Source organism: Pinus tabuliformis, chromosome 3_2 (assembly GCF_031772625.1).
Source record: "Pinus tabuliformis cultivar Carrire ecotype Pingquan chromosome 3_2, CPIR1, whole genome shotgun sequence".
In the NCBI taxonomy this organism is placed as follows: Eukaryota; Viridiplantae; Streptophyta; class Pinopsida; order Pinales; family Pinaceae; genus Pinus; species Pinus tabuliformis.
In genome coordinates this window covers 3,420,633-3,708,990 of record NC_142302.1, presented here as the reverse complement: position 1 = coordinate 3,708,990, position 288,358 = coordinate 3,420,633, and the positions used below count along the sequence as shown (strand labels likewise).

General features: G+C 39.1%; 2 protein-coding genes and 1 pseudogene across 3 annotated transcripts; 2 read left to right on the top strand and 1 right to left on the bottom strand.

Annotated features, from left to right (window-relative positions):
* Window positions 1-105,713: 105,713 nt before the first annotated feature.
* Window positions 105,714-108,635, bottom strand: LOC149179524 (uncharacterized). The gene is made up of 2 exons (XM_089418001.1): window positions 107,309-108,635; window positions 105,714-106,777 (listed from the first exon to the last, which is right to left on the bottom strand). Exons 1-2 carry the CDS (start codon window positions 108,633-108,635, stop codon window positions 105,714-105,716), a joined length of 2,391 nt encoding a protein of 796 aa, XP_089274127.1.
* Window positions 108,636-111,894: 3,259 nt separating this feature from the next.
* LOC149179522 (transcription factor ILR3-like) lies at window positions 111,895-268,643 on the top strand. 2 transcript variants are annotated; one of them, XM_089415683.1, is made up of 5 exons: window positions 111,905-112,479; window positions 204,517-204,567; window positions 267,059-267,136; window positions 267,309-267,471; window positions 267,703-268,643. In XM_089415683.1, the coding sequence occupies exons 1-5, from the start codon at window positions 112,352-112,354 to the stop codon at window positions 267,967-267,969; spliced, it is 687 nt and encodes a 228-aa protein (XP_089271809.1). In that variant the 5' UTR covers window positions 111,905-112,351; the 3' UTR covers window positions 267,970-268,643. The 2 variants fall into 2 exon arrangements, with proteins under 2 accessions (XP_089271810.1, XP_089271809.1); XM_089415684.1 differs by lacking the exon at window positions 204,517-204,567 and having other exon boundaries at window positions 111,895-112,479.
* Window positions 154,070-155,845, top strand: LOC149179523 (cell division control protein 48 homolog E pseudogene; annotated as a pseudogene).
* Window positions 268,644-288,358: the final 19,715 nt, after the last annotated feature.

The following is a 288,358-nucleotide window of genomic DNA, read 5'->3' as shown; positions in this document are numbered from 1 at the left end:
TCCTTCCTCGCTAGTCATTATAATGATTTAGGGCCTCCTTTCAATTGTTAAATTGATGTTGAAGGAACCTGCTCTAATACTAATTTATAAATTATTGGCAACTACTGGGGGGGGGGGTGTGTGAATCAATAATTGTAAATTTTAATTATTTAGCTCAACTTAGTTTCCTTTTTCAACTATCTTCTTATGTGGCTAATAGCTTATGTATATGTTCAATTATTAATTGTTTATTTCGCAGTTACCAGAGAAAGAAATTTGCATATGTACATATTTAGAATTTAAGAACATTCACGCAAATAGGACATTCAACAAGCAACACATGAAGACCCCGGATATAAGTAGAAACCCATAAAGGGATAAAACCATAATTTTTTGCTTAAAGTGATGTGAAGGCAAGCTCCTACTCGCCTATTACATCAAATTTTTTGTAAGCTCCAACCTACAAGAGGTTGCTACCTCAAGGAAGCTCCAACACCCACAAACTTTTATGCAAGCTACAACCCACAAGAGGCTCCTAACTCAATAGGCTACAACCTAATTTATTTATTTTTTAAATCAAGCTACAACTTGAAAGGAGTACAATATCCCAATTACAATATGAAATCAAGTTTTCTAGTTACCTAATATTAATTTATGCCCTCGTATTTGTTGCTCATCTTCTCTGCTTCTCTTCAATTTTGTTCCTCTTCTACTACTTTTCTCTTTTTCTCCTCACGAGGATGTTGATCATGAACACTCTCATACAAGCTTCTTAACTCACAAAAACTTGATTCACATTTAGCAATGCATATTTTATAAGGATAACTTATTGATTGTTTGTATTCTATACAAGAATACAAAATGAGGAGTTGTCTCTTGGTTTTCTAAGGTTGTTTGCAATCTACCTCTTCATTTCCAAATCTGAAAATCAGTTCAAGAATTTCTATAACATATTGAATAATTGCAATAATATAGGCCAATAACAATGATTGCAAAAGACAATTCTTGAAAACTTTTCATATTTGCATCAGGTACATTTTTAGTTCTATTTCATCTTTGTATTAGACACATGTTAATGCCTTTGATTATTCTTCTATAATGTCTTTAGCATCAGCAACATGAAGATTCATGAGTTTCATGACTTGTAATATACTATATTGTTGTACAAGTGATTTTGTTTAATAAAAGCATCCATTTTCTAGCTTATGTCTCAAAATCTCATGTGCCATTTTTCATTTTAATTGTAAGCCATACATCAAGATAACCAATAGCATAGTTAACCACTTGCATTCAACAGTTACTTAAATCCCTTAATAAATTTAAAACCATTTTTCCACATTGTGATAGGGATGGCAACCGCAGTCATTAATGAGATGGTGCATCCCTGCCACCCTTGTGACATGATGGCTCCCTATTCACACCACATGGGAATTTTACTTCTAAACTTAATCCTTCTATTATTATTTCAAATACATGCATAATTTACAAAATTTGAAATTATTAAAAAAAAATATATGAACTTCAAATTAATTTATAATTATAATGACACGTGATGATTTTTTTAAAGGAACGGTTGTGAATTTGTATTAATAAAAGAGAAGAATTACAAATACGAGGAGCAAAAGTTCCAATGAACCTATTTGATTATGGCAGGAACATGCAGGAACTTCCCAAAATATTACAAAACTTTCACACAACACTTGTCAAATAACATTATTACACTTGAAAATTTTCCACAATACACCAACAATTCGTATGACTTTATAGAACATTACATACTTTAAAATTTTCTTAGGCTACATTTTCATCTTTCCTGGAGAGTTCTTCATTTTTCTTTTAACTTGGGTCTAATCCCCATTCCCTGCCTTTTTCTTAGTGTCACCCATGATTAAAGAAGCTTGGTTATTGTAGTCCACTTTCCCTTCCAAATGGGAATAAATAATCTCTATTATTTCATCCCATGAAAGTTGGTTTCCTTTGTTGGAAATAGGGGATGTGAGCTTATGAGAGGGAGTATTTTTTTTACCTTTATTCAAAGAACTGGGTTCTCGCACTACAAACAAATTTTTTGAGTGGCTCACTAAGGAGACAGTAGATCCAGATACAAGATTTTCATTATCCAGAATCTCCATGAAATTAAATACCTTCAGATTGGATTCAGGAGATATCTGGTAGACCTGGGAAATTTCATCCACTAAAACAAAACAAAAAAAAAACAATCAAAACAAAACAAATTATCCATTTTGAGTGTTGCCCATATTGCACGAAATTGTAGAAGGATCCTCCAAAGAGATAGAGTAATGGTCGAAGGTTGCACCAGCCCTCTAATTTTTCTTCTTGGAGGAGGATTTTGACTTTGTTTTCCCAACTTTGGGAAAAGATTTGGGGGAATGGCCAGTCATGTAACACCCTCTACATTGAAAGGATACATTCTCATAGTCCAAGATTGAACCCATGAGAAATCAAGACTAGTGAGCTTAATTTCAGCAAGGAAACCCTTATTAAAATCCATGTCCACACAAATACGAGCATACATAGGATTAAGATAAAGCCTAGTGTCTTCACTACGATAATGAAATCTTCCTAAAGTGTTGCCGATAGAAGTCAATGCAAGAAGTTCCACGAATGTAGAGGAAGTTTGGAAGCCTTACCCACATAGCAATCGAGGAGATAGAAGCCGAAAGAGGTGAACAAAAGGTGAAAAGAGAGATCTACAGAACCCCAAAACCAAGGACCAACATCCAAAATCTGTGCACAATCACCAACATTGTAGAAAGCTATGATGAAGAAACCTATGTCCAAAGGGTAGATGTTTAACTCAATAGAAATGAGGGGTTTCTAATGCTCATTGACCCAGGAGTGTAGATCGACAAGCTTGGGCCAGAGCGCAATGAACCTACAGATCAACCCAGCTTCGAAGAAAAACTTAGCTTCACTAAGTGCCTCTTCCCTGAGGGAAACTTCCACCAAGGGAGCCTCACTAACTGGAATCAATTTGAAGATGGAAGGGGGGCTACGAGCAACATCTTTAACAATATCCTAAAAAGGCTTCAAAGGCACTTGAAGAGGGACCAAAATTGGGGATGTAGTGTGTTGTCACCTACTCTACCCCTCTTTGCATACATGCTTGAGAGGCCCTATTTTTCATGATTCAAGGCAGTATATTTCATTTTTGAAAATGGGGAACCTAAGAATAACTTAAGTACCAGAAGACAAGGGAGCAAACCTTCAATCAAAAAAAAATGAGAAGCTTTCAAAGGCCTGAAAGTCGTTCTTCTCTCTCTCTTCCCCTTGTGACACGTGGCAGAAAATGAGAGGCTTCAAAGTCTCATATTGGACCTCAGGACCTCAGAATAAAGCTAAGTTAAAAATCACGCAGCTTCTGGGTGGATCGTCGCTCATCTCCACCTTGCCTCCTTCCGAAAGCAGTCCGAAGGGGCTACTTGCTCGAACAATAATCTTCTTCGCCCCTTTGAAGTTGACTATTCAACATCCGATCCAACGGTGGAGATTAATTCCGGGGGGGTGGAAGGGAGGTTTGTCCTCTCGTTGTTCGACCTCTGGAATAGGTTGGGGACCACATTGCCAAGTGGATTTCAACTGCCGGCGCTATTTCAAATTTCAAACGGTAACACATGTTCTTACCTCCCCCGCTCCCGTCCACCACTCCACCCGCCATCGTCAAATCCCATCTTGACACGCGTCCACCCTCCGTAATGTCATCATGTCATCAACCGATTATTATCCCCCACTATTTATAAAAAGGCTTCCTTGTTGCTTCCCGACACTCCTCCCACCTGTAGCTTGTGAAGAACGTTGTTTTCACACCTCGTCGTCTCGACATCTCATCCCAATGTCATATTTGGCGTCCTCTATGGCGATCAGGTAACTTGCTCCCCTATACTCTGTAATTTTTGTCAATTAACAGTTTAAATTAGAAAATGACAGCCTCGAAATCCTCAAAAACCCCTAGGGCTCCAAAAAATTGCGAGCCCAAGCCTTCATCAAACCTTGACCCCCCCATGGACATGGAAGCGTGAATCGCAGACCTCATCTGCTCCTACAACTTGGACGGCCTTCAAGTTAACCTGTTTGACAATTATGTCAGGGGGAGGACCCTTTCCGAGTGGTGGACTCAGGGTTGTACTACCAAATTGCACCCTCTATGCATTACTTCCTAGAGTTTCTCTCTTGGCTGGCAGCAACCTATATCAACAAGAAGAACTACTTTGTCTCCTCCCAGTGGTTCAAAAACTTAGAAATCACCTCGAAGCTAATTCAGAAAGAATTGGTGTACCCTTCTCCCCCTGACCTTCTGCAGTTCACTGACACCACCTTGATGTATTATTTTTCTACTCTCCTAACCACTAAGCAGCAACCCTTCTTGAAAATGATCCTAGCTCCTGGGCTAGAAGCCTTGCCTATTGTTGACAGCTTCCCATCACCCTCTATGCAGAGCCCATCCAGCCTATCTTGTCCATCATTACTCACTTGTTGGGAGAAGAGGATGCCAACATAGCCAACAAAGCCACCTTGGGATTCCTTAAGCAAATGCTATATCCTGGTTGTGTAGTTAACATCCCATCTTACTTTTCTGAAGCCATAAGATTCGAAATGCACCACTTCTCCACCACTCTTTGTTGTTTTATCTTTTTGTGTACTCTCATGTTGAAGAATTTGAATGTTTGGGCCTAAACTTGGTCTCTAAGGACAAGAGGAGAAACTTAGTCTTTGATTGGGATGTTGCTGTTAGAAAAAGACCAGACTCTAAGAAACACATATGAAAGTAACATAGAAAGAACACATACTACAAACTTAGGTGAGCCAAAATCGCCAAAAACTTGTATTAATCTTCAACAAAGCAATAATACATCAACAATGCACAACATTTTCTATTGGAAAGCAAAAATTCACAAAAGTTTTGAACCTCCTTTAAATATCATCTCATTGTCTTTATAGGGCCTCACACCCATAAGAGTTTTCACTTTTATAACACACAAACATCTATATAAGTATGTTCCTCATCTCCCTTTTCCAACGTTGTCTTGATGCCAATGAGCGTCCATAGCCCTGAAGAAGTTACCTCTATACCATACAAGCATGATCTTGCTACTAGCAAACATCCATAGCCTTGACATGTTTATTTTTACTTCCCACACTTTTTATGGTGCTTTCAACTTCCTATATTTATTACTTTCACCATTTGATTTGATTTGTGAATATTGCATAGCAATTTGGGTGGAGGAAGCATGATTTTATGAGAATTGCTTTGATATGCCAAGCGAATGTCAAGCATTTAGAGTTTAATCCCAATGGTTTGCCCAAGCACTATCATAGTAGTAATTGATTTGTTGTTATGAAGTGGATGAGGCTCAGAGAAAATGATAGATGTGCACTTCCCTCTATTGTTTGATTATCATTTATTACTTAATAGACACATCTATTCCACCACAACTATTAATTAATGTCCAATAGCTTATAACATTATAAATGTTTCATTATTTTTTAGATAGAGTAGCCCACGTTTTTCATGACTTGTAATATTTTCAATGGGCGGTCATAGTTGGACCAACCATTAGTACTAAAAAATCCAAGGCTAAAACTCACAAAAAAAAAGATGTACCAAATCACCTCATAAAATACCAATAAACATATCAAGATAATATCTACAAGAGGAACATGTAAATAACAAAGTCAAAAGCTAAAACTAAAACTAAAACATGAAAAGGAAAAAATAAATAAATAAACTAAAGATATCCCTAAAAAATAAATGTTGAACATCCAAGTAAAAGTAAAAATAAAATTAGACTAAAAACAAAAACAAAAAATTCAATAAATCATAAAAAGTATCAAAGAATGAATTATATGTTCAAAAGCATTAATAACACGATTCAAAAAAGACTTCTAAGACAAAGCACATATTCATTTCAACTTAATTCTATGGATAAGGTATTGGTAAAATAAGATTTTGAAAATGCAAACACCTTCGATCTTGGAAATTGGAACTGCCATTTATCACCAAAGTATCTATTACCTCTTTTCATGAAAGATAAGTTTTAATTTCAAAACTTTTATGATTCCTATTTTATGAGACATAAAGATAATGTTATTGTTATAGAGATAATTAGATTAATTATGATAGAATGAAAGGACATCAACTAGAAATCGAAAGATATTTCCCTCAAAATTATGTTAAAATTTAAAAATCATAATTGGCATTCACAACTATGCTTGAATTTCTAATTAGTTGTTGAGTTGGTGAATAATATGATTAAAATTTAAAAATCATAATTGGCATTCACAACTATGCTTGAATTTCTAATTAGTTGTTGAGTTGGTGAATAATATGATTGATTGATTTTAAAAGATTAATAATTTTCTAAAGATAAAGATTAATATTTTAGAGCAATACTTCATTGACTTCAATTTATTAACTTTTCTCAAAATAAGAACTTGTACTAAGCAATATTATAGTCTAATAAAGAAAATTCCTTTTTTAAATGACTGACTTATTGAAAAACAAATTAATCTAAAAGTAGAAATTAATACTACGAAGGAAAGGAAAAGTAAATAGCAAGAAAGGAAACTAAGTTAATCTAATCTAATCTATCTTACTCCTATTCTACATAGGATGAAATATAAACTAAATAAAAGTGTAATGTTAGTGAAGCCATTTACGTAACTCCAAAACCTGCGATCACATATACATAAAAAAAAAATTATAAGTAGAAATTGGATTAAATCTATCATACGTAAATAAAAGAATAATATTACTAAGAATTCTATCCATCATGAACAAGATAACATTATTATTATTTACAGGAAATTTTGCTCGAAAAGATTCATCTAACCATGTTTTTATTCTATCTTAAAATTTATTATGGTAGACATGAAATTGTTGAAAATATATATATGTGCTAAAAGTCATACGAAGCAACACCAATCACTATACACACACTATATCTTGTAGAATAATGTCTATATTGATGGGATTTTTAATTTTATTTATAGCAAACAAAATATTATACAATAAGAACTTCTTCTAGAATAATTCTTCCAACCAAATCTCCATTGAATCGTCAAAATTAAAATGGAGATTTATTAATAATTGTGAAGGATTCATGAATGAATAGGATAGCTTATAAGAATAATGTGAAGCAAATTCAAGTTTGGATCTTGAGGAATAACATTAAGTTTAATGGGATCATGAATCCTAGAAGGTAGAGCAAGATCATGAAATATCTATTAATGAATTAAATGGGTAATATTTCATTCTCTTGATGAGTCCTTCAAGGTTCATTTTCTAATTTATTTAGACTCTAAAATAAATTATTAGAAGCAAGTAATGTACAATATTGATCTTCTATTAAAACATGAGGTTTATTCACAATAGTAAAACAATTGATAAACCTTAAGTCTAATTTTTTATTTCCATAAAATACATTATCACAACATAGCAATTGAAACATATTCATAGAAAATTCTTCTAAGTAAGTATTGATTGAAATATTAAGATCAAATTGAGTATCATTACATACTTGTGAAGAATTTTGAAAAACATTACATACCTCATCAAGATCTTGAGTTGTAAGTTTAGAATCATATTTACTTATGAATCTTTTCTCTGTAGAACTGAAACCATTTTGAATTTGAAAAATAACAATATGGAAATTAATTGTAAACTTTTATGTACTAGGACATATCTATCGTTTATTATAAATTTCCCTTTGGAATTGGTGACATGAGAACTTGTCATGACCATTGTTGGTGTTCAGATATGAATCATGCAATTCACCCGATTCCACATTAATTGTCAACCCAGGGCTCTATGCGTTATTTCAAGGCTATCATGCAAAGTATATGCAAGCCATAGTTTCCCTACCCAGTATTGAACATCCAATTATAAACTGAACAATGTGTAACACAAGTAATAATTGTAACAACAAGAAGAGTAACAGCAAGTTACAACTCACAGCAACACATTGATAATCATTCACAACAATAAATAACTCAACAAAAACAAACTTATGCACACATCTATTCTAGCAGCACCCCGTCAGGAGAGTGGACCCAACTCCCTGATCAATGTTGTGGCAAGATCAAGAAGTCATGAAATGCTCAAAAGATCAAAATTTCATTGATCAAAAGGGTATTACAATGTATGTTGTTACAAACTCAAAGTTCACATAATTCTCTGCAATCTTAACTATTGGCTTTCACAGCCCCATAACTCTACTTATACAATTTATTAACACTAACAACTCCTATAATTATGATAGTTGTCTGCCTGTAATTGCATAGTGATTTCCAAAGAAAAATAGAATATAAATATAACCGTGCGTTGATTGAGAGGTTGATCCACTGTTGCAGTTGATGTCCCACGATAGCACTGCCAGTTCGATGATCACCATTCGTTACACCACGGTCCTGATCATTCTTCCTCCAAATCTACAAGAATAATCGAATTAGCAAGGCACTTAGGCAACAATCCCCTATGACTATGCTTCATTGATTAATGATTCATAACAACATGACAAGAGGTATACCTATGGGGTTTAGAATGTAAATTGATCAACAATGGTGTAAAATGGATACAGGAAACAGGGTAAAAACATGCAAATTCAACCACAAACATCTTCCCCCAACTAGTCTTTCTGCATGTCCTCATGTAGCTCGTCGCCTGTGCATATCTGGGTTCGAGTTACGGTGATCAACATGAAATTGTGTGAGATCATACTTTGCAGCCATTTTTGTTCCCAGAGGCTTATACCCATCTGTTTGGAGGACTTCCTTCCACCAATCCTCGCCTACCATGTAAGTTGGGGTATACTGATCGGCTGGCAGCTAGATAATGGGGAACCAGAACCTCAAACCCATCCATCAGACCCCACGACGCTGCTTGCATGCAATATACCAAGGTACTCTCTTTAAATCCCGAGCAAAGTTGGGGGCCCCAAAAGGTTCACGTATCCTGACGCCTAATGATGATATTGTCCACTATTTCTAGCAGTTGTCCTGAGCCTCCTCCTGACAAGTAAAAATTTATTATGAAATAAAATTTTGGAATAATCACGTCGTTGTTTTGGAGTCGATGTTTCAAACCATCTATTTTGGTTCATCCTCAGGACAAGGATGAAAAACTAGATCTGAAATTAGGTATAAATAACAGAGATGCCCCATGTGCCAGAAGTAACCGTTAGAAATTTAGTTGAGTAAATTAAATAATTTTAGTTATAAGAAGAACATTAGAGATTAGTTAGGTCAAAATAATATTAAAGAAGTAAATTACTTGGGAAGGATATTAAATACTAATACAAAAATAATAGAATAATTATTAATATTAAACATAGATAATCGTTAAAAATAAATAAATAAATAATATATATATATAGTAAAATGAATAAGTAAAATAATTTAAATATAAAAAAAAAAGTAAAATAATTTAAAAATAAATAATGTTAATAATAGTGCTAATAATAATCTATATATATATATATATGAAAAATAAAATGAAAATAAAAACAAACACAATAAGGAGTGAAACAGATTAAAAACATAAAAGTCAAGAAGAAAGGGTAGGAACCCAACTCCTACTTAATGTCCAGCCACCATCCGTATTGAGATTCCTCGCGTGCTTTTCAATTTCAATGGCCTCACGTAGGGATGATCGTTGGACATTAAGTAGGAGTTGGGTTCCTGCGCTTTCTTCTTGACTTCTATGTTTTTAATCTATTTCACTCCTTCTTGTGTTTGTTTTTATTTTTATTTTTCGTATCTATATATATATATTGATTCATTATTATTAGCACTATTATTAACATTATTATTTATTTATTTTTAGCCATCATCCCTATTGAGATTCCTCAGATGCTTTTCAATTTCAATGGCCTCACATAGGGATGATGACTAGACATTAGGTAGGAGTTGGGTTCCTGTGCTTTCTTCTTGACTTCTATGTTTTTAATCTATTTTAATCCTTATTGTGTTTATTTTTATTTTCATTTTATTTTTCATATATATATATATATATATATATATATATATATATATATATATATATATATTGATTATTATTAGCACTATTATTAACATTATTATTTTTTTTAATTTTTAAAGTCAAACTCCACCTCTCTGATGGTGAAATGGGAGTCGTGGCTTCAAATACTTCTGATTTCCTGCTTCCTTTGAACCCTTCCCCTCGTGACTTTCTCTCTCCTTCCTCATCATCGTTGTCACCCTTTCAGATCCCTTCTGCATTTACCTCTATTTCACCCGGTGCCTCTCCCTCACATCCCTTCTGATCTCATGTGGCTTGTCCCTCTCCCTCACCCTCGTGTCTCACACCCTCTTCCATCTATATCTCTCCATCTCATCCCTCACTCTCGTCGTTGCCATATCGCACCCCCAGTGCCTCTCCCTCACATCCCTTCGAATCCTGTGTGGTCTGTCCCTCTCCCTTGTTTCTCATCCCTTCTTCCATCTCACCATCTCATCCCTCCTTCCCTTCGTTCCCATCTCGCTCACCATCGCATCCCTTCATCCCTTCGTTGCCCTCTCGCTCACCATCTTGCTCCCGTCCTCACCCCTCAGCTTACTCCCTCGTTAACCCTATTCCAAGTCCCTCGGCTGTCTCATCCCTTGTTGAACCCTGTTTGATTCCGTCTGTCCCATCTATTCCTAAACAGTCCCTCTTCAATGTTAATAATTCATTTAATAATGTTTGTAATAATAATAATAATAATTCCTCTTTAGATAGTTGTAATAGTAGTAATAGTCGTCGTAGTTCTCCCCATAGGACCATCATAAATTTGTCTAGTTTGGATTTTGACCCTTTTGTGTTTCACCTCCTGGAAAAAGGTTTGAATTTTGCCTTGGCCCCTCAAAAAATTCCCAAAGAGGATATTATCTGTAATATTGAATTTGGGATTAGAGACCTTTCTGACAATGTTAAGGAAGCCATTAGGCAAGATTGTGCAATTATCCTTAGGAAGGCTAAGCCTCCCAAGAGTAACATTAGCAAGGATGAGTTCTTAGCCCTTAGGTCCCTTAAAGATAACCCTAACCTTGTCATTCTCAAAGCTGATAAAGGTGGTGCCATCGTTATTTTGGACAAATCCGACTACATTAGCAAGATGTTAGACCATCTTCTCAATAGTGGGAGTTACAAAAAACTCAATAAGAACCCCCTTAAAAAAGTTTCTAAGGATGTTGTATGTGCCATAAAGTCTAATCATGTGCTCAACCCCCTTAGAAAAAAACTTATTGAGAGTAACCCCCTTTCCCCTAGAATCTATGGTCTTCCCAAAATCCATAAGGAAGGGGCCCCTCTAAGACCTATCATCAATATGATAGGTGGTCCCACTTATTTCCTTGCCAAATTTCTTTCCCAAAAGCTCAAACCTTTGGTTGGTCGCATTGATTCCTTTGTTAAGGACTCTGCTTCTTTTGTTAATGAGTTTAAAGGTTTGAAGCTTGCCCCTGGTGATTTGTTGGTGAGCTTCGATGTGGTGTCCCTTTATACAAAAATCCCCATCCAGGAAGCCATTAGTGTCATAAGTAGGATCATTGATGATGACACTGCCAAGTTAGTGGGCCTTTGCCTTACCTCTACCTTTTTCAGTTTCCAAGGGGAATTCTATGAGTAGACTTGTGGTGTTGCTATGGGATCCCCACTATCCCCTGTCGTTGCTAACTTATTCATGGAGGATTTCGAGACCAAAGCTTTGGCCTCCACTCCTTTTAAACCCAAACGTTGGAAAAGGTTTGTCGATGACACTTGTGTCGTTTGGTCCCACAGGCGCAAGAAGTTAGACCTCTTCCTTCATCATCTTAACTCTCAATCTAACTCCATCAAATTCACAATGGAGGTTGAGGTTGATGGGTGCCTTCCTTTCCTCGATGTTCTTTTGTGCAGGTTGGATGATGGCTCCTTGTCACACCATGTTTTTCACAAAAAAACCTCACACAAAGAAATATCTTCATGCGAGCTCCCACCACTTTCCGGCCTAGAAGATTGGAGTTCTTAACACTCTAGCCACTCGTGCCTTAAGAATTTCAGATGTTAGTCACCTGGAGGAGGAGAAATCTCATCTTTTGAGAGTTTTTAGAAAGAATGGTTATAGCAATTTTCAAGGTCTTAAGGCTTTTCAAAGAGCCAGTAAGGCTCCTAGGGTTAAAAAAGGTATGGATGATCCGGTTCACATGGTTAAACTTCCTTTTATCCAGGGAACCACAGACAAGATTGCTCACATCCTTAAAAAGCATAAAGTCTTGGCTACCTTTAACCCCCTTAATACCATCAGAAGCTCCCTTAGATATGTTAAGGACCCAATTAACCCTAAAGACATGAAAGGGGTTTATTCAATCCCTTTCTCTTGTGGGATTCCCTACATTAGGGAAACAAGTCGTTCCATTAATCTTCATATTCAAGAACATGCTGCTGACATCAAACATAGGCGTTCCCATTCCTCAGCTATTGTTGAGCATGCAGAGAAAACTATGCATCATGTTTGCATTGAGAACTCCCAGGTCATTGCTAGGATTGATCACTTTCATCATAGGAAGTTATGTGAGGCCATTGAAATTGAAAAGCATCCGAGGAATCTCAACAGGGATGATGGTTGGACATTAAGTAGGAGTTGGGTTCCTCCCTTTCTTCTTGATTTCTATGTTTTTAATCTGTTTCACTCCTTATTGTGTTTGTTTTTATTTTCGTTTTATTTAGAAAAGGCAGGAACCCAACTCCTACTTAATGTCCAACCATCATCCCTGTTGAGATTCTTCGGATGCTTTTCAATTTCAATGGCCTCATGTAACTTCCTATGATGAAAATAATAATCAATCAATAATATATATATATATATATATATATATATATATATATATATATATATATATACCGAAGAATCTCAACAGGGATGATGGTTGGACATTAAGTAGGAGTTGGGTTCCTGCCCTTTCTTCTTGACTTCTATGTTTTTTAATCTGTTTCACTCCTTATTGTGTTTGTTTTTATTTTCATTTTATTTTTCATATATATATATATATATATATTGATTGATTATTATTAGCACTATTATTAACATTATTATTATTATTATTATTATTATTAACGGTTATCTATGTTTAATATTAATAATTATTCTATTATTTTTATATTATTATTTAATATCTTTCCCAAATAATTTAATTCTTTAATATTATTTTGACCTAACTAATCTCTAACTGCTAACTGCTTTTTGGCACATGGGGCATCTCTGTTATTTATACCTAATTTCAGATCCGGTTTTTCATCCTTGTCCTAAGCTTGAACCACAATAGATGGTTCGAAACGTTGGCTCCAAAACAATGATGTGATTATTCCGAAATTTTATTTGATAATGATATGGATCACAAAAGTGTGAAAAAAACAAAAAACAAACAAAACAAGAAAAAACAAAAAAAAAACCAAAGAAAAAAACAACAACAAAAACAAAACAAAACAAAAAAATGAAAAACAAAACAAAAACAAAAACAAAAAAACAAAAAAACAAAATACAAAAAAACAAAAAGCAAAACAAAACAAAAAATGTTTTATGCACATGTCAACGCACCATTTCTGGGTTGCTAGCATCTGTCCTTTCCATCCTTTAATCTGCAAGAAGGATTAGTGTCTATTATAAACATTCACAGACTGACAATTCTCCATCCAAAGGACAAGTGGTACGTTTGCTTGATTCTCTTCGAACGTGTCGAAGGCCTTCTTCCACTTAACTTGATTAATTGTGTAAGATGTAAAGGTTGTCAACTGAACATCTCCCATGTATGGCACTAGGTTGAATGATTGATCATCACCAGAAAGTAATCATGCATATAGAGTTTGCACATCAAGTGTTGGTTCAAGGTATTGTGACTCCTCAAGATACACAAAAACTGTATCGGGTCTTCTATTACAAAGCTGATTTCCTGGTGAATGCTTTCTAAACAAAAGAATACATATTTTTCATGAAGGAATAGAGCATAGATGTGGGCAGGGGGTCAACAAGCCATTACCTACTGCGCCAAAGCGAACATTTCGTCCTTATTAACCTTTAGTAGTTGCACATGCTCTTCCAATTCCTTGATTTTCTTTTGTTGCTTCTCCTGCTTTCGTTTCTCTTTCTCCATCTGCTCCACATAATCGGTAACTATTTTCGTAGCTTGCTCATGAACTCCCCTCACTCCTTCCTAGCGTGCTTCCACAGGTATAGTCCCCCATTTAAGGCAAGATGCAGCAGCTTGCCACTTCTGAATCTCTACAGTCACCAAAAATTCTTGTGCCTCAATCAAATGCAAAAATGACTCGGTCTGTGTAGCCGCGGAGGTTGTGGGCCTATATTAGGTCTGCACTACTACTGAAATGTTTTCGGCCCCAGGTTTCACAACATTCTTTTCATGTCTCCTCACTTTTCTTCGTTAGCATAGTACCTGCCTCCTTAGCTTGACTATTTCCATTTTTAGCTGCATGTGTTTCTCTCAACTATGACTGGTACCTTTCTTTAAGAGGAGGCCTTATTTTTTCACATTGCTCAATAAATTCTTGTTTGACAGCGACTTCCTCCACTAGCCTCACAACTGGTGTGGGGTTTGGTGGATTAACGTTGACAAATTCATCAACCGACTCTTGCTTTACCCTGATTCCCTCTATGTATTCCTAAACTAGGGGAACAGTCCTAACATCTTCTCCTCCATGTCTCGGGACCTCCACATCTTCCCTTGGTGGCTCTGGAGTCACTGCAGGCCTTTGCAGAGTAGTGCCTTCGACACCCTTTTCTTGCGAATTCTCCACTTCCCGACTGTCTTCTCTTTCGGGTCCCAAGACCTCCACATATTCCCTTGGTGGCTCTGGAGTCACTGTAGGCCTTTGTGGGGTAGTGTCTTTGACACCCTTTTCTTGCAACTGCTCCGCTTCCCGACCGCCTTCTCCTTCAAGTCCCAAGACCTTCACATCTTCCCTTGGTGGCTCTAGATTCACTGAAGGCCTTTGTGCGGTAGTGTCTTCGACACCCTTTTATTGTGACTGCTCTGCCACCTGACCATCTTCTTTTATCTACTCAAAAATTGTTTCGAGCCCCTATGGGTTAGTTTCAACAACATTCTCCTCTAATGGCCCTGTGCAGACAGTATCGGCCATAATTTCTTCAGTTTGTCCTTCGGTCGGCATTGGTTCTTTTGTGGCAGTTCCGACCACCAATCCCTCAATTTGTGCAATTTTATCACCAGTCGATACTGGTTCTTGAGTAACAATGTCGATGATGGTGCCTTTAACTGCCCCGACAAATTTTAAGATTGGGGGATAGGCTTTTTCCTTCACCATGTGCCTAGGGGAACGAAACTTCCTTGCCCCTCTTGGAAAAGACACAAGAAGAGGAGAACGGAAAATGTTTTATTCAATGTCCATTATCTCAATGCCTGCTGCCTCAGGCCCTCCTTCCCTTGTGTTCATTGGCTAGTCTGTGCTCCCTTTTTCTTTTTATGCCTGTGCTTCTTCCAATTTTTCCTCCTACTTAACTGTCGACACTAGTTCTTACAAAGCAGTGTCGACTACGGCCCTTATTTCTTCCAAGGGTTCCTTATTCACTCGAGCAAGTGATGTTGGTTCTTGTGTAGCAGCACCACTTGCAACTTCATCCAAAGGTTATTCATTTTCTTGGACATGTGATGTTATTTCTTGTGTGTAAGTACCACCTGCAATTTCATCCAAGGGCGTTGATTCTCTCCTCAAATTGGTAGGTGACGCTAGTTTGTGCGGAACAACATCGACTACATTCCCTTCTATCTCCATTGCTTCTACTCCCATTGGATCAACAAGTAACACTAGTTCTTGTGGAGCAGCACCATTCGTGGCCTCTTCTGTCTCCATTGCTTCTACTCCCATTGGGCCAACAGGCAATGCTGGTTCTTGTGGAGAAACATTGTTTGTGGTCTCTTCTGTCTCCATTGCTTCTACTCCCATTGGCCAGCAGGTGACACTGGTTCTTGTGGAGCAGCGTAATCTATGGCCTCTTCTTCTTCTGCCATCAATTCTTCCTCATCCTCCCTTGCAGGCATCATAGCTACAAGTTCTTCCTAAGCTAGCTTGGTGAATTGTGGCTAAGCCACAGAAGTTCAAGACAGAGCATGCACCACTAATAGTCTAACTATCCCATGATTTGTTAGGACCACTAATGCTTGTCGTGACCAATGAGAAGACTACGCCATTAGCTAAAGACTATTCCATAGAAAATATGGCATATCTAAAGAGTGAATCTGCGCATGCTGGAAGCAAATGCATGCAAGAACCTTGAAATGATATTTAAACAGGGTAGCAAATCGGTCTTCGTAAGTAATATATCTAATGACAAAATATGCAACCTCAGCCCATGGGTGCGGAAGAGGCTTTCGATCATAACCCCTACCCTTCTGGATTGTTGTTTCTTCAGCCTACAAAAACAATTCTGGGAACTCTAACAAAGGAGATTTCTGATAAAACCATTTCTTTCCTCCTTGCGGCAACCCGTTGACGGTAGAAATTACTTCCTCTGCGACAAAAATATCCAGCCCACAAACTCTGGAATGATTTCCATCCAAGTTCAATGCGAATTCGACTGTAATAGCTTCGTCAAATCCCTGCAGCCTCTCAAAATACACATGCCATCATGCATCTAAAAAGACTTGCCATACGTCTGGATTGCGTCAAACTTGTAATGCGTTTTTTGGTTCGTGCCTAAGGGCTTGCTGCCCATTCTGCAGTTGCTCAGTAGCAGCAATTGGAGTAACAGCAAGACCATTGAGGAGGAGTGTCGGCAGGTAAATTTGCGGTGACAGGGTTGTGGTGGCGACAGGGTGCAGTGATAGTGAAATCCAGGAAGATAATGGTGAAATATGGAAAAATCCATAGCAGATTATGGTAATAATGAGTGGTAATTATGGTAATCGTTTCAAAGCATTGGAAAGGACCGTCCATTAACACAATCATACTTATTTCAAGTCCTGATGCATATAGATAACCGTGCAAAGTATGGTGGGGGTTGTGGAGTGTACGCACTAGCACAGGGTTCAATGGTGATAATGACAAGTCATTACTACATTTTAATTATGGCATCTTTGTATTTATTATAATACCTCCCCCCAACTAAGGGATTATCGTCCACGGTCATGTCAAGTCATGTCAAATGAATTATTGATCAAATCCACAAAGTCGATCGGGGACGCACCTGGCGACTTAGCTTGACGACGTAACAACAGTGGAGGAGTAAAAGCATCAGATAGAGTAACAGAACTCGAGGAGTAACAACATCGGGGGGAGTAACAGCACCTGAGGAGTAATAGCATCGCTTGAACACTTAGCCAGAATCGCCACGAACGAAGTAATAACACTAGAGGAGTAACAACATTTTATATATATAGATATTATTGATTTATTTATTCCTTTTTTTTTTAGATCAGAGGTGCAGAGGAAGAGTTGTCTGCACTAACAATTTCAAAACCAGAATTATCAAAGAAATGTTTAATACAGGAGTCTTTAGAATTTGGATGGTGATACAGTCTGAGGTGGTGTCCATCTACAAGCAGAGGAGTGTGTGCCTCATCGATTGTCATAAGTCTAACGGTCTCGTTATCGAACACCGTGTCAACTTCATATGGTCCCTTCCATCTGGAGCAGAGTTTTCCTTTAAAATATTTGAACCAAGAATCATAGAGCAATGCCCAATCTCCTCTTTGAAACACCTTTTTCTTAATAAATTTGTCACGCCATATAATTCGTTGTTGTTGAATTACAGCAGTATTTTGGAAAACTACCAAACGAATTTCATCCAACTCATTTAAATGTTTCAGTCGGTGTTTCTGGGCTTCTGAAATATTCAAACCTACTTCAAGGGTTCTCCTGAGTGTCTTAATTTCGAATTCCACCAAAAACAAAGGGGATTTCCCATAAAAAAGATCATATGGTGAAAATCTTGTTGTGTTTTTCTATACGCCCACAGTGCCTCGGGAAGTTTCTCAATCCAATTTCGATGATGGTTTGCTACAGTTTTGTAAGAATATTTTCCAGTACCTTGTTTGTGCCCTTGACTTGACCATTCGCCTGAGGGTGATATGGAGATGTTACCATATGCTTGATGCCATATTTCTTCATAAGTCCTGCTATCAAATGTGATGTAAATTGCACCTGTCCATCTGAAACTATCTCTCTAGGAGCTCCATACCAAGCAAAAAAATCTTCAAATAAGAAGTTTGAGACAACATGCTATGTTGCTTCCACAACAGCCTTGGCCTCTACCCACTTTGTCACATAATCCATGCAAACCAGAATGTGAACGTTCTGATGTGAAGGTGGATTGAACAATCCAACGAAATCGATAACCCATTTTTTAAAGGGCTCAAGAGCTAGTTGAGGCTGTAACAACATCTCATCTGCCCGACTAGGCTGACCCATCCATTGACAACTATCGCACCATTGCACATAGTTCCTTGCATCATGAAAAATAGAAGGCCAATAGTACCCCATTTGCAACACCTTATGACCTATTCCCTTATCTGCAAAATTTCCCCCACAGGGGCCATCATGAACAACTTTCAGGACATCATAGATGTCATCCTCACTTATGCAGTGCCAGATTTGTTGGTCAGGTCTTGTATAAAAGAAATATGCTTCTATCCATTAATAGCAAGCACTATGATGGATAATCTGTCGTTGCTCTCTATATGGTAGGTGTTCAGGCGCTTTTCCTGTAGCAAGATAGTTAGCAATATCTGCATATGACAGAGTGTGAGTAGAAATTGCAAAAATATGTTCATCTGGAAAACTATCCTCTACGAGTGTACCCTCGTCACTAGTATCCATCCTAGATAGGAAATCTGCAACTACATTATCTTTCCCTAGCTTATCTACAATGGTAATATCAAATTCTTGAATTAACAACAACCATCTTGTAATACAACAAGGGGTTATCGGTTTATTCATCAGATACTTGATAGTTGTATGATCAGTGTGCACGAAAGTATGATACCCTGTAATGTAATGCCGAAACTTATTACTAGCATAAATAACAGCCAAGAAATCCTTTTTAGTTATCGTGTAGTTCAATTTAGCAAGAGTTAATTTCTTGTTGACATAATAGATCACATGTAGTTTCTTATCCTCCTATTGCCCAGGACTGCCCCTATTGTTGTTTGAGAAGCATCTATAGAGATTTGAAACGAGAGATCCAGTTAGCACCATGTAATATCGGAGCTTTACAAACTAGTTCTTTGATTTCCTTAAAGGCTGCTTCACATTCATTTGTCCACACAAACTCTACATCTTTAGGTAACAATTGAAAAAGTGTAATGTTGTCTTAGAAATTTTTTCTATATAACGTCTGTAATAACCAACATAACCAATGAAGCTACGTACCTATGTTGGTGTCTTAGGTGTAGGAAAATTCAATATTACCTCTACCTTAGTAGGATCAACCCGAATTCCTGCAGTTGACAGCAGGTGTCCCAGCACTATTCCTTCCTTCATCGTCATATGGCGTTTTATTGTACTAAGAGAAACATGTGTTTGCTTACATCTTTCAAGTACTTTCTCTAAATTTTCTAGACCTTCTTAAAAACAATCCCCATATGGGGTGAAGTCATCCATGTAGATTTCAACACTATCATTGAGTACATCAAAAAAAATAAAAATAAAAATAAAAATACCTAGTATTTCCCTTTGGAAGGTAGTGGGTGCGTTACAGAGACCAAATGGTAGGACTTGGTAGGCAAAGGTTCCCCAAGGGCATGTGAAGGTAGTTTTATCCTGATCATCGGGAGATATTTGTATCTGATTGTATCCACTGAATCCATCCAGAAAGGAGAAAAACTTCTTTCTGGCTAACGTATCAAGGACTTGGTCAATAAAGGGTAAGGGAAAATGGTCTTTTAAAGGCACTTTATTTAATTCCCTGTAACCTACACAAATCCACCATTTGCCATTCTTCTTAGGAAAAATGACTAGCGAGGAAACCCATTGACTATTTGATATCAGATAAATAAAATCCACATCTAATAGCTTATGTAATTCGTCTTTGACAGTGTCTTTAAAGAAAGGATTCATTCTTCTTTGTGGCTGCCTAATAGGTCAACATTCTTCTTTAATGTATATGTAATGAGGACATAAATCAGCAGGGATGCCTTTCATATCTGTATACTCCCAAGCAAAGGCTTCTTTATGTGCCCGAAGGACCTTCAATAACTATTCGTTTTGGGAGGGTGAAAGGTCAAGATTAATATTCAGTGTTTTCTCTTGTTCAATTTTTACAGAAATATTGTCATGGGGTACAATTATAGGAATATTTACAACTTCTGTTTCTGGTTCCATATCCTCCTAAACATTGCAACTCATGACAAATTCGAATAGCTGGCGGGTTGGATCAGAATCGTAGTTGGGACTACTAAGGAAGGTGCTAATGGAATCATCTTCCATTTAATCTCTCCATTAAGCTCTTCTTCTATCAAGCATTCAAGTTGTCCTGTGATGGATCCCGATTGGGATTTGAAACGTTGGCAGAAAATGGTTCTTACTGTGGATTCTCCGGTAACAAAGTCGAAAGCCTTATTGATGGTAAGGATAGGTCTAACTTCTTCATTATCAGATTCAGGATCTTTCATAGGTAGAGATTTTTGCATCAAGGTAAATCCTGGTTTATTTGACGAACTTGGTTCAACATGGGGGTAGAAAATAATATTCTTTGTAACTTCCCCATTGGATATTACAATATTTCCATACTGACACCCAATGTAAGAATCTGCGGTCACAAGCCAAGGTCTTCCTAAAATCAAAGGATGTCCACCGACTGGGGAATGGGTATGTAAGACCAAAACGTCAACAGGGTATTGCCATGAGTCTACTGAAATAGTTATATCTTCCATCTTCCCTACCAGTCTTATACTAGACCGATTTTCCAATTCTAGGATGGTGGGAGTTGGCTTAAGGTTTTGCAGACCCAAGGTAATCACAGTTGCAGAAGTTTTGATGTTAATAGATACTCCCAAATCTACCCGTACGTTTGGGATATCAACCCCATTAATCTATACTGTCAGATTCGAGTTTCCTAAATCCCTGTATTTTACAGGTATAGGCTTCCCCAACATTATGTTTGATAATTTTCCCATAATGAGAAGAGTGAGTGGATCCTTTGGTTTTCTGTCAAGCTTCTTAGAGCAATATTGTTTAATTGTTTTAATCAGTATATCCTTCATAGCCTGAAGTAACAGGATTTTGACAAATAAATTATGGATTTCCCCTAAAAATTCAAATTCAGGACAAGGACTTTGTTTTCTCAATGATAGTCTCTCAGGGTAAGGTGGACTAGTCTGACATCCTCTAGTAACAATTGTTTGCGAAGGGGTTTGTTGTTTCATAGGAATTTGTATTAACTCATCCCCGGTTGTTTTGGTAGAATCTCTAGGTTCTGGTTCTGAGACTTCATCATCGGTATGTTCAACAATTATTGGTGAAGTCTGAGTATTCACCACCCGATTGGATCGGAGATTAAATTCATTACATTCTGCAATGGAAATACTATATGCAGGGAGGTTGAGTGTCTCAACCTTCTAAGCCCCTCTATTGTTTGGATTTGGATTTGATTGAACAACCAATTGTGGACAAAGAGGAGGATTGATATTGGATGCATTAGAAGGTAGTTGTAGCTGCTATTGTGGCATAGGTTGGGAGAATTGTCCTGAAGGAGGAGGAGTTCCATGCCAGTTCTGGGACCATGAAGGGTTTGGAACAAATTGAGGGTACCATGGTTTCTAGGGCATTATATATTGATAAGACTGTGGTCATGAAGGTGAAAAAGGTACAGATTGAGGCCCAAAATTCAAATTATTAAAATACTAAGAAGGGTCTTGAGGCATACCTTGATTCATGTTCTGTGGTCATGGTTGCCATGGTTTCTTTGATCCCATAAAATACAATTGATCTACTTCTTCATTTGTTCCCTAAAAAATTGCCTTCAACCCAGGAAGAGATGGATAGGTGCTAGTGGAATGACTTTGTTCACATATCACACAAGTCTCGATGGAATTCAATGGGCATTCCTTCAATGGATGCTTCTTCCTACATTGAGGGCAGAAAATGGACATAACCTTCTCTGCTTCCATCTTCTTCTGTTTCGCCTGCAAAACATCCAGTTTTTATGACATTGTGCTCAGGATATCGGTTCTCAAGTTGTCCAGCAAGTTCCCAATTTCTGCTTTTGTAACTCCACCGCTATATGTCTTCGGAGTTCGGATCCCCTGCCTATGCCTCGCAACTCCTCGTGAAAAATTGATGCACAATTCGTAGATTGTATCAATTTGGTCTTTTGATATGTCTCCTTTTCCTACTACATTCAATAGTTCCAAAGGTTCCTCCCTCAATGCCCGAAGAAAGATTATTTTCAAGATATTCTTATCCAAATCACTATGGCATGATCTTTGCAAACTATATTGAAAATGTTCCACAAAGTCCTCCATGTTCTCATCCTCTTTCTGCATAATCTTAAAGATTTCTTCCTTCACATCTCGAGATTTGCAGTAGTCTTGATATTTTTCGAGGAAAATCGTCTTCATATCGTCCCATGTAGTAATAGATTTCCCCCTAAACCCATAAACCATCTCAAAGATGTTCCCTTCAAAGTAGCAGGGAATATCTTCAATTTCTGAGCATCAGAAATATAATCATACCCCCGACAAACAATGTTGAATTCAAAAAGGAATGTGTTCAGATCCTCGGAAGAAATACCATGGAAATTAGGTAATGTTGTCAAAGGAATAGGCTTCATAGGTGCATCACCTCTAATATCTCCAACTAGGAATTCGATCAAAGAAGTTATAGGAGCCATGAATATCTTCCAATACTCACTTGGAATCTCAACAGGTTCTAGCTCCGGTTGTTCTGTAACAGGTGGTTGAGGTTTTTTAACAACACTTCCTCGACCAAATGGTGTAGGTAATTCCCTTAAAACTTCTTCCTCTGAACTTGCAATATGCAGTTCCTCAGATCCTATACTTGCTACTTCTTCTTCCCAGAATTGCACTTCTGTTGTTGGAGGAGGTTCTGGTTTTGAAACTGATTTTCCTCCAGATCTCGTATGATATCTCAGCCTAACAGCAGCTTGTGACGATGCTCCTGAATCAGTGCTTGAAATGATCTCTTAGATGTAGGTATTTCTTCCTAGATCTCTCCCTCTTCTTTTTCGGGGTCTTCCTCTACCCCTTTTATTTGTATCTCTGTTCATGCAATTGGAAAACAAAAGGAAAACATTCAAGAAAATTTAAAGCTTAGGACCTAGAGCAGAGTGAGAAATTCCCTCCCCAAAACGAGGGAGTGGCCCCTAAAAATGAAGAAAAAGAAGAAAATAAACCAATCAAAAATTTAAGCTCGGGACGTGAAACAGGGTGACATAAAAACTTCCCTTCCCAGGATGAGAGAGTGGTTCTTATGAAAAAGAAAACAATACAATCTAGTGCTCAGGACTTGGATCAGGGTGAGAAATTCCCTCCCTAGGATGAGAGAGTGGTCCTAAGAAAAACAAGAAATCAAAGCAACCAAAATGATCTAATGCTCAAAACCTGCAGCAGGGTGAAAAAACTCCTCCCTAGGACAAGAGATCAATCCCATGGTCAATAATGGTCGTACTTTCGCACCTTAGATAGCCTCCCCAGCAACGGCGCCAAAATTTTGGTGTTCATATATGAATCATGCAGTTCACCCAATTCCACATTAGTGGTCAACCCATGGCTCTATGAGTTATTTCAAGGCTATCATGCAAAGTATATGCAAACCACAGTTTCCTTACCCAACATTGAACTTCCAATTATAAACTGAACAATGTTTAACAGCATACAATAATTGTAACAACAATAAGAGTAACAAAAAGTAATAATTGTAATAGCAAGAAGAGTAACAACAAGTTACAACTCACAACAACACATTGATAATCATTCACACAATAAATAACTCAAAAAAAATAAACCTATGCACACATCTATTCCAGTCTTGTAGCGGCTACAACCACACTCCAAAATTTTGCCTTAGCTTCGTTTTAGAGTCTCCCTTCCAACCTTCACATTAGCTTGCCTTGTTTCGTCAAGTTCACAAGCTTCAGTGTTTTGCTTACACAAAGACAGCCTGTCGATCACAGCTCGATGCATTCCCCTCACAGGTTGATCACCCAGACTTGTTCCATCTGCAGGCTAAGCATCTCCCCTAAGAAATTGTGCAATTCTCGAGGGCAACCAACCTTCCCTCCAGAAATAGCGCAATCCTGACTGGCAAACTGCTACACTCCATAATTGTGCAATTTTGGCAGTCAATGCTTACAGTGACAATTGTAGAATTTTCCCCAGCAGGGCTGCTCAGCCTAGAATTTGCACAAATCTAGGCAGCAGTCAGCTGCTCTGCCCAGAAATTGCGCAAATCTCCTGGGCAGCCAGCCCAGCTCCCAGCTAGAAATGCTCATTTCCTCCCAGCAGTCAAGCAATCTCTTGCATGTGCATTTGAGTTGACAGGTTCCCTCCGAGACCGAGAAAAACTGACTTGCATGAATGAGCTACTTCTCCCAAGGTAGCATGCAAAGGCATCCCTTGTTTTATGGATCTATGTTTAGCAGTTAGAGGTCACATGCAAGGATCATTTCAGAAACCTCCCACGAAGTGTCACTTTCCCTAGATTTGTGGCATGTGCGTCACAACCTCGATGTTATCAAAACTCATCAATCGGACGCTGCAGAGCTCATTCCTCACATCAACCTTGCAGCTCTGACATCCCACATCACATCTAGGAGTTGTCGGCATGTTCAGCTTAGTTGTTTTTGGGTAAGCCATCTTTCCATGACTTTTGTTTCATTTCTATCGCTTTTTGTGTTTTCGCTTGTATGAGTATTGTTTGCTTGTTTTCTTTGAGCGCTTGTTGTCTTTTACATGTATATTAGCTTGTCCTAGCACTGTTTCAGTTTTTGTTGCTATCTAAATGTGTCGTATGCATGAAACTGTTTTTCATGAATGGTCACTGATTTGGTGACTTGCCTCACCCACATGCATGTTGATCTGTTTACTGAAGCTTTTATTTATGTTTGCATGCACCGTCAATCACTTCTACTTTCACTAAGTGTCGCCATGCATCCACTGTCATATTTGCTTTCAGTTTCCCGTTGGCAAGTTGGACCAACCTTGGTCCGGACTCTGCCTTCACTGAGACAACATTGTGTAATCTGGGAAAGCAAGGCTCTGTCTTCCTCTCCAGAAATGTGCATTTCTGCCCAAGAACTGTCCTCTAGGACTATTTTGCGTATTTCTGAGGGACAGTGACTGCTGGCCTAGAAAATTGCATAATGCAGTCACTGAGCCTGCAGCCATTACCAGCTGAGATTGTGCATTGTGCAATTCCAGAAGTCAACAGCCAGACTGGACTATGCATTGTGTAGTTCTAGCAGTTATTCGGTCTCCCAGTAGCCCAGATTGTGCCTTTCGTAGTCTTGGCAGTCAGTCTACGAACCTCCCAGCTGAAATTGTACAACCTTCATGATCAATCACACAGGTATGTTGAAAGTTAGTTCTCAAGTTCATTTTGGTTTTCGAATGATAGATTACTTGCCATGAGTGTCGCCATGTCTCCAGGTATTGCAGGTGTTCATCTGCCTCTCAGCAGTGCAAGTACAATGGTTTCCAAGAGGGCAGAGTCAAAGACACCAATCAGAGAACACCTGGACATGCAGTCGGTCAAATGTCTATGAGCTTTCCTACTCACGAAGATATCAAGTTGTTCGTAGAAAAGAACATCAAGTTATCACAACGAGCATCATCATGAATAGCCGTTGAAGGTAACATACCGAACGCAATGAATGCAACGAACACAACGTACGCAACAAATACAGTGAACGTAAAAAACGCAAGAGGAAGGTTGTTGACAACACAGAGGCGGAACAAAGTTGTAAGATCAAGCAGATCCACTGATGATGAAAGCAACTTTGGAGACTCATGCTATGAGGTGACGGTGTGACATGAAGATCGCAAGAAGACAGAGAATGGAACAAAGAAGAAGTTGCATCTGCTTAAGTAGCAACTCAAGGAAAAACATGAAGCTGCACAAATAGACAAATGCGTTGCAGCAGGAACAGGAACAGCAGTGGGTGCAACATGCACTCACGGATGAAACTGCGCTCCTACAATTTGATCCATCCCAACAGCTGGCACGGAGCAGACATGGTGAGCAGTTTTGTTGGTTATGTGCAAGCGATCCAGCAACATGCATATCATTGTGTGCACACATGCGATCCAACCCCTTAAGCACACTCACCAAGGCAAAGACAAGAAGCAATTCCACCTCAAGCTGAACATGTAATTCGGCAAGTTGATGCGCATGACCACCAACACACACTTGAAGATCATCACAGAAACTGTGCATCGGTGTGTTTCTGATTCAGTCGCACCCAAGAAGACCATGCGCATGTTAGCAAATGAGTTGGATGAAGGAGCTGAACCAATGCACCGGAGGCAACGAAGGCAAGAGTTCGCTTCAGCAACATGTCACCATGGGGTGAATGCACACCATCACAGATGACCAAGCTTGGCATCAGCTCACCACCTTCGTCATCACAAGCGTGTCAAAGATTTGCTCTCATCACAATGGACAGAGTGTCAGTGATGTCTTGCATGGCTTGCTCAAGCCATGTTGTCTCACATGAATACATGTGCATTGTAATGTAACATCATGTCAAGTGTAAGTCAAGTGTCAATAGTTGGATGTAATATTCATAGAGTAAATGAAGAGTCATGAGGGTAGATTAACAGTCACAGAGTAGATGAAGAGTCATGAGGGTAGATGAACTGTCACAAAGTGGAATGTCAAGGGCCACCTCACCCTTTGCTATAAATAGACTCTCATAACTCATTGTATAGGCTTTTGGTTAGCCAAGCTTCTGATAAGACTATCTTGGAAAGAGCTTGGACAATATTGTAACGCGCCTTGGCTTCTCCACTACACAGAGCTAGTTCATCTATTTGGGGGAGCAGGCAGATATGGCTATAACGTTCCACTGTTGGGGCTAGTAGGTTTACATGGATGTATTGTATGATTGAAACTTACATTTCTTTATATAATAAGAGCCAACACGTTTTCATGCATATTTTGTTATTGTAGTTGGATTTTTCCAGTTGTTGTAGCAATGTATGTCTTATGGAAATGATTTCATCATCCGAAAAAATCTCTTAGATAACTTGTCTCATAAAACATTTGATGGTGGAGGCTATGTAGCCTTGGTAAGGCATGCGGTCGACGTTGTAGGCTCATGAGAAAGACATGGATTCTTGAAGAATACATAAGTTGCACATTTTTCATCTACGTGCTTTGAGGGCACCCAAGGTACTGGTGTGCCACGCTGCCTAAAATATCTATTCATTCTCTTGCTCATCTGGTTGCAGAGATGGACCGTGCTTTCAATCACTTTAACTATAAAGCACTCAACAAAGAAATTATGGAATTACGAAAATCACCCAATGAATCCGTTGAACAGTTTCACACACGCTTTTGTAATCTTGCATACCAATTCCCTGAAGATGATATTGATTGGGAATTTCTTGATGGAAGATTTGAGTATCTTCTTCACGTATCCGAACCCCACTCAACACACTTTGGTGATGGAGCTGCGCAATCACAGGTAGGCACAGTTGTTGTCACAAGTGACTATCCACCTTCACCTCATCAAATAGCTCCACCACGGTGGAGTGATGTGGGAAATCATGCACACACCTTTGTTGAAGTGTCACACTCTCCCACCCCACCTTCTCTTGATATTTGCGCATATTTGGCTTGCAAGGATGTTGGTTGTCACGTGAACTCATTCCCTTGACCTCCGTCCTCGCGTTCTGTTGATCCTCTGGATTGTACTATCTTTTGTTCTCCCATTCCGGACTCCTCACCTGTTGTGAACAAGGATCAAGTTGTCGACGGAGTTGGTGTTATGCAGCCAACCTACGCCATCATTCATGATGAGTGTGTGCGGGAATCTAAAGAAGAGCCTGCAGTGAAGGATGACTCCCTTCCAGCCGTGCCTCATCTGCTTCATCCTGACATCCCTTGTGATTTTGCCACTATTGATTTCTCCTATGAAAACTCATTTCTGGATGCTTCTACTTCCGATCATTCACAGGACACCTCATATGTCAGCGTTTCATTGCAGTGCAGAGAGGACACATCTTCCTCGGAAAATCCATCCAATATGTCATCTATCTTTCTTGAAAACATAGAGGGTGAAAATATTTGCTTCCCATCTAATTCCTAAAATCATGAGGATGCCGACAAACATCCTGAATTTTCTGATCTTGGTTGTCGTGATCTATTCACTTCCTCATCTGATCACGATGTTGATTCAATCGTTGTTAATCTGTCCAAGGCATTGGTCTACGATGATCTATCTATCAACGAAGTCGAAACCCCCCAGACTGTCAAGGCACTTCAGCCTGATCTAATGGTTATGTCAGGCCCTCGTTGTCCTGAGGTTGGTTTCACTTTTGGTCGGGAAATTGTTGAAACACTCAAGGCTCCTCATCACTCTCTACTTTGCACTGAAAATCAACCAAACAACCAGATTTCACTTCTTCTACTTGAACTACACGATCCCATCGCTCATGCATTAGAGGAATCTTACATAGCAAGCACACATGCACAACACAAGTGGTCTACTTTCTCACGTTTGCTTACTTGTCACAGTGAAGAGAATGCACACACTCAACATCCGCATGCAATGTAGCACAACATCATGGTAGCACCACATAATGCATGTCATGCACTTTCACTCATCTTTGTTATGTGGTCACTTGTAAGCTCGGAGTGTGTTTGTCTTCACTGTTACATCTTTCTTGTTTGTTGGTTCGCACAGTTGTCTTGTTCGCGAACCATGCCTTCACCAACATGGGTCAACCAATGCACCGGTGGATGCATTGGAAGTATCATTTCACATGAGATGGCCCATGCACTGTTAGCTTAGGAGTAGGAGTAGTGTTTGATTTTGAGTTGTTTACTTGCATGCGTGTTTGCTTACTTGCTTTGTTTGTTTGTTTGTCTGCTTGCTTGTTTGCTTACTTGCTTTGCTTTCACTCTTGCTTCTGCTCTTACTTTGCTTTTTTGTTTGTTAGTTTGCTTGTTTTGTTCGTAGGTCAGTTTCACATGAAACCATGTATGTCTCTTGAAACAAGCTGGGTGAAGTACAATAGGGCTTGTACAGTTATCACTACTTGGTTATCAATCATCTTGCCTCTGTATGAAGCACTTGTTACTTTTGGTCCATGATATGTCGAAGGAAAATATGTACTATTCGAAGTGAACCTTGGTGAAAACACAATGCTTGCACGTTAACTAGTGTCACCTATTGTAGTCGGTTGTTTTTGGGTTAACCCTTGTCAACTCAGTCAAGTAGAGTAAGGTGAGGGGGAAAACCTTAACAGGCACGTCCGAGGTATAATAAATTGCTTCTTGTTGAGTCCCAAACCTGCATCTTCCCTATATACCTTTTCAGCCTTCTTTTCCATTTATTTGATCCACTAGGCTGTCAAATCATTGCATATTAGTCTAAAAAGAGCTTATGAAATGGTTTCCTAACTATGTTTATGACTGTTGTTTGATTTAGATTTTTGTTCAAGCATCTGCGGAAACTTGTCACTTTCCGCAGCCAGCTCAAGTTTCTACAGCCATTTTGTTAAAGACTATGTTACAGGTGTCCAATGGAGAATCCGGCCACATGGGCAAGCTGCAAATGACATGTACATGGAGCGTGTCCCCTCAGTTCAGTCGAATCACTCACAAACAGCCATGGTCAAAGATGGTCAAAGGAGGGGTCAAACCAAGAGTTTTGCGGTGGCACGGCTCTGTTTTGCCCACGTGAAGGTTTGCGTGGCAAGATCCTCAATTTTCGGAGGTGTGCCAACACCTGTGGATCAATCCGTGAACTGAATCGAGCAGCCACCACTCCATGGATTTAACTGTCATAATTACCATACCGCTAGATCTCAGGCCGTGGAGATTTACGTGTCTGTTTGGCAGCGTAGAATCTAGGAATTAGTTATAGCATTTTCACTTATAAATAACGCGTTATCAAATGCTTGACAGTTAGCTTTTCATATGTAATCTTGACTGTGTTTTACGAGCCACTGTACCGTGCTCTATTTCTATGTTTTTACTACGCTTTAATATATGAGAAGACAACATTCTTGAGTTCCATTTGTGACTGAGTATTGATTGGATGAGGTTGCAGAGGGCCCCTGTACACCAAAGCCTTGTATCTACTGTATAATTTCTCGCCTCCTTTCATTATGTTACTGCTTTTATAATTAGTTGCCTTTATATATATTTCCTGATGTTTATAACTAACTGTTGTTCATCTTTTCCTTTTATGCTTTCTTATGGTTGCTAGCTGATCAGCCTATGTCTTTTAGGTTCTTGTTGGCAGCCCGGGCAAAATTACATAGTTTTAATGACCACTGACATGAGATCATCTTATCCTTTCTGCTGATTCATTTACTGAGTTTTAATTCTAACATTTTCATTTCTTTCAGTGTTGCTTTGCTTATTTACTTTTCTGCCACTTAGATATCATATTACTCATCAGTTTATGATTTCCTTCCTATAGCCAAGCGACTCAATTAGTGAGGAATCAGAATATTATTTGATGTAGTATGATTTAATTTGCTTTCCTGCAAGTTAAAGATTAAATTACTTATGTCATTTTCAAGAATTGAAATATGAATGAGTAGTTAAATCTTAGTTTCCTTTTATGCAATTTGATTTCCTGCAATTTAGATATCATATTACTCAACTTGTTTATGATTACTTCCTATAGCCAGAGCGAGTCGAAAGGTGAAGGGTCAGAATGTGGGTTGAAGTAGTGTGACTTAGTTTGCTTTGCTTTCAGTCTTTGAGTTGCTTTGAGTTCAATTTTTTTATTTTCTTTTCATACAGCAGTAAGGATACTGGGCCATTGTCACTAGTTCATTGTTTTGGTACATTTATTTCCTTTTGAGAATTGATTTCATCACAGTCAGTTTGAAACCTTCTCTTTGAGAACTTTAAAGTTTGGAAAATCATTGTAGAAATCACCATTACCATCCATACTTGAATCATTGTAGAAATCACCATTACCATCCATACTTGACTTTCAATTTCGCCATCTCACACTAGGAAATCCACAGAAGATAAACCCAAAAACAAACCAAAAACTCAAAAACGACAAAGAGCTAAGAAATTGGTTATCTTGCATATATAGTGCACTTCACTTTAGCAGTTTACGACTCCTGGATTGACATTTTAAATAGCAATTTAGGACACACTAAATTGACCAAACATTTTGGCGTCATTGCCGGGGAAGTGAAACTAGGTAGCCAATTTCTTAAAAAAAAAAAAAAACAAGAAAATTTCAAGGAAGGAAAATTGATAACCTCTCAAAGTATGCTCTCCTCTTGCACTTAGTGTGAACTGGAGGATCAGAAAAGAGAGAGTTATTGGTTTAATAATTTCTTGAGTATGCTCTCTTCTTCCACCTAGAGTGACCTGGAAGATCAAAAAGAGAATTATTAGCCCCACTTGAAGAAAAATAAAAAAATGACATGCATAGAGCAAGAGATTCTAGGGGAAGGTTTTTAGCTAAGGCCAAGAGTTCGATTTTTACAACTCCATCTACTTCAAGGAATAGACAAGAGACACTTCCATCATCTCCAACTCACACTCCTAGCCTTAGGATTCCTGGAATTCAAGAGGCAGTAGTTGAATTAGAAGACTCTCCCACACCATCCATCGAATCTGAATTAGGAAAAGATCCTTTCTTTCCTTCTACAAGGAGACACATTGTAGTTGAAGAAGTAGAATCACCTGAAGAAGAAGAGGGAGAAATTCCTCCTCGTTCGCCATTAGTAGAGGAACCAGAGGACTCTGAAGTCTCTGAGGAAACTATCATGACAGAGGAAGTAGTAAACGGATTCGGTAGAGGTAGAGGTAGAGGAGTGATCTGGATTTAAACAGGAACGCAACAAATTACAGAGATAACCATAAATACAGAGATGAGATAACCATAAATACTGAGATGCAGCGGAAATAATACTTCATTTCATTACTGTAAAATACTGAAATATGCTTACAAACAGAAATGGAAAGAAACCAGCTAGGGCGATGGTAGCTTATCTCTGAGAAGAGATGTGGTGGCTACATGCCTCTGAACTGTTCTGAACTGTGTTACAATGAGGCTCGAAGGCCTATTTATTGTTGAGAAACAATGGAAAACCCTTCACATTCCAAAACCTAACCCTAGAAGATGAAACGCCAAATTGTTGGCCCCGTTTGGGTAAATTGGTACATCAATTTCCCGGGGTCGTAACTTTGGCATACGATCTCCATTTGACGCGTACGATAGCTCGTTAGAAAGATCTATCCGAGTACTATCACTTTGGGAGGCAACATCGGTCCATGGAGCCATGTTGCCCCAGATTCCCAAAAAAAACGTCGTTTAGGGCCTCAAAACGGCTCCGGAAGTTCAGGACCCGAAAAACTGCTAAAAATAGTAAACTGTTCTACAATTTAGGAAACTGAAAAAGCTGAAAGAGACAATTGTGGGGGTCCAAATGGGATAGGTGGGTGGCCACCAACATCCACCTGGATCATTCCTCCCCCCTTAGGAAGCAATGGTCCCCATTGCGTTGAGTTCCTCCATCTGCTGAACTTGTCCTGCAATCTCTGATGTGTCTAGTGATGGTGGGAAGCATGGTCGACGATGGTCCACATTGAACATTTGGTGCAGGCGAAGGAATGGAGGAATGATGTGCTCCAAAGCATTGTTCCCCATAGCCTTGGTACTGCTATAAGGACCATGTCGGAGTGGTCTGAGCTTCTGACGGGTTCTGGTAAGGCGTTCTTTCTGTCGATGCAACCAGAGTTTGTTGCCCACCTGAAACTTGTGTGGTACCCATGTGGGTGAGGAGAAGTTGTTCCTGTGTTTTGTCATGACCGTATCCCTTTGCTGCTGCTACTGCATGGAGGAACCCTTTGCAAGGGTCATGGATGTAGCAACGATCTTCCCCTTATTTTGGGAGTGAACCAGACAGATGAATTTCCTGGTCTGTGATATGAGCTTGCTGCCTTTCTTGGTAGTGATCAAAGATGTGGCGGTAGGTGGGGCTACCTCCGGTATCCTGTATAATGAATTATTCAAAGAAATAATGATAGCAAGAGGCCTTGACTCATACATAGCATGTCGCCTCCACAAATATGGTTGGCCTAATAATACATCACAAACATCCAGAGGTGTAACATCACACAATACCTCGTCTGTGAAGGGCTTGATGCTGTAGGGAAGGCGGCACTGCTGGCGAACTTTGAGATCTCGTCCTTCATGAAGCCACCCGATACTGTACGACTGTGGGTGCGGTGTAGTCGGTAGGCCCAACCGCTTCACAACCTCTGTTGAAATGAGGTTCTTTTGGCTGCCACTGTCGACAATGAATTGTAGCGGCGAACCCTTCACCCACATCTGTGAGTGGAAAAGACACTCCCCCTCTTCTGGATCTGCAGGTTCATTCTTCTAGATCTTGGCAGTGGCAACAGTGGCGCTGGGATCTACATCAATGATCTGCTTCCCTTTTCCATTCCCCTTGTCGGGTTCTGGCTCAGGATCAGAACATGCATCTGATTCAAAAGCCTTCAACTCGGCCACCAGTGACTGCTTGGTCCGACACTCACTTGTGTTATGAGTGGGACTCTTGTGGAACTCACACCACTTTCCTGTGTCCTTCTTCGGCTTCGTGGTGTTGTTCTTTTCTTGCGGCTTCGACGGGTTGTCTTGGGTCACCCCACCTTGGCTTTGTCCTTTGGGCTTCGGATTTGCAGATCCAAAGTCTCGCTTCTTCTGTTTGAACTTTTTCTCGATTTTGACAGCGTATCGGTATGCTGTACCGAGTGAGGAGATGTTCAAGAACCCCATCTCTTCCTGGATGTATCTGTGTAGGCAGCCGCGGTATTTGAGTACCAGATGCAACTCAGAATCTTTGATACCCAACTGTGTGCGAAGGGTATGAAAAATGTTTGTGAACTCCGGCACACCTTGGTCTCGTCCCTGCCACAGTGTGGTCCATTTGATGTATTTGTCCTCATAGCTTCCGACAGGGTAGTACTGCTCCTTGATGGCATCCCGGAAGTCATTCCAAGTGGGTGCGGCTGAAAATAGTGAGCCTGTACTTTCATCCTTCTGCTCGCAGTAGGTTTCCCACCAGTCCTTGATGTGTGGGGCTGCTTTGAGAAGAGCGAAAACAATCTTTTCCCGATTTGAAAATTCATGAACAGAAAAATACCCATCTAGCAGATTTAACCATTTATCTACGGCATCTGCGTCTATTTGACCCTCGAATATGGGGATTTCAAAATTAACTTTTACCTTGAAGGGTGTGCCATTTCCAGAGTCGCTGTTGGAAGTCGATGCGTCGCCTCTGGGTAGCCGCTGAAGAATCTGCGCAAAGCTATCCATCATCGCGTTCCTTTGCCGCTCGAGCGCTTCTTCGAGCAAGATTTTGATAGGATCTCCTGCCCCCTCGTCTTTCTTCTCATCCACCATGGGAGGCCGTCGGGATTTGCGAGGCTGGTCTTGCAAAGGTTCGACCAGTTCAAGCCCTAACTCCTTATATCCTGACCTCGTTGGGGACATGCAAAGAAAAACAGAGAAAAAGCAGACCGCTCTGATACCACTGATCCGGATTTAAACAGGAATGCAACAAATTACAGAGATAACCATAAATACAGAGATGAGATAACCATAAATATTGAGATGCAGCGGAAATAATACTTCATTTCATTACTGTAAAATACTGAAATATGCTTACAAACAGAAATGGAAAGAAACCAGCTAGGGCGATGGTAGCTTATCTCTGAGAAGAGATGTGGCGGCTACATGCCTCTGAACTGTTCTGAACTGTGTTACAATGAGGCTCGAAGGCCTATTTATTGTTGAGAAACAATGGAAAACCCTTCACATTCCAAAACCTAACCCTAGAAGATGAAACGCCAAATTGTGGGCCCCGTTTGGGTAAATTGGTACATCAATTTCCCGGGGTCGTAACTTTGGCATACGATCTCCGTTTGACGCGTACGATAGCTCGTTAGAAAGATCTATCCGAGTACTATCACTTTGGGAGGCAACATCAGTCCATGGAGCCATGTTGCCCCAGATTCCCAAAAAAACGTCGTTTAGGGCCTCAAAACGGCTCCGGAAGTTCAGGACCCAAAAAACTGCTAAAAATAGTAAACTATTCTACAATTTAGGAAACTGAAAAAGCTGAAAGAGACAGTTGTGGGGGTCCAAATGGGATAGGTGGGTGGCCACCAACATCCACCTGGATCAAGGAGGAGGAGGAGGAAACAATGGAGGAGGTAGAGGTAACAATGGGGGAAATAGAGATGGAGATAACTCATTCAGATTTCCTATAGTTGATGAGGATTCTCGAGCAACAATGAAAAACATCTCACCATCTGTCCTCCCAAAATTTCATGGGTTAAGAAATGAGGATCCTGAAACATTTCTATTAGAGTTTGAGGTCGTATGTCGAACTTATGATTATCTGGAAGACTCTTAAAAACTCAAATTGTTTTCTTCAACATTGAAAGGAGCTGCTTTGAAATGGTTCATGGGACTAGTCACTCAATCCATTAGGACTTGGAATGATATGAAACAAACATTTTTGGATAGATACCTGGACTATTGTATGCCCACCAATCACAAGGATGAGGTATTCAAAATGGTGCAAAGAGAAGATGAAAACTTAGAAGATTTACTTGAAAGATTTCAATACAACCTGAAAAGAGAACAAATGAATAACTTAGATGAGGAAACCTTGAAAGCCCTTCTATTAAAAGCCATTAGAGATGAATGGATAGATATTTTGAACATGATGGGAAAAGGAGATATATCTCAACTTCCACTTCATGACATAGCAGAGCTATGTGTCCATCTCTCAAGGGGAAAATCTAAAACTAGAAAAGGGCCTAGAGATCCTTCTCTCATTAGAGCAAACAAATCTGCAACTGGATCAGTAAGTAGGGCTGAGATTGGCAACATGCTTGATGAATTCAAAATTGATATCTTAGGGAGTCTTAGTGAGCAACTAGACACCCTTAAAATACAAAACAAACAGAAAGCAGAAGCTAAAGCTTTGGCCATCTTTTGCCCAAAATGTAGAAAGAAACATGCTCTAAGGGAATGTCCCTTGGATGCAAAAGTTGTAGAAACATGTGTGATTTGTTCAGAAAACCATGAGACCAAGGATTGTCCTTCAATTCCTGGGCTCAAAGCTGTCTTTCAAGAAGATCCAAATACAATTGAGTCTCTCTGTTTTGTTGCAAGGAGACCTTGGCAGGGGCAACAAAACCAAGGGTTTAACAACTCTATGAACTTTCAAACCCCACCAAATTGGAATCCTTGCCAACAACCTTGGTCCCAACCTCAAAATCCTTTTCAATCATGGGTACAAGGTATGCAAAATCCTTATGGGAGATTTGCTCAATTTTATCAATATCCTCCATCTTTTCAAAACCAACAAGCTCCACAACTTCCAAATCAAAATCCACAACTATCATTGCCATTTCCACAACAACAACAACCTTCTCAAAAGAATCCAAATTCTCAACTCTTGCTTCCATTCCAACAGAAAACCAATCAATTACCTTCCCAACCATTGCCGAACCCCAACAATAAAAACCCTCAAAATGCTTACATGGTAGAAGGACAACAATTTCCTACCTATATGATTGTTCCTCTCAATGATGTACAACTCAGATCTGGTAGAGTTTTAGATAAGCCTTCTATAGATGCTAAAAAACAAAGCATTTCTGAGGAAGATTCTCTTGAAGCCAATAAAGGTTCTGAAGCATCTCTTCAAAACCCAAGCATTCAAAAAGAAAAAGAAAAAGAGTCAACCCCCACAACTCCAATAGTTGAGCAACCTGCATCTTCATCCACACCTCCTTTTCCTGAAAGATTACAAATTGACAAAGGGGTGGAAAAACAAATCTTGCTGCCTGACTATGATTTCCTAGATGAATTAAAGAATGTTTGTATCAAGATTCCCTTGTTACAAGCCATTAGAGAGATTCCTATTCTAGCAAAAACAATAAAGGAGTTGAGTCTTAAAAGACCAGGAAGGAAACCGAGAGATGCAAGAAGAATCCACCTGGTAGGAAAAATTGCGGATATCATGATGGGAAAAATTACTATGCAGAAGTATGTAGATCTCGGTAGTCCAATTGTCAAAACACATATCAATGGGGTAGAAATTCCAAATTCTTTGATTGATTTAGGGGCTGCTATCAACATTATGAGTAGACAGACTATGGAACAACTGAAACTTCCTAATCTTCTTTTTACACCTACTTTACTACAACTTGCAGATCGATCAATTATCAAACCAGATGGTGTATTAGAAGATATTTCACTCTCCTTAGACTCTCGGGAATATCCAGTAGATTTTATGATTTTAACTCCCAAGAGTAATTTAGGAGGACACCCTCTCATCTTAGGAAGACCTTGGCTAGCCACAGCTGATGCTTTTATCAATTGTAGGTCTGGGGATATGTATATTTTTGATGGTAATTCGACAAAGAAATTCAATCTGTATCCTCTAGCAAAAGCAATTACAGAAATAGGAGATAATGAGTGGGTTGATGATGAGGATACTATACAACCTGTCTTTACCATTTCTGAAATCAGTGAAGATAGTCAAATTCTGAACACATTAGAAAACTTTGAAACATCTTCAGAATATGACCACACACAATTTTAGTTAGATTCTGACATTGAGTATCTATCATCTAGACAAATGTCTCTTTTCTCTATGGAAGAGTTTGGTAGTTCCGCCATTGAGATCTTTCCAGGTAAAACATTGAATATCAACAAAAACTTGGAAAAATCACAATAGGGAGAGCTAACCAAAATCTTGCAAAAACATTCTACTGCATTTGCATGGGAGTATACCGATATGAAAGTTATTGACCCTAAGACTTGCATTCATCACATCTATATCGAGGAAAACAGTAGACCAATCAGACAACCTCAGAGAAGGATGAATCCAAACAGAGATAGTGAAAGAAGAGCTCCAAAAACTCCTCAATGTAAACTTCATTTAACCAATTTCAGATAGCCGATGGGTTTCTCCTTTGGTTATAGTACCTAAAAAGAATGGTAAATGGAGGGTATGCATTGATTACAAGGAATTGAACAAAGAAACTTTGAAGGATCACTTTCCTTTACCCTTTATCGATCAGGTATTAGATACTTTAGCAGGCAAAAAGTATTTTTCATTTTTGGATGGTTTTAGTGGCTATAATCAGATTCAGGTAGCACCTGAAGATCAAGACAAGACCACATTTACCTGTCCATGGGGAACTTTTGCTTACCGAGTACTTCCTTTTGGATTATGTAATGCACCCGCAACATTTCAAAGGGCAGTACCAGGAATCTTTTCTGATATAATCCATGATTGTGTAGAGGTTTATATGGATTATTTTACAGTTTATGGTAATTCATTTGAAGAGGCATTAGAGAATTTGGAAAAAGTCCTTATAAGGTGTAAAGAAACAAACCTTTCATTGAGTCATGAAAAATTCTTTATGATGTTTACTGAAGGTATTGTTTTGGGACATCATATTTCAGGGGATGGGATTAAAGTTGATAGATCAAATGTTGAAGTCATCTCCAAGTTGCCTATTCCAAATTGTCAGAAAGGATTTACTGGATATTATAGAAGATTTATCGAAAACTTCACCAAAATAGCATCTCCACTCTTCAAATTACTTACAAAAGACTGTGAATTCAAATGGGATTTTGATTGTCAATCTGCATTTGAAACTTTGAAAACAAGAATATCTGAAGCACCCATTTTGAGAGGGCCAAATTGGAAACTTCCTTTCCATATTTCTACAAATAATTTAGATACAGCTCCAGGAGCTGTGTTGGGTCAAAAGGATTTAGTTCCTTATGCCATTTACTACACCAGTAAAAATTTGACTCCCACCGAGTTAAACTATACTGTGACTGAAAAAGAGTTCTTAGCTATTGTTCATGCAATCAATAAGTTTAGACATTATATAACAGGCTATGAAACTTTTGTCCATACTGATCATTCTGCAATTAAATATCTAATGAACAAACCTATTACTAATGGCAGAGTTACAAGATGGCTCTTACTTTTACAAGAATTCAATATTACTGTGTTGGATAGACCAGGGAAACAAAATACAGTAGTTGATTTCTTGTCTAGAATCCAAAATACTAATGAAGATTCTCCTGTAGAGGATAAGTTTCCAGATGAATATTTATTTGCAGTAACTACTAAGACTCCTTGGTATGCAGATATTTCTAACTATTTGGTTACAGGGAAGCTACCTCCACATTTATTTCCTAGTGAAAAAAGAAGAATTATTCAGGAAAGTTCGAATTATTCATGGATTTCTAATGAATTGTTTAAAACAGGGCTAGATTGTGTGATCAGAAGATGTGTTCGGGAAGATGAAATGCCTGACATCCTTAAGGCATGTCATGATGAACCATGTGGTGGACACTTTGCTGACAAAAGGACGGCCTATAAAATCCTTTCTTTAGGATATTATTGGCCTTCCCTCTTCAAAGATACAAAACAATATGTCAGAAGGTGTGACAGCTGCCAAAGAGTTGGGAGACCGACTCTTTCAAATGAAATGCCATTGCAACCACAGGTACTCATCGAACCCTTTGAAAAATGGGCTTTAGATTTCATTGGACCCATTAATCCACCATCTAAACAGAAGAAGTATATATTGGTATGCACTAATTATGTCACTAAATGGGTAGAAGCCAAAGCATTGCCTTCTACCACTGAAAATTCAGTTGTTCATTTTCTTTATGAGGATATTTTTACTCGTTTTGGTGTCCCAAGAGAAATTGTGACAGATCAGGGAAGTCAATTTACATCTAACTTGATGGAGAAGCTGATGGAAGAATACAAAATCAAGCACAGAAAATCTACTCCTTACCATCAGCAAGAAAATGGCCAAGTGGAGTCTACAAACAAAGTTCTTGAGAGCATCATCACCAAAACTGTCCATCTACACAGAAGAGATTGGGCAGAGAGGCTTCCTGAAGCCTTGTGGGCCTACAGAACTACATGGAGGAACACAACAGGGCATTCTCCCTATGAACTTGTTTATGGGAAAGAAGTCCTGCTCCCCATTGAATTTCAAGTCAAGACTTTCAAGATGGCAGTTCAGTTGGGGATGAATCTATCAGAAGCACAAAAGCATAGAATGGAGCAGCTGAATGAGCTAGATGAGATCATACAAGAAGCAATTCTAAGAATTGATCTAGTTCAACATCAAAGAGCTAAGTGGCATGACAGATACATCAAAGAGAAAAAGTTTCAAGAGGGAGATTGGGCACTACTGTTTGATTCCAAGTTTAAAGACTTCAAAGGTAAATTTCAGACTCATTGGCTTGGGCCATATGAGATTGACAAAGTATTTAGCAATGGAGCAGTAAGAATCAAGACCATTGATGAATTTCAAACTCCTCTCATTGTGAATGGCCACCGATTGAAAATTTATCATAAGCCACTCTCAAAAGAGGAATTTGTCAAAATGTTTCAAGAGAATTCTGCAATAAGGCTGGTGAAGAAGAATTCTTCTTCCCCACCAACCTAGCCTTTGTTTCTTTCAGTTAAAAAATAATAATAATAATAATAATAATAATAATTTGTATGAGACTGAAAACCAATCACAGATTGGTGGTCTTATACAGAAAATGTAGAGTGAAAACCAGGGACACCTGACAATCTATATTTTCCAAAAAAAAAAATATCTTCTCTCCTTCTTTTTCCATCTTCACTCCACCTCATTTGCCATTTCACTCCATCTCCATCTCATTTTCATTTCACTTCACTCCGCTTCACTTTCACTCCATTCCACTCATTTCATTTTTCATTTCATCAATAAAAGTCCCTTTCAGGACTATTTTCACTCATTTAGTTATTATCTAACTATCTTTGTTCAGTTAAGAGGGTGATGTGCAGTTTCCGCAGCCAGAAGCAGTTTCCGCAGCCACCACTCTATTTTTCAAATTCACAGTCAAAATGTTAGTGCAATAGTCATGAAAATACAAGTGTAATTGAGCATATGCTATGAAGACATGGAGCATCTCCAAGACATCAAGGAAGAGCAGTTGGTTAAAAGCTATGAGCAAGAAATGACAAGGTTTCCAAAGGTATGAGCAAAATTTTTTAATCAAATAGAAATTAAAGTCATGATTATGCATAGTTATTAAACCATAAAAGCTCTACTATGTGCAATGATCGGTGCGATAGCTCCATTACCCACTCCCATTCCACGATATTATTCCGCACACCATGCATTCATTTCTTAACGGTCTCATGATTGATTTTCGGGTTTAAACTCATAGTCGACTGCACTTTCATTTACCACCTGTACTCATGAGATGTGACCTATCCCATTACGGCTCCTCTCCACCGCATTTTCCGCAGCCATCCATTAAAACGTGTAATATTTCGTACGCAGCCGTTTAATTCAAAAATCTCGACCTCACTCCATTCCCTTACCATTCTATTAAGATCATCCTCTTCACATACATCCGCATTTCATCTTGTGAACTCATTTGCGGCTGCTCATCCTCTGTTCCGCCTGTAATCCCGAAGCATTCCCGTTACCTGCTATCCATCTACCGATTGCAGCCACTGCATTTTACCATAAACCCTGCAACCGAGCCACCTTCCCTCTGCTAAACCCTCACACGCAATTGAATTTTCAGTTGAAATTCAAAACAGAGGAAGGAATGGGAAAATTACTAAGGGCAGAACCAGAAGGACCGAAATATTTAGAAGGTTACCCTCAAGCAAAAGATTTGCTGAAGAAAGCCAAATGGTTACACTTCATCCAAAAGTTTAAGGGCTATAATAAAGAGGTAACCAAAGCTTTTGCACGGTCTTTCGATGGCCAAATGGTGGAGATTGGAGACTTGAAGCTCACGGTGACTGAAACAACAGTAGCAGCTGCCACAGGCTTACCCCAGGAAGGTGAGCGATGGTTCAAAAACAAAAGCGTGGATGAACAGGCATGGAGAATTATGCTAAGAAACCCAGGTATGGACACCACTGTGTTTACGAAAGGAATTCTTGTTCATGCATTGAAAGAAGAATGGGCCAGTCTGCTGTTAGTTATCCAAAAATTTATCACTTGCGAAGGACGCTTTGGTTCAATGTATATGTACCATGCTAGACTGTTGATGAATTTCTTAGAGAGTCAAACTCTTAATTTGCCTTATTTCTTACTGTTGAGTTTGAAAAAGATGAGTATTACAGTCCAAAAACACATAGGAAATATAGAACCTCATTTATATCATCATGGACTTGTAAAGATTCTCATTGAGGACCAACTAAAGAAAAACAAAGATACCTGGGAACAATTCTTGATAAGAAACTACTTTCAAGAGCCATCTGAGGCATCTAAAAGTAGTACACCAAAGACACCAAGAAAGAGTAGGAGAAAAGAAAAGAGTGCCATAGTCCAAGACTCTCCTACTACAGAAACTCAAGAAGTTGGTCAAAAAGAAAAAGAGAACAGAACTAAGGACAAGAAACAGAAAAAATTGAAAGGCAAAAGAAACATACAAGAAGTCTACCAATCACCTGAGCCATCTATAGAGGAAGATTATCAAACACTGTCGGAGAGATTAGTGCATCTTCAAGAACAGGCTGCTATAGCAAAGAAAAAGGAAAAAGGGAAACAGAGCATACAAGAAGGGAGTACTAGTCCACCATACTTAAGGAGAAGCACCAGGCTAAGAGGAAAGGGGAGTAAAACACAAGTAAAACGGCCCCACTTCATTGAATTGGGTGGGGAAACACCCGAGAAACCTCCAGCTGGCCGTAGTCCACCTCGTCCTCAGCCAAGTATTGAAACTAGTCCTCCACATATTGATGAAAGCCCTTCTCGGCCAGAGCTAGAGAGCAGTCCTCCTCCTCCACAAGATTTTGAACTCAGTCCAAGAAAGACACCTGAAATAGATCCTAGTCAACATGAGGTATATGACTACCTTGAATCTTTAGAAAAATCAGCTGCAGGTCCGAGTACCACTCTGCCCCACTTGACACCAAATGCACAAGTTCAATCCTTAAAGCAGGAGGTATTTGAATTAGAGGTTCTAAACATGCATATCAAGCAAGAAAATGAAGCACTCAAGGAGCAGAGCAAAGTAGATAAAATTATTCATGATAACACTATGCTTCATTTGGGACTATGGCAAAAGAAAAACAAGAAACTAAAGAAAAAGTGCAGAAATTTGAGCAGAGAATTGATCAATCTCAAATTCAGATGTCTAATAAGGAAACTCAGGATGGTGGTAGCACCAAAGAAGAAGAAAAGAGGGCTAGATGTCCTAGCAGAGGCTTCAGAACATATGGATTAGAGGGGAATGACTAAATTTTGGTTGCATGAGGACATGCAACACCTTCACAGTGGGGGTATGTTGAGTCCCAAACCTACATCTTCCCTATATACCTTTTCAGCCTTCTTTTCCATTTATTTGATCCATCAGGCTGTCAAATCATTGCATATTAGTCTAAAAAGAGCTTATGAAATGGTTTCCTAACTATGTTTATGACTGTTGTTTGATTTAGATTTTTGTTCAAGCAGCTGCGGAAACTTGTCACTTTCCGCAGCCAGCTCAAGTTTCCGCAGCCATTTTGTTAAAGACTATGTTACAGGTGTCCAATGGAGAATCCGGCCACATTGGCAAGCTGCAAATGACATGTACATGGAGCGTGTCCCCTCAGTTCAGTCGAATCACTCACAAACAACCATGGTCAAAGACGGTCAAAGGAGGGGTCAAACCAAGAGTTTTGCGGTGGCACGGCTCTGTTCTGCCCACGTGAAGGTTTTCATGGTAAGATCCTCAATTTCCGGAGGTGTGCCAACACCTGTGGATCAATCCGTGAACTGAATCGAGCAGCCACCACTCCATGGATTTAACTGTCATAATTACCATACCGCTAGATCTCAGGCCGTGGAGATTTACGTGTCTATTTGGCAGCGTAGAATCTAGGAATTAGTTATAGCATTTTCACTTATAAATAACGCGTTATCAAATGCTTGACAGTTAGCTTTTCATATGTAATCTTGACTGTGTTTTACGAGCCACTGTACCGTGCTCTATTTCTATGTTTTTACTACGCTTTAATATATGAGAAGATAGCATTCTTGAGTTCCATTTGTGACTGAGTATTGATTGGCTGAGGTTGCAGAGGGCCCCTATACACCAAAGCCCTGTATCTACTGTATAATTTCTCGCTTTCTTTCATTATGTTACTACTTTTATAATTAGTTGCCTTTATATATATTTCCTGATGTTTATAACTAACTGTTGTTCATCTTTTCCTTTTATGCTTTCTTATGGTTGCTAGCTGATCAGTCTTTGTCTTTCAGGTTCTTGTAGGCAGCCCAGGCAAAATTACATAGTTTTAATGACTACTGACATGAGATCATCTTGTCCTTTCTGTTGATTCATTTACTGAGTTTTAATTCCAGCATTGTCATTTCTTTCAGTTTTGCTTTGCTTATTTACTTTTCTGCCACTTAGATATCATATTACTCATTTGTTTATGATTTCCTTCCTATAGCCAAGCAACTCAATTAGTGAGGAATCAGAATATTATTTAATGTAGTATGATTTAGTTTGCTTTCCTACAAGTTAGAGATTAAATTACTTATGTCATTTTCAAGAATTGAAATATGAATGAGTAGTTAAATCTTAGTTTCCTTTTATGCAATTTGATTTCCTACAATTTAGATATCATATTACTCAGCTTGTTTATGATTACTTCCTATAGCCGGAGCGAGTTGAAAGGCGAAGGGTCAGAATGTGGGTTGAAGTAGTGTGACTTAGTTTGCTTTGCTTTCAGTCTTTGAGTTGCTTTGAGTTCAGTTTTTTATTTTCTTTTCATACAGCAGTAAGGATACTGGGCCATTGTCACTAGTTCACTATTTTGGTACATTTATTTCCTTTTGAGAATTGATTTCATCACAGTCAGTTTGAAACCTTCTCTTTGAGAACTTTAAAGTTTGGAAAATCATTGTACAAATCACCATTACCATCCATACTTGAATCATTGTAGAAATCACCATTACCATCCATACTTGACTTTCAATTTCGCCATCTCACACTAGGAAATCCATAGAAGATAAACCCAAAAACAAACCAAAAACTCAAAAACGACAAAGAGCTAAGAAATCGGTTATCTTGCATATACAGTGCACTTCACTTCAGCAGTTTACGACTCCCGGATTGATATTTTAAATAGCAATTTAGGCCATATGAGATTGACAAAGTCTTTAGCAATGGAGCGGTAAGAATCAAGACCATTGATGAATTTCAAACTCCTCTCACTTCTCTGCTCTCAATAAGTCAAGATCCCCCTTCCACCTCTGAAATGAATAAGTGTTATGCACAGTTACGAAAAAAATAAAAATAAATAAATAATAAAAATAAAAATAAATAAATAATAAAATAAATAATAAATAAAATAAAAAATAAAATTTAAATTTAAAAATAAAAATTAAAAATTAAAAATTAAAAAAAAAAAGGTGAAAAAAGTTTGAAAAAAAAAATGAAAAATGAATAAGGCGAAAAAAGAGAAAGGCTTCATGCACAGAGAGGTGATGCAAGTAACTCTGTCGGGGTACTGACCAGGCTTGATGGTAGCGTAACCATGCTTTTGTTCCTATGTAACTCTTGCGGGGTTCTGTCCAGGCCTGCTAGCAGCGAAGCAACACCAGAGATGTGTCAGGCGGAAAGAGTCGATAGTGCGGACACAAATCAACCTCCCTAGGAGCCTAAGACTCTCTAGTGACAAACAAGACAAACAAGAGCAATCCTTCTCTAAACATGCATTTACTATATAAGAAATCAAGTGTTTAGATCCTACCTGTAGTCCAACGCTGTTGTAGCAGTCCAGCTCCGCGGATCCGGATGAGCTCCTCCTTCACTTTGAAACCTGCATCCACTAACAATCAAACGATTAAATAGCACTTGATAATCTCATAGAATAAAACATATTTAACACATAGACCAAGGAGTACATGAAACAACTCATAAATAACAAGTTATTGAGAAGAATGGACTCATTTGCATTAATAGGAAACAAAAGGAACAATTACAACCTGAGCCTTGGTGTTGTGCAAGTCCCTCCCAGGGTCCATCAAGAGTTCTCCTTTACTTTGACAAAGCTCACCCACTTCCAAATAGAACAAGTAAAGATGACAATCTCTCCTCACAAGCTTCTAAATGGGAGTCCTAATTCCTGCAGCATCTACCCTTAGAAATGTTTAGCTTTCAACCTCTCCTCCTTCTAGCCCAATGCCTGTATTTATAGTGCTCTAGAGGAAGTTATTCAGGTCCACCATCAATGGGATAATCCCCTCTTTGGATGGGATAGCTCCCTTATTGATGGGATAAGTTCCTCTTTGGTAGGGGTACATGAACCATCTGGAGGCGCTCAATACACGTCGAACAACCTTCTAGAATGCTCTAGAAATGACCACAAGTAACTTTTTAAAGATGAAACTTGCGCATTTTGACCTTTACAGGGGGACGCACCTGCCCCTTTACATACAGAGCGTACAAGTACGCAGCTTTTGTGAACATTGGGTGCGTACCCGCAGGTAAGGTTGAGAGAACCTGCGTACCCAAAGATAAATACATTTATAAAGACTTTCTCTCTTTTTGGAGTTTGACATGGAGAGCAGAGGCATAAGACTTGCCTAAGAGGATAGCATGACTGTTGATAGAGCCATACTAACTGTAAATAGTCATGGTGACATTTTTTAGTGTAACAGATTGCCCCCTAAAGTGCGAAGCCTGTAATAGATTAGGGTTTTGTATTATCTAGGAAGGGTGAAGCGCTTTATCATTTCAAGGATTATCTCGTGGAGAGCCTGGTCAGAACCTGCAATTTTCAACACAAAATACATGTATAAGATTATATCATCGCTGAGGTAGGCATTCCCATACTCAGATCAAAACTTTAACTAACAGACTAACTACTCTGATACAGGAATGATCTTGCAGTACATCATAATCATAGACTTTTGTAGACACAGTATGGATGCAGCCATCTGTTTATAATTAGTCTACTAGATAATGAATACAAAACTCCTCACAGCCTGGATGGTGGAAACTAGATCCAGGGTCTTCATTTCTACTTCCCGAATTGGTACGATTCTAGCCATGCGAATAAATGAGTTGATGTCGAACATGGTAGAAACCACTTGATTACCAGTCGATGATGTAAACCATTAACAAGTGTGAGAGAGACCACCAGTAATGTCAATGGTTCTCAAAGTACCCAGTACAATCCATGAGATGTGAATGAATGAGTTGATGTCGAACATTTCACGGAATCCTTCGATCGAAAGTCAATGATGTAAACTGACGTCAAAGGCGAGAAACCTGCCATTGATGCATGCAGACTTCAAGGTACTGACGATTTCTAAGTCATCTCTCTAGATAATGTGCTGATGTCGATAGAAAGCGACCCGTTGCAGGCAAGCCCACAACACGAAATCATTGTTCAAGTTGAAGAAATGTTGTTGTAAGGACTGACTCAGGGATGGTCAAATGGATGACAAGTATTTTTGCAGATGAAAGTTTTGTTTGCAGACCTCTTGAACACATAACGACACAACAGATGGCTTGGTAACGAATGACTCAAAGTTAATCCCCGGAACCCGGCTGAAGACTTTCAATGTGGTTTGATCAACTGTGAGGCAAAGGATTTCCCAACCCAGGTGAATGAAAAGTGTCGTGTCCAAGAGTGGTAATAAAGTTTCTTCTGAGACAAAGGATAACAAATAGGCTCATTCTTCTCTCTTTTCCCCCACCATTTCTGGCAAGTACCTCTTTATTTTTAAAAAGCTTGAGGAGGATAACATATGCTTGATTATAAGCTCATCCTTCGGATGAGTCCAACCTAGTTTTGATTCGAACCCTAGGAAGGAGTGGTTCGTTCCTGTTTGTAATTGAACAGGTCCTTTACTGTGAAATTTTAACGAGCCCAGTATAGGAGAAACTCGGCGTTTTCCAATTTTAGAGAGTCTGAAAAACTTAAGAAGACTCCAAGTTGAACTTTTTCGTAGATTTGTGTCCCTCAAGCCCGAAAAAGTATAAAATAATACCTGGGGGAACCGCTTGATCTTGCGACCAAGGAGTACTTTCATAATTAGTGCCACTGACCTGAAAAGTAAAAAGCGATCAAGGACACGTCGTTTTATTTCCAGTATCGAGTTTGAAACGACAAAAACCCGGCAACCTTTTCCTGTTTTTACGGTCAGAAAAGGGCTATAAGGGGACCGTCTTTTAATTCCGTTTTAACGAGTGTAAAAGAAAAACTCGGCGATCTTTTCATGTTTTGAGAGTCTGAAAAGGGCTTAAAAGAGAACTCCAAGGTTTCACTTTTTCGTAAGTTTTAACGAGTTCGAAAAAATGATAAAAATGTACTCTTGGTTTTCATTTTTTCGTAAGTTTTAATGAGTTCGAAAAAATGATAAAAATGTACTCATATGGCCGACTTTCAATTTAATTTACGAGCAGGAAAAGACAGAAAGAACTCGGCATTTTCATTTGTTTTACGAGAATGAAAGATAGCAAAATAATATCGGTATTTTCATGAGTTTAAAGAGTCTTGAAACTAACTGAAATTGACTCGAAATAGGTTTCATTTTTACAAAAGCTTGAAACAGAGAAAAACTATGCTTCAAAGTAGTTTCATTTTTACACAAGCTTGAAACAGAGAGAAAACTGTGCTTGATGCCCCCTAAGCATAACTGCTAGAGCGGATGCCCCCCAGCTTCATTTCATTCAACCAGTTGGATGAAATGAAGGAACTATGCTCGGATTCGGTTTCATGTTTACGCAAGCTTGAAACGAAAAACTATGCTTGTTATAAGTTCACATGCCCCCAGCATAATGATGCAAAACGAGGTACATGCCCCCCAAGCTTCATTGCATTCAATGAGGTGGATGGAATGAAGCTTTACTTTCAAGATCTTGGAAAGACTTGTGGGAGTTTTTCATTTTTTAGTGAGCTTGACACAAGACAAGGAACTATGGTCATAAATACTCTCTACAATCTACCTAACAAAAAACTTTACCCTAAAAACCGTGATTCATTTTTTAACGAGCTTGACACAAGACAAGGAACTATGCTCTAAAATCCTTGATTCATTTTTTAATGAGCTTGACACAAGACAAGGAACTATGCTCATGACTACTCTCTACTATCTACCTACTTAACCTACCCTGGTTTCATTTTTTAACGAGCTTGACACAAGACAAGGAACTATGCTCAAAAAGTTCGCATGCCCCCAGTATAATGATGCAAAGTGAGGTACATGCCCCCCAGGCTTCATTGCATTCAACCAGATGGATGGAATGAAGGTTTACTTTCAATATTTAACTTGAAAAGGGAGTTGTTTCATTTTTAAGGAGGTTGACACAAGAAAAGAACTATCCTCATACCGGATTCATTTTTTAACGAGGTTGACTCAGTAACAGGAACTATCCTCAAAGCCCTTGTTTCATTTTTTAAACAAACTTGACACAAGATAAGGAACTATGCTCATAACTACTCTCTACAATCTACCTAACAAAAAACTTTACTCTAAAAACCTTGATTCATTTTTTAACGAGCTTGACACAAGACAAGGAACTATGCTCTTGACCCCTTGTTTCAATTTTTAACGAGCTTGACACAAGACAAGGAACTATGCTCAAAACTCCTTGTTTCATTTTTTAACGAGCTTGACACAAGACAAGGAACTATGCTCCTACTAACTGATTCATTTTTTAATGAGGTTGACACAGGAAAAGAACTATCCTCATACCTGATTCATTTTTTAACGAGGTTGACTCAGTAACAGGAACTGTCCTCAAAATCCTACTTTCTACAATCTACCTACATATCCTAAAATCCACCTGATTCATTTTTTAATGAGGTTGACTCAGTAACAGGAACTATCCTCTAACACCCTGTTTCATTTTTTAACGAGGTTCACACAGGAACAAAACTATCCTCGCTAGCCTGTTTCATTTTTTAACGAGGTTGATACAGGAAAAAACTATCCTCGTATTCGCCTGTTTCATTTTTTAATGAGGTTGATACAGGAAAAAACTGTCCTCATGGCAGCCTGTTTCATTTTTTAACGAGGTTGATACAGGAAAAAACTATCCTCGCACTCACTGATTCATTTTTTAACGAGGTCGACACAGTAAAAGGAACTTTCCTCGTACACACTGATTCATTTTTTAACGAGGTTGACACAGTAAAAGGAACTTTCCTCATAACACTGATCATGGCTTCCAACTGGAAGAAAGACATGTCAATGGACACACCCTGATCATGGCTTCCAAGAGGTCTTCATCAGAAGGAAGAATAGTTCTCTGGAAGGAACACATGTCAAGGGACTCAAAAGGGATAAGAACATGGTGTTCAAGTAATCCCATAGAGTTTTCCATGTCAATTACCGGATCTAAATCAAAGGAAGATGAGCAAACAGTGAGAGGCTCACTTACATCGGTAACTGAAAACATGGGACCAGTTGCCACATAATTAACCCGTGGCAGGGTAGATACCACTTTAGAATCAGGAACATTTAGGGGTGTCACATTATTGGTAGTTGAGACAAGACTAGGGAACGAAAGCTGGTCTACAGTCACAATATTTCCATTGTGAGGGAAAGACATCATGCGAAAGAGTGTCGATACGACAGCTTTCATTGCATAAACATAGTCTCGTCCAAGGAGTAAATTGAAATCCAAGGGACCTCGAACTACCATAAGATCAATACAGACAGTTTTACCTTCCAAGGTAATAGAAAACTTAGGAAGGATCCCTAAAGGTTCACTAATGGTTCTGTTAAAAGCTTTCAGATTCTGCGTAATAGGCGCAAGCTGAGGGGAACCCAAAGCTTTCCAAACAGTTGAGGATAAAATACTGACAGAAGCACCTTCATCTACCTGAGTACGATGTATGTCCCTACCACCAGCCTTGATAATGATTTGGAAAGGGATGGAGGAAGGAAGACGAGGTTCTATCAGTCTGTTCCAATCAAAGGAAAAGACCTCAGTACTTGGAGGGGTTTCTATAGAAACAGGTGAAATGCCCCCCGGCATAGAAGAATCTGATGTAACAAGAAGAACCTGAGCGGTATGAAGTTCACTCTCTAAAGGGAAAGTGGGATCGACCGAATGTGAAATTGAATCGACCACTTGATCAACTAATGGATCATCAACCTGAGTGACATGAGTTTCACTCTCCAATGGAAGAGTGTGACCGACTGAATGTGAAATTGAATCAATCACTCCGTCAGTTGATGGTAGGTTGGGAGAAAGTTTACGGTAACCATTTGGAAATTCTTGCTGTGGAACAGTAAGGTTTTCCAACAATGTTGAGGCTTCATCCATGTGAGGGCAAATGTGAGTTTGATGACTCCCTTTGCATAACTTACAAGGAAACCTAACTTTACCCTTTTTCCCAGGAACCTGACTATCACTGGTTGATGGATCAACGGAAAGTTGATGAGATTTTTCTGACCATACTTCCAAGACCTTTGGAATACCAGGACAATTGACAAGGAAGTGGTCACCCTTACAAAGCTTGCAAGGGTATTTTGGTTTACGATGCATGTCGGAGTTTTCCTCAACACAACTAACACTTACAGTCGTGGTTGGTTGGTTGACTTCTTTCTTATCTTGCTTCTTCTTCTTCTTCTTCTTCTTCCCTTTCTTCTTCTTCTTAGCCTCCTGGTTACTAGCATCAAGGCTTTTACCAGGCGAAGAGGAAGAAATGGAGGAAGAAAAATTAGGCGAAGAAGGTAAAGGGTCAACAGAAGGTTGGTGATGTTGAGATGGTGAACTCTGTTGAGGTGAAGCATCCGGTTGAGATGGAACAATTGGAGTACTTTGGGCCAACGAAGTTGAAAATAACCATATCGGTAAACCTATTGTAAATCCAGGTAATGACAAAGTAGCCATATAAGGAGGACCAACATTTCCAAAGTAAGGAAAAGTACTAGGATTCTCGTTAGGAGGGGTTCCTAGGTTGGTAAATTCCGGAACATTTGCCATTATATTCAACTTCAGTGAATTTTATTAACAATTTTTTTTTAAAACTAAAATTAACAATTCACAATTCACACCTAACAATTAAAATTCACAATTCACACCTATGGTCTCTAAAAGTAAAAACAAACAAATTAACACGCGCTATCAAATCTAGGAGTCAAACCATACACAAACAGTAACTTTCCGGACCGAAAACACTAGTTGGGGATGAAATCCAACATCGCAGAATTCAGTACAGAAATGGCGGGTGGAACAGTTACCCCGGCAACCTGCTTAATGAATAGACTGGACCAAGTTCCTCCACTTTAACCGTCTCGAGTGAAGTGAACCCCCCAGAAAATCCAAGTGAGTCTAGCCGACGTCTGCTCCAGGTACAGTGGGATCTTCCCTCCACCGTCACCTCGGGTAGAATCCTAAAGATAATGGTTACTAAGGTTACCAACAGCAACAAATATACCTGGGGGAACAGTCTACGACCCGATAGCACGCAAGGGCAGAGTAACAAGCTCAATCCCCTTGCCGGCTCCTTGACAATAATCCAAGGTTTACCGACAAGTGACCCCAGGCTCCTCGACAATAATCCGAGGTTTACCGTTTGTAGTACGTGCGTATCTGGCGTCTTTCCCAATGAAGGAGGATTGATCCCCTCACTGGTTCGGACACGGTCTCGTGCTTCTCCTTTAAGAGGAGCTTTTCCAGAGTACAAATGAAACAGTTGGATTTATCCTACCACAAGATGAGCTACTTGTTTGGTTTTACTGTCTTGGAGAGTTAATTACTCTCCTACTCCAAGACACTAGCCTAAGCTATATTGGTGTTTCAGAGCCCTAGAAATGTAAAAATTACTAGATGAATTTTAATTAAGCGCTGTGTTATTAAGGCTATTATTACTCAAAATGGGTAAATGGATACGAAACCAATGGTGTTATGACCCGACTCAACTGAATGCAATCGAATATGATAATGGAATCCTTTCAATTCGATGAATCCTAACTAAAGTAAGGAGAGAGTTTCCATTCACTTCCAACAATGCAAAAAATTGATCACTAAGAGAAAATACAACAAATTCTCTAATGCACTAATTTTATCAAGAAAAACTAATGCAAATCAATTCCCAAACAGTTTTTAATTTTTTTGTGTAAATTCAAATCAAAGAAAACTGATCTAAATCTACAATTGATTTTTCAGAACGTAAACGATGCAATTGTAATCTATGCACAATTCACTTGAAAAGTATGCAAATGTAATCTATGCACATTTTTCATTCATATTCTGAAAATGAGAATTCTAATTATGCAAATGTGATCTATGCAAGAGAATTCTCAAACACAAGACGATTCTAATGTGATCTAAGAACCAATCAAGTGCAAGTTGAGAAAATTGGGTGAGAGTTCCAAAGATCAAAAAATAAAAACACTCAGAGGCGATTAACACTCATACACAATTTAGCCCCCCCCGGCGAATGAGGGGGGAATTTTTTTGCAAAAACAAAAGCAAAAAGATGCAAAATTGTGAAAAGACTGAGATAAACCTCCAAGTAATGACCAAAGGAAATCAAATTTAGAATTTCTCAAAAAAGAGACTCAAAACACCCAATTGATGAAAGCTTAGAGCAGGAATGCCAATGAAACAAGCTTAGGTGAAGATTTATGGTAGGTAACCAGTGGATCTGGGCAGTAAAAACAAATTGAAAACAAAATTTAAAGAGCAAAAAACCAAAAATTGAAATTTTCTCAAAATTGACAGGGGTACGCAGGTCATACGTTTACACAGGCGCGGGTACGCACTGTGCACAAAGACGCAGTGCGTACAAGTACGCACTGTGTAAAACCCAGAGACTGCGTACTGTTGGCAAAGCTAAGAAAAATAAAAAACTAAATTGACTCTAAGCTAACCCACCCAAATACACAGCTAGACAACCAAAAATCAGAAAACAAGCAATTTTTCTCAGACCAAAATATCAAATCAAAAAGAACTCAAACACATTCATGGATTCCCCAGCGGAGTCGCCATTTTGTCAGGCGGAAAGAGTCGATAGTGCGGACACAAATCAACCTCCCTAGGAGCCTAAGACTCTCTAGTGACAAACAAGACAAACAAGAGCAATCCTTCTCTAAACATGCATTTACTATATAAGAAATCAAGTGTTTAGATCCTACCTGTAGTCCAACGCTGTTGTAGCAGTCCAGCTCCGCGGATCCGGATGAGCTCCTCCTTCACTTTGAAACCTGCATCCACTAACAATCAAACGATTAAATAGCACTTGATAATCTCATAGAATAAAACATATTTAACACATAGACCAAGGAGTACATGAAACAACTCATAAATAACAAGTTATTGAGAAGAATGGACTCATTTGCATTAATAGGAAACAAAAGGAACAATTACAACCTGAGCCTTGGTGTTGTGCAAGTCCCTCCTAGGGTCCATCAAGAGTTCTCCTTTACTTTGACAAAGCTCACCCACTTCCAAATAGAACAAGTAAAGATGACAATCTCTCCTCACAAGCTTCTAAATGGGAGTCCTAATTCCTACAGCATCTACCCTTAGAAATGTTTAGCTTTCAACCTCTCCTCCTTCTGGCCCAATGCCTGTATTTATAGTGCTCTATAGGAAGTTATTCAGGTCCACCATCAATGGGATAATCCCCTCTTTGGATGGGATAGCTCCCTTATTGATGGGATAAGTTCCTCTTTGGTAGGGGTACATGAACCATCTGGAGGCGCTCAATACACGTCGAACAACCTTCTAGAATGCTCTAGAAATGACCACAAGTAACTTTTTAAAGATGAAACTTGCGCATTTTGACCTTTACAGGGGGACGCACCTGCCCCTTTACATACAGAGCGTACAAGTACGCAGCTTTTGTGAACATTGGGTGCGTACCCGCAGGTAAGGTTGAGAGAACCTGCGTACCCAGAGATAAATACATTTATAAAGACTTTCTCTCTTTTTGGAGTTTGACATGGAGAGCAGAGGCATAAGACTTGCCTAAGAGGATAGCATGACTGTTGATAGAGCCATACTAACTGTAAATAGTCATGGTGACATTTTTTAGTGTAACAAGATGAAACTAAGAATCTGACAACTATACTACTTGTGCACCAATATGCCCCTCAAACCCAATCGAAACAACTGCATTTCCTTGGCTTAGAATGTGTGTCAATCGACCAAGAGCTTGGCAGATGCTAAATCTTACAATCAGGCTAGTGTGGAAACCAAGAGGAGCTGAGAACTGAGCAATACTTCCGGAGGTGTTAGACTTTCTTTTCATGAACAAGGTCCATTCAGAGAGCTGGAGTTCTACCAGTGTGTCGCCAAGTGTTGTATCAACCACAAACACCCTCCAAAATTTTGCCTTAGCTTCGTTTTGGAGCCTCCCTTCCAACCTTCACATCAGCTTCCCTTGCTTCGTCAAGTTCACAAGCTTCAATGTTTTTCTTACACAAAGGCAACCTATCGATCACAGCTTGATGCATTCCCCTCATAGGTTGATCACCTGGACTTGGTCTAGCTACAAGCTAAGTAGCTCCCCTAAGAAATTACGTAACTCTGGAGGGAAACTAGCCTTCCCTCCATAAATTTCTCAATCCTAACTGGCAGCCTGCTCTGCTCCAGAATTGCGTAATTCTGGCAATCAACACTCACAGTGAAAATTGCGCAATTTTCCCCAGCAGGGCTGCTCAGCCTAGAATTTGCGCAAATCTGGGCAGCAGTCAACTGCTCTGCCCAGAAATTGTGCAAATATCTTGGGCAGCCAGCCCAACTCCCAGCCAAAAATGCACATTTTCTCCTAGCAGTCAAGCAGTCTCTTACATGTGAAGCTGATTTGACTGGTTCCCTCCAGGACCGAGCAAAACTGACTTGCTTGCATGGGTTGCTTCTCCCAAGGCAACATGCAAAGCCATCCCTTGTTTCAGGGATCTATGTTTAACAGTTAGAGGTCACATGCAAGGATCATTTCAAAAACCTCCCACCAAGTGTCGCTTTCCCTAGATTTGTGGCATGAGCATCACAACCTCGATGTTATCAAAACTCATCAACCGGATGCTGCATAGCTCATTCCTCACATCAACCTTGCAGCTCTGACATCCCACATCACATCTAGGAGCTGTTGGCACATTCAGCTCAGCTTTATTGGGGTAAGCCAACTTTCCATGACTTGTATTGCATTTTTGTCGGTTTTTGTGTTTTCTCTTGTATGAGTATTGTTTGCTTGTTTTCTTTGAGCGCTTTTTGTCATTTACATGTATATTAGCTTGTCCTAGCACTATTTCAGTTTTCGTTGCTATCTCACTATTGTCGCATGCATGAAACTGTTTTTTACGAACGGTCGTCGATTCGGCAACTCGCCTCACCCACATGCATGTTGATATCTTTACTGAATCTTTCGTTCATGTTTGCATGCACTGTCAATCACTTCTACTTTCACTAAGTGTCACCATGCATCCACTGTCATATTTGCTTTCAGTTTCTCGTCGGCAAGTCAGACCAATCTTGGTCCGGAATCTGCCTTCACTGAGACAGCATTGCGCAATCTAGGAAAGGAAGGCTCTGTCTTCCTCTCTAGAAATGTGCATTTTTTCCTAGACACTATCCTCCAAGACCATTTTGCGTATTTCTGAGGGACAGTGACTGTTTGCCCAGAAAATTGCGCAATGCAGTCACTGAGCCTGCAACCATTGCCAGCTGAGATTGCGCATTGTGCAATTCCATTAGTTAGAAGCTAGACTGGACTGTGCATTGTGCAGTTCCAGCAGTCAGCGGTCTCCCAACAGTTAGTCTCCCGACCTCCAGGCCGAAATTGCACAACCTTCATGATCAATCACACAGGTATGTTGAAAGTTAGTTCTCAAGTTCATTTTGGTTTTCGACTAACAGATTGCTTGCCATGAGTTTTTCCATGTCTCCAGGTATTACAAGTGTTCATCTGCCTCTCAGCAGTGCAGGTACAATGGTTTCCAAGAGGGTAGAGTCGAAGACACCGATCAGAGCACACCTAGAGATTCAGTCGATCAAATGTCTATGAGCTTGCCTACTCACGAAGATATCAAGTTGTTTTTAGACAAGAACATCAAGTTATCACAATGAGCAGCATCATGAGCAGCATCTGAAGGCAATGTACTGAATGCAACAAATGCAGCGAACGTAGTGAACACAACGAACGCATCGAATACAATGAACACATCGAATGTAGCGAATGCAAGAGGAAGGTTGTTGACAACACAGAGGCGGAACAAGTTGCAAGATCAAGCAGATCCAATGATGATGAAAGAAACTTTGGAGACTCAAGCTATGAGGTGACGACGCGACATGAATATCACGAGAAGACAGAGAATGGAACAAAGAAGAAGTTGCATGTGTTGAAGCATCAACTCAAGGAAGAACATGAAGCTGCAAAGACAGACAAATGAGTTCCAGCAGGAACAGGAACAGCAGTGGGCACAACATGCACTCACGGATGAAACTGCACCTGTACAAGTTAAAGATCCATCCCAGCAGCTGGCACGGAGCAGAAATGGTGAGCAGTATTGTTGATTGCATGCAAGGGATTCAACAACACGCATGTTGTTGGGTGATTTAATTTTCTGTTAAATCCCTATTATTTAATTGTCAACCCGGGGGTTTTGTAAAACTTAGAAGCAAACCCAAACCAAAATATTTGGGACCTCATATGCAACTATAATCAGCTTTAGAAGATAAGTTATGTAAACTGAAGGGAATGCAATTATAAACTAATTAGAAGTTCATATTACAAATATAAAATTTAACTAAGTAAATTCTAATTCATTATGTAATAAGCAGGAGAAGTGGCTCCTAACTTAGGAGAACCAGATTTTCCCTTCTTCTAGAATACTACTTCATGAATAGAAATAAAAAACCATTAATGGACAATAGCTTAAGATGCATAAACAAATAATATAAGAGGCTCCTAACTAAGGAGGTCCTTGTTGTTCTTCATTACCAATTCATTCATCATTAATGCCATTGTTGGAAAACTTGAAATTCAAAAAATCACTTGAACCTAGAAAAGAGAAAGAATTTCAATTATTACTCATATCAAATGGAAGAGAGCCTAACTTAGACCCTTGTTTGTCCTTTCATATGCTAATAAGATTTAAACTAAAATTCATTCATTAATATGAAAAATCTTCAAACATCTAAGTAATTAAATTAAAATAAAATCTATAATGAAATAAAATGTTTCTTTGATCCTTTCAGAGTGAGCTCAATTCTCTTAAGAACAAAGTGACAAACTATTCCATAAATTCATATACTACATTAAGACAATTTATATCTAAAACTATAGAAAGAAAACTTTATTCTATTCCATCATAAGTTAAGATACATGCTCCCAGAGTCCTCCTTTGGAATGGAGGAGGTACTCCTATTTATACAAAAACAGAAGCAACTAACTCATTAATGGAGATCCATTAATCCCTCCTAGTTCCACAAATCCTTCATGGTTACAACCAATATGAGACACATATTCCTTTATCCATGATTTTTCTCCATGAGATATGCTTGACCCCTATCCCAAATCTCCTTCAAATCTTCAAGAGAATTCAAATTTGAGTCTTGGATGCCACATAAGAGTGTCTTAGAACCTTCCAAATCACCTACACATGTCATCAAACTCATTCCACATTTAGGTATAAGCAAATACATGTTATTTTTCTAACTTTTAATCATAAATTCACTTTAAATACATAAAATAAATAACTTTGGATAATGAAAATATGAACCCATATGGTAATGGAAATATAGGGTTATGTAACGATAATGTGATGAAATGAGGTGACAAAATGAGGATAAAGGTGAAAATGTGAAAATCTATGTTAATTTGGTGGCCCAACACATGTCATTGTGCACACACATGTGATCCAACCCCTTCAGCGCACTCACCAAAGAGAAGACAAGAAGCAAGTCCAACTGGAGCTAAACATGTACTTCGGCAAGTTGATGTGCATGACCACCAACGCACACTTGAAGATCATCACAAACACTATGCATCAGTGTGTTGCCAGTTCATCCACACCAAGAAGACCATGTGCATGTTAGCAGATGAGTTGGATGAAGGAGCCGAACCAATGCACCGGAGGCAATGAAGGCAAGAGTTCGCTTCATCAACATGTCACCATGGGGTGCATGCACAGCATCATGGATGACCAAGCTTGGCATCAACTCACCACCTTCGCCATCATGAGCATGTCAAAGAGTTGGTCTCATCACAACGAACTGAGTGCCAGTGACATCTTTCATGGCTTGCTCAAGCTATGTTCTTTCACATGAATACATGTGCATTGTAATGTAACATCATGTCAAGTGTAATTCAAGTGTCAATAGTTGGATGTAACAGTCATAGAGCAGATGAAGAGTCATGAGGGTAGATGAACTGTCACAAAGGGGAATGTCAAGGGTCACTCCACCCTTTGCTATAAATAGTCCCTCATAACTCATTGTATAGGCTTTTGGTCAACCAAGCTACTGATAAGACTATCTTGGAAAGAGCTTGGATAGCATTGTAACGCGCCTTGGCTTCTCCACTGCACGGAGCTAGTTCTTCTCTTTGGAGGAGCAAGCGGATGTGGTTGTAACATTCCATTGTTGGGGCTAGCAGGTTTACATGGATGTATTGTATGATTGCAACTTACACTTCATCATATAATAAGAGCCAACACGTTTTCATGCATATGTTGTTATTGTAGTTGGACTATTTTAGTTGTTGTAGAAATGTATGTTGTTTAACTTACGTAGTTGTCTATGAACACTTTTGTATGCAATTATATGAATCTTGTTACATATGTATTGTTGGTTTAACCATCACTTTGGATTGTTGGACTGGCTTGCTTTCCATCTTGTGATGCATCTTCGCTCATGTGTTCCCTTCCCAGTTGAGTACACTTACAGGTTGCCAAGGGACGCACTCATCTCAACCCACTTGTGTTAGAAACATCTCATACACCTTCCTTGACTCACTGCAGCGGTCACACCCTTGCTACTGACAGAGTTATCTTACTTTCCTCTCCGCGACATTGTGGTCAAGGATTTACTATATAACCCATTGCTGGGACTCCTACACCAAATGGTCTGAGGTCTAATTGGGACTTCTTATCGGGGAGATCCCCTTACATGTTGGCAGATCCAGCACTGTCAGCATCCAGCAACACGTGGTCAAGAGAGTGGTCCCAACTCCCTGATCAGGGCTGTGGCAAGATCAAGAAATCACGAAATACTCAGAAGATCATAATTTCATTAATCAAAAGGGTATTACAACGTATGTTGTTACAGACTCAAAGTTAATGTAATTCTATGTGATCTTAATTGTTGGCTTTCACAACCCCGTAAATCTACTTATACAATTTGTTGACACTAACATCTCCTAGAATTACGACAGTTGTCTACCTGTAATTATGTAGTGGTTTCCAAATCAAAACAAAATATAGAGATATCAGTGCATTGATTGAGAGGCTGATCCATTGTTGTAGCTGATGTCCCTAGATAGTGCTTCCATCTCGATGGTCACCATTCATTAAACCATGGTCCTGATCATTCTTCTTCCAAATCTACAAGAATAATCGAATTACCAAGCCACTTAGGTAGCAATCCCCTATGACTATGCTTCATTGATTAATGATTCATAACGACATGACAATAGGTATACCCGTGCGGTTTAGAATGTAAATTGATCAACAGTGGTGTAAAATGGATACAGGAAACATGGTAAAAAGGTGGGTAAAAACATGCAAATTCAACCACCAACAACCATCACCTTGTGATGAAGTGTCTTAGTGTCATCAATGTCCAGTGGTTTGTCAAAAATGACTTCTCTTCTTTCCAAGTCACACCAAAGAATAGAATGAACTAAATGGATATGTATGTGATTTTTCATAACTATCTAAAGAATTATAATTTATTGTGTCATTGAATAGGACTAATAGAAATTCGTAATTACTCTTATTTATATTAATTTCCTCGTCTTCTAAATGGAAGAACTTCTAAATAAAAAGAGTAATGATTTTATATATTACAATCAACAAATAGATCGGGTTTTAATGAAAAATAATTTTTAGAGAATACATGATTAAAAAAATCTCTTTAGGTTAAATGATCATTAATGTCAAGGTTCAATTCCTTAGTGTTCATTTCAACACAGGTAGTTCTACTCGAAGCTCAACATTATCTGAAATAATTTCGGCGATTGCATCAATATCTTTGAAAACATCTTTACATTCCTGAAAATGTTTATCAAAATGGTCTAGCTTGTGTGATTGAATAACATTCTCAATATTATTAGTTAATTCTAAAGAAATGACCCTAATATATTATTCAATGTGTTTTTTATGTTCATCATAAATTTTCTATCTCCAAATACAAGGAAGAGAGCAAAGTTAGAGAAATCCTTCCCTTAAATCTATGGCATAAGTTTTTTCATAGATATGAAACCTAAAGCAAATCAATTTAAATCTAGAAAGAAATTCTTCGACAAATTCACCTTCACATTTGTGTAGAGTTTCTAATTCTAAACATAATTCATGATAATTGTACTCATGATGGGCAACAAGAAATAATTCAATGAACTATTTCTATGAATGAATAGATTAATTTGGCAATAAATAAAACTAGCTTCTTATTATCCCATGTAAAGTAAGGGTAAGCAATCTGCAAATCTCACTTTTATCAAGTACATTTTAAAAAATTACAAACAATATTAAACTCAGAAATATGATGAAAAGCAAAAATTTCACCTTCTCCATCAAAGCTCAATTTCAACAAGAAATTGATTATCTTTTTAGAAATACTTTTAGTAGGATTAGAAAACTAAAAGCATGTTTAGAATAGAGATAAAAGTCATCATTGATTAAATATTTAAAGCAAGGCCATGGAGGGTTTTCTTGCTCAAGTTCTCCTTCTAGCATCAAAATTGTTGATGGTTGGAAAAATTATATGACCAATAATGAAGGACTATTGCCTAATTACGACCCCAATTAGGCCTATACTCAATTGGATGGTGATATCTGCTAATGTGTGGGGTTAGTTTTCCACTATATAGACTACTCCTCAAAAGGAGAGTCTCATTGAATATTTCTTAAATCCTAAATGTAATCCTATTTAATTATGCTAACATAATCTTATAGCTAACCCCAATCTAATCGTGATAAAGAGATTGATCACATGTATGTAATTCACTATTGGAAATCAAGAAGAAATTCATTCCCTTCCAGCATGAATCAAACTACATATACCAATAACATGAATGAGAAAGAATTCCACATATAAATGATATTAGAATAGATCCCTACAATCAAATTCACAACCGTATTTTCACATTTCATCAGTCCATCTCAATAATGAACAAAATTTGATAAAATAATTAATAGAATTATAGAATAAGACAAACTCATCATGAACTAGATTATACTTGTGTTTAATTTTCAAAAATAGTTATTCAATATTAGATCAAGCAAAAGCCATCAACCTTCAATCCGAAATTCACTTGATAAAAATATACAAAAGTGACTTTCAAGTTTCCAACCACCATGTCTTCAATCCTTCCTTAAACCACAACAAAAATGTACAAGTTCTAATTATGGATTTTCAAACCAACAAGTCTTCAAAATTATGCTTAAATTGATAAAAATATAAAGTTTTGATTAAAGTTTCCAACCCCACTTGACATAGAAAGAGTAGCCTTTTATAATTAATATTCCTTCTTACGACTATTTTCCTCTTTCTACTTATCCTTCAATATCCTTTCCTAATAAATGATATTGAATAAAAAATAATATCTTCCGAAGCCATAGTATGGTTACATGTTTCTCCTTCTCCAAATTTATTTTCTTCATTTTCCACCCATCACCTGCACAAAACAATTTAAAGATAATTATTGATATTTACATCTTAGAAAGATAACTGTTAAATGGAATATAGTTTTTATTTTCTTAAAATAATTGAAAACCATTAAAATAAAAATCAAGTATTATTAAGTCTCCTACAATGAAATCAAAAACACAATGCAAGCCCAACATCTAATAAAGGTAGAACATTACTGGAAGGAAAACACATCAAATTCTCCTTGGCTAACATGGAAATAAAAATGACGATGTCCACAACCCAATGAGAATACCAACGTGAATCAAATTTGGGAGGAGCTTTAGTAAAGGAAAATTCCCCTTCAATACTTTGTGGACAAACTCCGATGGGGGTATCAACTCAATGGGAAATTCACTATCGAGGAAGTGTACTCCCTGGCCATAGGTCACAAGGATCTCCCAATTTAAAAAATTTAGAAATGTAATTGGTCCCATAACCTATGGCCAAGAGTTGTTAAATTTTTATGGCTCTTTGTCAATAAATGCCCTTTGACATGGGATCACCTAATAAAATATGGTTTCAAAGGCCCCTCCTTCGGCCACCTATGTTGTAGCAATTCGGAAGATTCCAATCCTTTATTCAATACATGTAGTTACTCCAGGGAGCTATGGGTGAGTGGTGAAACTGCTAAAAATAGAAAGTTCTAAAAATAGCATTTCTTGGTCCCTTCTTATTTATAGCAGTCCCTAGTCTATCTATAGGAAGCAAAATTAATTCTGGTCTTAATAGCAGTTGGAAATATTAATTAATTAATTTAGTTGAGTTAATTAGTTAAGGAAATTCGAATTTGAAGTCTTTGTGAGCATGCACATAAGATGTCCCACTGATTGAGGAATTTATCCTTAATTTCCTCCACTGATTGAGGGAATAAGTATGAGTTCTATAATGAGAGAATCCGTTGACTTAGTTCTAACTAGTCAGGTCCAGTTAGATTATTTTAACAAGTTGTTAAAATAATAAAATATAGTTTGTTAATGCTTGCATGCATGTGACAACTATTATTTAGATAACTGAGGATTCACTCATGGATAACTGTTGCATGTCAGTTCTGTCAGAGACCCAATTGAGATGAGATGTGGGATAGTGTACTATCAGATGCTTAGATATTTCTAGTAAGTATTCATTGCATGGAGAAGGATTTATTATAGGAGATTAGAGGACTTGTGCTTTCCCCAGTGATATATTATGTGTTATGTGTGATTGATTTCTTCTTATCAGTTATATGTGTTCTTATTGATGTTGCTCATGGTTGATTAAGCTTTCGCTTAATGCTTTGTAGAAGTAGAACAAGTATTATGCTTTAGGACATTACATATATCGGTTTGTTCTACAGGTGAAATTTCTACATGGTATCGGAGCACAAGTGATCAAGCAAGAATAGTATACTAGCAGGAGAAATTCGAAGTTTATTATTCGGGGTATTGATCTCAAGTTCTTATCATATCTATTTCATCAATGGCATCCTAGGTTTGAGGCTTGAGTATGCCCTTGATGGCAGCTCAAACTATATAGCTTGGAAGGATCGCATGGAGGCAGTTTTGGGAGATAATGGCCTTAAGGATTTCATTGATCAAGAAATTCCTAAGCCTACTGACAAGACTGAGCAGGTGGAATGGAGGAAGCGTGTGGCTAAAGCTAGGATAATTCTCTTCGAGGGAGTGCGAGATCACATTGTCTCGAGCCTCCATGGGAAGGAGACTCTGCATGCAATGTGGAAAACATTGAAAGATTTATATCAGAATAACAGTGATCAAAGGAAGCTAGCACTGAAGGAAAAACTTCGAAAGATCAAGTGTGAAAGGGATGAGACGATATTTATGTATTTGACCAAGCTCATCACATGCAAGGATGAGCTTGCAAGTGTAGGGGTCGTGACATCGGATGAGGATATGGTGAGTCTAGCACTCCTTGGCCTTCCTAAGAGCTGGCATAGCTACCAGGACTTGGTGAATGGAAGGGAGAAACTGCTAGATTGGGAATGACTATGGTCGGATTTAATGCAGGAGGAGATCAGACAGAGCACTGGAGACAGTTCTTCATCCATGCATGATGAGGAGAACTGTGCCTTAGCGAGTAAGGCGAAGAAGGGGAAGGAGAAGGTTTCTCTTTCCGAATCTAGTTCTTCCAATGATGAGAAGAAGCTTGACAAATTGAAAGTGCGATGCTTTTGTTGTCATGAGGTGGGCCATTATGCTGCAAATTGTCCTGGGAGGAAATCCAAGAAGGGATCCGGGGAAGGATCTGAAGGTGAGGCACTTGCTTCACAGTTGGATTCAACACTCTTCGCATGCATGGTTTCATCCATGGTGGGAAGTGGTTGGTTTCTTAACAGTGGAGCTTCTTTCCACATGACCGACGACAAGAGTTTGTTTAGTACTTTGGAGGAGAAAGATCTCCAGATACTCATAGCGATGGGTAATGATGAGAAGTATAGTGTCTCAGGTGTAGGCACGGTTATTTTTCAAAGGGAGCATGGAGTTCGCCTTACCTTGACCATGTCAAGTATGTACCAGGACTGAAGAGAAACTTGGTGTCGATCGCGATGCTGGAAGACAGAGGCTATGATGTAGTCTTCAGTAAGGGAAAGGTTTTCCTTAGACACATCATCATTAGACAGGTGAAGCAGATTGGTTCATGGGTCAAGAACCTGTATGCTCTTGAGGTTCAAGATGCATGCAAAGCCTTGAGCAGTAAGGCAACTGATGGAGACTTGGTGGTTGAGAGGGAGGGTATATTACCTCTCAACATGTAGAGCCAGAAGAAGTCTCAGACGATTGTGGAGGAGCCATGATTGGTGCAGCAGCTTCAGGAGGTTGTGGAGCAGCCACAACAAGGGAAGCTGAGTGGAGATCGAGTAGAGACATCTACTCATGCATAGACCTCCAGTAGGGGAAACTTCGAGCCAAGTGGGCAGAGGGATCACATGTAGCCATACCTCCAGGTAGGAGGTGGGGCAATATAGAGTGATCATCCCAAGGAGGAGGGGCAGGATCCTTGAGGTACCCAACCTCTTGGATGAGACCTTGCTACAGGAGCCCCAATGTGGAGTAGCAGGAACTGACTGATTGAGCAGAGGCAAATGCGGATGGAGCGGCAGAGAGAGTGATAGTGCAGGGAATCCCAGGACAGTGCATAGCTAGCAGGCTGCAACAATGGAAGAGGCACAAGTGTTTTTCATAGTGCTAGGTGGCACAGAGAGGTGTGCAATGGTGCAAGATGCATGGAGATGTTGCAGTAGCGCAGATGTCAGAGAGGGAGCACTTGTCAGCAGCAGGTAGAGCTTCAGCATCAGAGTATGTTCCTAGCCCAACAGAGTGGTCAGTTGGGAGTGTTTTTGTTCCAAGTGTTGTTGGAGCAAGTGGAACGGGTAGATGTGTTGCATGCAGAACATTCCAGAGTTATAGGATCGAGTTCGAGAGAAAGCCTTTCTTGTTGAGAGGGAGTGTTGAAAAATGTGCAACAAGAAATGTTAAATTTAGAATGTGCTAAAAATAGACCTGCTAAAAATAACATGTCTAAAAATAGCAGTTTGGCCAGTGAGGTCATTGGCCGCATTGGGTGAGAGGTGTAACTACTAAAAATAGAAAGCTCTAAAAATAGCATTTCTGGGTCCCTTCCTATTTATAGCAGTCCATAGTCTATCAATAGGAAGCAAAATTAATTTTGGTCTTAAAAGCAGTTGGAAATATTAATTAATTAATTCAGTTGAGTTATTAGTTAAGGAAATTCGAATTTGAAGTCTTTGTGAGCATGCACATGGGATGTCCCACTGATTGAGGAATTTATCCTTACTTTCCTCCACTGATTGAGGGAATAAGTATGAGTTCTATAATGAGAGAATCAGTTGACTTAGTTCTAACTAGTCAAGTCCAGTTAGATTATTTTAACAAGTTGTTAAAATAATAAAATATAGTTTGTTAATGCTTGCATGCATGTGACAACTATTATTTTAGATAACTGAGTATTCACTCATGGATAACTGTTGCATGTCAGTTCTGTCAGAGACCCAGTTGAGATGAGATGTGGGATAGTGTACTATCAGATGCTTGGATATTTCTAGTAAGTATTACTTGCATGGAGAAGGATCTATTATAGGAGATTGGAGGACTTGTGGCCTATATATTAAGGCCTAGGTAGTCCATGATTTTCATCTTCTGATTCAAGATCATTAGAGTACAGAGAGAGCAGGATAGCTATTGAGTTGATTCTTTTTGTATTGTGAAGAGTATTTCCACTTGATTGATAATACAGTGTTGGGGTTTTATGTTGGGGTTTTATGTGTGATTGATTTCTTCTTATCAGTCATATGTGTCCTTATTGATGTTGCTCATGGTTGATTAAGCTTCCACTAAATTGTTTTTAGAAGTAGATCAAGTGTTTTGCTTTAGTACATTGCATTACTCGGTTGATCTACAGTGGAAATTTCTACATGGTATCAGAGCTAGCTGATTTGTAGAAAAAGTTCTACATGGTATCAAAGTTAGCTGATTTGTAGAGAAATTCTACAGGATTCTATGGTCTTGACGGAGGTGGAGAATTGAATACCAAACCTGGGAACTCCAAGTACTTGTCACAACTGGTATTTACACATAGTTGACTTGTATTGACATATTAAGAATCTGTTGGGAAAAGTTTTATTTGACTGCAATGAGAGCAGAGATGAGCTCCTCCATTACATGGAGGAACTCTATATGCTTTACCAAAGTATGGATGAAATAATGCAATGAATGGAGACAACAGTACTTTCTAATATAGCACAACCACCTCCTAGCCACCCTATGCATCCTGCTCCAACTGGTTAATTGTATGGTCTTTAAGGGGTGCAAAGCCACTAACCATAAGCTCAACAGTTTTCATGCTTTTCAATGTTTATTTCCTTTGTCTCTATGTATATTTGGTTTTCATGGCATTTACAACCATTTTTTGTACTTTTGGCAATAATGAGCTTGGCCACATCTAACTCATATTTTTTATTTTGAAGCATTCAAGCTTAAGCCTTGACCAATCCTTTCAATATCGTTTCTATTCAGGCATAATAGAGCTTGTTAGGGTGCCATTATGTAGTATGTACAATATATATTTGTGAGTGCAATATGAGTATTTGATTTTACAAAAAAAAATATCAAGCATTAACAAAATCCTCAATTTTATTATCTTAGAAGATGAATAAAATCGTAGTCTCTAGAATATAACTTTGCTATTTTATTGTCTATAGTATTTGACTTCTAAACTTATGCTTTTTATTATTATTTGAAACACTTGTACAATTTAAAAAGTTTGAAATTATTAAAACTTAAAAGAAATAAATCTGATAAAAAAAAAAAAATCAACATCAAGTCAATTTATAATGTAAACACAATATGAATTTAAATCATAAATTTGAGTTATTGATTTTAACTTCTTCACCCTTTTCTTTGTGTAATCTCTTAACATTTTTTAATTTTTGAACAAATTTGTGAAATCTTTCTTTAATAAAAATTTTCAGGCATTTTTACTATCCATATAGCAAAAATATTTTTTCCAAAGTGTTATCCACATTCTCAACTTTCCAACGAGCCATTTCTTTCTCAAGTTGGTCATCTGAAACTCAAGGTATAGCTTTCGAAAGTTAGCACTCAATAGTCGTTAAATTTGTTTTTTAGATTCATTCTAAACCATTGATTTGTGGGTTAATTCTTTATATCACATGTATTTTGGAAAACATTTCGTGGTGTTTATATTGTTTTTATTGCCCAACTGTTGAAAATAGCAACAAGAAATGATAAAAATAGAATCCAGAAATTCCAATTTAATTTGTCCTTGAATTAAACTGAGAATTAAAATCAAATTGTATTCTCATAGCAACTTGTAAATAGTTAATTAAGTTTAATTATCTTAGGAATTTCGAGTTGGAAGCCTTTCTGAATTCATGTATATGTTCTCCATATATTATAGGGGTCCAAGATGAGTTAATTGTGAGTTGTAATAAGTTCAGTTAAATTAGTTCCAAACTGTTTGAGGAACTAATAGCGAGTTAACAGCCAGTTGGTGCACTAATGTATTAACTAGTGCTACTCCAGTTAACTGAAGATTCCCTCATCAGAAACTCATGCATGTCGATTCTAAGAAAGACCCAATTGAGACTAGAGTGCAAGGACAATGTACTATCAGTTTTATAATTTTCTGAGTTGTACAAATGGTTTATACAATCAGGAATGAATCTTGAAGGGATTTTGCAATTTTGGATGCACTAGTTTCCCATTAATATGGGCTAATCAACCATAAGAATTGCGTAAGGAAATAGGGGCTTGGAGAGCAACCAAAGAGGCTAAGGTTTGGCTTTAGCTTACTTGTGAGCTAGAGATTGATCATACTGAGTGTTGGGATTGTTCTTGTGAGAACAAGCATTGTATTATAATCTTGGATTTCTGATTTAATGCAATACAAGTAGTATGGGTTTTGAGCTGTGGCTTTCCCCGGGAAAACTTATTGTGTTATGTGCCATCGATTTGTCTTCCTCTTGCTATTATTGTTTTCATGAATCTATTGGCTTCCACTAGTTGAAAATAGAAGTAGATTCTTGTCTTTTGCTTTAGTACATTGCATGAGCTTGTGAATCTATAGAAAATTCTACATGGTATCAAAGATCAATTCAATATACTAGAGGAGATTTCGAAGTTTTCAGTTCAGGGTTACAGGTGAAATTCGAATTTGCAATACATGCTTCAGGATCGGCCGATGGCGTTCTACGGTTCGCAACTCGAGTATGCCTTGGATGGAAACTCAAATTATATATCCTGAAAGGAAAGGATGGAGGTCATGTTGGAAGACAATGGCTTGAACAAATTTACTGTCCAGGACATTCCTAAGGCACCAACATCAGATGCTCAGAATTTGGTCGAATGGAAGAAGTTTGTGGCAAGGGCGAGGCAGATAATCCTTGAGGGAGTTCGAGACCACATTATCTCAAGTCTCCATGGGAAGGAGACTCTGCATGCTATGTGTAAATCATTAAATGACCTTTTCTAGAACAACAGTGACCAAAGGAAGTTGGAACTGAGAGATAAACTTTGAAAAATCAAGGTGGAGGCGGGCGACTCAATTCCAAATTACTTGACCAAGTTCACTCAATGTCGTGATGAACTTGGAAGTGTTGGAATCATGGTTGTCGAGTATGATATGGTGAGTCTTGCTCTTCTTGGACTCCCAAAGGGTTGGCATAGTTATCAAGACTCTGTCAATGGTCGGGAGAAGCTGCCAGAATGGGAACGATTGTGGTCGGATGTGATGCAGGAGGAGATCAAGAGGAACACCAGAGATGGGACCTATTCCAAGGAAGTGGAAGAGGATTTTTCCTTCAAAGACGGCCAAGGGAAAGAAGTCCCAAGGCAAGGAGGGTGGAAAGAAGATGGACTTGACGAAAGTCAAAGTTTTCACTATCACGAGTATGGGCACTATGCCAAGAACTTCCCCCAAAAGAAATCAAGCAAGAAGGAGCCAATAGTAGCGGCAGTAGGTGAAGCTCTATCTTCATAATTCAAACTTGATTTCACTCTCATTGCATGCATGGTCAACACTACCATGGGAAGTGTGTGGTATCTTGACAATGGTGCCTCATTCTATATGATGGGGAATAGAGATCTCTTTTGTGATTTTGTGGAGAAAGACCTCAAGCAGAGCATAGAGTTCAGAGATGACGAGAGGTATAGAGCTACCGGGATCAGTACGGTTACCTTTCAGAGGGAGTCTGGCTCCCCTCTCAGGATCACCAATGTGATGTATGTTCCAGGACTAAAGAAGAGTATTGTTTCAGTTGTAGTATTGGAAGACTATGGATATGATGTGGTTTTTAGTAAGGGAAAGGTTTTCCTTAGACACATCACCACGAGACAGGTGAAACAAATCGATTCACGGGTCAAGAACCTGTATGATCTTGAGGTTCAAGATGCATGCAAAGCCTTGAGGAGCAAGGCAAAGGTTAAAGACTTAGTGGTTGAGAGGGAGAGTAAATTACCTCTCAACATGCAGCCCCGGAAGAAGCCTCAGAAGCAGCTTCAAGAAGTTGCGGAGAATCCACAACTAGAGAAGCTGAGAGGAGACCGAGTGGAGAGATCCACTCAAGTAGAGAAGAAGTAGTCTCAAACAATTGTGAAGCATCCACAATTGGAGAAGCTGAGAGGAGACCAAGTGGAGGCATCCACTCATGCAGAGACCTCCAATAAGGGGGGAATTTCGAGCCAAGTGGGCAGAGGGAGCACATGCGGCCATACCTTAAGGTGTGAGGTGGGGCGATGTGAAGTGTTAGTCCCAAGGCTGAAATTGGGCAAGATCCATTGAGAGGTTTTATCTCATGGATCGTACCTTGCTATAGGAGCCCAAAGTACATAGTAGCGGGAGGAATCAGTGGGATTGATGCAATCAGAGATCATAGTGATAGAGGCTAGAGCAATCAAATATTGAAGAGTGTAGAAAAGGGTCGACAACAGTGCAGAAAGGAAGAGTCAACAAAAGCACAGAGATTTCAGTCGATAGAGGTGATAGTAGTCAGAGACTTTGACGACAGAGGCATCATTCTGATTCAGGTTGGATTTTTTTTTGTTTCTAGAGTTGTTGGAGCAACAACACTAGAGAGAAGTGTTGCATGCAGAACATTCCAAAGGTTTAGGATTGGGATCGAGTTGAATTCCTTTCTTGTTGAGAAATTCCAGTTTAATTTGTCCTTGAATTAAACTGAGAATTAAAATCGAATTATATTCTCATAGCAACTTGTAAATAGTTAATTAAGTTTAATTAACTTAATTAGCTTAGGAATTTTGAGTTGGAAGTCTTTCTGAAGTCATGTATATGTTCTCCCTATATTATAGGGGTCCAGGATGAGTTAATTGTGAGTTGTAATTAGATAACTCAGTTTACTGAGTTAATTTCAGTTAAATTAGTTCCAAAATGTTTGAGGAACTAATAATGAGTTAACAGTTAGTTGGTGCACTAATGCGTTAACTAGTGCTACTCCAGTTAATTGAAGATTTCCTCATCAGAAACTCATGCATGTCGATTCTGAGAAAGACCCAATTGAGACTAGAGTGCAGGGACAGTGTACTATCAGTTGTATAATTTTCTGAGTTATACAGATGGTGCATGCAATCAGGAACTGAACCTTGAAGGGATTGTGCAGTTTTGGATGCACTGGTTTCCCATTAATATGGGCTAATCAGCCATAGGAATTGCGCAAGGAAATAGGGGCTTGGAGAGCAACAAAAGAAGCTAAGGTTTGGCTTGAGCTTACTTGTGAGCTGGAGATTGATCATACTGAGTGTTGGGATTGTTCTTGTGAGAACAAGCATTGTATTATCATCTTGGATTTCTGATTTAATGCAATACAGATAGTAGGGGTTTTGAGTTGTGGCTTTCCCCATGAAAACTTATTGTGTTATGTGTCATTGATTCGCCTTCCTCTTGCTATTCTTGTTTTCATTGATCTATTGGCTTTCGTTGATTGAAAGTAGAAGTAGATTCTTGTCTTTTGCTTTAGAACATTGCATGAGCTTGTGAATCTACAGGAAATTCTACACCAACTCTATATGTATATGGAGTTATAGGATAAATGGAATATGGAGTTAGCGCTAAATTTTTGTTGGATGTGCACATCTAAGATTCAACATATTCAAGATCCACATATCTAGGACAATTGGATAAGTTGCAAGCGTGAAACCCTGGGATACTTGAATGCTTGGATAGTTTCAGAAAGATTAGATATCTAGTATCAAGGAAAATTTAAATGTCATGCAATGTGAAACCCTATGATACCTTGATGTCTGGGTACTTCTAGAAAATATGGATATACGATATCTAGGAAAATTCAAATTTCATGCAGTGTGAAACCTTTAGATATCCGGATGCCTGAATAGTTCCAAAAAATTCAAATATGTAGTATTTGAGAAAATTCAAATGTCATGTAGCATGAAACACTGAAATACCGAGATGCCTAGATGTCTTTGAAAAATAAAGATATCCAAAATCTTTAGATGTCATGCAATTTGAAAAGGTTTAGATCGAGATATCCAATAAATTTGAATTAAATAAAATTTAAAAATATCTAAAATAAATAAATAAATAAAATTCAAAATAATCAAATAACTAAAAATTTAAAATGAAATTAGAAAATCTAGATCCAAATACATTTGAGATCCAACACACTCATGAGACATCTGGATCTCTATATATCTGGGACCAAATGTATTCCACACCAAAATGTATTTGGGACACTTAAAAAATCTTGTAATGTGAAAGGTCAGATTTAGTTATCTAATGAATTGTGGAGTTAGCATGACATGCCATCTGCCACATCAATTGTCATGCTCACATTTTCACTACAATAATTTTCCATATGGATCTAGGGCATATGTCATCTGCCACATCACCTTAACATGATGATAGTACAACTTTCAGTGGCCATAACTTTGTGGTATGAACTCAAAATGATAGAAATTTTATATTGTCAAAAAGCTCTCGGCAAGTAGAAGATGATGTTGACCTAAAAATAAGGAAATGATGAAACTAAGAGAAGAATTTTTTTTATAAACTACTCAGTGCATTATACGTAAATTGCACATTGATTTAAGAACTATTACAAATAATGAATGTAATCAAATCAAAATAAAAGATGATCAAAACTTACATTTCCAATTCAAAACCAAAACAAGTAAAACAAATAAAATGATAAGGCCAATAATAATTACCATAACAAAAATAGCAAACTTAAATAATACAAAAGATAACTATAAAATGTAAAATAAAATTAATATGTAAAAGAGGAAAGTCGAATAAAAATATGAAATTAAACATTAAGTTTCTTGTAACATAAAATTATGAAAATCCCCAAGGATAGCTCAGTTGGTTGAGTTCTTGTTGCTGAGTACCTTTCCAATTGGGAGGTCATGGGGTCAAATCTCCTCGACGCCCTTGGGGTTAGGCCCGACATATTAGTCCAGCGGGTAGATCCCTTTGGGTGGATATGCCCATTTTATTGCCCATGGATGTAGTGGGCACTCAATGGCTGTAAACAACAATTGCAAAAAAAAATAAAAAATTATGAAATGAAATTTCTTATAAATTCAATCCCGAAAACAAAAAATAGTGAAAAAAAATGGATAGCAAACTTATACAGTTAGACATTAAAAATAAAAAATTTAGTAATGGGGCCCTTTTATTTTACTTATATATAAGCAATATAAAATAGGTAGTTGTTGTGACCACAATAAGTACCAATGTGGGGGAGGCTGGAGCGGGAGGGGTAATTCTATGCCCCGATGCAAAAATCTGGAAAAAATATGCATAGGGGCTGGGAGTAGCCACAAACAATAGAGTGGAACAACTCAGCTAATGACAACGATTGAGACAAGCTATTGACAATGGCATCACTCACTTATCTGTTTTCTGTGACTCCCTTATAACTATTCAAAAATGTATCAAATGATCCAAACATCAAAAATTTGAGTTAAGTCCAACTATGCAAGGAACAATTCTTATGTTGGACAAATTTGAATTTGTTGAATCTTTACATATAAAAAGGGAGTTTAACAAAATGGCGGATGAACAAGCCAACAAGGCCGCCACCCTTAAGCAAGGCAAATTGACGGTAGATGAAGGTCCCACAACTATATGTCAAGTTCCATGATACGAAATAAATGCATCTCCTCGATATGCAGGAGTGGCCTAGAGAAGGGTGAAACAAATGTCAGATGGAATTATTGTTGTCTTAACTACCTGGTTCAGATGACATGCGGAAGAAGGAATAGAGAAAGGACTGATAAATCATCCCCCAGGTGGATAAGTATGGTAATTCTTGACAAGAGCCCAGACAACTAGAAGGCAGGCAACCTTGATTTAATGTGAAGGGGATGTGAAGGACATAAACATACAAAATCCGAGGAGGGTTGTTATCAGTTGATCATGCGAGATTTTTTCTTGGAGAAGGAAGCAATGGAAAATAATTCTCTTGCAGGAAGAGAATTAATGGGAAGCATTGATTCTGAAGTGACCCTTAGGATCATCAACTTGGAGTTCATATTGGCTATAAGGAGATGTATGGCCAAGGCCTTTGCTTTATGGTTAGTTTCTCATCCTGTTAAAAACAAAGAAATGGATTCCCCGTTAGGAAATGGTGCAAGAAATTTAATTGAGAACTCTTCAGGGGCATTCAAGCATGAAATATAGAAAATGATATCACGCATAGGAGGGCAAATCATTTATGAAGCTAGATCGCATTTCCCTATTGTAATGAGCCAGAAAGTCTTAGGAAAGATATGGAAATTATGCAGGCCGCCTCGGATGTAATTATGACCAAAATCGAGAACCTGGATCAAAGGGTAGAAAACTCAGAGGAAAAGGTGGAAACAATGGTCGTCTCCATCTTGAAGGAGGCATTCAGTCTTGGGGAGGATGGTGATAATGAGCATGGTAATGGCACTCAGGATGATCCTGCTCAGGAGAATATGATACACCTGGACATTTAGCAATTGACTGCGTAGCTGGAAGGAGAGGAGGTAGGAATGCCAACAGAACTTGAGGCAGAAGAGACAGACGAAGCAAGACAACTAGTTTCAGAAGATGCAGACAAGTCAGTTATCTTATTTTGTTTTTAATGCAATGTAAGTATGTTATGTTTAATGGGACCTTTTGGCGACTATATAAGAATAATGTAGTAGAAGAAATAGGCAAAAAAATCTCTTAATATCTTTTGCTTATGGCCAGAGAAATTTTGCAGGAAGATAAACATGATGTTGCTTATGAATGTAATGGCTTTGGCCAAAATCTAGTTTTATTAATAGAAAGACAATCGTTATTTAAAAATAAAAGTACCAATGTCATAAGATAGCTTATATCATCATACATATAATCTCAAAATAGTAAGATATATAAATATTTTCAATGTGATAAAACAACTCGGAACATCATATAGATAATAATAATCATAATCGAAAAGAAGATGAGTGTTCATGCAAAACAAAATCTATCTCTACACAGATATATTTTATAGGAGAAAAACAACATGTAACATCAATCTTGACATTCTCAACATATGGATATTTTGTGGTAGCAAAACAACATATAATATCACTACGTTGATAGATATGTCTATTTTGGAACAGGTTTTCTAGAATTTTAATTTAATTATCAATAATTATTAGGTGGATGGTAGTGATTTTACCTCCACAAAATATTCTAGAATATTCTTAGTAGTATACACAAATTAAAGGTTGAGATTTATCTCCAAATAAGTTATGTGCTTTTTCTCCTTTTAATTAAATTGACTAATTAAAAAAAATGTCAAGTGTCATATGAAGTGAGTTATGGTTTTTCAGTTGATAAGCCATGGTATTGGCTAATGATATTGTAATAAAGCATATTTGGAAATTAAGATTCTTCGTAGTAAAGTGGCAATAAATCTCCATGGTTAGGAATCTTGTTTCATGCTTTTTTAAATGGATATATGTTTAACTTATATATTAATTATTTTATTAATCATAATTATTATTATTTTTATTATTATTGTCCACGAGGTCTTGGATAAATAGTGATCAGGTGCACTGTTATGGCACTCCTAGATGTTAAGTCACCAATTCAATTCCCTACCCTACTAGGGTGTTATTCTTGGACATGACCATGATGTAGTCTCATCAATGTCGAACTTACAACAAAAATAATAATACTAATAATAATAAAGTTATAATTTAATTAGTTTTTATGATTTTTTTTTAATTTTAGCAACATGAGATGTACCATGAAGTAAGTGTTTTGATGCCTAATGACATTTACCAGCCATTTAATTTATATGGCTATGTTAGTCTATATAACAACCACAATTCATTTATAACATCACATGAATAAAATGAACATATTGCATGTAACATCATGTAGATAACATCACTACGTTGATATCATAGTAAGAGAGGATATTATCACATCAATAAACTAGGATTTGCATCTTAAAACAACTTTTAAATTAGCAAAATGTTTGATTGTAATTATAAATTATTAATCATTTTTCATAACTATAAAACTAGCATAGCCATATAAACTAATTATTAACTGTGAGGAGAGGCACTATATAACTCAGTGTGGAGAAATGTTATTTACTAATATACATTTAAAAATAATACTTACATTAACAAATTAAAAAATACTAATAATAATTGTTTTCTCTTTTTAATTTTATTATAATGACGGCAATAAAGAAAATACTCCAATCTCCACCTTAATTATACGTCAACTTTATATAGAGAGATTAAATAATTCAAAGTAAAAAAATTATAACTTGGTATATAATTGGTTTCTACTTCTTTTCTTCTTTTTTTAAACAAGAACCTAGAATAGCCATTTTATTAGAAGACATAGAGCTAAAGCTTAGTTTAGATACATGATTTACATAAGCAAGTTGAAACCAATGGACATGGTCAGAATGGAGTATGTATCAACAACCATCTACAAAATTCTGACCTTGAAGCTTTTGAACAAAATGCTACAATATCTATAATATTCCACTTGTACATTTGCCAATACTAACCTAACAAAAACCAAAATTTACAAAGCATCAAAATGTTACATTAAACCATGAGGAATTATTCCTCGCTTTGATTTATGAGTCTCCTAATTAACCATTAAGGAAGGGGGACATACCCCTTTTTCCCCTACCACCAAAGTTCACCTTGATTTAGCCTTGACCCCAAATTAGCCATGTGATTAGCCTTGGAGTTGTTTGATCTGAGAACATGGAGACATTTATTCTTGGGGATAGACTGATACAACTAATAAATCCACTTGAAAATATAACTTAAATTTGTATATGAGGGGAGAGATCTTGAATATAAATGGTGAATTATATTCAAGGAATCATCAAAAACAATCACCTCATGAATTCCTAGATTCACAATTTGCCTCAAAGCTTCATATAAGGTGCAGGGTTCAACAATGTTGTTGGAAGTGTGACATAAACCCCAAGCATACCTATGTTCTTCTCGATTCTTAGGGCAAAAACTTACCACTCCCTACTCCTGCCACTCTTGATTGATTTCTACTTTTTAGTGTGAAGGAGATGTGTAATTCTTTCATTACTCAATATGGAGTTGACATGTTGCATATAAAACTAATATTGATAAAAAGAATCTAATTTCTTATACAATTTATTTCTACTTCTTATAAGGAATATGTGTAATCCCTTCATTATTCAATATGGAGTTGGCACGTGCCATCTAGAAATAATATTGATATTAAATTCAATATGAAGGAGATGTGCAATTCATTTTGTGTTTAGTGGATATGTGTTATTTAATATATATATATATATATATATAGTGTTAGCTATAAATAAAATATTTCAATGTTCATATTAATTAATATAATTTACAGTCGTGAGGGTTAGCTCAATTGGTTGAGTTCTCATTCCTAAAGTACCTCACCGACGAGAGGTCACAAGGTCACTTCTCCTCAACACACTTGAGGTTAGGCTCTACTAGTTTGACCAGCGGGATGTAATCCCTTCGGGTCAATTTGCCTAGAACCCTCTGCAATTAGGTGAAAGTAGCAGATTTGGTATCTTCACTTGCTGCCAAAATTCAATAACAAATAAGAATCCCTTCCATCTGTATGCAACTTCTTCATGAAGGATGACAACTCCAAGAAGGGCATTCACTCAATGCTTATGGCATTACTAAGGACGCTTATATCTCTCTTGTTGCAAGCTTAATTGGTGGTGGTGTAGGTGAGTGTGAGCCTTATTCTTCTAAATCTAAGTCCTTTAAGGGTGTTTTCAATCTAGGGCCCATTCCTCAGCCTCCTAAAGAACTCTCAAGGCCTACTTTCATTGTGGATCAAGCAAAAGATATACATGCTATTAAAGTATATCACCTTATTATGAATATAGCATAGATTTTGGGCTGCATGTTTCTCAACAAGTTGTGGCCATTGGCAACTACACTATAGGACTAGGCCCATTAGACGAATGTAGATATGTTCTTTTGCTCTAGAGGTTTCTTTGTGGTGAAATTTGAGGATATGAAGGGAAAACATAGGGTTTTTTATGAAGGACCCAAACTTTCGGGTCAAGATGGGCTTTGCATGAAGCCAGATTTTTATAGTTTTAACCCCCTTTCTATGCCATCTTTTCCCCTGACTATTTGGGTTAGGCTCCCAAATATGCCCCTTCATTTGTTACATCTAGATATTTTAGCTAAAATGGGTAACTCAATCAGTCATTTTATTAAAGTAGACACAGATAGGTTGGAGAAGGGTATTGTTACATTTTCCGGCATATGTGTAGAAATAAATCTCTATTGTGCATTTCCGAATAAAATCATTCTTCACTGGAAAGGCCTGACTTATACGCAACCGTTGGGTTATGAAAATACAAATTTTTGTTGTAGGATTTTTCCAAAATATGATCATGTTCAAAATGTCTATCATACTTCTCAAGGGCATTCTTCCCCTTTAGTTGCTAAGAATAAACCCCAAGGATGGAAAGATTCAAAAGTTTCCATCGAATCTATGAAATATGCAACACACTAGCTAGATAACTCTTAGGACAAAAAAATATCTACAGATAAATTGAGTCCTTCATATTCAACTTAGCTATATGTAATGCCATCACATCCTACAAATGTTGGGGTCCACCCCTCGAACAAAGCCTCAGGAGATACAACATTGTTTTAGCTTCGTCAATAAGCGAATACAAATGCTTCCATAAATTAGATCACTTAGATAGTGATAAGGAAGCAACTAAAAATGTGGAACAACCCCCCCCCCCAAGTATTAGAGTTAACTCAAGAAAACACTATAATTGTACCATCTACTTATGTTCCTGACAATTCCTCGGGGTGGATAAATGTCCGCAAGAAAAAAAAAAAGGAAAAAGGATCCTCGAAGGGATCCATGATAATTCCCAGATTCATCACCCATGATAGAATTAATGTATGTGCTAGGTATTAAGACCAGGTAGGTAGTGAATGTATTGTTGTGTATTTTGCTTATCAGTGATGCAAAGACTGGTGTAATTGGATATTTTGAGGTAATACAAAAAATTTACAAAAAAAAATTATTATGTTATTAATTATAAAAAGAATTAATATATGAGTTGTGTTGAATGGTGTTGTCATCGATGCCAACGTTAGTCTTTGAAGGCTCTTAATATATGTCAATGGATTGCATCAATTATAACCTCCAAAGAACAAGAAGCCTTAGAAGGAAGATAAGGAAGCATACAATTTTAGAATCCCACGTGGTATGGTCATGATACCCAACATTTGACAAGGAAATTGAATGGGAATATCAATGCATTTGCAAGAAAGACCATCATAGGATGATAATACTCTCCATGTCATTTGTATAGGTAGGTTGCATGCCACATAACTCCTCACGGTTGAGGAGAAATGCCTTCTCAAATTTGGTGACCCAAAAGTGTGGTCATGGTGCCCAAATGGATGATAAAATGAAACTTTATAATTGATCAAAATCTAGTACTAATATTTGAGAAAAAATCAATAAGCTATGTGGGTCTTGAGTTGAACAAGCCTCCCTCAAAAGAAATTTTATATGATATTAAAAGGACTAGAGTAAACCCTCACAAGCATGATGTGTAATATTGAAATCCAAGTCAGCTTCTCAAGAAAATTTGAAATTATGGGATAGGTCAACCCCTTGATTTAAGGGAAATTCGGTCCCCTTTCATGACCCTTCAATTTATATATGTAGGGCATTCAATTGGCCTCTAAAACACAATTTTTCATCAAGCCATTTCTTGTAAATTCCTCTGAAATTCCTGAGGCCAAGGGCAACATGAAAATCTTAAGGAGAAGGCCAAGTTTTCTATACTTAATGATTTATCTTTCTTGTGGTTATATGTTGGTTTGAATCTAAGTTTTCAAGGGATTTATGGCATTTATTATTTTGATTGTGGTTTCTGTAGACATTATAAGGTAGGAAAAAGAGAGTATATGAGGCATTTTCTGAGTTGTGATGCATAATTTATGATTCCTATCTTGAGGAGTTTTTGACCCCTTCCTAAGGTGGAATTTATGCCTCCCTAAGGCTCAATTTCAAACTCTCTCTAAAGGCTAATATAGGTTTTTTTGAGGTCTAACTGAGGGGGAATTGTCTCATCTTTTGTGATGTTAAAGGCAAAGATTAAGGAGTTGATTGAGCATAAGAAGGAAGTTTCCAAACCACAATTGTTTGGTTATGATTATACTTGCTTTTTAGGAAAATCAAGGCTTAATATAAGGATTGTTTGAAGGATAGTTTGGCTACAGTCAAGACACTGAATAAGTACTATTTCAAGGCCTATTCAAGGAGATGAGCTCAAAGCTTATCCATACCAAAACTTAGAATTTATTATAGGTGGTGTGGAGGCATATCTAAGTTGTTGAGCATGTTTATAGTAAGAATTGATGAAGCATTATTGACCATAGCTGAGTTATATCCCTTGTTGTATAATTGGGTAGCCCTAGTTGTGAAGGAATAGTGCATTGGACATAATATCCATCATCTTGATACTTCACTTAAGTATAGTGGCTGCAAATTGAGGACCAGCTACTTGAATATCTTGAATGTCATTCTTACATTAGTTATTTGCTAAATTTATTAAAGGCCAGTAAGAAGACCACATTTGACCTTAAATAGTGAAGTTTTGATTAGTGTTATTATGGTCACCAATGTGGTAGGAAGTAATGTTATGCTACCAATGTGGATATAATGGTATGATTATAGCCTTGAAGTGCATGCCAACTATTCTAACCGCATACTTGTTGATGGCTATAACATTGTTGTTGAGCTTGTGGTAATTAGGGTTTTGATAGAGCGATGTGAATGACATGTTGTCTAGAATTTGTATTGCAAGACTAATAACAAAAAGGCTCTAGCAAGGGTCAAGTTGCATTGATAGTATTGCTATGTTGCAGGGTGTGTTTTAATGACAAAGAGTATTGTTCACATCTAGTTCATTTCCTTTTATAGGGTCAGCCTCATTGTCAACCATGTAAGTTATAATCACCGATGTTGAATTTACAAGAAGGTACAACGTGTTGAGTAAAATCGTTGTGGATGGTGATTCATGCTATTGAAGACAAAGTATTTGACAATGTTGACAGGATGAGTCAGAGAGGGTTTATTTTGCAAAAGATATAGCGATATATATCCTAAGAAGAGAGTGTTATTATGTAGGTTTTTTTATTAGTAAATTTTCTAGACTATGCTGATACGGCTTGCATATTACAAAGCAAAAGTTTGGAAGTGTTGGTGCATTCGGCATAGATAGAGTTTGTATTGCAGAAAGGTTTTTGTATTAAACTTGTGACAACAAAAGTTAACTATTACATAGAAGCAGAGGTAGTTTAGTGACATTTGATTAGAGCAATGGGTTTACAATGCAATGATCATAGTGCAACAACTAAGCATGTGACCAATGCGAATGATCTTATTATTTTTTATTTTATCTTAAGGGTGGTAGGGTGGTGTAAGGAAGATATTTATGTCTCCTTCAGGTTGGATCCTGGGAACACTTTATGGTGGTAGGGTGGTGCTAGGGAAGCAGATTTATGCTAACAGGGTGTTGGGGCATCCTTTCAGTTGGAGATGATAAAATTATGGTGTTGGGGCATCCTTTTAGTGGGAACTAATAAAACCATGGGGTTGGATTCTCCTTTCAGTTGTTGCTGGAGAATATTGGAAGTTGGAGCTTCTTTTTTATGTGAATATTTAAGACATGTATTAAAAGTGTTTGGTGGTTTTTCTCCCAGAAGGGTTTCCACCTAAAAATATATTGTGTACAACCTATGATGTTATTCATTGTTGAATGGTGTTGTTAACATTTTAATGCTTTCATGAATCATATGATTAAAATTGTTAAAATGTGCCCAATATTGATTCACCCCCACTCTTAGTATTGGTGAATATTCCAACAATTGGTATTAGAGTAGGTTCCTTCAGTTGCAACCTAACAGCTGGAAGATATATCAGGAGATCAAAGATGGGAAAGTCAAGGAATCATGCATCCATATGATTAAAGGAAGTCTCTTGTAATGCACCAGTTTCAGGACCTATTATAGTTGATGAAGAGAAACAGGTTGGTCCAACTCCATTGTTCGATGAGACAGAATATGAAATATGGGAATCCAAAATGAAAGTCTATTTCCAAGCTGATGGTTATTATGTATGGGATTCTTTTGTTTCTGGAAATTAATCTATTGATGAATCAAGAAAGTACAATTCAAAATCCATGAATTCCATTTTAAGTGCTTTGAAAGATTCTATGAAAGCCAAAGTGGATCAATGCTCATAAGCCAACATGCTTTGGAAGAAGCTTTAAAATATCTACTCAAAGAAGCTTGCAGGTAAAAATGAAGATGATGATGATGATTGTGATTCAAATAGAGCACATAATAAGATCAAAGAATCTAGCACCGATGAAGAAGAAGAAGCATAATTATACTTGGAGAGAGAATTAATCAATACCTTGAGTGATCTTAAGAAAACTTAAAAGAAAAATGATATACTCAAAGAAGAAGTTGCTCTCCTAAGACTTCAAGTGGAGGAATCAAAAAAGAAAGAGAGAATCTAAACAAGCCAATTAGAGGAATTTGTTTAGAAGTATGAGGTAGGATATATTCAAAAGAAAATGATCTTGATGTGGCTCTAGGTGAAACAAATAGACTAAAGGAATGGAAGAAGGAGTAATTGCAAGATGTTGAAAAGAAGAATCATATCATTAATGAAAAGGATCAATAAAATGCTAGCTCAAAGATGAAGGCAAAACAATCAGGGGAAGATCCATGTAATGAAGGCACAAGTTCCAAGGCCCCTTAAAGAAAGGTTGAAGAGAACCTAAAAGAAAAATCTTTCAAATGCCAACTCAAAATGAAAGACAAAAGAAGATTAAAAGTGTTGTTGCTCAAAGAAGTTATGTTGAGGTAATCAAGGACAAGAATCAACAAAGGACTGAATCTCCTCCAAGAAAGAATGTCTTCAGAAGATCAACAAGGAAAACCTTCTCATCGAGGTACGCTCATATATTTATTGGTTATTGTTATGCATGCACAAATTTTGGGCATAAGGCTAGGAATTGCAAATCCTAAGACAATGATGATTATCAAGGATATTATCAAAACCTTAGAAGTAATTTTGTAGGATCACAAGATAGATATATAGATGGCATTTTTGGTAGAAAGTATATGTTAGTTGCTCCATCATTTGGGGATAATATAAAATGCTTAAAATTCCATAACTATGGACACATAGCTTGTTATTGCAGAAGCATGAGGAAATCTTCCATAAGGGGAAACATTGATATTGGGTACAACAAGGTTTGGAGAAGAAAACAAAAGCAAGAAGAACATATGAATGAAGAAATCTTAGAGGTCATGCTCTCAGGATTTGTAAAGTTGCAAGACCATGATGAATCTATAGGAACAAAGTAAGATGTCAAGGTTCAATATAATCCTGCAACAAAGTAGGTTCATAAATCACTCTAAAATAATCTTGCTTGGAGGCTCCCAATACTATCAATGTTGAAGAGGGGGAGACTAAGTAGCAACGACTACAAATAGAAGATCTATCTTTCATGTAGTTTGATTTGGAATGGTAGACTCTAAGTGATCGATGGCAAATGTGATCGACATTGCATGCAAATTAGTCATCTTTGTGCATATTTGAAAATAAAAGTCATGGAAATTTTTGCGGCACTTTGAGACCAAGATTAGGAAGAATTATAGAAAGGCTCATTGTCATTATCGTAGAGGTGATTTTTTAAGTAAAGAAATTGACAAGTGAATTTAGCTAGTGGCAAGCCGTGAGAGGCACAACATTACAGGGGGGAGAAACAGTCCAAGGAAGAAATACATATTGCAAGAAGACAAAGGGAGATACTTAGTCAAAGGGAGTTATCCCTTTTTCATTGATTTCAAAGGGGAAGAGAAATCAGGAGAGGAAGATCAAAATCATGGAGACAAGGGGGGCAGTAATCGCAAGGGAAGTATGTGTGTTGCCATTAATGACAAAGGGGGAGATTGTTGAATGGTGTCGTAATTGATGCCAATGTTAGTCTTTGAACGCTCTTAATATATGTCAGTGGATTGCATCAATTGGAAGCTCCAATGAAAAAGAAGCCCTAGAAGTAGGAGAAGGAATCCCTTAGAAGCCCCTGTGGTGTGGTCAAAATGTCGTGCATATGATGAGGAAAATGAATGGGAAGATCAATGTATTTGCAAGCAAGACCATCATAGGATGATAATACTCATCATGTCATTTCTATTTGTAGGTGGAATACCACATAACTCCTCAAGGTTGAGGATATAAGCCTTCTGAAGGTTGGTGCCTCAAAAGTGTGGTCATGGTGCCCAAATGGATGATAAAAGGCAACTTTATAATTGGTCCAAATATGGTACTAATATTTGAGAAAATCCTTAATAAGCTATGTGGGTCTTGAGTTGACCAAGCTTCCTTTGAAAAGAAACTTGTATATGATATTAAAAGGATTTAAGTCAACCCTCACAAGCATGATGTATAATATTGAAATAGAAGACAAGTTCTTAAGAAAATTTGAGAATAGGATAGGTTGGTCCCTTGATTTAAGGGAAAGTTGACCCCTTTCATGCCCATATATATATATATATATATATATCGACTAGCCTCCAAAACACAATTGTTCATCAAACATTTTCTTGTAAATTCCTCTAAAATTCCCGAGGCTAGGGGCAACATGAAAATCTTAAGGAGAAGGCCAAGCTTTTTGTACTCAAATGATTTATCTTTCATGGGGTTATGCATTTGTTTAAATCTAAGTTTTCAAGGGATTTTTGGCATATCGTTTATGATCCTTTTGATGGTGGTTTCGCTGGACAATCTAAGGTAGGACAAAGTGAGTATCTAAGGCCTTTTCTGAGTTGTGATACAAAATTTCTAAGGTTTGTCCTGAGGAATTTTTTGTCACTTTTTGAGGAAATATTTCAGTCTCCCTGAGGCTTAATTTCAGACTCTCTTTGAAGGCCAATTCGATTTTGTTTGAGGTTTGCCTAAGCTGGCATTGTCTCATCTTTTTTGATGTTAAAGGCAAAGCTTAAGGAGATGATGGAGCACAAGAAGGAAGTTCCATGTCATAATTTTTGGTTATGATTAGACCTTATTTTTGGTAAAATCAAGTCTTACTCTAAGGATTGTTTGAAGGATAATTTAGCCGCAATCAAGAGACTGAATAAGGCTTATTTTAAGGCTTGTTCAATGAGCCGAGTTCAAATCTTATCCAAACTAGAACTCAAAATTTATTAGAAGCTATGTGGAGCTGGATCTAAGTTGCTGAGCTTGTTTGCAGTAAGAATTGATGAAGCATTGCTGACCATATTTGAGTTGTGTCCCTTGTTTTACACTAAGGCAACCTTAGTGTGTGAAGGAACAATGCATTGGACAAAATCGACAGCAGCTTGATACCTCACTTAAGTACAGTGGTTGCAAATTGAGGACCAACTACTTGAAGATCTTGAGACATCATTCTTACATTGACTATTTGCTGAAGTTATTAAAGGCCAGGAAGAAGACCACATTTGACCTTAATCAATGAAGTGTTGATTAGTGTTAGTATGGTCACTGATGTCATAGGAAGTAATGATATGCTACTACTATGGATCTAATGGTATGATTATAATCTTGAAATGTATTTCAACCATTTTAACCACACATTTTTTGTTGCCTATAATACTGCGACTGGGCTTGTGGTAATCAACGTTTTGAAAGAGGTATGTGAATGATGTGTTGTTAAGAATTTGTATTGCAAGACTGATAACAAAAGGGCTATAGCAAGAGTCAGGTTGCATTGATGGTGTTACTATGTCGCAGGGTGTTTTTTATGACAGAGAGTAATGTTCACATTTGGTTCATTGCCTTTGTTAGGGTCTAGTCTCATTGTCGACCGAGTAAGTGATCATCATTGATGATGAATTTACAAGAAGGTACAATGTGTTGAGAAAAATTGTTGTGGATAGTGGCTCATGCTATTGAAGACAAAGTGTTTGACAATGTTGATGGGATGAGTCAAAGAAGGTTTATTTTGTAGAAGATACAATGATATGTATCCTAAGAAGAGAGTATTATTGTGCAATTTGTTTTATCAGTAAATTTGGCAGAGTATGCTTCTAGGGTTTGCATATTGCATAAAAAAAAATTGGCAGTGTTGATGCATTGGGCATAAATAGAGTTTTTATTGTAGAAAGGTTTTTGTATTAAACTTGTGACATCAAAATTTGACTACTAAACATAAGTAGAGGAAGTTTAGTGGCATTTGATCATAGTAGTGGGTGCCAATACAATGATCATAGCGCAGTAGCGTGACTAGTGTGGCTTATCTTATTATTTTATCTTCTATGTTGAGGGTGGTAGGCTAGTGTAAGGTGAAGATTGGAGTCTCCTTTAGGTTGGAGCCTAAGAACACTTCAGGGTGGTAGGGTGTTTCTAGGGTAGGAGATTGATGCTAGCAAGGTTTTGGATCATCCTTTTAGTTCGAGTTGATAAAATCAAGGTGTTGGATAATCCTTCCAGTCGGAGTTGGTAAAACCAAGGTGTTGGGACATCCTTTCAGTTGGAGTTGATAAAACCAGGTGGTTGGTGCCTCCTTCTAGTTGCTGTTGGAGAATCATGGAAGTTGGAGCTTCTTATTGATGTAAAACTTTAAGACAATATTAAGAGCATTCAATGGCTTTTCTTCCTAAAGCGTTTCCACCTAAAAATCTCTTGTGTACTTTCTATGATGTTATGAATTGTTGAATGGTGTTGCTAACAATTTAATGTTTTCATGATATAATTTAAATTGTTAAAAAGTGCCCAATTTGATTCAACCCCTATTCCAACAAGTTGAACCTATATACATTTAAGAAAACATGTACCAAGAAAAACATAGTAAAGATACAATAAGCAATAAGAGTCCAATGATACTTGTGGACATGCCATTTTTTTTAATTAAATTGAAAAACAAAAAGGGCATAGCTACCTTTCAGATAAACTTAAACCCTTTATCATCACTAGTATTAAAAATATTTTGTAAAGGTCGAATCCTTACCATCCACCTAAATAATTATTGATGATTAAATTAAAAATTTGGAAGCCCTATTCCAAGATAGTCATGCATATCAAGGTAAATATTAAAAAAAGTCAAAAAGAATATTCTCACATCAAGTAAAAGACTTCATGAAGTTAAGCCCTTATTGCACCAAGAGGCGCTCTCAAGCCCAGTATGTAAGAGATTTTGTAATGTATTATCCTATCCTACATATTGTTGTAACGTCCTATTCTGTCAAGTTCTTATAATACTAGTGTATTCCCCTTATTGTTATCGATGGTGTAGCCCCCTATTGTTATTATTGTGCCCATTTATCCCCCATGTTGTTATTATTGTGCCCCATAGAGGCCCATTATTGTTATTTTTGTGCCCTTATATTATTATTGTTATGTAGGCTCTAATTATATTGTGACCCCTTAGAATCCTATATATACCTAGGAGATCTTATCATTTGTATCATCCAAGAATTGTTCTTTTATGTAATGTAAAGGAGGTTCCCCCCTCAAAGAGGATCATTTTTAAGTCATTGATATATCTTTTCTTCTGTTTTGTGAGTTGATTGCATAACATTTGGTATTAGAGCTTTGGATTCTAGCGTTTCGCTTCCTCAAACAAGTCATCTTGGCATTTTATCTATAAAAAAAAATTCTACGAGGCTTCAAACGCTGAAATTTCAACCACATGAAGCTGAAATATTGGTGAAATTTGTGTATGAATTTCATATATTGTTTCACTATATTTTCAGAGATATGATCAGAGGAAGCTAGGGTTTTTGTAGGCTCCAAAATTCCATCTCATACAGACGACAAATCATCATAACTTTCTCTCCGAGCATCAGATTTGAATTTCGTAAAAGGTGACTGAAATTTCACAGGCTATAGTTTTTGTATATCATTTTCAAAGCTGAAGGTCAAAATAGTGACAAATGGCACTCCATACAAATTCGCTCTACTGGACTAGCCTATAATCATGCCATTGTGGGAGATTGGGCATAACTCTTTTTTGAAGAATCCAAACTTAGTATGACTTGTGGCATTGGAAAGAATACTAATATGGATACCACAAGATGAAATTTCAGACCTTGTGAGGCTGAAATTTCATAGATAAAACAATTTCAATATCGTGCACCTAAAAGCAAGAAAAAGGTGTGTATTTAAAAAAAAATTGCATAACTTTTGTTTAAAAAATCCGTTTGAAGTGGTTCAAAGGGCATAGTGAAGCATATATAATTGTTTCATTTCAAAATAAATAGAAACAAAAAAATGGATACACTTAGTAAGCAACCAAAAATCTTTACTATGACGCATGAAGAAGAGGAAGAAATACAACATGATATATCAAAATTACAAGACCAAGTGCAACAAATTTCGCTCTCGCAAAAAGTAACAAAAAATGAATTGGAATCTAAGAGGGATGGTTTAGGAGCAAAAATAAAAGGCAACATGTATGATTTTAAAGTAGACATGGACGTAATGAACGTCAAGTTGGAAGGGTTGACAAAGTTGTTGGAAGAAAGGCTTCCCAGTGGTGTCAAGGTAATTCATGAAAATCACAATGAGGACAAAAGGTATATGAATTATGATTTTAGAGACTCCAATGTGGGGTTTAATAACCACCACATTTCAAAGATAGGTATGAGGAAGTTTGATGGCAAGGATCCGATAACATGGATATTATAGATGGAACAATATTTTGATCTACATGATGTGCAACACACACAAAAGGTACACATTGCATCTTTATATTTAGAACCCAATCAATTTGTATGATATCGATGACTTTGTTCTCATAAACCATTGGTCACTTGGTCAATTTTTATAGAGGAAATGATAACACATTATGAGGATACAAAGAGAAACACATTCTTTAGCCAATTGATAAATCTCAAACAAAAGAGTTCAATGGCAGAGCACATTGAGGACTTCCAAACATTGAATATTAGGGTAACTGATATTCTAGAGGAGCATAGGATTGATGTCTTCATAGGGAATTTGAAGGATAACATCCAACATGAGGTTTGATTTTAAGAACTTGATTCATTGGAAGGCATTCAGGGTGGAAAGAAAATTTAAAAGAAAAATTATGGCAACAAGGAAGTCTACCATTGACAACTATAAAGATGGAAGTGTTGTTACTCCTAGCCTTCTACAACATACAAGGTTGATGCCACAAAAATTGGAGGAAAAAAGAGAAAATTGGATTTGTTACAGTTGTGATAAAAAATACACTAAAGTTCATAAGTGTGTTGAGAAGAAATTATTCTACATAGATTGTTAAGAGGAGGAAGAAAAGGAACAAGAAACATCAAAAGAGGAGGATATACACCAAAAACCAACCTCGGCGAAAGAAGAAATGAATTTGACCATATATTGTAATGCATTGGTAGGAATTACCACTCCTCAAACTTTCAAGATAAAAGAATATATCAAAAAGAAAAAGGTAATAGTGCTAATTGATTCAGGTAGTACCCATAATTTTATTCATTGTAAGATAGCCAAGGAATTGAAATTATTCCTATATCAAGCACCAGAGTGTCAAGTGATGGTTGCAAATGGAGGAACTATAAATTTCTCTAGAAAGTCATAATATCAAGCTAACCATGGGGGAATATGTATTGAATAGTTCAATGCTTTCCATTCCAATGGGTGGTTTTGATGTTGTACTATGAGTCCAATGGTTACAATCTTTAGGGACGATAGCTTTTAATTTTTAAGAACTTTACTTGAAATTATTTTGGGAAGGAAAAGAAATTGAATTAAGGGGTATCACAACGAAACCAAGAAACATAATCAACTCTAATGGCATGACAAAGCTTTTGAAGAAAGAACAACGGGGCGTAATTGCACAATTATGCTCACTAGAGGTTCAAACATCGAAATCATCTATTTCTCCAGATCTCCAAAATGTATTGGACAATTATTCCAAGGTATTTGAGACTCCCAAAGGCCTCCCACCTATTTGTGATCATGATAATTCTATTCATTTGATTCTAGGAAGTGTTCCTCCAAACATTGGACCTTAAAGATATCCCTTTGCCCAAAAGAGTGAAATTGAACCTATGGTTACAAAAATGCTAGAGGTTGGTATAATTCAACCTAATCAAAGTTCTTTCTTTGCTCAAGTAATATTTGTGCACAAGGATGGACCATGGCGTATGTGTCTAGATTATAGGGAGCTCAACAAGCTCATTATTAAAGATAAATTTCCCATTCCTACCATTAATGAATTGTTGGATGAATTACATGGAGCAATTTACTTCACCAAGTTGGATATTTGTTTAAGATATCATCAAATTAGAATGAAGACTGAAGACATTCCGAAAACAACATTCATTACTCATGAGGGTTATTATGAATTTTTTGTCATTCCTTTTGGACTTATTAATGCACCTTCCACATTTCAAGGTTCGATGAATTCCATTTTCAAACCCTTCCTTATAAAATTTGTGTTAGTATTTTTTGATGATATACTAATCTACAACAAGTATTGGAAGGATCATTCTCAACATGTTGACAAGTTTCCCAAAATATTGGAGGAGAAACACTTATATGCAAAAACATCCAAATGTTTCTTTCGAGTATAGGAGGTGGAATATTTGGGTCATATTGTACCTCATGAGGGTGTTAAGGTAGACCCTAACAAAATCAATTCCATTAAGGAATGGAAAATACCCACAACCATAAAGCATATTCGAGGATTTCTCAGGTTGGCAAGGTATTATCACAAGTTTGTTAATAATTATGGGAAAATATCAGAACCTCTAACAACATTATTGAAGAAAGATGCATTTTCTTGGACTCCAGAAGCAACTAAGGCCTTTGAACATCTTAAAGAGGTAATGTGCCTAGCACTGGTCTTAGCTATGACAGACTTCACAAAAACCTTTATTATGGAATGTGATGCCTTCGGAAATGGAATTGGTGTTGTTTTAATGCTAGAAGGAAGACCCGTTGCTTTTGAAAGTCGTCCAATCAAAGGAAAATATTTACACAAACCTATTTATGAGAAGGAAATGCTGGCAATGCACTAAAGCAATGGAGACCTTACCTAATGGGAAGACACTTCAAGGTAAAAACATATCATGATAGTCTTAAATAATTTTTGGAACAAATATTATCTTTAGAAGAGCAGCAAAAATGGGTCACAAAGATGTTGGGTTATGACTTTAAAATCATCTACAAAAAAGGGAAGCAAAATGTTGTTGTAGATGCACTCTCAAGAAAGAATGAGGATGTGGAAGCATTGCTTTGTGCCATTTCTGTTATCCAACCTGATTGGATACGAAGCAAGGGATGAATGGAAGAATGGCGAAGAGGTGTGGACACTCATTTAAAAGTTACAACAATATACTAGTATAGTTGATACATTTAGCTGGAAAAATGATTCATTATGGTACAAAGATCACTTATACCTTTGTAAGAATTCCCAACTCAAGGAAAATATTCTTTTGGAATTTCACACCTCCGCCTTAGGAGGAAACTCGGGATTTTTAAAAACTTACCACAAGGTCAAGAAGGATTTTTTTTGGGATGGCCTTAAATATGATATTCAGAAGTTTATGGCAGGACGTTTGGTTTTCCAACAAAATAAAGTTGAGACAATTAATACCCCAGGTGTGTTACAACCTTTAGCCATTCCAAGTCAACATTGGGAGGAGGCCTCAAGATTTCATCACAGGTTTACCCAAGTTTGAAGGAAAGAGTGTCATCATGGTGGTAGTTGATAAAATTTCCAAGTATGCACACTTTTGTGCATTATCTCATCATTTTAAAGCTAGTACAATTGCTACTTCATTTATGTAAACAATTCAAAAGCTACATGGAAACCCAAATATTATTGTAAGTGACATAAATCCCATTTTCACTAGAAATTTTTGGACATAATTATTTTCTTGTCTTGGTACTCAATTAGCTCATAACTCATCTTATCATCCTCAATCTGAAAGGAAAACTAAGATAGTGAACAAATGTTTGGGAGGATATCATCGTTGCTTTGTATCTGATAAAGAAACACAATGGGTCAAGTGGTTACCTCTAGCTCAATGGTGGTATAACACTTCCTTCCATGCTGCAGCAAAAATGACCCCATTTTTGGCACTTTATGGATATCATCCACCATCCATCACATCATATTTAAGAGAAAATTCTAAGGTTCAAGCAGTGGAAGATCACATCGAGCATCAACAATGAGTTCTCCAACTCTTAAAGGATATCCTCACTCTAGTGCAGAATCAAATGAAACAACAGGCAGATCAACATTGCAGTGAAAGATGTGTTTGATGTAGGTGACTAGGTATTTTTACAACTACAACCATACAAACAAATGTCCCTCAAGCAAGCTAAGAAGTGTATTTTGATGGTGCCGAAAATCCGTCAACTAAGGGGTCTCTGTGATGTGAAGTCCCAATTAGACCTCACACCATTTGTAATAGGAGCCCCATCTGGAGTATCGGCCTGGTTGCCATGTATTCTTATAGATTTTCCTTGGCTCTAACTTTTAGCAAGAGAGAGGAACGTGTGTGTGCCTTCGAAAATCAAGAAGGTGTGCCAAAGTTCTTCTATTGTCGAGGGACAGAGTAAAGTGAGCCTCTAAGAGAGAGGTAATAGTACCACCCTAGTAGAGACACGCACAACCAAGAAGGATATGTCTAACATCCAACGGAATAGTCCACAAAAGATACGATGGTCATTACAACCAATCAATGAGAAAGATCTATCTAGTATCCTGTGGAATAGTCCACAAGGATGGGATAGTGATAACAAACCATTACAACACATTCTCAATAACATAGTACTAAAATAACCGACATAGTTCAACAACTTTAGCACAGATGAAAGCAAACATGAAATACAAACATCCACAGAATACTCTTACAAATATTCATAATTACATGCATTAAGAACGTGTTGGCCTTGACGACTTCTATTATTAATTAAAAGTTCCAAGACACATGTATACAATGAACATCACTAGCTCGGATAGTGGAGCGTTGGATCCACTACTTGCTCCTCAAAAGAACTAGCTTATTTGTTCAATGCCTTGCGAGAGGAGCCAAGGTAAAAAGTCCTTTGCTCATACAATGAGGGTGTATATATAACCAAGAGTTGGTGCTTCACCATCCTTGTGACTCTTTGACTACACTCATGACTATTTGACTTCCTATGACTTTTCGACTTTACATGACTCTTCATATTTTGAATGTGTCCTTTGGACTTCCACTTTACAATACATTTTGAATAGGTAATTGCATAATCCACAATAATGGTGTGGCATATGATGACTTGTGACAGGACATGACATTACACTGATGACATGCACTACATGATGATGTGACACTGCCAAGTTATCCTTCTTGTTGCTTCTTTCTTTGTGTCTTCTTGAAAACTTGGTACATGTTCTTCTTCTTCCTCTTTATTATGACTTGAAGATGAGGAGTCTTCCATGTGACCTTTATTTTTATCTTTTATTATAGTTTGGTGTTCCTTCGTCTTCTCACTTGATGATCATCTTACCTCTTCAAATCCATATGTGTCTTCTAGCATGTCCTCCTTCTCCATATCTTTCTTCATCATCTTGCCATAGAATGATAGAGTACCTGCATCTATAATCCACTCATGAAAAGACAACATTAGTTTGATAAAACCCTAGTCTAAGATAATGCATAATGATCCACTTATTGAGCCAAAACCGGGCCACAAGCTGAGAAAGTGGCTCAATAACTATGCAACTGCACATCTCTGGCAGTCAGGGGTGAAGCTTGAGCCTTGAGACTGCGCAATGTGTATTTCAGGTTGGACTGAGGAAGAAAACTACGCAATATGGGAGCTCAGTGTGATAGGCTGAGGGGATGGGCATTAGATCATCCTATTGCATAGTTCTGGAGGACAGAGGATCCCAAGTGATTGCACAATTGCATAGTTCAAGAGCTCAAGGCTAAGGCTTGAGACTTGATATTGCATAATGCACAAAACTTACTGGGTAGGAGAGAGAAATTGAGCAGTTTTGGGAGTCAATGAGCCAAGATGAAGGGATTTGGCACTGTTTTAGCCAACTGCGCAGTTCTGGGAGATAAATCAGGTTTGGTGATTATGTAGTTGTGCATTTCAAGAGCTCAAGGTTTGATCTTGAACTTAGAGATTACGTAGTGCGCAATTGGGGCCAGGTTGGAGGGCTAGATTACGTAATTCTGGGAGCTAAAGGCCAAGCTTGGGCACTGGAACTGTGCAGTGTACAATCTTGGGAAGAAGGAATTGCGCATTGCGCAGTGTCAAAGGAAAAGGATACAACTTGAGAGTTGGAACCGCATAGTGCGTAGTTGAGGAAGGCCGGATGAAGCTAGGTTGCTGGGAATTTCTGAAAATTGGCTAAGGGGACCGAAGAGACTGATGTGACTAATGATATGACTTGACTGTGATCACACACTTGAAACAATTTGATGACACAATAACATAGATCATTCAGAACATGTTAACAACATATTTCCCTCAATGTTACAACTTTGCGACGACTTTACGACAAGTGCAACACTAAAGGTACACTTTGAGACGATCGCGATGACACTTGTGCGACAATGCTTAAAATTTCGAGAATGAGTGTGACTGATGTTTACATGGTTATACCAACTCATTCACACAAATATAACCCATTGAAACCACTAGAACAAGCATACATACATTGTGCGACAGTTAACATGCGAAAATACGACAATTGCTAATGTGAAAACGACTCTTGCGATATGTGAACAACAGTGAAGGTAACACATGTAAGAGCAAAGATAACATGAAAATGACACCAAATAGAGTGAAAGAAATCAAAAGTGAAAATCGAAAACATGAAAACGAGACTCACGAAAACAAAGGTGCATGAAAGTGAGAGTTTGAAAAACTCACCGAAATGGAAGTACAAACACATCTAGAATGTGAGAAACTATCATTGTCGGAGCACAATGACTACTGACATGGATTAGACATCGCATAGGCACAATCTTGATGGAATGTGTTATGCTTTTCCAAGCTTGCATAAAAGAATGCACTCATGCACTTGTTATGGACTGAGCATGTGTGAGCAAGTGACTTCGACACTTCCAATCCAAGAAGGGAGCTCAAAAGCATTAGCTAACCAAGAAGTGACTACAGAACGACCTATCACAAGATCTACAGTAGGCTCTGAAATTTAAGTGTACACAAAAAATTTGGAGGGTGTTTGTAGTAGCGACAACATGATAATAAATTATCACCCAAGTACTATCGTCCTTACAAGGTGTTGCAAAAGATTGGTACTATGGCATACAAATTGGAGTTGCCTACATCTTCCCAAGTACACCCAATTTTCCATGTTTCATGCTTAAAGAAGGTTATCGGTGACAAGCTCCTAGTTCAAACAATGTTGCCAGAAATTGATGAAGAAGGAAAAATCATATTTGAGCCTGAAGCAGTCACAGAAACAAGAACCCGACAACTACGAAATTGATTAATTTCAGAGTATCTCATTAAGTGGAAGAACTTACCTGCTGAAGATTCCACATGGGAGGATGAGAATTTTATACAGAAGCATTCAAAACTACTCAAGCGTTAAGGACAACACTTTTTGAAGGATAGGGGCATGTTAGGTCCCTATAATACTAGTGTATTCCCCTTATTGTTATTGTTAGTGTAGCCCCCTATTATTATTGTTGTGCCCATGTATCCCCCATGTTGTTATTGTTGTGCCCCATAGAAGCCCACTATTGTTATTGTTGTGACCTTACATTATTATTGTTATGTAGGCTCTGATTATATTGTGACCCCTTAGACTCCTATATATACCAAGGAGGTCTTATCATTTGTATCATCCAAGAATTGTTCATTTATGTAATGTAAAGGAGGTTTCCCCCTCAAAAAAGATCATTTTTAAGTCGTTGATCTATCTTTTCTTCTATTTCGTGAGCTGGTTGCATAACACATCATGTCCTGTCTTATAAACATACTTGGTTAAAATACATAAAAAATAAAAATAAAACTAAATAAAAATAATAATATAATGTAATGTAAACATTTTAACTTCGTTAAATAAAATAAAAATAACCCTATGTTAAAACAAATTTTTTACGTTATTATTAATTTCTGTTGAGTAGTTAAGGTAAACTTGAAGCGGTTTTTGAGTTCCAAGTTTATGAGAACCCATGGTATTCATTTGTAATATAGCTATTTAAAGGGGTGAATTAAACGAGTCTAGGTCCATCTTAACTCTGGATCTATCAAGTGTTGAGAGGGATCAAATCTCTTGAGATGGAAATATCCTAAGATGCAAAGAGACTTGATCCCTCTCGTTGTGCTGAGAGGCACTCTCCAATCTAGTATGCAAGAGATATCGTATTATCCTATCTTGTCCTCTCCTCTCCTGTACTGTAAAATTTTGACTCGATCAAAATACTTAAAAAAAAAAAATTAATGTAATGTAATGTAAACATTTTAACTCCATCAAAATAAAATAAAAATAACCCTATGTTGAAATAAAATTTCTATTATTTGTTTTGTTAAATAGTTAAGGTAAACTTGACTTCGTCAAGTTACCATTGGTTTTTGAGCTTGAGGTTTCTAAGAACCCATGGTATTCATTTGGAATATAACTTATTTAAGGGGCGAATTAAACCAGTCTAAATCCATCTTAACTCCAAATCTACCAAGCGCCGAGAGGGATAAAATCTCTTGAGATGGAAATATCTTAAGATGCAAAGAGATTTGATCCCTCTCAACGTTCGATAGATCAAAAGTTAAGATGGATATAGACTAGTAATATGACAAATAGCAACAATACATTACTTATAACATCAAATAGATACTAGCTCAACCATATAAATTAAATGAATGGTAAATACCTATAAGCATCAATCCATAATAAGTGTCAAAACACTTACTTCATCATACATCTCAAATTGCTAAAAAATAAAAATTATAAGAATTAACTAAATTATAACTTTATTCAAAACGATAATAATAATTATTAATGATAAAAAAGAATTAATATATAAGTTAAACATATATACATTTTAAAGAAACACGATTCTTAACAACAGAGATTCACTCCCACTTTATCATGGAGTTTCTTAATTTGTAAATAAACTTTATTAGAATACCATGGCTTATTAATACCACATGCCCAAAATGCATAACTCTTTTGATATAACACTTGTTCATATGACGTTTTTCTAATTAATGAATTTAAATTAAAAGGGAAAAAAAAGACATAATTACTTTGGAAATAGATCTCACCCTTTGATTTGTGCATATGACTAAGGATATTCTAGAATATTTTATGGAGGTTAAATCAACACCATCCACATAATAATTATTACTAATTAAATTAAAATTTTGGAAACTATATTGCAAAATAGACATGCTTATCGATATAAATACCACCATAGATCCTTTTTAACTCTTGATCTATCAAAGCCTTAGAGGGATCAAATATCTCAAAATGTAATTTTTTTTTAGTGCAAAACTTGCAAAAATGTTTGCACTTCTAGAAATTTAATTCCTCTCAACACTTGGTAAATCCTTAATTAAGATGAATTTATGCTAATTCTTAATAATATTATTTATATTTTTCTAAATTGCAATCTCTATATATAAAAATATTCTTATTTTTAATTTTATTAAAACCTTCATAATGCATATACATATACGTTCAATATTTTTCTTTAACATATTTTGTGATTTTAATTTTTAATATGATATATATGTGTGTGTGTTTCCTAAAGTTTTTGTATACTTACTAATGAAATTTAAACATGAAAATAAGGATTTTTTTTTTTTTTTAGGCATCGAGGAGTGATGTTGTCAAGTAACGTTACATTAAAAGAAATAAAATAATACCCACTTAAAAAAAATAAAGAATGTTAAGACCGAAAAAATATTTCAATATCGAACATACATATTAATAATAATAATTAGAAGAAGAATAAATTATTTTAATGTCCACGAGGCTAAAGATAGCCTACGGGACAAACTGCTTCACCATTTGATTCCTGCATTCAACCCTATTTTTGTGAAGCCTCACAATAAGTGCTCCTAACTTCTCAACAAACCCCTTACTGAATAAATTATCCTAAGAGCTAGTTGCTAGAATATCTGCATACCTTTCCCTGCTCTCTTTGAAGGCGTCACATTCTAAAATGAAATGCTTTTCTGTTTCCACTTTTCCGGAAGATTAAAAAAATACATATTCTTTCTTCCCAAACTTATTTTGGCATTTTCCAGCACCCTGTTCCACAACGGAGTTGATGAGAATTAGTCATTAATTGAGCAATAATAATTTTGGCTCTCCAAGAAATATTGGCTCCTATGTACACTTTTTGTTGATGATTATGAATGGGAGTAAACCCTTCAATATAGTACTTTTTCTTTCTCCCTATCTCCTTATCCCAAGTATGCTTGTCGAACTTATCCATAACAAAATATTTTATCTCTTTACTGTTTGTGGGACACATGTTCAAGCAAATATCCTATTTACTAAACCATTTGTTATTTTTCCACATCCAAGTCTTTTTTCTTTTGCACAATATGCCATTAAAGACAACCTTAGGCCATCTACTCTCTTCCATTTGGTTTTTTTTTTTTTTAAATACCTTATGACTCGTACCATAGCAATTGCTTCAATGAGAGAAGACCCTCTTTCAATTAACAAGATAGCACAAGGAACTGCACTTTTAATTTTGAATTTGTTTGTAATCAAGTGCTTCTTAATTTTCTCAATTTGTTTCCACTACATGTCAGATGTATTGTTGGCCTACAATTCACAATCGTAGAGAATCACCAGAATCACTAAAAGCCCGAAAAAAGTTTGAGTGGTTTTCCAGTCCCATAACTTTGCCTCTCTACACCTACTTTGAAAAGCATAAAATGCTTTCCAACCCCCCAAAGTTATTTTATTTCTACAACCATATTAGCTTAGGTTTCTGTTGAAGTTAATTCTGAGGTATTTGTAATCTGTAACTTCTTCCAGAGTGTTGCCTTCAAAGTAGAACTTATGTTGGTTATGTTTTCTTTTGTTAGAGAAAACCATTGCTTTTGTTTTGCTAATATTAACTTGCATCCGCACCCTTCTACAAAAATGCTCAAGGGAAAGTCAGTGCTCTTGCAAACCAAGAGTAGGTTTAACAATCAAAATAAGGTATTTGCGTACAAAAGAAGCTTTATAACAAACTTCCCAAATGGATACCGTCACCCCCTTGTGAATTTAGCCACTCTTCAAGCTTATCAATATATAAATCAAAAAGGGTAGGAGATAATGGGCAACCTTGTTTGACCTCGATATCACTTCTAAAACTTTCAGAAATGCTTGTTGAAGTTCTAATTTTGACTTTCTCCTCTTCATACAACTTATGCACAACTGCTCTCAAATGCCTAGGAACCCCAAGTTCCTCCATTCTGTGCCAAAGCTTATCCCTAGGAACCATGTCAAAGACTTTTATGAAATCAACAAAGCAACAAAATGCTTCTTCCTTTTTCTCCCAAACTTTTTCAATGATGTACCTTAAAGTTATACCATGTTCAACTGTGGAATGTTTAGGTATAAAACTTGCTTGCCTTTTAGCATGTTTATCTCTTTGTTCCTCCCAATTGCTGATTTTATTTTCTAGCATGCTTCCAAATAACTTTGCAAACAACGGGTATCATTATGGTCCTATAATTGGAGGGATTATCGATGTCACTGCTCTTGAAAAGAGGTATTGCGAGACTAGTTGTCCAATCTGGGGGGAACCCTTGTTGTATGATGTTCTTGAATTTTTTTGTAATGTGAGGGGAAAGAAATTTTAAGCCCCACTTTAGATACTCTGCTTGGAGTTCAACTAAGTATTTTGCTTTTCCAACACCCAACTTCTTGATACTGATCTCTACCTCTTGCACTGTGAAGAGTTCAATGTCTGTGTTGACCAAGGGAGGAGGGTCAACCTTGGGATCTTGCTCATAGTGTTGTCTTGCATAGTCAAACCATTTAGAAGTTGTAATAACATTTTTAGTTTGCATCTTTCTCGGTTGGAGCTCCTTTCAAAATAATTTGGGGTTGCTTTACTAAGGAAGATTAGTTCTTCCCTCCTTAAAACCATGAAATTAGCCTTTTTCTTTCTTAATATCTGCTTGTAAGCTTTGAGATTTATGTTATCCTTGTTTGACTATTTCCACATTCTCTTGCCTTTTTGCATTCCTTGTCAAACCAAGCATTAACATGAAATAAATTTGTTTCAGACTTCTTACTTTTTTTCTCTTTTGCACTTTGTAAGTGCTCTTTGAATTAAATGCATTAATTTGTGACTGTGAAGGCCGTGAATTGGAATTTTCTCTTGCTCGAAGAGCCTCTCTAACATTATTTTGAGGTATTACAATTTTCTAGAGTCAAAAGAATTCCGCCCTTTGGGATATTTTGTTGAACACACTGAGTTTTTGACCCTAACTGCTTCTTTCCAGTCCAAGAGAAACTTAAATAAATTGGCTTGTGATCTGATTTTAAGTCCCAAAGATGATATGCAAACAAAACTTCCTCCATTTTATCACACAAAACAAGCGAGGGAATTACACAATCTACTACACTTGCTCCATTGTAAGTAGTCCAAGTGAAATTACCAAACTTTGCCCATCTAGTCAAACCATTACAAATGACTAAACTGAAAGCCCCATATAGAGTAAACAATTGTTCACCATAGAGATTGCAACCCTTATCCTATGAAATTCTTTCCCACTGATGCATACTCTCTTTTGTAAGCCATATAGGGTCGCAATCTTCTTTACAACAAAAAATGCTAGCTTGTTCACTTGCAGTCCTAGCATTGAAATCACCGATTATAAGGACTTCACCTAGCTGAGAATATGTTGCAATATATGCATTTAACGCTGCAAAGGGACCTTTGTGGTCAAGCCATATACTTTTGTAAGTTTTTGAAACTTGCGGCACAAAATAGCACACTGCAATAAATTTGATGTGATTTCCATTAAAAACCAGTGTGTTGTAAATAGTCGCTTCAATGTCTAGTGTAAATAACATAATTTTACATCTACTTTATGTATAAAGGGACTAAGTAATTAATAATACAGAGATGAAATAATTGATGGTAAAAAAATTTCTAATTTGCCATCATATCCCCTATAAATAACATAATTTTACATCAACTTTATTGCACCGAGAGGCGCTCTACAACCCGTTATGAGGTAGATGTTGCACTTACATTTAAAAATAATAAAAGAATACTCACTTTAACAAATTAAAAAAAAATACTAATATTAAAAAACGTCAATATCAATTATAAATAAAAGATTTATTTATTTTATTTTATTTTTTTCCACCAGAAAAATCGTAATCTTTCATTATATGGTGAAAAATTACATATAGTATATGTTATTCAGCATATGCGGATTGCATCCATATATCTATAATATCTACAAGACCATTCTTGTACATGTTTGTGTCACAATCAAAAAATCATCACGCAGCATGATGCTGTATCAAAAATAAAAAAATCATCACGCAGGATGATGCTGTAATGGTATTCTATATAAAAACATATTTACACCTCGCAGGGTGTTGTTCATAAATAAAACTAAATTATCTACATCATCATATATACTCGATAGTTCTTCAAAAATTCAGTGACCATCCACCTGATGGTAGATTTGATCTATATAAGGCCTGTGGTAGTTCTGGTACTGAGAGGTACCCCTCTGTTCTTGGATTATCCATTGTCATCCTGGCAGGTGTGTGGCTTCCTTGGATAATCCGTTGGCACTGTGGTTATGCTCCTTGTAGATATGACGAACGAGAATGGTATTAAATTGAGATTTGAGATGCATAACTTCGTCCATAATATTTAAGAGTGTGTGAGCGTGAAATATAGTTTTCTGATTGATCCAATTTATAATAATATTTGAGTCCACATATATCTATAAGTCTCTGCATTCATGATTTAAAGCAAAATGCATAAGATGACGAAGAGTTATGAGTTCTACAAAATTGTTGGTTCCTATGCCTAGGCCCATCTTGACTTTGAAATAATGCTGATCTGTTAGATATAGAATGAACCCCCCCCCCGCCACATCCATGTTGTTGAGCAGCTCCATCGAAAAATGCCCATGGTGAGGAGTGGTCTATGGGGTCGGGGGCAGCTGGTATGCCAGAATGACGAGGAGTATATTCAGGCAATTCGTGATATGATGCTATGATTTTGGCAATAATGGATTGCCAACATATCGAACCATTTTCGAAGATCAATTTGTTCCTTGCCAGCGAAATTGCCCAGCAAATGATGAGAGGAAGACATGTGAGGTTAGTTCCAGCATGTGCTCGGTTCCAGGCATCCCATGCTGCTATGATGTTATCACCCTCCCATGCTCCCGTGAACCTAATTTCCTCAGCCACGTCATTCCATATTTGTTTTGTGGTTTTGCAGGTAAGGAAAAGATGAATGGTTGATTCAAATTGCTGTTTGTAGAGTATGCACCAGGTGGGACCATACACAGATCAGTGCATAAGCGAATCCCCTATAGGGACCTTATTCTGGAGAATGCACCAGAAAAAGAGTTTGGTCTGGGGTTTAGTCTTTAGTTGCCGAATGAGCTTCCACCAACTCTGAGTGATTTTTGGTTGTTTGTTACTAATCAAACACAAGTAACCTTCCTTGGGGGAGTAGTATCCAGATTCGGCCTTGTTCCACATGAGCTCATCTAGGCCTTCCTTGATGCGGATGTGGGATTCACTCAAAGCGCTTGTGTAATCCTCCCAATTGTGGCGCCAGATAGGAGGCAAATTTAACTGCGCTGCCTATTTCCATGCTTGTGTGTAAATGGATGAATTCTCATGGTCCGCAATATGAGCTATTACTTTAATGTTCTATTGATCGAGTAATCGAATAAGCTCACAAGGGAGGTAACATCTCCCTCCTCCACCTGTCCATGGATCCATTCCAATACGAGCCCTAGTTCCATCATTGACTCTCCAAGTAAGATGTCTGCGAATGAGAAGGAACAAGTACAATAGAGATTTCCAAACCAATGAGATGCCTGTTCTGTTCCAACCAGGCAGTCGGATTCAATCCATGACTTGTAGGGGCCAGATGTATTTATGGTATGAGATAGATGTCCAGAGATTTTGCTTGGTAAGTAATGTCCATCCCATTTTCGCAGCCAGAGCATGTGCAAAGGATGATAGATCTTTAAGACCCCATCCTCCCCACTTTTTAGGCATGGCAATATTATCCCATCTAATCCATGCAAAAACTCGCTTATCCTATCCCCCATTCTAGAGGTATCTGCAACAAATTTGCTTGAGACGGGCTAGTATACCTCTAGGTATCCAGGCTAAAGCCATCCAGAATATAGGTGTGGCCTCCAGGACTGATTTAATGAGCACCAACCTTCCTGCTCTGGATAGAAAGTGATGGCTCCATTGTGAAATCCTCTTCTCAAATTTGGAGATCAACCAAGTCCAATCTGCTATCTTGTGTCCCAAAGGCTTGATCCAGTAACCCAAATATTTGAATCCCTGATCCAGAGGTTGAGGGTTATATGGGAAACGATGCAAGGCAAGATTGGACTCTTGTGCAGAAGTGTATGCCTGGGAAATAGTAGATTTTGTGTGGTTTGCCGACATACCAGTGGATTTATAAAAAGAGGCAAGGATCTTATCAAGAGTGATCGAATCTCGTATACTTCTATCCAAGAAGATGAGGACATCATCCATAAACAAGAGATGCGTCAGGTAACACTGATCAGTAATCTTTAAACCTGATAATCTGCCATTCTGCTTTTCATGATAGATGAGTTTGCTCAGACACGTCATAACAAGCAGAAAGAGGAGCGATGAGAGAGGGTAGCTTACCTGAGTCCCCTTGCAGCATGGAAAAAAGGAGAGGCAGATCCATTAATGAGCAGACTATATGAGGGGGTTGTTATGCAAGCCATTATCCAATTGGTAAATGAAAGGGGGAAGCCCAGGTGGATAAGAAGCATTTTGATATAAATCCAATCCACTCTATCAAAAGCCTTAGCCAGGTCAATTTTGAGGATGATACCTTTTAGTCTTCGGGCACGGATGGAATGAATGGCTTCTTGAGCAGTGCCAATAGCTTCGTGAATTTGGTGGTCTTCAAGGAAAGCAATTTGTTCACGGAGGATATGCCGAGAAAGGATAGGCCTGATACGATTAGCAATGATTTTGGAGATAATCTTATAAAGGCAGTTACAGAGGGAAATGGGCCGAAAATCATGAAAGGAGGCAAGGGAATCATTTTTAGGGATGAGGGCGATGAAGGTAGAGTTGATAGCATTGTACAATCTACCAGATGATCGACATTCCTCCACAACCTGTAGAAGATCCAAGGCCAATAGATCATAAAAAGCCAAATAGAATTCTATAGTCCACCCGTCAGGTCCCGGGCTTTTATCCTTTTTGAACCACTTTAATACCCCCTCAAGTTCCTCCAGAGTGACAGGTGAAGTCAATTCATTTGCTTCTTCCTCCCCTACAAAGCGAGGGAAGAGTCCAGCCACTTGTATGATATCTGCTAGATTGGCCTCATGGGGAGATCTAAACAGATTCCGAAAGTGGGAGGTGCCCAGTCTGGAGAGTTTTCAGAAATTGTCAGCTTGCTCTCCATCAGGAAGGGGCATTTTCCAAATCGTGTTTGTAGTCTTCCTTCCCTTGGCAAAATTTTGGTAAAATTTGGTGTTTTCGTCTCCTGCCTTTAACCAAATGGCCCTGCTCTTCAGTCTCCATGATTCTTCCCTTTCCTTGAGAATCTTGTCTTTCTGCTTCTCAAGCTCAATCAGCTTGTTCTTCTCTTCTGCTGAGGTAAAGCCAAGATTCTTTTCATCCAACAATAATTCCAACTCAGCTTCAATGGCCAAAATCTTCTGATCATCCTTAGCCTTCTTCTCCTTTGCCCAGGCCATGGTTAGTTGTTTTAGCTGAGAAAGGTTGTGGCAAAATCCCTCCGCCGCTGTTTTGTGATTAGATATAGGGTGGGTGACCCAAAAGTCCTTAACTAGTCTTGTATATTCCTCATCTTGGAGCCAGACATGATTGAATTTGAAGGGTGCCTTTGGCTTGGCATCTGGTCCAAGAATCTCTAGGTAAATAGGAGAATGATCAGATTTCCCCCCTGACCCCACCCATTGTCTGTATCTGGTCAATCTCTGAAGCAGGGGGATTTTGATCAGGAATCTGTCGAGTCTTCTAGCCAGGGCTGCATCCCCTACTCTCCGGTTCCTCCAGGTAGGCATAGGCTTGTTCATGGGGATGTCTACAAGATGGTGCTGGTCCAGAATGTCCTTAAAGAAATCAGACAAGGGGTCAACTTGGGCTTGTGATCCCCAGGATTCCCCATATCCCATGGAGAAATTAAGATCACCCCCTATGATAATCTGATCCATAGATGTCGAGTTTAATCCAAGAAAATACTGCCAGAATTCCTCTCTCCTCTGGCATGGGCCATATACATTGATTATCCTCAAGGTCTCCCCTAGCTCAGCCGAGAAGAAATCCATGCCTATAAAGCCCACTCCTCCCCAGGTGGCAGATACATTTATGGTCTGAGGATTGTATCCAATGGCTAAGCCCCCAACTCTACCTATGGCATCCAGTGCATGGAAGTGCCATCCGGGTCGGATGGTAATAAGGGATTGCCCAATAGAATCTGGATTGCCCAAAGTCTCTTGCAGCATAATGATATCAGTCGTTTCATTCTCAATCAACCTCCGCGTGGCTAGTTTTTTGGAGGTACTAGCCAGACCTCTGCAATTAAAAGAGAAGCATTTCATGGTGGAACCCCCTCTGGGGTTTGCAATGCTCTAAAAACCCCTTCCATGGTGGATTGTTTGCCAGATGCAACCTCAGCGCTAGCTTTCTGTATGGCCTTTGTCAGGTAAGATTTATGTTCACGGGAAGATTGAGCAGGGGGTCCAGGATAGGTCAGCCCCAGCTCAGATTGTGAATCAGGACCCGATATGAGCCTAGAGCGAAGGTTGTACGAGTGAGGTATTACCGGGTGGGAAGAGGCTGAAACCCCTGTTGAGGGTGAAGTCAGATGGATAGTAGGGGAAGAGGGGGCAATGATGGGCGGAGGGATGGAAATCGCACAAGTAATAGCAGGAGCCAGAGGTGCATTTACATCCAATGGTGAAATAACGGAAAGTGATAATGAAGATGAGTGAGAGGTTAGAAGTACCTGTTTTCCGCGCCATGTCCGCAGCAGCATCAGCTCTTGCCCGAGTCATAGGGGGCGAGGGCAGCTTGATGGCTTCTTCCGCATCCTTTGAGGATTCACCCAAGTTGTATATCTTTGGAACTAGGGCGATGATTCGCGATGTCGACACAGGAGCTCGAGATGCCGACACAGGTGATTTTCCTTTTAATGGTGATGGTGAGCCAAGGGAATCAAGTGGTGTCACGAGCAGAGGACATTCCTTGAATACGTGCCCTACCTTATGACACCTTCTACAGCGGAAAGGAACACCCTCGTAATCCAAGATCTGTATTCTGGTGTAATGCCTCCATTTCAGGGTGATCTTCTCTTCCAGACCCTCCCTTGTGTCCAAGTGAACTAGGATTCTTGCCAGCGCACGGTTTTTTGTTTGAACATAGGTCTTATCATATTCCAGATATGTCCCAAGGGCATTTCCAATCCTAATAAACACCGCTTTAGACCAGAATTGTAAAGGAAGACCTGGTAATCGCACCCAGATAGGTCCTGCTCCAATTTGCTCCCGTTCCAGATCAAATAGTGGTGACCAACACTTGAGGAGGACTGGTGCCATCTCTATGTGCCAGTATTTGGCAAGAATCAGATCAGTATAGTCAGCCTTTGAAAAGTGTAGGGCAAACCAACCCCGAGCCAGGCTCTGTACCTCTGGGAGCTCCTGAAGAATGCCGCCCCAGATCTCTTTTACCCAATTTGTGAGCCTGGTTGCTGAGTAAGCCCTTCCTCTCACATGTCCAACAAGTACTCTGTTGGCCTTGTCCACCACCTCGCCCATTGGTATGTCTTCACCGAATGTGATGGTAAGGTCCTTTGCGGACGTCTTCACGCACTTGACCTTTCTCTTCCCTGTTCTCGACGCCGATGGGTGTTCCATCAATGGATCTGAGCCCACATCCTTCAGGGGAATCACCGCTTTTGATTTTATGACTGGAGAGTCAAAATAGCCCGATGGGAGAGTATTAGGGTTTGTAGAAACTGGAGGGGGCGAGCTCTGGGGGGGCGTCGGGTTATGGAGGGGGAGCGGATCGAAAGCAGGTGAGGGAGGCGATATGGCAGTGAGGAGATCGAGCGTGCCAGGGGAGAGCGGGGGGTAATCAAGACCCGAGGTTTCCAGAGAGAGAGATTCAAAGCGCAGCGGCAAGGCTGAGGATCCCGGAAGCACTACAATCAGTGTAGTGTTCGGGTGAGGAGAAGCAGATCTGTTAATGATAGGGTTAGGGCTTCGATTGCCAAATATGGTTTGTCCCTGGAACAGATCCTCGGAATAATGAAGGGCCTCCTCTTCGATATCCATCGCTTCCATTAACGGAAACCGCCACCAAAACTGCCAGGAGATAGTTGACCGTGCGCATAGTAAATGGATGTCGACAGGTCGTTGTGGTAGGGTAACAGCTATCGCGGATGCCTGAATTACCGCGATTAATTTAAGTTCTATCTCTGTGCAGGTACAGGGATGCGCGTGCGCCACCTGCCCGCCTGCGGCAACGTCAGAGCCCCATTTATAAATAAAAGACTTAATTTTACATCAAATTTATATTAAGAAATAAAGTAATTTAAAGTAAAAAAAAATATAATTTACCTTTTAGTATGAGAGATATAATCAAATCCTTTGGATTTCACAATTAACATGTAAAACTAATATTATTTATATTATATGAGGCTTAATTCATTCTATATTCATATGTAACATTTAAAATATACATATATTAATAATAGAAAATATTCCACTATCAATTATTAATAATATAATTATTAATAAAATTATTTAAGTTATTTATTTTTAAATATTTTGTGTAACTTATTCCATTTATAAAGGGAATTTATATATAATATTTGAAAGAAAGAGAGTGCATATTTTTATTGTATTAATAAACTTATTCTAATGGTATGATAGAGATGTTTAACATATATTTGACATGTAACATTTTAAAAAGTATTAATAACAAAAATAATTCAATATGTGTGTATATATAGAAAGGTAGAGAGGGGTAAATACTTCAAAAAATATTAATAACAAAAATAATTCTAAATATTACACAACAAGTGAAAATTCAATATTTCTTATATTTAAAATAGTTTATTAGTGTGTTTTTCAAAACCAACATAGATTCACTTTAACTCCAAATCCATCAAGAGCCGAGATGCAAACCTTTTTTCAAGTTTTGCACTCAAAAAAAAAAATTCATCCTAAGAGAATTGATCCCTCCCAAAGCTTGATAGATCTAGAGTCAAGATAAATCTATGTTAATTATTAATTAAATTTAAATATGAAATTCTTTTTCTGAAGAAAAAATCTGTAACCTTTTATTTAAAAAATGAAAAGTTACAATTGCAGATGCATGATGCATTTCCATAAGCTGCCCAATGGGCTCGAGTGCCTTGGCACCCTTCGCAACGTTACAGGACTAACGTGCAAAAAAATGAGGAGAGAAGAGAGAGAGAAAGAGAGAAGGAGAGAGAGCGGAAGAGGAGTGAAAGCAAGAAAAAACTGAATTATATTTGTGAGTAAGACTCACGCTTCAGGTTTTTCTTCCTTTTTTCTTTTCGACCTTGCGCCATACTCCTTGAGTGGGCTCGATCGAGGCAATGACTAACTGTGTTTCTGCTTTCTGCGTGCCTAATTCCTTGTCTGAGTCTGATGTGTCTGATTGGTGGTGCCGCTTTATCCCTCCCATGTTCTGGTCATCATTTGTCTTCTCTGCCTGATTTGGGTGAAGCTGTGAAACCTTGGTATCTGTTGTGGTTTCCTTCTGGTTCCCCGTTTCCTGGGGAGCCTCGGCTTCCTCTGTGGTAGTGTCTTCCTCTTCAGCTTCTGATTCTTCATCATCTGAGACCGGAGGGGAAAAGAACCAGCCTTTCTTCTGCTTCCCTTTCTGCCTTCTTTTGCTGTTTACTTTTTTGGCTTCTGTACATGTGCTTTGCAGGTGTCCTGTTTGTCTGCAGAGCCTACACCTAAAGGCAGTATTTTCATAGTCTAGTGCTTGCAGCCAATTTTGTTGTTTGTATATCAGCCTTATATTGTCAGGCAGCCCTTTACTTAAATCCACTTCCTTAAATATGAAATTTTCTAAGATAAAATGGATCTTAATTTATTTATATTATATATACATTTGATATATTTGTGATTTAAAATTTCTTATTTTTAATTATATATTTATTAAGTTTTTATTGTTTATCAATTTATAATCAAATAAATTGAAGTTCATAGATTCATTATTTTTATCATTTTTTAATTGAATGGATATTATGTTTTATTATTATTATTTTCAATTCATTATTTTTATGAGTTTTTATTGTTTTTTTAATTGACTGGACATTATGTTTCATTATTATTATTTTTTGATAATACACATTACATCTGTAATTTCTTGGAGTAATTGTTAAGTGTGATCCATCTCTTTTATATTTTGGGTTATGTTTGATTACTATTACTTTTTGATAATGCACACTATTACATCTCTCCTATATTAGGTTATACAAAGTTTCTTGGAGTCATTATTACTTGTTATTTAACTATTTTAAGTTTTGGTTTTTTGAGATAAAATTCTCAATGAAATTGTAACTTTTCACTATTTAAATCACATTTTTGAAATGGATTCAATATCTTAAAAAATCTTTAACATATAAATCATACAACTCAAAAGCATAAAATTCCGATAAATTCCTAAAATTAATAAAAAAAAATAAAAATAATCAAAACATAAAACTAATAAACTACACCATATTATATGTCGTAGTCTAATCAGTCTACAAATTTGTCCTGAAAATCATAGAAATTCGGACAAGATTTTGATAAAATATGGCAAGAATTTTTGTAAATCCAGGTTACAATTGTCAAACTTCAAGATTTTGGGTGCCCCAGAGGTTTTTGATGGTGCTGAATCTATTTCCACCATCAAAAACATGATTCAAACACTGCTACTAAGAGATTTTTTGAAATTTTTTTAGCCAAATTCAAATAATTTTTGATCATTCAAGTAATTCCTCCAATTCCCATATTATATTATTATGATATCCGAGTAATTCCTCTCACTCCCATATTATATTATTATGAATATGCTATCCTATCCCTTCAAAATTTACACGTTAAATCCATTTCAACTTTTAAATTAGTACTCTTAATAAGTTAAACGATTAGTGAACCAAATTTATAAAAATATTAAAAATATTTACCATCTAAACCAATCTTCAAAGACAATAAGGAAAATTATGCAGATACACTAGTAGCTAGCTCTTAGGATAATCTATTTAGCGAGAGGTTTGTCGAGATGAGAGCATTTATTTTGAAGCTTTACAAAAAAAAGTTGAATACATCAAAGCTGAGAGCATTTCTTTTGAAGCTTCACAAAAAAAAGCTGAATACATCAAACAGAGAAAAAAGCAATCTGTCCCATAAACTATTTTTAGCATCGTGGACATAAAAAATAATTTCTTTATGAAAATATTAAAGTATTAAAAGTGAACGCATTTCACACATCTACATACTTCAAAAGAAGTGAGAGAGACCGTATGTAATAACCTAGTTCCATGATGACAAAGTTTTAAATTGCGAAACCAATTTCCATGTTGACCGGGTTTTTAATGTGAAAAAGACTAGCAATAAGGAAAGGAAATTCTTGGGGCCACGGAACCTTTCACTGGGGGCAACCACAAGAATCTAGTAATAAAAAAGCCCAAAATTTTGAGGCCTGTTTGCATTTGATTGACTTACTTGGTTGCATTGCGATACAAATGGCAAAATTGCATATCATGGTGCCATGAATCAAAGAACAGTCGTTGCAGCAGCAAGTTCATCGTCAACCTGTGGGGCTCTAAGCATGCACGGAACGGACAAAACATTTGTATTGTCACTATGCACGAGCTTGGGTTTTTAGTTCCAGTATTTGATTGATGCATTCAGATCGATGAATTGTCAGTCTGTGAATCCCGGAGATTGCTGGTTGTGGGTTCGATTCCGAACGTGTGCATAAGGAATTACAGACTTCTTTCAATTGGCTGTTACAATTGGGTATGATGGGATCGCTTCAGTGCAATAAGTGGATGTCCTTTTTGGAGGATAATTTGCTGGAGGACGTGGGCCAACCGGCAAATTCGTTCGTCTGGCCTGGTCAGGCCATCAATGTTCATCCAGATTGCAGGTATTTCAAAAATCCTCGTGTCCTGTATCCAGGGTTTTGAAGAGAAATGCTGTTATAGCTCAATTGGATAGTGTGTTTTACTTTTTGGGTACTGTTCTTTCTTGATTTTTTTTGTTGTAGGAGGGGTTTTTGTTTCAATTTTTGTGTTCCTTCTTTACTATTTGTGAAGTCTTCCGTATGCCTAAACAAAATCAATGAGTCCTAGCCATTTCCGTTATGAAGATAATTTCTACTTGAAAAAAAATTCCAGTCCCCGACAGGATTTTAACCCCATCAATGATAGGCTTAGATAAGGCTACGGGTAAATGCGTATTACAATAGAAATCTTCTATGCCACTAAACCATGGAGCGTAGAGTATTTTTGCTCCAAAGGAAAATGTCGAAGATTGAACCATTATTATTTATCTTTACAATTATTTTTACAAGAATTATTGTTGTTACCTGCCTTCTGCCATCCTGATTTGCAGCAAGGTCAGCTAGGAATATTTCATGTTTGGTTCTCACGGGAAGGTGGGACAGGATTATCTGTTGCCTCTGCAAATGTTAATGTACTCGAGAAATACATAACGCAGATCTAAGATCGTGATAATAAATTAGTTCCATGATGGTCTCATAGACCATAGGTTGAAATTTGATAGCATGTTAAAATCATGTTTAAATAAATGGCGCCCCCTAACCCCAACCAATTAAAAAAAAACCCAAAAAAATAGAGCTGTTCAGTCACGATAGTCAAAGGTTGATGGCACTTCTGGAATTTAAAGGGTCAGTTTGTGCTTAACTCTTTTATTTCGTGTATAATTGATTAGCATTGTTTTAGTCCTAAACAGACAACTTTGTCTATTGGAAGATATATGCACTGTGTGTTGGGAAATCTAGTGACCTCCTCTCTCTATGCGGTGTGGTTTGGTCGGAATTTTGATAGGGCGGCTAAATTTAACACAGGCTATGCTTCAAGAGGTGGTTTGATAAGCGATCAGGAAAAATATCTTATTCCAAAATATGGCCTGAAATAGATCATCATCTCTGGTAACCGAGTCACAGATGCATGCAGGAGCCAAATATTTTCTAAGGTTGTAATGTCATGAGACAATGTTGACAAGTATTAAAAAACATTAAAATTAGGTTATGTCTCTATCAGATATTCGGAACTCAGGACGGGGAACACAGGATAAAGTTGCAAATTTTAAAATTGCAAACAAGCTTACAGAGTGTAAGAAACCTGATGAAAAGATGACCCCACAACAATAATGTGAAAAAAGCCTGCAAAGTAGTGTTGTGGTGCCAATGAGACCACAATGTAATATTGCAATCTTGCTGAGTGTAGGAAGCCTGCAAGACAAGGTTGGGGTGCTGGGACTACTAAATAATGTTGTAAAGCCACAAAGTGCATGAAGGTTGCAAGGCAGGTTTGTAAAGTGTGTAAATGCTGTGAGACCTAATGGAAGAAGACGAAAAGTCACTATGCAAAAGAAAAGCTAGTAACTCATCAGCATATAACGGTTAGAGTAGTCAACAAGGAAAATGAACTAATATCAAACCTGTAAGTGATATTCTTGTACCTGAGATAATCATCTTTGTAATTGTCAGTGCACATGTACAAAAGTTAAAATTACTAGTCAAACAAGGGGAGGAAGAAGAGAGAGGTCTCAGGAACTTAGATACTAGAGATAAAACGAGTTGGATATCTAGGCAGAGGAAGCATAATTTCTGGTCCATAAATTGGTGTTGACAATCATTCATACTGTACTCCTCGTTCTGGTTCAGACTCCAGAGGCAGAGAAAGATAGTTAGGTGATAGGGATTAGAAAATAAGATGGAGTGTGTAAATGTGATGTGCCCTGCTATAGAGGTCTGATCCATGGATTGGAAAGCTCTGTAATTATGTACTGTAATGTGCTAAGGTAAAATTTGCCATGTTTCTTGTTTTTTTTTGCATATGGATTCTGTGAAACTCCAGCGGTTATGGAAGTTTGTACAAGTGTGCCAAAGTTGTGGTATTGTATCTCTACTTTGTGATATGCAGAACCCTTGAAGAAAACTTCTGGGTATATATGCATTGTATCTAGCATTTTTCTTGCTTCTAATTGCCTATTATATTTTCTGAATACTAAGATATAAACTCTGTGGGCAAATGAAGATCAGTTTAGTAAATACTGAGTTTAACCCTTCAAGCCACAACCAAGACACTTGTAAACACACCAAAGCTGCAGTTTTCAAGGTTAAAAGGGAATTTTAAGTCAATGCCATGGTTAGGAAGATTGCTGGAGACAAAGGATCGTGGGTTGTGGCGCAAATTCATAAATTATAATCATAAGAGGACTCTGTGAGCCAACTGTACAACAAGCATTGCCACCCCAGGTTGTTGGCTATGTGCACAATTGCAACCCTTCAAGGCACAACGAAGACCCATGTAAACACATCAAAGCTACAGTTTTCAGGGTTAAAAATGGAATTCTAGTCAATGCCATTGTTAGGAAGATTGTTGGAGACAAATGATGCTGCAAGTCAAGGAAGATCTCACCCATGGTTTGCGAGGCAAGTGCATAATCATAAAGGGACTTGATGAGCCATCAAGCACTGCCACCCCAGGTTCTTGGGGTATGTGCACAATTGCAAGGGAAAGCTATGAAATCCAATTGTAGAGATATGGAAGCTGCAACTCAAATACTACGAGTAAGTGAGGATCCTGCAACATAATATTGCTGGCAGCCAAATGTTAAATGTGATTTGTGTTGTTTGCTCATTCAGCTACACGAATATCTTCAAATTACCTGAATTATGAGATTCAGAATGTTTGCAGAAAAATACAGAAGAGGAATAGAAACAAATGTACAAATTAACTAATTGCACACATGTATGATGCAACCATATATACAACAACAATAAAAACAAATGTAAGCCCCTTATCATTATAACAAGTACGTACAAAGGATTTCCAATAAGTCATGATGGGTTGTTTCAATATGAATTATATGTTATGGTACTGTTCATGGGATCATCTCTTCCCCGTAAATGCTAAATAGACAAAAAATTCATTCTTGAATATCAACATATTTGATCTCTTTCTATTTAATATATTTTGAGTAGACAAACAAACTTTGCATGTGTTTCTTTTCTGATTCATATATTTTCTAGTAGTTTATATATTTCAAATAAGAATACATAGCTGATTAGTTGCAAATACATCCAATATATATGCATGATAGAATCAGAAAAAGGGTTTTGTACTTTGCTATTAAAAGCTTATCTGATACAAGCTTCAATGCTAGTATCTTGGAGGATAAAGAGAACATTACTTGACATGGATAGGGAGATGGTAACCTCACTTACACCAATTTGTGTTGATGCTAGGGTTATAATCTGTTAAAATTGGCAACTAGGGCCAAACTCCATGCGGGTCATCTTATTTATGGCCGCTTTCCTAGATTCTTCTTGTCGAGAGGTGTAGGATTGATCTAAAGATCATCCGATTCCGACAAGTATTTATGGAGATATGAATTTATTTGTATTTACTTGAAAAATTGTCAAGGTCGGCCAGCAGTTAAATGTGTGGCACACATGCCCAGTGAATCATATAAATACAAGTGAGGTTGATTCATTTTCTCATCATCTCATCTCACTCATTTCTTCTCTCTCTCCTTAGCTTTGGGTTACACAAGGAGCAGCTCACACGTGGGAAGGAGGAGGATGCAGTAGGGCAAGGAGGACGTAGAAGCTGCTGAAGGTCTCTTTGACCAGTGTTGACCTTAGAAGAGTGCGGTTTTGGTGTGGCTGCCTCTCCTAGGCAGGCCGCATTTTTTGGCACAAAAATCGAGGCAATCTGACCTCAGGTTTGACTAGTGTTGACTGCCCTAGTTTGGGGCAGTAGGTTGACTTCAATCAACTACAGTTTGACTGTGTATTTGGGGCTGTTTAAGGGCTGATTCTTTAGGCTGTTTGAAGACTAGTTGACCGGGAAATTGACCAAGCATATTGGAAGTCAATTTCATCACGTTTGACTAAGTTTGCTATTGCTGATTTAGGGTTTGTTGCTGCTGATATAAAATTACAGAATTATGATTTTGTACTATTTCTCTTTGCTGAACTATTGAAGATAAAAAAAGATTTGATCAAAGGGTTTCCCCGCATTGGGGTTTGTTCCTAGCTAGCCGCCACATCTTGTGTCTCTTGTCTTGGCTTCTTTTCTGTCGATCGTTTAATGTTCTATCTGCACTTTACTTAATGTATATGTGATTGCTAATCAGTGGTTAATAAGAAGAAAAAGAAGTAAACTACTCTAAGCATAGAACTTACCATAATCTAACATGGAATCAGAGTTGAGGTGAAGACAAAGCCCAAGCAAGAGCAAGAGTAAGAGCAATCACCGAAGGTTGGCAAGGCTATCCTAAAAACTACATGGGGTCCTCAACACTCTTCCCCGCCGAAGACAAGTTCTGTGAGAAGTCTGACTATCATGGATGGAAGATGTTTCTTGATCTGACTTTAGAAGATCAGGAAGTGTTGGACCATGTGAGAGGCAATATTGTTGCGCCTCCATCAATTGCATTTGCTGCTACCAGAAGCAAGTGGACCAAGGGAGAAGTCAAAGAAAAGAAGATCATCCGGGACTCTGTTGACAAGTGCCTAGTGGCCTATGTTTCTGAGCCGACCACCTCCAAGGAAATCTACGATAGACAGGAGTTTATTTAAAGTTAATGATGCAAATCAAGTTTTGTTCCTTAGAAATAAGCTGAAGGAAATTAAGAAGGGCAAAGATTAGAGCATGCAAGCATATTTCTTAAGGATCACCGAGATCAAGAATGATCTCCTATCTATCAGGGAAGTAGTTCCTGACAGGGAAATGACTATCACAACTCTTGGTGGACTGCCACCTGAATGATATATATTTAGGACACTCTTCTCAACAATAATGTCATCCCAGGATTTGAGGAATTGATGGCTAGATGTATTCAAGAAGAAACAAGGATGGAAGATCAAGAAATGCCCGCACTTAAAGGCAATCCCTCTGCCTTTTCTTCTCATGCTAAAAGAAGAAACAATTCTGGGGCTAAATCCAAAGGAAAGGCTGGACCGAAGGGTGGAAGAAAATGACAATGTTATAATTGCAACAAAATGGGCCACTATGCGAGGGAGTGCCCTGATAAAAGGGACTCACGCCATGATGATGACCAAAATCACTCTCAAGGCAATCAAAGGAATGGCAGGTCCAATGGCAGAGGTAAAAGAAATGCCGGAAATCAAGGAAGAGGACAACCCTTCAAGAAGGCAAGAAACTCCAGGTATGAATCTAACGTTGTTAACAATAAGCAAGATGAATATTGTCTACCAACGGCCCTCTCTACTACTGCTCCCCCGGACTCGCTGGGAAATTGGCTTATTGATAGTGGTGCCTCAAGGTACTTCACTGGTTTCAAAGAAGCTCTCTCTAATTTGATAGATAAGGAGACCAACCTGGAAATTGTTCTTGGGGACAATGCAAAATATCCCGTGAAAGGCGTAGGGAATGTCACTCTTCAATTGAATCAGGGTAATACAATTCATTTACAAGAAGTCCTATATGTACCTGATCTAAAAAATAACTTGGTGTCTGTTTCGGCAATGGAAGACAAAGGCTACAAGGTAACCTTCATTGATGGCAAGGTACGTGCATGGAAAAAGAATTTTAAAGAAGCTTTCACTCTTGGGTTTCGAGTTGATTCATTATATCAGGCCAGAGGAAGTTTGCTAGGTGTCATGTCTTGTGAGACATCACTTCAGTCCGAACTATGGCATCGGAGGTTTGCTCACCTTCATTATAAAGCTCTACCCAATGCAAGACAAATGGTGACAGGGATGCTCGAGTTCCGAGTAGAGCAAGAAGGTGTATTTTCGGGATGTGCTAAAGGGAAGCTCAAAAGGGGACCATTCCCCTCAAGCCAAAGCAAGACCTCCAATATATTGCAGTTGGATCACTCAGACATATTTGGTATGATGCCTGTGAACTCCTTGGGAGGATATTTATATTACCTCACTTTTATAGATGACTATTCTCGCAAGACTTGGATATAATTCTTGAGAAAGAAGGATGAAGTGTTCATTTGGTTTCATCGCTTCAAAGCCTTGATCGAGAATCAAACCGAAAAGAAAATCAAGATTTTAAGCATTGATAATGGGACTGAGTATGAATCCAATAAGTTCCATGACTTTTGCAAAGAGGCTGGCATTAAGAGGGAGACTACAACACCATATACTCCTGAGCAAAATGATGTGGCATAAAGGAAGAATCGTACGATTGTGGAAGCTGTTCGTGCTATGCTCCATGATCAAAGACTTCTGAAGTTTCTATGGGCCGAAGCTATGAATACCGCCGTATATGTGCAAAACCGATGCCCTCACCAAGCATTGGGTTCCAAGACTCCCGAAGAGATGTTCACTAGTAAGAAACCTGACGTATCTCATTTTAGAATTTTTGGAAGTCCTGTATATTTTCATGTGCCGAAGGAGAAAAGGAATAAATTGGGTGCATCTGGAAAGAAAGGAATCTTCGTGGGCTATAGCGAAAATACTAAGGGCTATAGAATCTATGTGGTTGGTCAAAGGGAAATCGAGATTAGCCATGATGTCACCTTTGACGAAGATATGGCTCTTAGCAAAGTTGACAATCTTCCTACTCAAAGGGGATCTAAAGAAGCTAACACCAGGGAACTGAAGGAAAAGGAAGATGAGACGATGCGTGATGTGGAAGAACCCTTGGATACTATTGATCCCCCTCTGCAAGAGCCTTACTCTTCTAGGAATAGGCCTTCATGCCTTAGGGGGATACTGGATGATGCTGAAGGACACATTGCACCCAGAGGGACTTTTCGGGAAAGTAAGAAGCCGACCAGGTATCAGGGATACTTGACCATCATGAGCACGATCATCCAAAATGAGCCTTCATCATTTGCAGAAGCTGTCAAGCATCAAGTATGGAAGGATGCTATGACTGAGGAATATGAGTCCATCATGAAAAACGATGTCTGGGATGTGGTCCCCAGACTCCAAGACAAAGCAGTTGTCACTTCGAAATGGCTTTACAAGATAAAGCATGTAGTTGATGGAAGTGCTGAAAAGTATAAGGTTCATTTTGTCGCTCGTGGCTTCTCTTAGAAGGAAGGAATAGAGTCATAGACTATGATGAGATATTTGCACCTGTTGCTCGATATACCACCATTCGCTCGATCATAGCCCTTGCTGCTTCGCAAGGATGGAACCTATATCAGATGGATGTCAAGGCCGCATTCTTGCATGGTTCGATCAAAGAGGAAGTCTATGTGGAACAACCCAAAGGATTTGAGTTTCATGATCGGGAATCTCACGTGTGCAGGTTGAAGAAATCCTTCTATGGGCTGAAGCAGGCACCCTGAGCGTGGTATGAGAGGCTCGATAGCTACCTGATGAAGCTAGGATTCACTAGGAGTGAAGCCGACCCTAACCTTTACTTTAAGGTTGAAGATGACAAACCTCTCATACTGGTGCTATACGCTGACGACCTCTTTCTAACAGGTGTAGACCCTCTCATTCTCAAATGCAAGAGGGAGTTGGCTTCCGAGTTCGAGATCAAAGACCTAGGGTTGATGCACTATTTCCTAGGACTGGAAGTCTGGCAGAAACCAAGGGAGATTTTCCTATCTCAAGGAAAATATGTGGTGAAAATTTTGGAGAGATTCAGTATGGTGGACTGCAAGCCCGTGACTACTGCGATGGAGCTTGACTTCAAGAAGTTAAGTGGTAGTGCTGCCAGACCTGTTTTACGAAATGCTACCGAGTATCGTCAACTTGTAGGAGCATTAATGTTCTTGGTGAACTCCCGTCCGGATATATGCTTTGCGGCCAACACGTTGAGTCAACATATGGTTGAGCCTCACCACACACATTGGATTGGTGCCAAGAATCTGTTGAGATATCTTCGTGACACAATCACGCATGTGTTGAGATACGTTGCCGGAGATGTGAGACTACTTGGATATACTGATGCTGATTGGGTAGGCAGTGTGGTGGACCGAAAGAGCACTTCCGGGTGTTGTTTCTCTTTGGGATCTGCCTCGATATCTTGGATGAGCAGGAAGCAAAAGTTGGTGGCTTTGAGCACCGCCGAGGCAGAGTACATTGCTGCTAGTATGGCCTCTTGTGAGGTGGTCTGGTTGCGGAAGCTCTTCAGTGAGTTGTTTGGATTCACATTGGATACTACCGTGATCCTGTGTGACAACCAAAGCGGGATTCGTTTATCAGAGAATCCCGTATTTCATGATCGCTCCAAGCACATTGATATCAGGTACCACTATATCTAGGATATGGTACAGTGGGGAGCAATAAGGCTCCAACATATCGGTATAGATGAACAGGTCGCCGACATTTTGACGAAGCCCTTGGGAAAGGTCGAATTCCTGACTTTTCGAGAACGGCTTGGTGTCGTTGAGAGACCCTCTTATGAGGGTTGTGTATGATGCATATATTGAGCTCTGGGAGCTCCAAGGGGGCGCGGGGTACTTCTTGGAGCGACATGCGACCACAGGGCGACTCACCATCCCCTGGTGGTGCACTATGTACAGGGTGAAAGGTTCAACCTTCCCCTGTGACACCTCGTGGCGACTGTAGGACAAGATGATTAGTTCTCCTGTGGGCCAGGATGATTAGTTCTCCCATGGCGACTGTACGACAGGATGATTAGTTCTCTTGTGGGCCAAGATGTTTAGTTCTCCCGTGGCGATTGTGGATAGGATGAATAGTTCTCCTGCGATGACTATTGGACAGGATGATTTGTTCTCCTATGGACAGGATGATTAGTTCTCCTGTTGAGGCATCCTACCCATGCAGTCTGGGACTCATGGGAAGTACCTCTCATCTGATCAATGAGTAGGGAAATGGGGCTAGGGACCATTAGTAGTACTATCGATGGACGCATTGTTGTATCTACCGTACTCCCTATGCTAGGATGACTTCCATTGATCTGGGATCAATTATACTGATCTGGGATCAGTGAGAGTGGTATGACACACTCTGAGACTGACTTTGGGTCAGTGGAGGATGGTATGATACATCCTTGATCATTTCTTCTTCTTCATAGTTCAGCAGAGCAGAGCAGAGCCAGCAGGGCAAGGCAGTGCATTTGATGGCTGGGACAGTACCGATGGTCAAATGGATTAGCAGATGGAGTTCTCCCTAGTTGAGAGGGAGTGTTAAAATTGGCAACTAGGGCCAAACTCCATGTGGGTCATCTTATTTATGGCAGTTGATATTTTTCCTAGATTCCTCTTGTCGAGAGGTGTAGGATTGATCTAAAGATCATCCGATTCCGACAAGTATTTATGGAGATATGAATTTATTTGTATTTACTTGACAAATTGTCAAGGTCGGCCAGCAGTTAAATGTGTGGCACACATGCCCAGTGAATCATATAAATACAAGTGAGGTTGATTCATTTTCTCATCATCTCATCTCACTCATTTCTTCTCTCTCTCTCCTTAGCTTTGGGTTACACAAGGAGCAACTCACAGGTGAGAAGGAGGACGCAGAAGCTGCTGAAGGTCTCTTTGACCAGTGTTGACCAAGCGTTGACCTTAGAAGAGTGCGGTTTTGGTGTGGTTGCCTCTCCTAGGTAGGCCGCATTTTTTGGCACAAAAATCGAGGCAATCTGACCTCAAGTTTGACCAGCATTGACTGCCCTAGTTTGGCACAGCAGGTTGACTTCAGTCAATTGCAGTTTGACTGTGTATTTGGGGTTGTTTAAGGGTTGATTCTTCAGGCTGTTTGAAGACTAGTTGACCGGGAAATTGACCAAGCATATTGGAGGTCAATTTCATCACGTTTGACTAAGTTCGCTGTCGCTGATTTAGGGTTTGCTTCTGCTGATATAAAATTACAGAATTTTGATTTTGTACTATTTCTCTCTGTTGAACTATTGAAGATAAAAGAAGATTTGATCAAAGGGTTTCCCTACATTGGGGTTTGTCCTTGGTTAGCCGCCACATCTTGTGTCTCTTGTCTTGGCTTGTTTTCTGTCGATCGTTTAATGGTCTATCTGCACTTTACTTAATGTATATGTGATTGCTAATCAGTGGTTAATAAGAAGAAAAAGAAGTAAACTGCTCTAAGCATATAACACACCATAATCTAACATAATCTCACAGACACAAATACATGATGGTGATAGGTCAATAATCTCACATTTACCAATAAGCACTGATATAGAACCAATACTCTTACCTACACGTATGCATCATCTATCTGACTAATATCCAAAATCTCTCCCTTTCTTACAAGCATATATCAAATCTCTTCTAGTGTATTTCTTTATTTGTTTTCCAAGGAAATTCTCACGGGGGGACCCAAGGGATGCTTCCTTACATTGGTGGATGGCATACCTAGTAAACTTGTCGACATAGACTAGTGCTCCTCATCTAAGGGTATTAAAATTGGGCATCTACCAGCACGAAACTAGCCAAATACCAAAGTACATTGGTGAAAACTGGTTGAGCTAACCCCTTGGGCTTATACACACACAATACCATGTACATATTTCTTTCAAAGGAAAACCTTATAGGATGCCTTTCTCTTCCTTGGAATATCCAGATGGGGGGTGTAACCACACCCCCTTACCACCCATAGACCTCACTAAGTGTGAAAGGAAGCATGTTACTGTGCTGATACAACCTCCATGGTACAATTATGGAGATGGAGTCTAAGATTTTCGCTCTTTTCTGACCTTTTAAAAACTCAAAACCAATAGTGCCATTGCGTTTGTCTCGTCAAGACCTTTCCAACGATAGAAAGTTTGCCTCAATTTGATTCCCAGATCGAGAGTAATGACCTAAAGTTTGGCCTCTCTGTTAATTTTTAGATAACAATGGTATGTTCTGTGCTTAAGAGCAATTTTGCTTCAATTTTTTTAGTAGCCCAACATCAATATCCAGTTTAACAATCACATCAACATGATAGTAAAATGTAGATAGAACATAAACAATAACAGTAGAAGACAAGCCAAGACAAGAGGACACAAGATATGGCACCAGCGAGGGACAAACCCCAATGTGGGGAAACCCTTGATCAATTCTTCTTATAATTCTTCAAAAGTTCAACAGAGAGAGAGAGTACAATATATAATTTTCACTTGCCCAATCAAAGTGAAATCGACCAATCAAACAGCAATAACAGAAAGCCCTAACCACAAAGTCAACGCTGGTCAACAGGGCAGGTTTTGACCTCCAAAATAGCTCGGTCAAACTCGGTCAACTCGACCTCCAACAGCTAGTCAAATCATCCCAAAACCAGTCCGAAAAAGTCTAGTCAAATCTGGTAAAAGAAAGTCATCCTGCAACAAACCCTTCTGTAGTCAACACTGGTCAAACAATGGTCAAATAGCCTCGATTTCTATGCCCAGAAATGTGACCTACCCAAACAGAGATCCTCCACACAAAACCGCAGTCAAAATAGGTCAACACAAGTCAAAATAGTCTCTTGCAATTTCGGTCAACAATGGTCAATGACTGGAACAAAAATGTAAAGTCCTTTGTACGTGTGGAGAGCTGCCTCTGAAATTCGTACCCAATGAACGAAGGAGAGAGGGAAGAATGAGTGAGTGAGATGCCAAAATGAGGAGGCTCCTTGTATTTATATGCAACATTGTGGGCTTGAGGGTGCAAAATAGATGGTTGGCCGACCTTGACAATTTGTCCATAATCAAAATAAATTCATAATTCCATTTGTACATGTCAGAACGGGATGATCTTTAGATCAATCCTACACCTCTCGGAAAGAGGAATCCAAAAAAAATATCAGCTGCATCATATGAGCTGCCCAAGGTGAAGTTTGGCCCTAATTGCCAAATTTAACACTCCCTCTCAACTTAGGGAGAACTTCACTTGCCAAACTGTCTGACAATCTATACCATCCCTGTCTCTGCTCTACTCTGCTCTGCTTTGCTGAACCATGAAGAAAGAAGAAATGATCGAGAATGTATCATGCCATTCTCCAATGACTCGAAGTCAGTCTCCAATAATAGAGAGTGTCATACCACTCTTAACTAACCCGAAGCCAGTTTCCATTGATCCTAGATCAATATCAACATCTTAGCATAGGGAGTACGGTAGTACACGATGCGTCCATCAGTAGTACTATGGTCCCGATTCTCCTTTCCCTACTTATTGGCTAGATGAGAGGTACCTCCCATGAGTCCCGGACTGCATGGGTAGGATGTGCCGACATGGGGTATCACAGGGGAAGGTGAACCACTCACCCTGTACATTGCGCACCACTAGGGGAAGGTGAACCACTCACCCTATGGTCGCTCATTGCTCCAAGAAGTACCCCAAGCCCCCCGAACCTCCTAGAGCTCAAAATCCATCTCATACGGGACCCTCATAAGAGGGTCTCTCCATGACTCCAAGTCGTTCACAGAAGGTTAAGAATTTGACCTTCCCCAAGGGCTTCGTAAGAATATCGGCGACCTGATCATCAGTCCCAATGTGTTGGAGCCTTATTGCTCCCCGTTGTACCATATCCTGGATAAAGTGGTACCTGATATCAATATGCTTGGAGCGGTCATGAAACACGAGATTCTCCGAAAGACCAATCCCACTCTGGCTGTCGTAGAAGATCACGGTGGTATCCAACACATGTCCAAACAGCTCACTAAAGATCTTTCTCAATAAAACAACTTCAAAGGAGGCCATACTAGCAGCAATGTATTCAGCCTCAGTGGTGCTCAAGGCAACCGACTTCTGCTTCCTGCTCATCCATGATATCGAAGCAGAACTTAGAGAGAAGCAACATCAAGATATGCTTTTTACGATCCACCACACTGCCAGCCCAGTCTGCATCAGAGTATCCATGGAGCCTCACATTCTCGGCAGCATAGCTCAGTCCATAAGTGATTGTGCCCTGAAGATATCTCAAGAGATTCTTGGCAGCAATCCAATGTATGTGATGATGCTCGACCATAAACTGACTCAATGTATTCACTGCAAAACATATGTCCAGACGGGAGTTCACTAAGAACATCAAGGCCCCCACAAGTTGACGATACTCAAAAGGATTTCCCAAATCGGGCCCAGCAGGACTTTCGCATAACTTCTTGAAGTTAAGTTCCATCAGAGTAGTCACGGACTTGTAGTCCACCATCCCAAATCTTTCAAGTAGCTTCACGATGTAATTTCCTTGAGAAAGGAAAATCTCACCTAGCTTTTGCCAGACCTCCAACCCTAGGAAATAATGCATCAGTCCTAGGTCCTTCATTTCAAATTCGGAAGCCAACTCCCTCTTACATTAATGAATAAGAGGGTCTACACTTGTCAGAAAGAGACCGTCCACATAGAGTACCAAGATGAGAGGTCTATCATTCTCAACCTTAAAGTAAAGTTTCAGATCAACTTCACTTCTTGTAAATCCCAACTTCATTAGATAGCTATAGATCCTCTCATACCAAGCCCAGGGTGCTTGCTTCAACCCATAAAGGGATTTCTTCAACCTGCATACATGTGTTTGATGATCTTGAACTTCGAACCCCTCAGGTTGTTCTACCTAGACTTCCTCCTTAAGTGAACCGGCAGTCTTGACTTCCATTTGGTGTAGATTCCATCCTTGTGAGGCAATAAGGGCTATAATTGAACGGATGGTGGTGTAGCGGGCAACTGGTGCAAATATCTCATCATAATTTACACCTTCCTTTTGAGAGAAGCCTCGAGCAACAAATCTGGCCTTGAACTTTTCAACACTTCCATCAGCTCCATACTTGATCTTATAGAGCCATTTCGAGGTGACAACGAATTTGTCCTTCGGTCTAGGGACCACATCCTAGACATCATTCTTCATAATCGACTCATACTCTTCGTTCATTGCATCCTTCCAAACTTGTGGTTTGCAACTTATTCGAATGTGTAAGGCTCAGATTGAATAATGGTTCTCATTGCAGTTAAGTACCCTTTGTACCTATTCGGCTTCTTGCTTTCACGAAATGTCCCCCTAGGTGCAACATGTCTCTCGGCATCTTCGAGAGTCTCCCTAAGCCATGAGGGTCTCCTTTTTGAGGAGGAGGGCTCATGAGGGGGTGGATCAATGGGATCCATTGGTCCTTCAACATCGGGCATCAGCTCATCCTGCGGTTCTCCCTACTTTCCTGGATCTGCTTCTTTGTCCTTCCTTGAAGAGGAAGGTTACTGATTTTCCCAAGGGCAACATCCTCATCGAATGTGACATCATGACTTATCTCCACTTCTCTTTGACCAGGCACATAGATTTTATATGCCTTAGAAGTTTCACTGTAGTCCACAAATGTTCCTTTCTTCTCAGAAGCATCCAATTTGCTTCTCTTTTATTTCGGCACATGAAAATATACGGGACTACCAAAAATTCTAAAGTGAGAAACATCAGGTTTCTTACAGGTGAAAACTCCTTCGGGAATTTTGGAGTCCAATGCTTGATGAGGGCATCTATTTTGAACATGCACAACGGTGTTTGCAGCTTCGGCCCATAAGAACTTTAGAAGGCTTTGATCATGAAGCATGGCACGAGTGGCTCTACCAATGAACGATTCTTCCTTTCAGCAACACCATTTTGCTCAGGAGTATATGCGGTAGTAGTCTCCCTCTTAATGCCAACTTCTCTACAATAATTTTTGAACTTATTTGATTCATATTCGGTTCCATTATCGGTCCTTAATATTTTTATCTTCTTCCCGGTTTGATTTTCGACCAAAGCTTTGAAAGAACGGAACCATGAGAATACTTCATCCTTCTTCTTCAAGAAATATATCCAAGTCTTGTGAGAGAAATCATCCATAAAGATAGCATAATATAAATATCCTCCTAATGAGTTCACGGGCATCATACTAGATAGATCAGAATGAATCAATTGCAATATGTCGGTAGTCTTGCTATCACTTGAGGGGAATGGTCCCCTTGTATGCTTTCCTTCGGCACACCCCTGACAAACACCTTCATGTTCTACTTTAAATTCGAGCATACCTGTCACCATCTTCCTCACATCGAGTAGAGCCTTATAATGTAGATGAGCAAACCTCCGGTGCCATAATTCGGATTGAAGTGATGTGTCGCAAGACATAGCTCCCAATGGACTTCCTCCAACTTGATATAGGCTATCAACCCTGAATCCAAGTGTAAATGCATCTTTGAAATTTTTATTCCACACACGTACCTTTCCATCGATGAATGCCACCTTGAATCCTTTGTCCTCCATCGCCGAGATAGATACCAGGTTCTTCTTTAGATTGGGTACATATAGTACTTCTTGTAGATGAATGGTGTTACCTTGATTCAATTGAAGAGTAACATTCCCAACTCCCTTCACGGGATAGGTGGCATTGTCTCCAAGGATAATTTCCAAATTTGTATCCTTTTCAATTAGATTTGGACAAGATTCCTTATACCCAGTGAAGTGCCTTGAGGCACCACTATAAATCAACCAATTTCCCAAAGTGTCTGGAGGAGATGCAGTGGAGAGGGCAGATATAAGATAAAATTCTTTTTGCTTGTTATCAACAACATTAGATTCATCATACTTGGTGTTTCTTGATTTCTTGGGAGGGCGACCATTTCCTTGATGAGGAGCAGGAGCATTCCTTTTTCCTCGGTTGTTGAATCTGCCATTCCTTTGATTGTTGTTGCCCCTGGAATTGTTGTTGTTGTTGTGGTTGTCATCATCATGAGGTGTATCCCTTCTATTAGGACACTCTCTAGCATAGTGGCCAAACTTGTTGCAAATGAAGGATCTTCCCTTCCTTCCATTTTTGAAACCTGACCTTCCTTGACATTGCTTGTTTGAACTTGCATTGTTCTTTTTAGCATGAGCGGAGAATGCAGTAGGATCATTCCTATTTGAAGGCATATCAAGTTCCATCAACCTTGTTTCTTCTTGAGAACATCTAGTCAACAATTCTTCAAAACCTAGAATCCTGTCGTTGTTAAGAATAGTAGTGTTGAACACGTGCCATTCACGAGGGAGACCTCCAAGGGCAATGAAGGTAAGCTCCCTATCAGCAATAACTTCCCTAATCGAAAGAAGATCATTTTTGATCTCAATAATCCTCATGAAGTAGGATTGAATGTCTTCATTTCTTCCCTTCTTTGTATCCTTCAGCTTGTTCTTGAGGAAAAGAACTTGGTTTGCATTGCTAGATTTGAACATGCCAACCAACCTGTCATATGTCTCCTTTGATGTGTTTAAATCGGAGATGTAAGCAACTAAATGCTTATGAATAGAATCCTTGATGATCTTCTTGGCTTTGACTTCACCTTTCTTGTACTTTGTCTTAGCAGCAATCAGTGCATTTGAAGGAGGTTCCGAAATCTTTCCTTGCACATAATCCATAACATCTTGCTCTTCTAAAGTCAAATCAAGAGACATCTTCCATGCATGGTAATCAAACTTATCATGAAGCCTATCATCAAACTTGAAGTAGAATGTGGAGGCCATTGAATCTTGTCCTTGATCAATGATTGCTCCTCTTAGTGATTGCTCTTCTCACTCTTGCTTGGGCTTTGTCTTCACCTCAACTCTGATACCATGTTAATTTTAGATAACAATGGTATGTTCTATGCTTAAGAGCAATTTTACTTCAATTTTCTTATTAGCCCAATATCAATATCCAGTTTAGCAATCACATCAACATGATAGTAAAATGCAGATAGAACATAAACAATAATAGTAGAAGACAAGCCACGACAAGAGGACACAAGATATGGCGCCTGCCAGGGACAAACCCCAATGTGGGGAAACTCTTGATTAATTCTTCTTATAATTCTTCAAAAGTTCAGTAGAGAGAGAGTACAATATACAATTTTCACTTGCCCAATCAAAGTGAAATCGACCAGTCAAACAATAGTAACAGAAAGCCTTAACCAGAAAGTCAACGCTAGTCAATAGGGTAGATTTTGACCTCCAAAACAACTCGGTCAAATTGGCCTCAACAGCTAGTCAAATCCGCCCAAAACTAGTTGGAAAAAGTCTAGTCAAATCTGGTCAACGAAAGTCAACGCTACAGCAAACCCTTCTGCAGTCAATGCTGGTCAAACAATGGTCAAACAACCTCGATTTCTGTGCCCATAAACGCAGCCTACCCAAACTGACCCTCCACACCACTGTAGTCAAAATAGGTCAATGCTGGTCAATGCAAGTCAAAACAACCTCCTGCAATTTCGGTCAACGCTAGTCAACCACTGGAACAAAAAATTACAGTCCTTCTTCGCATGTGTGGAGAGCTGCCTCTGAAATTCATACCCAATCAATAAAGGAGAGAGAGAAGAATGAGTGTGAGTGAGATGCCAAAATGAGGAGGCTCCTTGTATTTATATGCAACGTTGTGGGCTTGAGGGTGCAAATTAGATGGCTAGTCGACCTTGACAATTTGTCCATAATCAAAATAAATTCATAATTCCATTTGTACATGTCAGAATGGGATGATCTTTAGATCAATCCTACACCTCTCGGAGAGAGGAATCCAATAAAAATATCAGCTGCATCATATGAGCTGTCCAAGGTGAAGTTTGGCCCTAGTTACCAAATTTAACACTCCCTCTCAACTTGGGAGAACTTCACCTGCCAAACTGTCTGACAATCTGTACCATCCCTGTCTCTACTCTACTCTGCTTTGCTTTGTTGAACCATGAAGAAAGAAGGAATGATCGAGAATGTATCATACCTTTCTTTACTGACTCGAAGTCAGTCTCCAATAATAGAGAGTGTGTCATACCACTCTTAATTGACTCAAAGTCGGTTTCCATTGATCCTAGATCAATATCAACATCCTAGCATAGGGAGTACGATAGTACACGATGCGTCCATTAGTAGTACTATGGTCCCTATCCTCATTTCCCTACTCATTGGCCAGATGAGAGGTACTTCCCATGAGTCCCGGACTGCATGGGTAGGATGTGTCGACAAGAGAAGGTGAACCACTCATCCTGCTCATATGCATATCTCAATATGGGGTATCACAAGGGAAGGTGAACCACTCATCCCGCTCTTATGCATATCTCAACATGGGGTATCACGAGGGAAGGTGAACCACTCACCCTGTACATCGTGCAACACTCGGGGAAGGTGAAGCACTCACCCTGTACATCGCCCACCACTATGGGAAGGTGAACCACTCACCCTATGGTCTCTCATTGCTCCAAGAAGTACCCCAAGCCCCCCGGAGCTCCTAGAGTTCAACATCCATCTCATACGGGACCCTCATAAGAGGGTCTCTCCACGACTCCAAGTCATTCACGGAAGGTTAAGAATTTGACCTTCCCCAGGGGCTTCGTAAGAATATCGGCGACCTGATCATCAATCCCAATGTGTTGGAGCCTTATTGCTCCCCATTGTACCATATCTCGGATAAAGTGGTACTTGATATCAATATGCTTGGAGCGGTCATGAAACATGAGATTCTCCGAAAGACGAATCCCACTCTGGTTGTCGCAGAAGATCACGGTGGTATCCAACACATGTCCAAACAGCTCACTAAAGAGCTTCCTCAACCAAACAACTTCACAGGAGGCCATACTAGCAGCAATGTATTCAACCTAAACGGTGCTAAAGGCAATTGACTTCTGCGTCCTGCTCATCCATGTTATCGAAGTAGAACCTACAGAGAAGCAACATCGAGATGTGCTTTTTACGATCCACCACACTATCAGCCCAGTCTGCTCAGAGTAACCATGGAGCCTCACATTCCCGATAGTGTATCTCAGTCCATAAGTGATTGTGCCCCGAATATATCTCAAGAGATTCTTGGCAGCAATCCAATGTGTGTGATGAAGCTCGACCATAAACTAACTCAATGTATTCACTGCAAAACATATGTCCAGACGGGAGTTCACCAAGAACATCAGGGCCCCTACGAGTTGACGATACTCAGAAGGATATCCCAAATCGGGCTCAGCAACACTTCCGCATAACTTCTTGAAGTTAAGTTCCATCCGATTAGTCACGGACTTTTAGTCCACCATCCCAAATCTTTCAAGTAGCTTCACAATGTATTTGCCTTGAGAAAGGAAAATATCACCTGGCTTTTGCTAGACCTCTAACCCTAGGAAATAATGCATCAGTCCTAGGTCCTTCATTTCAAATTCGGAAGCCAACTCACTCTTACATTGATGAATAAGAGGGTTTACACCTGTCAGAAAGAGATCGTCCACGTAGAGTACCAAGATGAGAGGTCTATCATTCTCAACCTTAAAGTAAGGGTTCGAATCAACTTCATTTCTTGTAAATCCCAGCTTCATTAGATAGTTATCGATCCTCTCATACCAAGCCCGGGGTGCTTGCTTCAACCCATAGAGGGCTTTCTTCAACCTCCATACATGTGTCGGACAATCTTGAACTTCGAACCCCCAGGTTGTTCTACCTAGACTTCCTCAAGTGAACCATGCAAGAAGGCAGTCTTGACATCCATCTGGTGTAGATTCCTTCCTTGCGAGGCAGCAAGGGATATAATCGAACGGATGGTGGTGTAGCGGGCAACTGGTCAATGTCTGCCAAATTTTACTGATATTTTCTCGATTTTAATGATCTTTTGGTTTTCTGGACCCTTGCCGGTTTCATCCCGATGCCGATGCTTGCAACATTGGATTAAATCTCTTTGGGTATTATACCTAGAGAATTTCCAGCAATAAATTTGAGTAAAGAACAACTAGAAAAACTTATTATTTTCACTCTAAATTGATAGATGAACAATCTATACTAAATTTATAGCCTAATTACAAGATTTTAAAAGAAAAAGCTTACTTGTCAAGAGCGTGGAACCTTGGAAATATTGCAGATTTCTTCTGTAACAGCAATCAAAACGCTTAGATTTGCAAGAAAAACACTTGATACGAAGGGTAAAAGATATTCAATAGTGATTCAAACTCAATGTACCTGTTGTCGCACAAAGTGTCTAGGCAGCACGACAACGCTCAGAGTAAGGGCTGTCACTCTTAAATCCTTACTCACTCCGTTTAGACTCTCTCCTAGACAAGTCAAGGGGGGTAGTCCCTAGGTAAATGGATGAAGATAGCCTGTGAAAAACAGACTTTAGGAGATTTTAATGATGGACAACTTGATGAATGAATCTTGATTAACTCAGGTTGATAGATTAAACACCAACGTAATCAAGTCACGACCACAAGATAGAAACAATTATAGACCAGTGCCTTCGATATTTGAATTATCCATTAAGAAAACAAGATATCCAGAATGATTTTCAATATGTGACGAAAAGTGACAATCATGAATAATCAATAAATGCCCAACACTGTAACATGCAAAAGATTCCAGATCTAAAATGATTTTCATCAACTGCCCAGATCTAGGATTAATTAACCTTTTCCAAAAGCCAATATGATTTATCGCACCTTGACCATAAAATTTAAGATTTAGCATTTAACACCAAAGGACTTTAATTTAGGCAATACACATTGATGAAGTAAAACAAATCAACGGGTTAAAAAAATCGAAATTTTTAATGGGCCATAGGCCACATTAAAATTTTTAACGTTTAAGTGAAAAACCCCTTAATTTATTTTATTTTAAATCCTTAGTCACAAATTTTAAATTTTTTCGAATATTTTTTATTTATTTATTTATTTTAATGAATTTTTTAAATATATTAGATTTTTTTCAAGTCTTAGAATTTTAGAATTTTAAAAGTTTTTAGATTTTTAGATTTTTTTTTTAGTTTTTCAAAATCAAAATGAAATTAAAAATTAAAAAGGTGAAATGAAATGAAAAAAAGAAAAGTATTAGAATCTGAATTAAAAATAAAAATCGAACTTAAATGTATATACACTAACCCTAAGTCCTAAGTTCTAAAATATATATACAAGTGAAATAAGAACCAAGCAAAAGCTAATGCAGCATACAAAAAATAGAGGGTTTCGAATGTTCCTTTTTTTTGTGATTGCAGGGCAGGTGGAAGGAGTTCAGCGTGACGGCGGAGGAGGTGGAGCGAGCAGCTCACGTGGAGAGTTCGACGGCTTGGATATGGAGCTACGCGGAATGGAGCCAGGTTAAGAAGCGAGGGAGAGGACGGATATGGCAGTGAGGACAGAACTGCGATGAAGATAGGAAAGCGAATGTGGCAGCGAGGAGGGAGAAGGGATGGACGCAAGTTCGTGAGAGAAGCTGAGGGTTCAACTTTTGCTTGCAGGTTTGGACGGAGCTATCAGGCAGCGAGGGAGGTTTGATGGATGGAGGGAGATAGAGGAATAACGCAGGGGCAGGATGAGACTGCGTGGAGGATGCGAACTGAGGGTTTGGCTAGCACGCAGGAAGGTATGCTGGCAACATAATAGAGATGGCAGTACGCAGGTAAAAGATGCGAGGAGGAGCTGAAGGTAGCCACGTAGAAGGTGTGTAGATATGGCAGCAACAAGCTCAGTGGTTTGCAAAATAGGAAGGGTGTGCAAGCATGCGTGGAAGGGTGGAATGGCAGCTGCGTGGGACGAGCTGACAGCGAGGCAGAGACGGAGCTATTGCAGCTTGGAAGGTTCACTTATCAAGTTGAAGCTACACGCAGGCAGAGTGAGAAGCTGGACAGGGAATAGACAGGGTTATGGCAGCGAGGGTTTTGTAAAAAAATTTCGAAATTGCACAGTAAACCCCAAAAACCAGGCAACCAATCAATCTGCAAAATGGTGGCCAGAACTTCCACTTGAACCCATAATTTTTTTTCCAGAAATCTTAATTAAATTTTTTAAATCGCTTTGCCTCAGATTTCTGAATGAAACCCTCACGAAAATTTCCAGATCTGAAAAAATTTAAACCCTTTCAAAAAATGATGCTGATGGACCTCTCAGAGATCTAGATCTTACCCTCCAGGGCCTAGATCTAGACTCTGCACAACTTTCAGCTTCAGATCTGCAGCTGCAATACAACAAAAAAAACACACCCAAACGATATACACAATGACCCAAAAAACACTAAAACCCTGAAAACCAAATTTAGAAAACTAAAATTAATTACAGATCTATGTACATAAACGACAGATCTATTAGATCTAGGGAGTGTGAGTTCGACTCCGCTCCCAGATTTGATGATCTGAGGCTTTCAACAACCATATCTAACGATTTAACACAGAAAAATTATCATTTTTTTGAATTTTAGAGGAGGTACTAAGCTCAAAACCCTTCATGCATCACCCATAAAAAAAATATCTTATGATCAGCCCGGGCTCAAATTAAAATTGGGCTCTTTAGAAAACATGGATCGTGAGTTGGCTGGTTCAACCGAGAATTTCCTCGAACGCCCGATGATCTAATAATGAAGGATTTTCCTGCAAAACTCAATTCAGCCGTCAACATAGAGCGATGAAACAATAATAAAATTCAGATTTAATAGAGATACCTGCTATTATATTCAAAACTTAAATTATCATTCAAACCCCAGCGACTGAGCAAGATACTTGCACTCAAATCGCTCTTCAGAAGCTATTATTAATGGCAAAAAAGGAATTACGCACGAAAATAATACATCTTACAACATTTCCATGAAGAGTAACACCAGTAGAAATTAACCCAAAAGTCTTTCTTTATTGCTCATAAAAAGATTACAAAAGAGAGCTTTTCGCTTAGTACACGATCAAAAGATCGGATGACACTGACTGACAAATGACCTCCTATTTAAAGATAAATCTTCCAACGGCTAGTTCGAGTGATCCTTGTCAAAGTGATCTTGACCGTTGATGAGGATCAAAATTTCTTTTAATCTCATTCGTCGATTTTTTTTTTTTGGTAGGTAAGCACCCACAGGGGATTTGAAGCAGTGACCTATCGCAAGGAGTGCCTTAACAGTGCACCCATTCACCATCAATCCAAAGCCCCGTGGGCACCTCCGTCGAAATTTTAAATGTTGAGGAAATTTCGAATTTTCCAATTAAATGCATTTTAATAAATTTAAAAATTAAAATTTTGCATTTATTTCCTCAAAATTGTGACTGACTTAACCCTAGGGACCCAAGGCATAATCAATTAACCTTAGTCCCTAACCTGTTAAGATTTAATTTTTTAAAAGATCCACGAATTTTATTTTTGGAAAATTTTAATTTACCTAAGACCTAGGACCTATGAGGGGTTTAAATTATTTTTCTAACCCTCAAGACACTTTACATCATGATTTTCACATTTTTACATCTCAAGGGGGAAAACCCATTTGCAAAAGACCCTCACAGACTACCCAGTTCTGCGACACAAATATAATCTAGCAGATCAAGCAATTTGTAATAAAATAACCTAACCAAATAGTTAGGATTATTTCCAAATTACTTTTACATAGACTCGATCTAGAACACTAGGACTCCCCTAAGATCCCAGTGACAAAATCCATTTCAGCTTTGGGGTAAGGCCGAAGGAAAACTCTGCTGACCATCCAAGAATGGATCGGTGAGACAAAAAACCTCTCGGAATGTAGATCATTATCAGAAAACTAGGTTCACCTAGGTGATTACATACACGACACGGATCTGTTGTGATTATTTACATTATACACATGTAGACTGGGTTTACATTATAAGATGATCCTCAGGCTGATGATGATAGCTGGATGGCAGGAACACGTCGATCAGGCGCTATCCCTTTTGCAAAAAAGGGGGTGTACTGCTATGGGTCGTTGACACATAGTGGTCAACATCTGGCTCTACTTGGGGACATGTTCCTGCACTGGAGGATTGTGAGAATCCAGAATCTGCATCCAAGCAACACACAACAAAACATAAGTAGCATCCATCCAAAAATCATCATATAACGTTAAGCACAGGAAAGATATAAGCTCTTCATTTATTAACTAGTATAACAACATGAAAAACCAAATCTAACTACACAATGAAACACTGAAATAGCAGGGCATAAGTTTAAAAATACAATACAAAGATGCCCCATGGCATCAAATGTGTTCAATATAGTGTATATTGAGCATTTGCTTGCTTTCAGGCAAATCTGTCGGCTGTTTCTCTGATGTGCCATGTCCAATCCTGCATACGGTAGGACTTTTTCCTATCCGAAAATCAAGTTGCTCGCAGCCATTTGATGCATCAAATCGCTTTCTCATTCTCTTTCTCTTGCGCTTTTTCTTTGTGGTAGGGTGTATCACTGATGACGTGGAACATTCTGTTTCAAAACTCTTAGATGAAGTGTGTAGGGTATGCATGACATGTCTTTCTTCATTCTGCATTTGATTCCTATCAATTTTTGTTTTATCCGGGTCACCTTCAATTAGCCACTTTTCAATGGAGCAAATGACCTCCTCATAATAAGATGGAGCTTGTTGCAGCAGATAAGGAGGCTTCTGATTTGTCGACGTCTCCTTGTTTCTTTCATTCTCTGACCGCTGTTGAAATTTCTGTACCTGTATTGTTATGGCATCCATCTGGCTAGAGTGTTCAACCTTCATAGCACTGACTTCCTTGGCATGGTCTTCCTCCATGGTCAATAACTTATTCTGAAGGCATATCTGACCAACTTCCACATCTTTTATTACTTTGTCATTCTTTGATTTCATGCCCATGAAACAATTTTGCATATAGTTTATCTCTTTCTTATGATTTGCTTGCATGGTAGCCAACTGATTATTATAATCGAATGTCATGATGGTCATTTTTTCATCCATAGTTAATAACTTGTTTTGCATAGAATTAATTTCCCCGTCATGATTAGCTTTCATGGTTTCGATCTCCTTATCTCGCTTTTCCAGGTGGGTGTATAAAGTTCTCATATCCTTGACGTAATCAGTTACAGGTTTTTCTTGATTAAGCTCCATATTTTTTACTAGCTGTATTAGTTCTTTCTATAATTTGCTTCTCATCTTCCCTTTCATTGTCGACACTGATTTGACAATTTGTCCCTGCTTTTCCACTATCATGGATTTGATCTGCAACGGTACAGGTGGATGGCACATTCTGATATGGAGAATTATCTTGAAATCTTTCATCGACAGCTCGATCCTTCACAAGATCACTTTCATTCTATTGCATAATTTTAGGGGCACAAGGCGAGCTATCTTGATAACCATATCTATCTTTAAAAGCATTGACGATGTCTTGTAAAGAAGTGAAAGAATCTTCAGGAAAATTATTAAACAAATTCAAAGCATCACCCTGTAAAGAAAAGGCAAATAGATGCATTTTGACATCTTCATGATCATATTGGGGAGAACTACAATATATGAGCATTATACGAGTAAACCTGCACAAATTCTTTCTAACAACGTCTGAATTACCACCTGAGAACAAAGATAATTTATGAATGGCCACTTCCAGAATATCATGGAGAACATCAGTAAAATGACACGGGGTAAACAAATAATCCATGATGAATAATGACAGACCAAATGGATGATAGAGAGAGATCTCTGCTCAAGAGAATCAAGAGATCCACAAGAAGCGAGCTTCTAGTAGAAATTCTTGTAATAAATGAAAGAAGTGGAGTCGCCACTTGAACATGAATCTAACTCTAGGATCCAAAAGGCAACAAACAACCGGATATAAGGGAGGGCTTCTTGTTTGAGAAATAATAAATGGAAGAAGTGGAGTCGCCACCCAAACAAGAAACAAACTGAAATGTCCAGGTGCCAAAAGTGCAGATGAAACGATTAACGAGATGATGAAAGATATGGCGATGAAAAGATCAAATGACGCCAGGAAATGCTGTGCCGCTTGACAGGCTAATGAATGGCGGAAAAGATGAGATGATTAAAATGATGTCGAAGAAACCAAGGACATAAAAAACTCTGTCCCCGGTGGCAATGCCAAGGAGTGTTGACTTTGCCGGCTCGAATGAGAGATGAGACAGATAAAAGATGAATGTCGAAGAAATGTCGTGAGGACCAAGGACAAAAAAACTCTATCCCCGGCAGCGACGCTAAAAAAATATCTTATGATAAGCCCAGGATCAAATTTAAACTGGGCTCTTCAGAAAACATGGATTGGGAGTTGGCTGGTTCAGCCGAGAACTTCCCTGAACACCTGATGATCTAATAATCAAGGATTTTCCTGCAAAACTCAATTCAACTGTCAACATAGAGCGAGAAAACGATAATAAAATTCAGATTTAATAGAGATACCTGCTATTATATTCAAAACTTAAATTATCGTTCAAACCCCAGTGACTGAGCAAGATACTTGTACTCAAATCACTCTTCAGAAGCTATTATTAATGGAAAAAAAGGAATTACACACGAAAATAATACATCTTACAGCATTTCCATGAAGAGTAACACCAGCATAAATTAACCCCAAAGTCTTTCTTTATTGCTCATAAAAAGATTACAAGAGAGAGCTTTTTGCTTAGTACACGATCAAAAGATAGAATGACACTGACTGACAAATTTCCAGAAAACCATAGGATGCAGATAGCATAAACAAATCAAAATTTTCTGCTAGAAAAAACGACCTCAGGCAACAAAGAAACTGAAAACCTAGGCAGCAGACAGGTGGCCTAGAAACCCCTTAAGAATTTTCTGCAAAAAATTTAATTAAAATGTCAAATCTATCTGCCTCAGATTTGACCCTGAAACCCTTACTGAAATTCCAGATCTGAAAACTAAATTAATTCCCTGTAAAAATGATGCTGATGGACCTCCAGAGATCCAGATCTTACCCTCCACGGCCTCCTCTGCTGCATTCACCGCAACCTGCACAACACACACGCACAACAAATACACTGACTTTTTCATTTTATTTGCATTTTTGAATAGTTAGGGTTAGCGTATTATTTCATTTGATTTTTAACTTGGTGTGTTTTTTGTCTTTTTATTATTTCTTTGTTTCATTTTTTTTTGTTACATATTGCTATGAATTAGATTTATCTTATATTTTTTTTGGTTAGATTTCATTTCATTTTGATTTAATTTTTGTTAAAAAAAAAATCCTAAAAACATCTAAAATATTTAAAATCCAAAAACATTAAAAAATTTCAAAATTAAAAAAAAATATAAATATAAAAATCTAAAAAATCTAATAAATTTAAAAAGAGTCTTAAAATTCTAAAAATTTTAAAGTTTTCAAAATATAAAAATGAAAAAACTTTTAAATTTCTAAACATAAAAAATTAAAATTTTAAAAAATCATAAAAAGTTCTAAAAGACTAAGAAAATCTAAAAGAGATTTTGTGACTGAGAATAAATAAAATTAAGGGGTTTATTCGCTTAAACTTTAGAATTTTTAATGTGGCCTGTGGCCCATTAAAAATTTTAATTTTTTTTAACCCTTTGATTAATTTAAATTCTTAAGGAATTTTTTTTTTTTTTAACCTAAATTTCTTTAGTGTCATTTGGTCATTAAATGCAATTTGTATGATTTTCCTATGGTCAAGGTGCGATAAACATTTTTAATCATATTTGGCTGTCGTAGAAAGTTAATTGAGTCTAGATCTTGGGAAGTTAATGAAAATCATTTTAGATCTGGAATTTTTGCATGCTACAACATTGGGCATTTATATGGATTATTGTCACTTTTCGTCTCACATCGAAAATCGTTCTGGACAACTTGTTTTATTTAGTTGATGGTTAATTCAAATATTGAAGGCACTAGTGTATAATTGTTTCTATCTTGTGGTCGTGTCTTGTTTACATTGGCGTTTAATCTATCAATCTGATTTAATCATTTAGATTCATCAAGTTATTCATCATTAAAATCTCCTAGAGTCTATTTTTCACAGGCTATCCTCATCTATTTACCTAGGGACTCCCCCCCTTAACTTGTCTAGGAGAGAGTCTAATGGAGTGAGTAAGGATTTAAGAGTGACAGCCCTTACTCTGAGCGTTGTCGCAGTGCCTAGACACTCTGCGCGACAACAATACCAAAGCTTGGCTATGATCTAGATTTATTTTCAATATTCCAAGGTGAATAGATTTGTTGTTCTATGATAAAAAGCTTTTAAAATAAGCTAGTAAAGAAACCTACACTATAACAGAAAATGAAAAGTTTTGGATTTTTAGAAATATATAAGTTGGTTGTTGTAAATTCTTACCTTGTACCACAATAACTTTACCTCATAAGCTGAGTTGTGAAACACATTTCTCTCTATGATGGACTTGCAATAGATCAGGGAAGTGAGATTGGTCTCAAAGAGAATTTCCCCCCACCTGTGACTTAAAATCTTTTCCACTTTTTGGATCCAATTAGGAGTGGCCCTTAGCGTGGTGTTCTTTGACCGCCAGTTCAACTATGCGGTGAAATACAAGCCCTTCACCCTGTTGAAGCTACATATTGGAATGGTTCAAACTTCATTGGAGCAACTTATATGCAACAAGAAAACTACGCAGGCTTGCACCCTAGTTTGTCTCCTTGACGTGGCTATGTAGCCCCTCACTTGATCAATCCTCTAGCTTTTGTTTGATCTTACTTAATGGGGAAAATATTAGATTAAACTGGCTACCACAATAAACCAAGAAGAAAAAAGATAGTAAAATCCAACTCACACAATGCAACAAACACACAGGCTTGCAAATGAAGTTCTTTTATTAATGGCACTTATCTCACAAAAAACTACCTTTTACTAGAGAGGAGGATAGCCTTTTATAAAAATTTTTCAACGGCTAGTTAGAATTCTCCTATAAAATAGTATTTAATAGTCATCCACTTGTTGGAGACTTAGTAATCTTTAATAAAATATTACAATACAACCTTGAATTTACCCACTAAGGGTTGAATTAGTTCACAAATCCTAAATAGGTTCGATGTTCCCTTTTCTTCATTGCTTAGTCTTGCTCAAGGTTCCACTCCAATGGTCCTCTAGAAGCATGACTTTGTTCACTACAACTCGACTTGTTTGGGAAGTAGTTTGATTTGGTACAAAGGATGGCTTTTTGATTTTGTAATAGTTAGTCACTCGTCCCTTCTCTAACTTTTTGGTCACTCTAGGCTCTAACATTCCACTTTGACGCTTTGAACAACTAATGCATTATAATGACTAGTTGACTTGACTTTCCTTAGATAGTAAACTTGATTTGACTAGCTTTTCTTGAGATCTCCAATGACTTGATGAATTTGCGCACTTTACCACTTGCGTTTGTTGTAAACTGCCTTGATTTCATTTGGGTTTCTATCCATTTGTCCATATCTTGCCTTGCGTTGCCACATCATCACCTCACCTACCAGGTCATCATGCTCTTGTGCTAGTTCTCTGATTCCTTGAAGAATTTGAAGAAATTGAGACCTTGGTTTTATTCCTATTTTTTGTAGACCACTTTTGATGTGATGCATGCCCAAAACCACCCATCGTTGACCCTGTTTTGCCACCTGGAAACTTGTAATACCTACGAACCACCATTAACCTGCTATAAAATGCCACTACCTTCATTGTTTGAAAGAATTCTACGTGGCATGTCATCCTCTCATCCTACTAAACAATATGGGACCAAGTTGACATTTTAACTTCTTGGACCAGTTGCATTGGGAAATATGAACTACCTTGGAAAACATGAACTATTGATTTTGTGAGTTTGCCATGTATGAGAGCTATTCGAGGGATATTGCATCAAGGCCAAGGCCACATGCAAACTCGATCAACACATAACCATGTGGTAAGACAGAGGTGCACCTTGACACGGGTTGGACTGGCCCATGCACCGATGATCACCCTTACAAAATCAAGCTCCCCTAGAACCATGAGTTCTCATGTAAGCCCATCCAAGGCCCTCCAATCCTATGCAGGATGAAAGGAACCAAAGATAACCCAGATGGGCCAACCATGGTCTCACCAAACATAATGTCTAGGACACTTAATACAAGGTCTCACATGGTTGCTATAGGGCTTTTGAATTGTGACCTTGGGCTTACAATTGTGGTGAAATATACTACAAAAAATTTGTATGTACCCCTACTGACGTGAGGGGTAATAGGACCTAATAGTAGTAACTAGATTAAACAAACCAAACCAATTTTGTTATTTCTTTTTAGTTTGAGTGCCTTTTGCTTAACTTTGTGTTGTCCTTTCAATGCTTTGATTAGTGTAAACTCTACAAAACTAGGGGCTAGGATCCTTGCCCATCACTATGTTCGACCTACTTGCATTGGGCATGACAACCTAAATGAGAGGGGTCAATATGTTTGTAATATTCAAAATTGAAATTTACAGCAAATAAAAAATACATGAACTAAGCTATAGCAAATATTTTTTACTACACATGCACCAAACAATAAAACACAAGAAATAGGGCGAATAACTGAGCCATTTTATTAATGTGTAGGACTGCGTACATCAGATGATAAGAAAGATAGAACCTGGGCTTGCTACTGCAAGCTACACAAAACTAAGTTGAGAGTACAATGCTCAAATGCCAGAGAGGTTCTCCACGAAAAACTGTGCCCTGCCCAGAAAGTGCTACTGCTGGCTACTAAGTGGAACGGGAATATCCGACCTGAAGAATGCCCAGAATGAGCTGAAACTCTGCGGGTGGCCTCCTCACTAGATATCCAGCCAAACTCAGAAATATCTCATGGACCCTAAATGGTGGAAATGGTCCCAGGACCTAGAGTGAACTGCGCTCTCCTCCAACAATTTTTGCTATTGACTTCTTGATGGAACTAGGGATTTTTCCCTTAGAAATGCTCATCAAATCTTGCAAAATTAATCCTAGCCTCCTATCACCAAACCCAAAAAACCCATAAAGGGTTTGAGTTAGATCCACAAGTCAACGGTGACCCCAAAACCACGTGTTGCTCCCACCAGTCTGCCAGAGAAGCTACATGAATCAAACTGCTGCCAAAGTGCCCAAATATCCCTCAATAAAGTCCTCCCTAACTTCGACAAATTTCTCCTCCTAATCAACAAGTGATTCCTAGCTCCAAAGGCTCCCCAAACTCTGAGTCTTAGCAAGTGCGTAGAAGTTGCCAGTAAACCCCTGCGCACGCCCAAATAGGAGCAATTTAGCTCTCCAAAATGCCATACCCTTAGCTCTGCAAATCACCCAAAGAAAACCCTCCTTACTAGTGGCAAATTCGTTGTAAAAAATCCAAGCAAACAACCCCTCTACACTAGCTCCCTTAGCCCCACGAATTTGGCTTCTGCGTCCTTGGAAAAACCACGCCCTTGTTGACGAAAAGCCTGTAAATTAACTCCCCAAATGCCAGGAACAAACTCCCAAATGCTCTCCTAGGGTGAGACTCGAATCTCACCGAAGGTAGAGTTGGAATTTCTGCCTGGAAATCCCTTGTGCTAAACAACACTGGTTGACTTAGCTAAACAACTCAAGAAAATTGGTGTTCAGAAGTAAAATTGTCAAAAGAACCCAAATGGAGGCCTGGTTGCCTTATTTATAGAAGCTGATCCTCTCTCCCTTGGTGGACCCCATTTTCCACTAGTTCGCACCCCTTTCTTTCTCTCTCTTCTTCCACAAGTGTGAATTATCTCTAGAGGTCGAATTGCCTCCTTTTTGTGGTCCCCACATTCCACTAAGGTTGCAATTTCTCCTATTCTCCTAAGTCATTATGTCTACCATATCAAAATTGCCTCCAATGCCCAAATTACAAAATTGTGCTATACACTTAGCACCACCACAAGGATCCCGCTGACTTCCTCAGATGAAAAATCAAAATTGGGGATATTACAGTCATCCCTGCCAAAAATTGCTTGTCCTCAAGCAATGCCTGAACAAGCGCCCCCACAATCTGTTGGTCCAAACAATCACTGTAATCAATACCGAGGTCTCAAATGTGCCACTGAGTCATCCCCGCCCCATGCATTATCCTGTCATAAAGGAATCCCTCGATACCAGGATCCCAAGCCATCCTAATCAATGTGAAGCACCCGTTGCTCCACTCATTGTCCAACCAGGTATAGGTACTAGAAGCCCTCTGCATACAATAAGTAGTGCATCATGATATTGTAGTACTCTGTCCAAATCCCCGTGAAGCTTCCCTACTGAGTAGACCACCTCATGCACTCTAAGAGTAAGCTCTTGAAGATACAACCCAATCCTTGTGGGGATGAAGTTTCTCTCGCATGAGCTCCCTTGATAACCTCCTGCTGTCCAACCTGCCATGCTGATGAAGTTCCCCATGCCATCAACGAGTCACTAAAGCCTAGTGGAAGACCTGAGTGACCTCTTGTAGTAGCCAGCTCATCCCTAAAGGTCGCTGAACTGTGGAGCACTGTGATGCCAGGGTATCATGCCAGTGTCAGAAGGGTGCCACCATGCTATCACTGCGCCACTCTGACTCTAACAGGTTGCCCATCGTGCGCACATTGTATCCTCCTTCCCTCAAACTCAGTGGCGAAATAACGACGAAGGCCAAGCTCATCCTGCCCATTTGTCTCTATGATGTCAATATCTACCCATCCATGGCTAATCCTGATCCTGAGCTACAAGTGGAAAAACTTGCCTCGCCATACAATGGAGGCCTTAGTGATCCCCTATGTGTCAACCCCATAGGGAGCTAGATCACCCTTTGCTATGGTCCTGCTCCTCACAAAATGGAGTGGCCTATCGGCCAACTGAATCCCTGGATCCGATAACCAGATCTGCTGCGACGTAGTCTTGATGACCACTGAAATCCACCTGCTCCACATCTCTACTCCCTGCATGCAATCGATATATTGACTCCACACATCATGAATCAATCTAGTGCATGCAAAATTGCCTTTCTCCTACCATACCACATCGTGGGATCTGTTATCCTGTCCACTGAAAGCGCACCCCGATACTGCTTGGGGACTAAACATCCGCCTTTAAGAAAGGTCAACTGCTTGTTGTATATGCTCCTGTGATACCTCAGAGTACCTCACCCAAAATGTATTGTGCATCCCCTTAAGTGTGAGCACCTCCGCAGCAAACCACACACTCCCCAAACCTGTACCTGTTAGCTCGTGCTTTGACCTAATGCCACCGCTGAGAAGTCTCTCCCTTGGTGCGCTGAGTTCCATCCTAATATCTTAGGTGAGCTCCCCATACCCTGCTACTCGTGCCCAGAGTGTCAAAGGACAACGACCAAATCCTCTGTGCCTGCATGCGATGTAGAAGAGGGACAAGTGTGTGAGTCCCCATGGATACCATCAAACATCACTCATCTGCGTCGTCATCGATCCTGGGTGAACTACACCCAAAGGTATGCCTAGTGTCCCTATCTGTAAGTCTCCTTGGAGGCAACACTCCAAGACCTTGCTATACAACACCGTACGCACCTGCATACCACCGAGTATCTCTGTACTCCTCGGCATGTCACTGTACACTGCGGCCTATCCCTGTACACCACTGGGTACCCCTTGCTAATGCTGTACCATCCTGCATCCTACCTGTGTCACTGTACCTAACACTCCCCGTGTGTACCTAATGCAATGTGGGTTATTCCTCCTCCTCCACAGTGCAAACCAACACACTACGACACACCACCATGCATCTCCAATGCCACCAACAAACTATTGCTCAAAGCTATATGCTCCTACACACCACTAAATATCATGGCCTAAAGTTGAGATAATACATGTCAGCTCGCACCCAACCACCACGTCCACCATCACATCACCACACCCTCTGATGAATGTAGTTCCCCTCCAAATCCTCCCTGAGGGACCCGAGAGGTGAATTGCCCTAGGTAACATTAGTGATGCCACGACTGCTCTGCTCCTCTGTGTCCTCGGTCCCCCACATAACTGCGGAGAATCCCCAACCCCATACAAGGCACTGTCTGGTTGCTTGCTAATGCCACCTTCTTCTATAATCTCCTGCCAGAGTGTGCTGATCATCCCGCGACCCCATGCACAACGAGCATACCAAGATGACCCATGGAGTCCCCTCACAAACTGACTGGCCACTGGTGCTGACTGAAACTCCCGTAGCAAATGCGTGCGCTTGACCGCTGGGTCAACTATACCACCAACGCCATAGTCAATCTGCGTATCTGGTAAATGGTAGATAGTCCCACCGGGATCTGAATGCCAACCTTGGCCTCCAGTATCCCTGATGCCTGAACACGCTTGCTGACTCTCGCTTTGGCCTATGACCAACTCCATCTGCCTAGCCCACTCCATCGATTACCAACTCAGAATCTCTCACCATCCAACCCCAAGGGAAGGATCGAAAGCACGAACTCCTGTACATGGAACTAGCCCCCCATTTTGCGAATGGTGCCCACTGCGTAGCTCATGTCACCTCACCTCACTGTTTTGATCGACACATAAATTTGTCGAGGTAATTCTGCATCTCTCTCTCCACTGTGCAAGGTAGCCTAGCAATGCTGCAAGCCTTTGTTGAATTTCCACAACCTTGGGTCTAGGTTAGAGTCTTAAAATCACTGATGTTACCAAACCAAGAATCTCAACCATAAACTACTTTGCACAGCGGAAATATAAAGTAGTAAATCACATATGCACAAATATATACTATTTTTAACAAAAATATTGTACAATCCCAATCTTCGTTATATTAAACCAAATCTGAATAATACAACAGTCTATGGTATACAAGATATAATGACAAACTTCATTGCAACTTTGATGTCGTATCTTGTCCTACCGGTCCTTTGCTCCCGTACTGCTCACTAGTAGTGCCTAAGTCCATCAAGGCCATTAAACATCAAGACTCCAAGAGGGCTGCCACCTAACAATGTTGCAAGTTACTTCTGCTACATGTACATGGGTTCATCAAACTGCTCTCTAGGCTGGCCAATACCTAAGCTCCAATCTGCCTTCTAGTAGCCTCTTTCGTCCATCAAAGAGCTACTCATAAGGCTGCAATCTTCACCCAATCACGCACCAACAACGTCCTTCTTGTCTGCTACTCTAGGGCTACTTTGGGTAGCCAACACATTGCCCTCTAATCAGATCAATGGTACCCAATCACGTCACTGCGGAATCTGCACCGATGGAGACACACGATCACCCAATCTCGCCTCCAAATTGGCTCCCACAGGCTTCAAGTCAATCTGATCCAAACTGGTCACTTCTTGACCCAACGTTCCTCCACAAAACATTGTTGTCCTCTATGTTTGCATACTGCTGTTTGTGACAGTCCTGGTTAGGGCACTTGTTGTAGCCCTTAACTCCTTTGACAATCCCCAAACAACCCTCTAATCCACTGCGACATACCCTTGAGGGAATCCTCCTTGTTGCGCTGTTATCTAGGGCATACACCAGCCCCTTAACATGCCCTACACAAGCCCCTGTTGTGGTGCTATGGCCTACAACCTAGCACACAACAGTCTTGTAGCAAACAGTCCACCAAAACAATGCCCAAACAAGCCTAAACAACAACGTATTGCCTCCTAGCTCCTCGGCCTAGTAGCCCAACACCTCGGCCCTAGAACAACTCCTCGGACCTATCTTTTTAGCCCTCAACCAACCCTTAGACAGTCCGTAATCATGCCCAAAACTTCGGCCTCCAAACTAAACTCTCCCATGTTGCTCCTCAGCCTCCACTTCAGACTTATCCCACAATGTCCTTGACCCTTTCTTGCTGTGGCTAGGGCATCCGAATTTCAGAGCTATCTTGGATGAATGTTGCACAAGATGGATGCTTCAAATGAATCCAATTCACCTCATATTTATACACAACATGAGGGCTCCAACGAATTAGTGAAGAGACATGTCTCTTGGATGAATTCACTTCAAGCCTACATGACTTGACTGTCCATAATTATTTGTCACCTTAAAAAATTCATAACTTCGTTTCTAGAGCTCCGATTTGAGTGATCTTTGGAGCGTTGGAATCGGCTCGCCAAGCTCTATCACCTCAAATTTTCCAAAGCTCAAATTCATCATGGTTTTGACCCAAATCCCGATGGGTGCAAAACCCCATACTTGGGTTCCAAGCCCACAAGTGACCCTTGTGGCGCTTTGCCCTCCAAACCCTGAACCTTAGGGCTTGGAGTACCTCGCAAGCTACACAAATCAACATCCCCATCTATATTGGCTTGAAGAGAGCTATTGTCTAGAGGTACTACAAAAGTGTTGACGGTCTGTGCGTCTGTCTGCTCTAAATCGGTGGCGGGCCCAAAAGATGACTGCTCATCCTCCTCCACCATGTGCTCAATGAATCATGGACCGCCCTTCCATGACTAGCCCACATCCCTCTATGTGTTCTCCATGTTGTTGTAGGTGGCAGCCGTTAGGGAACTTAGTCATGGCTCCGAGTACCTTTGTGTCTCCTAGCTCCTCATCTAGGGACGACACCTCATCAACATATGACTCTATGGGTGTAGGCTCTATTCTCTCCAGCAAGGTGTCAAGCGGTGCTATCAAAGAGGTCTACAACAATGGTGACTCTTGCGCCACACTGGGTATATCGATGTGCTCCTCACCATCCTATGTGTCCTCATGCTCAACCTCCTCCTTGGGATCATGGCATCCAAGGTCCGATCTCCACCAGTAGAAACACCTCCTAGTCTCAATCTCAATCGCTCACTGTCCTTGTCCTATCCAATCCTTGTGAGGGGGTCTGGACTCTGGTGTCCTTTCGGTTGAATCTCTCCATGAGCTTCCATGTGAACTTTGTGTAGGATGTGATGCATGCATGACAAAAAGGGATCAACCCTCGTACCACCACTCCATAATATCTGCATCCAAGTGCAAAGTGGCATGTCTAATGGTATCCACCTCTCTCGTGGGGTTTAGCCGGAAGTATGTGTCTAGTTCTTGCACCCACTGAACCATCAAAGTGGGTAAGGGTTATTTTTCCCACAATCTTCGGTAAGACCTGCTCTACTCGAACTCCCATGAGTGATGTGAATGACTTCACATGCTTATCTCTAAGGTCTTTGTCATAGAAATGATGATGGCTCTGGTTTATTCCCTCAATGCTACTCAACTGGACCCATAGTTCTTTTGGTTTCTCATGGTTTCAGTTGACCCCCTCCCAGAGTTCCTGCATACTCTCCCTTGAGCCATAGGTTTGTCTATGGTTTCACCCGTCACAGTGCATACATGCCCAAATCTTCCATGATCTTGCTGGTTACCCCCGCAACTGGCCAAGATCATGCTTTGACACCACTGTAATATTCCAAATTGAAATTTACAGCAAATAACAGATATATGAACTAAGCTATAGCAAATAAATTTTACTACACATGCACTAGTCAATAAAACATAAGAAATAGGGAAAATAACTGAGCCATTTTATTAGTGTGTAGAATTGAGTACATCAGATGATAAGAAAGATAGAATCTGGGCTTGCTACTGCAAGCTATGCAAAACCCAGTTGGGAGTACAATGCTCAAGTGTTGAAGAGGTTCTCCACCAAAAACGGTGCCCTGCTAAGAATATGTTAATGATAATTGCTGAATGGAACGAGAATATCTACCATGAAGAGTGGCCAAAATGAGCTGAAACTCTTCGGGTGGCCTCCTCACTAGATATCCAGCCAAACCCAGAAATATCTCACAGACTCCAAATGGTGGAAATGGTCCTAGAGTGAATTGTGCTCTCTTCCAACAATTTCTGCTGCTAATTGCTGTATGGAACTAGGGATTTTTCCCTCAAAAGTGCTCAATTTTTTTTGCAAAATTAATCCTAACCTCCTCTCACCAAACCCAGAAAACCCAAAAAGGGTTTGGGCTAGATCCACAAGTCATAAATGACCCCAAAACTACGTGTTGCTCCCACTAGTTTGCCAGAGAAGCTATAGGAATCGAACTGTTACCAAAGTGCCCAAATCTCCCCAATAAAGTTCTCCCTAACTCTGACGAATTTCTCCTCCCAATCACTAAGTGATTCCCAGCTCCAAAGGCTCCCCAAACTATGAGTCTCAACAAGTGTGCAAAAGCTGCCAGTAAAACCCTGCACAGGCCCAAATAGGAGCAATTTAGCTCTCCAAAATGGCACACCCTCAGGCTTGCAAATCACCCAAGGAAAATCCCCTCTACTCGTGGCAAATTCGCTGCAAAAACTCCAAGCGAACAACCCCTCTACATTGGCTCCCTCAACACGACGAGTTTGGCTTCTACGTCCCTGGAAAAACCACGCCCTTGCTAATGAAAGGCCTGTAAATTAGCTCCCCAAATGTCGGGAACAAACTCCGAAATGCTTTCCTAGGGTGACACTTTAAGTTCACCGAAGGTAGAGTTGCAATTTCCACTTAGAAATCCCTTGTGCTAAACAACACTGGTTGACTTGGCTAAACAACTCAAGAAAACTTGTGTTCAAAAGTAAAATTATCAAAAGATCGCAAATGGAGGCCTCCTTGCCTTATTTATAGAAGCCGATCCTCTCTCCCTTGGTGGATCCCATTTTCCACTAGGTCTTAACCCTTTCTTTCTCTCTCTCTTCCTCCACAAGTGTGAATTATCTCTGGAGGTCGCATTGCCTCCTTTTTGTGGTCCCCACATTCCACTAAGGTTGTAATTTCTCCCATTCTCCTAAGTCCTCATGTCTCCCATATCAAAATTGCCTCCAATGCCCGAATTGCAAAATTGTGCTACGCTTAGCACCACCCCAAGGATCCCATTGACCTCCTATCATGAAAAATCAAATTTGGGGATATGACAATGTCATTATACTTGTAGGGGAATTGAACCATGGTGGACGAAATTTTAGAACCACTGCATGATCACCTAGTCAAATCCTTGATGACAAAACCACTGTAATTTTTTGAATATTTTCTCGGCTGTAATATCAAGTTACTTGCTTATTAATGAAATAAACAAAACTATGTATCTTGTCTTCACATTGTTTAGTGCAGGGCATCTGCCTGTGTTCTTAATTGAAGGCCTTCCTCCCACAGGTTTACACTTTAATGCCCTTGTCTTGGTTTTAGGTTCTCTAGTGGGATTTGGTCTCCTCCTTGATCTCCGATCCAACATGGTCTCCATGGCTCTAGATGTCTTCAACCTTCACAGTGTCTAGGATATGTATCTTCTTAAATACATGTAGGATTTCAGATTGGTGAATACATAACATAATAATTGACACATGTGGAGAGAATAATGAACGCCACATATATTAATGATCAAAGTTCCAATAAGTACAACTATGGCAGCATGAACTAGGCTAACGAACAATGCATATACCTTTCCCTCATCACTTCAAGTCTTAATACATCATTATATAGCATCTCAAGGTGGTTATGGTGATTTAACCACCTAAACCTAACTTTAACAATATATTGTTAATATGGTCATATGTCACATTTAAGTGACTCACTTATACTTAAATGTTATATTCTAACACATTTTTCCTCTTCCCATCAGCAGCATAGATTACCCTTTGTACCCTAATTACTTTTCATGCATATTCAACTTTTTGAAATCTTAGTTTGATTAATGGCCTTTGTAGGATGGTTCATAATAACCCTATTAAAAATTTAGAAGTATAAGGAATGAAGAAATTGTTTAATGTTGGGGACGCGTTAGCACAAATTTCTGCACTGTATTGTAATGTTCCTGGGAAATTAATTGCCTAAGAGACAAAATAGCCTATCGATCCCCGTAGGCTATAGTCCTCAATAAAGGGGAAAAACCCAAAAATATCTAATTCTTGGCGAGTTTTGGGGCAATTGGGCAAAAGAAACCCAAAATTGGGTTTGGAGTAAAATTCACTCAATCAATTAAGAAGAAGAGACCCTCTAGGAAATTTATAAATATGAGAGGATTGAATTCATTCTGGAGGCATCATTGTGGATCAATTTATCTCTTTTTTTCTTGAGCCCGAGGCTTTGAGGGTTTTAAGACCCCTTCTTCTTGTCAATTTCGGTGGTGTAAGATTCCACTCTAGTTGACATCTTCCTATTTCTTCTCTCTGTTTCAACACAATAATTCTATTTGAGGAAGTGAGTTTCTATTGGTCTTGATTTGTTCTAGGTACAAGGACATCATTAAAGGCCAATGAGTTTTCTGTGGGATTGATTTTCTGGGTTCTGGTCATAAAAACAACTAAGAACAACGAGGCCATTTTCTCTTGGAATTGCTTTGGTATAGTCGTAAGTATCATTCTCTATTGCATGCGAGCTTGGATTGAAGCTTAAGAAGGAAGTCAAAATTCTCAGTGGCATCCTCACGAAGTTTTTGTGGATGGTTTTGGGGATCTGTGGCCTAAGATTGGAGTTCTGTGAATTAAATTCATGACCAGTTTTCTGTAACACTCAAGCATGGATCTGTGGTAGTTCGGTTTATGTTTTTGGTGACAGGACAGGGATCTTGGAGGGAAATTTCTTGGAATTGATTGAAGCTCTGTAAGACATCCTCACAAGGGCATTATGAAGCTAGAAGTCGCATCTTCGTGAAGGCTGGATTAGCACATCCCCTCGCATAAGCATTCTATACTAGGAAAATTAAATTTTACAGGGATCAAAGCATAATGAAGATTAGAGAAGTCTTGTTCTTGGATTTATAAGAGGAATCAGATCAGAGCGTATGCCCTCACTGTGGGCAGAATCAAAACGAAACCCTCATTGTGGATCACTTTAAGGGTTTGAAGCTGGGCGAGAGAAACAAAAGCATTCATTGTGGTTTGAGACAAGATTGAGAGCTGAACAAGCAGTCCAAACCTTCGTTGAGGTTGAAACAAAAGTTGGAATTCGGGCCTGACAAACAGAAGGGGTAGTCGAGAACTGTAGTATCCTCAGATCTAGTGGAGTAAGTAGATATAGGCCACAATTGTTTTATTCATTGTAGTTGTAGAAACTGGTTAGGGCATCCGGTTTTGTTGATTAGGAATCTATAAATTGGTATTTGGATCACTTTTGTCTTAGGGAACTGAAGCTTGCCCTAAATTGAGCTACGTGTTGTATTGAATTGGTTTGGCATCTTGATACTGCATTTCTGGATTGTGGAACATTACATTGTCTTGCCGAGATTCTATATTCTTGATTACACAATCTTCATTGTATCATTGGAATAAAGTTTGACTATTCAATGAATACATTGAATTTAGTCACTATACTGGAAAAAAAAAAAGAAATTGCTTCCGAAAACCCTAGGGCAAAATTACTTACAGTGGTATTAGAGTTGGCTCACCTTGCCAGCCTGTGAGTAATTTGGTTGATGTCACGAAACTCAGACCTTTAAGAAATTTTCAATGGAAGATTGGTTGAAGCAATCTTGGAAAAATATTAAGCAAGTCATGGCTACTCAATGGCAATAGAACGAACTGTGTCTTGCCCAGTTTGGGAATAATGCAGGTGTTCCTATTCAACCTAATACCCCTGGACCGACTAACTCTGGCATAGCCAATCATAAGACTCCTAGACCTTGGTTGCCCAATTCCTTGATGGGCAGAAAACATGGAATAGTGGACCACCACAACAGAACAACGATACTTCATATTATTGCAAGGAGTACCAAATACTAAAAGAGGAGATGCGGGCAGCCTTAACCTTTCAGGAGTTTTGTGACATTTTGGTACGAAGGTGGGCCCAAGAATTGTGACAAGAGCACACAACAAAAAACATGTGTAAAGAAATGGAACAAGATTTGGACTAATTGCAGGAAAGACAGATCAAATGATTTTGATGATAAGCCCAATCTTGAAAAACAAAGTACAAAAGAAGCCGAAGCAAAGGCAAAAGCATGGACATCTCTGTATCACCCTAAAGAGGAGGTAGGCAATTAGCCAAACTTATTTGGAAGAAATGAAGATTAAAACTGTGCAACAAAGATTAGGATTGTCGTCCAGAAAATCCAAAAGAGAAATATGAAACTGGGGCATCTATCCAGGATACCATGTTAGACTCAATGGAGCTCAAAGCGAAGCAAGATGCAAGCAATGATGAAAGTCATGATACAACTCCAAAGGATTCAAGAGTTGGTGATGATGAATATGACATCCCTAAGGATCTGATCATAGAGGATGCATATAGCAAATAGATGAGGAAGAGCAACTTGGCTCCAATCGGGATAATAAGACTACTAAGAATATTGTCAAAAAAGACAAGGAGCATTTAGTCTTAGAAGATATCGATATGGATGCTGGCTAGTAAGGTGGTGAGTTTGGTGGGGTGCTGCAACAAGAGGAAACTATGGAAACATTGCAGTTTTTCCGGGGTGATACCATCCTTGTTAAGGATAAAAAGAGAGGATACAATTTGCATTATTCTGGTTGACGATACTTGTGAAGAGCATAAGATTAGAATGAACAAGGTTGTTAGGTCAAATCTTAGAGTAAGATTAGGGGATGTAGTAATTCTAAGTCAGTGCCTAGATGTTAAGTATGGGAAGCGCGTCCGTATTCTTCCTATAGATGACATGATAGAAGGTGTTACTGGAAACTTGTTTGATGTGTACTTGAAGCCTTACTTCCTGGAAGCCTATCGCCTAGTAAGAAAAGGAGGCCTTTTTCTAATACGAAGAGGAATGAGAAATGTAGAATTTAAAAGCATTAAGACAGATCTTGGTAAGCATTGTGTTGTTTCCCCAGATATTGAAATTTTTTGTGAGGGAGAGCCAATAAAATGAAAATATGAAGACAAATTGGATTACATTGGCTATGATGATGTTGGGGGTGTAAGGAAACAAATGGCACAGATCATAGAACTAGTTGAATTACCACTAAGGCATCCCCAACTTTTCAAATCCATCGGTGTTAAGCCCTCGAAGGGTATTTTGTTTTATGGTCCTCTTGGCTCAGATAAAACCTTGATTGCTAGGGTAGTGGCGAATGAGACTAGAGCTTTCTTTTTCCTAATCAATTGTCCTGAAATTATGTGAAAACTTGTTGGAAAAAGTGAAGGCAATCTTAGAAAGGTTTTTGAAGTAGAGAAGAATGCTGCTTTTAATATTTTCATTGATGAAATTGATTTCATAGCTCCAAAGAGGGAGAAAGCAAATGGTGAAGTAGAGAGGCGCATTGTATCTCAACTATTGACAATGATCGATGGTCTAAAATCTTGATCTCATGTGATTATCACTGGAGCAACAAATAGGCCTAACAACATTGGTCCAACATTTAGACAGTTTGGTAGGTTTGATCGTGCAATTGACACCGGGGTTCCAGATGAGGTTGATCAAGTGGAGGTTCTTCGCAACAACACAAAGAATATGAAGCTTGCTAAAGATGTTGATCCTGAACGTATTTTAAAGAATACATATCGTTATACTGGGCATGTTTTAGTTATTGCATCTTTGGTTCGCTATAGTAATGATGAAAAGATATGCAAGTGGAATACAAGCACTTGGTATTGATTCACAGTTGAAACCTGATTTTTGTAAATTACTAAACGCGACAGTCTCAAGAAATATGACAGTTGGCAGTGAAAAATTTGGCAGGTGGAAAAGAGTGGCTCCAGTGCGGGCAATGGTATGATAGGGCTTAAAAATGCTTTTAAGGAATGCACTGTTATTGGATTACCTTCATCATCAAAGCTTCCTCGTAAGTTTGACTTCTCAAGGGATGGTAATGAAAATAGGGGATATAAGAAAGAGAAATGGTCACCTCAGCTAAAAGAACTTCTTAGTAATGGGAAAGAACAAATGGCTTTTGTTGTTGCACAAACTAGCAGGCCTAGTAAATAGGCTAAAGCTAGATGGCACAACAACAATTTGGGACAAAGGCCCATTATCACCATACCCTGTCCCCTTCTCTTCTCGGATTTACATCGATGAGAGGAGTCCCAATATCCATTACTCGTAATTAATGTGTTTATAATAAGATTCAAAGTGAGGCAAGGATGGCTCATTCAGTGGAAAGGTTCAATTAAAGTGTGAGCTTTGGGAGAAGCTAGTAAGACTTTCCACGAAAAATCCCTTGAGAGAAATACTATACGAGGCCTAGAGTTGAGATATTTGATGAAATAAAAGTTCATCCAAGGTCAAGATAGTGAAAAAAAGGTTTCGAATGATATACTACTAAATTATAAACCTTCAAGAAATCCCTAAGTTGAAGGACAACATCAAGGGTTCCCACTTGGTGTGATAGCTAGGTCATCCGTTTTCTAGAGATTTCACTGTGAGAATTCGTTTAAAACTTGTAGATGGCTAGAGGAGACACTAAGGGAGAGGTATATCCAACCAGAATTGAAAACACACTGCTCTAGAGAATTTCGCACCAACCCCTAGAGAGGCTCCCTTAGCCTTGAAGGGACAAGGAAAAGAGAGAGAAAGAGGTGAAGAAAGAGTGATTTTTCAATTAGACTGTGATCACCAAGGATCCTAGACCTAGTGCATGCCTATTGGGAGAAATAGAGTCAAGATAAACCATGAAATGGCAACTCGCTCTTCAAGGAGACTTACAAGGATTTTCGTTACCCTAGATTGAAGCAACAACAAAACGACTTCTAAGTTTTTATACTTTGATGACACTTGTTGTGGAGTTTTAAGGATGCAAATTCAATTAATCCTCTAGGAACATTCATTCATTCTTTGTCCAATGAGTAACACATGCAAAAAATTCCAATAGTTACAATGCTTCCAATAATTCACATTAATTAGGGCACATTATTTCACCATGAAAAAAATATTCCATGCATTAGACATTCGTAAGAACAAAAATATAGCATCATACATCACTTACAAGACAAATAAGAGTATATCCATCCACAAATTGCCAAAAAGAAGCTCCAAGATGCTAGCGAAATATCCAAACATCATAATTCATCGAAGACATCCAAATTTTGTCCTTTGCTGCAGGTCCGAATTCTCTTTTTAGAGAGATTGAAGATCCAAAGTGTGAGGATGGGAGTAAGGCTATGCCTCCTATTTATACATGACATATGAGTTCAAAAATAAAAGTAAAATCCCCTCCTATGCCTAAAATGCTAAGTAACCCACCCATGGTTACAAGCCAACCACGATAGCTCAAAAAACAAGTCGAATTAGCCTTTTAAGGGCCACGCTAGGTTGACGTGGAGGTTTAGAAGGGCAACGTTGAGGCCTCATGTGCCAAAAATGAGAGTGAGGGCCCCAAAATCAATGGACAAGAGGGGGAGGCCCTCTAAATGCTGCAAAACATCTCCAAACACCAGGTTGGGCTCCAAATGGGTCTCATTGTTGAAAAGTGTAACCAAGTTCGGTCTTCATAATAACATATGTAATTGATGTGAAGAAGAAAAATAAAATTATTTTTGTAATGCTTGGCTCATGGGTTTCATGAGCAAGGAATATTTTTTTAGTTAAGGCTCCCATTGTGAGCCTTTAGGTTTTGTCATCAAGTCATAAAGTCTAGGGAGTCAATGTCATGTGTTGAAGACATGTTACATATTGTAAGAAGTAATTTTGAATGTGTCAATAACCCTCCAAGACCTTGTCACAAGCTATTCATCATGTCGGCCTAAGGATGTTTCTAGAATGACATGTCGGCCTAGGCTCCAGTTCAAGTCGGCTTATTATGGATGCACAAACCACTATAAATAGGGAAGCTCAGCCTCATTTGAAGGACAAAATTTCGGTCAAGGTCTGAAGTAAGAAGAAGTGCGAGAATCTTACGAGAGGAGCCTCCATCCAAGCGAAGAAGAAGGGACTAGAAGCCGAGTCAATTTTGGATTTGTTTTAGGGCTATTTACTGTCACACGTGCGAAGAAGAGAGGCATCATCTGCTGTAGGAGAAGTCGAGAATATTGTAGTCATCTCAAGTAACCGAATTAGGGGAGAAGACAAGTCAAGAAGGAAGCCGAGTTGAAGAAAAAAGAGTCTACATCTAAAGCGAAGGAAACAAGGGCACAAACTGGGAGGTGACACTTCACACATGCTGCAATTAGGGTTTCTGAAAGAGGCCGAGAATTGTAGGAGGCTGAAATTTGAAGAGCAGCCGAGACGGAAAGGAAAGTCAGTAGTTTGACCATCATTGACTCAAGGAAGGAAAGGTCAAGCTAAGAAGCCTTGTGACTTGGTCTTGGAGAGGTAAATAGGTCAAGGGTCTTGGTCTTGGTATTCGTCAGTGGAAGTCTCTATAAGAAGAAGAATTCGTTTGGGTTTTCCTCTCAAGTTGGAGAGGTTTTGGCCTTGGATGATCGCTTACATTATGTGTCTCTTGTCTCTTTATTGTATATGCATTGGTAGCTGTTTGATGAAGAAGAACATAATAATAATCTAGTAAAGAGAAGATCCTAATCTAAAGAAGTAAAAAGGATTCACAAGCAGTTATCATTATAGAGAAATCACCTAATTTTGATGTCCTAGATTTCTCAACATGGTATTAGAGCTAAGGTGACAAAGTCAAGGAAGGGCATCTTATCAAGGGACACTCAAGGATCAAATCTCGAGAAAGTGATCAAAGCAAATCTAAGAAGATCATCTTGGAGTCAAGATCTACAAAGAAATATCAAAACCCTAGATTGAAGAGGAAGTCTACACCAGCAAGAAGTCTTGGAATCCTTAAGTCATCTCAGGAGACCCTACTCAAATTGAAGGACTTAAAAATCAGGTTTCTTACTAGAGAAGCAAGATCAAGGATGTTGTCATCATCTTTAGAAATTCTAAGGCAATTTCCTCTCGTTGAAGCAAGGATCTTACCATTGTAGATCATCCAAGAAGCACCAAGAAGTCATCATTGATCTTCATCAACAAGGACATCACCATCAAAGGATCTAAAGTGATCTCCCTCTTTGTAGGGTCAAGGGTAATTCTTGAAGAGAACTATCTTCATCAAGGAGAACTTCTTTATCATCTATATTATCATCAAATTCAAGGAGGCAGCAAGTGGAAGAAGCATCTTCACAAGTAAGTATATTTATGTCTGAATTTGTCAAAATGTCTTTTTGCAAGGAAAACAACAAATTGGTTGGGGCCTCTAACTATCTTGCATGGAAGAAGAGGACAAATCTGAATCTCATTGAAAATGAGGTTGTGGATCATGTCAAAGGATCTATCACCAAACCAGCGAAAGAAGATGCTCAAGCACTTGCAAAGTTTATGAAAGGGGAAGTGAGGGCTCAAAGGATTTTCATAGAATCCATCAAGGATCCCCTCATTCCATATGTATTTAAAACTCGACACCTCAAAAGAAATGTATAACAAATTGGTAGAGTTGTTTTTTGTAAGCACTGCAGGAGAACTTATCTCTCTAAGGCAAGAACTCTACAAACTAAGGATATTGAAAGAAGGAATAGCCTCATACTTTATGAGGATATCTGAAATAAGGGATCAACTTCAAGATCTGGGTGAAATAATGTCTGACAAGGAGATGACCACTGTAGTACTAAATGCACTACCAGAGGAGTGGGGCAACTTTACTTCAAGTATTTATGGGAAGAAAGAAGCTACTCCATTCCAGGATCTATGGTCACTATGCAAAATTGAAGAAACTAGGTTGAAGGCTAAAACTAATGTGGGATCCAGTGAGAAAAATCAAGCATATGCTACTATGGCAAAGAGAAGAGGAAAGTTTGGGAAATTTGGTCCTTAGAAAAAGAAGAAGAACCTAGCTAAGGTTCAATGCTATGGATGTCAAGAATATGGGCATTACAAAAGAGATTGTCCTAAGCTCAAGAAGGACAATAACAAAAGAGGTAGAGAAGAAGCCCATATCACTAAAGAAGTGGAGGACGCTGAAAAGAAGTCCAAGAAAGAGGAAGTAAAGGATCTCTACTATGATTGGGATAGTCTTCCTCACCTAGTTCTTTTTAAGTTTCTGTTTTCAAGTTTTGCTGTTGTAAGATATGGCTATCATAATGATAGGATGCATCATGGCATCATAGAAGCATTGAAAGCAAGAGCTCGTAACATCATCATAGAGAAGCATGAAAGATCGCTGAAATAGAAGTCTATGGAAGGATATAGCTCCTAGTAACCTCATTAGAAGCATAAGTGGCACTTATGGGAAAAGGAAGAAAAAGTCATCTAGCACAAAGCTCATCATACATCGGACGGAAACATCTGTTGGATGAGGATACTCAAGAGCCTCTATTAGAAGTTTCATCAATCAAAAGGAAGCAAGTGTTTCATCAAGAATTCCAACTTGTGGGAATTCATGGGATGATGATATGATGACAAAAGAGGTAAAGCAAATAAAGGGATTGAAGTTCTTTCAATCAAGGAAGCTGTTGAAGGAAGTCTGGATGACATAAAGGAAAATGAGGTATGTATGCTTGTATTCGATATTATAGAGTCATGTCAGATGATTGAAGATAACATGGATAAATGCTCTATCTCGAGAGCATGATCAAAATAAAGGATCTCCTCCTTTGAAAGGATGCAAGAAGGCATGAATCACACATTATCTAGATGAAATCAACATAATATGTCCTGATATGAGATATCATATGTCATGATATCAACATAATATGTCCTAATATGTTCAAGTCGACTTATTATGGAAACTCATGAGGTGGTTGACAATAATTGGAGGAACTTTGATTAAAAGTTCCTGGGAAGGAAATGTGTGAAGAAAGAAAGGAAGAGATCATGAAATATGCAACTATGGAAAAGGCAATCAACATCCGAGGACTAAGAGATTTGACTAGGATATCTCCATGAAAGATATGAAGACTTTGATGAAGTCTGAAAAAGAAAGAGACCCTTGATAGTATATATCTTTTGGAGATGTGTCAATGTGTATGCAGGATGCTGATGCAAACTAGAAGATGTCATGATGAAAGACCATCACAAAGGTAATTTTGATTTAATGTTCATTCCTTATTTTTGAATGATATCTAGATGGGCTTATGCAAGGCTACCAAGGGAAGAGCTATGGATATCTTCCACCATTGATGTCCATGTAGTAGGATGAAAGATCCTTAAGGAAACATGGCATGAAGAAGGCAACATGGCATGAAGGAAGGCCAAATATGAACTGATGGATCACTTTTCGATGAAAGGAATAATGACATGACTGACTCATCGATGAAAGTGATGGATGGTTTGTGCCCTACGAAGAATTCCCAAAACATGAAGACTCCTGAATAAAGAAAAGAAGTTTATGACATCGTGAGGTGGAGTTCTTCAAGCAACTTGTTGTCCCATCATCTCCACCTAAATAGTTGCTATAGGTCCCTAATTAAGAGGGAGCCTGGAAACAAGTTTCTAACTTGGTAGAAACTTGGAAGCAAGTTCGTAAGCCAAGAGGGAGCTTAGGTACATTCCTCTCGTAGGAATGAGTACATTCTTTCATTGGAATAGGTATGTCCTCCCTAAGTTGAAAGGGAGAGATAAACACATCATTCTTGTCTTCATTTGGGAAGATAGAATGGAGGATTGGGTAAACTTCTGGCATCCAATGCTCTTTGAGGATGAGTTAGGGCATCCAAGATAAGAGTAGTCGTAGAGGACCGATATTCTTTGAGAACTGGGAATCCAAGATAAGAATAGTCCTGGTGGAACATACTCTGAGAGAACTCGGGTGGGGTATGTTTCGAGAGAGACAATGATGAGGGTGTCTATACATCATTGGTCTCGCTAGCATTGTGCTCTGATCTTGTGGAGAGATAGAGCTGTTAGTTAAGGCATTGCTATTCGACAATGCTAGTTGATATGATGCTATACAGATGGGTTACCAATCTGTCTCTTTTTATGGGAATTTTTCATATTGAGAATGTCCAAGTACCCTGTATGGATTACGAATACCTCCCCAGTTAAGAGGGAGTGTTGAAAAGTGTAACTAGGTTCGGTCTTCATAAGGACATATGTAATTTTGATTTTATGTAATTGATGTAAAGAAGAAAAATAAAATTATTTTTGTAATGCTTGTCTCATGGGTTTCATGAGCAAGAAATTTTGTTTTAGTTAAGGCTCCCATTGTGAGCCTTTAGGTTTTGTCATCAAGTCATAAAGTCTAGGGAATCAATGTCATGTGTTGAAGACATGTTGCATATTGTAAGAAGTAATTTTAAAGGTGTCAATAACCCTCCAAGACCTTGTCACAAGCTATTCATCATGTCGGCCTAAGGATGTTTCCAGAATGACATGTCGTTCTAGGCTCTAGTTTAGGTCGACTTATTATGGATGCACAAACCCTTATAAATAGGGCAATTCGGCCTCATTTGAAGGACATAATTTCGTTCAAGGTTTGGAATGAGAAGAAGTGCGAGAATCTCATGAGAGGAGCCTCCATCCAAGCGAAAAAGAAGGGACTAGAAGCCAAGTCAATTTTGGATCTGTTTTAGGGTTATTTACTGTCACACGTGTGAAGAAGAGAGGCATCATTTGTTGCAGGAGAAGCCGAGAAGATTATAGTCATCTTAGGTAACCAAATTATGGGAGAAGACAAGTCAAGAAGGAAGCCGAGTTGAAGAAAAAGGAGTCTACATCTAAGGCGAAGGAAACAAGGGCACAAACTAGGATGTGACACTTCCCACGTGTTGCAACTAGGGCTTCTGAAAGAGGCCAAGAATTGTAGGAGGTCGAAATCTGAAGAGTAGCCGAGAAGGAAAGGAAAGTCAGTTGTTTGACCATCGTTGACTCAAGGAAGGAAAGGTCAAGCTAAGAAGCCTTGTGACTTGGTCTTGGAGAGGTGAATAGGTCAAGGGTCTTGGTCTTGGTATTCGTCAATTGAAGTTGCTATAAGAAGAAGAATTCGTTTGGGTTTTCCTCTAACGTTGGAGAGGTTTTGTCCCTGGCCGATTGCCTACATTATGTATCTCTTGTATCTTTATTGTTTATGCATTGGTCGCTGTTTGATGAAGAACATAATAATAATCTAAGTAAAGAGAAGATCCTAATCTAAAGAAGTAAAAATGATTCACAAGCAGTTATCATCTTGATGCCCTAGATTTCTAAACACTCATGGGTCTCCAAATGGCTCAAGATCAAGTCGATGCTCCATCAATGAGGGTTAGAATATGACTCATGCCCTCCCATGTCTCTCCGGAAGAGACAAAACCTCCTCTGGGCCCTGGATCAACTACCAAGTGTTAGGTGCAATGTGTAGCTAGCTGGGCAATGTGGTCCAAGTGCATCATCATCTCTGTATAACTGTGGCACGAGCAAACAATGTGGTGGTATTGAAGAAGCCCATGGTGTGGCAATCAATGCTCTGCATGGCTGGAGGCCCATAACTCTTAACACTCATTGTTACCTACAAATGCCATTGTGACCCTATGGAGGGCTTGGATCCTGTATAGGGAGGCCAAGTCCAAGACGAAGACCCAACTGAAATCCTGTATAAGATCCAATGCGTCTCCTCACCTTCTAATACAATTAATCATTAGTGCAATTGAGTAAATAAGCTTCCTAATCAAGGGCAAAAGTGTTCACTTTATAGTGGCATGCCCTTCCAAATGGGCTTTGAACATATACTAATGTCACCCAGCTCGACAAGAGAGGTTAATGAAGGACCCTTTTAGGTGGTTTCGACCTCTAAGGGAATGACAGGTCGATGGTACATCCATCAAATGGCAGGTGTCACATGAAATAATGATGGGATGGAGTCAAGGCAAAATGGGAGGCTCCAAGCCACATACCATGGTATAAGGGTAGTTATAATGAAGTTCGTCCACACCTTGGGTTTATGAATGTAGGAGGGAGCAATCGTGGTACATGAGTTACCTCGACCTTTTATTGATTTTTCTTCTTTTTTTACTGCTCGGGGCTCAAGAGGATGAGAGCTTGATGCGTAGGATGTAGTAGTGAATACCCCCTTAAGGTGGGGCAGTTCATCGCCCATCAGGGGTTGGGACAATCATGGGTTCCTTAATGATGTAGGAGGCACTCATAGGTGCCCTAGGAACCAGGGTGATGGCCATAATGATAGGGGTAAAGCTCATGTTTGGCTTTTGCCCACGTGCTAAATTCTTCTCTCTCGACCATCTTTTGTATTTTGTGGTACATTTCTTGTTGATTGTGGTCATATCATACTTTTATCTTTCTTTTTGGCTGCATTAACTTGCGGGGCATCGTTCTAGTCCTGATCCAGGGTGTGGACAACGGGAAGGGGAGGTTAACACCTTGTGGACCCAATGGAAAATGTGGACCCAGATGGGGAAAATGTGAAAAGGGCTTGTAATGCGCTGAGGGGAGTGAGATATATGGTATCCAGAAGTAAGACCATGCAACCAAAATCAAGATTTCTCATGTAGTGCCACTCCTAAAGCTAATAACTAGTAAAGGAAATCCCACGAGACTAGGATACAAGATTAACCCCCAAGTTGAGGTAAGGGAACAAGAGTACAATCGAAGCTCGTTCTTTCCACTAAATTCCCCTACTAATCCATGCCCAAATGTTCCCAAGAAGAGCAAGCATAAGCACCCAATTACATAATGAAAAATCATACCTTCGGGGTTGGATGACCCATCTTCAAACATACAGTCATGATAGATGAGCGAGGGCACACAATAACTGGCTTAAGTGGCAGAGAATAGTAGAAATTTGAGCTATCAGGTGGCTGCAAGGGGCTACCGGTTGAAGACAAATCTAGGAGAAAATTTCTCCCATAGGGGTCACCCACTAGTGATGGGTAACAGGTGTTTTACAAACATTGCTTATTGCAAGTTCGAGTTGTGGGGATCCTTTATTTGTTGTAGAGTTGCTGAAGAGTCTAAATGAGGAAAGTAGAGGGTTAATAGCTGCTGAGGCACAAGCTCATGTTTGCATATTCATTAGCTACATGGAAGATAGTAATTCAAATTGGCGTAAGGAGCTCATTAATGAAGGAGCTATTGAGGCTATTTTGCTCACTATTGTGAAAATACCTTGAACCGCAACTACTGGAATTTATTCTCCTAACTGATTAGCAGTTTATTAATTTTTTGATTAATATCAAATAAATCACACTGCAATTCTTCACAACAAACTAAATACGCCACGGAAAAATTAAACTGGAACTGAGAAATTCATGCACACAATTAACCTGTATTATTTTGGACTAATGTCCTCGGAAAAATTCCAAGGGGAAAACTGGTGCAATAGATGAGGGCTTATTTTATTATTATACAACAATAAAAATCTAAGTACAATAATCTGGATGCCTGCCTCACTGGCAATCCTCCAGCGAATAATCTGGCAAAATTTTTGGGAGAGAATTTTCTCCTTCTGCAAATCAATTGACCTCCTTTTGGCTTGCTCGCATTGTTGGCCTGCACAAGTTTGGATGACCCTTGAAACTGCCTCCAACTGGGTCGTCTAGCCTCCCTCTGCCTCTGGAATTGACTCGCTCTGCCTTCCAGGTGGTCTCTCGGGCTTCAACAACTAAATTGATCTCTTCTTGGTACTCGAACTGGGGTTTTTGGCTCACTCACATTGTCTGGATGACTCTTCTGCAGAATAATTCAGCCTCCTCTCTCCTACCAAACTGGCATTGGAGAGACATTGGAAAATTTTCCTGATCTCTCTGCTGCTGCTCCCTCAATCACTGATGCTCTTCTATTGGCTCAAATTCTTCCCTCATTGAATCACTGTGCACTGGGAAATTCACACTGCCTGGATAATTCGCTCTCACTTGTGTCTCTCCTCCTCCGATCAATCTGCTCTTATAATCTCTCACTAGAGCTTTGTCACCCACCATTTTGTGGGTGATATCCCTAGGATAATTTTTTTTTCTCCAAGATGGTCCTCAACCAGCAGCCAACAGCCCGTTGTAGCCACTAGCTAGCTCATTGTGCCATTTCTCCACCACTTGAGCCAGCGATGTGGTCCCTCACCCATCTGCCACGATGGTATTTTTGAGGGTGGGCCTCCCGAACCTAAAGGTATGCCTTGTCATTTGGTAACTGAGTATTGTAGTTTGCTTATCATGGACACTTCTGGGCATGAATTAACGAGGGGATTTGGCAGAAAGAATGAGCTAGGTCTGTGCTCTTGTCCCCCAGATCCCTTTTGGATATTAACCTTGGATTCTAGTCTCGCGGGATCTCTTTTACTGACCATTTGGCTTTTGGGATGGTATTTCACAGGAAACCCTAATTCTGGTTGCGTGTTCCTACTCCCTTATCCACATATATTACCCCTTTTCTACTCATTTTTTCCCCATTCATCATTTCTTCTACCTGGGTCCACATTCCTCCACTGGGTCCACATAGGGCTAGCTTGCCCCTTCCCCTTGCCCACACCTTGGGTCATGGCCTGGAATGAAGCCGGAAGGTTGATGCAACTAAAAAGAAAGATAAAAGCATATTTGGCCACATTCAACAGGAAAATCTTCCACCAAATGCAAAAGATGGCCGGGACAAATACATTTAGCACGTGGGCAAAAGCCAATACATGAGCTCTACCCCATCATCATGGCCATCACCCTAGTTTCTACAGGTTCTATGAATCTCCTTCATCATATAGGAACCCATGATTGCCCCAACCCCTGGTGGGCAATGAACCGCCCTACCTTTAAAGGGGGTATTCACTGCTATATTGTATACATCACACTCTTACCCATTGAGACCCGAGCAGCTAATCAAAGAAAATCATAAAAAGACAAAAGACATATAAAGAAGGGTAGAAAAATCAAGGCTGGGGCACCTCATGTACCACGATTGCTCCCTCCTATACATTGTAAACCCAAGTGTGGGCTTCCCTCTTATTAGCTACACTTGTACCCCAGCATGTGACTTAGGGTTGTCCCTTCTCATTCCCCTACTTCATTCACCTGTCTGTCACATGCCACCACCTTTTGAAGAATGTACCCTGAATATATTATCCCCTTTAGAAGTAGAAACCACCTAATGGGATTCTTGGTTAAGCCCATTTGGAGTTTAGCAGACATTGGCACATCTTGAAGCCCATTATGGAAGGGCAGACCATTATGAAGTCCCCTCTTGCGGTCCATGATTGGTAAGCTCATTTACTTGATTTCTCTAATAACTTGTACTAGAAGGCTAGGGGATGCATTGGATCTTATGCAGGATTGCAGATGGTCTCCATCTTGGGTTTGGTCTCCCTATACGAGGTCCTAACCCTCTAGAGGGCCACATTGGCACATGTATGGTGTGTGTTGAGAGCCATGGGCCTCGACAGCAGCAGACAACATTCAATGGGTCCCCACAGCCATTCAGAGATTGCTCGTGGTTCACTTATTGGATGAGGAAGATGCACCTAATCCATCATGCCCAACTGGCCCTAGATTTGCACCATACACTTGGCAGAAGATCTAAGACTTACACGATAATGTGGTATCACCTACACCATCATCTTAGCCCTTGCAGGCAATTTGTAGGCACCTTCGATTTGTTTGGAGACCCATGAAGACACTTGTGTGCCCCCACATGTCATTTGGAGCACCACAAGTTATTACAAGGGGCCAATCCTTTGTCCACTGCTTTTGGGGGCCCTACTCTTCATTATGGCACCCATGGACTGCATTAGGCCTCTTAGAGGGCCCTACGACATGCATAGATTATTATTTGATCTCTTGAGAGGCTTATTTTTTCATTTATGAGCTAGTTTGGTGGGTTTGTCACCAAAAGTTGGATTATTAGAACATTATTATTTTTAGTGCTTATGTAGGCCAAGGAGGCTAATTCGAACTCCTCGTTAGTGTATAAATACAAGTGAGATGAGTTCATTTGCTCATCATCACTTTGGATTGGATCTTTTCTCTCTCTTAAGAATTTCACACTTTTTCTAGAGGATGAAATGTAGCTTTATGGATGAATTTTGATGTGTGGATATTGGTCTATCTTATCTTGGAACTTCTCTCTTGTCAATTGTGGATGGTTGGATATATTCTATTACATGTAGGTACACGCTTTTAATGTCATTCTTGTTTTACTTTGTCATATACAAAGGACTGAGATTTTCACTACTTTTAGGGCTAATTGCTGCATGTATTTACTGCTTTAAATTGTGGAATTTCGTCTTTATTATAGCATCTATTAGTGTATGGCCATGTAATGTGAATGAAATCTCTTAGGGGTAATTCTAACAGTGACTTGACCTTGATAAACCATCTCCTTTGTACATCGAAATATAAAAGCTGCAAGATTGCTTCTCTTTGACCTGGAAGTTTACCGAAGTGGTCTTGAGGCCTCCTTGACCAAGAACCAAAGGTCCTCAGTCATATTCATCATAGACTCCATTCTCCCAAGACTAAGGCATTGATCGACCAAGAGGTGGTCACCTAAAATCATTTTTTTTCACCTTTTCCTAGGTCTAGCCAAGTTGGCTCACCTAGGGCATCATTTTCCAGACAAACTATCATTCCAAAAGGTTCTATTTCCTAGGGTCTCTTTCACTGGTGTCTCCTCAAGTCCTCCTCCAATTTTGAAGCCATTATAAAGGTGCAGTTGGGAGAAAAGCTAAGCCCTAGCTCCGAGATCAAACTTTGCTTAGCATCCCCAAGCTAGTACCTCATAGGATCAATTCAACACCTTCAAGTGAAAATTCTTTCTTTGATCCTTTCCTCCACCTTGTGTAGGGTAAGAACATCATTGGCTGCCATGCTCTTTCCCCCAACCCTAGATTGGATCCTGTGTGGTTCCATTCCTTTGGAAAGACAATTCTTCAAGAACCATTCGGGATACCAATTTCAACAAGGATTTTAAGATTGGGAAACTCCTTCACAATTCATATTCCCTAAACCTAACCCTCAAATCCTCCCTTCCTTTCCCTAGAATACATTGTACCTTGCTTAGAAAGCAAGCAAGCTCCATCCTTCAAGCTCTTTTGGGAAATGGATTATTTGGGTCACTCATATCCATTCATTGATTTATCCTTTGTCGGTGACTCCATAAAATACCGGGTCTCCTCCCATCGGTGAAAGTCCGTAAATAGAAGGGAACCTTAGCTGAGGTGACAGTGGGCTAAGTCTCCATTTGTTGCCCTTGGTCTAGCATTTGCCCTTTAGGTCCCCTGCTAGTTTGCGCAGTAACAAGCTTCAACGACCATGATTAAATCCTCATCAACGGCTAAGATCATCATAGGCTCGATCCATGCGAGTCTCTAGAGCATTCTTGATCATCCTCAATTAATTCCCTTTAATTAAGCGATTTCCCTATGTTAGACTCAGGGATTATTTAATTATTGATCAATTAATTTAATTGAGTGGTCTCCAGGTGTTTTCTCCCGAAACCTTTTCTAGGTTTTAAAGATCGTGTGTTCCTTCGTCTCTTAGACACAAATCGAGACTAGAACACCTGTTCGATGCTACAAAAACTAACAACTATGGGATTTACATTTGAGTGGAGGAAGAAGGAAATTTCTAGTTTTCACATGTTTCGAGATGGAGTGGACATCTACATGGAATATAGCCTGGAAATTCAAAAAAATGTTTCAAAGCTAGTCTCTGTGGATGGCGGAAGCTAGGTCTCTCCTGATGAATCTTTCCACTTTCAAATCTTTAAAGCATATTTGCGGAGGTTACCTATTGCAAAGGATGTTTAGATTGTGACTCTTGCTCAATACACAAAAGGTTTTAGTGGAGCTGATATTATTGAGATTTGTTAGCGTGCTTGCGAGTATGCTATTAGAGAGCACATTGAAAGGGGAATTAAAAGGGGACGGAAAAGAAAGTAAGACCATAAAGCCATGGGTGAAGATGACAATGAAGTTGCATTAATAGAGCTAGTAGAAGGAAATCGCCATCTTTATCCATCATAGAAGAAGGAATTAATAATCAACAAAAAGTCATCAAATTGCAAAAGTCAAAACACCAATATATGGAAGATGTCAGAAAATGCCTCCAGTACATCGAAGAAGAGAGACAAAGGGGGCAGTAGCAGAATTTGCCATTGCTTGGGGACAAGCAATGTCGGGAAGGGGGGGACTGTAATGTTCCTAGGAAATTAATTACCTAAGGAACAAAATAGCTTATTGATCCCTGTAGGCTAAAGTCCTCAATAAAGGGGCAAAACCCGAAAATATCCAATTGTGGGCAAGTTTTGGGGTAGTTGGGCATAGAAACCCAAAATTAGGGTTTGGAGTAAAATTCACTCAATCAAACAAGAAGAGACCCCTCTAGGAAATCTATAAATATGAGAGGATTTAATTCATTTTGGAGGCATCATTATGGATCAATTTATTTCTATTTTTTCTTGAGCTTGAGGCTCTGAGGGTTTTAAGACCCCTTTCTTCTTGTCAATTCCGGTGGTGAAAGATTCCACCCTAGTTGACATCCTCCTATTTCTTCTCTTTGTTTTAGCATAGGAATTCTATTTGAGGAATCAAGTTTCTATTGGTCTTGTTTTGTTATGGGTACAGGGCATCATTGAAGGCAAACGAGTTTTTGTGGGATTGATTGTAATGTTCCTTTCTCTGGTGTTCCTTATGACATGGTTAGGATGGACTTTCAGAGTTGGGGGCAGATAGGTCACAGGTGCAGGTTGGTGTCATCAGTGGGCCCAAGGGCTTTTGGAGGGGTTTTGAGGAGTTTCTATGAGGTTTGATGGCATTTGCTTGGTATATTCCATCATCCGCACAATTTGCCTTTCGTTCCGGTGCATTCTGACAAGTTTCACAAAAACAGAGTTATTTTGGGTCTGATTCAATTAATTACGCTTAAGGTGGCATTCCAGGAGGAATACTTGACAGAACACCTTAGTGTAATAGCTCGTTGGAACCGAAATGAGAAGATCTACATGATGGGATGGTTAGATGTGAGTTTCAGTGACCTGAGGAGACATGGTGGCCAATTTACCCTTTTCCCGCATTAAAAAGAATATTTTAATTGAAATAAAAGAGGGAAAAGTGCTCCATGATTAAAATAATAATAAAATAGGAGGTTCTAGAGGGGTCCATCAGATTTATAAAAGAGGAGGAGGAGGCCATTAGAGGACATCTTGGATTTGATATTACTTGTATGAGAGGTTGAGAACTCGGTTCTCTACTAAATTGGTAGCCCCAGGACGGAAAGCCTCAGGTGATTTTGGTGAGAGTGGATGAAAACCCACCTCATCTCCTTGGCGGATTCAACCAGAGTTCACAGGGGCCGTGGTTGATTTTAGTTAGTTTTGGAAGGGTCGGTGCAACATTGGAGCAGATTATCTTGGAGGCCAGCATTTTATCTCAGCTATTTTGGTTGTATATGCATGTAACACGAGTTTATCCATTATATTAAAAGTTGAGATTTTCCTGTTCATTGTGTTATTGGATTGCAGTGCTCTATTTGTTTTATTTTACATGGCAGTCTTCTGTTAATAGAATGTTCATTTTACGGTGAAATTTTGGGTTCAGTAAATTTTGGCATAATTAGCATAATATCCTGTATGGGACATTACATTGGTATCAACGCTGGTGTTCTTGCCAGCCTGAGGGACATAATTGTAGATTGCTCGACAAATTGTTGGCCTATGAGCAAATTATCTGGTAAATACTAAGTATTCAACAATCCCTATTTCGAATTGTTGAACCATTTGAGTCAAGTTTTTTTTTTTCAAAGGGAGAAATATTTTTATGAAGGCTGTGGCATATGATTTTTTTTAGGGACCATAAAATATTTATAAGGGGCCGTAAAATTATTGTAAGGAACGTGGGCAAATATTTACAGACAAGGCTGACTCTTTTATTTAATTTTGTGAAAGCTGTCCAAAATTTGTTGAAAGGGCAGATTATTTTCGGCATGGAGTGGCCATTTCAAAATCAATGAGAGGTTGCCTATTGTACCAGTGTGCATGAGGGTTGTTTTACTTTCAGTAATGTTGGTCGCTTAGTGGAAGGGGTTCGGTCAGTGCATGCAGTAATTGGGACGATAATATTTTTGGTAGCACACGCAGGGAGGAAGGTGAGCCATGTGAAAATTTCGCTGCAGTGATTGATTTATTTCTCCTACTTATTTACAATAATAAGTTATTTATTAATGCTTAAGTAAATATCAAAATAAATTCAACTGCAAACTTCACAAATTAAGAACTGAAAATAAAATAGGCAAGAGAAACACCAACATATGAACAATCACATTGTCACACTTGTTATTGGACAATCGTCCTCGGAAAAACCTAGTGTTGGAAAACCGGTGCAACAAATATGAGGGTTTCTATTATTGGCAAAATTTTTGACTACAATCTGGATGCCCCAAAGAAAATGGCAATCCACTCATAGAAGATAACTGATAGATAAATAGTGAGAATTTTCTCACACTGAATCTGGAAATTTTACATTGGCCTGAGCTCTTGGATGACCCACTGTGCAGTCTCTGCGTGAGCCTACGCAGTCACTCTGTGGCTTTTGCGTGGTGACTCCCTCTAACTGCATCACCCTAGCTGCCACTGGTTCTGCTACTGAGAAATAGAGATTTCTCTTGCCAATCACCCACAGTGATTCCTGGCACTGGTCTGTGCTATCCCCCAGCTGATTTGCATCAACCTCTGCGTCAACCTCCTCTAGTTGCTACGCTATCCCTCCTTGGCACTGCGCTGGCTTTTGGATCCTTCACTGTCTTCTCTGAAGTATATTCACTGGAACTGGAAATCACTTGCTTCCAGTATTGCCTTTGATCCTTATTGCTTGGTCACTTGTTCGAATTCCTTAGCAAACCCTGCCCTAGGAATATCGAACTGACTGATAAACTCTCTGTGTACTCCAAATGAACCCCAAGCCTTCTTCTTATACTTTTCTCGTTGAGGCTTCAATGACCAAGATTAAGCCTCTAATCAACGACTAAGATTAAATCTTGACTTGATCCGCTTTCTTGAACATTCTCACTCATATTTTAATTAATACCCATTAATATTTTAATTTTCCTAAGTTTAGACTTAGGAACCTCATTAAAAATATTAATTATTTTAATGAAATACAATTCGAGTGGAATTCACCAAACAGTTTCTGGGTTCTTTAGAACTCATGTGCCTTAGCTTCTCCACCAATTGTGATGGCTAGAACACATACAATGCTACCAAAAACTAACACTCCCTCTTAGTAAGGAAAGTGCTCTAGCGATAATGTCCAACTGCACGCTGCTCTGTTTCTGAAGCTTCTCCTTTTTCCGCATTGTTGCTGCCACCAACAATGTGTTGCTGCTGCTACTACACTGCCACTGCCACTGCTGCATCTGTACTACAACTCCCTCTCAAATGCTGCATAACGCTATTGAAAGGGATTTTCCATCATACCCATTTGCTCCTGAAATTTAACAAACTTTGTTCTTCCTAGAGCCTTGGTTAGTACATTTGCTACCTGATTTCCTGTGGGAGTATACTCCAACTGTATCGCCCCACGTTGAACACAGTCTCTGATAAAGTGACACCGAATATCAATGTGTTTGGAGCGATCATGAAACACTGGATTTTCAGAGAGCTTGATACAACTCTAATTATCAAATAAGATTTTTGTTGCTTCCATCCTTTTCTTGAATAGATTTACAAGCAGTTTCTTGAGGCATATAGCTTCACATGTTGCTTTGCTAGCTGCCATATACTCAGCTTCAGCCGAGCTTAGTGCTACAGACTTCTGCTTCTTACTGCACCAAGAGGTCATCCCAGATCCAATACCAAAGCAATACCCAGTGGTACTTTTCCTGTCTACTGAACTTCCTGCCTAATTTGCATCAGTGAATCCACTCAATTCGATATCATCGCCCTTGGTGTATCTTAATCCAAAATTGACTGTTCCTCGCACATACCTGAGAATGTGCTTTGCTGCTGCCCAGTGCGCCCTTTTTGGTTCCACCATGAATTGACTAAGGGTGTTGACAGCATAACATATGTCTGGCTTGGTGTTGACCAGATACATAAGCGACCCAATGAGTTGTCTGTATAAGGTGGGGTCCGCTTGTCTTCAAAAACATCTATTTTCTTCCAATTGGTAATCATAGGCGTAACCATAGGTCAACAATCCTGCATTCTGAATCTTTTCAGAATTTCTGACGCATATCTACCTTGGCCAAGGAAGATCTCACCATCCTGCTGCCAAACTTCCAATCCCAGAAAGTAGTGCATTAGCCCCAAATCCTTCATGTCAAATTCTGTTTCCAGGTTCTTCTTGCAATCCTCTATGAGTCTAGATGATCCTATAAAAAATAGATCATCCACATATAACACCAGAATTAATGGCTCACCTTCTACCAACAGATAATAAAGATTGGGATCAACATCGCTCTTGATGAATCCCAATTGCTGTAAGTAGTTGTCAATTTGACCATACCAAGCTCTGGGTGCTTGTTTCAGCCCATACAAGGATTTCTTCAATCTACACACGAGTTCTCTTTTCATGTGTTTCGAAACCTTCTGGCTGTTCGACATATACCTCTTCTTCTGTCACCCCATTCAAGAATGCTGTCTTGACATCCATTTGGTGAATCTCCCATCCCATTTGTGCTGCAAGGGATATAATGGATCTGATAGAGGTATACCGCTATTGGGGAAAGGTCTCTTCATAGTCTATTCCTTCCTTTTGAGAATATCCTTTTGCTACGAACCTAGCCTTATACTTGTCTACGTTTCCATCTGCAGCATACTTGATCTTGTAAATCCATCTTGAACCCACAATTGATCTGTTCTTTGGTCTTGGTACAGATTCCCAAACATCATTTCTCATAATGGAACTATACTCTCCTACCATGGCATCCACCCATACCTGGTGTTGTACGGCTTCACGAAAACTAGAAGGTTCTTCGACCTAAGCTACCAATGCTTGGTACCTGTCAGGTTGTCTACGCTGCCTTTTCTCGGCTCTAGGAGCTCCAATGAATTCCTTTGCGTCCCTCAGAGTCCGTCGTACCTCTCAGCTAGTTCTTCCATTGGTGGTGGGAGGTTCCATCTGTTCCTCTTCCTGTTGTTGCCTCTATTGTGACACTCCGGGCTCCTCTTCTCTCGAGGAGATGCTAGTACTGGTTACAATGCTTAAACCAAAAACCTGTCTCCCTGCTAGATCTGATCCCTGTTGCTAGACCAGAGGAACATCCTCAACCTTTTCTTCAAAAGGCATCTCTCGAGATTTCCTGAAAGCTCTGTCTTCCATGAAATTTACATCCCGCCTCACTACAATATTCCTACTGCTCGGAATGTAGATTCGGTATGCCTTTGAAGTCTCGCTGTAGCCCACAAGATATCCAACTTTGACAGTCTGCTCTAACTTGCTCCGCTTCTCTTATGGAATATGACAATAAACCACACTTCCGAATATCCTAAGGTGACTCACTTCTGGCTTCTTTTCCATGAAAACACCCTCTGGCGTCTTCTTTCCTAAAGCCCTGTGAGGAGTCCTGTTCTGAATGTATACAGCCATGTTGCATGCTTCTGCCCATAAAAACTTGGGTAGATTCTGATCCAGTGTTACTTGGGAGCGGGAGCGGGAGCGGAAGCGGGAGCGGGAGCGACCATTTTCAGAAGCTCCCGGTTTGGGAGCGAATCCCGGAGCGATTTTTTAAAAATATATATATTTTTTATATTTTTTAATTTTTGATACATATATGTCAACAAAAACATGTAGAATGATGAAATAGACATAAAAAACATAAAAAAACATAAATTGATCATTGAACCATATCACATCAATCATCTAGAAATTATAATCGTCATCAACCTTAGTAAAATAATAAATTAAAATAACATTCAATTCAATAACATTTATCATCATTGATCACCAAAGTAACAAGTTGTACTTGTAAGCCAAGTTTAACCATTACAAGAAGTAATATCGAAGATATTTCTAAGTCCTAACTTCTAACTGTTAACATGATATGAAATGTTAAAAATTTATAAAATGAAACATGAATAATGAGATGAAATGAAACAACTTTAGTCTTTCACAAAGCATCATATTCATAATTCACAATCATTACCAATGAGTTATAATTGCCAAGGCCCAACTTCAAACTTCAAATTTTCATTGTCACAGTGATATAATGTTTACAAAAAATATCATAATGTCATAATGATATGAAAGAGTCAAGAGTCAAGAGTCAAGGACTCAAAACTCAACACTGAACAGTTATGAAAACTAAAGTGACAAGTCTAATAGAAACTAAAAAAGACAAGTAAACTGTAAATCTACAAGTGGCCCTTGCCACGAGAGTCTCCAGGAGTATAAGTAGGTCTTGGCGGTCTTCTAGGAGTCTCCCTCCCAGACCGACGACCAGAACTAGAGCCTCCACGCGAGGGTGTCGATGGAGGTGGCGACAGCAATGGAACAAGACTCGGGCCTCGAGAACTGCTACTGGATGGTGGAGGTGGAGGTGGCATGGCTGCTGCAGCTGCTTCAGCTTCATCCCGTACAAGCTCATCTTCTAGTTCTTCCATATGTACAATGCCACCTCTAAATTGTCGTCCTCAGGGTGACTGTCCCAAATTTTATATGTGGGATCTTCATTAGCCCGATCACAGTAATGGCTCAACAACCTCAAATTGTAGTGCACATAAACCAAGCTTTCTGCTCGGTTTTCGTTGAGCCTGTTTCTTTTCACATTATGTATATAACTGTAGGTGCTCCAACACCTCTCTGCAGAAGAAGAATTTACAACCTGTGCAAGAACTTTCAATGCCAATTTTCGCAAAAGTCCGTCGCTGCCATATGTTTCCCACCATGTGAGAGAATCAAATTTATCTTTGTCGTCCATTGCATGGAAGTTACCATACAAACCACTGCCAGTGAAGTATCTGCCTATTTCAAGGCGCACAGCTGCACATTCCTCCCTGTCAGGCACCAACTTTTCTAATGCATCCAGATATCCTTTAGTTACCTCTCGATCTAAATGGGGTTTGGTCCTAACACCACCCCCTGCTGCAGGTTTGCCCAACCAAGAATCTGAGTAGTATTTTGGCGTAAGGATATACGCCAAGCAATGTAGTGGAAGGTTAAGCTTTTTCCACCGTTCATACACACAATCGTGAATCAGATTGTACAAGTCGGGATCTCTGTTATTAACAATGTCTTTTATTTCCCCCAACATGGTATCCATTTGCTCATACACCTCGCCAATCACTGGTTTGTCTGTATCTGCAAACCGAATCATGTTATAAATTGGCTTGGTGAAATCCAATACCTGTCTCACAGCTGTCCAAAATTGCCCATCAAGAGCGGCCTCCTCCACCGTTTCAAAACCTGCAATGTCAGCTACATTTGTAGCCCTTTCCTTTAACACCTGCCAATTTGGACTTGATACCATGCTAGCTAAACCCTCTCTTACCTTCAAAAGGCGCCTGAAGGTGAGGTAATAGCTACCAAATCTAGTCCTCGCAATCTTCAGCAACTCCAATCTCGAGTGACTGCGGAAAAGGCCATGGGTATTGCTATGATTTGTAATAAATTTTATCATTTTTTTTCCTCTCTTGTACAAATCCCCAATCCATTGGTATTGTTCATTTTTGTTTTTGACAATATCATGCAACAGAAGGTTCAATGTGTGAACCAAACATCCAGACCAAAATATGTTCGGGTATCTATCCTCAATAATTGCTCCCGCTGCCTTACAATTAGGAGCATTATCAGTGATGACTTGGATGACATTGTATGGGCCAATACGCTCAATTGTTTCAAGCAATGCTTCTGCAATGTTGATAGCGGTCTTGAACTTGTCTGAGTAATCATGTGCAGCTAGAAAAATGGGACCACTTCGGGACACAGCAAGAACACTTATCAATGGCTTGCCTTTTACATTTGTCCATCCATCAGATACAATGGACACCCCATTGTCAGTCCAAGAACTTGTCATTTTATTCAAAGAATGTGATATTTTTGCTTTTTCATGATCAAGGCCAACTGTTCTTGCCTTGTCATACCCAGGGCTCTTGTATCCTTTAGGGGCATCATTTATGGCAGAAACCATTTCGTGCCAATAAGGTGAGCGTAGAACATTGAATGGTATCCCATTTGCATAGAGGAACCTGTAAATTTTTGAATCCACATCATTCCTACACCCCTCATCAAGGAAATCTGATATGGTTCTACGGCGTAAAGATGATGACCCTGAGCCTCCATGTCCATATCCACTGCCTTGGGAGGATGCTGAAGGAGTTCTTTGTGAGCTTGGTTCAAAGAAACCCCTTGATCTTTTTGCTTTGTATTGGGCGTCCTCCTCTTCCTTTATGTATTTGGCTCTATCAACTGTTGACACCGCGTCGCAAGTTCTGATTCCTATTTGTTTCTCTCCATCCCATGCCCTTTTCCCGCAAAGGTGTCTTCTCAAACGGGTGTATGAGCCTGTGAAATCAGTGTTGCAATGGGGGCAATGAAATTTAGTGGTTCCACCCCCTCTCCCTGTTTCAGGCCTCTGAACATATTTCCACAATGGAGTTTGGTCTTGTTTAGTTTTTTGACCCTCATGTTCACCCTCCACATCCTCCTCACTGGGGTTTTCACCTATTTGACTTCCTCCGGCTTCTTCATCCACCTCTTCAGTTTCAGGCCCCCTCCGTTTCCTACTCTCCACCACCATAATAACCAGAAAGGGGACCAGGAAGAGGAAAATGCCAATAAAAATGCTCAGGTCCATCGTGTTTGATGTTTGTAGGGTTTGAGTCTTGAATCTGCAAATTAATTTAGTTTATTGGGATTAATTCATTTAATTTATTAATTTAATTTAAATTAATGATCTTTAAACTCAAACAGGTAAATGAAACTAACCAAATTAACTACCTAACCAGCTAAACTAACTAAATGATTAAGTTACTTACCTCTGCAAGCTTGCTCCTCGCTCCTCGGCACTTGCTCCTCGCTCCTCAGCTCTGGCTCCTTGCTCCTCAGCTCTTGCTCCTTGCTCCTTTGCTCTCAAACTCAACCTCAATCTCATTAGAATGATTTTGTTTTGGCCCATTGGGCTTATAAATCCAAAAAAATTTGTTTAATTTTTTGTTTTTTTCGGGTCCGCGGATTTTTTTTCCGCCGAATCGCTCCCGGAAATTTAAAATTCGCTCCCGGAGCGTTTTTTAATGCCCGGGAGCGATCAGGGAGCGATCGCTCCCCGATCGCTCCCGGGCATTAAAAAGCGCTCCGGGAGCGCGGGAGCGATCGCTCCCTGAAGCGCTCCCTCACAGACCAGGGAGCGCAAATTTTTTTACGGGAGCGCGCTCCCGAAAATCGCTCCCGTCCGGGAGCGATTTGGGGAGCGCGCTCCCGACCCGCTCCCGAGCCGCTCCCGCCCGGAGCGCGCTTCGGGAGCGGGTTCGTAGGGGGGGGGGCCGCTCCCCCGCATCACTGTTCTGATCATATAACATCGCCTTCGCCACTCCAACAATAGTTCTGTTCTTCCTTTCTGCGACTCCATTCTGCTCTGGATTATAAGGTGCTGTCCATTCTCTTCTGATCCCTTCCCTTGTGTAGAAATCTGTGAAGTTTTTATCCGTGTATTCTCCACCATTGTCTGAGCGCAATATTTTGATCTTCCTTCCTGTCAGGTTTTCCACTAGAGCCTTAAACTCCTTAAACCGATCAAAGACCTCATCCTTGGTTCTTAAGAAATAAATCCAAGTTTTCCTGGAATGGTCATCTATGAAGGTGACAAAATACTCAGCACCATTGATGGCTCTTGTAGACATTGGACCGCAGATGTCTGAGTGTATTAAACCCAATACACTCTTAGCTCTATTGTTGCTTTTGGAATAAGCTGCTTTGGTGTACTTGTCTAGTACGCAGCCTCTACATGTATCATCATCCTTGGTAGTAAGCACTGGAACCCTCGTAATAGTTTCCTTGAGAATCCTTAATGCCCCATGATGTAAGTGCCCCATCCTTCTATGCCACAGTTCATTTAAGTCTTTTTCTCCACTGACATTATTGCTTATCAGTGCCATAGGAGACTCGAGCTGCAACTTGTATAACCTGTTGCTTCGAGTTCCAATCTGGGCCCTCTTTTTCCACTTAGGATGGTTGACATATACTCTGTTCTCGATGAAGTACACATCATATCCTTTATCTTGTAATTGAGATACAAAAATCAAGTTCATTCCCATACCTAGCACATGTAGTACGTTAGCGGCCCAAAGACTATCTCCTGTTGCTGTATGGAATGTAACGGTTCCCTTTGCTACTGGGGTGCATTTCATCTTGTTACCCATTGTGATTTGGAAGTTCATTTGTTCTTCCTGATAGATCGAGAAATATTCTTGTTCTCCAGTCATATGGGCTGAAGCCCCACTATCAATGTGCCAATCCTCGATTGATGCAAAACTCCGTAAGCAAGCAAATTCCTCTTCCAGCCTCGAAGCTACTTCGGAAATATTTTGATCCCTACTGTTCTCCATGCTTTTTTTCTCTGCTACCATCTTTGCTTTAACCTTGCTCTAGTACCATGTGAAAATTTCGCTGCAGTGAATGATTTATTTCTCCTACTTATTTACAATAATAAGTTATTTGCCAATGCTTCAATAAATATCAAAATAAATTCAGCTGCAAACTTCACAAATTAAGAACTGAAAATTAAATAGGCAAGAGAAACACCAGCATATGAACAATCACATTGACACACTTGTTTTTGGACAATCGTCCCCAGAAAAACCCAATGTGGGAAAACCGGTGCAGCAGATCTGAGGGTTTCTATTATTGGCAGTAAATTTCTGAATACAATCTGGATGCCCCAGAGAAAATGGCAATCCACTCAGAGAAGATAACTAATAGATAAATAGTGAGAATTTTCTCACACTAAATCTAGAGATTTTACACTGGCCTCAGCTCCTGGATGACCCACTGCGCAGTCTCTATGTGAGCCTACACAGTCACTGCGTGAGTCTACGCAGTCACTACGTGGCTTTTGCGTGGAGACTCCCTCTGACTGCGTCACTCTAGCTATTGCTGGTTCTCCTGCTGAGAAATCGAGATTTCTCTTGCCAATCACCCACAGTGATTCCTGGCACTGATCTTTGCTATCCCCCAACTGATCTGCGTCAACCTCCTCCAGTTGCTGCGCTGTCCCTCCTTGGCACTGCGCTGGCTCTTTGATCCTTCATTGTCTTCTCTGAAGTATATTCATTGGAACTAGAAATCACTTCCCTCCAGTACTGGCTCTGGTCCTCACAGCTTGATCACTTGTTCGAATTCCTCAGCAAACCCTGCCCTAGGACTATCGAATTGACTGGTCAACTCTCTGTGTACTCCAAATGAATCCCAAGCCTTTTTCTTATACTTTTCTCGTTGAGGCTTCAATGGCTGAGATTAAGTCTCTAATCAATGGATAAGATTAAATCTTGACTTGATCTGCTTTCTAGAACATTCTCACCCATATTTTAATTAATACCCATTAATATTTTAATTTTCCTAAGTTTAGACTTAGGAATCTCATTAAAAATATTAATTATTTAAATAAAATACAATCCGAGTGGAATTTCACCAAATGGTTTCTGGGTACTTTAGAACTCATGTGCCTTAGACTCTCCACCAATTTTGATGGCTAGAGCACATCCGATGCTACCAAAAAATTAACAAGCCGCATGATGGCTTGATCAATTTACAGAGATTTCGTGGCTAGGCAAAGAAGGGTTTCATTATGAGTTGAAGCCCAAATTATTTATCATCAGAGCCTGTGGATCTGAGCACTGAATATATCAGAAATCGGGTTGCTGTTCGTACACACGTTTGGCTGGACCTATAGTGAACACAACTCTTAACCTGTGCAGAAGATAAGTGACAGAGCCACGTGTTGCGACAGGATGCATCACGCCTTGGTTAATCGGAGTTGATCTCCAACAATGCATTGTAATTGCACAATGATGATCTGATACATTGGTTGTTGAACATTTGTGGTCATTGATCTTTTCGTACCCATCACCAATGTGAAGTTGAGGGACGTGTGTGGCCGTGTTTGATTCTAACGAGATTTCGGTACCGTTGGCCAAAAGGACGAGTTTTGCTTGTATTCTGATAGTGTCTCACTTAAAGGAAGGCAGAGTGTCACATTGAAGGAACATTGCTTCATCAGTATGTATCAAGTTATTTATGTGAGTCTGAGTTTTATTGCTTCCGGATCAAATCCGCAGGACGTTGGTGGTTGTGCTTCTCTGCTGATAAAAGGAGACGCGTTGCCATTAATCCTGAGACAAATTATCTTGTTTATGCTGACTGTATTCATCATTTCAAGGGCCGACAAGCTGCATCTTGTGCTGAGCATGTAAAGTATCCATGGCTGTAGCAGAAGTCAGAGACTGAGGATTCCAGCAAATTGTTACTGCATCTGGGATCGTTGCCAAAGCCGAATTTATTATCAGTGGAGCCAAAGCCGAATTTATCAACAGTGGAGGTCGAATTATATGTTCATAACACTTTCTTGAGGTCAAATGACTGCCATGTTAGCTGTCTAGCCGAGATCTGTTCGCAGGGACGTGTTGTCCTCTAGGCAGAATTCTATTAAATTACTGAGCGTAAGACTGGGCTGTATCTACCTCATAAAAGGGGTCGATTTCTGGATCCATGCAAGACGTATCACATCGTTGGTGGTTACAAACAATTCTGGGCAGGCTGTAACCCATCTCTAACTGGAGGAGATAGGTGTTATTGCCATTCCTGTGCATGTAGAGCCACAGAGACATGAATCTCAGCTAAGGAAGGAGTGCTGGGTCGTTGAAATTGCACTGAGACGAGTTGCGGGATCTGTGTTTTAACTCTTGGTCACTTCTGGATATTGGATAGTAAAATATGTAAAATACATCTGTGCTAGACTTTTGCTGGACATGTGGCTGGAAGTTGCCGGTGCCTGAATATGGAGAATTCTGGGCATTGCTGATGGAGTTTTGATCTTGTAATGCTCATCTAGAACCATCTTTATCTTGCTGTCTACTGGTTATTTGTATCGCTGATGGAATTTTTATATTATCATAGCTGGGATATTCATCAATATATAACAAAAACCAATTCTGGGGTTTTGGATTAGTTAGTAAGGGGCAGATCTCTGGGTGACTTATTTAATTTTGAAAGGTGGATTTCCATCTCGTTGAAGATGCCTGGTTGCAGTACTCTGTAGCAGAGTACAAGATCAGAAGTGAAAGGCCACTCATCACCATTGCTGACGATGTAAGGAAGACAATCCTCCATGTGCAAACCAGGTTCCACTATTGTGCACCTTTAAGTTTGTTATTATTCCTGAATGCAATTTACTATCTTAATAACTGGCCTGAAGTCTTGTTACAAAGTGTGTCATTATTCAAGCAACAAACAAAATCTACACATCGAACAGTTTGTCATGAAAGTGTTTAACAAAACACCTCACTGAGAAGATTAACAAACTCAGAAAAATAGTGACCTAATTATCACAGATGTACTAAAACATGGATGAGATGTTCATAAAATTCCTTGATAAATTTGCAGCAGAAACCAACATAGTTCTTTCCAAAGGAATACATACTATGCTAGAGCAGGAGCAGTCACAAATAGAGCATGAGTTGACACAAAATCTTTAAACTGGGGACAAATTTGAAACACATGAAGGTCACATGGAAAGTCCTTTTTAAATTAGATGAATTGGATGCACTCCTTTCCAAAGTGAGCCAGTTAGAAGGGAAGAAACTAATTCGGGCTCTAAAACCAGCTATGCTTGCTCTCATACAACACAAGTTCTTGGGGGAACCTTGTGAAGGGGTTAGACTTCCAGTTGCATCTTGTCTTAGTAACATCATGACACTAACTTGTTGGAAACACTGAGAGGGGGGGTGAATCAATATTTCTTTTCAATTGTTATTTTTACTAGTTAGATCACTTATAACTAGAACATAAAATGAACAATAAGAATAAATACTTTTACTAAAAAGGAATAACGAGGACTTCAATCCTCTTGTTTTCAATAATTCAAGTACAATATAGTGTAGGGCCTTCTGTCTTCTTTTGTACCTCATATCCCTGAATTCTTCACGAATTGCTTTCTTGAAATGAAGTGTTTCAACTTGTATTTATACTGGTTTTTGACTTTTGACGAAGAGACACGTCTCTTGGTAGTGAGGCCGACATATACAGGCAGGCTTAGGTTGGCTAACAAAGAAAATACATTATTCCAACTTGTAAATTCGTTTTCTCTCAATCTATAAGGAGTTAGAGGTCGAGTGACAACTCGTTGGAAAGAGAAAAATATCCTGTACAAGCCAGTGTCAATTTCATTGTTCAATGAGGTCATTTTCCTATCAATGAAATTAAATTTGTGAACTGTCATCATTATTTTAGCATGGCAGCCTTTAGGATTTTGTGTCTTTGACAATGTTTAGGGCTTCTTCACTTGTGTTCTTCATTAGGTTTAGGGAATTCTTAGGGCATCATCCTTTAACAAGGTATTTAGGGCTTAAGGCATCCTATTTTCCGATCAACATTTATTCACGCATCATATAGGGACAAGGGCTTTTATCAATGAGTAGAAGGGTTTCATGGTAGGGGTTTCTTCATTCATCATTAGATCATGCATCGACTATTTAGGGCTTGTCATCATATAGATAGGGATATATAGCTAGGGAATTTGCATCATCTCATGCTTAGGGTTTTTTCTAGGGTTTGCACGAGGTTAGGGCAACAAGGGTTATTCATGTATTACAAGAATATTTGCCATCTCCAACAATGCCATATTGACATCAATGACAACCTTGACCAACAATTTCCCCCTTTGTCATTGATGGCAATATTCTTGCCCTTCCAACATTCTCTCCCCCTTTGACATCAATGGAAAATGGGGTGCCCAAGTACTCCCCCTATCAAGTTGTTTCTTGGTATGCTTCTTCATCGTTTTTCCTTCATCAATGATAGTTCTCCATGATAGATATGCTACTCCCCTTGTCATACTGCTTTTCTTTAATGAACTTTCTCCCCCTAAGCCTTTGCATGCCTTCATGGAAAATGTATGAAGTAGATGATCAACCAACTTCCCCTTCCTGCATAAACTCTTCTAGCTCTTCTTTTTGCTCAAGAAAGATTGTTGCGTTGTGATCAAGTGGAAGACATCTTCAACAATGATCCATCGGGAGATATGTCTCATAGCACGATTGTTCATGTGTGATTCATCAAGGATTTCATAGGAATCTTCATGGATAGCTTCTGCAAGAATAGTCAAGAATCACAAGCTCCCCCTAACAGTATGCATGGTCTTCTTCTTGATTGGCAAAATCTCATCATCTAAACTTGTAATATTATCTCTATCAATGATGCATTCATCAAATCAACAACATGTGTTGTTGGCTTGAGTGTTCAAGAGGATTTCTGATCCAAATTGCTTCCTTCTCCATACTCGTGTAACTTTCTTCTCTTGCATGGTAATCATGGTTTTAGCTTGTTTAGGGAGCCAAGTCAAGTTACAATCATGAGCCATATGCCTAATGTTATGACATTTGAAGCATTCCATCTTGTTGATGAATGAGAAATCATGACTTCTTCTTGCAAAGTTGCTTCTAGGGGACTGATGTGGACCAATATGTTTGTCCTTGTGGTATGCCCTACAATTCTTTGCCATGTGCCCAAAATTTGTACAAGAATAGCAATAACTAAAAAATATACTTTAGTACCTGGATGATGGAGATTGCCTTTATGTACTTCTAAAGTCATTCTGTCTTGGGATCCTTTGGTCAAATTTATTGCTTCTTGCATTCTTGACACATCTTCATATCTTCTTGGAGTAGGGTTTCTTCCAATGTCATTTTGACTCTTCTCCTTACCTTTGCTGGAACTGGGGGCATCAATATTTCCTCCAAGCTTTTCCATATCCTTTTTGTTTAAAGCTTTAGGGTTTGCATCATTTCTATTTGAGGGTTCACCTACATAACCAAGACCTGATTTATCAAGGGGGTATCTTTGATGACTTAGGATGTCATCTAGGGTTTGAGAGCTCTTTAGACTCTTATTCAACAAGTCAACTTTTTTCGTTAGGAGATTAATTTCCTTTTTCATCATCTTGCATTCTTTATCCTTCTTTGCTAGATGGTTCTCCATTTCTTCTTTCATTCTCGTTGCTTCACATGATGGGGCCTTAAGTGAGGTGACATCTGATTTTAATTTGGAGATATCTTCATCCTTCAAGTTGACATATCATGGTATTTCTTTCCTTTTCTGCTTCATCGACTTGTCCTTCTAGGAGTGCCAAAGCTTCTATCACCCTTTCAACCCTCTATGCTTGTTTCTTTGCTTCTTCCAACTGGGACTTAAGGGAGAAGACCTCTTCTTTGTATTGACTAATTTTTGCTTCAAGTTTGTTCAAGTCCTCGTGTCTTTGTTCAAGATGGCTTGACAAAGTGTCTTCCCTTTTCTTTACTTTATCCAATTGATTTGTCATGGATATGACTTCTTCATGATGCCTTTTCTTGTTTTGATGAAATTCCTCCTTTAGCTTGGTGAGCTCCTCATCTCTTTCTTGTACTTGAAGCTTGAAAATGTCAACTTCCTTCCTTGTCTTGTCAAGGTCATGGTCACCATCTTGTGCTTTCTTCTTGAGCTCCTCATTTTCCTTTTTTAAACTGCTTATCTCTTCTAGGGCAACTACAAGTTTTGCCTTGAGATCTTCTTCATTTTCTTCATCTTTTAGGTCCTCCTTGGTCTTGATGCCTTCATTCTTGTTTTCAGCTTCCTTCATGGGTTCTAGATTTCGTTCATGCTTTCCATCATCTTCATGAATAGAAACCATGGTCAAAGCTCCTTTTGAGTGAAGATCTCGAAGTTTGTCCCACATACCTTTTGCCGATGAACATTTTTCCACTTTGGCCTTTATAGGATCTGGTAGCCCACTCAAGATTGCTTTTATCACTCTTGCATTATATTCCTTGGGTTCTTCTTCCTTCGTGCTTTAAGTAAACATTGATTCCCAGACTTGAAAACCTTGAGCCATTAAAAAATTCTTCATTCTTGCCTTTCATATATCAAAGTTTCCATTGAACAACAGAGCTTTCCAAATTTGATTATCTTCTGCTTTCATGGTTGGTTGAAGAATAGACATTTTTAGAAGGATTGGAGGCTTTCTTCCGTGGCTTTGCCATTTCTGTTCTAAGGATCCACCTTCAAGCTGTTAGGCTTTGAGTGAAGGTATTGGCTCTGATACCAATTGTTGGAAAACTGAGAGGTGGGGTGAATCAATATTTCTTTTCAATTGTTATTTTTACCAGTTGGATCACTTATAATTAGAATACAAAATGAACAATAAGAATAAATACTTTTACTAATAAGGAATAACGAGGACTTCAATCCTCTTGTTTGCAATAAATCAAGTACAATATAGTTTAGGGCTCCAACCCTAGATGAAGACACCAATCTCCAATCACCTAGGCTCCAACCTGTACTTTGCCAATCATCGACTTGGACTTCAGAAGCTCCAACCCTATCTACCCAAGGCTCCAACCTTGTCACTTTGAGGCACCAACCTGGTCTTCTTGATGACTCCTATCCTCTAGGTCTTTGACCCACAACTTCAATTCTTCAATATGGATTCAATGATTCTTCATGACTCCCAGTATCTTCTGCAACGAGCCTTCACAATATCTTCACCTTCAACACTGCCCTCAAACGATCTCCAAGGTACTTAGCTCATCAATGACAACTCTATCTTCACATGAAGGTGTCTCCACAACTCTTTATGTTAACCAAACAATATCTCCAAGGTCACATCATGATGACTTCAGCAATGCATCATGGTCTCCAAGATCTTCAATAATGCTTTGGTGATGTGTCAAGCAAACCCCAAATTGTCTTTAGATGTCTGCTCCAAAGTACTCTCCGAGGTATGCTCAAGGATATCTGCACAAAGTGTCTTCAACGGTGCTCCAAGAGAAAACTTCTGAAGATGGTCCAAAATCTCTTTAAAGACATTTCTAGGTCTGGTCCAATGTCTGCTTAAAAAAAATAACTTCAAGATTGTTCCAAAAATCTTCTAGGACCACTTCAATAATACTGCCTTTACACAACAATTCTCCTCCACCAATTCCTCACATAATCCCTTAATGTTCTGCAATATGACTGTTCTAGGGCACACTTAGCAACCTCCTGACAATGGTATTCTTTCTCCAATATCACAGATAACTGAGCCTCTGCAATGCTACGGGTCTGAGCTCGTTAAAGTGGCTGTCCTTAAGGTTGACCCTTCTCCACAGGAGGGGATCTTAACAGATCTGTTTAAGCCTTCACATAAGTTTGAATTCTTCACATAAGTCTGAGCCACCACAAATGTATATTTTAGATCCTCCACTGGTTAACCACCTTCAGGTCTGAGCTTTTCAAACTGAGTTAAAACACCAAGCTACAGGTCCGGGCCAAGTCCGATCCAAACAATGTGATTATCCACTTCACCGAGTTGTAATTAATGACTGGTCTGAGATTCTACCTATGAGACTGTGCTAGTGATCCCAGGTCCGAGGCATAAAACATCACTGTTCCTCCAAGCACAGAGCTGTAGAACTGTTCCTTAGATCTGAGATATATGACCGCAGTATGGTCCGAGCTAAAACAGGTTCGAGATACGTAGTAAAACACAAATCCGAAGTCTTTAATCACAGATCCGAGCTCTAAGCCTCTTATAGGACTGCAATTCCAGATTCGAGTTTATTACCACAGAGTATGTAACTTCGAGCTTCCAAGAATAAGTAGGTATGTCTGGAAGATGCCACTGTAGTCACAGGTTCGAGATTTTATGTCCAAACAAAATTATCTTTTTTCCGGTCAAATAATAGTCTCCTTGTTCTTCTCGGCCTTCTGTCTTTTTCTGTACCTCGTATCCCTGAATTCTTCACCGAATTGCTTGCTTGAAATGAAGTGTTTCAACTTGTATTTATACTGGTTTTTGACTTTTGACGAAGAGAGTCGAGACATGTCTCTTGGTAGTGAGGCCGACATATACAGGTAGGCTTAGGTTGGCTAACAGAGAAAATACATTATTCCAACTTGTAAATTCATTTTTTCTCAATCTATAAGGAGTTAGAGGTCGAGCGATAGCTCGTTGGAAAGAGAAAATATCTTGTACAGGCTGGTGTCAATTTCATTGTTCAATGAGGTCATTTTCCTATCAATAAAATTAAATTTGTGAACTGTCATCATTATTTTATCATGGCAGCCTTTAAGATTTTGTGTCTTTGACAATGTTTAGGGCTTCTTCACTTGTGTTCTTCATTAGGTTTAGGGCATTCTTAGGGTATCATCATTTAACAAGGTATTTAGGGCTTAGGGCATCCTATTTGCCAATCAACATTTATTCATCCATCATATAAGGAGAAGGGCTTTCATCAATGAGTAGAAGGGTTTCATGGTAGGGGTTTCTTCATTCATCATTAGATCATGCATCAACAATTGATCACACATCATTAGATCATGCATCGACTATTTAGGGATTGTCATCATATAGATAGAGATATATAGCTAGGGAATTTGCATCATCTCATGCTTAGGGTTTTCTCTAGGGTTTGCATGAGGTTAGGGAAACAAGGCTTATTCATGTATTACAAGAATATTTGCCATCTCTAACAATGCCATATTGACATCAATGACAACATTGACCAACATAACTGCCCCTATAGCTCCTTACAATGATGATGTTATGAGGAGAGTTTTAAGGCTGATAATAGAGACTTTCCAGGACTTGGACAACAGTGGAGGCTCTACCTTTATGAAGAAGCTTGAGATTTTAAAAGTCATGGCCATGGTCAGAACATATGAAATCATGTTTGATCTGGAGTGTGGTGGCCTGATTCATCAGATGTACCAATGCTTCTTTAGCATTAGGAAACATCATCCTGATAGGGTCTTAACACATATGCAGCCATTTTGTCTTCATGTATGGGAGGTCGTGATGCCATTTGTTGGGAGTTGCAGACTAGATTGTTGAGCATTTGGAGGAAAGAACAACTGGTCTCACCTGCTGCTTATGACTTAGACGAAAGGTTGGTTGAGCACAACATTGTGCTGCTCAGAAGACAGATGACCAGGGAGGAGCTGCTCAGGTTTGTTGGATCATGCAACAAGAATGAGCTAAGAAGGAAGGGACTTTGCTTCATCTGCAAGGGGACCTTGGGGTCTTGACCACTCATGCTTGAGTGACACTGAGGAGATGACAAAGGTAGCGCAGGTGGAGATTCCTTTTGACCTTTAGGGTGAGGATTCTTCTTTGGATGAGTCTATGGGTTGATACGAGGATGCCTTCAAGGAGCATGAGTCATGTAGAGTTGTTGACAGTGGGCCAGATTTATATAATGAGCATTCAGTGGACCCTATGGGAGACATTCAAGATGGTGTGTCACTAGTGATGAGTTAAAGTGAGCAGGATATGGTGGAGCATGAGTCAGTTGAGGAGGATGATGCACACAATATGCATGATGAGCCTTTTGTTGGAGAGCCAGTTGGAGGTTCATATGGTGCCCGTAATGGAGGATGGGCAGCCACCCTTGGCGTCGACCATTGTTGAGGAGCAGACAGATGTACAGACAACTAGCAGGATGGCAGTATTTTCCAACACTTGTCCTCAAGAGGTGTTGGAGGTTGACAGGGTAGTTTTGTAGGAGGCTAGTAGACAGTAGGAGCGTGGAGTTTTTGACCAGAGGAGGGAGGAGCTGTTACAGATGGTGGTGCATCCATCTTTGGGTCAACCCACTGATGAGGTGCGGGTAGATGCACAGGCAACTGGTAGAGCTGCAATATTTCTAGGTGGCAGCCCTCTCCAGGAGTACATAGACATGGCTTGTAGCACATCTTGCCCACTTTTTCCTATTATAGAGAGAGGGATAGGTTTCCTTAGATAGATCTGGTTGATTGACCAGATAGAGAGCATCATCAGTTGAGCTGGGATCCATATCAGCCTAGTAGATTGGTTCCTTACAAAGGTGTCCATGCATTAGATTGGAGAGAGATCATGAGCTGGTACACTATTGATGGAGTATCATTTTTAGTCAGAAGCATTGTACTGCAAGAGCCCTTAGAGGTGAGGGATACTACATGCTTCAATTGGCAATAGGATGTAGGCTGGCCACTCATCAGTATTTCAGCACAACATCAACATGGTGAGATTGACTTTGGTCCATCCTAAGGGTTGGATTGGAGAGAGGTGATAAGTTGGTACGCGGTGGATGGAGCAGCACTCATGGTTGGAGTATAACACTACGGGAGCCATGGAGCCTTGATACTTGTTCTTGGTGGCTTTGGGTCCAGAAGGATTTGTTAATGATTGGTTTAGCCAGAGATTGGTCTGGGATTCGGGCATTGAGGGGTCTGTTCATGACGGGTTTACACAGAGGCAGAGCATCACCCAGTGGTTCGTATGGGATTCGGGCATTGGGTCTTAGTTGCGTTGGGCCATCAGATTGGTCCACAGGTTTGGATTGTTTGAGGGCAAGCAATCTTGGGGCGGGAGGATTTGTAATGTTTCTTTTTTTGGTGTTCCTTATGACATGGTTAGGATGGACTTTTAGAGTTGGGGGCAGATAGGTCACAGGTGCAGGTTGGTGTCATCAGTGGGCCCATGGGCTTTTGGAGGGATTTTGAGGAGTTTCTATGAGGTCCGATGGCATTCGATTGATATATTCCATCATCCGCATAGTTTGCCTTTCGTTTCGGTGCATTTCGACAACTTAAAAAAAACAGAGTTATTATTGGGTCTGACTCAATTAATTACGCTTAAGGTGGCATTCCAGGAGGAATACTTGACATAACACCTTAGTGTAATAGCTTGTTCGAACCAGGATGAGAAGATCTACAGGATGGGATGGTTAGATGTGAGTTTTAGTGACCCGAGGAGACATGGTGGCCAATTTACCCTTTTCCCACATTAAAAATAATATTTTAATTGAAATAAAAGGGAAAAGTGCTCCATGATTAAAATAATAATAAAATAGGAGGTTTAAGAGGGGTCCATCAAATCTATAAAAGAGGAGGAGTATGCCACTGGAGGACATCTTGGATTTGATATTACTTCTTGTATGAGAGGTTGAGAATTCGGTTCTCTACTTCATTGGTAGCCTTAGGACAAAAACCCTCGGGTGATTTTGGTGAGAGTGGACGAAAGCCTACCTCATCTCCTTGGTGGATTCAGCTAGAGTTCACAGGTGCAGTGATTGATTTTAGTCAGTTTTGGGAGGGCCGGTGCAGCATTAGAGCAGGTTATCTTGGAGGCCAGCTTTTCATCTCAGCTATTTTGGTTGTATATGCATGTAACCCCAGTTTATCCATTATAATAAAAGTTGAGAATTTTCCTGCTCATTTTGTTATGGGATTGCATTGCTCTATTTGTTTCATTTTGCATGGCAATATTTTGTTAATAGAATGTTGATTTTATAGTGAAATTTTGGGTTGAGTAAATTTCAGCATAATTAGCATAATATCCCGTTTGGGACATTACATTGATTTTCTGGGTTCTGGGCACAAGATCAACTAAAGGACGAGGTCACTTTCTCTTGGAATTGCTCTAGTATAGTTGTAAGTATCATTCTTTGTAGCATGCGAGCTTGGATCAAAGCTTAAGAAGGATCTCTGAATTCCTTGTGGCATCCTCACGAAATTTCTGTTGCTGGTTTCGGGGATCTGTGGCCTAAGATCGGACTTTTGTGAATTATTCATGACAAGTCTTTTGTAGAACTCAAGCGTGGATCTGTGGCAGTTCGGTTTATGCTTTTGGTAACATGACAGGGATCTCGAAGGGCAATTTCTTGGAATTGATTGAAGCTCTATAAGACATCCTCGCAAGGGCATTCTGAAGCTAGAAGTCACATCTTCATGAAGGCTAGATTAGCACATCCCCTTGCATAAGCATTCTATAGCAGGAAAACTAACTTTTGCAGGGATCAAAGCATAGTGAGGATTATAGAAGTCCTGTTCTGGGGTTTATAAGAGGAATCAGATCATAACGTATTCCCTCACAGTGGGCAGACTCAAAACGAAACGCTCGTTGTGGATCACATTAAGGGTTTGAAGCTGGATGGTAGAAACAGAAGCATTCACTATGGTCTAAGACAAGATTGAGAGTCGAACAAGCTGTCCAAACCTTTGTTGAGGTTGAAACAGAAGTTGGAAGTTGGGCTCGACAGACAGAAGGGGTAGTCGAGAACTGCTGTATTCTCAGATCTAGTGTAGTAAGTAGATATAGGCCACAATTGTTTTATTCCTTGTAACTGTAGAAATCAGTTAGGGCATCCGGTTTTGTTGATTAGGAATCTAGAAATTGTTATCTGGATCACTTCTGTCATAGGGAATTGATGCTTGTCCTAAATTGAGCTACATGTTGCATTGAATTGGTTTGGCATCTTCATACTGCATTTCTGGATTGTTGAACAATACATTGTCTTGCCAAGATTTTATATGGTTGATTACACAATGTTCATTGTTTCATTGGAATAAAATTTGACTGTTCAACGAATATATTGAATTTAGTCACTGTACTGGAAAAAGAAAAGATATTGCTTCCGAAATCCTAGTGCAAAATTTACCCTAGATCATTACATGTATAAAGGTAAAGTAACCTCAAAAATATGCAGTTTAAATTAGAGTAGCATTTAGGAAAATCTACTTATTGTGTCATCGGAAAACCTCCTCTCTGTTTAGGCTGGTGCTTTCCAACCGCAAAGGTGTCCCTAACTATTCATGTACTGCAATTACTCTTGAAATCTGCACATAAAGTCACATAACAACACACTATATATTCCTTGGGATGTTATTAAGCAGCTAAAGGGAGTTATAAATATGGTTTTGGGTTTGTATGGTGGAAAGTTTCCCTTCGACATTAAAATGACGAGAAGAAGAAGAAAGAAAGTGCTTATAAATTAAAAATCTCATCAAGATACAGAGCTATAAAGACATCTAATACATTGCATGAAGAAGCCACCAAGTATCAACAAACTTCAAAAGCCAAAAAGAAACATAGTCAAGTCTTATTATGCATTTGCCAATAGGTTGATTGCACCATAGAGATAGAGTGCAGAACTAGTCCAATGATGATCCCAGCACAAAGTATAGAAGCTTGAATATAATAGAAGAGAATGAGAGGGAAAGAGAGATATGTTGCTGCTAGAAGAAAACTCCACCATTGTCCAAGAGCGACCTCATCCTCTTAATGATCAATGAGGTCAAATCACCCATGCAAGACTCTTCCTCTAAGCCATGCTCATTGATGAGTATGTGTGGAGAAGAGTTATGATTACTCATTGAATGAGTGGAGTAGAGTGTACATGTACTGAAATCTTCCTCCCTCATGCTCTTTTATACACTAGAGTTATGCAGTGATGATCTAATGATAGATAGGAGTGAAGTATTAACTTGTTGGAGTTAAAGTGAAGAAGAGTAGCCACGTGCTTTAGATATCTTGGAGTCCTTTCCCCATGTGCCTTGATCCTCTTGAGATGTTCTTCAGTGAACGAAGGATGAAGTGGAGAGAGAGATGCAGGTACTTTGTTGATCGGGTGAGAGGTTGAGTGAACTAAAGCATGCTAGCTAGTCCAGTGGAGATTCTTTGGTTTCAACTGATGATCAACTGATGGTGAAGTGGAAAGAGAGACGTCATGTCCCTAGTTAGCTCGTCCACATGCTTAATTATCTCCTAAATCAATGCATGCATCCCAGTGGTCTTCAGGTAACTCATGCAAGTGCTCTAAACTCCAAGATACTCCCAGTCTTATCCATGTACAATAATCGATATGCATGCACCTTGATGTTGCCACTTGTCATCCCAAGGAATTGTCACATAACCTTGCGTGCATGCCACATGTCACTCCTGGATTTGTCACATGCCACCACCAGAAGCTGCCATGTGTCATCATGGAATTGCCACATGTCACCATGTTATAAGCAATAAATAGACAAGTCGCAAATAGCAGTCCCCCTAAAAATTAGGAAAACTTAGAAACTGTCCAGAATTGCTAAGGGAACCCTACTAAATATAGCACACCTAAAAATAAGCACTACTAAAAATTAGAAAATCCCTCACATGTTGATGAATGGAGCAAATACGCTCAGTAATTGACAGAAGAAATATATATATATTTTTATTAATAAATTGAATGATGGATTACAATGGTGGGAGGCCTTGGCTTAAATACAACCTAGGTGCCATTACATGAGGGGGCATGATCTTTGATCGTGCCCCTTAGTTTAGAAATTAAATTAAATTAATTTTATACATAACATTGCCTTCCTCTTGAAAGAATGCTTTGTCCTCAAAGCATAGGTAACGAAGGATGTTGCTGACAGAATGTTTTGGTCTCCCAAGAGGCTTCTTCTTCTGGTAGGTCCTTCCACTTAATCAAGTATTCTTTGATTACTCGTGATCGCAACTTCTTTTCCTTGACGGTGATGACTCCTGGTTCTAAATGATCTTCCCTTCATCATCTAATGTCGGAAGTGTTGTCTGTGCCACTTGGTGTTTGCCAAGTGCCTTTTTAAGGCAAGATACATGGAAGACGTTGTGAACACGACTTTTATCAGGAAGGCTTAAGTTGTAGGCTACTTGGTTGATTTTTTTGTTAATTTGGTACGGTCCATAGAACTTTGGTGCCAATTTGTTTTTTCCCTTCTGTTTTAAGGACAATTGCTTGTAGGGCTGAAGTTTAACAAATACCCATTCTCCAACTTCAAATTCTCTCTCTGTTCTGTTTCAGTCAGCCTGCTGCTTCATACGATTTCTTGCGATATTTAGGTTTTCCTTTAGTGCTTAGAAGACCTTTTGGGTTTCTTCTAAGTTCTAACTGATCTTTAATTGTTGGAAGTTTTTTCTCGATAATGGCAAGGTCCTTCCATTTAGAAAGTTCGTAACCATACTAAGCTTGAAATGGGTCATTTTTGCTAAAGTGTGGTAAGTGGAATTGTAGCACCATTTGGCAAGGTGTAACCATTGAGCCCACTTATTTTGTTTGTCTATTGCATAAAAACGAAGGTAGGCTTCTAAACATTTATTGAAAACTTCTGTCTATTTGAGGATGGTACGTTGAACTCATGTTGAGGTATGTTCCTATATGTTTGAAAATTCCCTCCTAAAATTGCCTTTAAATTTGTCACCTCTGTCGCTAACAATGACTTTGGGAAACCCATGTAGTTTGTACACATTTTTGCAAAATATCTCAGCGATTTGTTCTGTTGAGTATGATTTCTTCATTCCTATGAAGTGTGCATACTTGGTGAGTTTGTCGATTACTATGAGGATTTTGTCTTTTCCATATGATAAGGGTAATCCTTTGATAAAGTCCATTGATATTTCTTTCCACTTATGGTTTGGAATATTTAAGGGATGGAGCAGTTCATGGGTCATAATGTTCTCATTTTATTTCTCTGGCATTGGTCGCATTCTGCCCTATCATCCCATTGAAATTAGTTATTTTCAAAAGGTTTGTTAGGGGTGCAGATACATGAACATAGTTTTGAATAAACATTCGATAGTATCCAATGAACCCTAAGAATCCTCTTAATTTGGAGATGGTAACTGGTCTAGGCCATTCTTTTATAGCTTTGATCTTATTAGGATCTACTACTCCTTCCTTGGATGTTATGTGTTCGAGGTACTCTACCTCTTCCTTTCCAAAGGCGGACTTAGACATCTTTGCATAAAATTGATGTTATTCTAATATAGTGAGAACTTGCTCCAGATGTTGTAGATGCTCCTTCCATGTTTTAATATAGATTAGAATATTATCAAAGAATACTAACACATACTTTCTTAGATATGGATGAAATACCTCATTCATGGTAGCCTGGAAGGTTGTTGGAGCATTAGTTAAACCAAAGGGCATTACCTTAAATTCATAATGACCTTCATGTGTTTGAAAGACAGTCTTTGCTATGTCCTCTAACCTTATTTTGATTTGGTAGTGCCCCGATCTCAAGTCCAATTTTGAAAAATATTGGGCTCATGAAGCTCATCTGACATTTAGTCTATAAAGGGGATCAAAAACTTGTTCTTAATTGTTATCTTGTTCAACCCTTGATAATCTACACATAGTCTAATGGATCCATCCTTCCTTCAGACTAGAACCACCTGAGCAACATAAGGGCTTTTAATTTTTGTGATGATTCCACACTTTAAAATATCTTGGACTAATCTTTCGATTTCAATTTTTGATGATGTGGATACCTATACGGCTTGATGTTGACAGGGTTTGACCTTGATTTAACTTCGATTATGTGCTCGATTTCTCTTTCAGGGGGCATCTTCATTGGAAGATGTTGGAACACCATTTTGTGTTTTTGGATCAATTCTTGAACTTCAGGTGGTTCTTCGCTAACCAATTTCGAAGCCAACATTTCCATTTGATGGCACTGCACTCCTTTTTGGATCAACTTCATCATTTGATAGGATGATACAATTTAATTTTGAGGAGGTTGACAACCATATAACTTGTATTTCTTCCCCTCTGATCTAAACTTTATAAATTGGTTTTGATGGTTAGCAAAGTAAGTGCCTAGAGTTTGTAGCCATTGGATTCCTAGGACCACATCCACTCCTCCCAACGGTATTGTATAGAATGGGGATTCTAGATTGTAGTCCTAAATCTGCAATTTGGCTTTATGGCATTTTCCTACTTTTTCGATTTCTTCCCATCAACTACCATTACTTTCATATTGGGCATTGGATACGTGAAGATGTTGAGCCTTTTTTTATTTGAGTCCAAAAAGTTGTGAGTGTTGGCGGTATCTGTTAGAACCATTACATTTCTCTTTTTGATATGTCCTTTTAACTTAATGTCTGGGGTTGAGATATCCTTGTCATCGCTGATAATGACACTTGCGGAATATTTTTGTTGTTTGATTTTTGGAAAAATTGTAAAGAATCTTCAACTTCTTATATGTCCGAATCTTCACTATCTGAATCATTGGTTGCTTCACATATATACAGGTTCTTGGTCTCTTTTCCTTTGACACATTTATTTTTAGAATCCCATTTTTTGCCACAACGTTTGCACCCCTCTTTAATTCTTTGCATTTCCAAATTAGTTTTTCTTCCTTCACGTAGCTCTGGTGGAACATACTTTGTATTTTCCACGTTAGTAGATTGGGGAAATCTTCGCCTCGAATATACTCTTTCAACTTTTGGCAAATGCATTCTTTTGAGTTTTTTTTTTTTGTGCGGCTTTTGCTTATTGTCTTGCTTCTTCTATAGAAGTGATATCACGAAGCTTAAGCTCATCCTGGAGATGTGGTTTGAGTCCTGTGATGTATGATTGAATAAGATGAGTCTCTAATAACCTAGGTACTTGTGTAGCTAGAGTTTCCCATTCTCTAGTATATTTGTCCACATCTCCTTTTTGTTGTAGCCTAGTGAGTGTCGAGAAGAACTCTTCTTCTTTGACACCTTGGAACCTCTTAAAGAATGCATTTTTGAATTTCCTCCAACTGATAGCATGTGTCGTTTTCTTCCACCACATATACCAATTATATGCTTCACCTTCCATTTGCATGGATGTATGCCTGATCTTTTCATCGTCATTGTCAATACTGTAAATCTTGAAATATTCTTTTGCTTTATTGAACCATGCAACACTGTATTTCTCATTATCGTCAAATTTGGAAAGTTCAAGTTTTGCTCTTCGTTGATATGTAGCGATTGGTGGAACGAAGAAGGGGTATTGGGTGGAGAGCTACATATTTTGAAAATTCATGTTACTATTTTGTTGATTGGGTATGGAAGATGCTTGTGGAGACTCAAGGGTATGATGTGAGTCTGATGAGTTTGATATATCTGAAGGATCCAAGTGTTGAGTAGCTTCATTATTGTGGGGTAGTTGATCAGTTGTAATTTTCAACTTTCCACAAATAGAGTTCAACGCCACTATTGCTTCATTATGAGCCATCATTGCTTCATTATGATTTCCATTTTAAATTCGTTATGATTTTGCTCAACCTGATTCTCTATTTTCCTCGTCGTGTTCTGGATCTCCTTGATTTCTTTGGCATGTCTGGTGACTTTATTCTCAATTTCTATCAATTTTTTATTAAAATCACTCATTGTCATTGACCAGGATGTTGATCAAATGTGTGGTGGAGTCTATTTATCCAACTTAACTCGATTTCTTTTTAATATTTATAATATAACAATATATATATTTTATAAATATAATAACTCAACTATATAATAATTATTATATAACTTATTAAAATAAATTATATAACAATTATATATAATAACTAATATAATAAAGTGCGTTATGTAGATATAACTAACTTGACTGTAAAATGATGAGGGACACGACTAATTGGGCAGATAGGACAAATGCGGCACAGGGACGGGAACAGGCGGTTAACAGAGTTGACAAGGGACAAACACGGGCAACTGACAGGCTGCGTGGAAGGTAGCTCAATCGACGTAGAGAAGTGGAATGACGTGATGTTCGGGATCTGACGTTCTGCGAGTAAGAAGTATAGGCAGAGATGTGGGCGGCAGTGGGGTCGGCATGAGAATATTGTCATGTCCCCTCTCAAACACATTTGTAACAGGGTATTTCCACACATTTTTGCACAATTTTGGCTAAGGGAAAGAACCCAACATTTTCGACTTAGGGACCTAGAGGGTATAGTTGACCTAGCAATCGAGTGTGCACCTCTGCTAGGAGAGTTTCGGTCAGCACCAGTGGCCAACTAGTTTTTGGGTAGACTCCTTGGGGTGCCTTGGTATGACAATTGTACACGGGGTCTTAGGATGATCAACATACTCTGGCAGGAGTTTGTTGGAGGAGGTGGCATTGGCAGGCCACCAGACAGTGCCTTGTATGGAGCTGGGGATTCTTCGCATTTGTGTGAGACACAGAGGAGCAGAGCAGTGGTGGCATCATTGCTGACACCTGGGGAGGTTCACTTCTTGGATCCCTTAGGGAGGACTTGGAGGGGAGGTCCCCTCATCAGAGAGCATGGTGATGCGACAGTGGAGGTGATGATCCGGGTTGGATGCGGGCCGACACATATGGACACAGCTTTAGGCCATCTCATTCAAGGATGGGTAGGAGCATCTAGCGTAGAGCAGTGGTCTGCAGATGGGCATGGAGACACATGGGGGTGTGTCGTAGTATGTTGGATTGCGCTGTGGAGTGGGAGTGCCTCACATCGCATTGAGTACATGCGGGGAGTGACAGGTACAATGACACAACCGAGACACAGGACAGTACAGGATGGCATAGCCATAGCCAAGGGTATCCAGTGGTGTATAGGGGTAGGCTGCGGTGTACAGTGGCATGTCCAGGAGTACTGGGATGATCGATGGTATGCAGGGGTGTATAGTACTACACAGCGAGGTCTTGGAGTGTTGCCTCCAAGGAGACCCTTGGACGGAAACATCAGGCATACCTTTGGGCATAGTTCACCTAGGATCGACAGGGACACAGATGAGTGATACTTGATGGTATCCGTGGGGACTCGCATGCTTGACCATCTTCTACATCCCTCCCGGGCGCAGTCAATTTTGCTGTCAACTTCCTGCACTCTGGGCATGAGCAACGGGGGACAAGGAGCTCACCCGAGATATTTGGGTGACGCTCGCACTAGGGGGGAGACTTTTCAACAGTGGCATTGGATTGGTGCGTCAGTTGATAGCCACAGGTTGGGGAATGAGGTGATCATCTGCAGGGGTGGCATATCATTCATCATCGAGCCTACGTCTAGGGAGCTAGTCCTAAGGGAGACATGTGTCACTCTTTTCTCAGGGCATGTCGAGACCAAGCATGAGCAGAGGATAGCGGTTACGATTGAGGTAGTTTCCCAGTATGTGTCTGGGCTCCAGACCTTATATTGGCACATTATCGAGAGGGCGGATGGCAGACCCAGGGGAGATGGTTGGTAGGGACAGGAAGGATCCACATACCCTGAGTCGATTACAAGTATCGGATACCCATCTTTTGGTTGCATTCACGGGGTAGCTCTTTGGCACACGTGGCTTCCAACGATCTTCGGTAGTGCACAATGGCAGGCACAAGGCAGATTAGCATGCATTAGATTAGCCCACGATATATAGAGCCTATATAGTGATCACATGCAGGGACTAGAGACGAGGGCTAGAGGGATTCCATCGGTTGACAGGGCTATGCCGCAACAGGTTTGGCTATGGGATGCAAGGATTCAGTTGATCGATAGATCACTCGTGATGAGCGGAGTCGTGGCAGAGAGATATAGTTCGCTCTTGGGATGACACATGGGGGTTCACAGAGGGTTTCATCATATGGGGAGGCAGACATTCTCTGTTGCTGCACAGGTTCAGAGTTAGATTTGGATGGGTAGGCCTTGGTGCCATGGAGATGCCTAGGCAGGATGTGTCTCGCCTCTTTCAGTATTCCACCATCGAGTTCCAGGAGAGGAGGATACTGATTGCGCACAATGGGGAGTATGACATAGTCAAAGTAGCGCAACGTCAGCATGGTGGCACCACTCTGGGACTAGCAGGGAACTAGGGCATCACAACTCTTCACAACTCAATAACCTTTAGGGATGCGCCGACTACTACAGGGGGAGATCATATAGATCTTCCATTGGGCTTTAGCGAGTCATTGATGGAGCAGGGGACTTCTGGTACTTTCACTGGGCAGGATAGTGAGTGGAGTGAGGGGAGCTTCATGTTGGACAGGATTGCCTAGGATCCTGGTATTGAAGGATTCTTTCATATCAGGACAATGCAGAGGTTAGGGACGATCTAGTGGCACATCTAGGACCCTGGCACATTTTGCAGTGACAGTGGGGAGCAACAGTTAGAGAGGATGCTTGTTCAAGCATTGCTTGAGGACAAACGATTTTTGGTGCATTGGAGGAGCTTGCTGGATGAGGATGCCACTTGGGAGGGTGAGCACATTTTGGAGCACCCAACTTTGAGGCTGCTTGAGGGCATGCAACATTTGGGAGGGGAGGACTGTCATCTCCTTTCTTCAACTCATTTATAACAGGGTGTTTCCACACATTTTTGCACAATTTTGGCTAAGGGAAATAACCTAGCATTTTCGACTTAGGGACTTTGGAGGAATCGACTTAATTTGGTTGCTAGTGGAAGGTGGGGGCCACCCACGTGGGAATTTGAACTAGGCCATTCGAATGGCTTGGAGGTAATTCGAAGTGTTGGATGGAGGGGCCCACATGAGGCAAGGAAGACCCACAAAGATAAAAGCAGGAGGGAGCTCTCATTTGGATTCAATCTTACACCTTGCAATCAAAAGTACTTCACTGTTCGCTCTGCTGTTTCGCTGAGTCAACCGGATGTTTAGCCACGAATCTCTCAAGAGGGAGATTCAACCTCTACTTCGGGGGACCATCCGTGCCCGCCTTAGAGAGGCAGTTACATAAGTATTTCAGGAGTTTGGGGAGTGTGTTATAGCACTACCATTCAGCCACAATAGGGAGTGCGTATTTCTGGCTAGCTGGAGAATACGCAGGGGGAGTTTGGAGCTATCAATGATCAAGCATTTGCCGGGAGAGTTAGAGGATTGGGAGAGCAGCAAAGGGCCAACCTTTCTTGTGAGTTTTGGAGCCAGCAGAGCCAGCATCCCAGCAGTTCGAATTACTGGGCTTGGGGACAGCATAGAGGGCCAGTCCAGCAATTTCGTGGAGCTAAGGAGCAGGTGCCATAGGCCGGAAGCCCATCCGGGAAGTCAGGGGATTGATAGCAGAGGTCAGCCCAGCACTTTGGGTCCATTTCCGGGAGGATTTACAAGCAGATTCCAGCAGACCGAGTTTTGCAATTGCTGCTGAAGCTGGGATCCAAGGGGGTCAAATTTCAGAAGTCTAAACCAGCCAAATTCCTTCGTGGGTTTTTCCGAGTTTTCTGAGAGGGGTCCGTGGTTAAAATTTCAGAATTTTCCAGATGCTATTCAGGTCTGAAATCCTAATTCTTATAATAAGGCGAATTGCTAGTTAGCTGGGGAATTCGCACCATAAATTTGGCTCAGAGATAGGCCAAACCCTTTCTGGGTTTTTGTGGGTTTGGTCAAGGAGCTTGAGGTTAAATTTGCAGCATTTTCTGAGCATTAGAGGTGGAGTTTCTTGCGGTCCCTTTCCAGCCAGCAGTGTAGGTTTTTGGGCAGCGCAGAGCATTAGAGGAGCGGTCATTTCCAGCATTTGAGATCATTGTATTATCACTTGGGTTCTGTCACGCTTGCCATTGAGGCAAGCCCAGGTTCTTTCCTCCATACTATTGTACTTGCCCTATTGATTAATAAAATGGCTCAGCTGGTTCTTACTTCTGGAGTTTTTATGAGCATTTGCTGATTGTTTAAGATTTATGTGCTGTAAATTGTTTTTTGCTTTGCATAGTATTGTTTATTTAAGTTTGGAACATTACAAATATGATGGCGGTGCAGGGAGATGTGGGCAGTGGAGAGATGTGGGCAATGAGATGCAGCAGTGAACAGGGCACTTTCAGCTGAGTAATTGAACTGCTCTGATACCAGATGGAGCAAATACACTTAGTAATTGACAGAAGAAATATATATTTTAATTAATAAATTGAATGATGGATTACAATGGTGGGAGGCCCTGGCTTAAATATAGCCTAGGTGCCATTACATGAGGGGGCATGATCTTTGATCGAGCCCATTAGTTTAGAAATTAAATTAAATTAATTTTATACATAGCAATGGAAGTATACTCAATGGACTTGATTTTCAGCAAGGAGTCCATATATGCAATCAAAACTGACATGTGAGCCTCTGTACTGAAACTGCTAAAAATAGGTGTCGTGTGTTGTCTGGAAAAGGCTCATCAGACTCAGCAGGTGTCAAGGACTCCAAATATAACATGCTCTCTGCCATGCGAGCCTCTGAACCGTGTCTCCTAAAATATAGTACTGCTGCCAAAATAATAACTTTCTCCAATCTGATGAAAAACCTGTGCAGCATCTGTCTCTGAATCAGGATCACATCACTGAACCAATCCGCATCTGGACTATGTGTCAAGCAACCTCTGACTCATGAAAACTGTATTTGGAATCATACTCTGAAATGAGCTGGCCCTGAATCCTGCATTTTGCTAAGGAGAAAATCTGGATTTTACAGGACGTCTAGGCATCTTGAGATACCTGAGATAGTCCTTGACCATATCAGAAACATGAGTTAAATATCCTTGGTACTTGTGGGCAACCCTCATCCAATATTAGGGATCTTCTGCATCATCCCGTGTCAAGAACACGGGGAAAGCAGGGGATGTGATCCTCGCTGTTGCGGATGTTCTTCTGAATAATGTGGATTCTTACTGTGCTAAGAACAGAGTTCATTTAAGTCATAGTGAATTGCACTTTGACGCATGAATTGTGATTTGGTTTGCAGCTTATGAGTGACAGCATTTGTTCTGTAAACAAGTAATATATTCATGGCAATTATAACTGGGATGCATACATTGAAGTTCTCTCTTTAATTTACCGTCAGGTATAAATACTAATGGCTACTCTATTAGAAACAATAGAAAAATTATTTTACTGGGAGGCTTCCACCAAAGTTGAATCATAATTAGCGTCAGGAAAAGTTTGTTAAAATAATTGTTTATTTATGATACCATTATACACTCTCTCTCCCCTCTAAAACTCCTATAATGTTAGTTCCTTAATTGACAAATATTTTCTGAAGTATTTCAAAAAATAGTACCTGTACCTTTTTTCTTTATTTATATTATTAACTCACTCTTTTTATTAATGTTCTGTGCTGTGCTGTTCCGGTGCCATACCCAGTGATTCTAAAAATGATAAGGAGGATCGAGAAAAATTGTGCCCTAGAAAGAGGTAAGGCTCAGCCTTTTCTATTCACTTTTATCTGTTCGACAGTCCCTTTGTTACCCTCTTCTTCAAAACTTATATGCTTCATGTATCAGGATGGATACTATTTGTGATTTATGATATTTATTTTTGTAGATGGTATGCTCGTGGTATGAGCTTGCTGTATTTAAGATTCCCTGTCCATTCATGGAGCCTGTATAATCAATGCTATTTACTGCTGTTATTCAATGCTTCTGGTAATTGAAGATCTTGTGTTTGTCAGAAGGCCTTCTCATCTGTGTATTTCTGTGGTATTTTCAAAGTCTAAAGTTATAATCTAAAATTTAAATAGATAAATACCTTTGCTGAAAGGACCCAAAGGTGTCTGGATAATGAAAGGGAAAGTGCTATTGTCACTTCACACGGTCCGTCTCACTTTGAGTTTGTGCTTTGATGACTTCACAGGAGTATCTCTAGATGATTCATGCTTCAGTTATGAACTCTTCGGGGAATGTACCTCCATTCTGCAATAAAAGTTAATTGATCTACACTAGAGAACTCAGAAGTCGGCAACTTGTTCTTCAGATCAGTAAAATAAAACTTCAAGTTTATGATTGTAGATGCTAAAATGAGTCAGAAAATTCATAAATTTGCTTTACTTTCCCCATGTTTCTACAGTAACAGTTGCAGAACAACGAACTAACTTGACCTAAAATGCAAGGAAAATACTTAAAATCAGTGTTTTATTATTGATACTAAGCATTCCCCTTACAGATCTGCAATTAAGTTCACAAAGTGGCAATGATATCAAATGTTTTTGGCCTTAGAACACTTAAATCAACTAATTTTGATGATCAGTTCTTGTCCTTGGTAAATGGAGTGGATGAAATAGAAAATTTATAAGGCCATTGAAACCTATTGAATCTCACAAATTCATGTATTAGGAAACAAATATTCAAGCAAGCAGGAGCTATGCAAAAGGATAAAATTCTTACACACAAGCATGCTCTTATTGGTTGCCAAAAGACACTAATTGGATCTTCATTAGAGTTATAGAAAGAACAAAGTCCTGAGAAAGTTGGCAACAAGTCAACAGGCTGAAGGTTCTTGGGGTATAGAAATAATCATGCGGAGACGCTTCCAATTTCCTTACACAAGTTGAAATTCTACTATGGTAGTGAATGGAGAAACTCAACTAGTACAATAGCATAAGTGTTTGCTCAAAATCTAAGTCAAGTGAAGAATGGAAGCAAGAAGAAGGATGAAGTCATTGATGATTTGTCTCCTTTGCTTTCATCCTTTCCTATAGGCAAACAAAGATCCAACATAAGAAGTAGACCGAGAATATGAGTGACATAAATCTTGGGCACAACAAAATATAGAATGGAGCAGCCCCCTGTAGTGATGAAAATGTTAGAAAATGTAACTAGGTTCGGTCTTCAAAATGTTCTTTGTGCCTATATCCAGTGTTGATAATATCAGGGTCGGCAAAATATCAGCGAGGGTCCAGAAAACATCTTATTGGAAATATCGGCGAAAATATCGGCAAGCATAAAAAATGCAGAAATATATTCTTTTTTTTTTGTTTTTGTTTTTGTTTTTTTTTGTTTTTTTTTTTTTGTTTTTGTTTTTTTTGTTTTTGTTTTTGTTTTTGTTTTTTTGTTTTTTGTTTGTTTTTTTGTTTTTTTTTGTTTTTTTTTTTTTTTTGTTTTTTTTTGTTTTTTGTTTTTTTTTGTTTTTTGTTTTTTTTGTTTTTTGTTTTTTAGTTTTTAGTTTTTAGTTTTTTAGTTTTTAGTTTTTTTGTTTTTTTTAAACATATAAAGCAATAACAACATGAAATAAACACATTGGCACATAAATATGAAGAAAGCACTCATATATATGATGTCAAATAGAAATGATACATCAAAAGCGATACCAAATCCTGCTGATCCCTGATAATTGTCCAATCAAGGACTCAAATGTGGAAAACCAATACAAAATAACATCACATATATAAAAGTATCTCATCATCATGAGTTATATGTAGCAAAACAAATAAAACTAGGAGCTATCTATCTGAAATCAGTGCCCTCTCCCCCTTTTACAGGAAAACATGATGAGCTGTTTGCCAGGCCTGCCCCTAGCAGTAGAAGGCACTGGCCTTGCCTCTGCACCTAATGTCAAATAATGAGTGCTAGGTATGGAGCTCTGCTCTCCTATATCTATAGCAGATGGTGTTGATGCTGATGCTCCCACAGTCTCCTCCTCCTCTTGCTGCCCCTGTTCTAATGGATCATCTCGCTCTAACCATGAAGGTGACCCCTCCAAAAAGGGCACCTCAAGCTCCACCCTCCATTGAGACAATACATCAATATTGTCTAAGGAAATGGCATTTGGATCCATTGGTGCTTCTATTTGCTTCACTCGATGTCGGATATTGTAATGCATATTCACTAAATCATTGAGGCGTGCGAACTCCAACCTGTAAGAGTGTCAAAAAAACTAATGAGTCTTGAGTCTTGACACTTGAGGGTCATAAATTAAAAATTAAAAATTACAGTACTTACTCAACTGAAGGCTGAAGTTCAAAGTTATACCTGTTGTGCTTTTTTGCGTGTATTTTCTCAAATACACTCCAATTGCGCTCACACCCTGAAGAGCTACATGTTTGACTCAAGATTCTTATGGCTAATTTCTGCAAATTTGGTGCCCTTGCACCATAGCTTCGCCACCAAATATCTACAACAAAATAAAGAAATAAAAAAGTCAAAAACTTAAAACATAATTAAACTTTCAATTAAAGTTACATAATTGAATCTTAAAAATCTATAATTATAAATAAGGAAATTCTAAATTGAAAATTCTAATGAGTGATGACTTGTTACTTACATGGCACGAAGAGGTCCTTTCCCTAATAGCATCATCAAAGCCAAATATGCCAACACAATCTTGATAAAACTGTATCTCGCAATTGATTTTGCTACGAAGCTTAGGATTAGGTACCATCCTCTGAATACAGGAAAGGAGCCCTTCCATGACCTCGCCATCAAAATCAATGGCACATTTGTATGACAATACGGGGTTGAGGAAGAGTGCTGCTACATGAATGGGTCGATGAAGCATCCCTGTCCACCGACTATCAATCACATCCCATAACATCATATGCCTATCAAGCCCAACGAAACCCTTGTCTTCTCAATAAGAACGAATGGCCTCCTTGGCCCTATCCATGGCCTCATACAAATAAGCCATTGCAGGCTTGCCCCCATCTACCAATCTCAGAACCTTTACTATAGGTTTACTAACTGAGAAAGCCTCTTCTACTCCCTGCCAAAACGTGTCAGAGTACACCATTTTTGCAATGGCTCTCTCGTCCTATCTCTTGCTGTATCTACAATCATGCCACTCATCAAAAACAAGCATTTGCTTCAACTCGAATTAGCATCGAAGCAAAGACTGAAAAGTAATAAAGTTGGTGGAAAAACGTGTGATAGTAGGACGCCACAACTCCTTGTTTCTAGTGTACCTCCTCATGAGGCTAAGAACAATAGCATGGTTATAAATAAACTTGGGGACGCTCTCCTAGCCATATTAATCACCTCCTTGATGAAGGAAAGTTTCCCCATATCCTCAAGCAACAAATCGAGACAATGCGCTGCAGCCTGCACACGGAGTCTAAAATAATGTGTTGTGCCTCTCCATAAGCATCCTGCTAGTAGACACATACTTCGCTGCATTGTTTGTTATGACTTGCATTGCATTCTACACACCAATCTCCCGGATGAACCCATCTAACAACTCACATATCATTGCTGCATCTTTGATATGTGCTAATGCATCCACTGATTTAATAAACATGGTACCTTTAGGACAATGTACCAAGAAATTTAGAAGGGTCCTACACTTCCTATTTGTCCAACGATCAGACATCACCGTGCCTCCAGAAACTTCCCATGTTTGTTTCAACTCCACCAATCTAGAGTTGATGTCTTGCTTTTCTGCTTGAAGAATTGGTCCCCACAACTCCTCATATGTAGCACTTTTGTACCCTGGGCCCACAACAACAATAGCATCACACATTGGCTGCCAAAATGGATTGGTTTTGGTGATGTTGAGAGGTAAGTCGCTCCAGAAAAGACATCTCCCCATAACTCTATTTGCTTCTTGCTTTTTTTTTTAACAATTGATTTTATGGAAGGTTGTGCTCCATGTCTTGTTCGTGGAACAAAAAATGATGACCTCGCACTATCAATAGCAGGGGATGCTGTGGAGCCCCTCCCACTACCCTTAGCCTGAAAATCAGAAGAAGCTATCGCGAAAGATCTACCTACACATCAATCTTGTTTTTTTCTGCCTCTTCCTTCTTTCTGTCTTTTTCATCAATTACTTCAAGAGCTTTTTGTATAAACTCCGAACTAGAAACTGTACAATGCCCAACATCATGTCCAGGGAGGCTAGCTAGATGGTATTTCTATCGCGTAACCCCTCCTGTCATCCTGGTCCCACACAATTTGCATGATAGATATGTTCAATTTGTCCCACCATCAGGCTCCCCATACTCCCAAAATGGGTCCAAGGCTTTTGGCATATTTGTAGTGAGCTAATTCAAACCTAGGGCACCAAAAAAACAAAAAATTGGAATTAATGATTAAAGTTACTCCACCCATACACAAAAAATAATAAGTAATAACCACCTCATTTTACAAAATAATTTTTTTGCTACATTATTTGCAATGTGAATTCAATGAAAAATGACAATAAGAGGGTGCATTTGAAAGTTAAAAAAAGAAATGGAGTTTGCTGTCCAAATATGGAGAAAACCCTTGCATTGGCTCATGGGCATGAAAATCATAGCAAATGGAAAAAAGAAGAAGAAGCAAAATGTTGGTAGGCAAAGAGGCAAGCAAGAATAACCCTAAATCTATGAAAAAAATCATTAACATAGGGGTTTTTAAGAACATACCTGTTAATGGAAGAAATGAAGTTTGTCTCACTGTTCTTCAATCTTTGATCAACAAAAAATTCGTAGTTGGTGGTGATAATGGCTCTTCGATCCTCAATTCCTCCTTGACAACTACCACAACGCTCTCCCCTTCCTTCTCCAACACTCAAAAAATCAAAATGAGCAAAAAAAATAAATTGTTTTTTCCCTTTTCTAGGCGTGGGTTAGACGGACTGACGATATTTACTATCGTCACGCGATATTTTCGCGAGATATGGCGATATCTCATAAATATTGCAATATTTTTGGGGAGCGAAAATATCGCAATATTTATGGGGAGCGAAAATATCGCAATATTTCAGCTCCCCGAAAATATCGCGATATTTCTGAATATCAGCGATATATCGTCGATATTGTCAATACTGCCTATATCATTGTATATTTTATCTAAAAGAAAAAGAAAAGAAGAAAAAGAAAAGAAGAAAAAGAAGAAAAATATTTATTATTATTATTATTTTATTAGATAAGCATGTTCTTCATGCTTCTAGGATTTGTTGAGTCAAAGAGTCGATGTTCTATTTAGACCTATTGTAAAGAAAAATAAAAAATAATTTTTAAATATGTAATCTGGGTCAAAAACCCCTCTAGATGCCAAGTCGGTGTACCTGTCAAGTCGGCCCAATCCCAAAGGATACGTCTATTTGCACCCCTTTGGACAATATAGATTGAGGATGATTTGAACTTATTTGGACACACACAATTCGCTTAATTGGTTCTGAAATTTTGCAGAAGGAGGGCCAAAGTCTGAAGATGGAGAAGGGTTTGTGGAAGTTTTGCCTCATCATATTTCTTGATGAAGATTCGTTGCTGGTCTCTTGTTGTTGATGGATTTACTGTGCAAAAGGAGGGTTTGACTTGGCATCTAGAAGGCTGGTATTTTTCTGTTGTATGGGTCTTGGATATCTCACTTTGATCTGATCCTATAAGAAGATAATTTTTTTGAGTTTTCCCCTTTGAGGGGTTTTGACTTGGCTTGGAGCCTATATCTTGTGCTCTTTGTTCTCTTGTTATATTCATGTTTATATTTGATGAAAGAAACATAATAATAATTAATAAGAAGCCAACTAAATTCGCAAGCATTTATCAAAGTATGAGAAATCTAATATAAGTTGCAAGCCTCCCGATTTCTCAACATGGTATCAGAGAAAAGGTTAGAAGTTGGAGGCCTGAAGATCACTCTGTTGGCAATTTGGATCAAAGTCTCATGCTTTCTATGGATCAACTTAGATTTGTTTTGTGGCAAGAGGATTGATGTATATACACTCTGTGACTCACAATAATCAAAGAGAGGATCGCTTTTGTTGTCACGGTGATAATTCTCTATGTTTAGTTTGGATCATATCATATTCTTGTGGATCTATGTGGCTTAGATCTTTTTTAATATGCAGTAGTTTGTTTACTTAAAAACTCACTCATAGATACGATCCTGTGAAGTCTGTACAAATGATGGTTCTCAGGTTCGTAATAGAGCCCACTGTGGAGGCACATATGATTACAATGTATTACAATGGCATGCATGTATAATTTCATAGGAAGAACGAGGGCTCATATATGTGTATATTTGGTGGCTCACTCTACAGTGTTCAAATGAATCGTATTCTATTTGGTGGCTCGCTTACATTGTTGTAACTCACATAGTCAATAAATTGCATTTCTCAAAGCTCTGAGGCTCGGTAAGTGATTCTAATTATGTTAAGTTATGGTATGTTCTATGCTTATAACAGTTTACTTCTTTTTCTTATTATATTCCACCGATTAGCAATCACATGTACATAAAGTAAAGTGCAGATAGAACATTAAACGATCGACAGAAAACAAGCCAAGACAAGAGACACAAGATGTGGCAGCTAGCCAGGGACAAACCCCACAATGTGTGGGGAAACCCTTTGATCAAATCTTCTTTTATCTTCAATAATTCAGCAGAGAGAAATAGTACAATAAATCTGATTCATATCAGCAGTAGCAAACCCTAGATCAGTAGCATCAGCATTAGCGGCTTCATTGTCAAACTAGGGCAGACCATATCTCACAAACCGACAGTCGGATTGACTTCATTCCACCACCAAAAGTTTCGGCTTCCATAGGAGGTTCAGATGAACCTACAGCGCAGTTCAGATCAGGAGATCTTCTAAGCCACGCAAGTCAATCTTTACTTCTGCAGTTGTAGCTTCAGTTTCAGCAGTTTCCGGTTTCAAACTAGGGCAGTCGATATCTTGCAAACCGTTCGTCGGATTGACTTCATTCCACCACCAAAAGTTGCGGTTTTCAAAGGAGGTTCAGATGAACCTACAACGCAGTTCCAAAGAGGAGATCTTCTAGGCCACGCAAGTCAATCTTTACTTCTGCAGTTGTAGCTTCAGTTTCAGCAGTTTCCGGCTTCAAACTAGCGCAGTCGATATCTTGCAAACCGTTCGTCGGATTGACTTCATTCCACCACCAAAAGTTGCGGCTTTCAAAGGAGGTTCAGATGAACCTACAACGCAGTTCCAAAGAGGAGATCTTCTAGGCCACACAAGTCAATATTTACTTCTGCAGTTGTAGCTTCAAATTCAACAACTTCCGGCTTCACATGTGTGAGAGAGAGAGACCCATTTCAGCGCAATAGAGAAGAGACTCATATCTGCGCAGTAGAGAGAGAGAGATGTGATGAGATGAGTGAGTCCAAATGAGGAAAAGTCCTCTTATATTTATACACAACGTTGGTGGATGAATAGATGCGACTGTTGGGCTTCTGAGCCTACATGAGTTGTAGGTCGGCTTGATAATAATTCCATAATCAAAATAAATTCATATCTCCATGAATACTTATCGGAATTGGATGATCTTTATATCAATCCTACACCTCTCGACGAGAGGAATCTAATAAAAATATTATTAGCCATGAATAAGATGACCCACATGAAGTTTTGCCCTGGTTGCCAATTTTAACACTCCCTCTCAACCATGGAGAACTTCATCTGCAATCTGTCTATCGGTCGTTACTATTTATCCATCAAATGCACTGCCTTGTACAGCCTGACCCTTGCCCTGCGCTGCTCTATTTTGCCTGTTTTGCTTTGTCTTGTTCTGCCCTGCACTGATCTGTACTGTTTTGTTCTGTTCTGCTCTGCTCTTGCATTGTTCTGTTCTACTCTGCTTTTGTCCGAATTATGAAGAAGAAGAAATGATCGAGGATGTAACAAACTGACTCAAAGTCAGTCTCAGAGTATGTACCACTGGTCCCAGACCAGTCTCAACCAACCCAAAGTCAGCGTCATAGTGAGTACAACTCCAATGGTCCCAGACCAATATCATCCTCCACTGACTCAAAGTCAGTCTCAGAGTATGTACCACTGATCCAAGACCAGTGTCAACTGACCCGAAGTCAGCGTCATAGTATGGTACAACTCCTACCACTGGTCCCAGACCAGTATCATTGATCCCAGATCAATGGAGGTCATCCTAGCGTAGGGAGTACGGTAGTTACAACGATGCGTCCATCGGTACTACTATGGTCCCTAACTTCATTTCCCTGCTCATTGATCAGATGAGAGGTACTTCCCATGAGTCCCCAGACTGCATGGGTAGGATGCCTCGACAGGAGAACTAATCAATCCTGTCCTCACAGGAGAACACATCAATCCTGCTACAATTGCCATGGAGAACACATCAATCCAGGCCTCACAGGAGAACACATCAATCCTGCTACAATTGCCATGGAGAACACATCAATCCAGGCTGCCATGGAGAACACATCAATCCAGGCCTCACAGGAGAACTAATCATCCTGCTACACAGGAGAGCGAATCATCCTGTTCCACAAGAGAGCGAATCATCTTGTCCCACAAGAGAGCGAATCATCTTGTTCCAGTGTGCACCACTAGGGGAGGGTGAGTCACCTTGTGGTCATATGTTGTTCCAGTAGGAACCACAAGCCCTCAGAGCTCCCAGAGCTCAATGTATGCAACATGCAAGACTCTTGTACAAGGGTTTCTTGCCGACTCCAAGTCGTTTGGGAAAATCACAGATTAGATCTTTCCTCGGGGCTTTGACAAGGTGTATCAACCTATACATCATCTTAATGTGATGGAGCTTCCTTGCTCATCGACTTACCATATCCCAGATGATGTCTATCTGCTAGAGCAATTGACGAATATGGGATTCCTCAATAATTGAATCCCACCTCTGGTTGTTACAGAGAATCACAGTGGTATCCAATGTAAATCCAAACAGCTCACTGAAGAGCTTTCACAACCAAACTGCCTCACACGAGGTTATGCTAGCAACAATATATCCTACTTCGGCGGTGCTCAAAGCCACTGACTTCTGCTTCCTGCTCATCCAGGGTATCGAAGCAGATCCCAAGGTGAAACAGTACCCAGAAGTGCTCTTACGGTCCACCACACTGCCTGCCCAATCAACATCAGTATATCCAAGTCCGGCAGTGTATCTTAATCCATGAGAGATTGTGTCCTGAAGACATCTCAGAAGATTCCTGGCATCAATCTAGTAAGGCTCAACCAAATATGAGCTCACAATGCTAACTGCAAAACATATGTTCGGACGGAGGTTCACCGAGAACATCAATGCGAATGAGTTTTTGAAACTCAGAGGCATTTCCCAAGTCTAGTCCGACATCACTACCATATAACTTCTAAAAGTTAAGATCCTCGAGGTAGTCACAGGCTTGCAGTCCATCATACCAAATCTTTCCAATATCTTTACCACATATTTTCCTTGAGATAGGAAAATTTCCCTTGGCTTCTGCCATACTTCAAGTCCTTGGTCCTTCATTTCAAATTCAGAAGCCATCTCCCTCTTACATTTGTGAATGAGAGGGTTTGCACCTGTTAGAAAGAGGTCATCCACGTACAACAACGATATGAGAGGCTTGTCATCTTCAACCTTACAGTAAAGGTTAGGATCAACATCACTCCTAGTGAATCCCAGCTTCATCAAGTAGCTATCGATCCTCTCATACCATGCTCGGGGTGCTTGCTTCAGCCCATAGAGAGCATTCTTCAACCTGCATACATGAGTTTTTCAATCATAAATCTCAAATCCTTCAGGTTGCTCCACATAGACCTCTTCTTTGATAGAACCATGTAAGACCGCGATCTTGACATCCATCTGATGTAGGTTCCATCCTTGTGAAGCCACAAGGGCTATGATCAAGCGGATGATCGTATATCTGGCAACATGTGCAAATATCATAGTCTATACCTCCCTTCTAGGATAAACCACGAGCAACAAAATGAACCTTATACTTTTCCATACTTCCATTTGCTGCATGCTTTATCTTGTAAATCCATTTTGAAGTAACAATTGTCTTGTCCAGGGTCTGGGAACTACTTCCCAGACATCATTCTCCATAATAGACCCATATTCTATGGTCATAGCATCCTTCCATAGTTAATGCTTGATGACATCTGAGAATGATGAAGGTTCATTTTATATGATCGTGCTCATGATGGTCAGGTATCCCTGATACCTGTTAAGTTTCTTACTTTGATGGAAGGTTCGTCAAGGTGCAACATGTCCTTCAGCATCATCAAGTATCCCCCTAAGCCATGAAGGCCTCTTCCTAGAAGAGGAAGGCTCATGTGGATGAGGATCAATCGGATCCATGGGTTCTTCTACATCAGGCATTGATTCATCATCCTTTTCTTTCGGTTCCCTGGTGTCGGCTTCTTGAGAGCTACTCAAAGTCAGCAGATTGTCCACCTTGCTGAGGGCCATATCTTTGTCAAAGGTGACATCATGACTAATCACGACTTCCCTTTGACCGATGGTGAACATTTCTTCAGGGGTTTAGGAACCCAATGCTTGATGAGGGCATCGATTTTGTACATATACAACGGTGATTGTAGTTTCAGCCCATAGAAACTTCGGAAGTCTTTGATCATGTAGCATGGCCCGGATAGCTTCCATCATTGTGCGGTTCTTCCTTCTCACCACACCATTCTGCTTAGGAGTATGTGGTGTAGTAGTCTCCCTCTTAATGCCAACCTCAGGTATGCCTGAGTGAACCAATTGTAATATATCGGAGGTCTTGCTTTGGCTTGAGGGGAATGGTCCCCTTTTGAGCTTTCCTTCGGCACATCCTGGACATACACCTTCTTTCTCTACTCAGAATTCGGGCATCCCTGTCACCATCTGTCTTACATCGGGTAGAGCTTTGTAATGAAGGTGGGCAAACCTCCGATGCCAAAGTTCGGACTAAATAGTTGTGTCACAAGACATGACACCTAGCGGACTTCCATCGACCTGATATAATGAATCAACACTAAACCCAAGAATAAAGGCATCTTTAACATTATTTTTCCATATACATACCTTGCCATCGCTGAAGGTTACCTTGTAGCCTTTGTCTTCCATTGCCGAGATGGACACTAGGTTCTTTTTGAGGTCAGGTGCATTTAATACATCTTGGAATTTCTAGCCTTCTTGAATGCTTGTCCTCTTCCTTGATTCCCAACTCTCGTCTTACCTTTGCTGTTGAATTTGTCATTCCTTTGATTGCCATCAGAGGGATTTCGAGTTGCACCACTGCATACTGTACCATGCTTCTCTAATCATGATTATCATCATGCTGCCCATGTCCATGATTTTATCCATCATAATGCTGCTCAAACTAGTGTGCATCATCATCATGCTATCCTATATGTCCATGATCTCATGTTGCCCTTTATGTCCGTGATCTCATTCATCATGATGCTCATGATCTCATACATAGTGACTTGCTTTATCGCAAATGTAACATCGTCATTTTCTTCTAGCCTTAGGTCCAGCCTTTCCTTTTGATTTAGTCCCAGAATTATTTCTTTTCTTTGCATGAGAAGAAAAGGCAGCAGGAGGACCTTTAGGCATGGGCATTTCTTGCACTTCTTCCCTTGTTTCTTCTTGAATGCATCTAGCCATTAATTCCTCGAAACCAGGAATTACATTATAGTTCAAAAGAGTAGTCCTGAACACATACCATTCAAATGGCAATCCTCCAAGAGTTGTGAGTGCCATTTCTCTGTCAGTAATAGTTTCCCCAATAGATAGGAGATCGTTCTTGATCTCGGTGATTCTTAAGAAGTATGCTTGCATACTTTCATCTTTACCCTTCTTGATTTCCCTCAGCTTATTTCTAAGAAACAAAACTTGATTTGCATCATTAACTTTAAATAAACTCACCAGTCTATCGTAGATTTCCTTGGAGGTGTCCAGTTCAGAGATGTAGGCCACCAAGTGCTTGTCGATAGAGTCCCGTATGATCTTCTATTGTTTTGACTTCTCCATTTTTTTCATTTGTTCCAGGCAGCAGTGGATGCATTTGATGGAGGCTCAACAATATTGCTTCTCACATGATCCAACACTCCTTGATTCTCAAGGGTTAGATCGATAGACATCTTCCATCCGTGATAGTCAGCTTTCTCACGGAGCTTGTCTTCGGCAGGAAAGAGTGTTGAGGACCCCATAGTTCTTTTAGGATAGCCTTGCCAATCTTCTCTTCAATGATTGCTCTTGCTCTTGCTCAGGCTTTGTCTTCACTTCAGCTCTAATACCATGTTAAGTTATGGTATGTTCTATGCTTATAACAGTTTACTTCTTTTTCTTATTATATTCCACCGATTAGCAATCACATGTACATAAAGTAAAGTGCAGATAGACCATTAAACGATCGACAGAAAACAAGCCAAGACAAGAGACACAAGATGTGGCGGCTAGCCAGGGACAAACCCCACAATGTGTGGGGAAACCCTTTGATCAAATCTTCTTTTATCTTCAATAATTCAGCAGAGAGAAATAGTACAATAAATCTGATTCATATCAATAGTAGCAAACCCTAGATCAGTAGCATCAGCATTAGCGGCTTCATTGTCAAACTAGGGCAGACCATATCTCACAAACCGACAGTCGGATTGACTTCATTCCACCACCAAAAGTTTCGGCTTCCAGAGGAGGTTCAGATGAACCTACAACGTAGTTCAGATGAGGAGATCTTCTAAGCCACGCAAGTCAATCTTTACTTCTGCAGTTGCAGCTTCAGTTTCAACAGTTTCCGGCTTCAAACTAGGGCAGTCGATATCTTGCAAACCGTTCGTCGGATTGACTTCATTCCACCACCAAAAGTTGCGGCTTTCAAAGGAGGTTCAGATGAACCTACAGCGCAGTTCCAAAGAGGAGATCTTCTAGGCCACGCAAGTCAATCTTTACTTCTGCAGTTGCAGCAGTTTCCGGCTTCAAACTAGGGCAGTCGATATCTTGCAAACTGTTCGTCGGATTGACTTCATTCCACCACCAAAAGTTGCGGCTTTCAAAGGAGGTTCAGATGAACCTATAGCGCAGTTCCAAAGAGGAGATCTTCTAGGCCACGCAAGTCAATCTTTACTTCTGCAGTTGCAGCTTCAAATTCAATAGCTTCCGGCTTCACATGTGTGAGAGAGAGAGACCCGTTTCAACGCAATAGAGAAGAGACTCATATCTGCGCAGTAGAGAGAGAGAGATGTGATGAGATGAGTGAGTCTAAATGAGGAAAAGTCCTCTTATATTTATACACAACGTTGGTGGATGAATAGATGCGACTGTTGGGCTTCTGAGCCTACATGAGTTGTAGGTCGGCTTGATAATAATTCCATAATCAAAATAAATTCATATCTCCATGAATACTTATCGGAATTGGATGATCTTTATATCAATCCTACACCTCTCGATGAGAGGAATCTAATAAAAATATTATTAGCCATGAATAAGATGACCCACATGAAGTTTTGCCCTGGTTGCCAATTTTAACAAATTATCGTATGATACACATCATAAACTATTGGCTCGCTATAAGCATCGTAACTCTGTGGATTACTCGCTCTTTGAGCAAATCGTTGTTCACACAATGATCACAATATACTGTGGCATGTACACTATGGATGGTATCATACAATGATGGCTTAGACCTGGCAGATAATGTTCTAGCTTGCAAAATGATGACTTTGCCCTAGATCTCTACAACTCTGAGCATCGAAGTATTATAGTGGCATCGTTAAAAAGTGGTCTCTCAACATTACAATGATGATGCCATTATATTTCCTATCTCTAAGGCTCGGCATTATTATGTGAGGATCATATTCCTTATGATTATTGTTGCTCCTGTAGCCCGTGACTCGCTTGACATCACATTTGTTATGCATTTAATGAAGGATAAGGGTTATGGTTGACAATGGCTATATAATGCTTGGTAGATCGCTTTGTTGCTGAGGTTTGTAGCTCACATTTAAATCACATTTCCTTGTCTCACTTTGAACTACTGTGACTTGCACAATTTTTGGAAGCCCGCATATGATAACTCAGATTCATATATATGCTTTATGGCACTTATAAGTCAACTGTGACATTGCACTTTGAGTGGTATCACTATATAGTTCGTGTGGCATCTTTATCACTACAATGGTTCAATCTTACAATGACACACAATTATGGAACAAATCATCAATGGCTCCTACATATATATTCTTAGTGACACCGTTACACAATAAACATTGCTTCCAGTGTTAAGGTATTAGGCTTTTATTAATATCGCACTATAGTGACAGTATATTGGCACACATTCATAAAGTTGAGGCTCACATTATAGAGGACTGTGACATGAAACCTATGAGTTGTGGCATCATAGACTCTGCGACATCAATGGTATATATGACATTGAAAAGTTATGGCTTAGAAGCTTATGACATATGGAAAAGAAAGACCGAAACTATAAATTGCATATACAAGAAGCGTCTACATCAAATTCGAACCCAAACTCTTTGCGGCGTTATAAAGTAAGTCCGAAATTAATTCTAGTTTTGTAACAGCTAACGAGAAGTCCATCTTGTGGGAAGCACAAGTATGACAAGCTGCGACGTTATCTCCATTCCAAATACATAAACAAAGGATATATCAATGAAGTCGACCTACCAATAAATTTGTCGAAGCAATAACAATGGCTATATTAACATACTACAATAGCTCGTGTCGACATCTCTTGAAGGGTTGCTATACTATCCTATGGCTCGTTTGGTTTTGTTGACAATGAGAACGGTAATCTTGGCAGCAAATTAGTAATGACTTGAAGATTGTGAAAATAACCTTATTGTAGAAAAAGGCAATAATGGAGAACAAGTATGATAAGAATGCTGAGGTATGCAAATGCATTTTATGTTTTTGAAAATCCTAAGAATCTTGGGTTTGTGGGCCTTACAATCTTGTGAAGTCTTGAAAACTCTTGGTATTTATGGTTTTTGTACCCTAGTTCACATTGAACAAACCCTATAAGCAAAAATCTATGTTGCACGAGTTTTTGATACGCGGGTACTTCAGGTACAGGGGAACAAGTATTCGACATGGCTAGAAGCTTTGCCCAAATTTACAAGAAATGTCAAGTTGGGAGTGACAATAATATGATATATTAAAATTTAATATATATTAAAAATAAAATAAATTAATTAATTTAAAAAAAATTAAAGTGTAAAGATTATGTACATACCAAATTAAAACAAACAATTAACATATAAAACACCTTTACCACTTACTCAACAATTAACATATGAAACACCTTTACCACTTAATGAAAATTAAGAAAAAAAAACAACCAATGTTAAATATAAAAATAATATAGTGAAAATTATGAAAAAAAACAACAAATGTCAAACAAAACAAGATAAGAATTTTAAATCTAATACTTGTGGAATTTAACAAATTCAAGATAGGAATTTTAAACCTAATACTTGTCTACTTTCAACAAATTCTGCAATTTTAATGTTTGTTTAGATTGTTTTAACCAAAAATGTTGACAATAAAGAAAATAAATTAGATCACTCTGTAATGGACAACTTTCCCATCAAATTCCATCATGCAAAGAAATATGTGGAATTTGAAACACTTTCAAAATTTGCCAATCAAATTCCATCCTGAAAATTCCATCTTGCAAAGAAATGTGTAAAATATTGAACTTTGAAACGCTGCCAAAAAAAATCAAAATATTAATCCATCAACAATTTACCAATCAAATTCCTTCATGACAAAGAAACATTTGGAGCTCCCAAATTGGAAAAAAAGGTTGTTATTACTTGATTATTATGTGATTTCATGCAACGCTATATTATGCAATTTTAATGTTTGTTTAGATTGTTTTAACCAAAAATGTTGACAATAAAGAAAATAAATTAGATCACTCTGTAATGGACAACTTTCCCATCAAATTCCATCATGCAAAGAAATATGTGGAATTTTGAAACACTTTAAAAATTTGCCAATCAAATTCCATCCCGAAAATTCCATCTTGCAAAGAAATGTGTAAAAGATTGAACTTTGAAACACTGCCAAAAAAAAATCAAAATACTAATCCATCAACAATTTGCCAATCAAATTCCTTCATGGCAAAGAAACATTCGAAGCTCCCAAACTGGAAAAAAAGGTTGTTATTACTCGATTATTATGTGATTTCATGCAACGCTATATTATATTCAACTTTGAAATTCAATTTTGGAAATTCATAAAATGAAACTGACCAACACACCACTCTTTCTCTTTTTGACCATCACTATAATTCATTGAATCTTATCATTAAAGCTTCAAGATAGGCTTCAAGAGAGCAAACTTATTTGCAATTGTTGAACTTCAAGATTTGCAACAAAAGCTGCCAAGGAATGATGGACAAATGTCAATATTTTGTTGAAACCTTTGCTACATCTCCATGTCTTTCTCGCTTTACAGAGTTCATGCAGTCCAACCTCTTGACTTGGCATGTATCACTTAGCAAGTAAACAAATGGTACTTTCCCTACTCAAAATAGGTACCCGGCATGTCAAAATATGCTGCAGTGAGGCTCCTGAAATGCTCCAAAATACCCGCTGAAGCTCTCGACGGTTTTGGAGCGTTTCGTACCAACTCCCAAGTTCCCAGAAGTGCGGGAGCGTGGGGTATGTGCTCTCCAATGGCTTGTAGCGGTACCCATGTAACTATGGTAAAAATCCTAACCCTATCTAATTGTTCCCTCTAAGGAATCCCTAGCTTTTGGGAAATGGTATCTAGGGTTTGCAGGCTGAGTGTTCTTTGATATTAAAATATCTCGAAACCCTAGCATAAAAGAGTTTTGATAGAAAGATTCTAGGGTATGTATTAAACCCTAGCAAAAGATGGATTAAGATAAATCCTAGGGCTTGAAGACAAAAAGCCTAGGATTGGGTGTCTCTGCTAAAAGAAAAAACCCTAATAAGGGTCAGGTCAAAGAATATTTACGGTTTGTAACTAGAATCCTAGAATTACACTTTTGAGAAATCATAAAATCCTAGATTGACATAATTGACATCATGCTCTTGTCTTTGTATATTTTGCTTGGTTGTACTTGCTGTTGATTGCAGGCACATAATGAAGGCTGTCAAAAGCAAGATGAGAAGGATGGAAGAACAAAGTAAAGCAAGATTCGTGCTTGATGATGGCTTCTTGATAATGATGAGCATGATGCAGGGACCCTGATGATATTTAAGCTTCCAACCAATGAGCATATTCTAGGAACATATTGATAATTGAACGCTGAAGCATAAACTTGTTGCAATATGTAGATAAAGCATGCAAAGGAATGTTGACTTCAGAGAAAACAAGTAGCAGAATTTGACATGACACTCTAGATGATTGTAACGAACAAAGTTCGTATATGTAGCATAGTAATCTTCAAAACACTTGGAAGACGCAAACATCCATAGTAGGACAAGTAATTGTATATTGAATATTATATAAAAGAATTGATGAGAAGATGTGAATGTTACAAATGAGGCCTGCTTATATACCTAGGTAGGTGCCTCTTCATGAGTGGACATGTCTTTTCATTACTAATGACTATTTAGTTAACCTTATTACGATTATTATTGTTTACATTAATTTATTATTTTTAAATAATTTATATTCATAACTTTGCCTTCATCTTCAAAAAGCTTTCTCCTCAAAGATTATTGTTGACAAGGCGTGTCATCTGTTTCTTTGTCTTGTAAACTATTTGCATCTTTCGGTATTCTTTGAGTTGTCATCTTCATTGACACAAGATGATAAGATCCTTGGAGTGATAAATAAAATTGTCAAACTAAGAAGGGATCTGACCATCCTAAGTTAATCTTTTGTGGAATCTTGCGGTGACTGGAAACTTGTGATGAATTGTTATCACATGAGTGGATTGTACAAACTTCAGTATTCCTTGGAACATAAGTTTGTTGTTTATGTTTTGAGTGATACTGGTACATAGATTGATTGAAAAGTCTGCTCTTGTGATTCATATGTCGATAAGGAGTTCTTCTATTTTGACTTTCCCTTATCATGTGTGTGGCAATTTCTTGATTTACTTCAGGTACTGTTGTTTTTGAGTTGGCTACTGAATTATCACTTGGAATTTCCATTGTTTGAACTACAACATTTGAATATGTTTTAACTTCTATTGGTTTCTCATCTTCTTGACTTGTGATATAGACTGGATTGGTATTTGTTCCTTTATCTTCAACTAGGACTGTTACAACTGGAGACTTTAATATTTCTTCTTGAGTAAGTTGTTCTAACTTGCAATTTAGTAACTTATTGCCACTTTTAAGCTTATTTATTTGCGTAAGAAGGTTTTGGTTATGATTCCTTAGACGTAAAAGCTCTTCGCTTTTTGGATTGTTGACTTTATTCTTAGTATCCTCCTCATCTTTTAAACTTTTGATTTGTTCTAATAACCTTTGATTAAGGGTTTTTAAACGCAAATTTTCTTCTTCCTTTTCTGATAGACTGTCGTTGAGTTTCTTCTCAAAACTTTCTTTTCTTGTTCTAATTTGTGTTTTTTAGCTTTACACTTTCTGCTCTGTTCAAGGAGTTTTTGATTATGATCTTTTAAACGAGAATTTTCTTTGGTTTTATTAGATATGACTTCTTCAAGCTCCTTCTGTTTCTCTAATTGAATCTCTTGGAACATCAATTTTGAAATCTCCTTAAGGTCTTGTGATGAGCATGTTATCGATTTTGACTTCATGGTCATGTCTTGGAATGTGATCATCTTTTCCTTATAAGAAAACATCAACATTTTTTTTCCATGTTTAAAAAGAATGTACCCAATTCTTTTAACCAAGGTTGACCTAGAATTATGTCAACCTCTCTGGTAAACATAGTTACAACTCAAAATTGAGATATGTACTCGTAATGATCAATTTTCACTTGTAAATTATTAATTTCATACTCTTTGTCACCAAAAATATTCCTTCTTTCTCCTATGCTTGACTCTGGAATTAATAGTTGATTTGCCAAATTAACATTGATATGATCTGATAACAATATTGATCTCCTTCCCTTGGGTATTCCCTTTTAATATAATTAATCTACAATCTGCAATTGAAAGACCTTAATAGGAAAACTTTCCTTCCTTTGTTTCTGGATTAGACTCCATTTTCTTTGTCAAGATGAACTTAGGGTTTTAAAAGTAAACCCTTTTTCTTTTATATAAACCTTCAAGCTTAGTCAAATTGTTTTTTCCTTCAAACTTTAGTAACAAATCTTTTTAAGGAATCTCCTTTTTTTTGCTTATTTATTTATTTATTTTTAAATCCTTTTACACTTTAATAAAAAATAATATTTTATTAAAGGTAATCATAAAGGATATTAATCACTTTCTATGTATATATGGACTTTAAAACATATTTATATAATATTCTTTACTTTCCTTTGATATATATTAATATTGTCTTGTTCCCATATTATCCTTTACTTTTATATTTATTTATACTCCTAAAAATAATCTTTTCAACTTTTCACAATTATGAAAACCTTTTTTTTTTAGATTTGATCTATCGACTTGAATTTTTGATCCTTTCACTTTCACTTGAATACCAAATAATATGATGTTTTTTTCTTTAATTTATTCAAGTTTAATTTAATAAGCTTTGGTAAAGTTCAATGGTCACAACATTCGGTTTTTATTGTACCTTTTTTATTGTGAGAAATTTTCAATGTCACAATGTTCTTTGAAGGGTCAGGTTGATTGGTGGCAATGGCAACAGAATGAAGTCTGAATGAACAAGTACAGGATGAAGGATTGTATGGCAGTTGCATGGAATGGTCGACAACCTGTATTAGTGCAATGTCGGAAGCTGGGGATCGAACTCGATGGAATGGTGTGCAACTGTTATGGCGGTGTTTTGATAGAGGTTGGGGATCGAACTCGACGGATGGTAGTCTTGCTGCCGCAGGAAATGCTACCGCTATAGTGGCTGTGGAAGAGTGCGGTTGCAGGTGGGCAGTGGTTGCAGACTTGGACCGTTTGCAGAGTGGATGGGTAATTGACAACGGAATGAGGATGAACAAAAGATGTGCGGGTGGTGGTTCGTAGAGGTAGTGGCTCGCTCAATGGCGATGGACTAGGGCCTTTCAGCAACATGCAGATTTTGTTAGTAGATGGAGAGGCTGCGACTGAAGGTGGCACGCAGACGACGGTAGTGATGGCTAATGCAGCGGTTGTTGTCGTCGCTGTGACTAATGGCCAGGTTTCTATGGTCGTGTGGCTTGGCAGCTGTTAGGGGCCAGGTAAGTTGTTATGTTGATCTTCTCTTTTCTTTTTTAATTATTATTACTTTTTATATATATTTGTTTTTTTCCTGTATTTTTTTATAATTTATTTTTTTAGATTTTTAATATGTATTTACTCTCTTTCTTTTTCCTTAATTTTTTTTTCAATAATATAGATTCTTTTTCAATTTTTCTTTTTCCTTTTTCTTTTCAATAATCTCTTTTTTTCCTTATTTTATTTTATTTTATTTTGATTTTTTTCCTTTTTTTTTAATTTGATTTTTTTAAAATATAATTCAATTTTTTTGGCTTTTTTTTTCCTCTTAATGATACATCCTTTTTTTGAATTTTTTATTTATTTTTATTTTTATATGTAATTTCAATATATATATATATATTAAGCATGGCCAAAGCCCTAAATCACTAGTTGGAAAGTATGGAGAAACTCCAAAAACTTCTATAGCGAAACACTTTCAATTTCACGACAGCAAGGTTGACAGAATGTTGATGGCCAAGGGCGCTGTTCATACTGGTTTTCTGCAGCGGTGGAGTGGCTAGAGGGTCGAACAACTCTGATACCTATGTAACAAACAAAGTTCGTATACGCAGCAGAGTAAGCTTCAAAACACTTGGAAGACGTAAACATCCATAGTAGGACAAGTAAAAGAATTGATGAGAAGATGTGAATGTTACAAATGAGGCCTGCTTATATACCTAGGCAGTTCCTCTTCAGGAGTGCGCATGTCTTTTAAGACATGTCTTTTCATTACTAATGACTATTTAGTTAACCTTATTATGATTATTATTGTTTACATTAATTTATTATTTTTATATAAATTATATTCATAACAAGGATATTATAATTGAAACCTCTGATATTGATAATCTGCTTGAACATGTGAAGAGGCTGGAAGGAGAATTTGCTTGATGATGTTGTACCTACAACTGCGTGGTTTGATCATGGAACACATGAATTGTGTTGATAACACTTTTGATGGCTCAGACAAGCATACAGATATAATTGGTATTGGAAAGCTGATATGATACTTTGAAGAATACGAGGCAGGATTTCATTATGAAGGAAGAAGACATGTGCTAGCAGCTGTGAGGAAGCTCGTCTCTTTGTAGAAGACAGATGAACTAGTTGATGACAATGTTGTTTGATGATTGACAAGATCTAGGAAGCTTGAAATTTGATATGACATGATGTTGCTAGGAGCTGAGAAACCCTGTCATGAAGATGAAGTGTGAAAGAAGATCGAAGCTCAAATATGATGTATTGCAAGATAGGAGTCTTTGCAACTATCACTAAGATCTCCGCGAAAGGACAAGTAGATGATGCATTGATGAAGTTTGAGACCAACTAAGAATTGTGATGATGTCTCCCTAATCAAGAGGGAGCAAGAAATCTCCTTCTTATTTGAAGGAGTAAGGACCTCCTCCCGGATTGAGAGGGAGTGATTGTGGACACCATATTCTCCATATGTGTCATGCACTAGGCCAGGACTAACCGCCATACATCTACTATATCACACTAGGAGGGAGAATGGAGGATTGATAAGCATCTGGGAACGATACTCCTTGAGGATTGGGAATCCAAGATAGGAAGTAGTCTCATGGACTGACACTCTTTGAGGATCTAACAAGGTATCCAAGATAAGAGTGGTCGAAGAGGACCGATATTCTTTGAGGATTGGAAATCCAAGATAAGAATAGTCCTGGAAGGACATACCTAGTGAACATCTGGATGGGGTATGTGCCTTGAGAGGCTGAGGTGTCCATATGTATGCCTCCAAACATTATGCTCTAATATTGTGGAGAGTTAGAGCTTGTTAGTCAAAAGACCTTGCTATGTTTCTAGTTGACAATGCTGGTTATGATGATGCTTAAAGATGGCTTATCAATCTGACTCTTCTTATGAGAATATTTCAATTTGAGAAATATCCTTGTACCGGTTGTGGAATTATGAATACCTCCCTAGTTAAGAGGGAGTGTTAGAAAATGTAACTAGGTTTGGTCTTCATAATGGTCTTTGTACCTATATCATTGTATATTTTATGTAAAAGAAAAATAAAAAAGAAGGATAAGACATTTTATTATTATTATTTTATTAGATAATCATGTTCTTCATGCTTCTACGATTTTTGAGTCAAAGAGTCAAAGTCCTATTTGGACCTATTGTAAAAAAAAGGAAAAAGAATTTTTAAATATCTAATTTGGGTCAAAAACCCCTCTAGATGCCAAGTTGGCCTACTTGTCAAGTCGGCCCAGCGCCAAAGGACATGTCTATTCGCACCCCTCTGGATAGTATAAATAGAGGATGATTTGAGATCATTTGGACACACACAATTCACTCAATTGGTTATGAAATTTCATAGAAGGAGGAGGTCCGAAGTTTGAATATGGAGAAGGTTTGTGGAAGTTTTGCCTCATCATATCTCTTGATGAAGATTTGTTACTGGTCTCTTGCTGTTGATTGATTTACTGTGCAGAAGGAGGGTTTGACTTGGCATCTAGAAGGCTGGTATTTTTCTGTGGTCATGGGTCTTGGATATCTCACTTTGATCTGATTCTATAAGAAGATTTTTTTTTGTTTTTTGTTTTGTTTTTCTTCTTTCTTTCTTCTGGGGTTTCCCCTTTGAGGGGTTTTGCTTTGGCTTGGAGCCTATATCTTATGTTCTCTTGTGATCGTCATGTTTATATTTGATAATTGTTTGATGAAAGAAACATAATAAAAATTAATAAGAAGCAGTTATCAAAGTATGAGAAAGCTAATATAGTCTGCAAGCCTCCCGATTTCTCAACAGAAAAAACCATTGAAAAGCATTATTATTTGTCAAAATTAGCCTCAAGTGGAGTTACCTCCTAGTAATAAAGAGCAATGGAAAAAACACAAGATTCCCCTTGGAGTAACCTCAAATGGTGCACCATCGTCAAGAATATATTTGCATGCATGATGAAGAAAATTCACATTGAGTAGTATCCAAGTAGGTTGCACTTCTCCTAACCTTGAATAGATGTTGGTTGATATGCAAGCAATCCTAAAATAGAAACCTACTTGGAGTTGAATGTACCTTGAAATAGATTTTTTTTGTAGTAGAGGTCATCCTAGTCCAAGTCAAAGTCAATAATTACTGAAAGTAGGGCAAACTCCTTTGAATAAATTTTGCTTGATGGCCAAGTCACTAAAAATAGCAACTCCCACAGTAGCATTTGTGATGAACTAAAAGTCAACTAAAATGAAAATCAAACTAGAGACAATTGAGAGTTCAAGTGAAGTTGACAAAAGATTCCCTATGTAGGGTGCACAATTCATGCAATTGATAATAGACCATATGGAACCCAAAATAGCAAGCAAGAGCACCTCCTCATGTGATGCACCCTCCTCCTAGAATATCGACTATTTGTACCGTAGGTTAACCGGTGAAAAATCTTGCTTGGGGTGCAAGTTAAGTCAACCTAAAAAAACTTTCTTTGTGTGCAAGTCAAGTCTATTGAGTAACCAAGTGTAGTGGAATTAGGCTTCATTTCTCTACTTGATAATTACTTGTGAATGTTAGGATTTCTTCTTTATTATTTGTTATGTATTGTTCATCAAGTGATTGTACAAGATGTTCAATCTTCCAGGAAAACAAAGAGACAAGAGACACAAAAATTAGGATGCAAGCCAGGGCAAAACCCCATAAGGGGGAAAATCCAACAATCCTTCTTGTATAGAATCAGGTCAAAATGAGATATCCAAGACCAAGACCAAAACTGCCACCAAAATTGCCAAGTCAAACCCTCCTCCAAGTCACTTCCAATGTCAAAGTCAACGATGGTCAAATTGTCCCAAATCTGGTCAACTCTTGAAATTTCGGTCTTGAAATTTTGGCCCTTGAAATTTTTGGCCTGTACACAGAATTCTGCCTTCACACGTGCAAGTTATACACATCAGAAATTTCAGTCAACAAAAGACTTTCTCTCTCCTTTGAATTCTGCTCCTTGTTCTCCTTCGTATGGTTCAGATGTACTTCTTGTTGTGTGATTGGATGATCTCTCAAATGAGTCGAACTACCTCTTATATATAGTTTTCCAGGAGGGTCGAATAGGTGGCTCTTGGAGGCCCAGGCCGACTTGTTCCAAGGAGGGTTGACTTGACATTTTGTGGACTTATTGACTCAACATAAAATTCAAAATTCTTTTCTTACAAATGTCCAAATGGGACATGACTCAAGTACATTTTTCTTTGACTCATAATAAATTCTTTTTGACTCTATAAGCATGAAGAACATGCTTTGACCAAAAATAAATATAATAATGAATATAATAAATATATCAATGATTGTTTTACATTACATTATGAAGACTGACGCTAGTTACAAGTTCAACAAAGTTAATGTCTATAAGGCACATTATCCAAGATTAAGTAACGCATAGGAATTACTTGTGGAGTAAGTAACTTGTCCCAAAAATCTCTCAAGTGGGGGCACTGTTACGAATAAAATATATATAAAAATAACACAAATAATGTAAATGACAATAATAATAATTAATGATTAATTAGTAATTAGTTAATGAAAAGGTATGTCCCTAAGGACATAACCGTTGGTGAAGAGGTACCAGCCTAGGGTATATAAGCAGGCCCTCACTCTCATTGTATCTCATATCTTACATCAATTCAATATACAATAATCAATATACATTTACATGTCTTACAATGGACATTTATGTCTTAGAAGTATTTTAACGATTTCCGTTGCGTATACGACTTTTGCCGTTACATTGGTATCAGAGCCACGTCTGATCTCGACCTTTGGCCATCAATTTTCGTCAACCTTGTTGTCGTCCTAATGGAAACATTTCGTGATAAATTTTGGAGATAAACGTTTCCATTATAAAAACTTTGCACCTAAGAGACCATAATAAAAAAAGGGAAACTTTTAAAATTAAAGGTTTCCATTAAAAAAAAGCAATGTTCCACCAAGACTATGGGACGGGGAGACGCGGGTGCGGGGAGACGCACAAAGGGGACGTGTGGGAGTACCCTCAAATTTTAGGGAAATTTAGGGGGGACGAGGGGACGTTGGGGTATATAATTTTTCCTTTTCTTTTTAATAATATATATATATATATATATATATATATATATATATATATATATATATATCAAATTCATATTCTATAATGAAAGCGTAAATACAATAATACATACATATTTGAATTAAATAATGAATTGCATTGATCGATACTCATCATCCTTACTAATACATACATGATTCATCCATAGACCACGAGATTCAATAATGAAATACTTTGATCCATATTATTCATCATTCGAGATTCTAAAATGATTTAAAATTTAAATTCATCATTCATCATTCTAGAATCTAATTAGTACTAAGAAATATAGACTATAATAGATACTGAAATCTAAAGTCTGGAATAGTAAATTGATATAACCAAAACTCAAAAACAATGGAGTGATGAGTCTAAAAGTCATTCTAAAATACACAGGGGGCTTGGTGCTCTTGATTAAATACTAATTCCATACCCTTGTACATGACAAAATGCAATGGAAACATTTGCAATCCATCGAATCTCGAATTCTTGAAACACTGTTAAGTCTGTTGGATTTTGAGTGAGATCTAAAATTCTACTTTCTCCATATGAAATCCAATGAGGTCGGAACCACTCTCAAACATCTTGAGTCATTTCATGGTAATGTTAAAAATTTAAGTAAAAGTGACATTCTCCTTTATCTTTCATTTTCATCCTTTTACTTTAAGAATTTAACTTCACCTTGAATTGCATAGCATTAGTAGGGAAATATGGTCAAATAGTAGGTTTTCTCTGTCATAAACCATTGTTTACAAGCAAATTTAAGGGGGGACGCATAGCCCATTTTGAGGGGGATGCCCAAGCGTCCCCCTTTTGGGGAGTCGCGTCCCCCACAGTGGGGAAATGTCCCCCCCCACGTCTTCCCGCGTATCCCCAAAAGGGGGATGTGGGGAAACGTTTCCCCAGACGTCCCCCCGTCCCAGGTGCGTGGGGTGCGAGGGGTGCATGCACCTGACCCTGGGGGACTCGTCCCCGTGGAACACTGAAAAAAAGGGACTTCTAATTTTTTTTTTGAAAAATAAAATTACTGAAAAAAAAAAAAAGAAAAAAAAGAAGAAGAAAATCAACATATAAAAAAAATAAGTATATAAAAAGGTAAAAAAAAAATTTGAAAAAAAATAAATTAAATAGAAATAATAATAATAATAATAATAATAATAATAAAATAATAATAATAATAAAAAATTATTTTTTTTGAAAAAAAATCGGTAAAAATTTATATAAAAAAACATACAAAAAAACAATTTTTTTTTTAATCATATATTAAAACAAAAAAGAAAAGAAAAGGAAGGCGCGACCTACCTATAGCACTTCCCACTAACACCAGTGGCCACAAACACGATCGCCGATCGTGGTTGCTCATATACCTGGTCGACGCCAGTCGCAGGACGAAGCTAACGCCGCCGTCGAATTTCCGACCAGCCGCCATACCTTAAGCTCTTCTCCCACCATCGGTCTGTAACCCTGACACAAACCGCGATACGTCGCCCATAACCCACCATTAGAGCCCATCCACTCTCTTCTTCATTGTCGCCGCATCAAGCAATCTAGTTCAACTTCTCCAGTCACCCACCATCAAACCATTGGCCCTCGAATCACTCGAAGCACCCCAAGACGCTGTCGCATCCATCGTCAACCGCGTCCTCCCAAGCTGCGCTTATTATTCTGTTGTTGCATTTGTTGTTTTTTTTCCCAACCACCACAGCTGCTGTCGTTCCAACTACAACCAGATGCCCCTGCTTCCTTTGTTGTGGATTTCCGCTGCCATCACTACATTGCTCTGCCAGTACCCTTTCAACCTGTCACTGTACACTCAAAATCGATGCAGAGGCCAACACTCACAAAACAACACATCGTACCACTGCGTCCATTTCATTTTGGCCATAAAAGCCAAATTCAAAATCCAATTAATTGGTTTCGGTACAACATTACCCAATAATTATAAGTCGGCTTTTTATTACAGAGGTGTGTTTTGGTTATAGTAAATGTTGGGGGAGTTATTTAAAGATAAAAACATTATAAAAGTCATATAAGGTCCTTCGTTTAGTTTAAATATAAAATCAAATGCTATATATATACCATAAAGGTAATAAGATACTTAGAAGTTGTTGGAAGTTGTATAAGGTATTTTAAAAGGAAGAATATTTGAAAGTGTTAAGGAGAAATATTTAAAGGGAAAAAAAATATTGTACTCTTCAACGTTCATAAAGGAGTATTTTTGAAATTGCAAAAGGAATAATAAGAAACTACTTATACAAGTAAAGAAAAGAAAGGTATTAAAGTACAAAGTTACAAAGAAAAGTCATTATTATAGAAAGAAAAAAATCTTTCTTATAAAAAATTAGAAGAGAGTTAAAATTACCAAGGGAGATTATTTAATTAAAAAATATCCTAATTTAATTCAAAAGTTCTAGTCAAAGCTATTAAGGGAATTTTAAACAAAAGATGAATTCCATGAATAAATCATTATTTTGGACTAAATGTCCAAGTTGTCTAGACGAAATTGGATATACATATATTAAAAAAGTGCAATTTACGTTGTCCAAGGTGTGGAAGAATATTTGGTACAGAAGAACATCAAGACAGTGAGCAGATGCAAATAAAATGATTAAAGGAAGAAATCACAAAACTTCAACAAAGAACGAAGCATCAAAAAAGAAATATAAAGATCTCGAAGATCGGTTTCGTGAAAAATCAATAGAAAGTAATGAAGAGATTTTGCGCCTAAGAGACCATAATAAAAAATTACTTGAACAGATAAAAAAGTCCAAGATTAAGAAGCAAAAATTAAAACAAGAGAACGAAAGTTCTAATGAGAAATTCAATGAGAATTTGTCGAAGAAGGAAGAAGAAAATTTACATTTAAAAACTCTGAATCAAAGGTTATTAGATCAAATAAAAAATGAAGAGATGGATACTAAGGACAAGGTTGACAATTGAAAAAATGAAGAACTTTCACGTCTAAGGAATCATAACCAAGCCCTACTTACGCAAATTAAGCAACTTAAAAGTGACAAGAAGTCACTAATTGACAAATTAGAACAACTTCAAGAAGAAGTATTGAAGTCTCGAGTCGTTTCGGTCCAAGTTGAAGATAAAGGAATAAATACCAATCCAGTTAATACCACAACTCAAGAGGATGAGAAACCAAAAGAAGTTAAAACATATTTAGAAGTTGCAGTTCAAATGATGGACGTTCCAAATGATAATTCTGTTGAGAAATCCAAAAGAGACGCAGTTAAATGATTTCTCTTAATATGACATTATCTTGTGATATTTTTGTTATTATTATTAGATCTTTCAATTTATTTTTTCGTATCATCAAGACTAATGCCAAACAACAAATAGAAGAGGACACAAGATGTAGGCACGCTTCCAGGGCAAAACCCCACTCTTTGGGGAAAATCCGGTCAAAATTCTTCCTTCAGTAGATTCAAGATGAGACGACCAAGGCCCTTACAATCTAGAGTAGAGACTCCTTCCATCAAGTCATCCTTGTCATTGTAATGCCACCGAGACATCATGACTGTAATAACACTCAACACCGAGACCTCGTCACTAAAGTGACATCGAACCCTTCTCACTAATTTGCATCAAAATCTTTATTGTTGTAACACCGAGCCCTTATCACTGTATTCATACCCTTAAACTCAAACTGAACCATGATCACTGTAGTTATACCCTTCTCATTGCTGTGGCACTGAAACATAGTTATTGTAGTAGCACCGAAGCTATGGTAATTTGAGCTTCATTGAAGAGATATCTGCACTTCATTTCAGAGATAAACTGAGCTACATTTTAGCGAAAACCGAATTGTCCTTCTCTTATTTTATGCGAGCTTCTGTAGTTGTGTAATGCGAAAACCTCAACTTGGTATATATAGTAGTTCGTCCATCATAAGTGAGCCAACATGACCATATGAATAAATGTGTCACTGTATAAGGCTGACATGAATATATTGACTTGAAGATAATTTATTTGAGGCCGACTTGAAGAGGTTGACTTGAAGACTTTGATGAAGAGGCTGAGTTGATGACTTGATGGAGGAGTCTTTAACCAAACAATAAATGACTTTGATAACAACCCAAAGCCTACAATGGAGGCTTGACCTATAATTGACCCAAACATGAAACCCATGCTTTAACAAGTCAATTTAATAATAATAAAAATTCTTTTTGCTTCATAAATATATTACATTTGACTCAAATACAATAATGAAGATCGAACTTAGTTACATTCTCCAACACTCCTCTTAACTAAGGAGGTAATCATATTTACATATAATGGAAGATCTCAAACCACATCATCTATGAAGAAGTTTAGGCACCGCAATGCCATGGACTAGATTCCTGACCAGGACAATCTATCCATTGGTCTCTCAACAATTTAGGCACCGCAATGCCACATACTAGATTCCTGACTAGGGCAATCTATCTAGGTGGGACTAAGATGGACTCAAGCTTTCAGCCTCTCTAGGTACCATCAGGCTTACTTGCTAACCATCAACCTAGGGACCTAGGTGCGTATCCATGGTCAGAGCTCTATGACCCATGCCACCCTCCCTAATTTGGGACATAGACATCAACAAAAAGTGCCGACCAGATGTCCTCCCAGGCAATGCTTCACTCACAAAGCCTCTCCTTGATCAAAGTGATCGGTAACCAACATGCTATCAAAACCTTTGAGAGATTTAAACACAACCCCAATCAACAATATACTTTCACATATTCATAATTAAACATAAACCTTTGGGGTTTTCCTGATGTTGCTTCTCAACATGGTAGGCCTATCAACCGAATATTTCCTTTTCAACTTCACATACAACAACATATCCTTCAAACTTCATTCTCCAATCAAAACTATTGTAGGAATTTACAGGGTAAGTTCCACAGAAGAATACCAAAAGGACACCGCTCACAACCAGATCTCAAATCAATACACCAGTATTTTTGACGTGGTTAAAACCCTCAGAGTGCAAGGAGGGAAACAGTCCACGGCCTGTCCCAACGTGGGTACAGACAATTTATTAATCAAAGAATGAAAATTTACATAAGCTTCTCTCATGCACGGATTACCCGAACAATGACCCTCCATGCGCTTTAAATAGAACTCATGGACCAATCGGGTGTCAAGCCACGGATCAAGTGTCGGTAATACCGAGGTGAGAGTGAACCGTCGGATCACTACATATCGTGACCGTCGGATTGTAAGTTACAAAATGTACAACGGTAAAGAAACACACTTTACCTAACTCTAACCTAACTCTATACTAGACCAAGTTGAACTTAACTATATCCTATGTGTCGGAATATCCTAACATCCCCCCTTAAGAACAACTTGGGATAGGATTGAAGGATTTACAAATATGACACAATAGGAGAAGGAAGGAGGCACTAGAGCCTATCCCCCCTTAGTGACAACTTCCTGAACTCCAAGCATATATCGAAGTTTAGTGAACTTCGCCTCTGTGAGAGCCTTTGTGAAGATGTCTGCAACCTGATCATCCGTTGGACAATATTGCACTTCAAGAACATGGTCATGAATGAGCTTTCTGATGAAGTGCATGTGTAGTTCAATGTGTTTGCTGCGCTGATGCTGGACTGGATCTTTGCATAGCTGAATGGCACTTTGATTATCACACCAAAGTGTGGTTGGATGCTGCTGCTCAAAGCCAAACTCTGATAGGATCTGACGAAGCCACAAGGCTTCCTTACTAGCTTCCACGGCACCACGATACTCTGCTTCTGCTGACGAAAGAGAAATGGCAGCCTGTTTCTTACAAGCCCATGTAATAGGTCCTGAACCAAGAGTGAAGACATAACCGGCAGTAGACTTCCGATCATCAAGGTCACCAGCCCAATCAGAATCAGTGAAACCAACTAACAGAGGAGCTGCTTTGGCACTGTAATGAATCCCAAACTGTATTGTACCTCGAACATAACGAAGTATTCTTTTAGCTGCTTTCCAATGACTTTCACGGGGGTTTTGCATAAAACGAGCAACAAGGCCAACAACAAAGGAAAGATCAGGACGAGTATGGGTTAAATACAAGAGTTTTCCGACAAGTTGACGGTATAAGGTAGCATCAACTTCAGGAGAAGTACAAGAGACTGAAAGTTTGACTCCAGACTGAAAGGGAGAAGGGGCTGGCTTACAGTCTTCCATGTGAAAATGACGAAGAATATCACAAGCATACTTGGACTGGGAAAGGAAAATACCCTCTTGGGATTGCAAGACTTGAAGACCGAGAAAATAGTGTAAGTGTCCTAAGTCTGTCATTTCAAATTTCTTTTTAAGGCTGGACTTCACATGGTTTATAAGGTTGGGATCACTACCAGTAAGAATAAGATCATCAACATAAAGAACAAGGATGATGAGAGAGTTGCCCACTTTCTTGGTGTAGACAGTATTGTCAGAATGACACCTAGAAAAGCCAGATTCTAAAAGAAAGCTATCCATTTTGGCATACCAAGCTCGAGGAGCTTGCTTGAGGCCATAAAGGGATTTCTTAAGTCGACAAACGAGGCTGGAGTCTGTTTGTATGAAGCCAATGGGTTGTTCCATATAGATTTCTTCCTGCAAGTCCCCATGCAAGAAGGCAGATTTAACATCCATTTGATGTACTTCCCATTTTAAAGAGGCAGCAAGGGAAAGAACAAGGCGGATAGAGTTCATTTTGGCAACTGGAGAGAAGGTTTCAGTGTAGTCAATGCCTTCAACCTGTGAAAAGCCCTTAGCAACTAGACGAGCTTTATGTTTGTTAACTTTCCCATCTGGTCCATACTTGGTTCTGTAAACCCATTTGCATCTAACAAGTTTGCGTCCCTTTGGTAGAGGAACAAGATCCCATGTATCATTTGTCATCAATGAATGATATTCTTCATTCATAGCTGTTTCCCAATGTGGATGGCCTGAAGCTTCTGCAAAAGTGTCAGGATCATGATTTACTGGAGCTTGAGCCAGTAAAGAAGAGGCTCTTTCAAACTGAGAACGTGTACGTCGCTGATCTGTAGGATCACCGGCAAGATCACCTGCTGCATCCCGAGTAGCACGGACCCATCTTGGAAGTTGAGGATCCTGAGAAGGTGGGGAAGGATTATCATCCTCGCTTTCATCATCAGAAGAAGAAATGTTCTCAAAGATAGAAGAGATGGGAAGAGGTGGCACATCCGCCGGACTAGGCTCGCAGGCCGATTTATTTTCATCAAATTTTACATCTCTTCTAATGATAACATTTTTGGACTTAAATGGAATAAGTCTATAGCCTTTTACATCTTCAGAATATCCAACAAAAGTACATTTCTCACTCTTAGGTTCTAAGCTTTATGCTTTTCATCTGGAATATGGGCCCATGCTTCACTTCCAAACACACGAAAGTGACTTACATCTGGTTTAATGGAACTCCAAGCTTCTTCTGGAGTGATATTCTCTAGAACCTTAGTAGGAGTGCGATTGATTATATAATTTGCACAATTAATTGCTTCGGCCCAAAAACTAAGACTGAGTCCTTTAGATTGCAGCATACAATTAGCCATTTCCTTTAAAGTGCGATTTTTCCTTTCAGCTACACCATTTTGTTGTGGAGTGTATGGAACAGTATGTTGCATTTGAATTCCATTTTCGGTGCAAAAGGTGATGAATGCATTTTTAACATATTCTCCACCATTATCAGTTCTTAGCTTAAGAATTTGATGTCCAGATTGTTTTTCAACGAATGCTTTGAAGGCCAAAAAGGTGGTAAATACTTCGCTCTTGAGTTTTAAGAAGTATACCCAAGTGCGTCTAGAGAAATCATCAATGAAAGTTAAGAAGTACTTGCAGCCAGAGAATGAAGCAACAGGAAGAGGACCACATAAATCACTGTGCACAAGCTGTAAAGGGGCTGAGGCGTGCCAAGAGGCACGTTTGTCAAAACTGTCCCGATGATGTTTTCCGAGTACACATCCGGAACAAACACCATCTTTGCAAGATACCATAGGAAGACCTGTCACCATGTTTTCTTTACATAGATGCTGAAGGGAGCGATAGTTTAAGTGACCATACCGCTCATGCCAAAGTTTGCTCACTTCATCATTATGAGCAACAAATACTGAGGGAAGATGGGATGACCCAAAGTTGTGAAACTTATACAACCTTTTGGAATCATCAGCAAGACCAGTAGCTAGAATCTGTTTAGGATCTTTTAGATCCTTGATTACAACATCATGAGGTGAAAATTCAACAATTTTACCTTCACCTGAATGAGTTATCTGATAGACAGATAGAAGGTTGCAGGATAAGTTTGGAACACATAATACATCATTGAACTGACCATTGTCTAGATGAACAGTTCCAGTCCCTACAACATTAAGAGATCTATCATCACCAACATATATATTTTTGGTGTTACAATCATTTAAAGAAGAAAACATGGCTTGGTTTTTGGCCATGTGACAAGAGGCTCCAGAATCAATGAGCCACTCATGAGAATGAGAAGAAGAAGAAGATACATTTAATGCATAACCAGACTGAGATGATTGACGATGACATGCAGAAAATGCCGTTCCGGAAGTTGAAGTTGAAGTAGGCTCCAGATGGATGTTATGTTTCTTCATTGCGGCTTCCAAGGCTTCCATCTTCTTAAAGCATTTAGATTCTAAGTGGCCATCTCGATTACAAAAGTTACAATGTCTTTCAGTCTTCTTCCATTTGTTTTTATTGGGCTTATCATATTGCTGAAATGATCTTTCATCTTGAGGCTGAGTTGGTTTAGGACCATTCCTTTGAGGATAAGACTTCTTAGGATTCTTTGAATTTGGATGCTGCTGGGCGGCTAACGCTTTTGTGGAAGAGTTTCCAAGATTAAGAAGACCAAGGTGTAAGAGTTTTTCTTGTTCTCTTATTAAGGAATCACAAAAGGAGTCAAAGGAAGGGGGCTTGTAGTCTTTGCCTTGACAAATGAAAGCTTCCCTGGTAGAATGGAAAGTGGAAACAAATACAGAGTAGGCTGGCCCTAACTTAGTAAGGATGGAATAAATAAGGTTACCATCATCTTTCTTAACTTTAACACCTTCCAAGAGATATCTAAGGTTCTTGAATTTTGACAAGAAATCTTCAATGCAAGAAAAATTATTAGGATCCAAAGTAAGCAGCTCATTTTCAAGTTGATGGGATCTAATTTCATTTTTAATCCCAAAAACTTTAGCAAGTTTTTCTAATGCTTCATGAGGAGTTTCAATTTCTGCAATGTGGAATCTAAGATCAGGAGAAACAGACATTCCTATCAAGCCACGTGCTTGATCTTGTCGATTTTCCCATTTTTCGGCCTTGTCTTCATCTTTGGGTTTCTTCTCTTGGTCTGTGGCTATTCTGAAGAGACCTTTACTTCTAAGTAAATCTCCCATGTAGGCGACCCATTGGAAGTAGTTAGTGCTGTCAAGAATGACTTGGCATGGACTTTCCATTTTTGAAAAACAACTGAAGCTGAAGATGCTGAAAGTGAGTGGTCCAATGGATAGATCTCGAAAAAATAGGCGGTTTTAAAAAAAACGGCTCTGAAAAAGGCTTCCGGATGAAGAAGTTATGGCTTTTTGAAAAAAAATTGTTGACGTTGCCGGCAAAGTGCGCGAATGTGCGGGAATGAAAAAATCCGCCCCCACAAAATGGAGACTTGAACCCAAGACCTCTACTCTCTTAAAAGGTCTTTGAACCAATTGATCTATACAAAAGATTTGAGAGAGAGAGAGAGAGAGAGAGAGAGAGAGAGAGAGGGGGGGGGGGGGGGGCCTCGATTTGCGTGCTTGCCTTGGGAAGACTCTTTTCCCTACAAAACACAAAACACAAAACCCAACACGAATATCCAAAGAAAAACGAACCTTACGGCTCGAAGTTAGCTTTAGCCAAAAAACTAGAAATTTTAAAAAAAAATCTCAAAGTTAGCTTTTAGCCGAAAAACTAAATATTTTCCTCAATGTTTCTGATTTTCCGAGATCACACTAAGGTGCAGGGAAAAGAGCATACGCATGAGAAAAATCCTTTCTTTCTGTTTCTGATTTGCCCAGATCGCACAGAGTCGCAGGGCAAAGAGCATACGCAGAAATGAAAGGTATAGATCCGGGAGAAAAAAAAGGCTAAATAAACCGAAACCGAAATAAGCAGAGAGAAAATGACAGTAAACTGCAAAAAAAACACTGTATACCTCCCGATCTGAAAAATGACGCAGCTAGGGCTACCGGAAACCTTTTCGCGTGAAACGAAAGGGGTTCCTCACTGAAACAGATGCTCCGAATGCAACAGAGCAGTCCTCTCGGCCCGAAAGCAGTCAGAAACAGCAGATCTAGGAAACGACAGCCGCATGCAGTTCTACCGGCTTCAGATTTGGATCACCAACGGACGCGGCCCTCAAATAGCTCTGATACCATGTAGGAATTTACAGGGTAAGTTCCACAGAAGAATACCAAAAGGACACCGCTCACAACCAGATCTCAAATCAATACACCAGTATTTTTGACGTGGTTAAAACCCTCAGAGTGCAAGGAGGGAAACAGTCCACGGCCTGTCCCAACGTGGGTACAGACAATTTATTAATCAAAGAATGAAAATTTACATAAGCTTCTCTCATGCACGGATTACCCGAACAATGACCCTCCATGCGCTTTAAATAGAACTCATGGACCAATCGGGTGTCAAGCCACGGATCAAGTGTCGGTAATACCGAGGTGAGAGTGAACCGTCGGATCACTACATATCGTGACCGTCGGATTGTAAGTTACAAAATGTACAACGGTAAAGAAACACACTTTACCTAACTCTAACCTAACTCTATACTAGACCAAGTTGAACTTAACTATATCCTATGTGTCGGAATATCCTAACGTTTTAAACCAGGGAGATTTTCTCTATCCAGGCTCCTTCTTAAACTTAGAGAAATTTCTTCTACCCAGCCTCCCTCATAACCTAGGGACATCAACTTCCTAATTCCGTCATCTGAGAATCTTTCGTGGCTTCCATCCATATTATCAGAGTTATTCTTATCACGTCACTTTTTCTTTCGATCATCTTCACCATCTCGAATATTATGTACTTGCACAACTCAGATAACAAGTACAACCAAAACTATGGAAGTGTGAAGTTAACTATATCAGAATCACAAAAGCATTTCAACTTTATATAAATCAGATATCCAAACAAGAGATACATACACTTCAACATTTTGCTCGGGACTTTGTCATAAACCCTAGACTCTTTCATCAAAGCTTGTAAAGCAACTTCTAGAATACATATGTTAGACTTCCTCTAGATTTCATATATAAGCTTTCAACAACCAATCACAACTCAATCAATAATATGACTAGCATCTACTAGGGTTAGCTACAAACCCTAGATTTTCTTATTTCAATAATCACCATATAGATTCATAGATTTCAGATTGTCATATCACATACTAGAGAATTTAACTATTACTAGGGTTTAGCTCCAAACTCTAGATTTACCAAGCATCATCCTAGAACAACAATCTTTGACTAGGGCTTGTTTCCAAACCCTAGGACTCATGATCATTAATAATTAGATCAACACTCATATCTAGGAATTCATTATCATGCATAAGCACATCGTATGTCAGATAGCATTAGTATATTAGACATATACTGACCTAGACCAAGCTAGGGTTTCAATCAATGGACACACATATAGCTAGGGATTTATTCCTAGGATCTTACTTTAAATAAATAACAAAGGTTTTGCTTATAGACCCAACCAAACCCTAAGGATCTAGGGTTTCAATTGATAACATAGCAAACCCTACTTTATCAGAACTTCAAAGGTTCAGGATTTCAGATAACATCATTTCTACCATAACAAGTTAGGGTTTTCATGATCATACCAAAACCCCAAACATGATATCAACAAAAGCTTCAAATAGCATTTTCTAATAACCCTAAGCAGTTTTAGGGTTTCAAATATTAACATTATCATACCCTTAGGTTAGGATTTTCCAGAGAAACCTGTCTAGGGTTCTATAAGATCGATTAAGAATATGAGGGAGGGTAGATTTGTCAAATGATGAATCACCCAAAACAAGAATCATTATGATTCAATATAGCTAGACATGACAATGTTAGTAATAAATTGTCAAGTGAATAAACATTTATTATAAATAAATCAATGTTTTGTAGTTTAAGGCATACCTTTGTTCCTTGACAAACCTTGCCTTGGGATGTCCTCTTTTGTACTCCTTGAGGATATAGCAGATGTTTTTCAACAGAGCTTGGAAGGATTCCTTAAAGTGTCTTCCAAGATCTTTTATACTATAGTACATACTTACAAGCACAACATGTGATACCAAGGACATAATTTAATTTCTTAAGTCAGATCTTCTACATAATCATGGAGGAGGGAATCTTATGATAAACTGTTCATTCTTTCAAACATCAGTAGGACTTTTTATTTGACATCCTAGATTACATGTAAATCCTAGAGGAAGAGGATTAAGGTTCTAATATGTTATCTAGAGAATACACTCTAATATGTTATCTAGAGAATACACTCTTTATACTAGACTAGCTATAAACAAGAATTATTGAAAATCTAAAAGCTTATGTACATACTTACCTTGTGATTACATACCTCTGATTTGACACCTCATTAGACTTGCATGTGCATTTTGACAATACTTACTTGATTTTCCTTAAGTTGGTCCCTTGTGCTTGTATTCAGATCCTTGATATATCTCCACAGGCAGCTGTGCCAAGTTCTATTTCTTCAACGAGTGGAAGACATAATATTTTTCACTGCTTTGACCTTATCATTGTAACACCACTGAGACCTTATTAAGAGCATCGAACTGATGTCACTGTGATACTACCGAACTAAAGTCATTGTGATGGCTTTAAACTGAGGTCACTGTAGTGGCACCCAAACTGTGATACTGAAGTAGCACCAAGTCACCTTGTAATATCATCGAAATTATGGTTACTGTGGAGGTACTGAACTGTGGTAATACCAAATCTATAGTAGCACCAAATTGTGGTTAGCATCTAAGCTTATCCTTGTAGTGCCATCGAAACTCTGAAATGCCTTGTTCGAACTCCTGTGTAGGTGATGTGAAGTCCTCACCCTTGTAATAGCATCGAGTCACTATGAGAGTATTACTGTAATAACATCACTGTTATGCATCGTGACCACCTCACTATTTTGACAACGAAACCTTGTCACAATGATGAAACCTAACCTTTATCATTATAGTGGTACTGTGACCTTATCCTTGTAATAGAATTGAGCCTTTCTTACTGTGATAATGCCTAACTGTGGGAGCATCTCACGGAACTGTGGAAGCATAGAGATCATCTTTATACCCTATCTGAGATCCTTGTAATAACAAATTCTTCTTTGCACAAGGACCGAACTTCCTTACTGAGGTTTATTGAAATTCATTACTATGGTATTGAATTTGAACTTCTTTTCTCTGAATTAGGTCCGAACTTGTCACCTTGAGCGATCTTGATTTAACTGTCATGTTCTTTAAGACAAATGTAAACAAAACTTCTCACTGAGAATGCTTCAAAGGTGTATAAGCGTTCTTCAAACTGCCTTTGACCTTGACGATAGCTCTGATACCGTGTTGAGAAATCCAAAAGAGAGGCAGTTAAATGGTTTCTCTTATTATGACATTATCTTGTGATGTTTTTGTTATTATTATTAGATCTTTCAATTTATCTTTTCTTATCATCAAGACTAATGCCAAACAACAAATAGAAGAGGACACAAGATGTAGGCACGCTGCCAGGGAAAAACCCCACTCTTTGGGGAAAACTCGATCAAAATTCTTCCTTCAGTAGATTCAAGATGAGACGACCAAGACCCTTACAATCTAGACTAGAGACTCCTTCCATCAAGTCATCCTTGTCACTGTAATGCCACCGAGAGATCATCACTGTAATAACACTCAACACCGAGACCTCGTCACTGTAGTGACATCGAACCCTTCTCACTGATTTGCACCGAAATCTTCACTGTTGTAACACTGAGCCCTTATCACTGTAGTCATACCCTTGTACTCAAACCGAACCATGATCACTATAGTTATACCCTTCTCACTACTGTGGTACCGAAACAGAGTTATTGTAGTAGCACCGAACCTGTGGTAATACAAGCTTCATTTCAGAGATATCTGCACTTCATTTCAGAGATAAACCGAGCTACATTTAAGAGATAATCAAACTGTCCTTTTGTGATTTTATGCGAGCTTATGTAGTTGTGTAATGGAAAACCTCAGCTTGGTATATGTTAAAATTGGAAACTAGGGCCAAAATCCACATGGGTCATCTTATTTATGACATCTGATATTTTTCTTGGATTCCTCTCTCCGAGAGGTGTAGGATTGATCTAAAGATCATCCGACTCTGACATGTACAAATGAAGTTATGAATTTATTTTGATTATGGTCAAATTGTCAAGGTCGGCTAGCAAACTTATGTAGGCTCAGAAGCCCAACAACCTCATCTATTAATCCTCAACGTTGCATATAAATAGAAGGTGACTTAGCCTCATTTGGACATACTCATCTTCACACTTCCCTCTCTCTCTCCACATGTTCGAAATTTCAGGAGAGCGAAATTTTAGGAGAAAAATTTTAGGAGAGCGAAATTTCAGGAGGCCGAAATTTCAGGAGACTGAATTTCTGAATAGTTTGACCAAGCGTTGATCAGCATGCGTTGACTTCCTTTGACTGTGTTTTTGTGAGGGCTATCTCTGTTTGGGCAGGATGCATTTTTGGGCACAGAAATCGAGGCTAAACGTTGACTATCCAATGTTGATTGCAGTTAGGGATGACCGCAGGTGGGCTGTTTGACCAGAGTTTGATTGGGCTGAATTTGACTGTTTTTAGGGCTGTTTTATCTTGCTATTTAGAGGCCGAAGTTGACTGAAGTTGACCGATTTGCTGAAGGTCAAATCTGCCTTGTTGACCAGCATTGACTTTTCTGGTTAGGGCTCTTTTGTTGTTGTTATAAATGATCAGATTTGTAAATTGTACTATCCTCAAGAAAAGATTGTTGGGTTTTCCAATGTAAAAATACCATGTCTACTGTGTATGCCTATCTTTCTATGATCTTTACTATTTCTCCTGCATTTATAGTTGAGATTTTCTATGTATAATTATTCAATGATATCAGTGGCATGCGAAAATTTGTTTGAAAATCATCAGAAAGTAATTATCAATGGAAAAAATTGTATTGTTTTGCACATGCCATAGAATTTCAACGCAAAACTTCCAAGTAGATTGGATGAGGTCACCTTTTAGAGGGAGAGAGGGAGACTGTACCGGTCGAGGGCTTTGCAGCTGATTTTCACGTGTGTTTTCAAAGGTTCGAGACACAGATCCACAAGGATATCCTAGCAAATTTATAAACCAATAATAGTGCTAGAAGGGCTTAGCATAGGGGATACAAATCTATATATGGCAACAAACATAAGGGTTTGGAGAAAAAGCCATGGTGAAGAGGGATGCTTAGGAGCATATGGAGGCTCCTAGTAGCACATTTAGGGAGAGCAGGCCTCCGAAGAAGGACATTTTTCCAGGATTGGAGGGACAACCAATTCCAGGTGGCTCTTCAAAAGCACCTCCCTCACTAAGAGGGAATGTTGATGTTTGTAGTTCAGGTAGGTGTTTCTACAGATGCCTAAGTGTCTAGGCATGCGAAAGTCCCCCAATAAACCTTGAACCTTAGCAATTACCCTAGTGATTAAAGTAATTCTTTTTATAAGAAAAAAGTGAGTTAATCTAATCTAATGCAAAGGATATTTGCATTAATGAATTAGATGTAATCGCAGTTATCGATCTCGACTGATGTTGTTGTCAATCACTTAGAGGTTAGGGTTAGGGATTTGGTCATAACTTAAGCTTAAGGGTAGGCCAAGGGAGAAGAAACAAGCACAAGACACAATAATGCATGAGCACAAGACATTGAGAGGACATCTTAGTGATTGGGTGGATAGGGACTTCCATTCAAGTGTGCTTGGTCTAAGGAAGGTGCAAGGAGCAACAAGGGAGACAAATCTAGATCAGGCACGAAGATCGATGTGCAAATTTGGGGCATGATTAGTTGGATAGCTCTAGGTTTATTGTTGTATATGTAATTTCCTCAGAGGGCCATTTTCCCATTAAGGGAGCCTAAGTAGGTTCGAAAGATTTAATGGATTTGAGTATGTAGAAAACTTTTGTGTGCTTATGTGATTGCGATTGGTTGATTTAATTTGCTTGCACTGAATGTTTATGCTAAATCTCTAGCTGTGTTTTTATTTAGTAGATCTAATTTGTTAGGAAATAATAAACCAGGCACTAGGGTTAGAGTTTAAAAAATTTGACCGAAAATTGTTCTCCATGTTACAAAAAATCCTTGTGCCCACAAAGTGTAAAGTCCCAAGCGCCAAAGTACTAGCTTTGTGTAACTTATGAAGGTTACCTATTGTCACCTCAATAGCCCTTCCTCTCTCTCTAGGTTGGCTTTTCTCCAACACAAGAGGTTATTCAATTACAAGGCCTTCATAACACATTCTTTTCAAGAGATTCCTACGATTATCCAATGACATTAAAAGCATGCAAAATTTAAGCCTCACATATGAGAGAATGATGCCTACAATCTTTTATTAAGCTTGCCAGAAATGATGTACAATATAGCCCAAAGGGAGAACTCCGCAATCCCCAAATTCCCAACTGTGAAAATGTAGTGAGTGAAAGTCTTCTGGCTTGTGCCTGTTGAGAAATCAGTATGTTGATTTCTCTTGTTCCTGTAGATTTCTCTTAACTTGATAATTACTTGTGAATGTTTGTTGGCTTCTTATTAAATTTGTATTCTCTTCATCAAGCAATTATCAAAAAGTACAAAACATGAAGATCACAAGACATAAAGAACATGAGATTTAAGTTCCAAGCCGAGGCAAAACCCCATAGGGGGGAAAACCCAAACAATCCTCTTCTTATAGAATCAGATCAAAGTGAGATACCCCAGACCCAAAACCAAGATTGCCATAATAATCCCAAGTCAACCCTCCTCCAAGTCTCCTCAACAAGTCAAAGTCAACCCACAAGTCAATGCTAGTCAAACCTTGTCAAATGACAAAGTTCAGACCTGCAATCTTCGGACCTGTAATTTCACAGAGTAACCACAAAACCTTCGCACGTGTGAGCAGAAATATAGTACAAAACAATAATTTCTCTCTCCTTTCTTCACTCTCTCTCTCCTTTGACTTTCACTGAAAATTTTCTTCCTTTTGCACAAATTTCGATGTGAATGAGTGAGTAAGTGATTGGTTTCCAAAGTGGTTGATTTTCCCTCTATATATACACATACAGGAGGTCAAATAGTTGCCTCTAGGACCGACTTGTCCAAGGAGGGCTGAATTGGTCTTGTGGTGACATTTTTGACTCTTTTGACTCGAGATAAAATATTTTTCTTTTTTCTTCCAATAAGTCCAAATGGGACTTTGACTCAATTACATTTATTTGACTCATAATAAATTTCTTTTTAACTCAATAAACCCGATAAGCATGAAGAACATGCTTTGACTAGAAAAATAAATAATAATAATGAATAAATGAATCAATATAATAATTACATCAATACTACGTTTGAATTTCATTATGAAGACCAACACTAGTTACATTTTGAACACTCCCTTTTAACTAGGGAGCTATTCATAATGACACAACAGGATACTCTCAAATTGAAATATTCTCATAAGAAAGGATTCAAATTGATAAGCATCATCATAACCAACATTGTCAAAAATAGCAAGGCCTTGACTAACAAGCTCTATCTCTCCACTAGATCAGAGCACAATATTGGGAGGCATAAATTTGGACACCACCACCACCTCTCAAGGCACATACCCTATCCGGATGTTCACTAGGTATGTCCTTACAGGACTATTTTTATCATGGATATCACCCATCCTCAAAGAATATCTGTCCTCTGGACTATTCTTATCTTGGATCCAAATCCTCAAAGAATATCAGTCCCAGATGTTTATCAAATCCACCATTTTCCCTACCAGCGCCTTCACTAGGCTTACTATTGTTAGTCGTGGCCATATTGCGTGGCACATGGAGAATATGGTGTCCATCCTCACTCACTCTCAACCAGGGAGGAGATCCTCACTCTCTTTCAAACAGGGAGGAAGAACCACAAGCCTAAGCTTGTCTCAAAAGTACTCATCAATGCTTGTGAGAATAATTTCGGCAAAATCACATAAAAAATCCTTTGTCGACGCGTTTCAAACTAACCAGTGTGGTTCATCATCAGGACAAGTTAAAGATCCAATCAGAGTGATAAGTTAAATAGGGACAGCAGGCCATTCCAACAGCTATATTTTAATGAGTAACGGATAAACAGGACCTCTAACGACTAGGTTTGACCAAGGCCCAAGGGGAGGGATCAAGGTTGATAAAAAACTTTTAATTAAATTATTTATATTGTTAATAATATTATTCATATAAATTAATAGAATAAATATAATAACATCGATCTTAGTCTTATGGTAAATCTCAAATTTTAAGTGACCGTTGTCTAATGAAGATATTAATAATATTATTATTAAATACACATTATTTCTATTATTGAAAGTAAGATTTAAATTTAGAAGATAATTGAAATAAGAGAATTAATAATAATATATATATATATATATATATTTTTTTTTTTTTTTGACCTTCTAAATAATATTAATATTTTTTTTTCTAAGTAAAGGCTAAATCTATTAATAAAGAGAAAATATTTACAAGGAGGTCAAGACCTCAGAGGAGGCCGAAGCCATCCAACAACACTGACCCAGAGAACATAAGACCAGATAACCCGATAACCCAATTCCCGGATTGAGATGACCCAATACATAATTCCCAGAATCCATACATACAAAAAATGCTGGCCAAGGTGGTAAACAACATTACAGGGCATATGAGAACTGTGGCCATGATAATTTCTGTGCTGCCCTGATAACCATATGCAAAACTGAACAAAAACAAAGGCCTGATAAACTTGCCGAGCCAAGACCTGATACAGAGCATATGACCATGAGAGCTGATAACTATGCCGAGCCAAGACCTGATACAAAACATGTTGACAAAAGCCAGAATAGCATAACACATAGGATAGAAGAACCAGAAGGGAAACTGCAATAGCAGGCGCGGTTCCAGAGGCATCATGCATTTTGCAAAGGGTCCCGAGCATCCTTCTCCACCCGGCAAGGAGAGCCCATCCACATGTCATCGACATTGTCCCCGGCGCCCGTGTCGCTACCACCTGGAGGAGCTACCAAACACAGATTGCAATCAGATGGGTGCGCCGGATCGACCGCGGTCAAATTGTTCTGAGCATTATCTTCTGGAGGCTTAGGGACCTCAGGAACGTTCCCCTCAACCTGCAAGTCACCATGATTAAACACAGTTCCTACCTCATCTCCCTGGAGCACGCTATCATCCTGAGACTGCGAGGGTGAGGTATGGACAGAGATACTGGGCCTGTCTTCTTCCTCAGCCAAAATGACAGTAATGCTAGCTGAGAGAATCGGTCTGTTGAGACGACTGTGAAATTTAAAGTGGGTGGTTTGGAATGAATTATGCGGGAAGGGCTTACCATGATCAGAGGACGGGGATGCCGAAGCCAAAGGTATGATATTCTGGGGAGCAGGCTGAGAACGTTCGTAGTTTCCACCGTTGCCTCCACGGCGAGAGCAACCACGATGACGCACCATCGTTAGGAGAACAAAGAGACCTGAGGGAAGAGATGAACAGGGCCAGACGGAACGGGATCGCAGGTGGGCAAGCCAGGTAAGGAGCTTACACCGGAGAAACCACCAAGCTACCAGAGCAACACTGGGATGCAGGAATAAGGACAGGCTGATGAAGAGAAACCCGATAAGAATGATAGTCGAAACCACAGACGAAGCCATGAATATAACAACCTGCGAAGAGTCTCGAACAGGGAGCGCATTCAATACCGAATGCTTGAAGAACTGCCGGTACAGAGAGTGATTCATATCATCTGCGGGAGGAGATTGAAGGCCGTGCAGGATTGCCAGGTGCAAATCCAGCTGCCGGCTTGACATGAGCCCGCATTGAATGAGCCTCGAGAGCACCCGCATCCGGGTATTATTAATATTAATATTACTATTATGATAAAGTAATAATAATATAAACTAATATCATATTACTAATATGATATAGTCATTAATAGTAATATTATTATTATTATTAACTTTTAGCTAATATTACTAGCTTATAATCTGAATAATTTTATTAAAAGACTAATATTATTACTAGGGCTACATTTTTGTATTATTTATAATTGTTAATGTTATAACTTTTATTATAAGGTTAATTTCATTTTCTAGGAAAATCGGCCGAGGGTGAAAGATTCATTTATTACTAATTATATTAAAGAGTAATACAATATAATTCAAACCTGATCAAGGGAGGATAAAAGAAAGCACGAAACAAAGGAAAGCAGGGATGAAGAGGTTAGGAAGACAGGGCTGGGATCCAGCAACTACTAATCTTCCAGCCGTCATCCCTATTAAGATTATTGGGCCTTTTCTCGATTTCAAGGGCCTCTCTAAATTTTCGATGGTGAAACTGCGCAACTTTTGCAATGACATGAGCCTCTTCTATACAAACATGATGTTTAGTCTTCTCGGCATGCTCTGCAAGGGCTGAGGACTTGGCCCTTCCATGCTTTAAGTCTGCCGAGTGCTCATTAATCCTTTGATTAATAGAACGACCGGTCTCACCAATGTATGGTGTCCCACAGGAACAGGGAATGACATAGACACCCTTCATGTCTTTAGGGTCGACAAGATCTTTTACAGATCTCAGGGAGCTACGGATGGTATTAAGAGGTCTAAAGGTCGTGGGGACATTGTGCTTCTTAAGAATCCTGGCAATCCTGTCAGTGGTCCCTTGGATGTAAGGTAGGTGAACCCCCATGACCCGATCTTTAGGATCTTTTTGGATTGAAGGCTCCTTTCGGGCCTTGCGGAAGGCTTTCTGACCCAGGTGTCTACTGTAACCATTTTTAACAAAGACATCTAGGAGATGAGCCTTCTCCTTTTCCAAGCTCTTTTCATCAGATATTCTTAAAGCACGGGTAGCAAGCGTGCTGAGAACACCCAACTTCTGAGCAGGGAAATGATGGGAGCTAGCATGGAGATATTGATCAGTATGAGTCTTCTTTCGAAATACCTGGTGGGAAAAGGAACCATCCATATTCTTAGAGATGAGAACATCCAGGAACGGAAGACAACCATTGACTTCCTTTTCCATAGTGAATTTAATGGCGGAGGACTGATTATTGAGATGACGGAAGAAAAGATCCAACTCAACATGACCATGAGACCAAATGACACCTGTGTCATCTACAAATCTCTTCCATAGCTTCGGTAAGAGACGGGCGGAGGCCAAAGCTTTGGACTCAAAATCCTCCATAAAAAGATTAGCGACAACAGGGGACAGGGGGGAGCCCATGGCAACCCCACAGGTTTGCTCATAGAACTCTCCTTCGAAGCTGAAAAAGGTGGAAGTAAGGCACAACTCAACTAACCGAGCGGTATCAGGGTCAGTGAGCTTGTTGATAACCTCCATGGCCTCATTGATGGGAATACAAGTGTATAGGGAGACCACGTCGAAACTTACCAGAATGTCCTCGGGTTCAAGCTTAATTCTCTTAAGATCATCAACAAATGATGCAGAGTCTTTGACGAAAGACTCCGTGCGACCAACCAAGGGTCTAAGCTTCAAGGCGAGGAATTTGGCAAGGAGGTAAGTAGGACCACCTATGGTATTGACAATGGGTCTCAAGGGAACCCCCTCCTTGTGGACCTTTGGAAGGCCGTAGATCCTAGGTGTAATGGGGTTGCCCTCTATGAGTTTCTGGGATAAAGGATTAGTGGAATTACAAGACTTGATCGCAAGAGCTACTGCTCTAGAAACCTTCTTAAGAGGATTTTTGGAAAGCTTTTTATAGCTTCCACTATTGCAAAGATGATCTAACATCTTGTTTCGGTAATCCTCTCTGTCAAGGATGACGACAGCCCCTCCTTTATCCGCTTTCAAGACTACGACATCGCGATTCTGGTTTAAGGTTTTTAGAGCCTCAAACTCAGCCTTGCTGATATTACTCTAGGGAGGTTTTGCTCTCCTCAGGGCCACGACACAATCTTGCCTAATCGTGTCTTTAGTTTTATCAGGAAGGCTCTTAATACCAAATTCCACGTCGCAGATGATGTCTTCAACCGGAATTTTCTTAGGAGCTAAGGCAAAATTAAGACCTTTTCCTAAGAGACTAAAAACAGACGGGGGAAAGGAAAAGCTGGACAGATTGATCACCTTATTGCCAGGAGGAAGAGGACAAGAATATCCTCCACGATTATGATCAGGGTTATGATTGCTGTAATAATTATTATTATTGTTATTAAGAATATCCTTACTACTACTACTTAAGAATATCCTTACTACTACTACTATTATTATTATTATTATTATGGATATTAATGTTTTCATTCCTAACTACTTCCTTATTATTATTATAATTATATTTATTATTATTTACTTCACTATTATTATAATAATTTTTCTTATCTTTGTTCAAAGTATTATTATTATTATGAATATTAATATTCTTATTCCTAGCTACTATATTATTATTGTTAGTATTTTCTTCACAATCATTGTTATAATTATTATAATTAATATTATATTATTTACTATACTATCATTATAATTAATAATAATAATATTATTAATACTATTATACTCATTATTTCTTCCACTATTATTATGGTTAATAATAATAATATTATTATTATTAATATTACTATTATTTACTATCCTATCATTATAATTAATAATAATATTATAATTCTTATTCCTATTATAATTATTATCTCCTTCACTATTATTATAGTTGATAATATTATTGTACTCATCTTTGTAAATATCATAACTATTATTAAACAGGAAAATCTCACCATTTCTATACACTCCGTTCATGCGAGAGCCATAACCGGGAGACGAACCAAAACGATTGTCGTTAAGATCTGCGGGGTTCTTACCATCACGTGCCTACATGCCATTAGGAAATCCATTGCACATCCGCTGTTGAGAAGAGGCCAGAGACCCGCTGACCGGAGACTTACCATTAGATGAAAAGGCTTGGATTGGATCCGGGGCTGAGAGGACCGAAGGCACCTCATCAACAAGCGACCGAACGGAGCTGAAGAGCAGAGGGGAGGCACGCAGGAGGGAGGAGTTTGACCTATCATGGAGAACAAACCACAGCGCCGGGCGAGGGTCTAGCAGCAAGAGAGTTTACCGGTTTAATAGACTGCGGCCAACCGGGGTTGCTGCTGGATTTAACACGATCTAGGCTGGGAGGTTGGAACGACAATCCAAACTCTAAGCGGTCCTCCGAATTGCCAGCACTGGAGGAGGGCGGATCTGAGTAGATCGATAAGGGATCGCCTGAAACCCTAGAATTGAGGAAAGAAACCTGGTTCTCCGAGACTCGACTGTTTGATGGAGGATTTGAAGCTAAATCAGGGGGCGAGGCGGAACACCTTGATAGCTTAAGAAACTTAGCGGACTGTCTGAGCTTGAGTAACTCCTCCAAGCGCTGGGATTTAAGAGTTGAGCAGGCATCGATCCTTGCCCACAGGGACGCGGAGAAAAGACTCGGAAGTTCTAGATGCGAAGCCAGAAGGAGTCGAGAAAGCTGGTCTAGATTCTTCCTTACTCTGCAAATCTCAGATCTAACCAACCCTAAGCTGGCTCTTAAAAAAACGCCATGATTTCTGGGGATATTAAGGTTATGCTTAATTAGGGCAAAGTCAAGAATAACTGAGGAACTCCTGCATCGCTTTAGAAATGCCAGATCGAACTTCAACTTTGAGACCTCCATGCGTGCCCGTTCGAAACGATGAACTTTTTTCGCAGTGGCTTCTCCGTGCAGGGAAATTATTATAGAATTTAGACTTCTGTGATCCATAATATGTTCGGCTCCTATCTGCATCATACTCTCGAATCATCTCGACCTTTCCTGGTTTTCTGACAATCTTTATATCGAATCCAACATGTTATCAAATAGTTCATCAAAAACCTGATGGAGCCAAACTTCTTCATAGTTGATTACGTAAACCTTCTCATCATAATGCAACAAAATTATGCTTTCACTCTTTTACAATAAATTGTATTGGCTTCCAATCATTAGTAGCTTCTTTATTAGCAACAATTACCTTTCAAGCCAATCAATGTACAACCAATTATAGCTCCCTCGTGGGTAAGCTTCTTCTTGATCAATATTGAATCCAACAAATCGATAAAAACTGTCTCATGACTTCTTGCTGCCTTTTCTGCCTCTATAGTGTACTTCTGCCATGTATTCTTCCTGGAAGCCATACCATATCCCAAACATTATTGATGTTAATCCTCATTATTGGAATTGCTAAAAGTAATCTATATATATATCCTTGAATCAAGTTGTAGGATAATATAATATATGTCAATCTTTGCTGTCGGCTTCCTTTGAAGTCTTCCTTTCACATTAAGTATCAACCAATCATAAGTTCTGCCAATAATTTGTTCTTACTGCCATATGTTACACAACCATCAAAAGAGACTTGACTTTCTTTTATTTGACCAAGCTAGACCATGCCTTTTTCTCTTCTGATCTAAGTGCATCAAGTTCTTCCTTCAACTTTCTTTGAAGATACAAGTCCTTTTGGAGATCGCTGTTTATAAGAAGTTTATGAAAACTTCCTCCAAGGTAATTGTACTTCTTCCTTCCAAGCCGCTATCAAATTGCTTCTTTACTTCTAGATTTCTCTTCAACGCATACTGTTAAGTTGTCTGTGTTGAAGAATGTAACTAGGTTTGGTCTTCATAAATGTATTTATGTAATGTACTTGTCAAAAGAATGAAAAATAACTTTTTATTATTGTTACAATGACTTATTAAAGCATGGGCTTCATGCTTGGGTCATCATTTTATTAGTTAAAGTCCCCATTGTGGACTCCTAGGATTAATATTGAGTCATTAGAGTTATTATATATTTTATGAGATCCTTCTTATGTTGGAATTTCCAAGTCTAACTGTTAGAAATCTTTCATGTACTTTCTAATTTATTTTTGCCTACTTGTTCTGTTTAATTAACAAGTTATTTACCATGTAAATACTGAAAATAAATACAAGTACATGCTCAACACATTACAGATCATCAACTGAAGGAAAAACAAGCACACAAGTGACTCTGTTGTTTTTGGACCAATGTACCCGGAAAAACCCTATGCGGGAAAACCAATGCAGCTATCTGAGGGTTTTATTATTAAACAGTTTCAAAATACAATCTGGGTGCCAAACCGGCTCACCCAACAGAGAATGATCTCGATAGTAGTACCTCTCAGTCGGAGACAAATATTCTGGCTAAAACCCCGGATGAACAATCCCACAGTTGTCAGCTCCAATCTGTCCCACGAAATCTCCAACGTCTGCCTCTAGGGACTGCGTTAGCCTCTCTGGCCCAGCGTCAGCCCAATTCGCCTTGCGTCAGCCTCTGGAGGCACTGCATCAGCCTTTAGAGCCTCTGCGTCACCCACGCTGACTCTCTTGGCACTGCGCAACTCCTGGTTGCCTCTGCGTGGGCCTTGACTGGCTCTACATGGCCTCTAGCTTGCTCTGCGTCCCTCTCTCCTGGCTACTACGCTGATGCTCCCGGTACCCTCTCTGCCTCTCTGCTTCTGTATTCACTGCCCCTCGGCTGCAACTCTGATCACTTCTTCGATTTCCTTGGCATGCCCTACCCCAGAAAATCGAATTCTTGATCAACTCGATGTGTTCTCCAAGTGACCCTCAAGACTCCTCTTATACTTTTCTCGTTGACAATTCAACGACCGAGATTAAGTCCATAATCAATGACTAAGATTAACTCTGGCTTGATCCATGACTTTTGGACGCTTCTAACACAATATTATGTTAATTCACATTAATATTTTATTTTCCCTAAGTTTAGACTTAGGGACTCCATTAAAAATATTAATTATTTTAATATCTCCCAAACTATTTAGAATCTGCCCAAACCATTTCTAGGTATTGGATATCTCATGTGCTTTAGCCTCTCCACCAATTTTTGTGGCTAGAGCACATCCGATGCTACCCCAAATCAACACTCCTTAGCGAGGATTGTGCTCTAGTAATACTCTTCAATGAGCATCACCCTGATCATCCGACATCGGTCTTGGTGCTGATGCTAGGCCTGCTGCCCAACATCCTTTGTACTACTGCATCATGTACTGCTACCCATGGCCCTGCCACTGCCACTGCTGCATCCGTACAACAAACCCTCTCATCATGCTACATCGTGCTGCCCATAGCACTACCACTGCTAACTGCTGTACTACAACTCAATTACTAAGAAGTAAGTAACTAATCTCCCAACTCTGACATCTCTGTCAGGCTAGAGACACCCACGATGCTGAAACTGGTTCTGTCGTTGACAAGTGCTCCCTCTCTGACCTCTACACTGCTGCAACAACTCCATGCATCTTGCACTGCTACCTCACGTTGTCCTGGGACTCCTGCACTGTAGCTCCCTCTGTCGCTCCATCCGCATCCGTCTCTACTGACATACGCCAGTACTGCTACTCCTCTTCGGGGCTTCCATAGCAAGGTATAATCCAAGAGACTGGGTACCTTGAGGATCCTGCCCCTCATCACCTGTAGTCCATTTGACTACAGCTCGATGTCACCCCACTTCCTCTCAAGTGGCGTGTGAGCACTCATGGCACACTCATCATCTGTCTCCATTTCTTTCTTCGCCCGTGTTGGCGCAGCCTTGGTCTCATAAGCCTCTCCCGTGCTCTTCTTCCTCGGACACTGGCTCACATAGTGACCCAGTTCCCCACAATGGAAGCATTTGACCTTGGAGAGGTCCTTCTTTCGTTTCTTCTGCTTTCCCTCAGATGCTAGGGCAACATCCTCCTCTTCCTCCTTGATTCTGACTCCCTTGCTGCTGCTTCCCGCCTTGGTCAGTGTTTTGATTTCTTCTTGGCGAAGAGCCACCCATAGTTCCTCCCAATCTGGATGGGTCGACCTGCCCAGTATGCTTTGGACAAACAACGCCCAGTCTTCTGAGACTGCGTTCAGGGCTGTCCTCACCATCAATTCTTGATCCTGTGTGGCTCCTATGGAAGTCAGCTGATCCCAGATCTCCTTCAATCGATTGAGGAAGGTGTCGATTTGTTCTCCCTTCTGCATCTGGTATGACCGCAACTAATTTTCTAGTAGCATCTTCCTTTGCACGGAAGTATGCTGATACAATTTCATCAGGGCCTCCCACATCGCATTTGCCATTTCCTTTTCGGCAATATGTGGTACTACATGGTCCTTGACCCCGTCAAGGATGATGCTCTTGGCCCTCGCCATTACCTCCTTGTACTTGTCGTTCTCAATTCGGTCAACTGGGATCGCTATCATCTTCAAGGCAAAGTGCTTGAGACGATTCTTGTCTAGAATGGACAAGATTCTGGCCTTCCAGACTACGAAGTTTGAGGCTTCGTCCAGTCTGTCCTGGTCTCTTACCCCGTTCACTGCCATTTCACTGTTCCTCTACTTCCCTTCTGGAAGTTCTCGGTGTGACTCCCTCTGAGCCTCGATTAACCTCTTGGAAACCCCTCTGCCAATGTTGACATGCCCCCACTCTAATTGTTCGTGCAACTGCACCACTGATTCGGATTTCTTAGCTAGAAATCCTCGGCAACAACTGCCGCCTTGGTCTTGCCATGTTAGTTACTGTTCTGACCACAGTACCCCACCAGCCTCACTCCGCAACTTACCCACAACCTCCTATGCCTCAACAAATTGAAGGTTAGAGCTTCTAGGCTCTGCGCAATCTCGACACTAGCAAATTCCTCACCTCCTGGCCACGGGCGTCAATCCTTCCTGATTGAAAAAGATGACCAAGCACTACGTAGGTCAGGTTTGCTCCCTTCTGCCACTGCGTTGATCCTCCTCCCGACTCAAACTTGATGATGCAGGAACTGCGTCACCCCTTCCTTGCTGCTTCTTCGCTAGGAACAACTTCTGTCACTCGAGACAGCTGTTTCTGCTCTGTTCGGCTGATGCCCTTAGTTCTCCTATGATCTGTAACCACGCTCTGATACCATGTTTGAATTTCTAAGTCTCACTATTAGAAATCCTTCATGTACTTTATGATTTATTTATGCCTACTTGTTCTGTTTAATTAACAAGTTATTTACCATGTAAATACTGAAAATAAATACAAGTACATGGTCAACACATTACAGATCATCAACTGAAGGAAAAACAAGCACACAAGTGACTCAATCGTTTTTGGACCAATGTCCCCGGAAAAACCCAATGCGAGAAAACCAATGCAGCTATTTGAGTGTTTTATTATTAAGCAGTTTCAGAATACAATCTGGGTGCCAAACCGGCTCACCCAACAGAGAATTATCTCGGCAATAGCACCTCTCAGTCAGAGACAAATATTCTGGCTAAAACCCTGGATGAACAATCCCACAACTCTCAGCTCCAATCTGCCCCATGAAATATCCAACGTTTGCCTCTATGGACTGCGTCAGCCTCTTTGGCCCAACGTCAGCCCAGCGCCACCCCAACTCGCCCTGCGTTAGCCTCTAGAGGCACTACGTCAGCCTCTAGAGCCTCTGTGTCACCCATGCTGGCTCTCTGTGCACAACGCTTGGTTGCCTCTGCGTGGGCCTTGACTAGCTCTACGTGGCCTCTAGCTGGCTCTGCGTCCCTCTCTCCTGGCTACTGCACTGATGCTCCTGGTACCCTCTCTGCCTCTCTGCTTCTGTATTCACTGCCACTCAGTTGCAACTCTTATCACTTCTTTGATTTCCTTAGCATGCCTTGCCCTAGAAAATTGAATTCTTGATCAACTCGGTGTGTTTTCCAAGTGACCCTCGAGCCTCCTCTTATACTTTTCTTGTTGACAATTCAACGACTGAGATTAAGTCCGTAATCAACAACTAAGATTAACTCTGGCTTGATCCATGACTTTTGGACCCTTCTAACACAGTTTTATATTAATTCACATTAATATTTTATTTTCCCTAAGTTTAGACTTAGGGACTCCATTAAAAATATTAATTATTTTAATATCTCCCAAACTGTTTAGAATCTGCCCAAACCATTTCTGGGTATTGGATATCTCATGTGCTTTAGCCTCTCCACCAATTTTCGTGGCTAGAGCACATTCGATGCTACCCCAAATCAACATCTTTGACTTTTGAACTATGTAAAAATAACTATTTTTGAGTCAAAAATGAATTATGTCACCTCCACACCAAGTCGACCTCAACTGGGCAATTCGACCTCACCAAAAGCCTATATATTGGAGCAGATCGAATTCATTTGGACACACTCTCTCTCACAAGTTTGATATCCAAGAAAGAGTTGGGAAAAAGTGCAGAGTTGGAGAAGGAGGCTAAAAGGAGTGCGAAGTTGGTCAAGAAGGAAGGGAAGGACAAAATTGAAGTTTTGGACTATCTCTCTCTCTCTTGTGGGCTACTTTAGTAGATCGAAGTCTCTTTGCCATAGTGGAAGTTGCTACTGCTACTAGTTGCTGCCTGTTGCTGCCAAGTTGAAGTTGTTGGGGTCGAAGTGCTGCTGCTTCTTGGTCGAAGATTTGGATTGAAGAAGGAAGGGCTGACTTGGTGTGGATGAGGTCTGTGTATAGGTTGAAGAGTCTTAGGAAAAACTATTGAAGGAAGAGATTTTGATTGGGTTTTCCCCTAGATAGGGGTTTTGCCCTGACAGAGTGCCTACACCTTGTGTCTTGTGTTTTTTTGATCTTCATACACACATAATCTGGCAATTGCTTGATGAAAGATAATTCAACAAGTAAAAGAAGGCAACATAATTCAAAAGTAATTATCGAGAAAGAGAAATCTAACCCTAATCCTACTAGCATTGATTTCTCAACATGGTATCAGAGCTAAGGTCAAAGAAGATATAATATCACTTCGTTGGCTTGAAGGAAATGATTACTCCCTCTATGACAAGAATGGGATTCAATACTACAGGAAGTTGGATCAAGAAGATTTTCTACTAATTCAACAAGGTCAAAAGTCAAGGGTTCCTAGCTGCACTTACAGGTTCACTTAATGATGATAATGGATCGTTGACAGTGGAGCATCAAGGCATATGACAGGAGAAAGTAAACAACTTTAGACTCTATCAAAGGAACCATCTTCTCATGCGGTGGAATTGGGAGACAACAAAAGCTATGCTGTTAGAGGCATGGGATCAACATCTTTGAAGCTGGAGAATGGAGCAAAAGTACATCTCAATAACATACTATATGTTCTGGGTATGAATTTGCTTTCAATTTATTTCTTAGAAGATAAAGGGGATAGAGTTGCTTTTGTTGATGGAAAGGTCTTGGTTTGGGGAAAAGATTCAAGTATTGATAAAGCTAGGGTTATTGGAGTTCGTGAAGGAAGCTTATATAGATAAGATAAGATAAAATTATTTTATTAATGTCCAACAAATGACCATAATAGGTCAACGGGACTGTCGGTTACACTGATTACATCATGCCAAGCCGGTGGACCAAACGGTCCCCTTTAACATTTCTTTTAAAAAGCAGAAAATACATCTATAATCTAAGTAAATGTAAATGTAGAAGCTAGAAGCCCCCGACTTCGAAACAAAGCACTGCGATGAAGCAGAGAAGGAGAAGAAGAAGAAGAGAAGAAGAAGAAGCAAGAGAGGAGTCTCCTGTCCAGTTCCTACTCCTAACTTTTGAGGTCGAGAGAAGAAAAATGAGAGAAGTTTGTCAAAGTCTACTGTCCTGTGGGCATACTGGGCTGTCGCTGCTGTCGCCTGGAGGTTCTAGGGCGCCTCCCAGGGGTGGATCCAATCCTGGAGCGCTGGTGCAATCTGGTGGGTCGGCTCCCCCGGGACCGCACTGATCTAGTCTCAGTGCTTGTGGGTTGGTCAATGGTTCTTTTGGTGCCTTGTGCTGATGGTAGCGCCCTAAAGAAGTCCGTGATCTTCTGCGTGGTGTCCGATCTGGTGGGGGGCTGAAGAAAATGGGCCCGAAATTTGAAGGCCTCTTGGAGATAAAGGGCAAGGCATCTCAGATTAACATATCTGAGGAAGCTGGTCAAAGTCTGAGAAGACCTGAAGAGACAATGGAAACGACCTCGAATCTCGTAGTAAGCAGGGCATCTGAAGATGAAGTGTGTCTCTGTCTCTATCTCCTGTAAGTGACAGAACTGGCAAATCCTATCTTCCCTATCGATGTGGTGATCTGTCTCCACCCAGAGTCTGTGAGACCCAACTCTGAGTTACCCGAGGGGGATTCTAAGGGCATGCATCCAATGCTGGAACGTGTACTGGGGTCTGATGATGAGCCCATCCTTGATCTCTAGGCAATGTTCTGCGTAGAAGGCCATTTTTGGACGCAACCCATTGGGAGGATTGGTCCATGTAGTCTGAATGTATCGTCTGTAAATATCCTCCTTAATGATTTTATTCAGCTCTTGCTGATTGGGAAGGAGGTGGCCTGGAGCACTCAGAGAGTACTGTAAAGGAGGGAGATGGTCAATCTGGATTCCTGAAGCCTCCAGAAGCTTTGTCACACTAGTGTACCAACATGTGGATTGGTCTGTCTGCATACGGGCGATGTTCTCCGAGGAGCAATATGCTAAGTATGGGTATCTGTCACGACCCTTCCTCGTGTCTGCCAGGCCTTGGAGCTTGTGCAGGAGTGACACTAACCTAAATATCACCTCTAGGCGGAAAGGTTGAGCCCCGAACTCTGCTAGAATGATGTGCTGAGGAACTGTCTGCTTGCACCTAATGAAACGACGCAAAAGGAGGGTTTGGACCCGCTCCGCTGAAGCCCAATTTGACTCTAGGAGAGAGGGACCCCAAATCTTTGAGCCGTAAAGCACTGTGGGGCGAATCAAAGTGTCCATGATGCTCATTTTGGACGAGATGTCTTGGAAATGGTGCTGGAAACACTGCCTCTCCAGAAGGGCTAGGGAGCCATATCCTTTGTTGATCCGAGGCTGAAGGGCTGGTCGCATGCTGAAGCGAGGCCCTGAAAACTGAACTCCCATATATGTATAGGTGCTGACAATCTCGATCTCTTCTCCTTTAAATAGGAAGTGGAAATCCGAGGTTTTCTTGACTCCATTGAAGATAATCACTTTGGTTTTACCCAAGTTCACAGTTAGATGCCTCCGGTCACAAAAAGCTGTGAGAGCATCCAGCTGTCTCTGAAGGCATTCTTGGGAGGAGGCAATAAGGGCAATATCGTCTGCAAAGAGGAGGATGGAAATCAGGATCTGGTGAAGAAGACACCCTTCTATATCCTGGATATGCTCCTGGAGGAAGGACTTAAGCTCATCGATATAGATCCCGAATAAAGTAGGAGAAAGGGGGCATCCTTGCTTGACTCCAATGGTGCTTTGGATGAAATCCGACATTCCTCCGACTGTGCAGAGACGGCCAAGGACGGCCTCATAGAGGCACATGATAGCTGTCAGGAGAGTCGAGGAAATGCCAATCTCTCTTAGCCTCTGGAAAAGATCTTCCCTCGGGACTAAGTCAAAGGCCTTCCGGAAGTCTACAAAGCAGCAATACACTTTAGAGGATCGATGCCTAGTCTCCTCAATCATCGCACGAAGAGTAAGGATGTGGTCGATCGTCTGGTGGTCTGGGTGGAATCCTGCTTGGCCCTTGGCCCTGAGTTGTCTCTACTCAAGGAAATGGGAGAGTGTCCTGTGGAGTGCTGTAGCATATAGCTTGGAGAATGTGTGCCCAACCATGATTGTCCTGTAGTTGTTGGGGTTGGAAGTAGGCCCTGACTTGTGGATCGGGTAGATAATGTGGTGTGACCAACCATCCGGAAATCCATCCCGAACCACCTGGTTGAAAAGGTCCACCAGATATCCTACTAGGGGGCGAAGTCCATGCTTGAAGAATTCTGCCTGGAAGCCTTCTTCGTCTACTGCCCTGCTGCTATTCATTGTCCATATTGCCTCTCTGATATCTTTGTCGGAGAAAAGGTGGCAGGAGGTGGGGGGGGGGAAGTAACCTGAATCAGAGGCTGCCCAGGAATGTCATACAGCTGGGAGGTGTGAGAGAACATTGAGGCAGGATCAAGGTCGACTGGGGTAGGTGAGCGCCGGGAAAGGATGGTCCCCCAGAAATCTTTAGGGGAGCGAAGGAGGAGAGTAGAAAGAACCTGTCTCCTATGGGCAATGAAAGGGCGCTTCATTACACCACCTCCTCAAGCCCTAGTTCATATGAAAATCAATCCCATTGAGCTATGGCATAGAAGATATGGTCATCTTCACTACAAGGTGATTCCCACTCTTAAACAACTAGTTCATGGCATCCCCGATATCAAAGAAGATCATGAAGGAGTTTGCAAGGGATGCTCTTTGGGCAAACATACAAGAAAACCATTTTCAAATAGTGAAACAAGGTCCAAAGAGATACCTCATACATTTTGATGTGTGTGGGCCTATGTCTGAAAAATCACTTGGAGGTCATCTTTACTATGTGACATTCATTGATGATCACTCTAGAAGACATGGCTCTACCTTCTCAATAAAAAGGATGAAGTATTTGAGAAACTCAAGGAGTTTAGATGTGAAGTGAAAACCGTAACCGAAAGAAAAATAAAGACTTTGAGATCCAACAATGGTGGGGAATACACTTCTAAAGAATCGATTGCATATTGTAAAGAAGCAAGAATTAAGAGAGAGCTTATTGTTCCCTACTATCCCGAACAAAATGGAGTGGCCGAAAGAAAGAATAGGACAATTGAAGAAGGTATACGAACAATGCTCCTTGATCAAGACTTACCAAAATTTCTATGGGGAGAAGCAGCAATGACAGCTGTATATATTCAAAATAGAAGTCCTCAGTAAATTCTTGAAAATATGACACCCGAGGAAGTCCTCCGATGCTTTGCTTTAAAGAATGCACCCGCTTTGTGCAACATTACTTTAGACTCTAGAGTATAGTGTCATTGTCCAATGACAATGTCATGCACAATAATGACCCCAAGGTGTTGTTACCAATGTTGTCAGAACCAAACTAGTCACCGAACCGGTAGAATCAACAAACTGGGAACTGGTAAAACGTTAGCTTAAAAAACCAGTCAACCATAAGCACATAAAATATTCAAATTTTATAGAAAAACATATATATTCATGTGCATCTGTATGAATCCAAACCATTTATACACAAATAAGCAAAAGTTCTCATTTATATATTATGTTAGAGTACACAACCAAAATAGCACCAAGTGCAATCCATCTCTGAACTGAAAATACATCAACAGACAAGCCCTATATGGTCTCTATCCTCAAAAAAAGATCATGCTTCAAGCCTTTGCCTATATTGGGATCTTCGCCATCAATATCGCCCTCTAAGCATTAAAATAAGATAGAAAACACTTAGCATGTCAAGTCTATTTTGTTTGGCTGATGGGTACATTTTTAGTAGGATCATGATAGAGGAATTCAACAATCAATGCCACTAACACCAAGGTACATGGAGGGGTTGGGGCTCTTGATTAAATGCTAGTTCCATACCCTCGCACATGACAAAATCTAATGGAAACATTGCAATCTCCCCAATCCTGAAATCCAAAAAAACTGTTAAGTTGCTGGATTTTGAGCGGGATCTAAAATTCTACTTTCTCCATATGAAATCCAATGAGTTCAAAACCACACTCAAACATCCTGTGTCAATTAATGGTAATGTTAAAATTTTAAGTAAAAGGATGAAAATGAAAGATAAAGGAGAATGCCACTTTTACCATTAATTGCATAGCATTAGTAGGGAAATATGGTCAAATACTAGGCTTCCCCAGTCATAAATCATTGCTTTTTAAAAAAAAGTTGCGATCAAAAGGTCCTTGATAACAAAGAAAATTTTAGAGGCTAACATTCATAGCTGGGCTAATTTTACATGTTTTTTCAAAAAAAAAGATTCGTCAATTTCCATTTTTCCTAAAAATGATTTGCCCATGTTTTATAGTATAAAACTATTTTACCTTAGAAATAACCAAAATTATATAGAGACTATATAAAATCATTATAAATTTGAATATTTTTACAAAGATATCACCAAATATTTTGTAGTTTGCATATTAGGGACTAATAAGATTCACTAGTTTCTAAATTTTAAGATAAATTTCCATCCTTGAAATTTTCCTTGCTTGATAGCATTGTACAAAACTGTCTGGTTCGGTACTGAACCAGCCAAAATGGTCTGGTTCACTGACTCGAACCATTTTTTCCCTCCAATCGGTCGGACCGGCTGGTTCTGACCGGTCTGGTCCGGTTCTAATAACATTGGTTGTTACACAAGGCAAGTCAAGACCACTCGATCGTGAACCTCCATAAATTCCATCTATCCTCCAAAACACTGTACTCCACTGGGTCAGCTGCCTCCTACAAAAACATTGTCAAAGCCCCAGGTGTTTGTGAGCCATCTCCAATCCATCAAAATAGGAAACCAAGTTGCAACATGTCAGCTAGTGCTTGAAGCCCTCCTCCTTGATGCACAATGCTCCACATCCCTTGTGGGGCGCTCTATAAACAAGTGGCTCCTCCACGAGGTCTCAATGAAGGGTGTCCACACTACCAAGATATATCCAACTCCCAAAGAAGAACACAGCCTGCAATCAATTGAAGTCAAGCACCCATCGAGCAAACTATCTAAACTGTGCATATCCATCATGAACGATCTTTCATGCTACAATCCATTTGGGACCATCTAGGGGTTGAACATACACCATGTGCTTGATATCTTATGAAACACCCACAAACATGGTGTAAATACTTTCGAAGTATAACCCAAAATCTAATAGTCTACTCCTACGCAGTTGATCAGTGAAGTTTTATTGAAAATAGTCTTGTAATTCTATCATTTTATTAGGTAATAACAAACTGTTTTAATGACAAAATATTTAGGGCTAAAGCTTCTCTTTTTGCTGTATAAATATATTCTCAATTGGTGGTGTGGAGACATAATTTGTTTTAATCATGCAGATAGTATTTTGTTGAAAGGTTTGTAGTAATATAGCTTGAAGTAGTGGATATATGTTAATTATGATTTTTTCCCGAAAGTTCAGGAGAGAAATCAGAATTTGCATACGCATCCATTTCCTGAAGTATGTTTCATAGAGGGTCTCTTGTTTGACTATCTGCATTTAGTTGTTACTGTGCAATGATATGTAAAAATGACATCCGCATTGAGGGGGGTTTTTAATCTCTAAGCATAAGGCTTTGTTGGAATGCTTAATTTGTCAGGGTCAAGCTTTTACAAATGCCTATGTCTACTAGATGTTTTGATTTAGGAACACCCTTTTTTTGGCACAAAAATTTACTCTAGAAAGAATTGCAGTACTTATTTACCTTGAATAACCTTACATGGCATTAGATGCTTGAAAAATTAAATATGGTAGAACTAAATGTTCAGATGTGTGGAGGATAAGTATCGTTGGAAAGTCCAACAACCTGTGCAGAATTTAAGTGGGTTTGGTATGGATAATGCTGGTTAGTGCGGTACAACATATTGCTTAGATGGACTCCATCTGTGATGCTGGTGTTATCAGACATGTTTGTTCACTGGGTGATGCCTCCTCTCAGCCTATGATGTATGGTCAGCTGGTAGAATCTGTTCTGCTTTTTGGACTTTTGTGACAATCTCTTTCCTCACCCTATGGTGCAGTAAATCTTGTATCTCTGAGACTTGCTGGGAAAGTTATTTATAGTATTACATGTTTGCCTAAATTATTCTCTCAGGTAGTTGGGTACCCTTGTTTCTTAATTGTTAAATGGAAAACTAGTTTAACATTTTTCTGTTGGCAGGGCACGAGAAGAGTCATGTGATAAACATGGCCTAAAAGCTTGCCGAGAAAAGATGCGGAGGGACAGACTAAATGACAGGTATGCTTTTCTCTATAAGCATTGTTTTGCCAGTTCCGGTGATTCACAAACAAGTTTATTATTTTTGCATATGATGTGCTGGAGTTTGTAATGCACTTGCAGACAAATATTTTGCTTCGAAATCATTTATTAGTGAACTTGTACTGGGTTGACTAACTAGCTATCACTGCAGGTTCATGGAGCTAAGTATCTTGTTGGAACCTGGGCGGCCTCCAAAAATGGATAAATCTGCAATATTAAGTGATGCTCTTTCTCTTGTGAATCAACTACGAGAAAAGGCAGGCGAGCTGAAAGACTCAAATGAACGACTTCGGCAATCCAATAAGGAATTGAAGGCAAGATATTTCAACTGATATTGCACTTTACTCTTACACTTTTTCTAACTTAATAGCAAAACCATTTCCCTCCTCTGCATCTATTCCATGGTCGTATACTTGTACCTGCCACATTTGATAGCATATATTTATCATAAACCAGGACTCTTTATATCTGTTGGGATCCATGAGATTAACTTTAATTTCTTTCGTTTATATTTAGCGTGTTTGGACTACAATTTCTATTTGCAGACAGAGAAAAATGAGCTTCGTGATGAAAAGACAAGGTTGAAAGCAGAGAAGGAAAGATTGGATCAACAAATGAAGGTTATGATGACTTCACCTCCAGGGTTCATGCCGCATCTGGCTGTAGCGCATGCATTCTCAGCTCAAAGTCAAGCAGGAAATAACAAGACTCTACCTATTCCAGGTTTTCCTGGAATGGCAATGTGGCAATGGATGCCACCAGCTGCAGTTGATACATCTCAGGATCATGCGCTACGGCCTCCTGTTGCTTAAGCACATTCTTACCATATCTATTGACTTGTCGTCAGTGTCTATTATGACCAGCAAAACTACGACTTTTTTTCAGGTGTTATGCTTTTGTTGGTGTTACTGCTTGCATCATCGTGGTAGTCTCTCATTTCTACAGTCATGTCTTCTTTCTGTTGTGGGGTCGAACTCATTGCTGCAGTACTGAAACATGAGTAATTGAATTGAATCTTAAAAGAATGATTCGTGAGCTTTGGGTGGCCACTGGGTACTTATCCCAACAGGCATATAAACAAGAATACAGCTGAGAATAATCTAGTCTTCTCGTGGTTTCAGTTTCTGTTCCAGGAAGATGTCAAATTCATTGCATATTTGGATTAGTGTTCCTTTCCCTACGTTGGAATTAATAAGACGCATAACTACTTTTCATGCTTTTATATCCATAGGAGTACTGTCTCTACTAAGATGTGATTGGGAGTTCCAATGTCTGTTCTAGGACTGTTATCCATAGTAGCCAGTGCACACCTCTGAAGTGAAGGTCAGAACGTGGGTGCATAGTAAGTATGGAATTACGTTTGAGAACTGAGCTTGGCCAGCTCCAAATGAGAATGTTGAAATTGGATTTTAATCAAATGCATGATACTGACGAGATGTATCGTAAATGAAATATTTCCTTAGTTCAAGATTCTATATTCCACTAACTGTACCCGCCACAACCATGCATCTTAGGATAAAATAACCATGTGCTTTGTGTAAGTATCAAACCACTTGAAGGGCATCCTCTAAGAAGCTATGCTTATGTTCATTATCATAACACTAGTGTCAATTTTAAATTGTTTTCATTTTATATTGCAGTTCATGCCTTTATTATTATTATTTGCAGTGGATTAGCTGAGATTCTCTATTAATGATATAGGAAAATTACATGTAGTTACAACAGTCATCGTGGAGCTTCTTCCAAAACTAGAATTACCTGATTAACATGGAGAACCAGGGTGCAAGAGCTTGTGGTGCAATCTGTGTTCGAAATACTGAGAGGGGGGTGAACCAATATTTCTTTCAATTGTTTATTTGCCAGTTAAGATTTTTGTTAATTAGAAGCACAAGTTATGCCAGAACACAAGAAATAAAATAAAAAATAACTTGTATAATAAATTTTCAGGTAACAATGATGAGGACACCAATCCTCTTTTACAAATTCTAGCTCAAACTTTTAGAAACACTTCAATTCTACAAGGCCCCAACCTTGTATGAGGACACCAATCCTCTTAAGCAAATCCAGGCACCAACCTGGTCTATATGAGGACACCAATCCTCTTAGGCTCCAACCTTTACAAATACTTCAAAATACTGATTAAAAGTCTACCAAGATAGCTCTAATCTACCGCTTCAAGGTGTCTCCATGGACTGCCAAAGTGGCTTCAAGGCTGCCCCAAGATGGCTTCAAGAGGCTGTTTCAAGATCTCTTCAGAGGCTGCTCCAAAGACTTCAAGAGGCTGCTTCAAAATGTCTGCAATGGCTGCTCCAAAAACTTCAAGAGGCCGCTTCAAAACGTCTCCAAGGGCTGTTCCAAAAACTGCTTCAAAAACTGATTAGATGAAGCACCAAAACTAGTTACCCACAAGGCCGAATTCCATATCAATGGGAGGCTGAAATCAATGCTCAATAAGTCTGACTTCTGTCTCAATACAAGTCTGTTTCGTTCTCAAAACATGCCGGATTTCTGTCCTTAGGCGGCCAAGCTCTGACCCTTACCACAGATACGAATTGTACACAGGGGGGTGGGCGGCAAGTTCTGCTCCTCACCACAGGGCTGAGTCTGAGGTAAACTAGGCCAAGCTGCAGGTGCCAAGGTCTGTCCTGGGGAAACCAAGGTCTGCTCCACAGAAGGCCGAGTTCTGTCCACAAGAAGAGGCTGAGTACAGGGTTTGAGTCTGATTTCCATCTCACAAGAAGGGTCAGATGAATGCTGAAGAGCCCAAATTCAGATCAATAGATAGCTTCAAAAGACACTCAAAACCTGATCAAAAACCCTCCAAGAACCCTTAATCCATAATAGAAATAGAAACCATAAAATCCTTCCTTCAATATGCTTCTAGGTTCATGAGATATGAACCTCTTCACTTTCTTCCTCACGTCTGAATCCTTTGTCTGCTTGCTTGACTTAATTGCTGGCTGAATAGAGGAAAAGACTCATTTATACTGTTCAAGTCGCCCAAACAGAGCCGACTTGACTGGGGGTGAGATAAGTGGTTTTTTGTCCTAGAAAATTCATTTCTCCTCAGTGAAGAGGAGTTAGGGGGCATGCTATACCTCGTTGGAAAGGGCTTAAAGTAATCTTTAAGTCTATGCTATTCTTCCCTTAATTTGGACATCCTTTGACATCAATAACAATTAATTTCTCAACAATCTGTCCATGGAAATAATAATTATTAGAGTACAAGTTGTTGAGAAATCTAGAGCAGTAAAAGTAGGTGATTTCTCTAGCAATGATAACTGCTTGTGAATATCTTTTTACCTTTTCTTGATTAATTCTTATTGAGCTTGATTATTATAGTGTTCTTCTCATCAAACAGTGACCAAAAATATGATGAACAATAAGACAAAGGACACAAGATATAACCTATCAGTCAGGGCCAAAATAAAATCTTCAATTGATGAGTCTATGCAATTCTTCCCTTAATTTGGACATCCTTTGACATCAATAACAATTAATTTCTCAACAATCTGTCCATGGAAATAATAATTATTAGAGTACAAGTTGTTGAGAAATCTAGAGCAGTAAAAGTAGGTGATTTCTCTAGCAATGATAACTGCTTGTGAATATCTTTTTACCTTTTCTTGATTAATTCTTATTGAGCTTGATTATTATAGTGTTCTTCTCATCAAATAGTGACCAAAAATATGATGAACAATAAGACAAAGGACACAAGATATAAGCTATCAGCCAGGGCCAAATTAAAATCTTCAATTGATGATTTCCAAGACCAAGACCCTTGACCTACCAACCTCTCCAAGACCAAGTCAAAATGCTTCCTTGAAACAATTCTTCTTCCTTAAGTCAACGCTGGTCAAACTGATTGTTTCACCACAGATCTCGACTTCTCTTCAGATTTCGGCCTATTGTCACAGGCCTGCAATTTTCGGCCTCTTCAGAAACCCTAGTTGCAACATGTGTGAGGGATAAACAACAATTTATCCCTTGATTCCCTTCTCGCTTGGATAGTGTCTCTTTCTTCTGCAATTCAGCTTGAAAGGTGACTTGATTTCTTCCTTGATTTGACCTTCTTGGATGACTGTGATAACTCGGCTACTTCTGCAATAGATAATACCAATCCTCCTCGCACATGTAAGAGATATTTACCCCAAAACAGACCCAAAACACTTCAGTTCCTTCTTCTTATTTCTTCTCTAGATGAGAGGCTCCTTTTCTAGTGATTCTCGCACTTCTTCCTCTAGTTCGGATACATGAAATGAATGCTCTCCAAGTGAAGCTGAGTCCTCCTTTATATAGTGATCTGCCCCTGAAAATAAGTCGACTTGTCCTTATGCTTAGGCCGCAATATCCTTCTAGAACGATCTATATCTTCTTTGGAAGTTTGACTTGTTTGAGTACTTGTGACAAGGTCTTGGCAGGTCTTTTGACTCCTATAATGACTCAAATACATACGCAACATGCTCAAGAAGGGTCTCTCATACATGACAAAGACTTATTTGACTTTATGACCTAATGACCAATCCTAAGAGCTCACAATGGGAGCTTGATCTATAAAAATAAAATTCCTTGAGCATGAAACCCATGACTCAAGCATAACATAAATAATTTTATTTTTTCTTCTTTACATCAATTACATAAAATCATGATTACACATGTCATTATGAAGACCGAACCTAGTTACATATTTCAACACTCCCTCTTAATTAGGGAGGTATTCATAATCCATACAAGGTACTTGGACATTCCCAATCTGAAGAATTCTCATAAGAAGAGTCGGATTGGTAACCCATCTGTTTAGCATCATATCATCCAACATTGTCACATAGCAAGGTCAAGACTATTTGCTCTAGCTCTCCACAAGATCAGAGCACAATGTTGGTGAGATCAATGATTTATAGACACCTTCATCATTGTCTCTCTCGAAACATACCCCACCCGTGTTCTCTTTGAGCATATTCCACCAAGACTATTCTTATCTTGGATTCCTAGTCGTCAAAGGATATCGGTCCTCTACGACTACTCTTATCTTGGTTGCCCTACCACATCCTCATAGAGTATCAGAGGCCAGATACTTACCCAATCCTCCATTCTTTCTTCCCAAGTGAAGACAAGAATGATGTGTCTATCTCTCCCTCTCAATTAGGGAGGATATTCCGATTTCAATAAAAGAATGTACCCATTCCTATAAAAGGAATGTACCCAAGCTCCCTCTTAACTAGGGACTTGACCAAGCTCCCTCTTGACTAGGGACTTGCTTCTAGCACCTCTCTAGGTGGAGATCATGAGACAACCAGCGGCTTTGTCATGTCGCTTCCCAAGTGAATTTGTAACAAGTTTTGGTCTCTCCCTAATTTTGTACAAATTTTTGTTAAGTAAAGGGCGCAAGCAATTTTGACTTAGGGACTTAGTAGAAATGAAGGTTGGGTTAATTTTCTAGTGGAAGGTAGGGGCCACCCATGTGGGAAAACGCATTGGGCAATTTGAATTGCCTTGGAGAGGAAATCATATTGCTGTTGGAGGGGCCCACATGAGGAAAATGGAGGCCCATGAAGTTATAAGGAGGAAGAGCTCCTCACTTGGGGATTCCTTCATACTTGCACATCGAAATCACTTCATTGTTTGCTCGAGCTGCTTCGTCGAGTCATATGGCTGTCTAGCCACGAATCTCTCAAGCGGGATATTCAACCTTACCTCCGGGGGACTATGAGTGCCACCCTAAGAAGGCATCTTTAGAGCACCTTGAGGAGCACCGAGGAAGATTCATAGCCAACACATTCAGCCCACAAACCAACAGTGCGTATTTCTGGGCCAACAGAGAGGGGAACACACAGTTGTGATCAAAGCTTCATTGGGCCAGCTCTTGCCGGAGAAACTTGGAGAGTTGAAGGATATCAGGAGGCTAGCCTTGGAGAGGAGTTTTGGAGTAGGCGAGTACAACAATTGGGCAGTTCAAAACTCAGCCTTGGAGGACTGCACAGAGGGCCAGACTAGGCATTATGTGGGCCTTGAGGGAAAGAGCCACAACACTGGGATTACATCAGGGAAGGGAGGAAATTCATAAGGGATCACATCTCGGTGATTTGGGGCAGTTTTGGAGAGCTTCCCAGCGTCATTAGACAGGTTGAGTTTGCCAGCTTGAGTAGGAGGACGGGCTCCTTGGGCTCGAATTTCAGGAGTCTGAATTAGGCCAAACCCTTCCTGGATTTTGGTGGGTTTTTGCTGAGGATCAGGGAGCTGAAGTTTCATAATTTTATGAGCATGGGAAGCAGTGATTCCAACACTTCCTTTCTAGCAGACAACACAGTTTTTGGGCAGCGTTGATCAACTCTGGAGCAGCAGTTGGGCAGCCCTCAGATCATCATTTGCTCACCTGGGTTTTGTCATGCTTGTGCTTGGGAGACAAGCCCAAGTGCACCATTCCATTCATTGTTGTATTTGCCCATGATGATTTAATAAAATGGCTCAGAAGTTCTCTATTTCTAGCGTTTTCATGGGCGTATGGTGATTGCTTCTCATTTTTGATTGTTGGTTTGTTTGCTTCCTTTGTTTATCACTGAGTTTCCTAGTTAGGAACGTTACAGTGGTATCATTGCCCAGATCTTGGCTCAGTTGTGGGGAGTTTCTCCTATGAGAGAGGGGGACCAACAGAATATTACATACATGAGGCAGAGGTACTGAAGCAGAGAAAGAGACTTGGAGATCACTCTAGGCATTGAGGATAGGGGGAAGGCCGTACTAGTAGAGGAAGTCATGGGAGAGCCCAAGAGCAGCAGGCAGGAGATGGCCTTTGATAGCCTCTTAAAGGCTCTAAATGATCTGGCAAAGGGGTAGAAGGAAATGCTAGAAGAGATTAAAATGTAGAACTAGGAGAGAATCACTTCTAGGGGATTCCTATTCGGGGAGACTTTGGGGGACTCTCAGCAATTCAACCATTCTTCACCCGTAGCACAACCTCCATCAGTGAGTGGGCCAACTCGAGCTACACTGCCCTCTTTCGTGCCTTTGGCGCAGGTTGAACCAGTAGGGGCTAAAGACCCTTCACAGATGGGGGAGCACTCCATGGGTGCAAACTTCAGGGAAGCACTCTCTTTCAAAGATTTCTGCAAGCTCAAGAAGAATGTGAAGAGCAAGGGTTATGGAGGACAGGGCACACAAAGCTATGAGTTATAGAGGACGATAGGGAGAATGTACTTCCCCATGTACGATGGCACTAGCAAGTGCACTGCTAGGGCCTGGATTGAGAAGATGGACACTTATTTCCAGCTTAACCGGGTGACGAAGCTGGAAGCCATTAAGATGGCCACGCTGCACATGGAGGGGGAAGCCCACGATTGGTGGTTTCATGGCTTGGCTACCCTGGGGCATGTTAATGTGACTTCATATGAGGATTTCACCAAGAGGGTGGTGGAGTGCTTTGACCAGAGGGATCCAAAGGCTCACTTCAGGGAGCTAACCCAACTCCAACAGATAGGCAACCTAGAACAATACATATTGGAGTTCCTGAGAGTTTTAGTGATGGTGCCAGACCTATCAGATGCTCGGAGGGTATACACCTTCATAGAGGGCTTACTCGAGCCCCTACGTGGATTGGTGAAGTCACGCAGACCCCCCATACTGTAGGAAGCAATTATGTGTGTCGACGATTTACAGGGGGCCATCCCCAAGACACGAGCACCCTTTCCTACACATACCCCCTACCCCCAGAAGGGGAATGACACTAGATCCCCACCTCAGAGAACCACCCAGGGACGAGGGCAACTGGATGATGAGACATGGAAGGACCTCAGGAGGAGGAAGTTGTGCTTTACTTGTCGGGAGCCCTGGGCACTAGGCCATCGGTGCACAACTAGCAAAGCACATTACATTGAGGTCTTCTCAGATAGTGACTAGGAGGACGAGGTGGAGCAGGAGTGTGGTGTGGGAGATGGTAAGAGCCTAGCATAGAGGGGACCACCACTGCCACGTCCACAGGGGGGGGGCATCCTCTGTCCCATTTGGGGGAGTCCTTGCTTCTTTATGTGGGGTCCCCAAATTTCTGATATTGAGGATCAGAGGCATGAGATAGGGGCAACAGGTGTTAGTCTTAGTTGACAGTGGGGCTACCCACAACTTCAAAGATGCCTAGTTGGTTCAGAGGAGGGGCCTCACCACAATTGAGTTTGAGGGCTTTTCAGTCTTGGTGCCGGGTGACCGTACCATGCAGTGCACTACTCTATGACAGACCATTTCTTTGTGGTCGATGTGCCAAACACCAACGTGGTGATGGGTGTCCAGTGGCTCTACTCCCTTGGTCGAGTTACCACTGATTGGAAGAAACTGGAGATGGAGTTCATCGACCGGAATGGAAAGTCGGTGGTACTTAGAGGCATGCACTCGTACCCACCACAAACAATGTCAACACATAGGATGGAGGCAGATCTGCGACATGGAGACATAGAATGCGCAGTAGAGCTGAGGGTTTCAGAGGTTGGAGGGCAGGCCCAACCACCACCTCTAGACATACAAGCCTTGTTAGACAGGTACTCAATGGTATTTGGAGACATCCCACCAGGGCAACCACGAGACAAGGGATTCGAGCACACCATCGAGCTGGAGCCTGGTGTGCAAGCAGTGATTACCACCCCTTATATGCATCCTAAGGCTTATAAGGATGAGATTGAGTGGGCCATCAAGGAACTGTTGGCATTGGGCCACATTAGGCCAAGTTCAAGTACCTTTGCTTCCTTAGTGGTGCTGGTGAAGAAGAAGGATGGAACCTTGAACATGTGCATTGACGATCGAGTCCTCAACAGGAAGACCTTGAAGAACCGGTACCCCATACCTTGCATTGATGAGTTGATGGATGAGTTTAGAGTACTTCTCTAAGATAGATCTATGTTTGGGGTACCATCAGATTAGAGTGAGGGATTAAGACATCCCCAAGACAACTTTTCGATGCCATTATGGGCACTTCGAGTTCCTAGTCATGCCCTTTGGTTTGAACAATGCCCTAGCTACCTTTCAGTCCTGTATGAACCATGTGTTCCAGAGGCAGTTGAGGAGGTTTGTATTGGTTTTATTCAATGACATATTGATATACAATAGGATTTGGGAGGAGCATCTCCAACACTTGGAGGAGGTTCTTCATATTTTGGAAGAACAACAGTTCCATGCCAAGCTGTCCAAGTGTGAGTTTGGCTTGACCGAGATGCTCTACTTGGGGCATATCATTGGCGTAGATGGGGTGAAGGTCCATGAGAAGAAGATAAGAGCTATCCGTTATTGGCCAATACCTAGAGGTGTGACAGTGCTGAGGGGCTTCTTAGGTATCTGCACGTATGATTGGAAGTTCATCAAGGGTTTTTCGCAGTTAGCAGCTCCGCTCATGGATCTAACAAAGAGAGTGGCTTTCGCATGGACAAATGGGGCCTAAACATCTTTTGACTGCCTCAAGGAGGTGATGAGCAATTGTCCAGTGTTGGCACTTTCGGACTTCTCCCATCCCTTCCTTGTGGAGTGTGATGCATCCGAGGAGAGAGTTGGAGCAGTGCTATCTCAGGATGGGCAACCCATTGCTTTCGAGAGTCGGAAGCTCTTACCCCATGAGAGGTCATATTCTATACATGACAAGGAGATGATGGCCATTATGCATGCCTTGGCCAAGTTCCGACAATATTTGGTGGGTAATAGGTTCCGGGTGAAGACTAATCACAACAATCTTTGTCACTTCATGGGGCAATAGGGCCTCAACGACAGAGAACCGAGATGGGTCAACAAGGTGCAGGCCTATGATTTCAACATAGAGTATGTGCAGGTGAAACACAATGTGGTGGTTGATGCCCTATCCAGGAGACTTGCAGGCCTATCACTCATGAGCATTTGCCACGATTGGAAGGTCCAGTTATTGATTGAGATTTTAAGGACAGGAGGGCATGCGAGATTTTGGAGCGTACCCACGCAGATGAGCGCTACCGGGTGATGGACAAGGTCATCTTCTACAAGGGGCGCATATTTTTGGTTCCCAACTCACAGTTGAGGGAGAGAGTGCTCCAAGCAACACATGACTCGCCATTGTCAGGGCATTTGGGGTTCAGGAAAATGTACATGGCAGTCAAGGAGCGTTTCACATGGAAGGGCCTCAAGGGGGACGTGTTGAGGCACATACATGAGTGTGAGGCATGTAAGAGGAACAAATGGGAGTTGATTCATCGATTATTACAACCACTCCCCATCCTCGAGGGGAAATGGGAGAGTATCTCCATGGACTTCATCACGGGACTCCCCACAGTAGATTGCAAGGATTGCATCTATGTAGTAGTTGACCGGTTGACCAAGTATGCCCACTTTTTCGCCATCCCTACCAGATATTCGACTTCACTGGTTGCAGAGCTGTTCTTCAGGGAGGTCTTCTGGTTACACGGGCTTCCTAAGAACATAGTGAGTCACAGGGATAATAGGTTCATGGGAGGCTTCTAGCGGGAGCTCTTCAGGTTGGTTGGTTCTGAGCTCACCCCTAACACAAGCTACCACCCCCAGACAGATGGCCAGACTGAGCGAGTTAATAAGTGGTTGGAGGGGTACCTGAGGAACTACATGACTAGGCAGTAGAGGGCTTGGATTAGGTGGATGCACTTGGGCGAGTATTGCTACAACACCACCCATCACATGTCCATTGGTATGACTCCTTTCCGTGCCTTGTATGGTTATGATGCATTATCTTTTGTTGACGTTGTTTTGGGAGACAACCGGGCCCCAAAGGCCAAAAAGTGGATCCAAGAGAGCCAAGACATCCTCAAGGCTCTCAAGGATAACTTAGTGACAATGCAAAACCAATAGAAAATGTACGCAAATAGGCACTGAACTGAGAGGCATTTCGAGGAGGGGGATTTGGTGTACCTCTGGTTACAACCATATGGGTAGTCCACATTGAATCAGAAGGGGGCCGAGAAGCTACAACCCCATTTTTATGGGCCGTATCGGGTAGTCAGACAAGTTGGGGAGGTGGCCTACGAGCTGGGGCTGCCTCTGGGGAGCAATATTCACAACATATTCCATGTCTCATGCCTTAAAAGGGTGCTGGGAAAACATGTGACAACAACAGTGGAGTTACCCCCACTGGATGATGAGGGCCATTTGGTTTTGGAGCTTGAGGCCATTTTGGAGAGATGGGAGAGGAAGCTGAGTAGCAGGACCATTAGGGAGTTTTTGGTGCATTGGAGGAACCTGTTAGATGAGGATGCCACCTGCGAGGGTGAGCACATTCTAGAGCACCCAGTGCTGAAGTTGCTTGAGGGCAAGCAACATTTGGGAGGGGAGGACTATCATGTCCCTTCACAAATGAATTTCTAACAGGTTTTTGTCTCTCCCCAATTTTTGTTAAGTAAAAGGCCCAAGCAATTTTGACTTCGGGATTTAGAAGAAATGAAGGTTGGATTAATTTGCTAGTGGAAGGTGGGGCCCACCCACGTGGGAAAACGCATTGGGCAATTCGAATTGCCTTGGAGGGGAAATCGTATGGTTGTTGGAGGGGCCCACATGAAGAAAAGGGAGGCCCACAAATTTATAAGGAGGAAGAGCTCCTCACTTGGGGATTTATTTACATCGAAATCACTTCACTGTTTGCTCGAGCTGCTTAGCTGAGTCAACTGGTTGTTTAGCCACGAATCTCTCAAGTGAGAGATTCAACCTTACCTTTGGGAGACTACGTGTGCCACCCTAGGAAGGCATTTTCAGAGCACCTTGAGGAGCGCCGGGGAAGATTCATAGCCAACACACTCAGCCCACAAACCAACAATGCGTATTTCTGGGCCAGCAGAAAGGGGAATACGCAGTTGTGATTAGATCTTCATTGGGCTAGCACTTACCGGAGAAACTTGGAGAGTAGAAGGATATCAGGAGGCCAGCCTTGGAGAGGAGTTTTGGGGCAGGTGAGTGCAACAATTGGGCAGTTCAAAACACATCCTTGGAGGACTATGAAGAGGGTCAGACCGGGCATCACGTGGGCCTTGAGGGAGAGAGCCACAACACCGAGATTACATCTGGGAAGGGAGGAAACTCATAAGGGATCACATCTCGGTGATTTGGGACAGTTTTGGAGAGCTTTCCCAACATCATTTAGGTAGGTTGAGTTTGCTAGCTTTAGCAGGGGGACGAGCTCCTTGGGGGTCGAATTTCAGGAGTCTGAACTAGGCCAAACCCTTCCTGGGGTTTTGTTGAGGATCAAGGAGTTGAAGTTTCATAATTTTCTGAGCACTGGAAGCAGTGATTCCAACACTTCCTTTCTAGTAGACAACGTAATTTCTAGGCAGTGTGGATCAGCTCTGGAGCAGTAGTTGGGCAGCCCTCAGATCATCATTTGCTCACGTGGGTTTTGTCACGCTTGTTCTTGGAGACGAGCCCAGGTGCACCATTCCATTCGCTGTTGTATTTGCCCATGATTCAATAAAATGTCTCAGAAGTTCTCTATTTCTAGCATTTTCATGGGTGTATGGTGATTGCTTCTCGTTTCTGATTGTTGGTTTGTCTGCTTGCTTTGTTTATCACTGAGTTTCCTAGTTAGGAACGTTACATGCTTCTACAACTCCCTGTTTCGATGTCATGAATTTCTTCTTTGATATGAAGCCTACATCTTTTGGGACTTCTTCGTCGGGTACAAACCATCTATCACTTTTATTCATGAATCATGTCAGTCATGTCATCCTTCTTTCATTGGAAAGTGATCCATTAGTCCATATCTGGCCTTCCTTCATACCTTGCTACCTTCTTCATGTCATTTTTCCTTCAGGATCTTTCATTCTACCACATTAGCCCATCTAGATATTGTTTGAAGATAGAAAATTAATCATTAAATCAAGATTACCTTTGTGATGGTCTTTTCATCGTGACATCTCCTTGTTTGCATCAACATCCTGCATATATATTGACACATCTCCAATAAGATATATAATGTCAAGGGTCCCTTTTCAGATTTTTTCAGGATCTTCATATCTTTCCCATGGAGATATCATAGTCAAATCTTTTAGTCCTTGGATGTTGATTGCCATCTCCATAATTGCATTTTTCATGATCTCTTTCTTTCTTTGTTCACACATTTCTTCCTAGGAGCTTCAATCATAGTTCATTCAACTTTGTCAACCGCATCATATTTCATATGAGGACATAATATGTAGACTTCATCTAGTCAATGTGTGAACCATCTCTTCATGCATCCTTCCAAAGGGAGAGATCCCTTTCTTTTGATCATGCTCTTGAGGTAGATCATTTATCCATGATATCTACAACTATATGAATCAACGTAAACTTTGAAACGGGAACTGATGCTGTTACCTGTTTTTTAGAGATAGCAAAAAAGTGACCCGATTTTGAAAAGGGGTGATGCAGAACACGTTTTTTTTTAGAGCATAGTTTTTGGCACTTCAATTTTTTTTATGTATATTGCTTTTTAGAATGGTAGTGATTTTCATGCTGATTTAAAAAAGTGGTTATTCTGCATCAGACCCTTTTTTTAAAAGATCTATTTTTTGACTTTAAATTTTCTAATGTATGAAATGTAAATAATTATTTTGTAAATTTAATAATTTTGGAAGTGGTCTTCTTTTTCATATTTTCTTGTTTTTATTTTTATTTTTATTTTTTTTGTAATGAGGTTTTTATTGATTTGCATATTTAAAGAAGGAGGTTGATATTTTGCATTTTCAATATTCTACATATTTATACATCGTTAAGTAAATTTTCAATCCACATGAAATAATTGTCTATAAAAAACAAATATAAAAATATATATATATATAAAACGAAAATAAAAAATAAAAAATGTTAAAAAAAATATCACATATTTATACATCGGTAAGTAATTTTTCAATCCACATGAAATAATTGTCTATAAAAAACAAATATAAAAATATATATATAAAAAACGAAAATAAAAAATAAAAAATGTTAAAAAAATATCTCATAAAACATAAAAGAATTTGGAAAAAAAAAACAAATATATATATATATATATATATATATATATATATATAATTTATAAAGAAATGTCTATTTTTTAAATTAAAAAAAAATTAACTCAAATTATGAAAAAAAAAACCAAAAAATAAATTCAAATTATAAAAAAAAAACAAAAAATGCCTCTTTTTTATTTAAAAAAAGTAATTATTTTTTATTAAACGTACATTTTATATTAAGAAAAAAGATTAATTTTTTTTTAATAATCTTTTTTTTTATTTAAAAAAATTATAATCTTAACAATTTTTTTTGTTTGTTTGTTAAATACAAATTATTAAAAATATTTTAATTTTTTTAAACTTTTTTTTTAATAAAAAAACCATTATATTAACTTTTTTTTTTTTTTTTAATAAAAAAACCAATATTTTTTTTTTTTAATAGTTTAAATTTTAAATTAAAAAATTAAATTTGTTTAAAAAAAATTAAAATATTTTTAATGATTTGTATTTTTAAATAAAAAAAATTGTTTCAAAAAAATTATAATTTTTTTTAATAAAAAAAAGATTGTTTATATATATATATATATTTTATAATAAAATATGTATGTTGAATAAAAAATAATTACATTTAAAATATATATATATATATATATATATATATATATATATATATAATAATAATAAAATATGTATGTTGAATAAAAAATAATTACATTTAAAAAAAATAAAAATACTCTTTTTTTTTGGTAATATTAATTTTACTAGTTTTTTAATTTTTTTCGTTAATAATTAATTTACTATTATTATTATTATTATTTTTAACTAGTTTGTTTTAGTTATTTATTTATTTATTATTATTTTTATACCCCAATTTTTGCTAATGTTTTTTTTAGTTTCTCTATTTTTACTTGCTTATATATATATATATATATATATATATATATATCAATTTTTTATGGTTTGTGAGATAATTTTTTTTTTAACATTTTTTATTTTTGTCTTTTATATATATATTTTGTTTTTTAAGTAATCAACATTTTAATCTTAATTTTAGTAGTTTTTAATTTTTTTTTGTTAATTTTCTACTTTTTTAAGGTCTGGTTTGTTTTTAATTTTAATTTTAATGTTTTTTGTTTTTTCTTATTTTTTATTTTTTTACCTACTTTTTTTTACTTCCTCTTTTTTTTTTTTTGTTATTGGTTTACAAGATAATTTTTTTTTGGTGACTATTTATTTGTTTTTAATTTTTATATATATTTTTTAGTTTTTTAATTCTTATCATTAATTTTGTTTTTTTTTTTTACATTTTTATAATTGATTATTTATTTATTTATTTATTTTCTTTAGTATATATATTTTAATTTATGTTTTTTTTTGTGTTTTTTAATTGTTTTAATTTTTAATTAATTAATTTATTTTTTAATTTAATGTTTTCGGGGTCATGATAAAATGTTTTACGCCATTATTTCGAAATGTTGAAATTTTACCTTTGAAAAAAAAAAGTGTTCTTCCAACATTAACACTTTTCATTTTGAGGGTGTTTTTTGGATAATTTTTGCGCAAACATTTGGTTTTTATTGCCATTTTTAAAACATGTTGAAAATTTACCCAAGAAAAAAAAAGGTGTTATTCCAGCATCAACACTTTTCGTTTTTAGCACTATTTTTGATGTTTTTTCGAGGTTTTTTGGCCAGAGTTCCCATTTTGAGTTTGTAGTTCCCATTTCAAAATTTACATTGATATGACATGACTCAATTTTATCAAATACACGCATACATACATCTTTTCTTCCATTAGGTCATCTATACTTCCTTAAACAACTCCCTTGATTGAAAGAACTTCAATCACCTTGACTTGCTTCACTTCTTATGACATCATACCTTTATTCCATGAATCCCATAAGGTGGAATTCTTGGCGAAACACTTGTTTCTTCCAGTAGGCGAATCTTCCAATGAAGATTCCAATGGAGAATCTTGATCATCCTCATTCAGCAAATGCTCCTCTTGAATGATGTATGATGAGCTCTATGCTAGATGACTTTCTTTTTCCCATAAGTACTACTTATGCATCGAATGAGGTTACCAAGAGCTACATTGTTCTATAGGTGACTCCTGTAGACCTTTGTTTCAACTATCTTTCATGCTTCTTTATGATGATGTCATGAGCTATTGTTTTCAATCGTATGCTTCTATGATTCCATGATGCATCCTCTCATGCTTCTTAGTGATTCTATCATGATAGCTATACAACATAAAACTTGAAAATAGAAACTTGAAAATAACTAGGTGAGGAAGACTATCTCAATCATAGTAGAGCTATTTTACTTCCTCTTTCGTGGATTTCTCCTTTTCAACTTCCTCCACTTATTCAATGATATGGGCTTCTTCCCTTCCTCTTTTGTTGTTGTCCTTCTTAAGCTTAAGGCAATCTCTCTTGTAGTGCCCATATTCCTGACATCCATAACATTGAAATTTTGCCATATTCTTCTTTCTTTTATGAGGGCCAAATTTCACAAGCTTCCCTTTTCTCTTTTCCATGGCAGCATATGCTTGAGTTTGCTCGTTTGATCCTACCTCAGTCTTTTCCTTCAACCTGGTCTCTTCAATTTTGCATAGTGACCACAAATCATTGAATGGAGTAGCTTACTTCTTCCCATATATCCTTGATGTAAAGTTACCCCATTCTTCTGGTAGTGCATTTAGTACTATGTTAGTCATCTCCTTGTCAGACATTATTTCTCCCAATTCTTGTTGTTGGTCCCTTATTTCAGACACCCTCATAAAGTATGAGGCTATTCCTTCTTCTTTTGATATATTCATCTTGTAGAGTTCTTGTTGTTAGAAAATTGGAAAGGCTCAAAAATTTTCTTATGTTGATAATTACTTGTGAAATCCTAGTGTTCTTATTAACTTCTTTATGTTCTTCTTTTATCTTTGCTTCATCAAGCAATTGCCAAAAGCAAAACACGAAGATCAATGGACACCAGATGTAGGCACCCAGCCAGGGCGAAAACCCCTTTATAGGGGAAAACCCAGTCATAACTCTTCCTTCATTAGATTCAAATTGAGATAGACCAAGACCCTAGACCAAAAGGCCATTTTCCTCCACCAAGTCAACCTTTAAACTATTCCTACAACCTTCAAAGATTGACTGCATCAACACTGCTTCAATACTACATCAAGGATGGATTCTGACCCTACTGCATCAAAATTTCAGCCCAACTTCAAGACTTCAATTTCGGCCTTGCTGCAGCTTCAATTCCTTCTCATGTGTGAGATAAGAGAGAGAGAATTTCAATTTCCTTAGCTAGGAAAAGACTTCATTCTCCTTCGCTAACCCTTTCCTTCTTCTTCCTCGCAATTCACACCCTTTCCTACTTCTAGCTACTACAATTCGAACTTGTTGAGTGAGTGATTCAAATAAGGTTGAGTTGCTCCAATATATAGTGATTTTTTGAGGTCGAATTCCCTTTTTGAGGCCAACTTATCCTTCCTTGATGTTGACTTGGTGGAGGAGGCCTAGAAGACCTATTTTACAATAAAAAAATTTCTTTCTTGACAAATAAATCCCAATAAGCGTTCTTTACATTATTACATGGACAAAGACACTTGACATAAACCCTAGAAGCCTGCAATAGAGGCTTTGACCTATAAGAAATTGACCCAAGCATGAAACCCATGCTTTAATAAGGCAATTTCTTTAATAATATTTTTTTTTTCTTTCTTTTAACAAATACATGACTTAAATACAATTATGAAGACTGACGCTAGTTACATTCTTCAACACTCCCTCTTAACTAGGGAGGTATTCATAATTACATATATATAGAGGTACATGGAAGATCTCCAAAATGAACTACAAAGAGTTATAGCACACTCAGTGCTGTGGACTAGAAACATGTCCAAAGTATTCTATCTGGGTGGGACTAAGATGGACCCAATCTTTCAACCACTCTAGGTACCATCATACTTGCTAACCATCAACTTGGGAATCTAGGTGCGTATCTAATGTCGGGTTTCAATAACCAACGCCACACTCCCTCTTCGAGATCTAGACATCAACACATAGGTCGACCAGATGTCCTCCCAAGCATCTGCAATTAGATGCTTCATCTCTCCCTAATAAACTAAACCAGATATATCCATTTGTCCAAGCATGATTCCAAAGTGTCCAACCTTCTTATGGAGAGATTTACCTTTACAAACACAATCCCTAATCAACAATAAACTTTCAAATATATATATACAAGTAAACACAAGCCTTTAGGGTCCTTAATAATCCTGATGTTGCTTTCATCATTAAGTTATTAATATATAATTTGTTAGAAGCTTTCTTCTTCTTTCATTTCTTCGGTAGCACCAAATACATCCTTAAATATTCTCAAGCCTTTTGTTTGCAACTTTATGAATATTTATCGATAGTACTTTTGTTTACTTCAAAGTATTCACTGTCATAATATGCCCTCCCTCTCAACTGGGAAATGTACTTTTTCTAGGCTCCCTCTCAACTTAGGGAGATTAACCACTTCCTTTTTCTATAGCATCGAAGAACCTTTCACGGCTTCATTCCTTCTTATGGCACCAAGGTCATCTTGCTTATCATCATTCATATAAATTCCTTCATGATGCTTATTAATATCATATGAGCATCCTCATCATCTTGAAGATTATGTACCTGCAAAAACATGAATAGCAAGTACAACCAATATACATACACAAAAGCATGAAGTTAACTATATCAAAACTATTTCAATATAATGGAAGCATCAAGACAATCAAATACTTTAGACATCAAATACCTAAACTTAGTTAGGTTCATAATCAACAAGAGACACATACTAGGCTTCAACTTCTTGATAGGGTTTTGTCACAAACCCTTAGACTCCATCTTCAAGACACAAAGCCTTAGATATCAACAATTCAATCAAATAACAATCCTACTATACATCTAAGGTTTCAACAATTTTAGACTCTATTAGGGTTTGTTACAAACCCTAGTTTTTATTATCAAAACTAAATCATATCGAAAAACAATATCATTATATCCTAGAATATCAATCTCTACTAGGGATTTGTTACAAATCCTAGAATTCATAAAAGATCAACAATTAGGTTAGCATGCTAACATATGCATATCTAGGGTTTCATGCACTAACATCTCATATCAATATCCATATCTACTAGGTAAACCCAAGACACAAACATTAATACATCAAAATTAAGTATACAACAATTTCATTCAAGCTAGGGTTTCGATCAGAGGAATACACACCTAGGGTTCCATTCCTAGGATCTTACTTACAAGGGTTTTGTTCACAAACCCTAAAGATTTATGGTTTTAATACATAACTTAGACATTAACAACAAATCCTAAAGAACTAGGGTTTTTATTATAACGATACCAAAACCCTAAACATAAAATGAATAGGATTTCTAGATTTCATCAACAACCCTAAGTAGACTAGGGTTTCATAATATTGACATACCCATAGCAACAAGAGGCTAGGGTTTTATAGTGAATTCTAAAGTTAGGGTTACATAAGAATGATCAAATAATATCATGAGGGTAGATTCATTCTAATGATTAATTACGCTAACAAGAATCTTTGCAATGGAAAACCCTAGACAGAAAGATGTTAGTAATGTAATGCAAATTTGAAAAGAGAATGAACATACCTTTCACATGAAGAGAATTTTATAATAAAACTTATAGTCTAAGACATACCTTGAGTTGTTCCTTAACAAACCTTGTAGGACATCAATTATTTGAAGGGCTTCCTTTGCAACATAACTTCTTCCATGCTTCAAGTTTATCCTTTGAAGTCTCCTCCATAACCTTTGTGTATTCTGCAACCTTTTCCTACCAAGGAAAGTACAAATAAAAGGTTATTAGCATATAACACAAATAGATCTTGATATGAAAGGGGAATCAAACATAAAAGAGGAAACAAGGAACAAGATACTTATCTTTAGTAAAACGGTGAAGGCTCTCTCTTAATCCAATCTTGAGGGATACCTACAACTTATCAAAATAATTCAAAAATGTTTTAACACGACATGTTAGACCTACAAATTCTGGAAATCAAAACATAAGGGAAAACAATACAAGACTAAGAAAGGATATGTAAGAGAGCACGTAGTGGTACAAGTCCTTGACTTCTGATTCTTCAGTCTTGTTCTTAGGTTGAGCTTCATTGATAACATTTGCTTGATCCCTATCTCTCTTCTTATTCCTTGGATTCTCTGGACATTAATTTTGTAGTGACCCATTTTGTGACAATTGTAACATTCAATCTTGGATAGGTCAACTTTCGTCTTTGGGCCTTTGAACTTCTTGAAGGTTCACTTCTTCTCGTGGTGCACATAATAGACAATAGAGAAATTTTCTTCCTCATCCTCCTTGTTAATTACCAATGGTAGTCGAGTTTCTTTTTGATTACATGCATTCCACATTTGTTCAAATGTTGGAGTATCATTCCAATTGTTAAGTCCTGATGCAAATGAAATTCAAGATTTTGGTAGTCTTAGAAGAACAATGATTATTTGCTCATTTTTTGGGACAACTTCATCTATTGCTTGTAGTTCATCTCTGATTCTATATATTCTTATAAAGTAGGATAATACAATATCATCTTTTGTCATCTTAACAGTCCTTAATTCATTCTTGAGGCTTGCTATTTGACCTATGTTCTTGATGGTGAATAATTTGATGAGAGCCTCATACATTTCTTGAGCGGAATTTATGTTGGATATGTATGGAATTAGGTTGTCCTTAACTCCATCCACTATTAGGTTCATAGCCAAGATTTCAGTTTCTCTGAATTTTGCTTTCTCTGTTTCACTGCTTCATCTATAGGCTTCTTGCTATTTCCTTGAACAAGATCCAAAACTTTGTTCTTTTCGAAGATGAGATCTATCCTCTTTTTCCAGGCCCTGTAATTGGAGGCTCCTTCTAGTTTGTTTTTTGCCTTCATTGAGGTTGACAAAGTTCATGTATATAATAGGTTTATTCCTTCATATGATCCTCTTTAATGACCTTTCCTTGATCTCCTTTTCTTCAATAGATCTTCAACCTGTCTTTTTCTTCCTTCTTCACTTTATCTCTGATACCATGTTAGAAAATCAGAAAGGAAAAAAGATTTTTGTTATGTTGATAATTACTTGTGAAATCTTAGTGTTCTTATTAACTTCTTTATGTTCTTCCTTTATCTTTGTTTCATCAAGCAATTACCAAAAGCAAAACACGAAGATTAATGGACACCAAATGTATGCA

Bases quoted from the DNA above. Each gene is read 5' to 3' on its own strand.
- LOC149179524 (XM_089418001.1), bottom strand. From the start codon at position 108,635: ATGGATATCGAAGAGGAGGCCCTTCATTATTCCGAGGATCTGTTCCAG. The intron at 106,778-107,308 runs GTACTTCTAACC...TGGGCAATCCAG, and splicing joins GGACATGGCGCGGAAAACAG to ATTCTATTGGGCAATCCCTT.
- LOC149179522 (XM_089415683.1), top strand. From the start codon at position 112,352: ATGATGGGATCGCTTCAGTGCAATAAGTGGATGTCCTTTTTGGAGGAT. The intron at 112,480-204,516 runs GTATTTCAAAAA...TGCCATACCCAG, and splicing joins AATGTTCATCCAGATTGCAG to TGATTCTAAAAATGATAAGG. The intron at 204,568-267,058 runs GTAAGGCTCAGC...TTCTGTTGGCAG, and splicing joins AAATTGTGCCCTAGAAAGAG to GGCACGAGAAGAGTCATGTG.